This window comes from Dromaius novaehollandiae, chromosome 4, assembly GCF_036370855.1.
Source record: "Dromaius novaehollandiae isolate bDroNov1 chromosome 4, bDroNov1.hap1, whole genome shotgun sequence".
In the NCBI taxonomy this organism is placed as follows: domain Eukaryota; kingdom Metazoa; phylum Chordata; class Aves; order Casuariiformes; family Dromaiidae; genus Dromaius; species Dromaius novaehollandiae.
The window spans coordinates 7,103,794-7,392,151 of NC_088101.1; the positions used below are offsets into that span (position 1 = coordinate 7,103,794).

The following is a 288,358-nucleotide window of genomic DNA, read 5'->3' on the forward strand; positions in this document are numbered from 1 at the left end:
GTGTGGAAACCATTTTTGTGGCCACTACACGCTTGTAAAAGTACATGGCTTGCAACACTATGTGTCAATGTACTCTTAGCCATAGGAGCACATTTGCCTTGGAGAAAAAGTCCAGTGTCTTACTGCATTCCCACACAAAAGGAAAAGCCTTAATTGTTGCCTTTTAACACTACTTCTGCCCATTATACTAGGCTAGTTTTGTAAGTACAGCATTTGTTGACAGAAGCATAGCTGTCCTGCCCTAATGTGTCCTACAAGGTACTGCTACTGCTTCTGTTCATTGTAGGCACGATCCAGTACTCAGAGAAAACAACAGAGCGTCTTTCCATCAACCTCCACGTTCAGTGCATCTGATAATTGCACTGGCCACTCACTTCTGGAATAGCCACCTTATTAAAACACAGCCAAGTGTTAACTGTTGTGCTTCTATGTATGCAGGAAAGGCATTCCTGGAATCTTATTGTGCTGAGCAAATAGCAAAAGTCTTTTAAAAATAATTAAATGAAAAAGTTTTAAAGTTACCATTCAAAAACATGATTATTCTTTCTTTGAATATGTTAACCTGCAACACTGTGGAAAAGAGAGAGCTGCAGAAATTATACTTAAATATTACATTAAGCCATCAACATTAAGAAGACAGCCTTTTATCCATGGGCCCTGGATATTATCTAATCAAGTTAGAAGATACTGATTACAGTATTATGGGAGTGTTCATTTTGCATGTTTTCCCATGGGTCAGATGAAGTCATATGTTTCTATTCAGTGCATTTAAAATGGCCTCATTTTAGTTGGCATTTGTCTGACACCCCACCCCACCCCCATTTTTGTTTTATGTATAAATCACCTTGAGAAACAGATCAGGCCATATTCTGTACTGAAAATGCTCTTCAGTGTGCCCATTTTGCCAGATATGAGATGGCTGGCCTTCTGGCATTTATATATTTCTTTTGTTGGTTGGCTACCTCCCCAAAAATATTTTGTAGCCTTTATTTTGGCTGAAGTCACACTGGTTTTGTCACACAGTTGTAAAGGCAAAAAGGGTGGCAATTCCTGAAAAATACCAGGGCTGATCTGTCTGTGGACAAAGAGGTTTGTGAGCCTCAAGTGTGGCCAAACTGGACACTACACAGCTTACCAGGACTTCCTATATCACCTGCAGAAGACAGTGCAGGCAAACCCAAAGTGAATACTTCCCCTGTTTTGCAGCCCTTGTTCTTTCGTCTCCAGTGTTGCAGGTTTATTTTGTTTGAACAAAGTCCCTGGGTGAATTTCCTATTTGCCTCTGTGTACGTGTTATTTGTGGCAGACACTGTACCTGGTCAGCAGCTCTAGAACTGGAGGCCCTGGACACTATATGCTGGGCTTCAGTGGAAAGAGAGATCTGCTTAATTTTGTCCCAGGTGAAGGAGTCCAGCGGTTCCTAGCCTGGACTACTGGAAGGTTCCCACATCCTCTTTGTCACATTAGTTGAGATGACTTGCAGTAAAAATTGTCCAGTGAGTGTTAAGAACCTATTGAAAGATCTTAGTTTTATAGTGATATTGTTAGGAAGAGAAAATAAACTCTTCAATTGTTAAAACAATGTATATGCAACTTATTTTATATTATTAATTAATCTAGAAGCAGTAGCAGTAAAGCATTAGATATTTTATCCCATCATCATTCCTATGTTTTGGAACTGTGCTAAAATTCAGATAATTCCTTTAGTCTAGCTAGATCCATATTGCTCCTCTACCCAGATCATGAACTAGATCCAGGGAAGAGAACAGGAGTGGCATTCATTTTTCTAAGCGTTTAACTAATAAACATTTGTAAAGCACAAGTTACCATAACCATTACCATTGTCGGCACAATATCTGTGACTGGTTCTTTGGTAACCTTCCTTGACATGGTGATAGCAGCTCTTTTGGCTTTTTGAATTTGCTCTTTAAAGATGTAGATTCACCTAAATGACCAAATGTTTAAGGTCATTCATGAATTAAACGCTACAAAAAAGAACTAGAACATTTGTCAGTGTTGTTCCAAAAACGAGGAATGAAATGGGACACTAGTGGCAGTGCCTTATTCATTTTAATTTCTAAATAAAATGTATTTTCTGTGAGATAAAAAAGTAGTTTTATATAGGTTTTTCATTTCACTTGTTTTAATTACATGGCTAAAACAGGTATTTTACTGGTGCTACTAAAATTTCTAATCACACTGTTACTTGTTAGTGTCTTATTTTTATAACATCCCTCAAAGTGACCCTGCACCAGACTAGTCCTTGCTTCAGATGAGAAATAGGATGTCAGTGCTTACCTAAATACTCAGAAGCTACCGGCATCTACGTGGTTTTGTATATTGTAGTCTGCACTGCAGCCGTAACATAGTCCAAGATTTGATGTGGAGATGGCTGATGTTCACAATCGACATTTTGGTTAAGTGTATAGCTAAACCAAGTCTTCATAGCAGTAATAATACCTGTTTTAAATAATAACACAAGTTTAGTTTAGACTGTTTCGTGAGGTTTTTTTTTTGATTCATCAACTCACTGCTTTCACTTTACAACAAGGCTCAATGCATCTTTCAGGGCTTTGTGCACCTTGAATTTCCTACCAGCCCAGTTTTCCAGGGGTGCTGAGCACTCACAGGATTGGGGGAGCAGTCACCAAGGTCCCAGAACGCTCACATTTTTGCTTGTGTAAATGCATAGGGGGACATGCTGCATGTAGGCAGTTTGCCGGCAGTGTGGAGCTGCCTGGCGTTCCTCAGGATGGTCCTGGCTGAGATCTGTCCCCCTCCCTGGGTCAGGGCTGCAGGGCCAGAGGTAGGAGTGCACGTAGTTGTAGCTGAGCTCTAGAGAAGTGGTGGAGGGAAGATCTTTAACTGTTACTCATGTGAAAATAGGAACATAACAGGGGATTCTCAGCCATAGCTTAACCAAAAACCTCTCTCTGCAATTGGCTTGCTTTTAAAACCAATTACTGGAAAACCCTAGAATGCAGCAAGATCCACAGAGGGCCTTTTGGAGGAATTTGCCCTGGCTGTGAATTCCAGGCAATAGCTCTTCCTGGCCAAGGTTTTTACTGTAATAGCTCAGATCAGCAGGTGTTGCTACTTTACAGGCAGCTCTCACTGGCTTAGCGTCGCATACTTTGCCAGAAGAGAAGGTACTGGCGACTTCCTTTAGAAAAAAGAAAGCTGGCAATTCTTTTGGCATTTCCATCATTGCAGATAAAACTGCAGATCTCTTATGGAATAGGCTAACTCATACTTCCCATTTTCAAGTCTTTTTTCTTTTTTTTCCCCAGCGTGATGATGAAATTGAAACCAGAAGGCCTTAGATTTATTAGCACTAGTTAATCCAGCCAGGACCCTAAACACAGTTAGCCAGCTCAGATCACTTTTCTGCCTTGCAAGAGAAGAGGACAGCAGCTGGGAGTCTCTCTTGCCCTTTAGGCAGTGAATTGATATCCCTTTCAAGTGATCCTACCAGTACCCAGGGCAGATTGCCCAGAGGACCATTGCCAGCTGACTGGCTCAGTTTGCAGGTGCAAGGCTAGGCAGGATCCAGCTTCACCTCCAGACTGTGACCTCCGACAGATTGACAGGGTTTGAAGAGAGCAGAGTCCCCTTCTGAAAAAAGCCAGTGTCTGCTGGCTGAACCCTTCGTCCCTTGGCAAGGCTGGGGGAAACGAAGGGAGACTGTAATAGCTCAGAGAGCAACTGGAGCACCCCAGAGACTGGGGAAGGAGAGTTTCTCTTCTAGAGAAACTACATGCAACTACAGTTAGCGTTACTGAATTGCTTACTTCACCTCCAGACAGAAGGGAAGATGTCAGCTTTGTGGTGGGCTACACCTGCAGTCACTGTGCCCAGGCATAAGAATGATATCCCAGTATCTTCAGATGCACTATTGGAACAGAAAATATGTTAGCTACAACCTGAAAAGAAACTATCTTACCTGATAGTACTTTTATTCCACTTGCCCTTTTTGCATGGAGCCATGTTGTTGCACAGAAATACTTACCCTTTCCACTCCCTCTCTCCTCCCTAGCCCTACATGCATGTTTGTTTGCTGTACTTTTTAAATATAGCTTTAGTTTAAACTTTAAAGCATTTATTTACTGGTAATGTAGAGCACAGGTTGTCTTTGTTTTATCAGTTGAAACTGTTGTTCTGTTATACATGGTGCTATGCTTCTGGGCAGTGTTAAAACCTCTCTCTCTGGTATGATGTTTGTAGCAACTGTGATGAATGCTGGGACCACTGCAACAGTGGCCCTGCTCCGGGATGGTATTGAGCTGGTTGTGGCAAGTGTGGGAGACAGTCGTGCACTGCTGTGTCGAAAGGGAAAAGCCATGAAACTCACCATTGACCATACTCCAGAAAGGAAGGAGGAGAAGGAAAGGTACCTGTCAGCTGGTTTTGTGGCTTCCCTGGGACTGGCCATGGTCAGGCTGTGTTTTTGTTCTCCTGCAGCTGGGTTGGGCCTGGAAAAAAGCAGAGTTGAACATAATGTCTGGAATTGGCATCTGAGCTAGCAAAAGGTGGCACAGCTCCAATTAGCTCATTTACGTCAGTTTAGAGCACTAAGGATCTGGAAAGAAAACACATGAGCATAAACTGTCATGGCAGTAAGATCTGTGTAGTTAGGACTGGGTTCAAGGACTTGTCCAAAACTGCCAAGTTCGAGCCAAGATTTGAAGTCATGTACTATGGTTGCCAGGTTGGGGCTTAGCCTGCAAAACGACATCCCTTCTGTGGAGCGTGTCAGACAGCAAAAGCCAACTCTCAGTCTCTCAGTTTAGGTCCTCCCTACCCCATTCCACCTCCACAGATAGTGGCAGGTATGTAGCTAGAGATGATGCTCGGAGTCACTAATTCATATTTGCTTTCTCTCTTTCCTCTGGACAGGATTAGGAAGTGCGGTGGCTTCGTTGCCTGGAACAGTTTGGGACAACCACATGTGAATGGTAGACTTGCAATGACACGGAGCATAGGAGATTTGGATCTTAAAAACAGTGGTGTGATAGCCCAGCCAGAAACAAAACGGGTTCAGGTAAAAGAAGGCCTGGTTAACAGGAACAGCAACATTCGGATTAAGGGGCAACACGGGTATCTGATGCAGGTGGTATCCACACAGTTTGTGCCCAGCTGGAACCTGATGGTCAAGCTTTGATTTTTAATTGTGGTAAAGTAACCAGAGACTAATTCTAAAGTCCTTTCAGATTGACACTAATAGGACAGAAGGGAATCTGGCCCTGATAATAAATTCAGCCAAGTTAACTTTTAAATCCAATTTATCATAGTATCATATATGAGGGAAGGAAGGTAATACATGATAGCAGTTAATGAAATACAAAGTCTGTTTGGGGCTTGTGGTCAAAGAAAGAAATTTGAAGTTTATGCTGATGTAAAATCATTGCTAAAAACTAGGTGTGATATGGTTGGCCTAAATCACTGAAAAAAGTAGTATTTGCAGAGATTAGCACACGTGGGAGGACAGGAGGAGGAAAGGGCAGCTGCATGCATCTTACCATGACTCCACAGTTGTTCAGAAAACAAAGTAATCACCCAGAATGCATTCAGCACAGTTGCCTTCATGCTTGCTCCTACCCTTATGAAAAACAAAGCTCCCTTCTCGGTTCATATTCTACTCAGTATTTTTCCCCATACCAAATGCATTCCAGTGCCAAGGGAACTTACATTTGGTTGGTACTAACCAAACACAAAACACTGCTAGGCCAGAGGAGTTTAGCGAGATGGTAACATGTCTTGAAATCCTCATTTTAAGGAAGCATTTCATTTACTTGGTAACGCATGGGTGATGTATGGCTTTTGGTCTCAGAATATTCAGAGGGTTATTTTCTAGAACTGAAAGCCCTTTAAGATGTTTTTCTCCAGTATGTGTAACGCAGTCTGTGTCTGATGCACGTACTGGAGAATTCAAAGGGCAAATCCCCCCCTAGGCTACTAGGGGTTTGGAGGTCCCCATTAGTCCTTGTGCAGAAAGCAGGGAAACATGCAGCAACCCCAGAAAAAGTGCTTTGCAACAGAGGGAAAAAACATTCTACCTTGCAGTGCTCTGTAGTGCAGTGTTAATTGTTACCCACGCTGCATGCCTTTGTTGCAGTTGCACCATGCAGACGACAGCTTCTTGGTCCTCACCACAGACGGTATTAACTTCATGGTGAACAGCCAGGAGATCTGCGACTTCATTAACCAATGCCATGATCCGGCTGAAGCGGCCAATGTTGTTACTGAGCAGGTAATGCCACGGCTTCTCATGGCACCAAAGCGCTGCTCCTGCGAGGGTAGTTGAGCTGAATGGTAGCTTAGACTGTCCATCTGTTGAATGTGCTCTCATAGGTCCATTTCAGCATGTGGTACGTAAGCTAGGCCATTCGGAAGTAGTGGTTTATTGTCAGTACGTTTGTTGTTGGGTTTTGATGGTTTTGAACAACAACTTGTATAATGACAGGCTCAACAGTGGATTTAACTGTATTGGCTGAGATGGTCAGCAGTCCAACTGTCTGTCCTTTTCTTGCCACATCCTTGCAAAGGGACATCATTTCAATTTACCTACTTAGTTCATGATCCACTGAACTCTGTAGGGACTGTAACTGCAGTTTATTCCAGTGCTGAATATGTCATCAGCATAGATGGAAGTGATCAGTTTCTCACAGTGGGATATCGTATAGAAAGCTCTAGGGCATATGGGAACCTGCAATGCCAGAGCTGAAAGGAGGCAAGGAAGTGTAGAGCCTTGTGGCATGCTGTCCCCTGTGGAGCCCGGTACTTGTTTCCCTTACGGGGAAACCGCAGGGTTATGATGCTGATGATTTGTTTCTCCTCTCAGGCAATACAATATGGCACTGAGGACAACAGCACCATTGTCATAGTGCCATTTGGAGCATGGGGTAAATATAAAAATGGCGAGATCAACTTCTCCTTCAGCCGCAGCTTCGCCTCCAGTGGGAGATGGGCATGATGACCTGCCACAACTATCTTTTCCTGCAATAATCTGGATGCAGAGTGCTACAGGAGAACACATCTGTCTGTTCATAGGTTGACTCACTGTCTTGTCCATCTCTTCTCAGTGTTACAGAAGATGCCACTGCTCCCTTGGTGGGCAATGCCCCATTGTTGCTTATGGCTGATCACGTTTTACCACTTATTTATTCGAATCAGCATTGAGGCAGCTATGTCTTCATGTTTCTGGTCCCAGCAGCTCTTCACACGACTTTGTTCATGTAGACAGGCTTCTGGGCTTTCACCCTAGGCTGGAGGTGTTGCACATTAGTTTCATACCAACTCTTATTACCTAGGACCCTTAGTTATTTAGCAGCTGTCAAAGTCTGAGACTCTGAGCCATCCACCAGCTTCTTTGAACAGTACACAGGGGAACAAACGCAAAGCTTTCATAGGGAGACAGAAGGTGGGTTTGGTGTCTTCCTCTGGTATACAGCCACGCAAAACTCCTCTGTGCTTCAGGAGAAGCAGGTGAAAAGTAAAGGGGAAGTTTCGGGAAGTAATTAGCCTGTGCTTCAGTCCTGATGCCAGTGGCACTGGCTGTAGCCGACATTTTTAAGACAGTGCTGCTTTGCAGGGCTTTATGCTCTCACCGCTGTGATTTGTGATCCTCTGGCTCCAAGGGCACGGAGCGGGCTGGAGCCGTGCACTGTGGGAAGGGAATATCTCCATTTCATCTGAAGCCCGTGCAGTCTCTGTGGACCATGTAGCAGCCCCCTTTCACCGTTGTTTTTGGTGTGCCAGTGCGTGACAGGAGCACGTAGGAGGGAAATAGCTGCACATTTTTGAAATCCAGAGACTCTGTCAACTTGATTTTTTTTTTAAACTAATTTCAAAGAATTTTCTAATCAAGATTCTTTGGATGTATAAGACAGGAAAGTTTATTTCTTCATAAATACCTGAGGATTTTCCTGCCCTCCACTGAAAGTTTTCAGTTGGTCGTGATCTCCTGTGTATCCTCACAGTATACAGGGAGCTGTAAAATGCACAAAGCAAGCAAGCTAGGGAAAGGAGAGAGCATTTTATTAACATAATTTTTGTAAGCTTTGGGTGGTGCTCATAGTAGATGCCAGATACTCAGCCAGTGAGAGTGTAATTTTGTACTTAAAGGGAGAACATCCGTTTCCTCTTCCCTTTTTGGTGGGAGCCTGTGTCCAGTGAGGCACGAGGGTCCAGACTCTTGAGCCAGCTCAGACTGCTGCTGTGAGAGGGACCGCAGGTGACACACTGGCACGTTAGCAGCAGCTGAATATCTGAGCCAGCGTGCCTCTTTCGGACCTTGTTCTTCCTCCACTCCAAATCAGGTGTGCAGCTCCCTTGGCCTCTGAGTTACCCTGTTGTAAGGAGACATGGGTAGAGAAAAATAGGGCTCTTCTCTGGTTTGCAACAGTATTTTTCATTCTGTGGATGTTTCCACCATGACAGTTGTAAAAACAAACCAAAAAATAAATGAAATTGCCTGTACAAAGCCACCTTACAATCAGGAAAAATATTTCTGAGATGCCTGGTCCGATTTTCATTTTCCAGCATGAAGTATGTATCTTTCTTTCTTTAGCCCTTTCCAGGCCCAGGGTTACACCTTATGCAGTCATTCCACGTGTTTTCTTTGCCTCTGTTTGAAGGCCTGGGAGCACCCCACAGAGCACAGTGTTGTACTGACAGCAGTAAGTACTTTGTGTATAGAGAGTGTGCTGGTTTTGTCCCATCACTTGGTGTATTATATGGTGTATATAATGTGTATATTGGGTTTATAAAGTATGAAGAGTTTGTGAAACAGTATTTGTAAATCTCTCTTGTACCTGATACTATTATCCAGGCCTCTGTAATGAGTGTATCACTGGTTTACGGTTGTAATCCCTTCTCTCTCCCCAGTTTTTCTGGGTTTGGGTTCAGTCTTCACCTGAAGCCAAAATGCTTGTCATGATCCTCAGTTTGGCCTTGCTCTGATGAGGCAAAAGGGCACTTTCAGTTGTTAACAGCCAGAGCAGGTTCTCAGCCTGCGGCAAAAGTTTGAAGATTCCCACAACCCATTTGTAGCAGAAGTGGCAAAACACAGCTTCTCCTGAGCACTTGAGGAGAGGTAGCATTTAACAGAGGTTCAGAGAGCTGGTCTGGGAATGTGGTTATGGCCAGTTTGTGCTGCAGTGTGAACAGCTGATAGCCTTTCTCCTAAAGAAAAAGCAACTTGCTAAAACATGAAAGCCACTAGTCCCTAGGAAAGGGTTAACCACAGCAGGCACCAGTCTTGCTCTGGGCACAATGAGGAATTGCAGTCAAGCTCTGGAGAGGGAGTTGCTGTGGAGGTGGCTTTGCTATCAAATGTCAGACAGGCATGAGCAGTGTCAGGATCTGGACAAGCTCCATGGATGCTGTTTCCTTCCAAACGCTGCTCATTTCTGTTCAGCCAGCAAGCCATCTATCAAGACAGAAGATACCATGGGTGCTGGGGGCATTTCTGACTGATAAACACATACTGCTTTTTAAGCATGTGTATTTGAGCAGTACTGGATACCTGCCAAGCTGAACACAGGCTATTAAATGCAGGTGGGTAATGAGTAACACTGCAAATGAGGAGCAGGTGCTCTGAGGAATGTCTTGGAATTAGAGTAGCTTCAAGGCATTGACCTGTATCTGAAATGAAATGAGAGTTTCTATTCGAATTGTTTTTTGGGGGCATTTTTATTTTATCCCTATTGGATAGCCTGATTTTACAGAGCATGAAAGCTGTTGGTGTTCTTTTTATTTCTTCTCAGGTCCTACTGCCTAGTTATCCTCTCAAAGAAAGGATTCATCAGGAACTTCTTTTTATTTTGAAAGGAAGGGATAAGACAGAGCTTTGCAAAATAGATGATGGTTAGGTAAGGTATCTTTGCGGTTCCTATTAATGCCTTTATAGAATCACAGAAAAACTTAGGTTGGAAAGGACTTCTGGGTATCATCTAGTCTAATCTCTGGCTCAAAGCCAGGCCAGCTTCAGAATTATATGCTGTAATAAAGAGACATCTAATGACATTGAAATACAGTGACTGAAAATGGATGGGAGGAAGTAATTTGTCATACAGAACAGTTTGCCTGAGTAACTCCTTGCCACCAGACTGCACTGAAGCCAGAAGCTTACCAGTATTTGAAAAAGAGCAGGCACTTTGTACAGCAGCAGATAAACTTCACAAATAAATTAGGCAGTACATATGTGTATGTAACAGATGCAAGCCTTTTTGCAGTAGAGCAAAAGCTAACCAATAACTGATGGGGGATTATGAAGATGCATTTCTTAAGTGCAGCTTATTCCCTGTCTGTCCACTGTAGTCATTTGCATTTCATTCTGAAGTAAATAACTACTGATGATGAAATGCTTTGCTAAGTTGCACAATAATCTGCCTGATCCTTTTACCTGTAAAAACAGGGGTCCCTGCACACTGGTTTTTGCAGATACTTCACTCAATGCTGCACATTGCAACATCCTGCGTGCCTGCTTGGAAAACATCCATTTCCATCCATTCAGTCCGTCACTAGGGCTGTTCTCCTCCTCCTGAACTACAGTCCTGCTTTTTTCAGCAAAGACCAGAGTGAACTCCCCTAGGATTTAATGGCAACTGCACCAAACCTCATTTTTCTTCAAGGAGTCAGGAAAAACCTTCATTTTCTTTGGTGATGGAGCTATTAGAACAAATTACTTTCTTTGCATTTCCATTTTGGGGCTGTTTTGACACTGATTCAGTGTTGACAGAGTGGGCTTTGCTGACAAGTTTATGCATTGAGTGGGATGTGGGTTTATAGCACTGAACTTCGAGTGCACTGAATATGAAGATAGAGGGTTAAAGCCATGTCAGGGGGCACAGACATGGTTTGTTGTAATGGTACCAGGGAATCAAGTAAGCAGTGCCTTGTTAGTGTCCAGCCAGCAAACCACTTTGGTGTGGGGTTCCCCGCCAGAGCTAGGTACTGCTGTGATGAAGCTGTGTTGTAGCTTTTTCAATCTAGTCCGTAAGCCTCCTGCTTCCTATAGCAGCTCCTCAGGCAACCAGCTTTAAGCCCCAGGGACCAGCAAAAATTCTCTTGCCTAGTAGAGAGATCCTTTTAAACTGAGGAACAAAAGCCAATTGTCTTTATAATGACAGTTGCCTACTAGAGGGGTTTTATTTTTGCAAGACCACTATATAGGTCTTCAATTTTGAATCAAATTAAATAGAATTTTAGTTCACTCTCTAGCTCCCTGTCTTTCATGTGCATCTGTTGTATCAATGAAAAGAATTTTTTTTATTACAGATCAACCTGAACATTAAGGGTGACCTGCTGAGCAAACAGTAATAAGTGTTTACTTTTTCCTACCTTTTTAGGGCTAGATTCTGAACTCCATCAGATCTGGTGAGAAGTATTTTCTTTCCTGAACACTCCCCCTGGAGCAGTGGCATCTCTCATTACAGGCACTGCAGAAGGGTGGCCTGGGGGCCCAGAAAGGCAAAAAATGTTGTCCAGCTAGTTATTCACTTTCATTATGAGGATTTGGAAAGCATGGATGGCCTCATATTTCTGGAGGATTTACTAGGAGAGGTGCTGAGATTGTAAACGGAGTTCCAGCTTGCCTTCTCCTCCATTGGGAAAGTTGGGTTTCAGGCATTGTAGAGGAAACGTGGTAGAAACTTTGCAGCCCTGAGTTAGGAGAGGTGGTGTCTCAGGATGGTGTACAACCACAGTGCAAAATACCGAAAGGGGGGTGAGGGGTAGTTTGTTTTATACAGCACTTATAACCAGTCCCTTTTGGTCTGAAAAAGCCTCTGTGAATAATCGCGGAGCACAGTCTGTGGCTGAGAACAGGTGTGGAGGAAAAGCAGCAATATTACTGCTTGTTACATACGTGGGGAAATGAAAATTGGTAGGAGCTTAGACTCACCGCAGGACTTCCACTGACTGTTACAGGATCAGGCTATCAGGTCACCCTTTCTGTCTCAGCAGGCAGATGTGCTGTGGTCCAAAGCCTTGGGGTTTCTAGCCGAGGGAGAAGCAGGAAACAACAGACACCAGTGAAACTGATTTAATATTAATTCTTGTTATATAAAATCATTTGGGGACTGTTAGGTCCACTGGTCACTTACCACACAAGCCAGATGTATCGTATTGCAAATGTCTTGGTTCTGAAGCTGCTGTTCTCAATGCAGAGATTCCCAGTGGGGTTTCCTCTTTACTCAGGATATCGAGTACTTGGGCAGCTCTGCATGTCATAACTTTATACAGACTAAAGTGCAATTGTGTGCATTCATTACATAGTTTGCCTTAGGACTATGTGGAATTTCTGTGGTTTGAGGTTTATGTTTGGTATAATCAGTGTTCATAATTCACCTACTACTTAATTTTACAAAAGTATCCATTTTGCTTTCTTTTTTTTTAATGTTTATTTGACTTGGTGATCTTAAACCTACAGTGGAGCAGATAAGGCTGTGCTGGAACGCTTAAAAGTTCTTTTAATAAAGATTTGGCTTCCAGACTTGTGTCACTGCAGATCTGTTTTTCTTCTCCTACCTCATCTCAAATCACCAGAACAGTTTGTTTCCCAAGACCTGTCCCAAGTGTCCTGTTGGCCCCAGGCCATAGACTCTGCCATAAAAAGCTTTTGATAACCAAGGCTTAACTTACAAAGGCATTCACCCAGTCATAGCCAGTGCAAAGTACCTATCTCTGTGCTCAGTCAGCACACGTGGGCTTTGGCATCAGGGCCACATGTTCTGCCTGACCTGGTATTTTTGTCTTCTTTTATATTTTGATTTATTACAATATCAAGAAATGAGAACTCCCTGTCTCTAAGAAAAATCCATCTTAAATTCTTTTGTGAAGCAGAAAAGCACCCTAGGTAGTTGTCACAAACAGCTGATGTCCTGTGAGACAGTGGAAAGAAAGAAATTTGGTCTCCCTGATAGATAGGAGGATTTATTTTGGCTCCTACCTAGCTTCAAGACTTTCCAGTGATCTTATAAGAAATGATAAGAAAATAACAGCTGAGGATTGTAACTCATTCACAGAAGTAACCCTGTGGTCACTATTATTTTTAGTTAAAACAGCTTTGAACTCAAACCTTCCTTTATTCTCCTTTTGAGGGAGAAGCCTTGACTTCAATGAAGTTACAGCAGTTTCCTGCAGCTGAGCCTCAGCTCTTCATTTTAGGACTAAAGTGAGTCTTTTCCGTTATCACTTGAGGCCGTTCCACTTCTCGTCTCAGTTAGAAGCTGATCACCTCTTAAATGTATGTGTATGTAGCACAGGGTGATAAGGTTGCAGTAGGCAGCGCTCAGGTAGGTGCATTTTTTGAGCCCAGCGTGCAGAGAAACCCACTGGACAGCTTTGCCCTTTCCCTGTGCCTGCCCTTTCACAGCTGTCGGGAAATGGCTCCCTGGTTACTCTGTAATTGAAGCATTTGTCCTTTAATGAGTGTCCCTATGACCTACTGGTTAATTTATGCTCACAGGAGGAGGAGGAGGGTGGCAGCGTCCCAACGGTGCCCTGGTGTTTCCCTGCCCGACTTCATCAGCATGGTCTTGGGAGAGGAACCGGGCTTAAAGAAGAGCCGCTGCTGTGGGCTGCTTTTGGGAGCCATGTGGGGCATCCTGGCCTCTCCCAGGAGCTGAGGGCAGCCTGCTCCAGCTCAAAGCACCCCCTTTGCGTCAACATGCCTCAGCGACTAGCTGGGCAGGGACGTCGGGGCTGATTAAACAGGGCTTTCCTCACTGCGGCTGGGCAAGAGCCTAGCTCTGCGTGTGCATGCGCACACACACACAAACCGTACCTCGATATTTAGATTTGTAACACACGCTTGCTGGTAGGTCGGGTTTCCTCTCGCTCAGTGTGCAGCTCATTTCTGCAGCTGCACCCAGCACAGCCCCGAGGGGGGAGAAGGGCCATTGTTGCCCCAGGGAACCACAGCACCTTGAAGGGTGCTGGTGGGCTCCCTCAGCCGAAGCCCCAGCGCTGGGGATTAGCTGGATTTTAACCGCCACTGTCTCTTGGCCAGCCTGATTTTCCCCTTTCCCTTCTTTTTTAACCACTCTCCATGTGGTAATGACTTCACAGCTTTTCATATGGATCCGCACTTGGAAAAATGCCATGGCATTTGCTGCTGGCTGGCTTCCCCTTCAGCATGAAGGGCCTCAGCAGGGGCAGCGCGCCTGGGGCTGTGGCAAGCCCCAAGCACGCGTGATTGCGCTTGTGCTCATCAGGGGCCACATCAAAGGTTTGGTCTCACTTCTCCCAAATTCCATGTACCAGACTTGTGCTCGGCGCAGCGTCACGAAATTCCCTGAGGGAGTGAGGGCAGGGTTTGGCTCTGAACATCTCGGTCCTGTTTCCATGTTCATTTCCATCCTCTTCCTCTCTACAGCACTGAGACCAGCAGTGAATCAACACTGTGACATGAGTCAGGCGTCTGCTCAGCTGCTACAGACTCTTTCAAAATACACATTTTTTACAATGGTGTAGAGCACAAAACACTTTGAGCCTAGAAAGCACCTCCAAACCCCATCTTTCTGATGCTGAAGTCATCACAACTGCAATCACAGAAAATTCAGTCAGAGCAAACTGGCCACAAACTTGGTAACCCCATGCTGGGCTCTGGGCCTTTCACAGAATGAAAGGCTGCATTTTCTCAGTCCATAAAACCTCCTCCCCAGCACATCTAACAGCGTTTGAAGGCCAGGCCATTTACTTTGGCTGCTAAGTGTAAGCTGAGCTCCACTGATACCTGACCCTGAGAGGTATTTCGGGGCCGCAGTGATGCTTGAGTTAAACGCTCGTGTGCTTGTGGCGCGCTGCCAGGTCACGTACTGCATCACTGCACTCCGGAGCTGGCCGTGGGCCAGCGCGATGCTTGTTGGGATCTTACATTGTTGATGTTGCCATCTGAGCTGCCCTGAATTTTGCAGTGCAATCTTCTTCCTTCTCCCGGGCCCACATTTACCTGCTGGGAGCTCACAAAGCCTGTGGCTCCAGCTGCGGCACTCAGCCTCCGGCTCTACAGCAGCTTTGGAAAAATCACAGGGTGGGGTTTTTTTTCCCCCCGTTTCATTAAGGGACGCTTTTCAAAGCCCTCTGGAAGAGGAGTTTTGGGACTGGCCGCAGGCAGGCAGAGGCCAGAGAGGGGCACACACACGTCGTGGTGCTGAGGGTAGAAGGGACCCCAAAAACACCAGGCCACCCTGTGAGGCCAGCTCACCTTCCTCACTCTGAGAGACAACCTCAGCAAGGCTCAAAAAGCTGAGGAGAGGCGGCGTTGCAGTGTGGGACGTGATGAGGCCACTCCAGCGCTTGCTGCCAGGCATCCTGAGGGTGGGTGTCATGCACAGCAGCCCCAGAGCAAAACAGATTTTGGTGACCCTTTTCAAGTCTTTTTTCCACATGGCAGGAGCTAAAGACTGAGTTGTGAAAGAATATCCTGACTCAGAGACAACCCGGTGCAACTATTCCTATCCCAAGGGGCATCTTTCTCACCCCTTTTTGCCAGCACAGCTAATTACGGTCTCTCCTTGCTCTCTGGTCACAACTGTTTTTAATACACTCACGCAAAAATTACTACTGCAAAAATTTTATGAACACAGCAACACCCTTTTCTTTCTGCAGCCTAAGAGCAGTATTTAGTTATAATGAAACCTACCCGACGCAAAGAGAAACCTAACTGATGCTGTTGTCACTGTTGCCTAATGGAAACTTCTATTACTGCATCAAAGAATAAACTCACGAGAAGTGAGTTTAAAACTCGCAGGTATCGGAACACCTTCAGCATTTTCAGCCGTTCTCTGCTCATCTCTGGACTACTCTAGTTACTCTCACAAGGTGAAGAACAATGATTAACAGCTTTTCTAATGCAAACAGCAGCTATAAGAAACCAAACTGAAACAAACCTAGCAGCAGCGAAGGACTCTCTACACAACAGCATTCTCCCTTAAATGAATCACAGGTTTTTTTAAACATCATGCCTCCCACCCTGAAAATATTTGCGGCGTTTTCCTAGAAGGCTTCTTTTACTTCTCCCTACCTATCTGGATTAAATAGCTGGGAGATTTATGGATATTAATTTTGGGGCAGGAACTGAAACAACTGATTACTTTAGACCTAAAGAGATGGTGCGTGCCACAGGCCGGGCGCTGCTGCGATGCCTTTCTCTGTCTAGTGTGCAGCCCCCTCTCGTGGTATTAATACAACAAGGCTTGGGCCAGTCGCTCAGAGGCTGTCACTGCTCGCGCTTACCTCTGCCTTGTGGTGGTGACGGGCGAGTCCTCGGGATCCTCATCCCGCGGGCGTGGAAAGCGCCAAAGTCCCCACAGAAGAGAATAGGAAGATGGAGGTGAAGCTTGCGGCATCCCCCCGCTCTCCATCGCTCGACCTGGAGCAAGACAGCGGCTGCCCCGTGGCCTGGCTTCGGACGGGAGCTGACAGCAGTAAGCACAGCGCCCGGTTGCCGGCTGGGGACCAAGCGTGATGCTGCCACGCGTGAGGAGCTCGCTGGCTGGGAAGGGCGGCGGCGGCGGCGGAGCCGCACGCCCTCGAGCAACCATACACTCCAGAAGTTATCTGTGAATATATTAAAAAGCTCCCTGTGATTTAGCACCAATGCAAATTTCCGCCAACAGATTTCCTCTGCAAATCTTACTCCCTGTGCAGCATCAGTTTTCCTGCTCCTGATTCTTCCCCAAATCTGACCTTTTTTCAGTTTATTTCAAAAACACAGTATTAGCTACTACAGAAAATGTAGGCCTGTGTCACTTACAAGTGTAAGTGAATTCCAGTCAGGAAAGATGAAATACAACTGCTCCTTGAATATTAGGAATAAATAAATACCTGTTACTACAACTGCATAATACAAAGATTCTGCATAAAGCCCTTGCTGTTTTGTTCTTGACGAAATAAATGTTCTTAGAAACTCAAATTCCTGTAATCTATCAACAAGCAAGGTATAAACTTCATTAAAAGCTGCAGTGTAAAGGCCTAGCAGCAGATGAATTTCTAACATGCTTTGTTCTGGGGATAAGTGAGGAGGGGTTGAAGGGACTGGCCGTGAGTACAGGGAAGAGAAAAGTGTATTTAGATGCATGCAACTCAAAAACAGTGCTGTGGGGGTTCCCAATTTTAATTTAAGTTTACTCAAGTAGGAGGAAAAAAGTTCAATGCAGAAAATTTTACAGGAGTTTTAAAAATTTCATGAACACTGAAAAATTATAGAAAGAGGATGATTACACCTCCTATACCCACAGCATTAGCTATTGGCTAATAATAAGAAAAATAATCTACTAAGAAAGCATTTCCTCCTACGGGAGAAAGGCATAACAAATGCTGTTAAAAATGTAGCTATCCCTGTTGATTTCTTGCGGCAAAAGAGAAGCCAATTATTGACCTAATCAAAGTCTGAAGCAGTTTGCAAGGGAAAGATACCATTAGCTGAGTGAATCACATGGAAGATTAATCAACTAATAAATGAATGCACCTTCCCACCTGCTCCCAGGGTATATCATAAAAGGGAGAGCAGCCTAAGATCAAATAAATCACATAGATTATACGGCTGGAAAGAGCCGGCCAATAACCTGGCCAAGGTGCCTCTGAATGCACAGAGAAGCGTCTGACTGCAAAAACCAGCCTCACCGCGGTGACCCCTTACTAGGGGACTTCCCAGCAGCGTCGCTGGGACATGCGGGTCCCGACCGAAGGGTCTGCCCCTCCTTAGCAGCGTGCAAGTGGAGAACTGAGCCCTGGCAATACCTCCTGGACAAGCCCACCCTCCTGAGAGCCAAAACACAGCACGAACCCTCTCTTCACTGCCAGCTTCACTGATTTCTGAGAACCCCGGCAGGGAAAACCCACTCTCTGCCCTGCCCTGAGGGAGGATGGACCTTGGCCAGGGGATGACGGGCCGAGGAGGCTGCGTTGCCTCCATTATTAGGGCTCTGAAGGGCACTAAATAGTCCTCAAATGCTACAGTTAAAGTCTGACAACTTCATTGCAGCAGAATGTATTAGTGTTTTTGGTGCACTAGCCAAGATGTGCAATTCCTTACTCCCAATACTCCCAATAAACACTGCAGTACAAAACTGCTCACAAGTTAGAGTGGAAAATATTGATCCTCGCACACAGCACCGCCCTATCAACGTGTAAAAAACGCACCTCTTCCTACATACACTCTGGCACAAAGCTTTACCCTCTGTCGTCATCTTCTCTAATTCTGACTTCCACTTTTAGTTCTGACTGTGGTGGATGCATCTGGGCTAGAGTTTTGTTCTCTATTTTAACTGATTGCCAGCTAAATTACCTGACTGTAAATGCCCTTTAGTAGACTCCTCGGAGGGTTTTTCCAGGAAACAAGTGTGCACGGTGCATTTTTGCAGCCTTGCAGCGTATTCAGGGTCTGCACTGACATTAGGCAATTGGGGAATCACCTTACTGCGTCCTGGGCCTGAAATGAGATACATCGTGAGCTGACGGAAATTGGGGTGAGCAGAGCCAGCATTTGGGAACATTCGCTCTCCCAGAAGCCTTGTCCTCTCCCTCTGCAGCCTGCCATGGTTTAGAGTTCGTCTCTTGCAAAAGCAGAGCTTCAAGGAGACAAAAATGCAGCTGTTGCATCGCTTGGGGAGGGTGATTGGAAAACTCGAAAGCCAGCTAAAACAGGGCAGTCGCAGGCAACCTCTTAAAAATAAGGTTTTTTTCACTTTGGCACACTAACCGTGGTGGCCCAGTGCACCAGACATCTAACAGCAAGAGCCAAGGGCCACAACAGCAAAACGTCAGCTCAGCATTACAGCTTTGCTCAAAACTTCAACCTTTTCTTCTCCCCCTCACCGATATCCACCAAATACAGATTCCTCCTCTCTAAAATCAATTTTAAATGAGTCAAAGTCAAATTAGCTGGTGAAACCACATCTTGGAAGCAGAGGAGAAAATATCTAATGCTTCCAACACACTTCCAGCTTCTCCACACCAATCATTTACAAGGCACAAACATACTCTCCATGCTGGGCAGCAGGAGACTTATCTGCTCTGCGATCATAACTGTGAAGATAACAATTAGATGATAAAATACCTTTTTCTCACACTTACTTTTACTTCAATGATAGTCTTTATGCCAAAGGAGGTGCCCAGCAATGTCTGCACAGAGGTGCCTCCCGACCTGGTGTCTCCCCCAAGGCTCAGGGCGAAACCAAATCTCCCTGGGGCAGGAAAATCCCCTCAGTCACCTCCCCAGTGCCGATGGGTCATGCTTTGCTAGCGAACTTGTCACTTGTTTAACACAGCTACTGATTTGTGAAAAACTGACTGAGAGCAAAAATCTGATGTGGTACTTACGCTGCATATAGGGAGGTGCCATCAACGAAGAAATACGAGAAAAAAGCTGGTAAAATAACCTAAAATCAACTGGAGAAAAGGGAAAGGGCAACTTAGAACAGTCAGTTGGACCTACCTCCATCTTGGTAAGATATCCCTCTTCCTGCAAAGTTCAAATTATGGCCAAATAATCATCAGAAGAGCACAAAAGCAGAAGAGAAAAGGGCCAAGAGAAACTGTGAGCGTGCTAGGAGAAATATTTTGAAGTTGGTGGGTTTTTGTGTGGTTCTTTTATTTGTTTTTAATAAATTACTAGTTTATGTTATTTATTATGACTAGAGTTGAAGTGTTTGTTTGAAGTCTTGTTTGTTTTAAAGTGCTTTTAATGGTACTATAAACGGAATTATTGCATTAATTAGAAGCCAAGAAACAGACTCCACTCATGCTTGCTTAGTGAAAAAGACACAATCCGAAGCTTCACACTTCCTAGTTCTTTCCCCAAATATCCTGATTTTCAAAATATGCCGCCTTTCAGTAGCAATGGAAATCACGCTACCTTAGAAATACTTTAAAATGAACAAACAGTGGACAAGGCAGGACTGTGCTCCTTTCAGATTTCCCAGTGGAATCAAGAAAGTCCTCAGCTTTTACTGAGTTAGACATACAGTTATATACAACAGCTTGATTTGAGATCTAATGACCTTGGGCCAGTTGAGACACAATCCTCTGTATAACAGGAGTAAGTCTTTCTGGGTCCTTCATACCATAAGCTTCAACTCAATAAATTTTTGGTAAGCAGGAAATGAGCTAAGAGCACGGCATCACGACTGTACTTCTGTGCCTCCGCCATCAATAGTAGTGATCGGGCCAGGCTGGAGAAACCAGAGACAACAAAGCAAAATGCCTCTTATTAGCAAATTTACATCCCAAGGTAAATAGCAGCATTTAATTTCACTTGGCAATGGAAGGGCCCTGTGGAAAGGCCAGGGACAGTTACGTGATGGGAAATCAATTACTACTGCGTCTGCGGCACAGTCATGTCTTTCCCAAACATAAAAGGTCATTCGAAAAGGTTGTCTTTGCCTCCAGATTGTCACCTCTCAGAACAACACATGGGCAAAGCAAGAAACAAGAGCACCTGGCTGGAGCAATTCCAGCATCGACGGCAAAAGCAGCAGGGAAGGATTATGTAGAAGTCACAGCTAGGATACGGGATAAAATGGTTTTTATGCCTATACTGCTCGGCGGATGATAGGGGAAATCACAAGTTCGTTGCCTTATGAAGCGGGTGACAACCCATAAAGATGCCAGAAAAGGTGATCCATTTAGATAGGAGTGTCACCGTAACAGTACCCTACGTCTCCAGCTGTGATAGCAGAGTAGAGCAGACAGGCGGAGGGGCCGTAAGACATCCACATTTACTGGTGCACAGGGTATCCGGACAGACAGCCCCAACACGTGAGCTCCTGGGAGAGAAACGCAGCCTGCCTTTGGGTCTAAAGTGATTGCTCGTTCTGCTGAGATTTCCTGCTGCCACGAGTTTCTGTGAGAAAGCGGCTGTTGGATTTACAAACTTATCTTCACACCTTTTTGTTGTGCCAGTCTCATTATTTTCTATTCTAGGCACAGGAATTTTGCTCAGATAAAACGCAGTTATGCTACAGACTCAAAACTGTTTTTCTACCTTGTTCCTTTTACAAACCCAACAAACTAACACGATTGTGCACTGAAGTCTGAAACGCTGTCCCTGCCCGGGTGAGAAAACAACTAGTTAAATAGCACAAGCAATAGCAGTTTACAGCCTAGGACAGGAAAAATGAGCAAAGCCAATTAAAACGTGGGAGAGGGAAGGGGAACAAGCATGGAGGAAACATTTACGATAGGGCACAAAGGTTAATGCCTCGCTCTGACATAGGACATTTGATGGACCACGTGTCATCAAGAAGCCTGGCTGGCACGTTGTCCAGAAGCTACCACCTGGGGCCAGCACAAGTCCCTTTGCCCACTCCCGGCGCATTGCCACAGCTAAAAGGAACAACTCTCAGGAAATTTCAGTGCACTTCAGATAAAAGAACGAAACACTGAAAGTTTACAGAATCTGGAGACCAAGCTCCAGATGGGCTTCATGTTCCAGGAGCCGTCCTGGCCAAATCCTACTCACCCGCTGAGTCGTCTGTGGTGTTGTACACAACTTGGAGCCAGCTGGAGACGGAAGGAGATACTGTGACCCTGGCAACACGAGGCTGGCCTAAAAATGGAGAAGACAGTGGATATTGGCCATTGCAAACCTCAATTCCCTTTGATTTACACATTCTTCTTCCTTGAAGAAAGTTAATGAGTCTGTTACGCAGAGTTTACATACTTTCTTTCCTCTAGAGAAACCATCAGCCCCCATCAAACTATGCTGAGCACCAGTGAGCCTCTCCGAAGCTCTCCTGCTGAGGACTGCTGGGGGGTGCCAGCCTTCGCTGTCGCCTCTAAGTTGAGGCATGGGACTTCAGTGGCAATGCTGGCACATATATGCAGCCTGCCTTCCTCCCTTAACTCTTGCTGAACACTGCTGCCCTAATATTTGGGTTTACTTGTTAGACAGAGCCTTGCAGCATATCCTTATGGGCAACTTAAGAGCACACAGGCTTACCTCATTAGCACCTAAAGACAGGCCCAGGACTATACTGCCTCTAGTACAAATGCCTAGTATATTCCTTGGGTAAAACAACTAACCAGCCACATAGCCTTTGTCATTTTGAAGGAAAAAAACCCCCAAAAAACAACTTGTAATTAAGATACAAATGTATTTTGCATGTTTTGTGAAAGGTGCAATACTTACAGGAAATAATCTCATGCTATAACCACCTAAACTCAACTTTATGGCTTGAAAAAAGACATCAAGATACGGTACTTACACTCACCTTTGGATTAATGTCCTGTGTGAGCCAGGATGGCTAAAAAGGAATCTGCTTCTGATGGATTGCTGGATTAATAGCACTTTCTGCGGGGATTTACGGGCTGCTCAGGCTCTCCCAAAAGTACTCCGAGTCACTAACCTGCACGATGTCTTTATCCTAGCAATAAAGCCAATCTGCATCCCACTGGAAAAATACAGTCTAGTTAAAACCCCTAAAAGCTGGCCATTCATCATACAGTACTGGAGCAAAAAGAAAGAAAAAAGAAAAAAGAAAAAAGAAAAGGAAAAAGTGTGTGATTAAAAGGAAGCAACTTGGAGACACATGTTCAGCTCACTTTTGAAGAGTAACAGGGGAGTGTCAGACGACAGCAGCCAGAGTGGAAGGTCTGCTCCATTCCCTTATACTAACGAGGATCTTACTGAACAGGCATTAGCCCACCTCTGTTTGTGTCCCTCAGCCCAACTGCTGAAGTTTCAGCTATCACAAACACCCTTTTCTTAGGCAAGAAATTGCAGAATTAGCTATTCGGTTCTGATGGCAATTGGCTTCTTCACCAACTTTTCAAAAAGGTTGATGCATCTTACCAGCTTAAATAAAAAAAGTTTACAGAAGATTTCATACAATGCTTCTTTCACACATCTAGAACAATATACATGAAATAGCCATTATAATAGGTTGAATGCCTTACAAAGCTTTTCTGTCCCCCCCCCTTTTTTTAAATGTGCTTTGACATCAGATTCTTTACCTAAATAAAGTTCAAATGGAAATATTTATGCATAGCAGACTACAAATTAGATGGCTTCGTGGCTGTGCTTGGATGTTACCTCCGACATCAACTAGTGTTAACTCTGCTGCATCACTGAGAGAAGCAGGTGGAAAAAGACAGCAAGCTGGGTCACAGCTCAACACCTTCAGCACAAGAAAACTTCATCCACAAGCAGGGTTTGACCAAATTATCAAACAGTAATCAGCAGACGCTCAAAAGAATGAATCATAAAAAAAGCCCCCAAAACAAAACAGAAGTGCCCCCCAAAACACCCCATGATAGACTTGCTATAAAAATTGAGATCGTAGGAACACGTTCCTTGGAGGACAGGAGAAAAGCAACTAAAATTACTCGTGCCACTCTACTTACAAGTTGCGTGTGTCATTCAAAATGCTATGCTGAGTTAAGCATAAGGCTGCTAACTTAATATGGCACAGATCAGTGAAAAAGGGTAATGGGGAAAACGAGGCTGAAATTCCGCTAACTGAATGACTGTGCTGCCCAGACAAGCTCAGAGTTACTCTTAGCAGGCCAACCCTACCCGCGAGGAGAGGACAACGATGCCAGCCCCTACCCCTGGCTGCCCGCACGGTTTACTGGCTCAAACTGCGTTGAACAAGTTGGCTTGTGGTCCACTCCATGGCACCGAAACAGCATGCCAGGCAGCAGCTGCCAAGTACTCTGACGAGTACAGGATTTCTCCTATAACTGTTAAAGAGAAAACATTTGATCAGTGTAGGAAAAGGTTTAAAGCAAGGAAATCTCACAATAAGAAACCTGTGAAGAGTGGTACTACTGGATACTATAGACAGACTAAAATGCTATATAACCAAGAAAACCGTGTTCAGAACGACTGCCTGAGAGCATACTTAAGTCTACTCTAAAAAACCCAACTAGTTCGTGAAAGCATTTATTTTAAATGCAGTATGCAGAGATAATTAAGTTCATCAGTAGAAGTTATTTTTTCTTTTACAGCTAAAGAAATCACTTACTGACAAATACCGTGAACGTCAATTCTGATGTTAATCAGCCAAGGAACACAGTAGCTCCAAATTCATCAAAGCCTAGTTTTTAATTAGAGAGAAACTGTCAGGAGCCATCGGTGTTGGCAAATAAGTAACTGCCAAAATGAAAACCACATCTCTAGCATTAGCAGCTTAAAAATGAGCATAAAAATGGCTGAAAGAATGAATAAAATGTTTCAGCATTTCTGGATCTTAAGCTACGTCTCACCAGATAAGGTCAAGTTCTGCTTTACAAGTCGTTCTCTCCTTGGAGAAGATGATTTAAATTAGATTTTGGTACTTCCTCCTCCTCAACTTTCCTTACGGAGCACGACTTAAATCATTCTTTACCGTCTGTTTTCTGTATATTGGTGGAGCCTATTCTTCTAAACAGTGTCAAATTCTGTTGGCTTCAAGCGCTACAATGACACACGTAAAGCAAAACAAATAAAGATACGAGGTTTCGTGTTGCAGCATTGCAGAGGACTGTGCTCATGTTCAGAACGCAAAATTGTAACGAGTGATAAAAATTTAGCCCTTGCCATGATATAGAAACAAGCTACTCATTAGTTACCATTCCTATTTTAAAAATGTTTATTCAACCGCAAATATTGCTTCTTATTCAAATTCTTTCAACAAATGCAAAACAGCTTTTTGGTGGTAAATAGCAGGTATTTATTTGAAATGAAAAAAATACTTAAGTACCTGAACTATTGCATTTAATCATGTATTGTAATTGTGTTACTCTACCTTTTTGCATTGGAGACAAATATACAATGAACATTCAGATATCACAGATTGCACACTAGATAGTAAATCTTCAGGCCTTTTACATAACCACCAAAAAACAGATATTGGATTCTGCAATATAGTACAAAATTCCACACTCCAGTCTTAGCCAGTTATCTTCAATTTACTCCTGATGCTGTACAAATAGATGGCCATTTAACTAGGGCTTACAAGTTAATAACAGGACAAAAAAAATATACATTGCACTGACACAAAAAGTCAGCTGTGTTAATAGTCATGCAACAAGTAACCAAACTTGCTGAAATTAAAAATACTTTCTAAAAACAGTTTTAACTGCATAAATATTTTATACACAGTTCATTTACCGAAACAAAAGGAGTCTTTAAATGATACAAAGCAAATATAAGTTTCTACCAATTTTATACATAAGAAAGTGCAAAATAACTTATCTAAAGTGTTTTGCTATTGAACTGATGACCGTGGGCTGGAGGCAGCCAACCCCCTCTCATAAGCATGACGTTACAGTTGCACACTACATACGAATGTCAGAGTACGTGAGTAAGTATACTACAAAGAACAAGGCAGGAGAAGACATGTGAGGTACTTGCAGAGAACACAGTCTACTAATGTTAGTGTACATGAGTATAGTTTTGCCCAACAAATTTTTTTTACATGGAAAACAAAGCAAGTATTTGCATTAGAAGCTTAAACAAACCAAAACCAAAACAAAACCCCACTCCCAAGTGAACAAAACAGTTGCCCACAGCACCAGCTGCCAGAGGAAATATAAGCAGGTGGGTTTTTTTTCCCTCCACCTCCTAAAAGCGAGAACGTGGTTTTTGGAACAGTGCAGCGGAGAAATTAAGTCAGAGGGCTGTGATTATTGGTTTGCAAAATGCAAATTTGTATTAATTAATAATTCACCTCTACACTACAGAATTTGTACAGATTAATGACCATGGATTTTTAGTACGCTGCCAAATGTAAAAAGCGTAGAATAACACTGGTACAACGTGCCTGTGTAGTTAAACATGGCTAACTACATCTTTGCCTACGGCCCACGATCTTAACGACCCCGCATTAGTACTAAATGCCAACTTTTTGTTTTAGTGTTTAGGTTATATTAGCGTTACTGTCAGAAGCCCTGTTTTCATTAGGGTTTAATCATGCAGCTCTAAAAGTCAATTAAGTTTCAGTCCATAGAAGACAATTTTTGATTTTTTTATTTAAACATGGTTTTGATTTGAAAAGTGGAGGCAAGGGGAGAAAACTCTGTGGACTCAAGGGCATTTAACAGGTGTTAAAATAGCCTTTTCTTCAAGCTGAAAAGGTTCAGGCCACTAGCCTGTGTTCAGAACTAGGCTGTTTTCGCATCATTTTGGGAAGGGTCAAGGCAACATTGCAGAGGACAGCTGAACACAGGAATTCAAGTGCTCCGCATACTCCCTTTGAGGATGTTTTGTTTGTTTTTAAGGACAAATCTATCAAGGTAGCCATGCAGAGGGGCTACTTGATCATCACAGCTTGGATTCAAAGGGGATCTATTTGGGTCAGCTAATCTAAATAAACCTGCATTTACTCAACAGTGTGCAAGGGCTCTAAAGAAGCCTTTCTGTTCATTTGGGGACCTAGTATACATACCAAAACAGGAATTTATCTAATTTTACAGACCAGCACATACATAATAAACAAACATGTATCAAAATACATATTTAACCTTCAGTGCATAAACATGTGATATCAGGGTAAATAGTAAGTGGTCAGGATTAACAAATTATTCACGGCTAGAAGCTCAAATCAAGAGAAGACAGAAGGGCTCAGGCAGCGCCGAGGACCCGCTGGAAGAAGCTCACACCGTCACAGGGGGTCTACGGTTTTTGACGGTGCAATTTGAAGGACAGGGTGGGTTTTAGCTACTCACTGCCCCAGGGCCAGACTCTGCTCAGATCATACCAGCGAAGGATAATCTCATTGCTCGGAGTGAAAAAACTCAAAGAAACGCCAGTGGAGCAAAAGCTGAGCCACGACTTGTCTTCTGTTGGTTTGAGTCACATCCTTACCATTATTTAAAAGAATCCATTGTGAATATACCTAAATCTATATCAGTTTGTCACCCATTTACAAAATATATACACGCACATTTTAAAAAAAACCACTGTCAAGACCTCGTTCAGAAAAAAAGTCCATGGGCCTGATGCATGTGTTCCAATCTCAGTGGATGTCAGTGTCTCTATTTCATCCCACATGTAGTGCAAAATAAACGACTGAGTAGTTAAAAAAAAAAAAATACCGCTATTAAATTTGTATTAAAACTTAAAGATGGTAAAGGAAATCAACTGCTGTCCTCAAGTTGATGCCATGTACCAAAACGTGAAGACGGGCTTTAGAAGCCTTTCTGACATTATTAATACCACCCAGTTATAGAGCAATGACTATATTGTTCTATACGTTTTTTGAAAACAAGCTACAGGACAACAGTTGTTAAACTTTACGCACAGGCAATTAATTCTGTAGCTATTTGCAAGCCAATTGCTACTGACTAAAGAAGGTAAAAGCTGGTTCTTGCACTGCATGAATCAGCTGCTAACGAACATTAAGTAATTAACAAAACTGCAGCTCTGACATATGTATAAAAGAGGCCTCATTAAATATGAACAACACTGAGGTGGTAAATAGTTTGGTATAAAATGCAACAAAAGTGTACAATTTAGTTCCTGGTTATCTTACAGTTAGAATAAAATACTCCAAGTCCTATTCTCAAAAAAAGTTCTCTTTTGAAAAAATCCATGTAATTCTATGAATAGCCTATTTAAATTAAGATACTGTGGGCAACTGAAAGAACAAACATGCACAGACTGGATTTTTAACAGAAATACACATAATGCCTTTGAGGTTTTTTTTTTCTTTTTTAAACATTCATATTTAAGTTGATAGATGAGATAAAGATGACACACAAAGTATAGTGGTTAATCTGAAGTCCCATGTAACAGGCAGTTAAATTCATAATTAGATAAAAAGGCCATTATACCTATTTACAATATACACAGTTGCTTGCGAAGAAGGCAGATTTACAACTATCTTCTAAAAAGCCTTCCCCTTCCCCCCTCCCCCCAATAAAGATGACTAGCTCTACAAAAACAAGACAAGAACTGGTGGTTAGGATAAGTGAGGATTTTCTTGATAGCCACGTCAACAGAGAGATTTAGAGGTTGACAGTTTTATTGTATTTGCAGTCATCACTCATGTCTTCCTGGGCCTTGTTCTTCATTTAAATATTCTGTTAGCCTCATATACCTTCAATCAACACAAATCAATTCAATGATCCCTTTTACTTTCAGTGCTTAAAACGCAGTATAAACTTAAGTGTAAACAGGCAATATTCCGATCCCTTCTGGTCACTGCACGATCCGGTGATTCGTTCTTGGAGCAACGGCGGGGCTGGCCGGGGTCCCCTGGGGCTCCGCTCTCCGTTTGCCGTTACCCTGTCAATTCCTGGGCCCTTCCTCCAAACCCCGCTCATGCTGCAGGTTGTAGTAACAGTTCTGACAGACCCTGACTGGTGATGAAATCTTCAGGCGCTTGATTTCAGACTGAAACCGACTGCACCTGTAGAGGAAAACAACACTGTGAGCATAGGTCCTCTGCCAACCTGGCCGTTTTTTATCCTGGCGTGGAAATGTGTGTCGAAACTATCGTAATGACTTAAACACCAGAAATCTGTTCAAATACATCTTGATGGACAAATATAGCGCCATGTGGCTCAAGTAGATTTTAACATGTGTGTTCACCATAGAATCAATCACATGGCTCTGTGTGGGTGGTAACTTAAAAACAGCAGTCACCAGTTTAGACTCAGAAATTACAGCCACAGAGCTGAAGTTATAAATACCATCTCCAACCCAACAGACCAGAGATGAGTCTCCCACTTCAGCTCCTAAGGCGAGCTCGTGTTCATCCTCTGTGTCATACATTTTCGTATCTGAGGTTGCATGCTCCTGGCTCCTGAATCAGCACCATTAGCATTGTACACAGTTTAGATTGTGACTGTGTTGCTTGCGGAGTGACAAGAACAACAATTTGCTGAAAAACAAGTAATTTCTTTTTTCTTCACAAGGTTAAGTTGTCTAGAATTATCTAGAGACTCTGCTCTCTCAAATGAGCAAGAGGAAGGTTTCAAAACTGCAAGCAGATTTAATACTCTGTTGACAGCTGCTGTGTTACCTGTTTTTATAAAGGGTCTGGTCTGTCCTTCTAGTTTTCCCCTGGAAGTTTTGACAGTGCTGATGTTTTCTTTACCAGTTTTGCTTTGGTAAAGAGGTGGAAAACCTCAGCCTGTTAGCAGAGTTCAGTGACATGTGACAGCTTTACCTAGCCAAAACTTCTGTATGGAAAAGAGCCCAAAGGAAACTGTTGGCTGACTTACTTCTGGCAGAAGAGCTGTCCACAGTTCCTGCAATGGTGACGCCTCTCAGTGAGGGAAAAACGGACTGTGCAGCCCGAACAGCTGTCTCCCCCCTCGTCCTTCACCCAGTGATCAGCTGCAGATCGGCCAGGCTGATCGCTTACAGACCAGCTGAACACCCTGCCCCGGCCATCTCCAACGAGAATTCTGCTGTGATCTCTGCAAGAAAAAAGCAAAAGCATTGCCACAACAATTCTGGCACAGCGACGCACGTAGGCCAGCAACAGATTTTACCTGTCAGAATATTTAATAATGCTAAACTACAGCAGTAGTAACTAACATTTAAGTTAACCTGGTAGGACAGAGAAACAGAACTATGATAACACTATAACATATGGTAGCTGAAATAAATCTAACTTTTATTATCTCTGTCCTTGAACAAAGCTCTTCTGAAGAGAAGCACCACAAAACAGTGTTACGTAAAGGATAACGGCTGGTTCATACTGCATCCACTATCAATGCGGAAAGAACGTTTCAGGCAACCAACTGTGAGCTACTCACTTAGAGATGCCTAGCGCGGTGATTTCTGCCGGATGTGCGTTGTCTTTGCGATCAAATGCTGTGTGCATAGTTAGTTTGCTCCTAAACACCAACTGACGCTCCCATCTGTATCCTAAAAATGAAGCAGGAGGGGAAAAAACAAGCTTACTTGGTCTTGTTATTTCACATACACATGGGTGCATAATTTTATAAAAAGGAAGAATCAACATCTGCCCAGAGGCAGACAGCTCTCTACAACTCAAGCTTTCCTTACTGATAATACATTTTTAACTGCTCCCCAATGCACGTAAAGAGGACAAAATACAAGGCAAAGAGCCTTCTAGCTGATGAAAGTCTAGCTGAGAGTTGCAGAGGATGGTAACATACATGGGTGAACCTTGTACCAAAGCACAACAGGACTAAGGATTGCTTCATTTCTTAGAAGTCAGACTCTGATTTCAAACTGTGGGGAAATAGAGCTTCTGAGGAAAAGCTTGAACAATGTGCAACCTTTGCATACAAATTTTTCTCTTCACTGTTTTGGGATTTATCAGGCACACACGAAGCGCAGCTGACTGGGGAAAAAACACCATTTAAAGACATCTGTTTCCTAGGCTGTTACACTGTAAAGTAATACAACACTGCTCCATGCAGCAGGGACAGAGGGGGAAACCTTAGGGGTCAGTGCTGACAGTACATTTATCTGACAGAGGCAGTGCTCCCAATTTTGTTTACCTGGTTTAAGCTTGCTGTAGTGCCGTGCTTCAGGATAGCTGGGGTGTGGGTGGTTAACCTGAGCATGGGGATGCACTTTTGCTTGTCCCTCAGAGTAATTCACAAAAATAAAGCCATCTTTCTCATCCAGGCTGAGCTGGTCTGACCAGCGCCTTGAGTCATCAGAGCCGCTATCTGCTGACCATGCTGCTGCTGCTGCTCTGTTCGATGACGACCTCGGCCGGTGGCTGGTGCTGCTTGGTTGGCTCTGACTCTCCTGTGGTTTCGTGTCCTGGCTGATGCATGGATCATCTGCCTCTGAGTCACTGCTCTCCTCTTCCTGGGCTTCCTGCCCTGGATGGTGCAACAGGAGAGCAGATGATGTTAGCAAGACTGTTTACTGCCGGAGCCTTTTTCCTTTTCAGCAGTTGTGCTGTCTGCAACCTGACAGGTGCCACCGCAGCACTACCTGCATGCCAGGCTCTCAACGCCTTTGCAGACATTCAGCTGCGTGGCTCTTGCCATTGCAAATACCAGCAGGTATCACGCTGCTCATCTTTTTGCACCAGTCTGTCACAAAACAGCACACCTTGGCTGTAGATATTTCCTACAAGTACCACTTCCTCTTAGTCCTTCTGGGATAGGCTATGGTAGACACAATGAATAAATGTTTCAAAAAACGCCCAAGTTAGCAAGAAAAAAAGAAATCCTGCCGCCATTCTGCAAAGTTAAATGCACTAAACAACGGTGAGAACCAGGCTGACTGAGAAACCTGATTCAGATTTGTTAATAAAAGGTTTTATTAATATAAAAAAATGCAGCTGCCAAATATGTTTACATTCCTACTGAAAAAAGGAGATGTATTCATATATCAGGTCCAAGTCCAGATCATATCTACAACATGAAAATGGAAAGATAAATCGGGTAAACAAATGCCTATTAAGGATGGACCAAATTCTTCCTAAAAGGGAAAATGATACAGCCAGTATTGCTTGCCTAATAACACACCGTTCCCTCACTAGGTTTTAGCTCTACTATCATGCTATAATTTTATTTAAAGAAATATTTAGCTTTTTGACAATGGTAGCATTCACTGGTAACAGAAGTAGCCACACAAAGAAAAGCTGATTCTAAACACAAAAAAGATAGGATGGGAATGATTTCTTCCTATTCATAGCAGTATAAAACTAGCATAAGGAAGGTAGTGAATGAAAACACAGATTTTTTTTTTTTTTTTAATGCACATATGATGTCTATTCTATGTCGAGACAAAAATCTGTAACATCCATTCTGCACCGTATAACCACAGGATTTTACCTAGGTATAGAGAAGGTCAGATAAAAGGTAAATACAAAACCCTTGCCAGGAGACATACCTATTTGTGCTTCCTGACAATCCTCTTGCATTTCTAGCATCTCCACAGGCTCTGGAGCTGGCGTTTCTGGTACTTGCAAAAACTCCATCCGCCAGAACTGGAGGGACAGGGGAAAAGCACATACTGAACTCTTAGCTTTCTTCCTAGCTCTTTCTAGAGTGAATATGGCTTATTAGAACTGTGAATCTGCACTGACAGCATGAGACACAGGTCACATCTCCATTCCGAGTCCTATTTTTAGTCAGTAAATACTATAAGCGGGAATCTATGTTCATGCCTGAATCACAAGTGAACAAGGCTTGGGCTATTAGTTAAGATCTTAGCTGTTCAAATCAAAAATCCACTCCATGCTGCAATTTGACCAGTAGACTCTGGTTAAGGCAGACCTAGGACTGCACATAAAGTGTTGAAAATCAGGTTGGATGCTGCTAAGTTCCTGATTTCTTCCTAGGCAATGAATGAATTCTCCAAAGGTGTGCAGAATAAAACTGGAGAATGAAAGCCACCGTCTGCAGGCAGAAAAGCTGATGACCAAAAAAAGTGACTGGACGGGAGGGCGGGAAGGAAAATGTATGCTTCTGACTCTTGCCAGTTACCCGATCACAGTGGATGCCTTGAAAAGGAGAAGAAAAACTGGAAGACTCTCAGCTCACTGAAAGAATTTTCCATGAATCTTCAGTGTCTATTTAACCTGTGGACACAGTACACACTGCCCTGTGCAGAAATGGCACAGTTTGGTTCCAGCACCAAAAGCAGCCTGCACTGTCCACCTAACCTGGAACTCCCTCCTTCCCGCAGGGCTCATGTGTTTGGGTGGAGCACACCAGTATAGCAGGACTGCTTTTGGTACTGGCCAGGGCACTGTGCTGCACAGACATGACCTCTCTGCCTACTACTAAGGAGTACCTTTATTTCTCCAGGCAGCACTTGCCGGTACTTACCCGGACAACTCCATCCGAGTGTCCCGTCACAATGACATTCTGGGTATCCCACTCATTCATCTCTGACACAAAGCAACACATGATTTGCTGGCTTCGGCCAGTGAACGTGTTCACGCTTGCAGTAGGGTTGCCGTTAATACTCCACACATGGATGTAAGTGCCAGCACACGACACAATGTCCCCCTGAAAAGACAAGTAACATCTCCATATTTCAATGTCAGTCTTTTTTTTGCCACAAAAACATAGGCTAAATTTATCTGTATAGTGCAGTGTCCAAACAGGAACTTTTCAGCAGTTCTACACAAGCTGAGTTTAAGTACCTATATAAAGCTTTAGAATGATACGCATTTTTAAAATTGTTCATAGAAAAACCAAACTTAGTAACAACTTATCTGCTGTATCTACAGCATATAGAGAGTGGACTGACTCCTCCACCTTTCACAGAGGGACAAATCAACAGAGTATTTTCAGTACTTTTCCCCCACAGTTTTAAAATAATCCAGCTCACGTTGCCTCCACTCTTTTTCACAAGCATCTATTGCCTTAAGTTTCATCTGTTTCCTTATTTGGAAAAAAACAAGGGATGGTTGGTACTTCAATTAGCATAGAGGGGAAGAACTGCACTATAAAACACTGACACTACAGCAACTGGATTGGCAGCTAATAAACCGTGCCTCTTGCTACTCTCTCATTGCGCTACAGCCCCACTTTATCCTGAGTTCAACCACTAGCATCACTTGAGCTGCAAACTATAGCCCTGACAGACCAAGCTAAATAAAATCTCAATTCAGGTAAATGCTTTGATGTGCATGGGAGCTGGATGAATTGCAACTTGTAATTTATAGCCCCGCCAGGGAAATAAGCTCTTAGGATATGCCTGCTTCCACTACTGTTGTACCTGCAGCTTTATCTAACATACCTGCTGCTTGAAATTAAGCATAAGAACAGAAGTCAACCAAGCTTATGTATCAAAATCTTTTCTTAGCTGGTGTGGCAGGTTTGACAACTCACTCTGAATGCTGCACTAATTATACTGCTGCTGTCCCTGTTAATAGGCCCTGCTGGGCTCAAGCTGCTCTGCATGGAACAGGCTCATGTGCACCTCTGGACAAAATACACAGTTTATTCCTTAATATAGTTTTAAGAGGAGTTATGCAAGTTTCCCCAAACCTACAGGAGAGCCTAGTTGTTTTTTCTTTGGTTTAGCAATCTCAGGCTCTTTGTGAATGGCATTTGGTTCTTACCGTTAATTCATTTATACAGAGAGCTGAAACTGGAGCCCTGTGACCTCGAAGCTGTGTTAGAAATGAAAGTTTATTCAAATCCCAGATGATGCAGGTGCGATCACGGGACCCACTCACAATTATGTGATAAGCTAGTGATGCTGTTAAACAGGTGACAGTGTCAGTATGCCCGAGTAACGCCTGCAAAACAAAAATCAGGAACAATACATGGCAATCAGGAAAGAGCACAAAAATTATTACGTTAAACCCATTTACCTAAAGAGATGCAGATAATGTAAACATGAATGATCCCATCAAAAGACTTAAATGGACGGATAATGAAAGTATTTAAATAACAAGAATTACCATAATCAAAGTTTTGATAGGAGTCATTCTTTCTTCCATTTAAAAAGTAATCTTAAAAGTCCAGATTTCAGAGGTCAAATGATATACAGCCTTCTGCCAAGCACCCACGCCTCCCCCCCTCCCACAACCCTTCCCTCAAGTATACAAGAAAAAAAGGATGTGTTATAATAGATGAGTGGGGTTTTATAAACCCAAATAGAAAATCTGATCCCTCCTGCTTCCTCCAGTGACATTACTAGCTCATCTATAGGAGCAATATACACTCAGGCTCCACCTGAAATTAGATTCCAATAATATAAATTCATTGCAAATATAAAATAGCTCCTATTTAAACTTCTGTTGATGTTTAAGATAGACAAAAAGAAGAGAAAATTGCAAGCGAGAGGGCAAAGTTAGTTTGGGGGAGAAGAAAATTAGAATCATCTACTTTGAGTAGTTTCTGCTTTCGCATATTAGGCTTAACCTAACAACTGGAACAGGAGTCTGGAAGACAGATCAATTATTTCAGCTTAACGAGTTACAGCTCATCAGCTGAGCTCCAGTAAACGACTGTGCAGATACTCTGACCTCGCTTTTGCAAGTAGATAAAAGCAGAGCAACTTAAATACACTGCCCTGAAAATCAAGCTATCGTGTCCTGCACCATTCATAAGTACCATGCTTTGGAAACAAGGCTTTGGACAGTCGCTTTTGGAAACCGTGAAAAAGAAGTTATTTAATAAATCCAAATTTCTTCTCATAAGTTTGGCTTGAAGTCTTCCTCTGGAAAATGGCCTGTTATTACGATGCTAGCAGGGAAAATAATACTTGTAACCTAGCTACCTAGAACAACGACACAAAACTAATACGGCATTTCAAGCCTTTTTCATAGATGCACAAGACAAGACTTCCTCTGAACTTAGCTTCAACTGACTTAAAAGCACAGGTGCTTGTTTGTTATATTAAAAGTTGATGTGTTGAAGTAACAAAGCAAGAACAAACTAAGATGATCCTGAACCAAGCATACTCTGCTTCACAAACATTACTGTCAGTAGGAATAGAGTTTTATTCAGTAACATCATTAAAACATGCAAACTTCCAAAAGAAGGGACAAAAATACTACCAAGAAAGCTATTTGGACTTGAGCACTTAAGACAGTCTCACTTCCCTGTCCTCCCCGATACAGAGTTTACAGGTGTATTTTATGTGCAACACCACAATAAAGCAGATTATTTCACACAGAACAGGACTGTATACTTTCGTTAACAGTGCCACCCAATTCCCTCCCCATCTCCCCAAGCAATTCCTGGTGATCAGCTATCCTTAAAAAGGATGCAACTTTACAGACACGCTTTGCTAGTTTCAATGCAGGTCAGTACCTTGACTGATTATTTCTCCAACAGTCTCCTGGACTCACGCTTCCTGGCTTACTATGTAAGCAACACCCCTTCCATATGTCCTTTCACATCTGAACATAATTCACATATAAAATGCATCTTTATTCTATTTTACCTGTTTCAGTGTCAGGGCTTTAGCCTTTTCTTTGGAGATGCCCATCTCCCATACACACACCACTGTGCTCGTTCCTCCAGTGATAACCAGTTTGGGGTTCGGGCAAATGGCACACAGTATCTGACCCCATTCTGACAAACATTCATAAACAATCACTGCCTAAAAATAAAGAAAATGAAGACAGATGACTTGCAAAATTAGTGCTTTGTCCTTTCAAAATGGCAGGGTTAGGGCTGGTTTTTTTGAAAGCTACTTTGCACAGTCACTGTTGATTAACCAATCTATTTTTTGATTTGCAATAGCTCAGAAGAGATGACAAAGGCTTCACTCGAACACTTGTCTACTTCAAAACGGCTAAGAAATGGTATTAATCCATACGGAATGTTTATCAAACAATCACACTGTAAAAGATAGCAGAGCACAGAGGAACTTTCCTCTGTGCACAGAGCACAATGAGGACATTTCACATTTGCTTTCCACTTGCTCTGGCAATTGTGGTTACTATCATTGCTCTTCTGCTTTCAAACTAGACCCTGATGTTTTGCTGGGGCCAAATCCTCTACTAGTACCTGCAAGAAGTTTGGACACTCATGTGTTAGGTGCTTTCTAACATATAGGACACTGAGCCCATGCTCCCGAATAGAGTCATGTGCTATAAACAAATGAACCAAGCATGCAGAAAAAGACAATGAATGGAAAAAAACATGACTGTCTATTTTAGGGAATTAAAAAAAAAAAAAAAGAAAAAGTCAGCTGATCTTGCCAGCTCCCTGATTACAGTCAAGCCAGTTTTCTATCCGTAACACAGCTGTTAAAGTGATTGATAATTTGTCTGGGCAGGATAAAAATACAAGCCTGAGTGCCATCCTACATGCTGGCCCATTACATAATTAAGACATTGTGGCTACCCCAGATACAGGTTTTACTCAAACAGAACCAATTCCAATCTCTGCCACAAGATGGTTCCTGAGAGAACACCAGATAGGAGCTTTTAGTACGTGGATTTAATTCATTCACGTTTTGTAAATTTTTAGAAAATACTGTTATTCACTGATTAATGTCATTCTTCTGGTGTTCTGATGGAGACCACTCGATAGGGAGCAATAAAACAAACTTGTTACATTCAGCACTGACACAGGTTTCAGATCACAAACCTTGTCCGACTCGTAGGTACCCAGTCTACAGCTGAGATCTGCGTAGCCCCAAGCGAAAGTTTTGTTCCATGCAGGTGGGATGAGAACCTTGTTTTGCTCTACTGCCAGAATGCCTTTATCAGTACACACAATCTGTCCCACAGGCTCCTTCAGCTCTAAAGGAGAAGAAATAGTTACCTTTGACTGCAAACACAGACAAGCCTCAGCATACCGCGTGGATTTGCAGCGGTCCCTTCCGATCCCATTTAAATGCCCCAAAGCTCAACAGAAACAAGATCTGTGTTGTTTATATTACACAATTATACTACATACATTATATCACACAAATCTGAGTTACAGCTGCAATGATGGCACCTTATGTGGTGGTATTCCTAACGCGCACACAGCTAAGCACCACCACTAATGGAGACGACACCCTGAGAATCTCTGGTAGCTCTGTTCCCACCTGAGTCATTGCATGGGCTGTCCTTCAGGACTAAGATAACCCAGAAGTGATCTTTCTGATGCTTGTGGCCATTAAATTTGATGATTGTATCATTTCTGATACAGTTAAAAACACATATTTTTTGGTACTGGTTCCAACATCTTGGCCAAACGTTTCAACCAGCTACATTTCTGACTACAGCTTGTGGTTTCCTACCTATTTTTCTCAAGCTCTGCAAATACTGATTAATGCTTCCTCATTTCCTGTCTAAGACAGCAGGAGTCCGGTTGTATTCTAACAGTACACCACCTTTTTTTGATTTTTTTCTTTACACTAAGAAGAAAGGACTATATATGACCTACCTACCTCACAGAGAATTAACTTTTATTCAGTCCAGTGTCATATATGAATTGAAAAACTACTTTTTTAGTCTCAGTGCAACTGCCAGTGCAACCTTCCTGCCAGTAGTCCAAGGACTTCTTGGTGCTGCTGAGAAAGAATCCTTCTGCTAGAGCAAAGCACAAAACCTGAGCCCATCCAAGGCCCAGAAGCAAAGTACCCTGAATACTGTCTAGACACCACGGGAATTAGCTTCAGACACAATCTGTTCAAATCAAAACTTTAAAGAGGTGCTTGGGCCCAATTTTATCCCTGTCTTTAAAGAAGTGATATTGAATAGGTACAGATTTTGTGCATCCTAAGCACACTTTAAGATGAGTAAGAACACAATGTTATAGCACTGGGGTATTTTAAGTGTCTTTGTCACAAAAGTATAAACATTAAGAACATCAGGAAAGAAAACAAAGCAAAATATGAAAAGTGACTTCATCCTGCTGGAACTACAAATGCTCTGGGAAAGAAACAAGAGTAAATACGCTGCTTTTAAGTTTTACCTTTCACGGGTGCAAGGGATGGCCGCAGGTTGTCTAAATGATGGAAAAAAATCTTGTCACTTGTAGAACCAGGGGGCACAGAGGTTCCCACAGCCTCTCCATTCACTCGGCTTCTAACACGCTTTGGTGGGTGTGGTTTTTTAAAGAGCTGAAATTCATCAAGAAATTACTTATTTAAAAAATATCACAGCTTTCCAAGACCATAAGCTTAAAAAGCGTCAACGGTATCTGATTTAGCTCCTAAAGATACACAGATCAGCAAAAGCTACTTAAATGTTTTCAGCATTCATGGCTTTGCTATTCAGCATTCACTATTTATGACACTCAACCATTTTAATAACGCTTCCATGAGTGATGCAAAATCCAACTAGGATATAATCAGCAGAACATTTTTAAAACTACATCCAGTTGCAAAAACGGTTGAAGTAAAGCAAGCAAAAATCCCCAAAGTGTTACACAACACGGTGTAAAATTCTAACCTATGCAAAACAAAAGCTCATTTTTGGCTTTGAAACAAACTGTGTCCCACAAACAGCAGCCCACACGCTCGGAGGCAGTGAGTCTACCAAAGAACAGAACAACTGCACGTGTGGGCAAGGCATTGGACCACATATAACAATTATGGACAAGAAACACATCTTAACCCGTAGCTGTTTTCTGCTTATCTTGTGATAGTGAGTCAGTGAATTTCCATTTTACTGCTTCAGTGCCAATTCCTGACATCTTCAGCAATGTCAAACAAGCAGATCATTGATGATCATGGCTTATCGGAAGCAATGACGCACACTAAACTTTATCAAATTATAAATTTGTTATAAACATTTTGATGGTAGATGCTATGTAGTATACTATGCAAATAACAGACATAACATTCAGCGATAGTTTGTAGATCTCAACTATCCTTCCACAAAAACGCTAATATGGCACTGAAAGAAGTGAAATTCGAAGGCTGAGAGAAAGGAACGCTATTTCCTTTGAAGTCCTTCGAGATGTGTCATCTATTTGCTTATCCAGGGTGGTGGGAACATGCATAAGCCTCAGGTAGTTGAGCTGTGAGTCTCTTTAGCCTGAGCACCTACTTGGCATGCACACACCTTTTACTGCTGGTTACCCTTCATACCCCGCGTGTATGTGTGACAGGCCTATAGGCCTCAGCTCTCCCTGAACTACAGCATCCCATCTGGCTGGCCTAAGAGAAGGGGAGAGAGGGCACAGTGCATCACGTTCACACGGACAACTGATCTCAAAGTACTCCACTTCCAGCAATAAAAATAACTCCTTTATCCTCTGAGTTACCATTCCTCTTGGTTACTCCCCTCTGCCTCACCAGACTGTTTAGAAAGCAAGATCTCAGGATGCTGGCAGAGCCTGTGAGACCACTCTTCCAAATACAGCACCAGCTCTCGAAGGTTTTGCATCCTGGACTTAAAACAGGCAACTGAACTACCATGAGCATTACTGGTGGGAAGACGTATGAGAAGGGGGATGCAGTCCTCTTGAAATGCTTCCATGCGGCAAGGAGGGAAAAAGTGCCTAGCAGCCAAGTCACTGAGCTATCTTCCTCTAGATTCCCCATGGAAAAATCACAGAGGGCAATAACAAAACTCTAAGGTCACATGAAAACGTGCTTCAACAGCCCTCGCCACCAAAAAATGACCGAAGGAGAGGGGGCATTTCTCAAGACGCTCAGGCTCCTGGTAATCCCATCAGTGATGCTGCTTCTATCGGTGCCGAGCACCTACTCAGCATTGCTAGTGCTCTGGTGCCTCAGATCTCAAGGGCATTTTGTCCTTACCCCCGGCGAATCCTTACTCTCTTCCGTAGCATTCCAACTGGGTGCCAAATTTCCCTCTAGTTATTGGGGTCACCCACTGGGACATGGATAGAAGTCAGCCCCTAGAGAAATCGGTGATCTGCGGTGGCACTGGAGGTAACACCACCTTTGTGTGACACCTTGCTTGGTTGTCAGCACCACGACACCTGCCTGTCATTGTGGATTTAGGAAGCAAAGCTCTTGCAGACCGACAGTCCTTTGCTAGGATATGACGTTTTGACGGAGCAGAAACAGTAGCTGGGATGATCTCCTCCCAAGATCTGAATCAAGGACATTCAGGACACCATTCTTCAACCCAAAAACATATCATATGATATATATTTTTTCACACTCTCAGATTTCTAAGGGATAACAGTCCAAAATAGCTCCAGTGACAACAAAACCCTGAAGGGCCCTGCGTTTACTGCAGTCTGCTAGTTCCTCTAGCAAAGCATCATGCGCTCTCTGGCAAGTCTCGTCATGTTTGTCCTTAACAGACATCTTAAGATTCAGGCACTCGCTTGGACTCTGCTGTAATGCCCTTTTATTGCCCTGCTCTCAGACCCAACCTTCATCTCTTCTTCTTGCTTCGGCTGGCCCAGGTATGATCGGTATTACTGTGCAGTCACTTACAATGATTACTTGAGAGGAGAAAACCCCACTGCCGCTACACAGAGTCTAGATTATCGAGAGAGAACAAGGAAGAAAAAGGAGAAAAGCAGCCACAAAGGGTAGGTCGTGATTTTTAGGCCTCCTTCCAAGCAGTGAGACAGACAGCTGGAAGTGGATCCCCGCCATTTATTTCAAATAAACTGTTAAAAATCAGGTGCTCACTAAAAACTCTAACATTTGCCCTGTCACACTCATCACTCTTTCGCTGTTTATTTTTACTACATTTTGAAGTATGCTATGGCTGTGCTGGAATACTATGTGCTGTTGCAATCTGGAGTCCCCAACAAGTGCTGGGAACCCAACATACTCATTTTTCTGATTTTGTTTTTCAAAGTTTCTCTATGATCTCTTTAAGTTTTTTTTTTTCTTCATGCTCTTAAAATAAGAAGACATTTCCAATCTCATGAGCAAAACCTTAGGTTTATCTTCATCACATTTATGACTAAAATATAAATGGTTTCACATCACTGGAAATATATTTATGAACAAATTCTCACTCCCAGGAAATTTCATTCCTTAAATACTTTCCTCTTCTTTATTAATGAATTATACAGTTCAATCAGAATGTCATCTGGCAAATAAGAATTTTAACAACTGTGTACCTGCTTTGGTATCTGCCCAAAGTTATTAATGAATCCTATGGTAGCTGTCTCTTTCAATGGATCATTGATGTTATATATGTCCACTTGCCCCTCATAGAAGAGATGGTGAAAGACATTTACAGCTTCTACTGCAGCAGGACCTTGCTGTTTATAGCCAAAGATTAAATCAATCCACTCATGCAGATGTGCACTCACAAAGTCACATTCCAGAGCCTGAAATTCAGAGAGCATGCATTAAAACTGACCACATTAATCATTAGCCAAGTCTACTATGCCCACTATAAGGAAAAATGCAGAATATATTCTGATATACTCTTGATAAAGAATATTCTTGATATATTTTTATAAAGCTTTTCATTCAAACAGTTCTTGCCTCAACTTAGTCTAGCCAAAAAGAAAGTGGAGGAAACACCAGTTTTGCACATTTTTGCAATAATCTGCTATCAACCCAGAACCAGTGGCTTGGCTAGTAGCAGTGACTGCATGAATCGTGCTTAGCTTCCTATGCAGTGGAAACTCACAACTGACATTTTCTATTATCATAATCAAAATGCAAATTACCTCCCGATGAACTCTGATAAATTCACGAGGATCTCCTTTTGCCCATGGGGGGAGTATTACATCTCCAAGCTTAGTGCCATTTTGTTTGCAACCTAAAAAACAAACAAATTGAAAGCAAGAACTGAAACCATATTGTAACAGCAGCAGTAAAAAAAAAAAAAAAAAAAAATCACAATGCCTTTCCTTTATAGAGCAAGACATTTCTGTCTTTTCTTTAAAATCTAGTGTAATTTTTAAATGTCAGGTGATAAAGCCTGAAAAATTCCATCTCATACGTGCTTGTTTATGTAGTATAGCTTGCAACAGTGAAAAAGCAAAGAAGAAGAATTAAAATATTCTTTGTTAAGACTTTTGAAGATGATGATAATGTTTCAAAGTATGCTCTTCAAAACAAACAATTTTTCTAGCTAGGAGAGTTAATTAGATAAATTAAAAAAAAAAAAAAAAAAGATTAAGAGCTTCACACCATACGGTCTGAACTCCAGACCCTTAGCTTCCCTAATAAAGTGCTCTTTGGAACACAGATTTGTGTCTTTATTTCTATTTAAATACATTTATACTTTTCTCTCCCTATCATGGGGAAGACCCACTGCAGTGCATCAAGGATATTGAAAGCAGGCAGTAGAACAGCCTTCTGCAGCTATTGCAAGACTAGAATCTCATTTTTATCTATTTAGCTTGCAGTGAAGCAGTCAGCCTTGCTAATAAGAGCTGCTGCTGGAGAAGCGGTCCATTTTGCAGTCAGAGGAATCACCGCAGTGAGGTTCATTCCTTGATCTCTTTGGGACTTCTACTTTAGGAGTTATCCCACGAGGCAAACTTGAATATATGCGAGAGCTCTAACTTAAGACAGAACATAATTTCTATATTGGGCGTCTCTTTAGTGTGTATATAGCAACAGACATGTCAACTGGGTATATTTTGAAGGAAAATAAATCCTGGCATGAAACGGTGTAACATCAAACAGCACTGAGAAGCCTTGGTGGAACAGCATTTCATCCCAAGATTTATTTTCTTCACAACGCAAACATTCCATCCCAAGGAATGGAATTATTGTTTTACCCAAGAAAATGGCTAAATTTCAAGGGGGTGAAGGCTAAATAATTATTTCCTGACATCAAAAAACTAATAAGTACTCCTCACAAGCTTCAAACCACAAGGACATCAGTAATTTCCCTGGGCACGGCCTGGCCACATCCATTCACCTGGGTCGAGGATAGCCCCCACTCACACTGTGACCATTAGAGGGGGGTATGTTCCAAGTACTAAAAATGTGTGGGGTTTTTTTTCCCCTCTAAAGACTCCCCAGTTACATTCCCATGTTGTTTTTTTGTTGCTGAGAGCCACTTCCACACCTCTTACTAATTCTGAACACCATCAAATCTCCAAGTTCACAGGAGCGCAGAAGCCGTACATTATTCCAAGAGAAACATTTTTTGCATAACCAGACTGTGAATATTTTCCCGTCTTTTTATTTGAGGTGGGGGGGGGGGGGGGGTGAGGGGGGATAACTATGAAGAAACACAAACAAAGTATCACATAGTTTCTACCAGGAGTTCAGAAGAAATTTTTCCTACTGTTGTTCCAAAAGGTCAGTAAAGGATTTCTAGTACTTTGTCTGACAGTCACAGTCCAAAATTATCTGATATGGAACTAAACGCACAAGATCTCAGTATTTTTATGGTAACAGCCCCACACCTCTGTGTGAAATATACTTGGGAAAGGTGTTATAAGGGACTTTTTCTTTTTTTGGTAAGGTCATGCTTCTAACTTCTTATAGTATATTTCAAATAAAGGATCTTAGGCTGTTAAAACTGAAGACTTGATTAATCCTTATCATGAAAATTAGATTTACAGCACTGAGCTCAGGAGATACCGAAAACAGTGATATACATACTAATGCATATTTATCTCATATGGCCAATAGGCGTGTGAAATTTGACTCCTGTCAAATAATTATTATAGCAAAAGGTAACTGCCACATTTCAACAAAACCTTTAGAAATATTTTAAGAGGAAGGCCTAAAAGTCAAGACAGTCAGTTTTTGAAAGACTTTAAAAAAAAAAAAAAAAAATTGTGATAAAGATTGCGAGTATCATCATGGAGCTAAACGTTACATGCAGGAAAATGCAATCCAGGGAAACTCCAAGTAAAACATGAGGATTTGAAGGTTTAAAACCAGTTAAACACCACCACAAATAAAAAAAATATTTTCCCAATATTTAAATGTCCTGCTTAATAATTCTCAGAATAAACTTTTCCTCCACTGCTTAAAATGAACACTCACTGTTGGAAAATACCTTAAATCTGATAAATCTAAAAGAAAAGAAAATTTGAGGTACCATGGTTGAAATAAGAATTCTGACTATGCTATTCCTGATGAAACAATGAGCTCTGAACAATTCAGGCTTTCAAATATAACCCTGCATACAGTACACCAAGAAATGCTAGCAGTAGTCCTTATTATCCTTTAATATGGGAATGTTCAAGTCATTCATCATTTTCTCATGCAGTTAAACGCATCCCTTTCTGTGCATGTTACGATACACTTCTCTCACGCCAGACTGCCTGGCGCTGCTCTCACATCCGTAGCAATGCTATCGGCCGTTTCTGCCCACCTAGGTCAAAGTTGTTGGAATTGAGCAGGAACTCGGGGAGGTAGAAGAATTCCGGGATGAGCTCCTTGACGTCTGCCATGTTGTGCTTCGATGCCGAATACCAAGCCTCCCGCACGCTGTGAAACATTCGGTCGGCCAGGTCAAAGTGCCCGCCCTGGGGAATGAAGCAAGAAGCGTCAGCATCAGAGCATCTCTCAGCCCAACAGATCTGGCCACGAGCAGTCTTCCTCTAACAAAAAGGATTTAAGCTATTGCATTATTTTTTTGATGTGCAGTAGTAGTAAACATAAAGCATCAAGATTTTAGAGGGAGATAGATCTAGGCCTATTTCAAATTTTAGTCTCTTCAGTGGAAACTCTGTTCCAAAGAAAACAAGTATTCTTGTCTGATGGCTTCCATCTAGGAAAATATTTAAAAAGTAATGCTGCAAACCCAACTGATTTTCAAGCTGCCTAAAGATTATGGGCTGTACAAACATTTGCTTAATTTAACACTCAAGTACTACACTGGCTCTTTGGAGGGATGCATTCAATTTTTCAAAGAAACATTAGATGTGCCAGGGCAACAATCGCTCAGCTCATCGTATCCGATGAGAACAAAGTAGACTGATCACATTTTTTTAAAACAGGTTTCAAATACACAGCAGGAACGGAACAAAATGAAATCTCACACTTTTTACCTGCAGCCGTAAGAATATCTGAGTAAAAGGTTCCATCCGGACAAGATAGGAAGCCACTATCATGGCAGATGAATAGTGGGTCCCATAGTGATAAGCTGGAGTTTCCCCTATAGAAGATTAAAAATCATAAACAGAGAGGAAATAAATGACAAAATCAGCACTAAATGAAAAAATCAATAAATTTAAGTAGTGCTGCCTTGTAATAACTCAGTAACCCTGAACACATTTGAAATTGGAATTTGTAGTTTTCATTCTTGGGGAAGTGAATGTCTGCAAACCTTATGTTTTGTCATGGCCAACACTTAAGTTTTGGCTGCAGTCCAGTAGCTGTAATTCAACAGGCTTCTGCCCAGCAATACTGCATGGTTAGTCACTTTATATTTTAAATAATTGAAATGTTCTAATACAGCTATGACGATTTCTGCTGAAGGGGCATTTTTACTTTTAGTCTCTGGTGTTGTGGACTTAACTTGCGCACAAACGCATCTCAGAATTGTTGGCTACAGATTTTGTACAGCTTTTACTTTCTTAATTTCCTGGCAAGAGGCATGCATAAATACATGTAGAATATATCGCTTCATTTTTAAAAGTGAAAGTCTCTGCTACCTGTTGGTGTTCGACACAGAACAGCACTGCAGTAGTTATTTAGGCTTGTGTCTTCTATAAAAGCATATAAGAAAGGTATCCTGCATGCTAGCTGCTTTGACAAACACACATTTTATTTTCACTATTTAAGGAAACTCTAAAACGGAGAAAAAATAATTTGACTGCATCTCATTTTGAGGTGTTACATACTTTAGAAGTACCTATTAGGGCTCCCCCCCCTTTTGCTATCAGACATGCCGATTAGTTAGCAAAAAACATGTATTAAGATAAGAAACGAAAAGGTTGGAGGTACTGCTAATGCAGAAGTGTTCCTATTCTTCTGTACCGCTTATTTTCTTTCAAGCGGCACTCAAATGGTATTAGTCAAAGAGACACCTAGTCATGTTTCACATGTCTGCCTGTTCTAGCCTTTAGATAACATTAAACTCTTACGAGTATTTAACACTTTTATCTTTGTTTTTAAATATAAACAAATGCTGTTGTTTAGATTAAAAAAAACGCACACCAACCACCCACCCCTCTGCTTTAATTTAATATTTGGTGGAAAATCATTGAGAACCATGGCAAAGTCCTGCACATTCGAACCTTTTGACCCGTATTATAAAAATCCGTGACTCCCTCCCTTGTGTGATGGGCACATGCCCCTCTGCCTCCTTTTCCTGCAGGGTATATCGTTACTTACCATTGGGATCTTCCCAGTCTTTGTATCGTTTCTTGTACTGGGCTAGCCTGTCTTCTGTTTGAGCACCCATGGGCTTGGCCAGGTTTCTGAATGTCTTGGGATTCATAAGGTCCAATTCCTTTTAAAATAAAAACAGACACCGATTTTAAAAACTTTCAGCACTGCTCATCAGTATTAAACACCATGTATCTCCTAAGGCTGTTATCTTTGGTTTCTACATTCTCAGCAGGTTAAATCATTCGGCTCGTGTGGATATGCTTAAAAAAACATCCTTCTATCTGACCTAAGAGAGTCACTGTTTTTATTTTAAATCATATCTGGGCTCTGGATAATTTTTGCCCTGCTCCCTTCATCTTGTTTCCCACCTCCCTAATTCTGATCTTGAATACTTCATGGGTCGCCTAACAATACTTTATTTTATGGTATAGCTGGTAGCAACAGCTGTCCACAAAAACATTAATAGGATGTTTCACCTTTCTTAAAACCAAATTCATCCTTGGGGCCAGATTTCATACAGAGTCTTGCTTGCAGAGACAAGTGCGCTTTCTCTGTGGCATAACATCCTTCAGGATATATTGCAGAAAGCTAATGCAAATACTTACAGAAAGTGCTGCAGCCTTTCACGTCGCTACATAAAAGAGAGGAAGCTGCCTTAGAACGCACTGTGCATGCAAGCCCCTCTCTGTGCAGAGTCAAATAATGCCAGTAAAATCAGCACAGACAAGGACCTGCCTGCGTGGAAACTGTCAAGATCTTCTAATACCCTACCCTGTGAGAGGGTGGACTGGACATCAGAAAACAGATGAAATCAAACAACTGGCAAAAAAATACACCTTGGTTCTACCAAGGCAGCATGAGCCAGGTATAGTATTGGCAAATCTTGAGCACATAAAAAATTACTATTACAGTGACAAGATATTTTATGTACCTCCGAATCATAATCTGCAAGAATCCAGGGAAAGACAGGATACTGCATGAGATCATTATAGGATCTGCCCGCCAGAGTGTTCAAGTGCATCAGGTACTGGAAATTGCTGATTTCTCCTCTCTTAAGGAAGACAGATAACAGCATTTGTGTTTTTACTTTACAGCAATCAAGTGTTTAAACTGCTAGACTTCCAAGGAATTCAGCCCTCCCCAAACATACAATGCTCATTTACAATGCTCTCTCTCTCCTTCCCTCTGCAATCCCACCTCTTGCATTTTTAACGGTCGAACAATTTTCTATTTCTCATGAAATTATGATAACACGAAACATTACAAACTATAAAGCTGAGAGAGATTTTTCTATAGCAGCATATTCCACCTTTTTGACTAAGAGGATGCAACTCTCACGCATTAATTATGTATGACTATGACATGTAGAATTTAATACAAAAACTGGAATCTTCACACTTACTTCCCATCTCTGAGTAACAGATTTTTCTCCAACTAAAGTACTAAGCAAGCCAGACCTAGTGGGAAGAAGAAAGAGCAGTTTTTGACTTACAGTAAGATCTGGATTGCATCTTTTCGACACAATTCAAAGTTTTAGATTAAAACTTGTAAGTTATAACAATTAGAATACCATAGGTTTGTTACTTTGTTGCTTTAGCAGTACTTTATTTCTGAACATAGGCCATTAATATTACGCGCATTAAATATACAGTTCAGTGCAAGTACAAATATACTTAACGGACCACAGATCAGGAAAGTATCTTTAACAATTTGACAAGCCAAATGCTTTTTGCACTCAAATTCCTTTCAGAGTATATTGGTATACTGATAGGATTAGTCCTGATAGCATATATTAATTTGTAGGAAGATGTAGTGATGGTGACAATTATACTAGTATATTTAAGTTAACTGGAGCATAAGATCATATTTATTTATTTTGGTAGTACCCAACCTGAAATGAGGGTGCAATACTTTCCAGTGAATCTGGAACTTAATGCAAGTATCTTTAATTGAAACCAATGAGCTATAGAGATTGTGAGGAACCGAATCACTTACCCTTGTTCTACGCTGGTGTTTGGTCTCTGTCCAGACACTGACTCTGAACTGTCAGTTAAAGATGGTACTACAGCCAAAAACCTGTATCAGCAGTTAAAAGGAGAGTAAGATTAGTGTTTCTGTCCTAGGCATGTCTTCTGCTTGGAAGAAACATACTACATTTAGTGCAATTAAAGACTTTTTTTGAGCAGGTATGTAAAATCCTCAACAAAATTGCAATGGCCCTTTCTCACTAAACCCACATTCAGACTGTTGTATCTCATACTGAGTGCATGCAGCAGGTTTTGTGCACATGCAGTGCCTTTCCCTAGTGGTTCTTCCATGCAGCAAAAAAGTTTGTTATCAGGTTATCCACTGTCCAGCACCAATCATTCAATCTGCTTGTTGCTGTCAGAACACTATAGGCTTATATATGGCTCAACATCAATATTAACAAATATTCAGATTAAGTTGCTCTAATTTGACTTATTTTACAATACCTTTGATAAACTTTATTTCTAACCCCTTTCTGGAAAGCTAGAAGATAGTTCCGTCCATCTCCTGAGAAAACTTCAATTGCAATTGGCTGAAAATGAAGAAGATAAACAGATGTCAACACTAACGCATTTGCTTGTCACCTCTGAAGATCAGAATTAGACCAGTTTAGTCATACTCAGCGACACATGACACCAAATTACTGTGGAGCAGCCTCTACTTAGTGCTGCCAGCTGTTTTACCTTCAGAACAAGAAAATTCACGAATTCACCCAATAGCCTAAACCACGGTAAGCCAAACATTCAAACACAGATACCTGACTGAAGCATCACAACAAATAGCTTCACTTTCCAAATACTGATCAGATACCAATTTATTTATTTTTTATAAATGATGGCATTATCAACAAATCCAAAAGGTGGCCCCTCAATCCAAATATAGTGACCAGTTACCTGCAACAGATATCTCCTTTTATGTACTTCCTTGATATCCTCATATGCAAAAATGCTGCATGTTCTTTTGAGTTGACTTGGACCTTGCCTTGCTCCCCTGGGTATGATAGGCTCATGCATCCTGCAAATGAGTAAAAACAGGAAAGAGAAAAGTGATTGCAAAAGGATACACCAAAAAAATTATCTTTTTAATCTGGATGAGACTGCAGTTATAGAAACAGCTTATTTTCACAATATACCATACCACACTTAGCAAATCGGGACTACAGAGGAAACCGCTCCTGAGATCTTTCTGAATCTGACATTATTTTGAAGTTTATCCTTCAAACTTCTTGTTAAATACTTCTTGTCCAGCTGTTAAAGACTGCTGAAACTCTTTATTAGTCCACTCACTTTGGAGGCAATGTCTCAATATCCCGTATTTCCCTGGTGGCTGTCATTGTAAATCCATCAATCACGTAGAAGTGCTCTTTCCCAAAGAGAAGCAGCCCTTCGCTGGTGTCAAGGCCCTGAACTCGAGCACAGCGGTACATATGCTGAATCTGAAATAAAAGCAGGCACTTAGTAAAAGCAGCTTAATGAGCACAGACTGTTGCTTCATTGGAAGGACTCCTTGACAGTATTTTATTTCTTGTAGACACAGCATTTCTATGCTGTTTTCCCCCTAATCAGAGATATACGTAACACTTGGGATTAGTGACTGGGAAGAGAGTTAAATAAAGCCTCCTCTGTATAATGGATTTATATATCTACCAATTTATCCACTTCTCCTCTTTCCCCTACTTCCTTTCCAAAGACAATACATCTAACTACTTAATGGGGAAGTCCACAAACTAAGACAGCAGATATCTGTCATTAGTACTAACCTAACCAGTGGCTCTCACTCTCTGTCTTTTTAAAGTAATCAAGAAAACATATCGGAAGAACCGACTACTACTTGCCTCAGCTTTCCTAAGACGCTTATGCCAACTGTAGCCCCACCCTGGCAGAGGCATCAGAGGGCACTGCATTTAAGAAGAGGAGCTACTTAGACCGCTAGCAGCAGACAAAAAAGCACCATGTAACTACAACAGGCCTTTGATCCTTAACCCAAGAATCTAAATATTTCTATGAAAAGCAAATGCGCGTCCCCAGTTTAACTACACAGATGACAGATTTCAATTCCAGTCAAAAAACCCAGCGATACTGTGCTATGGCCTTCAGCTGAAAGGTATTCTAACGCAACACAGTGTGTTACACACAAGTCCTAAATTTTTGGGGTGTGTCCTTCCCACTTTAAAGCTGAACACTAAGTGCAAGATGTGCTGAAATCATACAGAGAGCTCTAAGCTAACTTATGCTGCATATCTTTAATAAAGATATTTTTACATTACAAAAAATGCTCAACTGTCTAGTAAGCCTCTGCCTTCCAAGTTGTCAATCATCTCTCTAAATTATAAAATGAAGACTCACTGTGATAATGTGATATGCTATGCAATAACACTCTAGTAGCAACAGGGAATTCCAGTATTTGTACAGTTAAGACATTTAGTAAGTGTTGAAAGTATGTTTAATAGCTTACCTATCTTTATAAAGCATTATTTAAAACACCTTGTCTCACTCAGTAACAGACATACTGATATACTGATATCCATTACTGATGTCCATTATTTTTTCTTGTGGCCATTCAGCCCACGTGCCAGCTCCAGTTCTACCAGGCTACAAGGATACTTCTACCATCGTTGACATTTCAGGAGAACAGTCATAGAGGATGCCTTGCAGATGCAAAAGCTACTACACACCGTGTGATCCAGGCAAAATCTACCTGCAGTGAAGAATGCCACTGCAGCTCCACTGATCTATCTCACTGATCCTTTCTTAAGAAAGCATTTCTTCAAAATTCTTAAAGAATTTCTGAAAGAATTTCTTAAAGAATTAATCTTAAAGAAGTTCTTAAGAAAGGATGAAGCAGAAGATGGAGAAGTCCAGCTGGATGTGACACTGTCAATCCTGATGTAGTATATGCAGCACAGCCCTAATTTAGCAAAGTCCTTGCTCAAGTCTTAATTTTAATTCTGTAGTATACCTAACGTGTGTGTTCAGCATTTCGTTTAACAGTTTAGGAATTAAGAGTTATTGCTGAATCAGAGTTCAAATGTATGCAGGTGAATGCAGTTGGGTACAAGCAAGTCATTATAAATCAGTAACCAAAAGACTCAGCATGCATCTTGGTGACCGAATGCTCCTTTCTTGTGCAAAGCTTACAGACCTCTGCATTACACCTCACATACCAGAGCAAGCAGGACGCGCTGCTGACGGCTGGCAGAAAGGAAGAGGAAAACCTTGCTGTATGCCTAGGCTGAGGATTTTGACACTCAGTTGCGAGTATCAAGTAAAGTGTTTACTCAGGAGTTTCAGCAGAGGACCTCGATTTTTAAGAGTGCAGTTATTCACAATATACATTTCACTCTGGTCTCCACAACCTCACTCACAGACTTTTAGTTTATGTCACTACAATCAACATGTTCAAAGTCATAACCATGTTTGCCAAAGCATCTCAAGCAGCACCTGATGGAGAGGCAGTCGTGAGCTCTAGACTTAGCAAATGCAGAACTGCTAGCCCACATCACGTTCAGGGCAGCTGGAACAGACAGCACGTACATTCAGGCATTCACATTCAGACCCCCTACACATCACTATATAGAAGCAATCATCATCTCCAAATTATTTTGCCACCGTTCGGTTGTCACCGAACAGGCACAGCATGGGTCAAAACACACAGCTCTGGTGATAAGTGCATGCACCAGTTTAACACAAGAACCATCTTCTCGGAAAGGTCTGCAGCTGCTAAAACAACAGCTTGTGTCGAGGCAATACTCAGCAGCAAGCAAGAAGTGTTTCATGATCAGTGAAACTAAGGCAACCCGACCTTGGGACCCACATTTCCTTCTAACAGACCCTAGTGGCAATTAGGCAAAAAGCAGCACATACTGTATCTGGCTCCAAAGTGACTGCCCAGAGTATATATGCTGGCTGGCCAAGTAACATTGTACAGGCCTTGATAACAGTAGAGTTCATGCTTTAGCCTTTCCTTCAGTGGGACAGCGGTTTACGTCTCCCTCCAAATGCTGATTTCCACAAAATATACACGGACGTATCTGAGACCTCTAGGCCTTATGTCCAAATTGGTTAAAACTAGTGGCGGTCAGATACTGCAAGCACAATCCCTTAATCTGTATTTCTCCCGGAATCTGGGCTCAAGCACAAGAGAATACAATCCAAGTGAAAGAAAACCTAATATTAGACAGGCCAGTCTGAATGTATTTTTTTTTTCCATTATTAAAACAAATTTGTCAACTGCAAAACTCATTCAACTTATAAGATAAGCATGCTAACAAGATATTTAATAACAAATCTAGAAAATTCCAAATATCCCCATTTTCTGTCTTGCAATCACTATCAATTTTTTTATTTTCATATTATATGAACTAACTGCAGGTACGTGAGACCACATAATGTCATCTAAAAGTACTTCCTCTCACACCAAACTGCCTTTGTGGGTTTTTTTTTTTTTTGGGGGGGGGGGGGGGGGTTGGGTTTTTTTTGGTTTTTTTTTGTTTTTTTTTGTACGCATGCATCTTTGCTAAAGTGAACACAGCTCATGCTCCTTGAGCATATTTAGTCCACTCAGCTTTGATTACACATGTATTTTCTGGTACACTGTCAAATTCAGTACCTTTATTTTCAATATTTATTTTCTGTTGACAGTATAACAATCCAAGCATGAGATAGCATGTAGTTTTGGTTCCAGGACAGATTTTTTCTTTCTCTAGCAGTCAGAGGGAAGGAAGAAGAATGCTTTTAGTACAGGGTTTTCAGCACGGGACCTCTTCGAACCAGAATACATATTTGGTTTATGAGGATGGTACAGGGAGAAGTCGATGGAATAGTAAGCAGATTCAGCTGTAGAAGAGGGAAGGTCTTCAGGATATTTATTTGTGCTTGCTATATTTAACACAGAAATTCCAATACAGTAAGTGTTCAGTTTGTTTGAAGTACACAGTACCTTCTCTCCTTCTTCGAGAAGTCGAAGCAAAGTTGTATTGTCGGTTTTCTCTTCCTCATCAATTGAGCTCCCCTCAACGATTTGATCCTGCAACTGTTCCTGGTTCTCCTCATCTCCCCCATCAGGAGCAGAGCGAGATCTCTTCAGAGGAGGCTTTACTAGGCCTGGAAAAGGAGAACAAAGTTAATAAAGCTTTAAATAAAAAGACATTTGCCAGATTTAAATAAAAAACCTGAGGAAGATTCAGCTTGCAAAACCTTTTGAACCTCAGAATTACTGATCCAATGCTAACATAGAAAAACAGAGTCCTGCAGGATCCTTATATCCACCTTAACACTAACGGCAAACATATGAGAAGGTGTCTATGCATGTAAGTTTAAAAAAAACAGCGAGACAGGACAATGATCCAACCTTTGACTCTCGCAATAGTGTCCTCCCCATGTTCAGGCTCCTGCTGAGCAGTTTCACCCACTGTGTTCTCTTCTATAGCGTCCTGGAAGACCGCAGGATTTCCGGAGGCGAGGCGCATGTAGTACTCTTTGCTGTCATAACTTATGGCCCTTCGGTAACGAGCAGGTTTCTTGGAAATAATTGAACACAGTGCTTAGTCAGTCAACTCCTTATTCCCTTCAATCAAAGCGTTTCAAGACTACTGCGTGCAGCACAGTGCATGCCCACCCTGAGTTCTGCGTGTGCTCAGTCATACACCAAAACAGACAGACAGACAGAGTGACTCTTCAGTAGAAGACCCAATATATAATCTAATTTGCAAGGGAACTATACAGCCACTGAAGTAATGACTGGGTTGGGGAATGGGAACCTAAGATGGGAAATAAATGTGGCCAGCACATTATGAATTGTCACAAAAGGGCTAGGATAGCTGTGCTTAAGATTAATAGATCCGATGGTCATTTTATAAACTTTCATCACTCCCTGCAGCATATGCAGCGTATTCCTTAGCCAGCTGAACTATTTTGCTGGGCAATAGTTTAAATAAAATTTTGACTCAAGGAAAGGTAAATATATATGGAAGTTGATACCAACTGAAATCAAATAGGAGCCAAGACCTGGCTTTAAGCCTCAGAAATTCTTCATTCAGTATTTTGTTTCTTTAATAAAAACTCTGAAGACTTCTGCTGGCAGGAGAATGGCACAAGAGGATCCATTTGACCAAAGAAATTCCCTGAGCATCGTTTGCACCTTTGAGTAACCACAATGGATTATGATACATTTCATTATGTTTTTAGCAGGTTAATTCTTATCTTCCTCATTTCATTATGGAGACCGCATTAGAAAAAGAAGTAAAAACTAAATGAGGGCAATAAGTATGTCAGGATAATCACTGAAGATAAAGGGGGAGATAAAAGAGGTAACGAACGAGCCAAGACTCCTTCCTAAATTAAAACAAACTGATTCAGATGGATAGGAAGAAGAAGAAGAAAAAAAAGATCTTGCGCGTAAGTTGAAGGTTTTCTTCTCTGCCTTCTGCTTACCCCACCTCCAACGCTCTAGAAAGCTCAGGCTGTAAATCTGTTCAGCTCTCCATCACAGAAAATTTCTTTATTTTGTAACATTATTCCCCATGAAATTTGTAATTGGATTGGGATAACTGTGAAATATTATAAATCTAGTTCAATGTTGTACAATATGCTGAACTGCAGCCTATCACTTGCCATTTTAATTAAGATATTCCCTTGTGCACTTCTGCAGTAATTACTGAAAATATACAAAAAATTTCATTTATTGGTTAATCTTTATGAACTGGGAAACTAAATGACCCATAAAAGCACATTAGCTTTGTTATGAATGGATGCACTGGAAGATTAAGAGGTTAATACTAGCAACATGGAGATTTATTAGTTCAGGTCAAATTAGCTGCCCGAAGAACTGAAGATACGAGGTGACATATCTGGTTTTCTGATTTATGCTTGACTCTGTGCCTTCACCCCTTAGCACCACACAAATGCTACTTAAATGACATTTAACACATTTGTAGAAACAACCAGTGAGTAGCCTACAAAGAAAAATCCAAGCTAGCACTGCTAACATGAATAAAGGAAATCTGTAACAATTACACTGGATATTTCACATAACAGCCACTTTCATTTACGCGTATTATTTTACCATCATATGTAATACAAAATAAGTGAACGCATATTGCACACTGTACTTAGTGATGGGCAAGACTGTGAATGTAATTTAATACAGAAATACAATAACACTCAAGGGCCTGTGGAGCACCAGTTGGGAACAAGTTTTTGTTATTTTCAAGGTAGGATTCATATTTTGAAACATGTTTACTACATTTGGCCCCACTGTTTCTTAATAATGAAAACAAGGAGAGGAATCAGGAGAGAGAAAATTAATCTTGCCTCTAACAAAAACAGGCCTGTGGCAGCCAATTATAACCCATATAAAAGGAAAAGAAAAAACTGTTCTTCAGACCTTCTATTAGGAATAAACACTTATTTTCCTAATAAGTGCTTCCAATGACCATGTTGCCCATTACTAAACATGTTTCACAGATCATTAGTTGAGATCCCAAGCCAACACACTTTTCACAGTGAGAACAGTGACAGCACAGCCCAACACAGCCTGTTAGTGTGCAGCGAAGAAGGTAAGAGCTACGGAAAGTTTTATTAAGTGAAGGTCGAAGAGGGCACAGTGACATCTTCTAGTGTGAATACTGAAAAACCTTTAGTCCTGGAAATATTTACTGAAAGAGCAAGTTGAAAGCCAGTCGTAGAAGCCTTGTTAAGATTGCCTAACATGCAGGGTGGGGGGGAGGGAAGGTTTATTCATTTTAAATTCTTTCAGCCAGTGTATTTGTTTCTTTACCTTTTGAGGAATGGTATCATCGGGTGTCTCAGGAAGTTTACTTGGGAAGTCGGACTGAAAACAGGGCATTAAGTATAAACATCAGAAAAAGAACATTTTTGAGAAGAATGTATGTTCTCCACTTTGTGTGAATTTAACTGTCATTAAAACTAGTGTATCAGATTACAAGCACAAAATTATGCCTAATGGTCTAAACCTGGTTGTATGGTTCTGACATTAAAAGAGCGGGATATCCATTTTGCTCCATTTTCAGGTTTCTGGGGTAAGTCACACTGCTCCAAGTCTCTCAGCAATTTAGTGCTAACAACAACAATATTGGCTAAATCTTCACATACTGCTTCAAAAATACAGTGCTATATAAAGTTAGTGCTGGGGTGATAGCCAGCCAGCTTTAAAACAGAGCTAGAGACAAGCAATCTGGCACAGTTTGCCTCACAGCAGCAAGGACTGAATGAATTCTGGACCACCAGTTGCAGAAAGGTGGGAGCACACCATTTAGCATCGGATATCCTCCCACAGACCACTGGACGGCTGCGAAACGAATACCTCCACGTCCAAAAGCCATGATGGAATTATATGTTACCTCTGCTGGGAGACAAGCAACCCTCGGTTTAAAAATTCCTGCCGATGAAGAATCTACCAGAGGCCTTAGCAGCTTGTTTCAGGGATCAATTAGCACTGTATTTCTTTGGGAGTAACTCTTAGCAAAGTGGACTTTGCCCATTTAATAATTTCAGCCACAAGGTCTTGCATACCGGCACATGTGCCGCTAAAGAGCCCTGTACAAATAAGTCTGATTACATTACTTCTCTGATAAGCTAAAAATACTTACATTCTTGAGTCTCATTTTTAAGCTTGTTTTCCAGCCTTCTAATTATTTCTGACTTCTCTAAATTCATACTAATCTAGGAACATTTCTTTTGAGCTGGATCCAGAATGCTAGCAGCTGTACTAGCACCAGTGGTTGACAGCTCCCCGCACATCCATCCCAAAAATCCACTAAACCTCTTGACACCGCCTGATGCCAATAGGCACTCGGCTAACTGTTGATTTGACCCATTTTTCACTTAAGTCTTTTCCAGAATGAAAGTATGCTATTTTTCTTCCAGGATAAAGTCTCTTATTGTCTAAATATGGGCTACATGTTTGAACTTTGGATGAGTGAGTCAATATTCAGTCATAACAATTTTTTTTTTTTTTGGAGTGGAACCAGATTTTTAAACTATTCATGTCACTACATAAAACTGAACTATTCATTATTTACACGTTTATGTTGACTACAAACATGATCTGTTTTTAGCTTTCTTTCAGATCGCTGTTTAAAAGTGTTATCTAGCCCAAGGCCAAGAACTCAGACTGAAACTTCCTATCATTATGGCACTTTTTAGCTTACAGTTATTTGTCAAGATTGCTAGTTTCCAATTTCACTTAGTTGTGAGCTGTCACGGTTCAGCCCCTCCTGTAAATATACTAGGAAGAATGACTGGAACTTACTAGTCATGTAAGACTTGCAGACAGATAACACCTACAGAATAAAGTATACTTCTTAAAAGAAATTAAAAAGCAGTACAAATTTTAGAACATAAAATTACTCATCACAAAATCGTGAATACTTACCAGCAAATTTGTCTCTTGCTCAGCTTCAGGCATGTATGGATACTGAACGTAAAACATGTCATTTCGCACCATCTTCTTCCTCATCCTACAGGGACCCTCGGTCATCTCCAGCATCCACTTGTCAAGATGGGAGCCAATGGGAGGACCCCATAGGCCTCGCTCTCGCAGCAACTCGTATTCAATTTGAGACCACTCTTCCGTCACATATTTTAATGCATTCTGCTGACGCTGAATACAAAGACATTCGCATGTGTGTTAAGAAAGACGTTTTAAGCCTGTGTCTGACATGAACAGAGTAATTTTCACAACACTGCAGAAAACTGTGTAATAACCTGAAATTCTAGTAGCATTTTCTAGTATCCTTCAATTAGATTTCCAGTCTCAGCTACAATAAAAGCAGGGTTCATGTTGTAATTTTCTAAAAAAAAAATTTTTAAATAAAAAATTGCAGTTCTGCTTTTGCTTTATTTTTAATTAAAGCTCTCTGTAAATTGCAAATGTGAAAGAAATATAACATTAATTAATTTTGAAAAAGGTTTTATGAACAAAAAAATTACAATTATTTTTGGATGTCTTCCCTGCCTATGTTCAGACAGAAGCAAGAAGCAATTAAATGAAGCAAAGTGGGTTTTTTGTTGTTTTTGTTTTGCTAGTGACTTTCAAACATTTGTTCCTCTGGGCAGCTGATTTCCCAGATTGATAGCATACAGATCAGCAACTAATTTGAACCAAAGGATTTCTTGGATGCTTGGAAGAAAATGCAAGGTGCAATGGTTTCTTTCTAGATGGCGCATAGCGGCTACTTTTTATCACTACATGATTAAAGAAAGGTACCATAAAGTCTCGTCTGTGTTATTATAAAAGTAGTGTTTGCACACAATGTTTCTCCTAGCATTCTTTTATGCTTTTGTGCGATGTTTTAGATAGACAGTATATTCCAGCTCATCTCTCTCCCGCCTTTTTTAATCTAAGGGCTATTTAAGCTTCTTGGGGGGGGGAAAAAAAAAAGTTCAACTTACATAATACTGCTACAAGGGCAACCAACTGCAACCAAGTCAAAATTAGTTTTTCTCATTTGTTTGATTGCATTAAGAAACCCTTAAAAATAACAAGTGTATCTAAACATACTAGGAAGTGACTGATGAAATGCTTGTATTTTACATACTGAGAAAAAAGGATACATACAACCTAACACGTCAAAATATCAGTTTCAAAATACTAGCTTCAGGTAATTCTCTAAAGCATACCTCCTGGTATTCCTTATACTGCATATCTACGAGGTCCCGAACCACTGCAATGTGAGTAAACATCCACTGGGAAATTTCCTAATACAAAGATAAGAGGATAAACATAATGCCACTTTATAAATGCACAGTTTGTTTGAATAAAAAACCTACAAAGAAATCACCTTGCTAACTTGCTCACACAGAATAGTTTCTTAACACCCCCTCCCCCGAAAAACCCAAATTATTTCAAACAATTGTATGCAATGGTATTATTTTAAGTTTAAAAAAAAAATTGCAGTAAATCCGTGTATAGGGATGTGCTTTAAGAGAGACTATCAAATACTTGGAAAATATTCCAAGTATATTACTAATAGTTCTGAACATCCCAAACAGATAGGTACCAAACAGCAGATATTACTGCTTTTCCCTGTTTCCTTTCAAATAATAGTTTGTGGATGCTGCCTAATTTGATAAAAATCCTCAAGACACACAGCACTCCTCATTTTGTATTGCATTCTGTCTTTTCACTCTTGTCCCTTCTACTGGCATAGTCAGCAAAGGTTCCTGTAAACTCAGTTTGTGGGTTTGTTTTCTTTTTAACGTGTACACTGTTCACCATGAAAAGGACTGAGATCACTAATTCATTATTTAACAAATGCCACTGAATAATTTTCAGATTAGTAAGTGAACTGACAACTCATTTTTCCCCACTTACACAGGACACAAATAACTCCCAATTAAGCCAACAGAAGTTAGACGCTTCGTGGTGGCAGGAATACAGCCTGCCCCTCACAACCCAAAGACTCCTAACCGTTACAAGTGCTAACTATTACAAGAACTCACCCTTCCAAAACTTTCAGATCTCTCCTTTTTCCTTTGTTTTCAATATCCCAAATATTTTATACTCCTTGTGATGCCTCACCAGGTACTGTCCCAGTGAGAGCACTTGGCTCTCCCACTGCTGTGCTGCCCTGGTCTAACTTCTCATCTTTTCTTTCCTTTGTCCAGTTCCACTATGACACGTATAACCTTTTGCTGAACTCTACTCTTTAGTACAAAAAAATTGTGCAAAGCAGCATGGGTTTTGTCAGTATACATACAGTGTTCCTATAAGGATGCTTCACAACTTTCCTAAACCACGTAATCTCAGGGGCAGGAGGGGAAAACGTACAAGCACTTGTCATGCAGGTCCCATTTTAGAGTGGGGCAAATACAATTTAACACATAGTCTAGCAAAGCAGCAAAGCATATATGAAACAAAAAGCAGCTGAGCAGTCTCGCCGACCACAAACAGCTTACCCATATCTGTAATGTTAAGCCAAGGGTTAAGTGTCTTCTGGATTAGGATGCACGGAAGCAGGAGTACCCAAATCCAGGTGTTAGAAAAGGGGAAAATCAAACTAAAGATACCATGTTCTCATATTCTGAAAGATTCTTTACACTGGGACATTTACTATAAACTCTCAACATACACTACTGAAGTTTAGATTGTGTTTTATTAATTGATAGAAATTACCTGTGTAGACAGATTGTGTTTGTTGAGCCCACTCTCCTTTCGGTTTCTCCTGGAACCAGTTAGTTTGGAGAGGCCAAACCCACTGCTGACTCGTGAAAGTTTGGACTGTGTGCTTGGAACCAAAGCCTCTCCTCTACTGATGCATTTCTTCTCATGGGCTGAAAACCAAAGAGTAAATGTTGTGGGATTTGTCATCATTGTTACTGGTTTTTAAATAATCTTCTCCATATCTCTAAAATTTTTAACAGCACCCAACAGCATTCACATTCATATCAACATTCATGCCTCGCTTGTGTGAGGAAGGATTCACAGACGAAATCTGGGAATTTCACGCATTTTGAAATTAAGCATGAGAAACAAATTTGCTATCAAAAACAGGATCCATGAACTGTGAATTCTTTCCTCATCTGCACAGATGATAAATAGATACACTGGAAGTATAACAATGTTTAATTTTGCTGGATCATATCTCTTAAAGAAAGAGTAAGTATTTCAAAGAAGGGAGACAGTGTCTGAAAAAAATAGTTTTTTTCCTCAAAAGAGAGATAGCAGAACTTGCCTCATTTGCATTATAAACAATGCGTACTAGCAAAAACAAATTCAGCCAACCCTCCCTCTCTCCTCCCAAAAAGACAGAGTTGCAACAGGACCCCACTACCCAGTCTGGCAGCAAAAGTACACTATTCTGAGCAGAAAGTTGGGTGGGCCCACTGCACCTTCTTGTGCACATACACTCGTCCAAGTCAAGTCCACAAGACTGGGTGCTTACTTAAAAACTGAAGTAAAAAATAGTTCAAATCTCTCAACGGTTTAAGGTTCTCTCTATGGATCATACTAATCCATGGATCATACTGTATATCAGTTAAATTTGATTTATAAGTTATGTGGCTTTTTCAACTTTAACGGCAAGCTTGGCAACTAAAGCAATCACCTGCCTGCAGCAGCTGGAGTCTTTTTGTAGGCTATTATGACTACGTGTTAGAAATGTGCACAGCAGCACTTAACGTTCAGTCCGACTTCCGTGACTTTGCAGAAAGCTGCACAATTGTGATCATCTTAAACTCAGCTTCTATCCTTAAATACACAGAGATGTAATGCTTCCTAACGAGCCTTCTTGGCCTCTGCTTGCCTCCTTCTAACACTTGGCTTGAGGAAGGGGATATTTTATTCTACTGTACGTGTCCTCTACTATCCTTCCTTCTTCTCAAACCTCTGCTCTACTAACTAGTCCACCCTGCCCACATTCCTCACCATTTTTCTAATTCGCTCCTCCTCTGAGCTTTCTTTTTCTTCTTTTAAAACCACTAATTCTTATTGCACTAAATTCTCCAAAGATTCATCACTCTACTGAACACATTTCTTCAAAGATACCAACTAATAGCAAGATAATAGAAACCTGAGAAAAAGTCAGCTAGGGACAAATCACATCTAGAAATTCAAAGACCACAAAAAAAGAACTCCAAGTTTCCAAAAATGTTTTCTATACATCTGGATAAACCTCAACTACTTTAGACCCATTCAACTGTCTAAGGAGTCATGGCCATGGCTTCTTAGATGAATTTTTAGGACCTACTGTCTAAACTCTTTTTAACTTAGCCCAACAGCAGTTGGTGGCCTCCGCTGTAAGAGCACTCTGCTGATTCTTGCCTAAGTTCTTGTCCACCAGGACCTTTTCTGCAAAGCTGCTGCTTACATTGAATAGATTTTTCAACCAAGAAGGAGATGTCACAATATCACTGCTGCTAAAAAAAAAAAAAAAAAAAAAAAGGGCTGCACAGTTGCACATTTCCAGTTGTATCACCCCACCTGGCATTATTGGCTGTACTCAGACAGGCTCATGAGGGGTTCTCACCTCTCCCTGGTGAATTCAGTCCTGAGAAAGGTAACACAGGTCACCCCAACCCAACTGTTAATGGAAAGATGCTAAACAAACTGGTCCTCCATCGCTGTCATCCACAATGCACTATTTGGTGCATGTTCATTCTCTCTCGTTCTCGTTTGTTCGTTCTCTCTCTCTCTCTCACACACACGCGCACACACACACGAAATTGAGACCAGTGAAAGTGTTGAATAAAGCCCCTGTGCATAACAGAGTGTAATTATATCCGATACATGGAACAGTTTTTGAATCAGAGGTGATGTATGGTAACAGTTTAAAGTATTTATAAACACAGCAGGAACAACACAAAAGCTAAGCTCATATTAAAACATCCAATGCATGGGGTTCAGTTCAGGGAAACCTACCATTCAGGGGAGATAACTTCTCAGTTATACTTACCCAAATGATTTTGCCAACACTTTAAACTTGCTTCTTCAATAAAAGGTCTTGCGACAGTTATATCCACTTGGCCACGATCATTGACAGGGAGCGTCACTTTGAAAACCTCTTCTAAAACCTGTTTTTTACTGTGAATCAACTCTGTCCACACTCTGTTTATGGCTTTTAAAAGAAGCTGGCGACCTGCAAAGGTAACAAAATCACAAACAGCAAGTTCTCTTAGGTGTTTATATAATTTGTATTTTTACAGTAGTGAACTGTATGATTTACACAATTACATTCTCCACACTTCCCCTTGCATGACTTCTGAAATGCCCTTGTGTGCCCTTTCTGCTATTTATGTATGCTAGATGCTTTAGAAAGCATCTAGCAGTTATTTTTGGCAAATATTCTCTATGAATCTGAAGCACTAGCTCTGATTAGTTACGATTTTTCTTCCACATTCCTGTATATATAAACAAAGTGAAAATCTAAAATATCTTACAGACATATGTCTCTATTCACACATACCATTCTCTACATATATAGAAATATTCATGTGTAATTTCTGTGTGTGTATAAACACACACATGCATAAATATTAAACATATACATAAACAGGTAAAAAATAAGTTTCTTCCACAGTCAGATTGATAAATTATCCTGAGACTGAAAGATCCTGATGTTTTTACTTAATAATAATTTTACAGCTTATACCAATTATCTTTTACCTGTGCTCAGGCAAGATCCAGCTGATACAGAAGCGTGGTGCACACTTAAAATGATCCATATCTACTGCATTCAACTCTGTGCATATAAATTAATATTTCTAATTCTGGTATATGTCTAGAAAGGAATGAAGAACTCTTGCTATTTTGACAGTATAATAATTCACCCTGGATATGTCTCTTTCAGTATTTCTAAGAAGTGTCTTTTTTTTGTTTTTATACACATATATAAGCACACACATAGCAGCTTTTCTTCTATACTGCTCTACCCCAGCCCGAAGAATACTTGGGGTAAAAGAGCAGTGACAATAAGTAAGTGGCATTAGCAGACATCCGTGGCTTCACCATTCTTAGATTACATTACCTTCACTGACGTCTTGATTGTAAACTCCATCTGGTTCTATATCAGAGGGGATCATTATGTGCCATGTTGTCATCCTGGCTTCTGCTTCCAATCCAAACCCATCTACGTTGCTACAAACACACAATGCTTTAACAACAACCAGAAACAAATATAAACGAAATCATTTCATTCTCTGTGACAGTGTCATGAAGATTAATGCATGCTGCTACAGCAATATATCTTGAGTTCTGTCCACTTGAATTCTGACGATCTAGTCACAAACTGAACTGAAGGTGTAGGAAAAAGGATGTGTCGTGGACACTGGTGTTGCTGGAGGAAGACAGTAATATTTGAAGAAACACAAAATGGTTGAGGCCATAAATGGAGAACATAAGGATTTCTGCTGATGATGCTACTCCAGTGTCTTTGGATAAAACTCAAGAGGTACATCTTTTTTGAAAGAAAAATGAAAGTGCCAGGCAGGCATTTGTAACACTGCAGAGAAGTGGATGTGTACAGCATTTGCCATAGGCATCTGATTTAATGCCCAACTGTTCTAATTCAGTTCTATACCTCCAAATCCTAATATTGCAAATATATAATAAATGATTCGATAGACAGTACATCTAGTCTTTTTCCCTCGTAACAGACAGGTCTCTTTGATTAACTACTTAGCATTGATGTTGCTTTCTCTTTTGAGAATGTTTTACACTACTAAAGCTTAATAACAGAACTGATAAATAAGCGCTCATATGCCAGTATTTTAATACCTCTGTAAAAGGAAATAAGACTATGTTCTCTAAGCCTACACTTTTCAAACCCATTTTTGTCTCAAAATGAACCGCTTTAGCTTGCTTGTATTTCACTGGCTTGAAAGTTATGCAGTTTCCCAGAACTTGCTGACTGATTTGCAAGGTGAGAGTTAGAGCTGAGAGGGAACAGGTGATCTTAATAATTTACAGCACTTTTTCTGGAATGAACTGAGATATTTACCTTCCCACGTGCAGATTAATCAAGCAGTGAGCTAGGCAGCTGATGAACTCTTGATCATGATTCCCAGGCCCCAAAATTAAGTTTCTGTTCACAGTAAGGACCCTTAGGGAATCAAGGAGAGCAACTTGCTGGGGAACAGTTTTGTGTGCCCTTGAGAACTGATACAAGATGGTCCTATTCAGGCAGTGATAAATGGCATCCAGCGATAATCCCTGAGATCTTCTTTTTGACTGATGGAAAGTACAAAACATGATCAGATAAAAGCAGAAAATCATTTTAATGGCAGATAATCTCCCATGAACTGACCCACGCTGATTTTTCAAAATCTTTATTTTACCAAAATTGCATAAACTCTACCAATTTCGAGGGCAGAAATGACATTAATATGTGATATGATACACTTAAAACTGTAACTTCTATAAGGTCAGTTTATTAACATTTTCTTTATTTCTAACAGCAAAAGTCTTCAACAATCTCCAACAAAAGAGGATGAGCGAGCATCCCCAAAAAATCATTTGAGGCAAATTTGGTGGTTTATTCCTGGGGTTTTCTGAAAAATAATCTAATCTGAAAGCAGTTTTAACTCATCTGTCCCATATTAAAGCATAGATCCACCACGCTGACAAGACGTGCTAGGGAAGTTCAGTAAAAAAGCAAGAGGAAAAGCCTGGGGAGGAACAGTGTACTTCTATGCTGACCTAAGATGGGCCCCTAGCATTTTAAAAGTTATAATGTTTAACTGGTCCCCAGCGTGTACAATTACCATGCAAAAGGGAACTGCAATGCCTCACCCAAATATTATGCAGCTTCTTTAGTGAGATTACTCAATGGATTTTAATGCAACCTGTGACAATGTTTTCGCAATCAGGTTAATAGGAGAATGTTACCTGTGCGATGAGCTGGATTATGAAGTCCACAAGGAGTTTGGATTCTTTGTTGAACATGCCCTGCCAAAGCTTATCTACCACGCGCTGCGTAAAATAAAACACGTTGTTCACCAGCACTTGATAGCTTCCTCCACTTGTTATAGGCAGAGACGCATCTTCACCTAGAAAACAGTAAAATGAGTTTTTCTTCATTTATCGAAAAATCACATACACATAAGTACATACACATTAATCTATGCTTTCTAGACTTCTGTTAAAGACAAGCAAAGACTCGTCTAAATGAAACAGAAAACAAAAAGCTAAAACCTTGTGGTTTACCTGCACTGAACTTTGATGGTAAGTGATATCTGAAACAGACAGTCAAAAGTCCAACACCAGAAAAACAACTAGATACCCACAGCACCACTGGAAAATATTTTGAGTGGCTTAACACACACTCCCACTGCCATAGAATTACAGCCCGATATGCCTCCTGGAGCCGACGACATCATGTGAAAAGTCAGGCTGAAATAAGAAAGTCAGACTGGACACCGTTAGCGGCCCTTGCCTACCTTTGAGAACGGTATGTGAACCGGTGACACTTGCTGACTTCCCCTTCCAAATTAATGTCTAACACTAGACTAAGAAATCGCCTGAGGTTCTCTCGAAGAGAGACTTCTTTAAGTGTAGGTATCCTCAAACCCTCATTTGAGGATAACCACTTGGGTTATCGCTTTCGCAAAGGATGGTAATAACCTCCACGCCAGTGTATCCCAACATTTTTCTTGCAGAGTAAATGATCCAATGGACCCCCAAGCTTCTTGCTGTATTTCAGCAAACAAACTAATCTCAAATACCCCTTTGTAACAAAAAAGGCAGAGCTTAATCTACAGCTGATTGACTAATGGGATGTGAATTCTGCTGCCAAGCTCCTTTTACATCAAGACTACCACCCTTATTAAAGAACTTCCAGAGTGTCCAAATGTCAAAAATAAATGCTTATGTAGGTTTCTTTTGTGGGACAGGAATAGAAATTCCTCATCATCGCTTGCTACCACCAACAGTCTAAGGTGAATTAATGATCTCAGCAGGACATACATCCACAATCTGCTGACACAGTTTCTGACCAGAAACGTAATTCGGAGACGAATTATAAATACATCCAAGAGGCTGGAGATTTTTGGCAGGAATAGGCTACTCACTAGAAGCAGCTCTGTAAAATACAGATCATGTTTAAAAGATAAGATCCTCTTTACAAGTTAAACAAAACCACATTCTGATATATAAACAGGCCTAAGTCTAAATAAATGCCCCAAATCCTCGTGTCACATGCACTTAAAAGTTGATTATCTGTTGATTACAGCTTCTGCCTATGTACCAACATAACAGTGGTTATGACAAGACCGTATTCCTAATTTCCTTCGGACCAACCGTGCAGCCAAGCAGCGGTGTAGGAGGGACAAAGGCTCCAGCCAGGGCACCATGTTTCTCCAAGAGGATTTGGAAAGAGAATTTAGAGCCATTGCTCTGAAACCTGACCTGAGGTGGCTGTCACCAGAGCTAAACAGCAGCAGACAGTGAAGAAAGCAGTAGTTTTACACTCCAAACAGATGTAAATTATTTCCCTCTAAAAGCAGCCATCAGTGCAGAAGAAATGGTGCTCCTTCATGTTTTCGTATGGTCCTCCCTCTTAGCTGGGCTGCAGGTGTGCAGAACCACTTATACTTCTTTAAAATTCTGCATTTGCTTTTTCAAAAAGCAAAGAATTTTAACAGCTCCAGGTGACAAGTGATATCAGCTGGAATCTTTCCACTTCTCCTTCACTGGGCTTCACTCAGTAAAACTGAGAGTCAATGGAAATTTTAAGCCAGCTGCATGTGTCCGTATGTGCACATCTGTCTGTCCATTTGCATTATGAGAAGCCTGAAAAGTGCCAATGTTTCCATAAACAAAATTGTTAATGGGTGCTCAATTTGCTGGAAATTCACCTGCATTTATACACTTAATGCCCCATCTGCACATAAGGCAAATGATAACATCACACATGGAGAAAGCTGGAATAGTCTTGAAGATGGAATCAGTAGGGGAAGCCAAGTTCTGCCCATCAGCTGCACTAAAGTAGTTATAAAGGCAGGCAACTCTTAGGAGAAAACCTGACTCAAAGCTTCATGTCATATGAGCCTGGAATTATTTTATTAATGCATTGCACCCAGAGAAGGAATAAATCTTTGCTGTGGCAAGAACAGGGGAACCTTACTAGTACAGCTAATCAGACATGCATGCTGCCTCATTAAATTTAACAAATGAGCAGTAAATGCTAACTGACTATTTCTCTTTAGCATTCAGACTAACACCGGATCAAGAAAAGTACAGTCCTCCTCCAGGTGTTAGCTAGTGAGGGAGAAAACCCTTGTTGGGTCCAGCAAGACCCAGAGAGCCCATTCTGACTAGGGAGGGAGGACTGAGACAGAGCAAACGGAGAACTCCTGCGAAGTCCAGCAAGTCCTTGTCAAACCAAACTGGACACCCAAGCATGATATTCCCACCAGTCACCTCACGATTATCTATACGCACGCTCTGATGGGTTATATACCCATGTCAGCACATCCTACTGACATCTAGATTACAAGCTTTTCAGTCTCTTCCTGTGCATTTATTTAGTATATGGTGCAAAGGAACGCTAATCCCAAAGGCTTCCTCTGGGGTGCTGCATTCATAATAAAACTGCAACAGGAGGAAAAGGAAACAAAGCCAATTTTCATGAACCAAAGTCCCACCCATGATAAACTGACAAAAGTTCCAGATCCTCTGCCATGGCAAGAAGGACAGGATTGATGATGCAGGAGGAGCAAGATCCAGTTTCTGTTCTTTTTGCTCCTATTTCAATTTGTCTGGCTTACATATCTGATAGTTTCCTCCCATATAGTCTTTTTGAAGACTTCTACTTCATAGCTTTGGCACAAGGGAGGTAGCAAGGGAATGTGCAAGCACAGCAATACCATTTATACATCAGAAGGAAAGAAAAGGGTAGAAAGAAGAGATAAAAGACAATCATGGTGTAGAGAATGAAGACACTAAAAAAAGAAAATTACAATACCAAAAATAAAGTCAAAATCCTTCCCTCAAATCAGACAGGTTGATAATTAAACATTGCTCTATTACCCAGTAAAACATCAGCTGCAAGTAAGTGGTCCATCACGCTATCCAAAACGTATGTCTGAAATTCCTTCTGCTGTGTTCGTGTTGATCTTTCAGGGGAAGCCTGATAAAAAAAAATACAGAGAAGACATAACGAGTACACTGAATAAGCAAGAAGAGAAGCTCACCTAGTGCCCCCTCCTTCCCTTGGGTCTCCTGAAGTATCTATTTTTTTCCTTAGTAAGTTAAGTAAACAGTCTTTGCTTTATGTATAAGCTTAAGAATGCACTTTGAGTATGCATTGTCTTGTATACTGCCTTACAGGGCGGGTGTTACTCCAGTTTAAATCAAGCAAATTTATCTCCTGCCAATGTATTTCCTCCATCATAGGAACTGGAAAAAAAACCACACTCCTAAAAAGTACACAGATTTGTAACGAGTTGTACAGTTATACTGTTACCTCCTCAGCTCACATAATCACGCCCTTCACTAAACAGAAAGCAAATGAGACAGCTTGAATGAATAAACAAACTCATCAGCACTTATCTGTGTTTTTGTGTATTACCACACCAGCTTTGGGATAGCCACATAATAGATGGATGCACTAAACCTTTCTGACATCCTTGGCACTTAAAGAGGAAAAACATTTTATCACCTTGTGTTGTTTAATGCACACATAATCATACCTAGATGAATGCTCCTCTTAATGTTATATTACTTTCTAGGGTTGTTTAAGTGACCTTGCTTTATCTGGTACTGTAACAGATCAGCAGCACGTACACATCCATTCCTCTGTTTATGCTGAGGAGGCAGTAATTAATAGTGAACAGTGGTAACTTATTAAAACGCAGTACAGCAATTGCAACTGATTGATGGGCTGTACTCTCAAATGCGTTTCCTGATGTTTGTGTAAAACCACATCCCTTTACAATTAGTCTTTTGCTTTATGACAGCAAAATGCCCAGCTACCCCTAGGTAATATCCAAAATTCCTGCAGTTTTAAAAAGAATCAAAGAGGTCATAGCAACACGTGGGTGAAGTGACAAATAGGGCAAGGGAGAATGAATTGATGTGAACAGAACATTTCAGAATACACTGTCTGAAGAAGGTGTGGATATAGTAAGGCACTTAAACAGTAATTTAACTGCTCATTCCCTGACTAACCATTAACAGAAGGCTGTTTCTGCAGGAGTCATGGACTTCTAAAGAAAATTTACAGAAAGATAATATGGTGACTTGATGAATTTTTCTGGCATATAGCACCAGATGCCCTGCCACTTCTTTTTATCAAATATGAATAAAACGGAGACCTTAATATTTCTTTAGGGATTTGCAGGGATGTTACATCTTGTACAAAACTAAGTACAACTGTCACTGCCTAATGGATGAGTAACACACGAACTGTACTTTGAAAGAATAAAACTTTGAGAAAGCTACAACTTCTCATACTGCACTGTTGAACACCTACTGTTGCAACTCACTACCTGAACTTCCAGATGAAAGAAGCTACTGACTAAGATGTCAAGAAGATTATGACCTCTCCAAAAATCGAGCACAAAACAGAAATAAAACTTTGACAGAGTGTACTACAGTGCATGACTAGCAACTAACAGAGCAATCTGACTGGCTAAAAGACAGTTATTCAATTAGCTATGAGATGTTGGTGCTCATTTTTGATCTCATACCTAATGACAATTTCAAAGACTCCACTGCATCCCAGGCAATCAATCCTCTAATAAATTCAAAAAGTAACTGGAGAAAAACATCTAAGAAAAAAAGTGTCACATTAAGTTTAAATTAAAAAAAGTAAACTCTACCTCTAGCAGAAGATCTACTAGTGGAGTCTGCTTGCTGGCTGGTGTCAGACATAAGTTATCAATTATCAGCACACGCATGAAGTCGAACACAAACTTCTTGGCAGGATGGTTGGTTAGGTATGTCTTGGTGCCCACATTGCAGTATTCTGACTGGCTCCTGTTCATGCCAGAGTCAGCTGCAAAGGCTTTGAACTCTTCAGCTGGGGACCCAACTTCATCATCAAGATCAGTGACCTGTGAAAATCAGTATGTTAAAATTCTAGAGATTAGCAAATTAACAAAAATCTTTCACTACTCAGTTCTTTAATTTCATTCTTTCTAAGGCTATTCACTTAATAGCCTGTGTCCAAAAAAGTTTTTGCAAGATCATCATGGTCAGGCTTCAGCTCCCTAACACAAAACAGGAGAAACACCCAAATTCTGGTTTCCGTTTTCCAAGCAAAAAGCCATCAGTAAATCCAACATGAGTTACTTGGGTTACTTCCACATTTCATATGGAAGCCACTTACCAACAAGAACATCTTAGGCAACTTCTAGATACTTTGCAAGAATAAGTATTTTCATTGCAAAAAGAGAAAAATTTTGAAGAGTCATTAACTAAAGCAGTTCAAAAAAAAAAAAAAACAGATAAAGGCCAATTAAAAAAGGCCATCAAACCTGTGCAACCGAGTACAAAAAGGAAACTGTTTTTTTTGTTGCTGTTGTTTTTCTGAAATACAGAGAGGCTCGCAGGAGAACAGTTATGGATAAGTTAGTTTTCCAAATTCTCTAAAAATCCTATCTTTACAGGGTTCTTATTTCTGGAGAATAAGAACCTTTGAGCAGGTAGCTCTCAAGGACTGTAAGAAAACTGCAAACAGCGATGAAAGCAGGCAAAACAAAAAGAAATAAACTAAGTGTTCTTATATAATCTCCTCCAACCGAAAGACAAGACAATATCACTTCTCTGAACAGGCTTATCACATCGTTCACTTACAAATGAAGTAACCAAAGGTTTTGAACATTTGATCTCTCCCAGTAGGAGAGTATTTCCAAGAAATGAAAAGAAGCAGGAATGCATAGGCCTTCTGCTTCTAATGGCAATCTCAGATAGGTTAAAAACTCATTGAAGAATTTTCTCTCGAGGCTGAATTTGGGCTACAGTGTTTTGTTGCAAGAACAGGGCTGTTATTCATCTATTTCAAATGGGATCGATTAGTGGAAAACATCCAGGCAGATGGAAAGGCTGCAGGAACAAACAGATACGGAACAAACAGATAAGGAGTCAAGAGACTTCTCAAATAGTGAGGAGCTCAAGTTGTCAGGAAGCTACACAAAGTTTCGAGGTATTTAGTACATGAAGCTAAAAGCTGCTCAGAGAACTAAGGCTCCTCTGAAGTCTCTATAGGTAAATGCCATATCAGCGTTATTAGTTTACAAATGGCACAGTTCTTTCTAGAGAGCTCATTTGCATCTACTTCAAGAGCAAGTTAAATGTAGAAGCCAAAAAATAATCTTTATGAAAGACTCATCAGCACATACTTTTAAAATTTCGTCTTCCATTTCTACTCATAGCAAAAAGACATTGCATCAGTGAGAAGTATTTTCTCAAGTATTTTATCATATCCTCCCTAGTTCTAGCACTTACTAACCCACAGCCTAACCACGCTTCCATCCTCTTAATAAAATTACTTTTAGATATCAGCCAACAGTAACTGTTTGCTTCCCTTCCTTTCACGCTCTAGAAATAATGTGATCTGTAAATGACACTTAGTCAAAGAATAGACAAGGAACTAATATCACACAATAAACCCGATTAAGGCAGCAACACAAGCAAAGCTGAATGCACATCCTCCCTCCTAGCTTAAATTCAGCTGTTCTGACTGGGACAAGACAACAGGTTTGTGGTTAAGTCACAGAAGAGCAAACGGGAAGTGGGAGAGGAAAGTAGTTTTAGGTTTTATCACATCCTTCAGAATAGTCAGCAAAAAGCACAGTAAATCTGGGCTAACATTGTTCTTTTGAGTGAAAGAACTGGCCCAAAAGAGAATAAATACAACGTCTACATTCCCCCCTAAAATGAAGTTTCAAATGTCATTGTACAGCAACTGGCCTTCTGCTGAACGTGCATTCCTCTTCCAGTTTCAGAGCCCAAATACAAAAACTGCAGCCCAGCCTCCACAACCATCTATTTCTGCAGGGTAAGTCAGGCTTTATCTTGGTATGACTGCCAATTAATAACCCTCCAAAAACAGCATTCAAAGGAAAACCTAAAATCGAGCTTTTTGAATTGCCTACCATCTCAGAGTAAGGTCGTATGTTGAAAGGAAACACGGTTGCTGCCAGCGCACACAGGAACTCTGGGCTCATCCACAAGGAAACGAGGTCCGGCACGTTGTGATACAAATACCGGAAGAACTGCATCAAGGTGACCGGGTATTCGCGAAGCCAGGAGCCTTCTTCCTCAGACTGCCAAGGCTGGGTTGAAAAACAGTTACAAACAGGACGTTAATACAGACGGCACTAATTGAACAGTGCTCGTTTCAGAAAGGAGCAGCCATAGGAGGGGGAGCTGCAGGACTGAACGTGATCAAACACATCGTCAAACATGGTAAAATATGTGGTCAACAGGCTTGTTGAGCATATCGTGACGTCCCCAAACGTGTGACCAAACACGTGACGAAACTTTGGGGAAAAAGTGTGTCTGGAACATGTGATGCTCGAACATGTGACAACATGTCTGAGCGCATGTCCAAGCATATCAAACATAACAGAATGAGTCATGTCCAAACACATGATGTCACATCTGACTGAACGCGTGATGGAAGACATGCTGGAGCATATCACCAGCATGCAACGGTCATGTGACAAACGTGACCAAACACATGGCCACACACATCTCTGGAACATGTGATGACCAAACACACCGCTAACTTGTGACAAACACTTAAAACGTGTCCGAACCATGCAACTGAACACTTGACAACAGGTCCCTGTCATAAATGCAAGAGAAACATGTAACTGAACATGACAATATGGGTTGGAACAAGTCAAACCTGTGATGAGACGTGTAATCAAACATGATTGAATATATGACAAACATAACACAACAGGAGCACGTGACAACATAAAACAAGATAACATGTGCCTGTGCAGAGGCGTCCAAGCACAAACACGTGACCTGACACATGAAGACCCAAAATGGGTCAATAAATGTGACCTGACACATGATGACAAATCCAAACACATCTGATGGCATACCACAAGATGGCATGGCAAGAAACAGCACATACGTGCAAGCACGTCATGAACATGCAACTGAACAACACAACAGAACACGTACCCAAGCATGGCACAAACACGTGACCGGTACACGTGTCTGGAAGACATGTCCAAACACATCACCAACACGAGAGACACTCAACCAAATGCGTGATGACTGAACGCATGATGGCCAAATGCATGTTGCTTTTCAAACATTTCATGAGATCATTTTCAGTAGATAAATACTCTGCCTCCAAGGAAATACAGAATTCTCTCCATGAAAGTCAAACTTCGCCTACTCTTGATGAGTTCAGATTCAAAGAACAGAAGAACACACATTTTTCTGGCAGTCGGTGGATTTCCTCCAGCATGAGGCTATTAATAGTCAGTGGACTTCTCTGCATGTGGAGGTTTTTCAAGTACAAAATCTGTAACTCACATAGCTCTGAGCAGATGGGATATGTAGTCTAAAGCATTCCCCCATGATGTTAATCAGGAAGAAATTCAGTAATCTCTGCCAAGGGTACTTAATCATTCTGCTTTTTTCGTTTTCTTTTAATTGCAACAAAATGCAAAGCTTAGCCTTTTTGTGAAAAAGCAGTGATAGCTTTGTGGCCACTAGTATTTCTACACATACGAAAAATAAAATAAATCAATGACTATGATGGTTATTACGGAAGTATTATAAGCCTAACTCTCAGCTGGGTTTGTCATATCACACTAACAAAACCCCAACTTTTCTGATTTGGCTTTTGACAACAGGGCAAACTCGAGCAATTCTGTATATTAGAACACCAGAAAAATGTTATACTTACAGAATTCAGCATGCTCCTCAGCATTCCCAATAACAGGAAGGCAGCTTCTGTGCAAACATTGTGTATTGAAGAGGTAACCGTGCCACAGGAGGCAGGAACTCCAAATATGAATGTCCAAATAGAGTCTAAATCAAACTATTAGAGGTGAGAGAGAAGGAAAAAAAGACACAAAATAAACCTTTTCTCCTGTACAATTTGATTTTTTTTTTATATTACACCTATGATACACTCATTTGACAGTATATAAATATTATCAATTTTTTCCATCGAGATCTCAGGTGCCCTCCTAAAACAAACACACACACACACACACACACACACACACACACCCTCCCCCAGACCAATTCAATGCCCTTACCACACTGACTTGAACCAGGGATATGCTTTTCATTCGACCCCAAAACCGACCAGCAAGAAACCAGCTACAACTATCCCATGACACCACCAGGCTGGCTTCCTCGCATTCCCACGGCATCTTATCCCTCCCCTACAGTGCTTAACACAAAACATGATATCCTGACTTGAGAGTCAGCTGCAGGGAAGAGGGAGGGGGTGGTTAATCCACTATGCTCTTTGAAGACAGACAGAATGACATTTATATCTTACTAGATAATCCCTACCTGGCAACCCTGATTACATCGGCTGCTGATGACAGGCGCACTGACCTGCAGGTTTTCGGGCAGTTCAGTGACTGGCTGCTGCAGGAAAAGGGCCATGAGGAGGAAATAGAGCGCAGGTACGTTAGTGTGCTTAGGGAGAAGGGACTGAAGAACCGGGAAGCCAGGGAAATGGCAAGCATCCCGGTTAATCTCCCTGACCGTTGACCTGCCACCAGCGCTCCTGCCAACATTGAACCCTAAGAGAAAAGGGAAATAGAAAAAACGAACAAGTGTTAACAGGGAAATGTGTGTAAAGCTCTTTCTTACTCATTTATTGAACTGGAGAGGGTGCCTCCTCAGAAATTAACATTGCAAAAAATAAATGTGCACCTACAGATCATCGCACTCATATTATGCAATTTGTTACAGATACCTGAATTTTTAAGTCACTGAAAAAAAAAAAGTAAAGATTGCCTTCCAGCATCAAAGATGACACTGCTCCATACAAACTCTGCTCTTATCTTCTGACAATGACCAGTAACCCAGAGTTTTAAAACCCCAAAGACGAGCATCTGAAAAAATAACATTCCAGGGCTAAGAGGAAAATCTCACCTTAATCTCTGCTACTGAGCAGCTGATTTATATTACCGAGCAGCAATCCCATTTGCACATTTAAGTTGATGGGCTGCTAAATGGGTATCGAAGATCTTTCACAAGGATCTTGTTTTAACTGTTCTGTTACTGATTAATAAGCCAGTATGAAGTATTAATTGCTCTTACTTTATCTTTATTTCTTAATTGCAAATGGAAAGAAAAAGCAGACATCTTTCAATTAAGTGCTGCCAGAGGCCAAAACTCACCTTTCATGACCCCTATTCCACCAAGTTCTTTCATTTTCCTATTAAAAAAAATACACTGGGACTGCAGAAGGACTAATTTTCAAGGGAGGACAGTGGCAGAAAGACAGCTCAATCTCTCCGTCTGCACAGATACTGAGCCATTTTTCTGACACTGCCAGAAGTCAGGTCAGTCAGGCTGTTTTTCTGAGGCTCAAATATAGACAGAAACCAGAAACTGACTCTTCAGACAGCAAATATCTGTCAGGAATCAGACTGATGAAATCCTTATTACAGAGTTGCATGAAACCACCAGTAACCTTGGACAAAAAAGACTCCTATCTAGTTTCACTAGGAAACTTGGAGCTAGTTTTTTAATTTATTAAAAAAAAAAAAAACAGAGCATGAAAATTAGATAAGGCAATTGGATAGGTCATTATCATTTGATGAAAGACAATTTTTAAAATATCTCTGTGGTCACAATCTAACTTGGCATCAATTAAAGTGATACTATAATACAAAAAACAAACAAACAAACAAAAAAACCCAACTTCCCAAATTCTCTCCAAACATCACTGTAAATCAAAATCTAAAATCCATACTGTCAAAGAATTATTTCTTAAACAGAATACAAGACATAGTTCGGAATAATTCAAACAACAGATGCTACAGTATGAATGTTAAAAATAAATGTTTGCACACCCAATATGACTTCAGATAAATTCTGGTTTCCAAAACTTTCATAATTCATTAATAATTCAAAGAATTATCATATGTTTCTAGCTTGATATCCCGAGGGATATATTATGGGAAACAACTGTAGATAGACTTCCTAGACAGTTTTATTTATGCAGAGAAAAACAACATAGCATAAAATGCCTTGAGAGAGTTCAGAGAGAGAAAACAGAAAAGGCTGGGTTTCATATTTTGCCAGAGCATATAGAAGTTTACGTTCCAGGAAAAGCCCTCCTCCCAAAATAAGATTGCTTCTGAAAGACTTCACACTTATTTCCTTAAAATAAACCAGCTTGGAAAAGTCTTTAGGCAGAAAGAGATCATATATTGCTGCGACACAGGAAAAATGACTGGTGAAGTCATTTTTGAAACAAAAACTAAGTTGTAAGTACTATTGATACAACTGCCCCGATTCTAACACCTTGTCAAGCTCCTGCAAAGACTCCCTCAGGTTCTAACTGGGAAATAGTCTGGAGAGCACCATCTTCAGATGCCTGAAAAAAACAGAGCCATAGAAAATAGAATATCTCCTCAGCAGGTTACCAAATTAGATGCCTGAACAGAATTAATGTAACAGAGGAAATAAAGTATCAAACGTTAGAAACACACATGACCTGAGTACAGTCCTTCTTCCTGATGAGGGCTGGTGCAATGGTGGTTAACAAGAGAAGGGAGAGATTCTTGCTTCTTTTTAACTAGTTTAACAGATCCTTAAAGATCTGCCAACCTCAAATTAAACTAATTTTAATGTCCTGTTTGTTCTGGGAAACTTTACAGTGAATGCATAGCTAGTTAAGATTCACTAGTTAAGAGGCTGAAAGAGCAATCAAAGAAGAAAGGAAATATCTAAATACTACCAGTACTACTACTACTATTACTAGAGTGATTGTTCTCTTACTTCCTCTGTACTCCTATGTCTAGTGGGCATTTCAAACAAATCACGTCTCCTGTAGAGATTTAAACTGGAATCTCTTTAATAAAATTGTGGAACTTCGCAGTAGTGATGCATCCCACGCTTGCATTTTTCCCTTTCTAATAGTTTCCCTTAAAGAAAAAAAGAGGCCTAAAAACCCAACTATTTAAAAATTATCTCTACGACACCTTTCTAAAAGCTCTCCCTGGGCTACAAAGACAAGCGGTTCCATCAGTTAGAGTACACGAGATGCAGCAAAACCAGAAAAGTGCATGAGAAGAACAGCTGCAATTTGAGGAGAAAGATGAGTCCATGAGAATCAACGATACTGAATCCTAATCACCGTTCTTCGCAATATTTCTTTTGTCAAACGGCTGTGTTTGCTGCTGAAGAGAACCAATTACCGGCCCCTGTAGCTACTTCAAAAGCAGCAGATGCCATTCATAACCTGGCAGACCGTGGGTGCTGAATGAGCCGCCTGCCTTACATTATAGTGCACCTACAGCGAAACGAAGCCACTGACATCCCCCAGAAGGAATAACACGCACGGCCCTGCTCAGATCTGTAACAGACCCTGCGAGTGTGGATACCCAACAGCAAAATGCAGTCTTCCTGTCCTGAGGGGTCCTTGGAGAACACCGAAGATCCACATTTTCAAAGACGCCAGCAAACTGTTAACAACCTATCTGTTCTTCATGCAGAGAAGAGATGGGAAGTCCCAGAATTTCTTTCTCTCCAGATTTCTGATCACACCTTCTCTCCTGCTTGCAGCTACTTTCAGGCTAAGTCCTACGGGCAAGTCTTTTCAACCTTTGAGCAATTTTCTGATCTCTGAAGTCCTGTTAGTTGGAAACTCCTAAAGCAGTGGGATGGAGCTGTGCTGTGAGCACACTGTTCACACTTACCTCCCCACATACAACGGGTGTACCACTTACACTGCGACACGCCACAAACGCCCAATACCAGAATCTAGGCCATTTCTGCAGTTTCAAAGTCAAGCCAATTATTCCCATCCCATAGCCATGCCAGGCCTGGGCAAAACAGTCTCAACTAGGGATTATTTAATTTAATTTATTGCCAATTAACACAAACTCCTAACTATTGATTCGGGTATTGAGGAAAAGAAAACAAACACACACTTAAGTAAACACCTCTCCTCCCCTCTTGCTACTCTCAGGTTTCCTTGCTTTTGCTGCAGGTTGTCCTCAGTCCGTTCCAATTCCTCGGTGGTGGCGACGGGCAGGAGGCTGGGGTCGCGTGCATGATGGTGTCTGTCTGCCGCTCCCTGCTTCTTCTTGGGCCTGTGCTACTGCTCTCGGATGCTCAGTGGCCCTGCTGCCAGGGCGTTGCAGTCCCTCAGGGACATGGGTCGTGGTCCCCTCAGAGGTGTAGCCCTCCGGCACATGGGCACCGCTTTCCAGGAGGGCATCTCCAGCTGTGTCCCTCAGCAGCCTCTGTCTCCTCGAGCATCTCCCCGTGTGTCTCCTGCCTCTCACAGCTCCTGCTCTTTCTTAAATCTGCATGAGCAGGGGCACGGGGTGCTCCCCTGTGAGGCTGACATTTTGGCCAACACAGCGCCCTAACTCAAACCTGCGCCATGTTCTCCTGTACATACATCCCAGGAGCTCTCTGCTCTGGTGTCATACATACATTGAGCACAGCTTACCTCCAGATTTTGGCTTGTAGTGCCAGCATGAGCTACAGGTTACAAACTACACGTTAACACTCAGAGAACTGGAAGGGCAAGACAAAATCATCCACTATTCTACATTATCCCTGTCTACACAGAATTGATATTCACTATTTCAGACAGCTTGGAGATGTTCAAAATGGGTCCTGTAGCACTAAACCCTAACACAGTCAGTTCTAGATTACACAGGGTAATGGAAAGGGCTGATAACTTGGATAAACCAGGTTTTAAGAACTCACAAAAAAAAAATCTTTAATGAGAAAGAGCAAGAGAGAGCATGAGAGCAAGCAAGGGAGAGAAAAGAAAGGCTGATGACACTGCAGACAAATTCCCGAGGTAGCGCAAATCCAAACTGGTAAATCTAATTGGCCCAGACCTGACTGGATGAAGCAGCTCAGGTCCAGTATTGCATGATGATGTAACTAATTAGATTATTTACTGCCATAAGTTAATAAATATTCAATAAAATTTAAGTGTAGCACCACCTCATGCATACAGCTACGATGCCTTTTCGTTTAGCTCAGATGCGCTTGCCCATGGGACATACTTAACCTTGCCATGAAGCTATCAGGCAACTGATTATAGTTTTGCTACATAGGCTTCGTGCAGATGAAGAGGTAAGACTGAAATATAATGAAATCTGTATAATGCCAGCTGAAGGGCAGTTTTGTAAAACCATTCCCTCTTGCTTACAGAAACTAATTCTTTACTCCAAGAAAACCAAAATGCAGGGGCATCTGATCACAGCATAGACAACACTACCACAGAAAGGATGCATGAACTACACAGTTTTCTTAAAATAACCCCCGCAACCCCACATACACCTTTCAACCATGAGGGCTGAGATATCATACCTAGCACAGTACCAATCTTATTGGTCAAGACAGAATCCGTCTGGTCAAGCCAGCCTCCACCGCTGAGACCTTCCTTAAATTTGATCAGGATAGACTGATTACTCAACAGGACCACAAGAATTCTCATGGCTGCCGTGACAGTGGTGGAATGCAGGTGTTCTTCCATAAACATCATAATCCAATCAAAACCCAGTGTCTTGACTAGTTCTTCACATGCCCTAATTAAAAAAAAAAAAAAAAGTCACATATTATAGCGTTTTTTTCTCTTACTGGATAGCAAAAGTTCATGCCCTCCACTACAGGGCAAACTTAAAGAGGATCATAGAAAATTCAGGTCAGTCCAAGAGTAAACTGAATTCTTAGCTAAGCCTACCTTGTAAGAGGAAATGCTGCTTAGCAAGTCTTTCTAAACAGAACCCAGACGCTGAAGTCAGTATTTGTTTAGTGGAAAGGAATGAGCTACTGGGACTGTTTGAATTGGCACGAGATTACTTCAGTTACTGCTTTTGATAAGCAATCTGGAATGCTGAACTAGAAATGTTTGTCAATAAATTGCAATTTCAAAATACTTTTGGTTGAGCCACACACAGGTACAGAGTTTTCACAGTACTGAAACTATTTGATCTGAACCGAAATGAAATTGCTTGACTATCCCATTTCTCTAAAAGCAGAAGTTTACTTTTTTGACAGAGAATATATTCTCTACAGCCGTGTATGAAATTATGATAAAAAGATTACACAGAAGTATGGGAGAAGAGCAGAGCATTCCAAATCTAGCTCTCAAGATGAAAGAAGAAAAAAAAATCAAAGTAGCCAGACACCTAAACTTCTTCTCATTGCATCCTTGTCTCTCATGGTCCTCTGTCCCTCAAAGTTTTGAAAACTGACATAAAGAAAGTAATCCCCCAAATCTAAAATATATGTTCCTCCTTTGTAAAGCATATGTTGGTATTTACTTGTGTTGTTCCTAACTTGAAACATAAATTACCACTAATTCTGTCACCATGCTGTTAAACTTCCCCAGCTGTTTTTGAAAGATTTGAAACAAAATCAGCTAATGCAATAGATTAAAAATATGTATTACTTATACCTGCATCTCCTCAGTATTATTCTCTTCGCTACCACAATTGGGAGTGTACAACTGAAGTATCATGCACTTGATTTCTACTGGCATACTCAAAGCTAATTCAGCAATATTTGTGTAAATAGGTTCAAGAGTTCCTATAGAATTATATAATATAGCTAGCAAAAAGAGCTGGGCCAGTATAATTCTCCCCCTTCAAATTAGAGATCATACCCTCCTCCTCCTCTATCTGAAGTTTTGTTTTTTTTTAAAACTTACTGCAAATTAACAGTTGTCTTTTCTTTAGATGTATACAGAAGTTTCAGAAGGATATCCAATAGCCTGTTCCGCAGTAGAATAAGATTAGCCGAAACAAGTCCTCCAAAATCATCCTCTGTTCCTAAATAAAGCATGAAAAAAAAAAAAGAAGCAAAATCAGGCTTTTAAGACTTGGACATTTTTAACACTATTCATAAATTCCATACTTAAGAAAACACAGTCTGCTCCCACTCGAGTCAGCAGAAAGCCATGCTAAAGTATAGGCACGCTGGCACGCTTGACCTTGTATACAGTGCTGAGGAACGCACTGGATTAACTGAGGCTTGGTGCCCCACTTCATCACACAGCATTTGGTCAGTTTGAAGGATGAACAGAAGGAAATCACAGCTCCTCAGATAACAATCTAAACCGAAGGCAGTCTAAATTAAGCCAGCCACTTCCGGAAGGCAGAGCCATAAAAACCAAAATACAGAATGTTTCTCCAAATATAGTGTATTATGCAATCTGGAGAAAAAACCCAAGAAATAAAACCAACATCTCCCCATCCCCTCTGCATGTAAGAAATGGGGAGTAAAATTTATTTCCTTTTCTTTCAGACAGATTCCCCAAATTCATCAGCAGCAGAAGAGCACACTTACTAGAAAACTGCAAAGCAAGTAACAAGCCAACACATGCATCGCAGAGGTCACTTTACAGTTGTTTTGTAAATTCTTCCTATGGCACTTTATTCTACACAAGGTACCCCTTCAGGGGCACCAGGTTTTCATATTATTAAAAAACAAACAAACAAAAATAATAAAATGAAAAAAACCAAAAGCAACTTGAGAGGAGATTTGCAAAAAGGAAGGCAGTTAAATAGATGCATTCTGGCCCAGAGTCCTGGGCATAAGTCATAGACAGAAAAACAAGACATCTTCTATAGCAAAAATACAGTGAAACTCAGGAAGCTCAGTAACCTAAAAATCTTGGGTCTTTTGCCCCAAACCTTCCTCTCCATTCCTACCACAGCCTGAATTTCTCCCCATGTTCCTCCAATGGCTCAGGTAGGCAAAAAAGCAGAACAGGCTGTGGTTAGTTTGGAGAGAAACACGGCCAGCTTGCAGCTGCTGCCAAAAGAGTGTGCAGTGACCGAGTCTTGCCTTGTCCTTAGTGGAAACACTAATTTAGATCTCTCTCCAATACCTACTCACTGTTTTGCACTGAGAGAGATGGAATTTAATCATGTTTGAGAATGCAATTAGCTAAAGTGTTCAGAAGAAACAGGAGAGGTACTGGGGATCATGATGAATGAACAGACTGCCTAAACCTCATTCTTTAGAAGACTGGACTAAAAGCACTAACTGAAGCTCATTCACAGCTTTTTCCTTTTCGCTCCTTTTCCAGGGTACCAGCATATTTACAAGACATGTAGAAACACAGCGTCTTTTGGCATCCAGTCCTAGTTATCTGGTGAAATCCATCTGGTGAAATCCAAATTTTAGCCAGTGGACTAAAAATTTATTATTAGGGAAGACGGATGAATAGAGAACACAATTGCATAAACCTTTTTTCTTTAGAAAACAAGGGTAGAAATGTTCTCTAAATACTTAAATTTAAGTATTCTTGAAGGACAGCAAAGAAACTTTCTTTTCTATCTGAAAACAAATGGCCTAGACTAGTTAATTCCTTCAGGTCCTCCACACCCGGAGGGCAGATGTACCTTGCCATCCATCTTTTTTCTTTTTCTCTCTCCATAAAGCAGAGACGCACAACTGATTTGAAGGAGCAAGTGGAGGAAGCAGAACAAAACATGCAGTGTTAAATAAAGGAAAACAAAACGAGAGAAGATTACCTTTGCACTGCTTAGCACACAATATTGAAAACTCAAGTACCATTCCTAACCCACAGCTGAACTATAACAAAATTACAGTATTGTTAACAATACTGCTTCTGCACTTTCAGTGTTTAAGCACAGAAGGTATCACAAATTATTTCACTTCTCCTGCTCCTAAGTCATGCAATCACTTACCACTGTCAAGTTTTTCTTCATTGTTTATTTCCATGACTACAAACTTCTCACAGACTGCAAATGTAGGTAAAGTGGAAGAGATGAACTGTCCAAACCTTGACGGATACAGAAAAAACATCACGCACTGATGTGACACATGCACTCTCATCTATCAATAATTCACTTTTAATATACGACTGAGAGGCAGGTATGCTAAAATGTCAACTTTCTCAAATCTGAAGGTTCAGGGAAATGGCCTCCAAATAAAGTTACTAGACAAAAAACACATTAACGTACAAACTGGACTGTGAGCAGACAAGTCTGCAAGTAAGGGATCCTTAACATGCTAAGATTCAATAAGGGAACTGGGAGACACCTCCAAGTCCTACTAAAAGAAACACCAGAAGTTAAAGGAGGAGGAAAAAAAAATTATTCCCCAACCATCACACCTGAACAAATATTACATCAAAAAACATTGACAATATTGCTGTAATCTGATATGAAGTTTATGCCTATAGCATGAGATGCTACTGTAACAAGGCCATGGTTTTCAAAAACAGGATGACGACGTGCTGCCCCAAGAAAGGGGATGAAATATGTTGCCCATTCCTCTAGAACTAACCTGAAAGGTCCCTGCCTAGTCTATCTTTTCCAAAGGTATGCAGTATTTTTCATTTTTGTTTCTAGAAGGGAGAAAACAAAGGTACCTTGGAACACTCCAATAAGCACACTACAGTTTTTTTCCATAATAAATTAAGCATAAAATCTATACTATTTTTTCTTGAATAATTTCTGTCCTGCGCAATTAAAACAAAGACAGGTAAGAAGTTTGGTTTGATGCTTCTGATAGCTTCTCACTTTAAGTACAATTAAAGGTAAAAACATGCCTGCTCATATAAAAAGAACATCTAAGCATTAAAATATTCTATCCATTTCCATTATAATGAAATAGGAGAAGAAAATATTAAGTTATCACAGAACTTAACTCATTTAAAAGGATCTCAAATGAAAATTACATTATTAATGAAAGTTACATTATTAATTGCAACTTGCATCAGTCATAATTAACAGTACTATATTTGACAGCCTTAAATATTTTTCTACACAGTGATTATTTAGAAGAGTTCTTGAAATAAACCTTTCGGGCAGGTGAGTAATCAAAGCTCCATTTTAACAAGATGTATCATTACACCCAATTTTAAGCAGAATGTTCAATGTTGTTTCAGAAAAGTGCTCAGTGTTTCACATTAGCAGTGAAGATGGAATATAGCCCCCTCACTATTTGCCTGGAAAACACTAAGCCAGTTTACCAACCATGGCATGATTAACCAGTCATACCTGTTTAGACATAAATTGAATTTAATATGCAAATCCAGGCATTAATAAAATTGTTGACTATGTCTAGCTCAGTTATGAATTATAAGAAGAAATTCAGTACACGGGTGTTTCATGTTAATTACTCCACAACAGGACTACCACAAGCATTTTTATGCAGTATCGCCAACATACTAAAAACACAGAAGCCAGAATTAACATAAACATGGGCTACCTGAGCAAGTCATAGCTGCTAGGGAAGCCTTGAAGCAAAAAGCTCAGCACATTACTAATTGCAGCAATAGTGGGCTGGGACAGAGACATATCTCGAAGAGTCAAGAGTAGTCTTGGGATGAGCTGGAATTCCCTCATTAATTTAGCATTCTTTGCTGCTTCACTGAAAGAAAGAATAAACAGAGGAGGCAACTGAAATGTGGAGCATCCTCTACATATTACCTTATTCTGTAAGTCTTATTACTAGGTCGGTGTCAGCTAGTACCTGGACTCGGTGAGAAGTTCAATGAAGTGCTCAAATAGTGACAGATGAAGCTCATAGGGTGCATGAAGCCAGACCTAAAATACAGAACAAACAATGGTACATTCTATACGCAAACCCACTTTCAGATTAAAAACTGACACTCAAGATTAATACACCAAAGGTTACAAAAGGCTTGAAGAGATTGAAACTGTTCATCTACATTACTATTCGCCTGTCCACTGCGCTCAAAGCTCAGTTCAAGGCTCCCAATTGTTCTTCAATTTCAGATAAATATTAAATACTCATGCAAAGACTTAAGCAACACATAGTGGTACCAAAGATATCCTCTGTAAGCATATCATGCGGATAACTTAGAGTAATTGGGAAAAAAATTCTGCACTATCTCGACTTTTTTTTTTTTTCTTTTTTAATATAAAGATAGGTGGTTAAACACCATTGACTCCAAAGGAGTTACTAGGGGTTTACAGTGTTGAAATGAGATGCTGAATCAAGCTTATCTGGCTTAAGTGAAGAATTTCTATTTGTAAAATTAACTTAATACCTTCTGCCAAGATTGAACTCAAGGTCTTCAATGATAATTGTTTTTATCTTTACCCAGCATTTCCTGCACAGAGTTTTAAATGATTTAGATACCCTACAATATATCAACTCAACTGTTCAATCAATAGAAGCAATAAAACATATAAAAGCCAGAAAATTCAATGTTATGGCTGCAAATCTTAAAATTGACTTGCTATTGAACAAAGCACAATGAATATTTGAGCTCTGAGGTATAACACTGGCTTAAAAGGAAGTTGTCTTGCTTCTCCTTCTCTTCTAATCTAAAATGATCAGAACAAATCTTCCATTTTCCCTGTTTAGCATAAGAATAAGCACATCTAAGTTATCTAATGCAAAAGAAATGTTTGGCTCACTGATTTCTGAAGAGATACTATTAAAAAAAAAACAAAGAGTGACTTTGTAAGGCTTTTTGAAACTTTCTTCTTAATGACTCACAAACCTATTAGTTTCATTTATTTTTAGTATCTTAAGCTTATTCATTCTCCAGTTGTTCTGTGTCTTCAGGAAAAAAAAATAAGAATAAAAAAAAGACCTGAACTAAACAATTTGAAATTGGATCTTTCATATGGTAATAGCTGTCTGACTGAATACATAACCTTGATGAAATTTCTCAGCTGGTTCCTTTAGGGAAAAAAGAGGAATCTTCAACAAAGTATTCATGACTTGATGAAGATCTTGCTGTCTGTGAAAGGAGTTGTGGCTGTGATTAACACCCTTCTCTTTGCTCAACAGTTCATCTAGCTTAAGACCTCTACACCACAAATATTACCTCAAATAGAAGTAATAACTTCCATCAAGTCTATGTTTAATTTTGTGAATACAAAGTCAGTATTACTGGAATGTTTGTTAAGAAAACAACAACTAGCTTTGTTATACTAAGAAATTAACGTTTATACATAGCACAGACTGAACTTTTCACTGTTTTATTTCTAGTTTCAGTACTGCATATCAAAAAAAGAGGAAACTTAGTTTGGTAACAAATTCCTTCTGTACTAGTCGGAGTCAATTCTTTTCATTTTCAGTTTCTTTGTGCCATAATTGCAGTGTATTATTGATCTCGACAATTTTTTTTTTTTGGGGGGGGGGGGGGGGGGGGGGAATGCTTTAAGGACCTTTAAGCTCCCAAAGAAAGAAGTTAACAAGGCCATGTGGTTTTGTTAAAAGAAAGGCTATATTAAGCAGCAGCAGTCTTTTCACATACAGGACCATTACAGTCTCCAGGAATGCTTTTAAATACCCAAATGGACATCTGAAACCATAAAATGGGTAGTTCAAATCACTTTAAGACAGGGAATAAGATGGGCATATGCTATTAAGTCAGTATCTGGTAGCTGGATTTTTTATAAAAAGCACATGAGAATCAAAATAGTTTTATTCAGTCCATGTTAGACACAGATAGTACAAAAGGGACAAACACCACACGATCACTTCTATGCATTATACAGCACTGCTTTTCAGCCTGTATTATATTAGCATACAATTCTGAATTTCTCTACTTTCCTCAGTTTACAATGAGAACGCTCAATTATTTCATAGGTAGTGCCAGCATAATTTTAACTGCCTTTCTACTAACTTTGTGGGAGATGTGTGATGAAATGATTCCAACTTGCTGTGTTGAAAGTTCTCCTCCTACTGTCATTTTCAGCACATCTTTCGTGCCTCAATATATGTATTGCAATAGAACACATGGGTTAAAAGAAACTGTGGAACAGAAAGCTACAAAACATATCTTCTAAACAAGAAGTAGGTACATCTTTGGTACCTATTAATCATTTCTAGTGATAAAAGACATTGTAGCAGGAAAAGTTACCAACAATATTCATGCCGAGCTACTTTACTGTACCATATATAAAAATACTACGTTCTCAGGAAAACAACCTAATTTGTTGTCACTCAATATTTAAAGTATGCTATTAGCAACTGAATCATTCACTACCCGATACCATCAGCTTTTTGTGCAGCTTTACATACTTCAAAATCACAGAGCAGATCCTGGAAGGCAGTAGAATTTGGAATAATGGAGGTCTCGTGCCCACTATCGACAGTTCCCACCAAGGAAAAGGTCAGATGGAGGATATGACTGTTCAGAAGGGAACGTTTCTTCTTTAACAGCATTGCCAGTAACTTGAACAAGTAAACAAATAAGAAATTAGTAGCCTATGAAAATGCAGCCAATGTTATCTAAGCAAAATAAAGCATGGATGAAACGTCTGGATCCCCTAAAACACGAGATAATTTTTGAGAAGACCCATGAAGTGCCTCTGAAACTCGATACATTTGATTAAAAAGCTTGAAAATAGTATTAAGGTTGATTAAAAAAAAAGGCCACACGCAGAACTGGAAGGATACCCTCCAGCTCTGTTCTACATTGCAGACAACATCCAGCCCTTGACTTTCTATACACAAACCCACTTTCAGATTAAAAACTGACACTCAGGATTAATACACCAAAGGTTACAAAAGGCTTGAAGAGATTGAAACTGTTCATCTACATTACTATTCACCTGTCCACTGTCATCCAGCCCTAGGTTACACACACCTAAGCCTCTCAGCCCCCTGGCAGTTACTCACAATTTAAGACAGCACACAATCCATTCCCACATAGCTGTGCTCCTGGAAAACAAGCATGGATGTGGCAGACTCGCACAGACCTGTCTGTGCCCCTTTCGGGCTGCACATCCAAGTGAAGAAAAGTATCCATCACTACATAAGTCTGAAAAGGCTTGACTTCTACACATCTCTGGCTAGCATTTTAGGAGATAGCACGTCAGTGGCAGTAAGGTGTCTTAAGTGATTAAATGTCGTTTGTTCATGATTTGTGAAGACGATCGTTCTGTCCAAAGTCAAACTCACTGCTGGCAAAAAATTCCATCTTCCACAACAGCCAGTTTTATGGACTTTAACCTCGGAACTGCTGTAACTCAGTTTCACACCATACAACAATAAAGATGGTATCTGAGGCTTTCGTTGCTAATAGTCCTTGCTATCTAATCTATATCCCTTCCAGTCTGTTCCTGATAACCCAAACCCAATCAATTTCCAGCTCTTGATCATCATAACCCCAAGGTATCCTCCAATCCATTATGGCATCCCTGTATGTACTCTTCTACCCCTCACAGCCCCTTTTACTTCAGTCCCATTGACTTACACGCTAGAAAAACAAAACAGAACAAAATTCAAACTCTCACTGCTCTGTATTACTCTAGACATGACTGTGGATGCCATCCTTTGTGTCCTCCTTTCTGCTTTAATTTTTTGTAACCTGGGTTGGGAAAGAACGAATTGGCAGAGTTACAATTGCTATTTCTTGTCTTCTGGTAGAAACTCTTCAAGCTCTCAACTTCATCATTTTCTCTGAAACATTATTAAAGAAATGCAGATTTTGAGAATCTCTCCCAAACCGTGTTGTTTACTGAGATAGAAAATAAGGTGCGTGATGACCCACTGGCTGTTTATAGTGCAAGGAAGACACTATCTAGATCTGTTTGGTTAAAACAGGCCAATGTCTGGAACGAGCTGCATGGGATAAAAGGTTTTTGCAAAAACATACTAGCAGGCACCATAAAATGGTTTGAAAAATATGCTGACCAAACCACAAACTGAGTTTTTAGTTTCAGTAAAGCTGTCTTCTTAGGAATGTAAAGTTCACTGGTCACAGGAGGATCTTTTCAGTTCAGTCAGCTGATCCTTTTGCAAAGCTCATTATGCTTTCCCCACGCCCAAAGAAGAATTACAAAGACTTTAGCTTGAAAGTGAACAGCGTCACTGACTATAAAGACCAGGCTCGTCAAAATAATGGTTTGAGCAGTCCACTTGCTGGTTTCCTTCACGTGTCCATATCCTCCTGTATTGCTGGCAGACACCTGAGACAGGAGCTCCTGGACTTGCAGGGGTAACATTAACGAAGAAAGAATCCATCTGTGTGCTGTATTAGTGCTCTTCCTTATTATTAATGAAGTGACAGTTTCAGCAGGGCAGCTAAAAGAGTGCAACTGATTAGAAAAACTTTCCATTCTCTCTTTTGAAGGCCATCCTAAACACCGTGTTTATGTTATTTAGCCAAGAGCACAGTAAACTTAAAACAGACATTTGGGTTACCATGACACCATGAAATTCAATCTACCAGGTCTGTTTTAAGACATTTTTTACATACCTGATAACCTCTGATTCTTTCCATTTCTTTGCTGGCTAGTGGATTGCTCTTCACCACACAGACCAAGGCCTTCACAGCTGCATACAATCCTTCTACATCTGATGCCATGGCTACAAGCCCCAAAATAGCAGCAGCTCCACCTATGTACTGCAGCGTAGTGGCAACAGGCTTGGGGACAAATGTTCTTACTCCTGTGCATAGGTAGTGAAAATAAACTAATTAAAATCAATTCTTTTTCTTGTACAAAATCATTAAGATTAAATCTAAGTAACCCACGCTCCAGCATTGCTTTATTTATTAAGAGAATATCACTAGATGAATTATGATCACCTCAGGAGAAGGAAATATTGCATTGTAAAATCGTTCATAAGTTAAATGAAAGTCAGTTAAATATATTTTTATAATAGTCCTCATTAAACCAAAATAGTATCCTGTATCAATAAAAAGACAGAGACTGTATGTCAATAAAATAGATTACGTACATGATTCTAATGTGTGTGATACATTGTTAAATTTATCTTCTAGATCTCTGTTCTTATACACTGTTGATTAACAATGCTTAAACATACTAATGATCAAACACTCACCCAAATATCCTATCAAAGCTGCACCAATAGTGCGTGCTGGCCCATTCAGATGCCCTGCTGAGTTATGTAGCAACTTCACAGGTGTGGCATTTTCATGAGAAGAAATTGCCAGCTGAATAAAACAAGGAAAACAAGGAAAAGGGAGGCTAACGGGAAGAATTTTTTTTTTTTTTTAATAAGCCTGAACATAACAACCTGCATATTTTTCCCCTGTGATAAAGAATATGAAAGAAACTGAATTACCCTATAAGTCATTAGGACACCCTCTAGAGGAAAGACAAATCTTCAGTCTCCAAAGTTTAAAACTGATTAATCAAACTAACTTTAAAAAAAAAAAAAAGAAAAAAGAAAGAAAAGGGACAACTGATGGTCCTTTGTACAAATAATTCACTTGACTTTTAATGTAATTTGAAGAAAAAATGTAAATTAATATTCAGGTTTTCAATCTGAAAAGAGGACTAAACGATCAGCTTTGTTCAACAAGATATAGCTCAACAACATGGTCTTAACTTATTCTATAGAATTAACAACTGTTATCTACATTAAATAGCCAAAATACTTCCAAAAGCGGATAAAATATACAGCTTTCGCTAATTTTAAAAATGAGAATAAAAACTAGTAGCACAATCTCCCTCAAACAAACACTTAAAAAATAGGAAAATAATTATGGGCAATACTTCTGATAAGCACTTTATTCTAACACAACATTCCTTTGAGCAAAATCCCTTGAAAACAGCTAAAAGAAAGGAACAAAAGAAAGAAATACTTGAAAGTTAAATGGCTAATTTCATACTAACAAGTATCACACACTAACAAACTTATTTTCAAACATACCTGTTTCGCAATGGCTTTGCTATCCAACTTGTTGTAAACCTTTCTTATTTTTGCCACTGTGAATGAAGAAACTGAGAGTGCATAGAGACCAAAAGAGACCTTCTCTTCTGGTACCAAAGATACTGGAGATGGGTTGACTCCTTCCGACTTAGAATCCTTGCCTTAAGGACAGGAAAAAAGCTCATTTCAAAAGGAGTATTGGTTTTGTGGTCAGTTTTAAGAATAACATATTAAGTAAATTATACTGCAGAACAACGGTGGAAGAGAGCTTTTACAGATAGCTGAGATTTGATATTGCCTTTGTGTATTTGCTCACCTTACCGATGCACAACTTGATGGCACACAACTTATGCAACAAATATACTAGTTAAAATAAAAAGGCAGCATATGACACACTTTGTTTTTAAAAGGTCTACTATATTCACCCCTAGTGACAACTAGTATCCGGTGGCTTGGCCATGCAGTACAAGATGTGGTTCTTCCTCATCTGAATTTTTGCAAGGAAAATTTCTCAATTTGTGTTTAGCCTAGAGGCTGTTCCCTTCCTTTTTCCTCTGAAGGAGAGCAAGCAGATTAGCCAATAAATAGAAAAGTAATTTGTCCAACTGCATCTTGGTCTGTGGTAACACATATATTAGGCTTTACATAACGGCTTGCTAGTAAAACCACCTTAAAGAATGGCCCAAGAGAGGCAAGAATGTCAGGGCATTCTGGTCCTCATTCAGTGAAGAGTACATATACTCAAATCTAACTTCTTCCATTGACTGCTCCCAAAGTGCTTCTCAAGAAGCACTGCAAACACTAGGATAGACAGTTGTCTACAGTGCTTAGGGGAAGTGGGCACAACTCAGCACCTGAAAGCTTAGCAAGGAGATTTGCTTCCACATCATCCTTCCAGGTCAATGGGTATCTGCAACTCTGGTGAAATACATTCAACAAATTTAGAAAGCAAAAAAGGTCAAGGTTCCTTGCACTGAAATAAATGAGAAGCTAGGTGTCTAACTAATGTGTTGAACAAGGGCTTAATTCTCACTTGACAGAGAATTTCTGGTGTCTCAACATTTCTTCATAAATGAAATCCTCATTTGATCCTCTGCTCATGTGAATGCCCTGAGAACATTCCTCCATTCCAGCAAACAGATAAAGGAATCCATTTCCCTGAACTAACTGGTCTTTGAGGGGTCTTGCAAGACCTAAGTGTATCAAATTTCTCACTTTGTGGTTTAAACACAGGAAAAATTCTCAGAAGACAGCCACCCTGCTTACTGAAAAAGGGACAAACTTCCTGGCAGAAGTACTGCATTGGCAAATGATTTAAGTCAGGTACAGTTCCCTTTGAAAGGGCAACAGTGGAGGATTGCAGGGAAAGCTCAGCGTGTTGGGAAATCAAGCATTCTTATTCTAAGTTATCACATGTTTCCTGGTGAGCATGGTCTTAGCATAAAGGCAGGAAGATCTTTACTTCTCAGAAGTGAATTAACAAATCCATTCATGGAATTTGCTTTGGCTAATTTTGTAATAAATCTCTGTGCAGAGCCAGTTTCTTTAGGACATAACATAGAAGCAGGAGGAGACAAAGTCTATTCCAGGGGAAATTACCATTAACCAGCAGATACCCAAATCTAGAGTTGCTTGCTAAGTTTGACTAGCTGTCAGAAAAGCAAGCATGCGACACAGATCTGTACGTGAAAAAATTCAATTGCCTAGAGCTTCTGGCTCAAGACACCCAAGGAGAACTAACTTGCTTTTCATGATACTTTGATCTTTCACAGCCTTGACCATCTACATTTGTGCTTTTTTCTGCCTCAGCTCTAGGAAAAGCATCTAGTATGAAAGGCAAGATTCTGGGCGCTCCCTACACATACATTTGTTTCACTGTTCACTCGCTGCCTCCTTTCTTGAGAGGGCGACAGTTCCTCTCAGGAAGAACCGGAAAGCCTTACGGTCCTCAAAAGAAAACAAACACAAGGACAAGCAGACTTGGTGTTTTCCACCTTTTATTTTTTTAATTTATTTTTCACTTGAAAGCCCTCTGATAGCCAGATAAAGTAACGAACATCATCTGGCGGTATGCTGACATTAGTGAGGAGGGACTCTAACTGCACAGAAAGACAGGGAGCACTGCAGAAGAGGACCATCTAGCCTAGCGACAGCTCATCTTATCCAAGCTAATGAAGAATCCGTTGTTCGAATAGTTTGAAGACAGAGCTGTGGCAACACATTCCTAACAAAGATCATTCCAATCCTTTAAAAGTTGCATCTTCTATTTCAAACAAGGAGGCTTAGAAAATTGTAATCAAACTATTACCCATGTTTATTTGCAACAAATGCTTAAGAGTATCTGCTGCACTGCAATCCCTCCTACTTGATTTTATTCTCAGTTGACCTATTCAGGCACTATAATCAATTACATTTCAAGATAGCTCTGTTTAAAGTACAGAATAAATTGCAAGAATTGTAAGTAAGTATGATTGCTGTAACATTTAGGAACTGACAACTTAAATAGACTTTCCAGTTTCCCTTTCTATGGTAAATATTATATAGAGTACAAATAAAGACAATTTAAAGGGTTTCTAAATAGATTAAAAGCAAAATGAGGAATACCAGAACTTCCATCACACTTCAATACAAGAACTAGCAAAAGTATGTTAAAGTGGTAATTCTGATTTATATCATCTTTTTCAATAGCTGCTATACAAATCTGCTTTATATGAACAGCTTTTCCTCTCCTCTATGGCATCTTCACATTTCTCAGTTCTTCTGCAAATAAATGCACTAAAGATTCAACCAACCCGTGCCATGTTGCTTGCTGCAATCTGAATTGTACTTACATGGTAAGTATACTGCTTGAAAACTTCCAACATAATTGGGTCCCAGGTCATAAATGGTGCTAACACTTGCAGCAGGCAAAACTTCCTCCAAGAAATGCGTAGGCCCCAAACGCCACACCAAGGAGGAGAGCTGGCGCTGGGCTGGTGGCGTGCCAATATAGGAATAAACGGTGCTGACCACAGGCGGATTGGCAGAACCAGACCCACTAGGACTACTGTGAATATAGTGAAGCTGTAAGGAAGAAGATATTGTGAAGTTATCGAGAGAGCATGGGTATCTTGAAGAGAGAGCAGACATATTAAAAATTTAGGAAAGTGGTTTGCAAACAAAGGGATGTTCTGAATGACTGATACGTAACACATTGTATAGCAACACCATACAACAAAAGTCAGCGAGGAACATTATCCAGAAGTAAATGCAGAATCAGAAGTTAATTGGCTTTCAAAGGATCAGGGCGCACATGGTAATACAGGATGGGAACACATGACCTCGGTGCTTAAAAACTCTGAAGAATGAGGCGATACTGTATATTGCTTCTAAAAATGTGATGCTTTTTAAAAGACTTAAAACTACATTTTTTTTCCAAAAGAAACAAGATTATCTCATATCCTTTTGTCCTTTTCCTTCCTTCTGCATGCTGAAACATAATAAGCTCAATTTGATATAATTTACAGGCCGCAAAAAACCAAATCCATGGATAAGATGCTGGCCTAAATGCAATGACAGGAGCACTATCGCAGCCATTTTTTAACTACCTTATAAAAACTGTGTTTTCAGTTATAGAATGCAGCCACGTATAGTCAGACATAATTAGTATATATTGTAGCTATTAGCATAACAAGTAAAGTTAATATAGTCCTCATTTTGCTTAGTGAATATTGAGTGTTAAACATCAAAAGGCAAAATATTGTTTCACCTACACAGCAGAATACTAAAGCTGGCAAATTTGCATCCCACACCAGGACTAGTTTATTCCCTTAAGGCCCAAGCCTGCCAGGGACAAATACTCTTTTATAGCTACAGGTTGTCAGTTAGAGGTCAGGAACATGTAGTGCCCCATAGACAGGTCCACAGTGCCCTTTGCCACTCTGCATCTGGCCTCCTAGTTTGTCCCCCCTAATAATAAATTATTGACCTTTACAACTAAATATGTTTCGTCTACAATTAACAAGTAACAACGTAAGACATCCCAGCGGCAATCACAGACAAAGGGATTCTCTTTTTGTGGGGTCAAGAGGGTTGAGAAAGGAACGCCATGATAGATTGGAAAAGCTGTCTTAATTCATTATTGAAAATTAGATCTGCTACATGGCCTAGGAATACTTTTTTTTTTAAAAAAGCTTTTTGTTAATATTATAATCTATTTAGCAGCGTAGCTGTGCCACACTTGCTTAACATTCAATGCACCATTCATACCTTCTCTCCTTCACTTTTTTTATTGCTCATGCATGAGAAGGTATTTGTTAACTTCTCTTAACTAGGGCTGGGTCAGAGCTGTGCAGTGAGCAAAGACCCATCTCTTTAAGGGTCTTTTGTTTGTAAGAAATGCTGGAAGCTGGACAATGAATGAAGCACAGAATTCATAAGAATTCAGATAAATTTCATATTTTAAAGCAGGTATTACTGCACCTTCATGTAGGATGCCACCCAGGCACAAGTCAAGATCACAGGTGGCATGTAAAGGAAACTTTATTTTATTTTATTTTTTTAAACTTTTATATATGTATATATATACACACACACACGTATGTGTATGCATGTATATTCACACACACATAGTATCTTTATATGCTTATACTTGTCATATTTATTTCTATTATATACATAGGAAGTTCTATATATTTATAGATCTTCTATACATGTATTTTTATATCTTATATTTCTTTATAAATATTTGTTTTGCATATATACTTATAAACACATTTATAAATATATAAATATATATACACGTGTATATATATATATAAAAATGTGTGAGCATGTGCAGAGAGAGAGAAATCACTCCCCCAGTAAAAATGAGGATTTAAAGTTTTATTTTACCTTGACAGTGTTAACAAGCTGTCCATCAAGATAGAGCGCAGCTGTACTGTTCTTTAGCATGCCTTTACTCATGACCAGAACTAGGTGGTGCCACTGGCCTTCCACTATAAGGTCACCACAGCGAAAACGAGCACAACAAGGAAGAATTTCGTAAAATGATGATTCTTCACTGAAGTCATCAACTACAAGGAAAGAAACACTTAGTGGGAACAAGTAAAAATGTTATCAGTCTGTTTTAAGATTCTTATTTCATTAGACTTGACATGAAACATACTCTAAAGAGATACACTAAAGCCAAAATTTTAGAAAGCATGTGTAATAATGTGACCAATTTAAAAAAAGAAGTAATGAGATATAGTTTTAAATACGTTCTTTAAACCTTTCAAATACAAGAACTGAAAGAACAAAATCAGAGTTTTTTTTTTTTTTTTTTTTTTTAAGTGTATTCCGAGTATATTATCAGTTTGACAGACTGAACTTCCTTACATACTTGCATATAAACAAGCTAGTATAGTTTTATTACCATCAGCAATGGGCCTGGTCTTGTTTTACCGTAATTCTTCTCTAATAAAATTCCCAGGATACTTTTAAAGTTTTGACAATTAAATTTACTTCTCTCCTTCTACCTTCTTATTGAAATTTTAACTGAACTTTTTAAACTGCGATAATTAGTTTAGTGAAGTTTTTTACTAACTTTCCAAAGTCACTACGTAAGTCAAAAAATAGTTTGTTGTTTTTAAAAGAAATTCTACAGAAGTAGTCACTAAGAGATAAGAGAGGTTTCTCTACAACTGCAAAGCTATTTTTCGTCTTTCTCATACTGCAGAAATATGCAGCCAACAATAGGAAATTCTACTTTGGAGACTAACATTTTTTATACCTGCATTAAATCAGATGATGACAAAAATGACTTAACACCTGAACACCTGGCCCAGATCTATTTGCACTCCAATCAACAATTTCAGCACTGACTCACTAATATTTGGAAATACAGTCAGTCCAACAGATCTGAAAATCCCTCTTAGGTTTTTTTTCAGGAAGTTACCATCATTATAAAATTAATAGGAGATGGGCTAATTGCCAAATACATATTGACATAAATGAGCAGTAAGAGTTCATATGAAATTCACTGTAATACTGGCCTCTCAGATTTTACAGCTATGAGCAGAGAAAGGAAGCCACCACGTTAAATTTAAGTTAATAAACCCCAAAGAAGGAAAAAAAAAATAGAGTGCAATGAGGATATTTTGCTGAATAGCTCAATAGTCTTTGCCCTAACCTGCAAATTTTCAGAAGATCTGGAATTCTGTAAGCCACATTTATCAAATACTTGCTAAACACTGTTTTCATGTGTAGCTTGCAATTATCTTGCTTAAGCAATTAGGTGACACACACAAGGACATACAAATAAAAGGAATGCTTTTCAAAGCATCTGTGTAAGAATCATCATGCTAAATTACACAGCAGCATTAAGTGAATTAAAGTTGGGTTAAAAGCCTTAGAATTTTTTCCTTAATTAAAGGTGCAAATAAGATAGTTGGCTAGAGAGAAACACACTGAGTATAGGCTAGCTGGTATTTACAATTCAAACTTTGGCACACCGGCTTTTCTTCTTCCCTTCTTGCAATTCTAAGGAAAATTTAGTTTCTGAAGTGCTGCTACTGAAGGAATAGCTTGGCGATTAAAAATATTTGCCCAAGTCAAAACTAAGAATTAGGATGTCTCATCTGTTCTAGCTTTTAGTATCTTTACCTTAGCTAGTCACCCCAGGCTCTCCTTAGAAGTATCACTGATGTCTGAAATATCAGTGATGCTTGGGCCATAACTCACCTGGCCAGATGTGAGCATCTTCTACTGCGGGGTAAGGCAAATTGCACTGCAGGTTTTATCAGCTATATTGGCTACCTTTGCACTGATTATAAAATGCTCCCACATTTTAGACACGTGCAGCAGATGAACCCACTCCCAGTGTCTCGGCAAGGGTTGCAAATCAGAAGTTGCTGACCACCCCGTCCCCCTTCACCCATCTATACTCTCCAGTACTTTTCAGGTCTTCCTTCACTAACAGGTGCTCCATTCCCTTCTTTTGAATGCCTAAACACACTTCAGTTCTCAATACAAGATTTTTTAAATTTCTCTAAAAGACATTCTTTGATTTCATACCGAAAAGCATGATCAATCTGCAGTACTTGGGTTCACTGTTTCCCCACCACAACATAGAGTCACCCACACCCCGCCTGAAAGCTAGAGAGGGGACGATGACAAAGCTTGAAAATTCTCCACCACGGAGCACTTCAACAGCAAACAGGGCTTTTTCAGATCTCTTTTCGTTCTTTCATATTCAGGGAACAGAATCCACTAATCCTCTTACCTCAGTGGAAGCTTGTACAGAGAGCACTCTTCTTTAGAAACAGCAAAAAGCAAATGATAAAGCCAGAGTACCTGGAACTAACTTTCAGATACAAAACTAATCTTTTCTCCACTTCTTTTCCCTCAGCCAAGCACCTTGAAGTACAACTCTCGATCACAAGAAACACCCTTAAATACCCGGTTTACTCTCACAATAGGCGGTCAGCCCTCCCAACCCTGAACGCCGGTGGGCCTGCTATCTCAGTCCTTCAGGCACTTATCTGCTCGGTGCCCCACAAGACCCCACCAGCTACTTCTCAGCCGTGACAGGGTGGCACTCCACTACAGCACTCAACTAAAAACCAGTCTTTGCAGCCACTTAGAGACCTTCAGCTCTTTTCTGACAAAGCCACTTCAAATCCAATCTCTTTAAAAGAGTTGGATATATGGGCTTACAAACTAAACCCACACAATTTATACCTCTAATGCAGGCAAATGCAACTAATGAAGACAGACTTATTTGATTCTCTCCTAGAAGAATTTGGTCGTCTGAGAAAAAGCACTGGCAATATCTTTGTAATTCAAGAATTTCAGTTCTTCCCTTGTATTACGGGTCTTCAGATCTCAAGTTTTAGCTTTTGAACCTGATTTCTACTAACAGAAACTACTCTAGTTGTTAATGTGAATCTTGATTTAGCATGAAAGTAAGAAGCATTCTGTAATAGTCTGCTTAGTTTTTTTATAAATAATTAATGTTGTAAAAAATTTTTATTAGTGCCTGTTACTCAGCAGGGAAGAACATTATTTTTTTATACCGTTGAGTATGAGTTTCCTCAGCATCCAAGGTATGAAATACCATACAAAAGACCCGCACAGCAACAAATGCAATCAAACATTAGGCATAGCTAAATATAATCAATTATTTCATAAGCCGCACACTCAGAAATGCCAGAATGCCTTTAATTCAATTTCTGAACCATTAAGTGGTACTCAAACTTTACTGAACATTAGAAGAAAAGGATATTTCTCTTTTAGAAAACGAGGATATTTACAACCATTATTTATTCACCACCTGAAGCATTTCATTCTCATCCCTAGAGATCTTTTAAATTTGGTTTTTCTCTGCAGGCTGGAAGTTGACAAGAATCAGAGGAAAACTAATAGCAGCTGCTGTATCTTACAACACAAAGTCTACCAAACTAGCAGCGCAGGCTATTCTAACCGCCCAGTGCAAAACACCATTGTGCCCCCAAAACATGACAATCTTTTCTCATGGATTGTTCCATTAAACTTGCCAATAAAGAAAATATAAGCGGTTCATCCTGTAAATTGAATACATACTCCTTTCTCATTGCAAGCCCTCATCCAACCAGAACAAGGGCCACAAAAGGAACCCAGCAGAAGCAGACACAGATTTGTGATAACCACTTCTAACCTCGTGTGTCGGTCTGGTGAAGAACTAAGTGTGAAATGCACAGATGCTGCCCCGCTCCTCTGGGCTCCTTCTCAGTCTGGGGCATAAATGACCCACGGATACTGACCATTTGCCTTGGGAGCCCTGATGAAACATGATGTGGGAGGCAAAACATGGCTAAGCCTAACACCCCTGACCTTACTCACAGCTCTTCCTCAAAATTCACTAGCCTCACCAGTTTCAGCCTTGATCTTCACTGCATCTCCTTCCTCTCTTGATCATGGACACTAAATGGAGCTACAAACTCTTTCTGCAAAACTGACCACAGCATTAAAGTACAAAGCAAATGACTGACCACTTTCAGATAACCAGCAAGTACTGGAGTATCCAGATCCAAAAAGTGTTCACAGTCTTTTAGTTTATTATTTCCCAACTTCTTCACAGCCAGGATAGTTAACATTTGTTCCCCCAAAAGGTGATGTCTAAAACGAATCATTCAAGCCAAAGAGAGGCAAAAGCTTGCAAAAACAGTGAAGTATTCCCTCTTTCAAATCTCTAATACTCAGGCTTTTGGTAGATTGTTTACATGCATATACCAGATCTTCTTCAGAAACTACAAATGCTTCTTTATTTCTGTAGGAATGTTTACATTTTGCATTCTTACATTGTCAAGAAACATTCAGAGCTGGTGAAGCTGCAGTAAAAGTTGAATTAAACAAAACTTCTAAATACTGTGTTTAAAATAAACTTGCTTTCACGCCCCCATAACACTGCCAGGAATAGCTGATGACACTGCACATCTCTTACCGTAGTTTTGAAGTAATTCTTCTTTAGTTGATACAATTAGTGACCGATCTTTTGCTGAGAGGACAACAGCAAGGCATACATAATGCTGCTCAGAGGAGTTTGCACGTCGCACTACAGTAAGCAGTCTGACAGGATGGTTATTGGGAGGTGTACTAAAGTGTTCAATACAAAACCAAGTTGAGTAGCTTAAACCAGACGGTGGTGGGAAAAATCTTTCACCTAAAAACAAAAATTAAAACCCATTATAGCTGGAGTAGCTATCACTGGGGATACCTATGTGTTCCTGTCCTTGTCTTCCTATCAGCTTGGACTTGAACTTTATTTCTTTCATCTCTGATTGAAGCTTGGATTTAAAAAACAATCACATAAAGCTAGCTCAGAGTGGTTTCTTTCAAAACCAAGTAAAGCAAAAATTGTGTGCTATCCCCTCCTATTTTAAAAACAAAAATTAACCCTAAAGATACACTTTTTCAGAACATCTCAGTTTCAGCTCTTTGAACAAAAAAGTAGAAATGGATTAGAAATGGTTAATATCCTGACGAGCTCTTTTTTCCACGCGTGTAACTCAATTCATGTACACGTGAAGACCACTGAGGTATTTCATAACAACAACAAGCAATGAGAGTGCCACTTAGCCTTCATTGGAGTAGGTTTCTCTCCCACGTACACCTAAAATCCATCTGATATCCCAGAGTGCTCCCTGTCTAATAATAATTCTGTTTCACTGCAGTAAAACTTCAACCTTGCTTTTGTACTTCAGACCATTTTTAACTATGTGATCACGCTCGATTAACCTCTATGTTCTGTGCACTTAACACTGCTACCCCAGCTTGTTCTTAATGTATATACCAGGCTCTTTATATGTAAGAGCAAGAAAACGTAACAAAAAAAAGTTCAACATTTTGCTGAAAGCCTTGTCTTTTAGAAAAATGGCATATTTATATTTTATACTGCTTTTCATTGACTTGGGGGGGAAAGTGACAGTAACATACAAAAATGATTCAAAAAGGAGTTCTCAGTTAAGAGTGTGCAACATCCAATGCCATGCTATAAATCTGGGGTTAACAAAAAAAAATAAGAGAAATAAACATCATCAGATACAGAATACTGGTAACAGTAATACTTGAGTACTTACCGGTTCCAATTCCGCTGACAACTGCACCATCAATAAGTCCTGTTGTGACAGCGTTATTTGTAGGTGCGTTATGGGGAGCCAAACTTGGCAAGAACAGGCAGCTGTTAAATAAAACACCAGGAACACACTAGCATTCATGAAAATCAACATAGCCAGAGTTTGATACAAACAAACAAAATATAGCCTAGAAAAATATACCATAAGCATACCACCACTCTCCTTGACTGTATGTGTCAATGAAGAGTGGACATGAATTCTCAAGAGTTTTCCTGGTGGAGTTAAGTTGTCTCCAGTGCAAAGAGCTTTGGCACATATCTCTTTGGTGCAAAGGAGCAGAGACTTATGCCCATGTGGCTCTGTAGCATAAAATGTTCTCTTCTGGGCCACCATAATTTGCTACAGCCTTTGAGATGTTCTAAACTGTCCTGAAGACTGGATTAGCTAAATATTCAAAGAATTTGATAATTGCATGCAATGGTTTTACAATACGTATGTATATTCTCACGGTGATGCCATAATTCATCATATCAACTCTACGCGGCCCTTACAAGAGCCATTGGTGTTATTGACCCAAAAGAAATGGATATAAGGACTACCTCCCAAGGTATCAGATGATATAAAGAGCACAGATGATTTCAGTGATCAGCTTACTGATGGTGGAGTGAATTCCCATAGGAGTTCGGCTTCCAGTTTGTACAGTTTGTCTGAAAGTGATTGCTCTTCTGCTTGCAGAAGTGTCTTCATTTTGCTCACACTTGAACTTGCTAATTTAAGTATCCTGTAGCAGCTATGAACAGCTAACTTGACCACTCATCTCAAGAACAATAGCAGTCCATGGTTTTGATCACAACTATCTTTTCTTTTGATTATAATCCTCATTATGTTCTTCCTTCCTCTATCTTGAAAATGCTATTTGCTGGGTGAGTTCCCTACGGTGAGTGTTAAAAGCATGTTCTCTGTGAGCAAGTAAATACATGTTTTCTGGGCTCCTCCACCTGACTATTGAGTCTACTGAGTTCATAAAACACCCTGGCACAGATGAAAAAAGCATTGTTTTGATTTTTTAATCGACTACAGTAGCCTTCATAGGCAACCAATGAAATTACAAGAAGTCACCCAAAAGTAATCCATGTAATGCAGCTGTAAGTTACCAGTGCCTACAGATCTCCTGGAGTAACCACAGGGATAATTTATTGTTTGCCTATTTCAATTTGTTCTTATACCTAAGAAATTTGTTTTTCTCCTACAAAGGACGTAGGAGAAAGCTTTGAGCACCATTTCTTTCCAAAGACAGAGTCCCCAGCGATACTGGATGTGAAGGCGACATGCTGGATGGGCCCTGCATGCTTGCTTTGCAGAGCTGAAAAGGTAGTGCCAAGCAGTGGAGCTCATAAATATCCAGACTGGACTATGTTCTCAGCCCAGTTGCCTGAATAAATGGGAACTTGAACACTACAATGTGAGCAGCTCTGTTTTCTAAGCCCACATTTGCAACAGAAGTAGACTTAACAGAAGACACTGAGTAATGTAAAGTATGAGGGGGGGGGGGAGAAGATAGACTTAAGGTATTCTGTCGAGTGGTGCTGCTCTCTAGTTTTATGAAATTGTGGTATTGTCCCAGACAACAGACCATTTCTACCTCTTTTTAAAATTCTTTCAAAAGGAGACTAGAATAAAGGTGTTGCGGAGCTATTCATCTCATGAAAATTTGTCACCCTCTTTTGGGCTTCACAGCAGTTGCCATTTTTACTTGTTCTTATCACTAGAATCCTTTTAACAAAGCTTCTAGGCACATTTTTTAAGCTTTAAACCAAGTTTCTGGGATGTTCTGAACAACTATTCACCATTCAAGGTTTCATTCACAATTGTCTGACCTGAGTGTATGTCACAACATGCCATCAAGATACCTGCCTTCAGTCTATTTGCCAGCCCCAACCTATGGACCAGTCCACACAGTTAAAGTATACCTATTTCCTTTACTATTGACTTGAATTTTTAATAAAAGTTTTGGATATATTTGCCCCTCAGAGCAGCAGCACAGGCCAAGAATTAATGTTTTGAGATTCTTCTACTGTTCAATTTTTATATCAGATAAGGCAAAATGTTTTGCATAAATAAAAGCTGATAATGACATCATGTTTTAATCTTCTAAACAGATAAGTTACATCACAGATGATCCTCACAAAGCATCTCACTTTGAGGTGAATGAGAAAAAACATTAAAGAGATGAGGTGGTAAAAGTCAGAAGGAGTTAAGTGTTATACTCAAGCAACGCCTCCAGTTAATGAAGATTTTCCACAGTTATTTGTACTCAACAGAGTTTTCATTTCTGCTTTAATTGTATTTCTGCTTTGCCCACTTCCTCATTATCAACTTCTCCAGAAGTTTTAAGTGGATTTCAGTGCATGTGTGCCATTCAAATGCTGCACATGAATCCTAGCAACTAATACCTTTCTGCAAGAGTATGTTAGGGTTCATTTATTTTAAAACAGCCTTAAGTATGCACATGAAAACCAGATCTGAGAAGGTACTACACTTGCACACATAAGCACTTACACTTTCACACATAACAAGCCATCAGTGGTTTCAAGTCACTAATTATGCTGAATGGAAATTCGCATGGCATGAAGTATTCCATTCTTTTTTTTCAAACCAAATCATTTATTTTCAGTTTGTAAGCTTTTAGCTAAAAATTTCAAGCATTTATTTGAAGGACGAAAGTAATAAAACATTACACTGTGTACTACACTCTCCGAGAGTACTGTAGCACCTTACCCGAACCCTTCAAGAGATGTGTCAAATTCAATAAACGCAGGAGTAACCGATGATCCATGAAGCCTGATATCATGTGGGGTAGTCATGGAGACCAAACACTTCACTCTCGTCAGGGGTACTGTGCTCCCTTCTGCTGGTTTTAACAGGCTCTTGCTTATCCGATAGTGGCTGTCTTCGTGCAAGCTGAACACATTGTCAGAACCCAGACCTTCCATTGAGGTAACCATGCTATCTACGGTAGAAGCCAAGAAAAAACAAAAGCATTGCAAAAAGGAGACACTTTCAGGCCATGTATGCAGACTTTTAAGTACTGTAGGGGAGAGTTCAATGGTCATTAACAGTCTCTCAGTGAAAAGATTATGAGTTGGGAAGTATTACTCTCATTAAAAAAAAACGTTCAACTAAGCAAAAGAGATTAACATCTTGCGCAAGGTTTTACAGAAAGGCTGCGGTAAAGCCGAAAACTGAGCCAATAACCCATCCCATTGCCTAACATAGGGAAAATGCCCCTTTTGCATAACCTTTGTTTCGGTGCATTCCTGTTGCATGACCTATTAGGCAGTAAAAACCTCTGATTCATGTTTTTCAGATGCAGTAACTCTGAACTAAAACTCTCAGAGCAAGCTGAAAGGCTCAGTAAGCTTAGCTTAGTAAATTCAGTATGCTAACTTGCAAGATACCCGGGAAGCTAGCTTTGCTAATTCTCTTTCCTGAGTTAAAAACTTTTCAGACCGACATTTTCACAAAATGACTTTTCCCCCCTCCACGTAGTAACACACCTATGAAGTCTACTATTATAAGTCTACACGGGCCGACAGAAAAACCTAACTCTCCCCTCTATTCAGTGGTACTGAATCTGGTGACATAACACAAATATTCAGAGATAAAGGATCGAGTATGAGAGCTGTGTAGACTGGAGATAGAGCAAAGGGATTTAATGCTTGTAATTTAACACCATCCAAGATGCTATCTAAATCCTTTCAAATAATTCAGACATTTCAATTAAGTTATTTTTAACAGTGTGCTGCAACTGGACATACGCCAGTGAGTTTACACCTACAAATATCATATGGTTTGAAAACTTACTAGTTGTATTATAATTTACTGGAACTTTCCTATACTACACTAACAGCTGTTTCCAAGCTCTGCACCTTAGGGATGATGATAATAGAAAAAAAAGAGCGAGTGTGGAAAAGAGGATCAGATTGGCTGGAGGAACCTAGTTATATTAAACTCAAGAACAATCCCATTACAGATGCTCAGTCCAATTTATCAGAGTGATTCAATAAATATCTGGAAAACAGACAACTGTTCCAGCATGATAATTATAGCTGATGTGCAACTGCTGTGTGAGGTGGATGAAGTACTCATACATGGATGAACTTGCATGACAGGATATCACACAAAGACACAACAAAAATTTTCACAGTGTATGTATACCTCTAATTTAGACAGTGAATATCCTGTCAAAATAAATTGAGAATACCTTCTGTCAGTATTAACTACACAATTAAAACTAAAGCTCATATACAGCAACCTGAAAGAGCTGGGGTTTTTTGTTTTTTTTAAAAAGTGTAACCCTGTCCTTTTTCTTCAGAATTTTTAGGTTGCCATGTGTTCATAATTAAATCCATGCTTACCACATTCTAGTAAAGATTTAAATTTAAAGTATATCCAGAACATAAACATATTGAAAGTGAGCAATGAGGAAAATACTGTAAATATTTATCATGAAAAATTAATGAATGAAAGGAAATTCCTGAATTTTAAATAATTAAGAGTGGACCTTCCACCTTCAAATTTTGCCTCTTTTTGAGTAAGAGAATTATTAGATTGAGATATTTTCTTAGATTTTGTAAGTTTTCCTCCTTCTCCTATTTTTTTTAAACTTTCTTTTTCCTTACTACTGATGCTAACAATGACATGGATTCTTAGTCTAGCTGAAATAAATGGAATTACGCTAAAGTGTAGGAATTTGAGTTATTTTATCTGCCACTTTATTGAACCTATGAAAGAACACATGAATTGAACCTAAATAGATGCAGTGACCTGTGATGTGCACATGAAAGTATCTGAAAGTAATATTCTTCCTTTTACTGTTAAATAACTACAGTTGCACATTCTATTAAAGACTCAAAAGCAAACCATTATCATATTTAATTACTATTCTTCCTAAAATCGGAAATTCAAATTATCTCCCTGGATGTGTACTCTTAAATAGAAGTACTATGTTCCCTCTGCATTTAGAACTTTTTCAAACCCGACTGTTCTGATTATTTCACATGTACACAAAGTTGGGGGGGGGGGGGGAGTCAGGTCTTTCTGGATGCTTATCTACAAATTTTCATGAAGTATGCAATTGTGGGTAGTGAAACTTTTAAAATCAGATTTCTAGCACTTTATTTTTTAAGCACTTACTTCTCATTTCTGGTTCAAAACTCAGCGAGCTGGGTTTGTGCACTCGATATTGTTTCAACAGTTTTTTGTCCCAAGCTCCGCAATTCAAAGGATTTCCCAGGCGTAAAAATTCCCTAAGCAAGAGAATAAAAAGATTTACACATCAAATTGCCTATTTGTATTCTTAGAGTGACATCAAATCTAATACCTTTTTTTTTTAAAAGTGGCAGTAATTACTTGAATTAAACATAATTTTTAAACTAAATAAAACATAAAATAAGGAATAATTACAAGAAACATTTGATTCATTCAAAACTATTTTAGCTTTAAAAACATACTATACAGCACAATGCCATTTATTTATTTTTTCTATCTATTCTCAGAAATGTTATTTTACAAAAAAAACTTGTCTTTAACAGGACCAGACAGTACTATCAAAGTATAAGAGGACCCCATTCTCCCCACAAAGGCTTGAATTTTTAGATATTTTTTCTATCATATTCCTGTTTCCTTCACATAACTACAATGCCAAATAAAACAGCTACGCTGAAGCTTTTCTAATCTGAGCTATTTAATGTTGCATAGAAACATCTAGGAATCTATTGTCTTCTATGGCAATGTTGCTTTTAAAGCTGTCACATTTGCTCTTCCTGATGACCTAGCCAGGAACTGCACTTCTGATAGTCTCTCAAGACTTGCAGGAAGGAAGCAAGCATTCAGCTTCAGCAAAACCTCTGCAAAACAAAAAACCAGACATTCCCCCCCTCCCCAAATTCCTAACATCTCCAAGGTTACGTGCCAATTAACAGAAGCAAGACAACCTATTTTAGGAGAAACAAAATGGGATTCTGGGTGATCTCTATCACATAAGGTCATTTATGCTCTCTAACAATCGAAGCTATTTACAGCCAGCCAGCGACAGCGCAGGCACAAGGGCTCAGCTCGACGGGATTTCGGTACACGTTCCTGACCTCAGCACCATTGGCTGCAGTGCCTGAGACGCCAGCCTTTCAAACATCCTCTGCAGCGGCGGATGCAACGAGTGGTCCTCGTCGGCCAGAGCAGCGCTGCATCTTTGCAGGAGTCGTGCGTGGAGCCCAGCTTCACACATGACTTGCTGGTTTCTTTCCGTATGCACTAGAGATTGCAATATGTTGGCCACTGAAAGCTGCAGATCCAGTGCATGCTAAAAGAATAAAAAATAAAATAAAATAGTAAGAAAAAGAACAAGCAACCACTTGAGACGACACAATTTGACGAGACAAAAAAAAGTCCTTATGGGTAATAATGTAAGGTAAATTACCATTAGCAATAAATACACATAATGTCCTGTATTTAAACGTGTGTGTGCGGGGGGAGTGAAGACACTACCATCTTCTTTTTCAGACAAAATAACAAGTTATATGAAGGATTAACACAACTCTTAAAGAAAAAAGAATTCAGGTATAGACAATTAAAACAACCTTTTCACAAATGGAAGTGAGACACTACCTGCTTAGAGTGTACTAAGAACTTTTATCTTTATGATTGCTAAGCTATTCCCAGATAAGCTAACATCATCATAATCTCTAGAAAATATAAAATATATGCAACATAGCTGCCACATTAACTCCCTGAAGACAAAAAAACCCTTCCATGCTCACCACCAGTAGAAGGCAACAAAAAGCAATCAAGACTAGTAACTCTTGTTAGCTTTTAGACTTTATTTTGATAAACAGTGTCCTTCAGGAAAGACATCTCAAATGAAACCTACCTAAACAATCTGCAAAAATGTCCAACAAATCCTTTATATAAAAACAACCAGTAGCTTTTTTGCTCCAAGAATTGTATGAAGCAAGTAGTACAGTTGGAGAACTAGAACATATTACAGTTATTTCAAATAGTATATATTCAACCAGCTATACTATCCAGTTTAACGTTCTCCTTGTACTACGAGTAATATCCGATACATCAGGGAACATAAGAATTCATCACAATGCTTGGCAAACACATCTGACAGCCACTTCAGTCATTCCTTTGAATTTACACATTGCTGCCAGGAAGTCAAAAAAAACCCCAAAGCCTGTGAAATAAAGTGATTTATATAAGACCTTTCTCTATGTAACTAATTATTCAACTTGATTACTTTGTTCTGTGAAATGTATTAGCTGGTCATTAGGAAATGAAAGTGCAACATGTGTTTTTCTAGCCATCCTTCCCCCCAGTCGCTCTCAAAGCTTAAGATAGCAGATTTTTTGCCTACTTCTGGCTGTGCTGTTGATCCAACAGAGGCGAGAAGGTCCAACATTGCAAGCATAGCACCAGGGTGGATAATAACCGCATCAGAGCTCTGTATGGATGTAGATCCTGTCTGGAGTTTCGTATCAGCAATGTTTTTCTGAGGGTAAACAGGAGGTGTTGAAACAGAGTGATATGCATGCCTGCAAGAAAACAAGAATAACAAAACAAAACAAACAAAAAAAATCAAACAGTTATAAAACTCATCCATTATTAGCTTTGCACTTTTCAAACAGCTGCTGCAGAGTTTAACCTGTATATAGACATTATTCCCCTCTCCTTTCCCTTCCTTTGATTAAACACACCAACTGCTTTCCTCTTCTCAAATCTGTTCTTGGATATGTTTCCGCTAAGACAATCTGAAAGGACCTCCAACTCCGGACTGTGCTCTAACTAAGCAGCGCTGTTCCTCAGATGCTACATAGTCTAAAAAGTTTAAAATTTTCCTTTATCACCTTCCTCTTTTCCTTTTAATAATGTGGTAACATACATAGCGATAGAAGCACACAATCTACCGCTGTTCCTGTTATGCGGGACAAATTCAACTTCAAGTAAGTTTCTTCCCATTCGGTCTTCATTACCAATTGTTTATAAAACACAGTCTTACAAATCCGTAGGCAATCTCTAATTAATCTTCAGGAATAGAAAGTTTGTCTCAGTGTATACTCATGCCAGCAGTCCACATGCTCTCAGTCTTTCAAAGGCTGTTCCAGTAATTTAGATTTACATTAAGCTTCTTTAGTCCGAGCCAGGGAAAAGAGGCTTTGACACACTGACTTCGAAGCTACCGCTTGCACCGACAGCCTTCAAAGCATTTCTCATTTCAGCGAGATTCTCAGCAGCATCAGCTTGATGAAGAGCAGAATGGTAGTTTAGAAGCAAAGATACCTCACATGTGGACCTGCTTCTCGAAAAGTTCATGCTCACCACAAAAAGAATACAAAATATATTATTTCCCATATGTGCCTGGTTTTAAGCACAGAAACAGGAATTGCATGTAACAATTTTCCTGAAGGTCGAATATTTGGTGCCATTTTACAAAAAGTGACTTCTTTTAAAAAGAGGTTTCTTCATATCAGATCAGTCCAAAGAGGCCTTTCCTCTCTCCCGTTCTCAGTCATCAAGACTCACCTTCAAGAGCACTAACATTCAAAGGGTCTCTGTGCCTTAACCATTAAGCACTTCTGACCAGGAAATCTTTTCTTCTGAGAAAAACAGGACATAGAGGGGAGATAAGCAAGGTCGGAAATACAATTCTGTCCTAAAAATTTTGACAGCTTCATCTCAAACAAACACACAGGAATCAGCAAAAAATGTCCTTTGTAGGGGCAGCCTGAGGCACTGGGATCTTTAGAGTAAGACAAGACATTATGAAATACAGCACAAGCTTCTTGCACTGCCTGGAAAATGGGCTGCAAAAGGAGTATTTCAGCTATACAACTATGTTACACTTCAACAAAAGCTTTCCAGTCAAAAAGCCTCATGACAGTTCAGTAAAAATCTGGCACATGCAATGATCCAAGTCTATTTTTTAAAAAGTAGAGAGCTTTTAAGAAATTACTGATACTTTACTCATTCAGCATGTACTTACATCAGACATGAAGTAGGATGGCAATTTTATATTAACTTACCAAAAAGGAAGAAAAGAAACTCTGTCCTAATCAATTTTGAAAGTATTTTCACAAACTCTCTAAAACAATTTTCCAAACAAGCTTTTCTAGCAGACTTAATGCTTGAAATATCACATAAGTTGAGGAAAGCTCAGTTTCGTCTTTTAAAATTAAATGAAATTAAGAATGGCAGAGCAAATAATAATACTGCAGCAGAAGTTACCCCAACCTTTTTCTCTTTCTTAATGCACAGACTGAAATATGGGCAAATTTTTTCGATGCAGAGTACTAGTTAATATTTCTATCTAGTAAATACTTTTTTTCCTCCATACTTCAAGAAAACTGCTACCTCTTTACAACATCACCTTCAAAGTCTCAATGAGAGTTTTAAGGTATATGATTTAAAAACTAAATATCCATTTGTATTTAAGAATGCTCTTCAATCTAACGGAATTCTGATCTCTTAGAAATTGTTAAAGAACAAACTTCCACCAACTTCTAAGCACAAATTATACTTCTAAGTGTCCTAATCTGGGGTATCAAACTCACTTCATTAAGTAAACTTCGAAGCTGTAATACAGCGATGCGGAGAGAGCCTAATAAAACTCTGACCCATTGCTCAGTATGATTCACAAGCAAGCACATGATCTGGCCTCAGACTGACTGCGCTTCAACATCACATACGGACAACTGGGCAAGGAATACAATCAAGATTAGGCAATTTGCCTTTTTGCTATCATTATGAAAAAGTTATGTCCCGCAAGCAAACATCATTATTTGGACAATTTTCACATCCCTTTAAGAGATCTCCACTTCCCTATTTAGTTCTTCCTATAAGGAGTACTTGTGCCAAAGCCATAAAAACAGCCAGTTCAAAAATATTTGCTAGACTGGGAAAAGAAACTAGATCTTTTAAAATCCTGCCAAACTATTCATCACATGTTATAGGTTTGTATTTCAGTGCAGAACTTGCATAAATTTTATTTACTCATGCTTACATATTTTTATATTCTATAGGAGAGAGTAAAGGAAGAAGCAGACAATGGAAAAAGGCAACGTATCAGAGACGATTCATATACTGTTCTAATTTAAAGAAAAACAAAACTGAAAAAATTTCAAATTGTATAATTAAGCCCAACTGTTGACATGAATAATGACACTAGCTTTATCCGGAAGAAATAAATAGGATCTGTTGTAGATAACCCCTCTATATCATCTCCAAGAGTGATTTTCATCCAAACTTTAAAACATTTTTAGCCATTATTTTTACAAAGTGACAGTTATGTTCTAGTCTCCCTTTTAGCCTGTCAGGCCAAAGGCCTTCTCTTGAGAAAAAAGATGAGAACGCCCTGTCAAGTCAGATTTTCTTCTGCTAGGATTAACAGCAGTCAAAGTAGTGGCAGAGCTATAGCTCTTAATTCAAATTATATAGGGAGGTGAAAGAACAGTGCATCCCATATAACACTGGAAAAAACCCCTATGTACTGTAACACCACGTGTGCTATAGGAGTCACACTATTTATGTAAAAGGTAACATTTAGTGAGCAATATTCCTTGGGAAAATACAACTTCAGATAGCGGTAGATAATCTATAAGAAAATCTTAGCATGTCTATTGAGCCAGAGTTGTTCTAAACCGCATGTATAAAAACCAGAACCAAACTATTTTTGTTTATAAAAAACGATGTGTGCACATACATGTTTGCTTGCGGTTTTAGGCAAATAACACAGGGCTCCCCTTAGGGAGCTGTCACCTGAGTCAGATGGCAGAACAGGCCACAGCGACCGGGGAGATCCAGGGACAGAAACGGAAAGGAGGCAGAAAACAACAAGAGGGAACGCTGCTGTCAGAAGGGCCATTTTCATGAGGTTAAAAAAGAGGAAAAAACAACCCCAAACCTACATTTGGATTAGAAAAACCAAGTTGCTTATTTTTGAAAGGAGAAAGACCCCAACTACTGGCCCTGCGTTCAGTAGGAATGACGAACACAGTGCTGAGCAACTGTGAGAAACCAGACAGCTGCTTAAACAGACTTTCTGAAAAGCCCAGCCCTCTGTATTTGTTTACTGGAAAACATGTTTTTATATAACGGATCTGCAAATTCTCCCGGGCGAACGGGAACATGCCTCCTGTCCACCTTTGCCTGAAGTCTTACACAACTTACCTCACCCAAAAGCCATTTTTCTTTGTGAAGGTCAGTGTCAAATGCACTCATTCATCTCACCAGGGACTTGTCTCACCGCTTACTTCAACTACCTAAAGCACCCTATCTGGATACGGATTTTTTAAAACATGCAATAATTGTATAGCCTCATACTAAATAGTTTTTAAAGAAATGCTGCATTTTCACTATTAGAGTTTGGCAGGCATTAAATGTATTCTGCTGCAAGTAAACTTTCGCGTCTGAGCAGCCATGCCAGCTACTCCCGGGAGAACAGAAAGCTGCAGTGAAGGGTAATCCATAATGCTAGTGGGTAATATTTTGGCCAAAACTGTAGAAAGCCTTCTCAGGAAGGGCTGCTTTCTTTCAAGTTTCCTCAGTGTGAGTAAGAGAAGGGGTGCTTGGCAGCTAAGGTTTTTCTCTTTGAAGGAGAACAGGCAAGTTTGTTCCCAAATGCCTCAGTGTTAGAAAAGAAATAATCCAGGACCTCTCAGGCAGTTATTAGAGAAGTGGCCTTTTCCAAGCCAATCCGCGTTGAACAGCGATGCATGACCTGCGTAACTTCACTCAGCAACACAGAGACGTTTCGCTGGTAATCTGCTTCAGTACAAACATCTCCTTTCCAAGCAGGCTCCACATGCAGCTTTGGTGGCTTCCCCTTTGCAAAACATTTTGCGTTCCACGCATGAGACTCGATGGCATATTTTAATCTGAACACCAAGCGAGAATGACCGTATTTTCACAAACAGCACCTGCACCTCAGAAAACCCGCATCTATCAAATTTCTTTTTTACCTTCAAAGGCAAATCTCCATATAACCTGCACAGATTACCAGTGGCTGTCCCCCTCCCAGGGGGCTCTGGGACAAATCTCCCTTTCTGTCATCTTCAAAAGCATATAAGCCACACTGTTGTTGAATCAGCTGATTTTGGGGTGGTGGGGGGGAACGACACACAAATAATCTACCAGACACTGAGATATAAAAAGACAAGACAGTAGCTTGGGAAAGTGGATGGGTGTTCACGTGCGCTGCAATTTCTGATTTGTATCAATTGCGCTTACTTTCTGAACCTTTTAATTTAGCATGCCTCTATGCTATTTGCTAGTCAAGTACGGACAGGTTCAGTCTTACCTTCGTATTCTGTGTAATTACTAACAAAAGGGCACCTTAACAGGCCATAAAAGAAAATACCTCTTCCTGAAAATTAGTTAGGAAAAAAGAAACTCTTCTGCGTTAATTTATCTACTAGCGTAGTCTGAACTTCTTGGAACTGCTCCCGAGAATGTCATTCATACCTTCCTCAGATCTTACAGTAGCTCTTATTTGTTTTTGAATCAATACCAACTTAGCTGAAAGGGATTCAAGACTCTATAGACACTAACTTCTGATCTTAATATATCAGCACCGTGACCTAGGATTCACTATGAAACACCCCTTCACATTTATTTTATGCAATAAACATACAAGTCAACATGCACACCTCAGAAGAAAAAACACGAACTTGAGAGGAAAAAGAAAGAAGAAAGAAACACAATAGCGAGAGAGAAACCAGAAGCAAGAGCAGCTTCTCTTAAAAGGGTCGGTACCTTTTCCTGGACAAAGCTGGCGTTCCCCAAGGGGAGGGGAGAGAAGTCTCATTTGTCAGGCAAGGAGGAATCTGTTCTGCACGACTACAGACAAAACAGACAGGGGTGGGACAGAGAGGTTAGAGAAGAAACCAGAGGCCAGAAGCTTGTTAGTTTTACAAAACCACCACCAATAAATCTTTTATAGGATCCATCCTTCAGAAACAACAGACGACGACGAGCACTACTGAGCAACGTGCACTGGGTAAACGCAGAGACATGCAAAGCAGACGCTCGGTTTACGGCACGGCTCTGCAGTGCTGGCTCATTACTCAGCAGAGGTTTAGCGCTAATGATCACGACAGCAAAACGGAATCAATGCTTCGATGTTAAACAGCAGAAATCAAGAGAAACGTCTGAGCCAAAAGTCTGAGCAGATCAGTTTGATCAACATGGATTAGAAATAAAATCAATGTAAACTTTACAAAGACTGATGAACAGAAGATTTAGGAAAGAAGGGACAACACAGTCACTAAAGACGACAGCAAAAAAGGAACTGAACAAGGCAGCTTACACAACAACGCTAGAACATTTACTTACCCCATTCTTGCTTCCTCATACTCTACTGTTAGCTACTATTATGGTTTTAACTTTTACAGTATGTGCAACATATTCTTAATACATTTTTTCCTCCCTCAATCTGAATGCCAATGATGTTTCTAAGTGAAATTAAGTAAATCAGTTTCTACTTGTTATTTTTTTACAAGAGAAAAGCATAAGGATTTGCTGCTTCACATGCAAAATTTTCATAAACAAAAACATAAAATTAGTTATTTTTCTTGTCACCTAATTTACAGAAGTCTGACCAACTTGCAACTCTATTAATATCTCAAGACACGCTATGACACCTTCAACATTTTGAAGATCAGATCCTTTGTTTGTCTAACTAGGTGTCCCACCTTTGAAAATAAGACCACATGCATTAAATAGCTGGGCTACAAAAGCTCCAAGGCCCCAAGATATGCAACTTAAGTCTTTGTATTATTTCCTTGTACACAAAAATATAGCTGAGAACTACCTCCAAACAAGCAAAGCTTAAGCACATACTTCAATATGTTTTGCTGTAATTTTTAACAAAATGAAAGACTTTTTTTAATTTTACAAGCTAATTGGAACTTTTAGGAACGTGCCTATCCATCTAAAAAAAAAATCAATTTGCTGTGACATTATCTAATGACTTCTCTTAGAATTCCATAGTGAAGAAAACCAGAAATCACAGTGTGATGCTCAACAACCATTTTTTCATTTGACTTAAGAGATGCACAAAGACCTCGTAGTTCTGTAGGGTAAAGCAAGTAGACGGGCAGACTCTCAACGAACAGGTTGTTTAAACATATCAAATGTAATCATAAAACGGCCATCTCTATCTTAATTGTTGTCATTATGAAAACACTGAACAGAGGGAATATTGCATATCCTTGAAACCACCACTACACTAAGTCAGTAACTGGTCAGATGTAGACATCTTATTCCTCTTGGTGAAGTGAAGGAACAAAGAAATAGATTAAGATGGAAATACTAAAGCTTGCAATGAACATAGTTCAAGGAAACTATTTGGGGGGACACTAGGGGGGAAAAAAAACACCAAAAAGAACAAGACCCATACCTGTCAAAAGAATCTGTTGCTACTTTGTAGAGGTAAATAAAAAGTTTGCTGCAGTGTCGTAGCGTGGGTGACACTGAATCCAGGGATATTAGGTCATCCTCCAATAGTCTTTGAAATAGCTGTGTATTTGAAGGGAAGACATTCAAGGGACTTATTTTTCTTGAGTCTGAGAAGCAGCCAAGCAATCGAACAGCATCTGCCAGCTTTTCATACTGGATCTCTGTTTTGAAGAAATGAGAGTTGGCTGGCTCATAGCGCATTGCTGCAGTCAATGTGCAGAACACAGTGTGAAGCAGTTCAAACACTTGATTCTGGTTTACTTTCTCCCAGCCATTCTTAGGTGGTGAGCACAAGGATCTTTCCATAGCAACGAGTAAAGATGTGACATACACAAATCCACCAACTTTTCTAAAAACAGTTCTTGTGCGGTGACTCTCTCTTAGCACTGAGAGTAGGGCCTATGGACAAAAAAAAACAAACAAAAAAGAAAGAAGAAAAGAAAAACCCAGCAGCATTACTAATACCTTGAAAAAGATATGAACTTTGTTTGGTATGCTAGCAAAATCATCATCGACATTTGTCAGAATTTGGTAATGCCTGAAGTCTCCAAAGATCAATGTATCAGGGACTAGAAGAGTCCACATCCTCAAGCGCTAACAAAATGAAAAGGCAAAGAGTGGCGGGGGAGGAGCAATATCTGTAATTAAGAGATGAGAAATTAAGTTGATAAATGAGCTGCCAACAGAAAACCTTGACAAAGTCTACAGCGGGACTCAACAATCCAAGTAATTCTCTTAATGATAAGGCACACAATATAGGGATTCAAGAGGAATTTGCTCTGCCATCCTGCTTCATAAACAATTCAAATTCAGCTGGGCAAATGACTACCCGTAGCAATGAGAAATCTAAACACTTAAAACCTTGGAGCATCCTAACATAGGTCTTACAGTAACCTAGCATGCATCAGCAGCTGACAAGCTGCTACCAGTCAGGAAGCCACAGCATCACTCAAACGCATGGCAAAACAAACAACTCCCCAAAACTTTAGCCCTCCCCCAACCCCCAAAAGCTTAGTTTTACCTTTCTCCATAATGAAATTAATAAATCTCTACTTTTGAAATGAAAATGAAAAACTCAATGAAACATGATTTTAAAAGATTTGTTGTTTAAATTAAGAGCTGAGACAGCAAAACAAATACGGAGAAAATGTTACTTGTGTAACAAATATAAAGTCATAGTGTAAACAGTGGAAATAACAAGAATCTAGGTAGTAGAGAAAAATAGTCATATTTTTCTGAATTCGGGGGGGGGGGGGGGGGGGGGCGCCAGGCAGGAGGCAACCTCCAGCCAGCGAAAAAAACAGCTGTCATGGGAATTCTGACCCAAGTGCGAATACAGAATACAGAAGAAAATTTTTTTCTATGTGAAGTGTCACAAACAGCAGAAAAACATTCTTGATACTGAAAAAGAACAGGCTTAAAAACAGGGGTAAAAAAATCTTTCATAACAGAAATTTCATTTCTTTGGAATCGTGCTTTCTTCAAGTACTCGGTTAGAAGACAGGTAATAAAATGGCCAGACTGATTCCTTCCTTTGAGGACAGTTATCTCATTTGCTGGCAAATCTGGATAAAAAACAAGGGACATACCGCCTACAGCACTCTGGGCTGTCAGTTCCATATCCAAAACTTCCGAAAACAGCACAGAGAGGAGGAAAATATAACAGGTCAGACGAAGAGGACAGGAACCCTGAATTAGTACCTTAAATCCCTGGGAGAACTGCAATATCCTTCTTTCCCCATAAGTATCGTGAATAAGACATACTTTGAAAATTACTAAAAACGTTGATAGACAAAGTATGTAGAATGAATCATTTTATTATTAGCTTTCCTTTTCCTCTTTTTGAATGACATAAGACTGCTTATCTATGAGAGAAATATTACAGTTCCTTTTAATAGAGACAAACCTAGATGCGTCTGAGTTCTTTCCAGTAAGATTCAATTTTACCTATTATGGCTTGCCTCAGCTTCTTTTCCACCCTAAAAGAACAGTATTATATCCACTGAAAAAAATAACATTACCTATTTTCTGAGATGAAATTGTGGTCCTAGATTAGTGACCAAATAAACTAGTAATATAGAACAGCTGACATTATTCTCTTCTCCTCCTCTACTCACAGCCCTCCTCAATTTTGGATGGATCTTCTATGGTCACTATTGTTTAGATTTATGTTAACAAATTAAATATTTATAACTAAAAAAAGGAGGTCTGTCATAGGAAAATTCAAGCTAGGCATGGAAAATACACTTTTGTGTTAAGTGCTTGCTTTTTTGTGTATTTTCAATATTTTTTTTTACTGACTAATACCCTGCCAGGGAAGACTATCATGCTGTAGGCCCTCATTTCTCATCCACTAATGATGATTGCAAATGATGACGCTGAAAGCAACCAACTCACTCACTGGTGGTCACATCTGTGATCCTGAAACTTACCGTGTAGGAAAGAAAGAAAGGAACATCTAATTTACTCATTTCAGCTCTACGGGCAATCTATATTCAGTAGCTATATATATATCCAGTCAAATCCTATCTACAGTGTATCATAAAAGCAAGAGTCCTAAGCAGCACTTCATTTACCCTTAAGATGTCGGTCTTCAGCTGCAGTTCTGTAGGTGGAGCTGAGTGCATCAGTCCTAACAAAGTGCCCATATCGTCTTCCCCACTAGGTGATAACACCAGCTGCTGGATGATCATCAGAGCGTGTTGTCGGCACTGCGGATACTTCACTATGTTGTGCACACATCTCGCACCACCAAACTCCCTGAAAATACCTGTGCAGAACGGGGGGTGGAAAAGAGGACAAGAACATAAGGAATATGAATAATACAATCAGTAACAAATAATAACAAATAGAACACAAAATGCTTCTACTTTCACTTCTACAGATTGAATGATAGCTTTTGCCGCAGAGACATTTCCCCCCCCCCCACCACAAACGGAACAGAACTTTAATGATACTTTTCTTACAATATTTTTCATTAAAGGTGTTGAGTAGAGGGATATTGGTCAGTTCTAAGAATATATTCAATAATTCTGTTACTCTAACAATAATTATTAACTTCTTTCATGCAAAGTTCCAGGAGTCATGGAATGAAACAAAGAAAATACAGCAAAAACTGTATCTTTAGTGGAGGCTGTGAGCTGTTTTGGGTGAGGACTGCACTTGCATTCAATTTTGTTCATTGCCAAAACATAACTATGCTTCTGGATAAGAGCAGCAAACTAGGAGCATTGATTGAGAAGTGACTGAATCTACTTACACGTGTTGGAAGATACTGCAAAGGTTTTACTCTAGCAACCCAGCATGGTATTACGTTATTTGTAGAGAAAAAGCTTAAGTAAATATGTGTTCTCAAGCTTATTGGATACTCAATAGAATACAACGTGTGCAATATGAATTTAACATTAATTCTAAAAACATACTATATTCCAGTTTGTGTTTTATTAAGTGGAATGTGTAAAGTATACTCCGTACCGTGTCAACACCTAGAGTACTGGCCTAAGCTAGCTACTGAATGTGAAAACAGAGTAAGGAAAATGATCAACACTGCATTAGTGCATCAAAAGGGATCTTTTTCTTCACAACCATAAATTAAAAGAGCAGTTTAAAAGTCACAAAGTTTGAGGATTAACATGCTAGTAAGCACAACACTTATTCCTACACATGTAAGTATACCAACTTTAGTCCCACTATCCATTGGCAATTTTTTGCCTCCTGCTTTCTTTTATGTTCCCTGGATAAGATATGGGCACAGACATGGCAAAAGGAGAGGCCACGAACACCGAGATGGTTAGGTTTGTTGCCCACTTGTTCTTTACAGGGAAAGCACAGTGCCTCGGGGGTCAGGTCTATTGACTTCACTGACAGTGAGGTAATATTTTACAATTCTGGTACTCACAGTTTAAATTCTTGACTATCCTGTGAACCTGTCTGGGACTGGACACCTGAATTTCCTGTCTGAAATTCTGTTACCAATTATGCAAAAAATTCAGAAAACCTCATCAGACATAGTGTTTTAAGATGAGGAAAAAAAGCTCTGAGTGTGGGATAAAGCCTTTCAAGGCAACATAATGTCTATTTGTGCCTATCAGCAATGACCTAAAACCCCTGCTGGCTTCTGGATGCAGAGCCACTGGGCTCCCATCCCAACCATGCTGCCCAAACAGCAACCACAACCACTTTGAGAAATGGCTTCTTTAATCTTCCTGCGCAGCTCTATCGTACTCCTGAAGGTTGAGCGGTGATCAAAACCGGGCCTCGGAGCTCCGCAGGAGGATAAACGAGCATCCTCAGAACCAAAGCTTTCGGTGCGACCTCAATTCTAAAGTGTTTTGTGCTGCCCTTATTTCTCTGGCACAAACTTGGAGTTGAACTCAGCACGAGGGTGACTATGTCCCTCCTGTGACTGAAAAGCAGCAAAGAGACCCTGAAGTTTGCTTCAGACTTCCTCGATGAGGTTGTGCAAGCTGTTTCACTGCGGCCATGGATTTGGCGTTTGAGATAATTCAGCTGCACAGCACAGCACATTTTGATCAGACTCGGTACCTCACAGGAGCAAGGCTTAGGTGCCTTAGACACTCGGTTACAAAGGTATACGTAACTTAGCCCTACGGGCAGAGACCCCGCAAATATCCGGCCACCTCTAAAATAAGGCAGTTTCCATCTCCCAGAGATGTTATCAACACATACTTATACCACCTCCTCTCATTCAGCCTTAGAAATGAAACAATCCTGTTTTTAAATTCTCCTTATATGGAAACTCCCACATTTAACCTTTTTGCCACTCTTTTCCAAATCTTTGCTAATCCTACCTTTTCTTACATGGGAAAACCGCAGCAGAGCAATAAATGTGGAAGTATATAATTTAGTCATATAATTCACCTGTAATCCACGCTAATTTCTCTCCAAACCTCCTCATTTCAGAATAATTTACTCGCTTCTTCATTTGCCATTGAACAGATCCATTACTAAATCAACAATACTGCTTTTCCTCTCCTTTCACAGGATAACTAGCTGGGTGGATGAAGGGGAGGTAGCATATGAAACATATCTCAACTTCAGGAAAGCTTCTGGCAGTATTATCCATAGCATTCTCACAAGCAACCCACAAAATAGCGTAAATGCAACCATGACAGACTAAATGCATAACTAATTGAAACATCAACGCAGAGTAATGACCGGTTCATTGAAATGCCTTTCTGATTTGACAAAGGATATGCCACTGGGGTTTATCTTGAGTGCCGTGAATATTACCTTTGCTGATGGAAGAAAGAACATATTTATCAAGTATGCAGACAACACCGAGCTGGCAGAGGTTGTAAATGCTCAGTGGACAGAGCTTAAAAGCGATCTTGAAAAGTGGTCTGAAGCTGCAAGTTGAAATTCAACAGAACTGGGGGCCAGGCACTTGAAAATGCATGGAATGGTAAAATGGCATAGACAACGCTGGAAGTTTTAGTGGATCAGAAAGAAAATATGAGGCAACTATGTATAAACACTGCACGCAAGGCGGGGGGGAACCAAACAACTCAATGCAGCACCACAGCATATTAACCGAAGTGCATGTCGCACCTGAGACACAAGAGAGGAGGATAAAAGTCATCCAATATACACATGACTGCTTTAAAGATAACAGTGATCTGCTGCTGTTCTCCAAAACCATTGGGAATGGGATAAATGTCAAGATGATGCAAGCTTAACTCACAACAAAGAATACATGTTGTATATGAGGAAAAGCTCTGATACGTGGTAAAACATTAGAACTATCAAGATAAGAACACCATATAAAATCCTTCCTGGAAAGTTTAATAGCTTCATCAAACGTCTGCTCAGGATGGCCTACGCTCAGCACGTGGAAGCAGACTTGATGGCATCATACCCTTTCTAAAGCAGTGTTACTGAGATTCCTCAACAGCGGTAACTAATTCTGAACTTATAAATATAGCCGGTAATATTTTCTTTCCTCCAGAGCGCGCTGAGACGCAGTCACAGGCCTACTCTGAATTTCAACCCTTATTCCCAAATGTAATTTTTGGTAGAGTCCTTCAGAATTAGTAATGCTATAATCCTTTACCACCAACCAAACCAGAGGCGTTGGTGGCACATATTCCACCCAGTTCTGAGACTCCAACGGACACAGGAATTTTCTTCTACTAACCCTTTTCACACTGACAACGCATACCTCTCACTACATTTCGAGATCTTGAAAATCTTCCTTATACTTTCTACCTTGCTTTTGTTCACATTCTTTTGAAAGCGTCCTCCTTTTCAATGACCTACTAATCTGAAAATAAGAGCTAAAACAGAGTTATGGAAATTGCATTCTTGTCACTTTGCTGCAACATCATATGCTGTTTCTGTAAATAGAAAATAACAGACAAGTGGGACAGCAGATGGAAGAAAATGGTAGGGAGGCTTTAGTGCTCCCATTAAAACCTCATCTCTTGCTCTTTGACTGCATCACTAGCACCACTTGAGACACTGAAATAAGAACACGAATGACTCCAGGGCCATGCTCAGGGGAAGCAAAGGGGAGCTGATGGCAGGGCTAAGACTCCCTCCTCTGCCTGCACTGGATCCAGCTCTGCGTTGCAGCCCCGAGACTGTAGCAGGGCCACACCGTTGACATTTCTTGGCCATCCCAACTGACACTATCCTTGTATACAATTTTTAAAGCGATTCTTATCCCGGGCCTATGCAGGTAATTGCATACACATTATCTTATCTGGCAAGATCCAGCTCACTCTACAGCATGCCGACAGGCCTTCTCACTCCTGAAGAACACACATACATTTTTCCAGGATCAGGAAAGCAAAGACAAGGGTACAGGGAAAAAATACATGCACAAATATAATTTGCCAGAGATGCACCATGCTTTGAATCTTTCTTTTCAATTGCAAACAAAATTCCTGACAATTCACCTGTCATTAGTTCTAATAGAAAAATTCAGTTTTTAATCAGTCATGCAGTTCCTGTTCCACCTCCCCAAAAAACTTGTTTCAGTCAGAAAAAGTAATTTGCAGGCAGCTGTCAACATCTGCATACCAAACTGAATTCTGTCAGTTTGTACTTGGTGCAGGTGTGAAGTGTTCTCCACTATCAGAGCAAATAAAGAACTGTTACTACCTTCTACCCACAGGACAAAGGGACAGCATTGGCTGCAATTAGATTAATTAAAAGCTAGAGAAACAAGCTTTTTAACGGACACATGCACTCCCACAAAACAGGATAGTATTAAAAAAGGGAGAGGGTAAAAAAAAAAAGAAAAAAAAAAAAAAGAAAATTCACAGGATCTTTTCTCCCGTAGGTCATAATATCAGTTTGCAATTTTGATTTAGCCTCTAATTTAGCTTGCAAGCGATATATTTTTTAAAATCTTGGTTTTATAATTAGTAAGTTTCAATATGTTCTTGTATGTTATACATTCATAAGCCCAGATGTGTTCTTAACTTGCTTTTGTTTTATCACTGGAAAAAGTCCACGGGTTTCAGAGGAAAACAACTGCCCTCCCTACCCTTCCCTAGGAAAAGATACAACTATTTCCCTTTTCCTTGCTCTTAAATGAGATCACTATTGCCCAGTGCTTTCTTCTAACCCTGCAGCAATGCTTTTCACATAGGCTTAATTTGCAAATCCCTAAACTTTCTACCAAAGCTGCAGAATCTGTCAGCAACCGTAGTCCATCACCAGCAGGCTTGCCTTCTTGCTTTTGCAAGTCCCGTAAAACTAATCCAATCTGTGGATTAGAGGTGGAAAGAGCCCCCTTTACATCAGCTGTGGCGCACTCAAACACACCACCATTCCAACTCCCACTTGAGCTAATAAAGAGAAAAGCATCAACTTAATGGGATTTTTAGCAAGCCACTATGATATCAAGGAGAATCTTGTCCATTAGAGTCGGATTTAAGAAACACAGCAGAGCTACAGACACTAAAAACACAAAAATTGCCGAAGGCAGGAAGATTAAACCATTTCAGAAAGCTCAGAGTGTCATGGACAATCTCTCAAAATACAAAAGGCACAAACTGAAACTTAAAGACAGACCCAATTTTCAGACTGACTCACTACCGATCCCCTCTTACTTTTTTCATGTCTTCTGTTTTAAGACAACACCTTTTATAAATATCACCTTACCCCAAGAAGTATTCATCAACTGATCAGTGCTTTTATTAGCAACTGTATTGCTTTCAAATCTGTTTGCATTCAGAAAACCCGCCTAAAGTATAAATGAACTTACCTAGGTAAGCAAGAACAGCATGGGAGAAAAGTTTAACAACAACAACAAAACCTAGGTCATGACAAAAGTCTGTTTAGTAAAGTACTTTGATTTGTCCAGCAGCTATTAAACACTGAGGGTAAATTTCAAGAAAAAATTTGCCCAGGAAAAGAGAGGGGGAAAAAAAAAAAGAGTTCTAAGCTTTAAACATAGTTTCTGGTCTGACTGAGTAAACAGTGAACTGCCAAGTGAGCTGGACAATTTTCAGGATTGCTTTCTTAAGCATTTCTCACAGATTCTGATTTCTCCTAGTAAAATGAAAACAAAAACAAAACAAAAATGGAGAAAAAAACAGTCAGAATTGGGGGTGGGGGGTGGGGGGGGAGGGAAGCACTGGAATAAAGATGCTTCCTGGCCTTCAAGGCCAGAAGCCTTCTGGTTCCTCAAGGATTGCTTCTGTTGTATCACTCACCCTCCATCTGTTATCTAAAGTTCTCAGAGATAGCTTTTACTTCTGTTAGATACACATATTGCCCATTTCATTGTCAAGATGTATTAGATAATAAAATAATGTATAGCATAACATGGATCTGCCCAATTTTAAAAACAGACACTCATAACTGAGCCCAATTTGTACACACTGCCTGGGAATTTGCCTTCAAAAATGGAAAGCTGTCTTTCACTAAACATCGCACGGATTTTTATCAGATTTAAACAGACAGGCCAACGTCAACAAGTTACATACCTAGTTATGCGCTTAAATCTTTTAAAACAAAACCAGTGTTACAAGCCCTACTACAAACCATTATAGCGTTGTTGGCAAGTGGTGATGGGGGGTTCTTTAAGTAAACCCTCACGAAGAAACCCAAATTAAAAAAAAGAAACACTATGCTGTACTCTTATTTTATACGCTGTAGTCTAAACCATCTATATTCTCTTCTGAAAAAGGCTTAGCAAGAGAAAAAGAACACTTCATTGTGTTTGACAAATTTACCTTTATCTTTAGGCAGTTAATCAAGACTACTCTGCCTTCAGGCATGTGCTTCAGAGTTACATTTTCACATCTATTTTGCCTCTTTACTTACCTGCATTTGTGTTTGATCCTTGTAGTAGTACTGTCAAGGTCTCCATAACCAGTAAAGCCAGCTGCTTTTGGTCCTCAAATGAACTGTTTCTTGAATCCCCTAAAAAATAATTTCAGAAGCCCAAGACATAGTAAAAATCACTCTTTTGTGAGATGATACCTGATATTTTCCACCAGCACTTTTTATTTCCCCTTCGCTTCCCTGAAGAATCTGCAGCATACTCAAATTTCAAAGCAAATCAGGATTTTGTCTACAAATGCACACCCAGAAAAGTTCAACTATGGATCCTTCAAAAACTTAAGTCACAAAAACAAAATTTAAACATAGAGGCTTTTGAGTACTGGGAGCTTAGTGGCTGACAGGGCAGCTGCATGCATCATTTCATATCTTCAATTCTTATTTCCTGAAGCCACAATACCTTACCATCTTTAAAGCCTAATAGGATCCGTCTTGCTAAGTATTCAGTACTTGAAAGAGAAATTTCAAACAAAAGCACGTAACTACATACACGTAGTTACATTAAATGCATTGATAATTCAATAGGTATAGAAGATGTGCCAACGCTGTGTGTGGTATTTCAAACACCATAGCGTAACAAAAGGGGGGGGGGGTGTCATCTTGGGGGGTTTTTTTGGTTTTTTTTTTGTTTTTTTGTTTTTTGGGGTTTTTTTAAACAACTAATAGAAGGAAGCCACAACACAAGAGCATGTGTATCCAGGTAGCACTTTAATCAGGTGACAGATCAGTCCATTCCTGAAGAAGCGCTTTGAAACTGATCTGTTTTTCAGTGGAGCTGCCGGCAATGAAGCTTTCTACCTCTAATCAACTGCTACCACTCATTAACAAAACTTCAAGCAATAAATCCAGGTGAAATGGTCAAAGATTATGACTAAAAACCAAATACCATTGATACACACTAATTATATTGCATTTTAAATAAGGAGTATAAAAACAGGAAGGGGTAGGGGGTGGGGGGGTGCCCATGCTCCGATTGAGAGTACAAGTATGCCCTCAATGGCACTTTTCACAGCTGGGGTTAAACACACTGAAATACCTAAGTACCTTCTGTGATAAAGAGAAATACGTATCTAGCTACAGCAATACAGATACTACGCATCACTCCTTTACTTTCTCTTTTGTTATATAACTTAAATATTAAAACAATACATCAAAAAGTCATTTAAAAAGGAAAATATGAACTCCTATCTATTTCGTATTCACACAGCATCTTTCATTAAAGATTGCCTCAAGCTTCTCACACAGCATAAAGAAAGAGGAAAACCCAGGAAATTTAAGATCACACAGCAGTCCCTGGCAGAACTGAGCCCTTTAGCCAGGCATGCAAACTGTCTTGTTCCTCCTCATAAGCACTAGCCTCCACCACTCCCAGCCAAAAAAGACATATATTAGTAAAATGGAAGACGACACTGTACCTTGATCGTTCAGAGCCTGAGTGGGATCTTTCAAGAGGGCTGCATATTTATGAAGAAGATTTACCATCACCTCCAAAAGCCCCACCTCCCTGAAGACATCCTTAAAGATGTAGTCATGACGAGTGAATTTAAGAAGTGTCTTCATTGCAATGATGCTACACTGGTAAGAGGTGCTGGATTTTAAAAGGATGCTCACACTGATCAGTTCTTTACAGGGTATGTAATTTAAGCTGAAGACAACAAATTCCAGCATCTCAAAGTATTTGGTCTGTACTTCTGGAAGTTTAGAAATTTTCTCTGCAAACTGAGACAAAGTGTGCTGTGATTCCAAAATGAAGTAGTTGGCACTGTCCGCCATATAAATATTTGTGATGGCATCAAGGATGATTTGTGCTAGATAGTTAGTTTTTGCTTTCAAAAACGCATTCTGGAGGACAGCGAATGCTTGAATATTCCTCACACTGTGACCTAAATCAGGGAACAGAGGGATGGGAGGAATAAAAGAAAGAAAATTTTTAATAATCATAAACAACGAGCACACTCATGAATACTGATTCATGCATTTTCATAAGCTTGAATCAAATAACAGTACATGTTACCTATAATAACATATATTATATTAAAACGGACTTTTCAAATTATACTGCAAGTTCTATGATCAAATGTTGTTAATATGACATTTTCATCTTTGAAAACAAGTGTTTGCACATGCAGCTAACTGAATGATACCTTCTACTTTCTTTAAAGCAGCCTAAGGGTTGGTGAAGGTTAAGACATGAACATCAGAATTAAGCCGATCTATTTTTTAAAAATATGCAACAAGCTAGTGGGGGGGGGGGGGGGGGGAGAATGACTGTCATCTATCGAGTCCATACTAAAACACGTTGCACCAATAGCAGAGTGCTCTGTATTCCGTAATACAGAAGGCAGGCTTAGTTTAGAATAACATGCATCTCGTTCCCCTCATTTAACAGAGCAATAAGCGATGAAAGGTCTCATCAGCCGAGTTCAAAGCTAAACAATATGCTTAGGCTCTGAATTATCCTGTTCCTTCCACTCTTTGGAAATCATCTATGGAAGGGAGAGAGTTAAGCATAGAGAAACTCTACAGGGCTGTTGAAGGCCAACAGTAGCCTTCCTCACACAGAGGAGTTACTCTGGATTTAGAATATTTTATGTGAACAAGCATACCAGTATCAAAAGACAGCATGGGGAGGAGAGTTGGCTTTGGGAATAAGGCCTGGGAATAAGAAAGCTTTGGTAGGGTCCACTAATGTTAAGAATTAGGAAATTAGAACAGATGGAAAAAGCTGTAAAGCATAAGGTAGCCATAATGTTAGTACTCAAAGACCTCACACACACACAACTAAAAGCTAGGCCAAACTTCTTTTAATAAGTACCTTCCAGTTCAATAAAAACTCATTCATTTAGCCAAAGAATGTATCATTTCTGAATGTTCACTGTGGCCCCTAGAACTTTCAAAGGACAGATATTATTCTTGTTCTCCTAGAAAGATGCCATCAAGCTAACTTTTGTAACCTTTATAAAAACAGTACAATGCACAGTGGACATATCCTATGATACGAACTTAACGATCCACTGAAAATGTAACCCACACAGAGAGAGCAAGTTTCTTTCACATAAATGACCTAACCATCATTCTCTTTCAAGGTGAAGTGCATTCAAATAGCAATGTCCATCACCCACTACACCGCATAGGAGCAGGTATCAGGACATAAAAGGAGAGAAAGCACGTAAATCGTTCCAGCCCTCTGTCTCAAAAGGAGTGCATGTAATGCGGCATCCCACATCAAGCAAGAAGTAACTTTTCATTGTATGTCCCAACACCTCTAATGCGTGCAGAGCTCTTTCCTGCCAACAACCCTTTCAGACTAGATGTTACTCTAATATGCTTTGCACCAGAAAATATTTGTGTCACATGAAACATAACTGCAGCAATACTTTTGTCAGCTATGCAAGGTTGTAGGTGCTTCGGCACTGGGTGTGCAATGCAATCAATCACACTAAAGTATTTTGGGCTACATGAAACATCTGTGTGCTTCTGCTAGATACACAACAATTCTTCAAGGATCTAAGAACAATCACAAAAATGTGCGGTTCAGCCACTACATCCCACACAATGCTTTGAAGTATTATATAGTAAGAAGTCATCTTAATAGCTTGGATTCTTGGTTTTCAGTTTCAGTAGCATGCCAATTATTGCAGAGCTCAGCATTAAAAAGAGAGGGAGGGAAAAAAAACAGTAAGTTTTTTTTTTTAAAAAACAGTGAACATTTATAAGACATTATAAACAAAGTACTTAGGATGCTCGAACAGTGAAGTGTTATTTTCAAACAAGCCAAAAGCAAACAATTAACCTGATTTTAAAACGTTGCATAAACAAAGAATCCTGATTTATGACATATGCTCTGTGGAATGATACTTTCTTCAATTTCTATAAACTAAGACGACCAATTTAAAAGAAAATTACAATTATCTCAGTGTCAAGCATCATTCCATTCCACTCCAGCATTTCTCTACCAGAAGCTTCTTTCAAAAATAACATGCAGCAATCTCACATACTCAAAGGATGTTGGTGTTACATTACAAGTCACATTAATTTGTTCCTAAGAGCAGTTGTTTTACATACTTATTTCAAAATAAAGAATGTTGAAGAGTGGATTTAGACCTCATTAAACATGACAGGGAACAGAGGCAGTGACAGAGACAACTATTTATATTCTAATTAAGTATAAATAGTTGTTTCAGGCAATCAAGCAGATTAATAAGTTATCTTTGATTATTATAAGGACCCCTAGAGAAACCAAATCTTAACCAGCTCTTCCGAGTCCAAAAGTGAAGATTTACGTAGAATCAATCAAGAAAACATGCTAATATGTTCTCCTTAAAAAGATGACTTGTCAACAGAATGAAGAAGTAGGTAAAAGGAACTCTGAGATGCTAGGACCAATACCAGAAAATTAAATACAAGAAGCCTTTGGGATATTCCAACAGACATAGGTTTTCTTATGCTAATGCATCAGCAAAGCTAATTGGCTTAAGAAAAAATGTAATATGTTATTACTAGAGTATGAGGAAAAAAACCTCTGGGTATGACCATTACCCTCATTCCCTATTTAGCACAAAGGAAAAACAATTCCTATGAACACTGAACACTCTAAATACCACAGAGAGAAGCTACTGAGACATGTAAGAGAAACAGCATGAAAGCAAACCCAGTAGCCTGTGAAACTATGAATGTAACTCTCACTGTCACAAAAAGCTCATAAATATCCCCACTGTTACTAAAACCCATGAGAAGCCAAGACAGCAAACTAGCTCCACAGTCACTGTCCAATTCCAAAGTCCTAGATGACATATAAAACATAATTAAATTTTGTATACAAAAATCAATTATCTTGTAAGAGTATACAAAAGGTGTGAAAAATAAAATTATTTATGTAAAAGCCCTTCCTCCTCAGACTTCCTCGACCTCATCTCTGTATCGTAACTTGCACTGTTTGCAGCACACACAAAATCCACCGCTCTGAGCACTGACTGTTCGTGAAACAGATTTCAGCTCAGAAGACACAGTTGCTTAAGCTGACAAAACTTCACTGAAAATAAATTTGGATTAAGAAAAAGGAAGAAGGAAAGAAGCCCACTGGTCTTCAGCGCTAGTTTAAATAAGATCAGGTTCAGACACCATAAATCAAAACAGTGCATCTCTATATACTGATGCTGACCTTAAGACGTCCATGTAGAAACTACCAGCAATGCAGTGAGAGATGTCTGACCCAGCCCTAAGTCCTCAAAGATGCAAGTTGTACACCTTTTTGTTTTGGAACCAACCACAAAGAAAAATGAACTCTGGGATTCATATAGCTAAGTATTTGATATGCAATCTCAGTAAAAGAAGGCACACTCCATAACAAATGTGTTGCGTGGTATAAAGCTTCTTTCAGTCTGACTAGTTTTTATTGGGGGAAAAAAAAGGGGGGGGGGGGTGCAGAGAGGACAAGGAGAAAGTACACTCACCTTTGCCTGCGGGCTGTGGGACTGCAAATCCAGGTAGTAGAAAGGGTACCCCAGTGGTAACACCAGCTGGTTTTAACTCATTGACACCATAAGTTGTCAAGGAAGTTATCAAATTAACTAAGTCCTTCAAAGCATCCTTAGATTCAGCCTCTTTTGCCTGTTCTAATCTAAAGAGAATACAGTAGGTCATATTAGCACAAGTGTATTTCAACTCAAATCGTTTTAACCAGACATTTACTTTGCTCTGCTAATTTAGAGAATATGTACTAAGTGAACCAGAGCGCACTGAACTTGAAGTATTTTAAATACTCTCCATTCACATTCATAACATTAGATCAGTTGGACATTTGATTTATGATAGCATATGATTTTATATGTCATAAAAAATTCACCTAATAAATCTTGCCATGAACTCAACAGCTTGCTAAAAATCAGCATATACACTAACATTTCTTTAAAATTCCTCTTAAAAACATGAAGCTATCTGATACAAAAATGCCGAGTCTGTCACTAAATAAATCTATAACTAACTTGCCAGATTACATCTGCCAGTTTGAGAATTAATACTCTATGTTAATGAAAAGGTATCAGAGTAGCAACATAACATCTAGAGGTGCACATTCTGACACTGGCAATTGCTAGCAAAATGAAGTCAGAACGAATCATAAAACCGACTACTCAAATACAGAACAATCCTCATTTCTCTTGACAGGATCCCCAGAAAAGGGGGGGGGGACAACAGAAGAACATAGACTATTATTCTCAATTCAAATCAACTGCTTACAAATTCAAAGCTTTTCATCCACTTACTGCTGTTTCAGAACACTAAGCTAGGGAAGACAGCATAAGCAAACCAGTTTCGTTTTACCGCTAAGCAAAGTGCTCACAAGCTGAATTATCACTTTGTGGCAGTGTAGCCCAAAACTGAGGGGACAGGAGAGGAGAGCAGCAAGCAACAGCTGGGGATGGTAATGCAAACTGTGCAAACTAGATCCGCAAAATGAGGTTGAACCTCATTCAAACAGCCATCAAAGAGGCACTTAGCTTCTCCATTACCATTCCACTAATCCTCCATATGCCCTGCTCTTTCACATCGAGTTGAAACTATATATGCTCTGCTTTATTCTTCACAGATCTCCTGCAATTTCTTACAAATCACCTTCTTCACATATCGTTCTGCGTTACCAGCTCCACAGCCTCTCTGTGACTTTATTCCCAGTGTCCACATTTCATATCCATATAGGACAGTAATCCTTACAACAGTATCATATATCTGAAAAAAAGTCTGTCAGTAATTTTGAGCCAAAAAATATCCAGAGGGAAAACATCGCTATTACACGGGCTTGTCCAAAAGCCTGCTTTTTGGAAATAAACTGTATGTTGATTTGAAGATCAAAAATAAAACTTAAGGGAAACAGCAAGAGATATGGCTGTTGAAACAGAAGTCACATTTTGAACCATCTTCCATCTCCTCTGCAATACCCAAATCGCCAGCAAATCAAAAACAGCAGTGTGGACTGCTCACCTCCCTCCAATAATTTTGCAAGGCTTGCGTCACTCTTTCCTAGAGAAACCCTAGGAAGAAATGGGGTAACGTATTTAATCCTTTAATCTTGTCAAACAAATAACTCATCTGCTCTCTAACCGTGCTCTCCTTTTCAAACCAGACATGCAAACCTCCACAACTCAAATAATTCTGGTAGGGATTCCCCATTCTTTCACCAAGAGAATGGGCAAGGTCAGGAGAAAGTTTGTTTAAAACACTTGATCTACAGAGGATCTGTTTTATACTTGACAATAAAACAACTAACAACAGCGCATTCCTCTAAAATTCTGCCTCAGCTCTGACTGAGGCTTTGCAGAAAACAACATAATGTCGTATTTACTAATGCATTCATTCAAAGCAAGGTAATTCATACTCAAAACCACCATTCATACTAAAAGAACAATCAGAATTCCTTAATGCATGTCTCGGCAATTTTGGCACAGAAGATAATCCCAGGTAAAACTATTCATAAATTCAGGATTTCAAATGCAACAGCTGCGCTTGATCTCCATTTCAAACAAAGAAACAAAACAACCCTGGACACTCAGAAACAAGTTATGTAATGGAAAATTTAGCCCAAATATTTGGGTGCCAGAACCTAGGACCCTAACACTGCCACAACAGTACCAAAATTGAATGACTTGAAAAATGGAGATAACAACCTCAACACTTCTCATTAATGGCCGATACAGCACTGTTTCTAAGCATCTTTGACCCCAAGACACTGGGTAAACTATACAATCCTAGAGTTTACTTCCACGTTTTGGTCCTAGATTTGAAAACATATATATATTTAAACAGCAATGCATGCTTCTTCAGAGTATCAAGTCCAAAGAATCAAAACAGATGGAGCACAGATTTAAAGCAGCAGACATACTAATTTTCTGTCTGAGAACATTAAAAAAAAAATAAAATCATGAATCATGCTTCAAAGTTTTGTTTGGGTGGACATTTTCATTACAACATTTTACAATGTATTAGTGAGTTAGTAGCATCTTTCCTAAAGATAAAGGTTTTTTCTGTGTAGGTATGTGCGCATGCACACACACACACGCACATATCCTAGTACTGTGAAGAGTTTTCTCCAGTATGCCCGTATCAGAGCTTGTATCCAAAAAACTCTTCAGTGCTAAGCAGCACACACCGCATTTACACATACGATTTTTCATTAGCATCATAATTAATGCAAAAAACTCCCACCCACTAGTTGCATCCAAAATATGTTTTTCTGGATTCTTATTAAATTTTTAATAGCAATGTTTTTACACATTTGCTTTCTCAGAAGAAGCACTTAGTCGTACACCAGTGCCACTGAAAAAAGAAATGAAGCAAAGTTTCATAAATGGAGAAGAGGATATAACTTTACTTTTTCATCCCACCTTCAGTTCATAGCAACCTATAATCATTTATTTGTTCAAATCTATTAACCTCTTCTTTATCAGGAAAAGCGCTCAGAAAAAGCTCGCAGTGATCTGTCGGCATTCTTTGAAGTACTTTCGCATACCTGAGCAAGAGGTCACAGAGGAAGTTGTATCCTTGCCATATCCTAAAATCATCCAGTAGTGTTTGCGATACATCGCTGGAATCTTTGAGAAAACACGAAAGCCCAGCAAACATTTCAACTATTTCTAGGGGAGAAAGGTCATCAGACTGCTGCATGTTCTGAACACACGTGGACAAACATTCTTTTTCTGAAAAGAATTGTGATTAAGAAATTTAAGATTTTACTGACATTAAGCATAGGAAGAAGCAAAATTAGTAAAATAAACATGGCAATACAGTAACAGTTACGTAACTATCTCTTATCACATAACATTCAAAGCGACAGAGAGCTTGGAGATAGGTAGGATTCTCAAGCAGCTTCAGATCTGAATTCTAACCTCCTTCTGCCAAACACCCTCCCCTTTTATTATCTTTTCCTTTTTAACTGAGAAAATGTATGTTTTAATCTATCTTCTTCCTTCAGGTACTACCTGAAAAGTTTCAACTTAGCAAGTCAGCAGAATAAAAAGACAAATCTGAAAAGCTGATGTAATTCTAAACCCCTTTTCCATTTAAAAAAACCCCAAAATTATATAAATCATTAACTTAAACTTTGTTACTGATGTTAGGTAAAACCCTACACGTAACCCCTTTACATCACATCTTACTGCTGCTGGTTAACATTTCTTTGGCTAGAATATTTGCTTGCTCAAGAAATCTTGAATAAAAGGAGACAACTTGCCTCACTCTGCATGCCTCTCATCCTGTATGTTATAATCAACACTCAGTTCACAGATAAATCCCAAAGAGCTTTCACAAATCTACAGTCAGATTTCAGGTTGTACTACTGTTTTAAAAGATACGCACTTCAATTACCTACTATTTTAACTTCCCAGCATTCAGGAGACAAGTGCAAATCTTTCTAGCTAGACTGATTACAAATTTTCCCACAAGATCAGATCAAAACATACGATATTGAAAGGATGTCCTTTTGCCTATGATAAAAAGTCCTAACTTCTTTCTGGAATATGGGATGACTCTCTTGACAGATGTTATCTCTTAAGTCAGGTTCATTTTTAATCAACAAGTGAGGGGGAATGCAGACTGGTTTTCTTTATAACATTGTATTTCACTTATTGAAATTATAAAGAACTCAGAATATCTTTTCGTATGCCAACCTCACTTTTCTGTTGATCAAGCCAATAGTGAGGTGATAACAGCAGTAGCTGCCATACCCTAAATGCCACCATCAGAACTTGGTTATTTTATTTGTTGCACTTCATAAAGTTTTCACACATAAACATGCACCTTCTACATTCATCAAAAATCTATCAAAACGTATTTACAGATGTATGCAGAATAACTATCACTTTTTAAGTCATGTCTGAAAATATTTAACTGATGACTCTTCTGCACTTCTAAAGGAATACTGGACATTCACATCTTTCTCACTGGAGTTGGAAGCACTCTACTAGTGCAAGAAGAAACAAACTGAAAACACCTGAAGTATGTGCGAGCATAGTGACATATTTCATAAAATTTCAAAATGATTGTATTGAACAAACTTAAGACAACCTGCTTTTCAGGGTTTTCAGGTAATTGTTTTTTCCTTTTTCAATAATTGCAGACTGCTAAGATTTGTGATAATGAAGTCAGCTCATTTAAACAGTTGTTCCAACTTAAAACTAAATATGCTTTTAGACCATCCTATCATTTGAAAGCCTTAAATGTAACATCAGAAACAGATTCCACCAAATTTTGTATCCCAAAACCTAAATACCCACGTGATTTTAAATCAATGCAACTCCAGTACTTTCATTAATGTAACTGTATTCAAAGTGGCTCCTATGCATACACACTCCAGCACTGGTTGTCATCTTGCTTTGGTATGGCAAATTGTTTGTCACAAACTGGCTAAGCAGCAGCCCTTGCTAAGCAAACCATGAACAGTTCCTTGTAAAGACACAGCACGAATAAAGCCTTTGTTACATTAGCTGTGGAAACCTCTAACCAGCTACAGGAACACCCCTGTACACCTACAGCTTCCATGCTTGAAACGGGACGCTCTTCGTCTCAAATAAGAACAGGAGACAAAATTGAATGATTCTCGCTGCTTGACCATGCATATCTGAATATTCCCGTGATTTCATTTCTGAGAGAAAAATTTACTGTTTCGTTTGGCTTAAGCCAGGCTCTAGGCACAATATCCTTGGGCTGGGGACCTTGCAGGGGAGCTGGGCTAGACCATGGGGGAGAAGGCAGGCAGGCTGTTCCAGCATGAAACCAGTAAGCACTTAGGTGTTCAGACTCAAATGTTCCTGTGAACTGTACATCATGCTCCCTGGAGCATTGCCTAGTGCCTGTATTACCCAAGTTGTACTGTTATCAGGGTACATCAGCCCCCTGATTTCCTGGATAATGGAAAGTAGACTGCAAATCACTGGCGGTTGTATCAGTCTGACCTGGTCTTTCCCTCCAAAATGAAAAATGTCTGGGAAAAGAATGTTCTCTGAGCATACCCGAATTAGCTCTCCCTGGTTTGCTTAATGCACCAGTATTTACTACAGGGCAGCAGCTTTTATGCGCTTCTAATAGCTCAAAATGCGTCAGCAGAACACATGGAGCTGGTTCCTCTCCCCGTGGCTTCCACAGATGTCCCCACACTTTCATTGCCAGCTAAAGTGCTGCCTAAACAAGCAGCTGGAAACGAGACGCAGAGAGCTTGCCTTGTGTCTGCAAGGGGCTGCTGCTGCTAATTCAAATGCAGGACAGGAAATAAGAAATTCCCCTTAAGAATTAATGCTGTCAGCAAAAATTGCAAACTTACGCGCCTTCCCGATGACTACTTTTCAATACAGGCAGTTACAAAAGTCGCCAAAAAATGGAAAGGAGGAGGTGAAAAGCCTTTCCTTTTGGTTAGCAAAAGCTCTACACCAAAATGTTAGGGGAAACTCTTCTACAGTGTTAAATTGAAACATGGAAGAGGCAGGCTTACCTACAGACACCTCTCATTACATGAGTACTCTGAAACTTTACCAGTATGGAAATACCTACATGTCTAAACAAAGAGCACGTAAGCCTTCCTAGATGTATTCTTTTTCATGCCTGTTTTATAAATAAGAAAACTATGATGGAAAAAAAAATCAGATACAAACAATAAATAGTATTTGAGAAAGACACATACCATGAATGTATTTTACTACATTGACACTAAGGCCATGACGCGATATGGTCATTAGTACTTCCCCTGCACTCTTCCTCCAAGGCAGATTATAGGGAGGGCACCATGAGGTTATTGCACTGAATAAAAGCTGGAGATCATCCTTTTGAGCCAGTTCTTCCGCCGGGGACACAAAACTGCACAATTTTACTAAGATCTGAAAGAATAAGTCATTAAATATCTAACATTAACACTCCCTTCATTGGTACTTATGTCTGAGTTTAACAAAAGCTGAAAATAGTCTTCCACTTAGCATAAACATCAAGAAAGTAATGCACTCTTTTTTTCCTTGGTGTATTGTTTCTTTAATTGAAATTAAAGACAAAGCTATTCAACACATGGTTATTTCACATCTCGATTCAGTTAAAAATGAGTAGCACAAGATCAGTAGGGGTGTTTAAATCTCTTACGCTGGCATAATATACTTGTTTGGATACTCAAATTATTGTATTCATGTACAGGCCACCTGATACTCAATTTACAGATAGAAATCCTGAAGTGGGGCAGAGCCACTGAAAAGCAAATTGTTGCATCCCTTCATAATGCAGGAAGGGTAATGACGAGCTGTTGACAGAGCGACACCCACACCTTCTTGCCAAATGAAAACAGGCAAAACAGTGGGGCAGGAAAGGTCATCTAAAACAATGCTATAGACCCACGTGGATCTGAATTTCCAAGTTACCCTAAACCAGAAAAAAATGCAGCCACACAGCCAGAGATATTGTGCTGCACTTCCTTTTGTACGTTTCAAGGTCATCTGTTGTCCAGTTTGTGTCTCATGAAAGAGGATGATTTTGCCCTGAGACTCCTTCCCAGAAAACTGCAGGAAGACATTGCAAAGCCACATGCATCCTTAGGAGGAGGTTTAGAAACTAAGTCAAAGCAGAACCTGGGAGCTATCCCAAATTTCACCCATTCCAGCTAACTCATGTGAGAGCACCTCTTTATGGCCCTTGAAGAGGGACAGAAAAGAGCACAGTAGCAGTGTATTGACAGGGGACTGTATGTTTATCGTTAACACTTATCATTTACGACCTCCGATTACTGCTGACAGAAACACAGCAAAGCCATTTCTGAAAGACAGCTCAAAACACATCATGATTTCTGCTTTGGAAGAGAGCCTGTCATATTAAGACTTTAAAAAAGAAAAAGACTTTTAAAAAAGAAACACACAACAGGCAAATGGGTACATTTTCATTTAGTGACAGTTTCTGGGCAGATATTCTAGCTAGCAATTGTGGGAATAAAACTCTTCATTTTCATAGAGCTGGTACCAAAATGCCTCACAGATGTTGTATTTACAAACCTCAGCACTGCCTTCAGGTGCTTGAAGGATGTGACTGCTGACAGACCTCTATGTTTTTGCACACATGGGTACAATAACCCTAAAGGCATGTCCAATTTATACACTGAAACAGGCAATAGGACCATCTAGCCCTTTCTGACAGGAGCTTTCAAGCTCCTTCCAACAAGTCTGATCATGAACACGTATGGGAATTTCTTTATAACAAGATCTCTGTTTGAAACTTCAAAAAGCAGAGGCAGGTCAGCTGGAGTCCCTGGTCTCCCTGGCAAATCTGCACATGCAGAAACACCTTCAATTGCGCCATACCTGAAGCAAATTACTTGAGGGAAAAAACTGTAATAGTACCAGCAAGCTAAGCTCGTTGATTTCCATTCTTGAAGAAGGAAAAATCAGTGGAGATGGGAATTTAACTTGAAGCATGCTTGCAGAAAGATCCATCTCACTAGAACAGCAATTTGTGAAGAGTCAAGAAAGAGCAAAACATGGTCCAGAGAAAAAGTTTCTGGAGATTTCTCTCATGAAGCCTTTTCATTCTCTTTTCAAATTTTATAACCTCTTTTACCTTTCTTACCTGTACAAAGACTTTCTGTAGTAGCGCTCGGCGCTCTGCGAGAGGTAGCTCGTTCTGTGCTCCTCCAACTACCTCAGGCACATGTGGAAGGTCAAAAAACAGATATAGACATTTTACAAGTGTGGAAGGCACTGACATTGTAGTCATGCAGTCCACAGTTTTCTGGAAAGAAGAAAAAAAAAAAAAAGGAAAAAACCCTTTCAGTATATTACTATATTGAGAAAGCCACACTCATATAATAGTTTGTTCAAACGCTAGGTTTTTTTTTCCTCACATCTTTATGAGGTGTCCACATGCAGGACAGATTCATTATCTTTTCTTGAATACCTACCTAAACAGTAACCACAGAAGTAGCATTAGAATTTATTTACATTACAACACCATCTAACACCCATAGTTGGGAGCAGTCACTGCAGTGCACAGCATAGAAACAAAAACTGACAGTCTCTGCCAAAAGAAGCTTACAAGTTTATTACAAGACCTTCAGCCAAGCCCTCATTAGCTATCTATTCTTTGTAGTAGTAGAAATGGGAGTGGGAGGAGAATTTGTCAGTTTGTGCACTAGCTTGGCAAGAAGATATAAGGAGGCATAAGGAGCAAAGTAGAAGAAAATATGAAAACATCAGTGGGAAGAAAAGGCAAATTGGGGTGGACATAAACACAGATGACGTGTTGAGATATAAAGGCAGATTAGAGCAGAAAGAACAAACCATGCAGCTGTCCAGGACATTGCTATGAATCAGCTATCTGATGGGGGGGGGGGGGAACAAAAGTGGAGGCAGTACAGCTTCATGACAGCTCACCACTGCCTTTGGCTTCACTTCATAGCAACGTGCTCTCCATGAATGGGGAGCCCAAGGAAAAAGATGGAGTGATTTAGGTGCCATACATGATAGGCACCTGTGGGACACTAAGCAGCATGCAAGAGAAGCCTTTGGGGAACAGTAAAAATTGCCCGCACAATGCAAAAGAACATTCTGGATTGAAGTCTCCTACGAATGATTTGCAACTTAAACCACAGGGAGTTATAGCAGAAGTTCTGAGGCAGTATAATAAAAAAGGGTCTTAACAGAGATGAGAAAGGAGTTACAACACCTTTTAGCACGTGTTCACACAGTTCATTATTTTGGTCCTTTTGTCTCTCCCCGTAACTTTTTTTTTTTTTTTTAAAAGAAACCTCTTGATGAAAACTAACCTGTCCTGATGAAGCTAGTAAATTAATTGTGGTGAGCAACATCCAACCTCTACTTGCTTCTTCGCTTTGATTGACCTCCAGAAACTGGACTATGGCACGACTCGCAGCCTCTGTAGGGGGGAGGGGGAAAAAGCAAGAAAAATTAAGTTTGAAAAGCTGCAGTGTGGAACAGACATCTTCTCAACAGCCCAAACATTGAACTCTGCCTCACCACTTGAAAATAGAACTTGGTTCAGGCCTACACTCTCCAGAAGCACTCTTCAATACCCTTCCATATGCACTTGGCGTTAACAGTAATGAGGTCACCAAAAATATATTTTTTGGTCACGTATCATATTTTAAACCAGCAGGCATATTGCAGTAACATGCAGCAACCTTTGTTGAAATATTTCAGCTTTATCAAACACGATGCACCATTTTTTAGATGCAGGAAGTCACCACCACTTACTGGTTTCAGTGCAAAAAATCTAATACTTCATTTCTGGAAAAAAAACCAATGCACTGAAGGGAAGGAGACATGCAGAAAGACAACAGGAATAAAAAGCAGAAAGTAAAATTAAGAGGAAAACCAACAGTTAACCACATCCCCATCCTACATTTTTTAAAAGATGAAAAAGCAAGCAAATTATGGCTAAATATTAAGATCAAGTGTCTGCTTCTGGAATCAGATGCTATTCCTTATCAGTCAGAGCCAAATATAAACATTTAAATGAGATAATAATTTATCAGTCCCAATAGCAATGTAAAATCCTAACTGACTGCTATCTAAAAGCACACGTACGTTCAGAATTCTATAATGCCCGTCATGACAACTGCCCATTAGCTTAAAACCATTTTTCATTTATAACTGCAAATCAATCATGTTAATACATTTAGGCTGAGCCAGGACAGAAAAGGAAAGTGCATGATATTGCTAAAAAGAGGAACTACAATGGAATTAAAAGAGGAGGAATAAGTCAACGACTGAAGGAGAATCCAATTTTAATCTTGTCTTGCCTGCTTCAACTGCTGTCAGATTCCCCAGTATATACTTGGGGATGAGTTTGCTCTAAGGTAATACATTATATACGGCAACATATTTATCAAACTTCTAACATTAACTGGAATTAAAGGAGAATATTCTGGAGAATCAAATTTGAAAGCTTATAGAGTAGATGATCCTAAAAAAACCTCTACAGTTGGTTGTTTTACATTCAGAACAAAGTTTTCACAAAAGAGACAATCATCATGATGAGCCAAATCTGTCAATCACTACATATACTGGTGAATCAACATAACAAAAGACCAGGGTATGATGAAACATTTTTATTAACAGGAGCACAGCCAGAAGGTCAAGGGAAATGATTACCCCCCTTTACTCAGCACTTGTTAGACCACATCTGCAACACCGCGTTCAATTTGGTTCCCCCCCCCCAAATACAAGATAGACATCCAAAAACAGCAGTTTAGCAGAGGGCCACCAAGCGGGTCAGAGGTTGGAGCAGGAGCCCTGCGAGGAGAAGCCGAGGGGCTGGGGCTGCTTCAACCTGGGGAAGGTCAGCTTTGCGGGCCCCTCACGGCAGCCCCCCCAGTACCTACGAGGAGGCCTCCAAGAAGCGGGAGCCAGGCTCTTCCGCAGCAGTGCGTTAACGGAAGCACCAGAGACAACAGACATAAATTGAAGCAGGGGAGGTTCAGACTGGCTGTAAGGAAACACTATTCCCCCGTGAGGATGGCCAGGCATTGGAAGGGGCCCAGAGAGGCTCTGCAGTCTCTGTCGTCGGAGATTGAGACCTGACTGGACGAAGCCCTGAGCAACCTGGCCTGATCTCACAGCTGGCCCCGCTGGGAGCAGGAGATTGGAGTAGAGGCCTCACCAAGTTCCTTCCAACCTGAATTATTCTGTGATTGTCATGTTTATGGAAGACAGTCTATTTGACATCTTATTCAGGGAGAGTTAAGACCATCCATACTGGTGCCAGTTTCACCCCTTTCACACTGATGGAATAAGTATGTTTCCCTAAAGCTGAGAAACCCTCTTAATATTCATGTTCCTAGCTGAAATACACAAAAAGACAGAGATTAAATGTAGTGAAATCCACGTTTGTTCCACTTGTGCAATCACTATTTTTCCACGTTTTTGTTTCATGGGCTTATTCCTATGGTTATACCAAACCCCGGCACGAGACCGGCTGAGATAAAACAAAGCTTGAAATACAAGGCGAAAGGTATGGCAATTTTTAAACTCGCTCACAGAAACGCGGACGTGCAGCAGCTTCCCAACACACCAGCCCAAAGCACCTGCTAGGCTCTCTGTTTTCCAAAACAGTTGGTCAAAAAAAAAAAAAAATATTGACCAAGTACAAGCAGCTGATGAGAGCCTAGCTTAGAAAGCACAACGGACATGTCAGAGCCAAGGTTCTTATATCTGAGTTCTATGTAAAATGCCAAAATCCATGCTAAAAGCCACTTTTCTCAATTCCCAGTTAGTGTCAAGCATGTCTAAAGCACGTGCTACTCTTCCAGGCACAATGCCCTGCCAGCCCAGACTAGGGGCAATTTAGTAGACCCCTTCTTTTTCCACTGAACATATACAGAGCCAGGAAATTAGTGCCTGACTGTAGGCATGCAAAACAGTGCCAAACAGGGTATGGAGAACCTCCCCGGGGCATGTTTTCCAAAAGCACTTGTGGAACATGGGTTCTTTCAGTCATTTTTTAAAGTGAGAGTCAGAGGTTAAGTATGTGCTTCTGAAAATGTTATCAGGCTGCTGGCATCAGAAATGGCATAGCAGTTGAACACTATAAATAGCAGTTTCAAAACTGTCAGTCTTAATTAAACATTATCTAAAACACAGACAGAATTCTAAGTGCAGGAAGAAATTCTCTTGTCATCTGCTCTGAGCTAATTTGATAGCACTATAGTTCAAAATTCATTTCTATCATCAGTACCAGCCTTATTTTAATTTCTTGTACTTTTTCCTTGTGCTCAAGTAATCTTTCAGGTGTAACAGATTTGTTGCACCCCACCGAGATGTCCTTTTCCCTTTAACCTCTGCAAAAGAAATCACAATCTAGATTCTGGACAAGACAACTAGTAGAGATGGCAAAGGAGCAAAAAAGAAAATCCAATAATATGTAAGTACTCGTCTTGATAATTATGCAGATGCATGCATAAATATGCGGTTATGCAGTTAATACAGTAACTAGATTTTTCAACAAGGATTCCGTATATAAGGGATAGAAGCTCGATAGATTGGAACAAGGGAAGAAATTTCATACATAAGAGATGAAACAGATGCTTTGTGTCCTGGACTTCAGAAATGCAGCAGATGGAAAACAACAGGTAAGACCTATTCAGATTATTAGCAAACAGCAGCACAGCATTACAAGGCAAAGCCACTGCCCATAGCAACAGCAGAGAAATTCAGCACATGAAACTTTTTGCCGGATGTTCTAGCACAGAAAACAACATATATTCGCATTGTACTTTTATACAGTGTACTGTTATACTAAGTGGAATAACTGTGTAAGACAAGTAGAAAAACACGAGTGCATACCAAAAAGCTTCCAGGGTGGGGGGAGCAAAAGAGGGGGAAAGAGTCAAACTCATGGACACCTTCTCTGAACACTCCTGCAAGGAGCCTCCCCTCCCTCACACGGGGAATGCTTGCAAACAAAGTCAGGCGCCCAGGAAGGGTTAGAAGATATGAATAGTTTCAACTGCTTTGCTAGAAAGAGAGAAATATCAACCTAAACCGAGATGACGAAGTCTTCCTTGAGCCCGAATCCTGGACAGTGCAGCGCTGTCACCACAGACTGGAGATATGAAGCAGCTGATGCCTCTGCAGCATCCAACGTGGCAAAAACAGAGGGCTGCTCATCAAACGACAGATAAACGACTCAACTGGGCCTGCATTTAGCCTCACTAACACAGCTGATAAAAGATATTGCTTTCTAGGATCTCTTGGCAAGAACAGTGCTGAGCCACAATATTGCACTCCCCTTGCCTTGGATAAGGTCTCATCAATGGTATCAAAGATTACTTAAAGGTTAACAAAAAAAAAAAGTAACAAGATATAGCAGTGGTTGATCAGGACTGACTCCTGTTCACTACCCAGTAGGACACTGCTTCACCTTTGCAGCAATTTCAATAAATAAAACATTCAAAATGGAATCCCTTTGTAAAGCTGAGGCACCCACAGGACAGGAAAAAATTATAATGAAAAACCACAGACACGTAGTCAGAGAACGTTAGATCGTTTTTAGTCTCCTCTCTCCTCAGTAAGAGGACAAGTTACCTAACACGCCAAAAGAGACAAAGCATCCCCTAACTCCACTTGGGTTTTTATCCCCATTCTTTCAAGGAGAAAGAGATGGTAGATATATTATCAAAAACCTGAGACTTCATTATGGGAATGGCCTGAAAAGCCACTTATTTGGATAGGTTAAGAACATTTCTTGAATTACTATCCACAATTATCCAAACTGGAAGTTACACTTGAACAGAAAAACAAAAAACAACAACAAAAAAAACCTTTAACTCTTGTATATCTAAAAGAAGCATAAAATTAGTTCTGCTGATGCGTGACAGAGCTTAACCACAGCGAAAACGAGAAACAAAAACACAGTATCAAGATCAATGGAATATTAAAATGAACAAAATAAATACAGACATTGTCGGATGCAGAATATAAATCAAAAGCACTGATGTGGTTTTCTGCAATGATTAGACATCATGAAGATAAACATTTATCAGTTTGGTCTCCCAAAGTGCTTTTCAGCTGAGATAATGACAGTCTTTCAGCATATCTGTTCAAGAAACGCCTAAGGAGGTTAAATGCATCTTCATCAGAGAAACAGTTTTAGTAATTCAGTGATATTAAGAAAAAACAAATTTTCACAAGGTAGAAACAATAACTGGAAAAATTATTTCTGGAGGGAATGAGGGATTAGTTTAATAGTCTAGAGGTACAGTAAAAGAAATAAATTCAGCATGAAGTAGTGAACACTGTGACAAATTCATTCAGAGAGTGTCACAAATATGGAATGAAATGTTGACTAAAATAAATGAAGTGAGACAAAACAGAACTGAATTTAAAAGGTACCTAAAACAGTGATATAAACAGAGCTGCATGTGCCCATCATACATATAATTAAATTTCAGGATGCTTAGTTTTTAAAACATATTAAATCTTAAAAACAAAAAATCCCAACTTTTGAATTTGACTTTAAAAGGGTGTAAAAATGTCTCAGCCTTATTATGAACCTTTTCTCTCTCTCTCTCTTTTCAATTTTCTGCCCCTCTGCACAGGTTTTACAGATTGTCCCCGCAATTGTTAATCCATATGCTGTCAGGGGAAGTACCTCAAATTCTAGGATTTCTCCCTCATTAAGGACACCATTCTGAACCTCCCTGCTATAAGCAAGTGCTTTGTGTATCCTGATACGTTAAATTAGGGGAGCTGTCACTAAGTCATTTGGTGCGCTTGAGATGCAGGCAATATAGAACTTGTATTAGTAAATGTGGAACAACTACTGCAGGGTACCAAATCACAGCTTGCATACCCTCACCCGCTGAAATGCGAGCGGCTATCATAGCAAAGGAGAAATATATATGCTTGCCCTGTTTCTTCTTTCTGTTTGCTAGCATCTGCTATTGGCCACAGCCAGAAACACAATACTGGGCCACGTGATTCTTGGTCTGATCCAGGGAGGACACCTGAAGCACTTCTCTTGCAAGTTTGCAACGTGAAACTACTCAGTAGTTCAGATCGCTCATGTACAAGGCATACGTACTCACTGAAACGACAACTGAGGGGTACCAGGCTTGCTCAGCTCACTGCGTCCATGCCACGGACAGGATTTCCCTGCACCTACCTGCATGTTGGCCACCCCAGCACCCAGGACTTGCAGGACCCCCCCACCTGCCCCAGCCTACCTACAACGCCTGGACCTGGCACGCCAGCCTTGCCGTCTAGACTGGAGGGACCATCTGAACAACGCGTCGCTGCAGCTGGCTTACTTCTGCAGTGTGTCCAAATTGTGACGATGCGCCGAACACCCTAAAACGTGTCATTCAAAGATTTACAGTGCACGTACTTCAATCTGCAGCAGCGACACCACAGAGGAACCGACTGCATCCAAAGTACGTCTTTTGCGAGATGCACAAAATAAGTGTTGCCTCCTCAGTATTAGCAGCCAAAGAAGCCATTAGTAGCCAAATTCATGCTACCAAAATTTCAGCAGTCCCTGCACGGTTTTTAAGCAGTTTATCTTTTTCAGCCCTCAGCCAAAAGCACTTGCAAAAGAAAGGTTCATTTCAAAACTGAGACTATGCTAGAAACAGATGAGTTTGAACACATTTTAGCGTAGTACTACCAGGTTCTTTTGATCACTTCAGACATGAAACTGGATTTATTTGCTAAATATTTAGTGGCGAAAAAGCTCAGAATACAGAGACAGCTATCTTAACTGCAGCACCACCATTTTCCAAAACAGACTAGGTACTCTGAGACAAGGGAAACCACGTGCAAATCCTCATAGATATGGCTACTGCTGTGGTCTGCAAAGCACCACGCTCGCACAGGAAAAATCTGAAAATACAAGAGAATCTAATTCAGTTTCAACTTCTTCATTTTTATTACTCCAAGGGTACATTTGTATAAAAGAAACAATACCACTGAAACAGTAGCCGAACACAATGCTACAAGCGCAATATTAAGTGACTGTTGAAGACAGGAGGCCGGCACAGTTATTACTGAATCATGAAATACTGTTCTGAGAAAACTACTACAGTTTGCCAAGAATAACTGAGACGTGTCATAGCTACTAGCATAAATATTCAAAAGCCTGATGAAAAAAGTCGCACTGTGCTCCATTAAAAGACGGGGGGGGGGGGGGAAAAAAAACACCCTTCAGGTTACATCTATCATACCACATTCCCAAATGTAAAATACTGCCAATGAGTTTAACTCTTTACAGATAGAATGTAAATGCTTATAAGATGTTTTTCTCCCACTTTTAGCTATTTGACTGTTGATAACGTTTGTAGGAAAAGCTTATCTCTAGAAGTAAGCTCAACAGTTCGATTGCTTCACATCATCAAGGATTTGCATTTGGACATTATCAGAGAGATTTCCGGCATACAGATACTACTGAGCTTCTTCACTCTTAAAAACATATTACGAGATGTAATTGCTTGTTAATAGGCTATTAGGACAGGCAGTATCATTTTTCATGGTACACAAAAGGAATGCAAGTTTAAGAAAAACAAGAGAGTTCAGCCCACATACACATCTCTAAAAGCTTGGAGACTCTAAACTTCCTGTGGATATCTGAATAGTGGGTTTTTAGTTTGTGTGGTGATTCCCCCCCCCCCCCCCCGCCAAACTTTACTGAAAAGATTATTAACCATCTCAAAAGCTGTCTGTTCTTCCAGTGGTTACTACCTATCGCAGGGTATGGAAGTGAGTCACATAAGCAACATGAGGTTTTAAATTTATTAGGGATGGACCTAAATTGTGGACTCATACTCAAATCAGTTAATCCAAAATGATCATGTTTCAAGTATGAAATGATGCTTCAGAGGTGGTTATCTGAAGGAACTGTGTACTTAAAAGCCTCGAAGAACAGCCAGGTACACCAGTTTGCCTGAAACAATAGCCACTGTAGCCACTTGCTGATTTGGGAAGGACACTTGTCTGCCCTAAAGGCACCTAAAAACACCTTCTCCCTTGGAATCTAACAGCACTTTTAGTAAATATTAGTAGACCATTTCTTCCCCCAAATATGACAACATTAGTTAAAAATAGCACAAGTCTAATATCAGGTAATGTAAAATTTCACGGTATGAGCGTAGCAAAGGTATTACAAGAGCTTCCCAGGCCTCCCCAAAACAAAGAGCTGATTCTCTTCCTTACCACGTAAAAGATCAAGTTAATCTAAAGCATGCAATGTTCATATGTTACTGAATTCATATGCTATGGTAGTTTCTACACAGTGAGGCTGGGTTTAGACAAGCACTAGGTATCCTCAGCTAACACCCTTATATTTGGTAAATCACAGTAATGGCTTCTGAGCCACACCACCTTGTTATTCAGAATGTACTAAGAATTAAAATAAAACATGATTCGCATGTGGTTAATGTAATTAGGCAAAGAGCATAAATTTGGAGTAGATGTAACAGGAACCCATTCTCTAGCTTGAATGAACTCCAGAGGTTCATCCAGCAGCTCTGTGGTTATTTCAGTTTTCCACATGATATTGTGAATCAAAAGAAAACGAGAACAGTATTAATTCACACACAGCTGCGAAATCTGCAAGGTAATCTACCATTTAGTTTTTCTTAGCTTTTTCCAAGTGGTATTTTAAGCCAGCATGGTCTCAGAGCAGGCTGTTATTAACGTCTACCAGGAGGAAGGAAAAATTGCCAAACTTCATGCGCACATGCAGATTGCCACTGTGCATTTCGTTAAATCAGTTTTATTCTTCCTTTATTTGCTTATTAAGATGCTCTTTGCATGTCAACTTATCTCCCATTTCACAGTTTCAAGCAAGAAAATGTAACGAATTTAAAACCTTTGAAAAGTAATACCTTGTAATACAAGAGGCATTTCTCGGTATATTTTGTCTTTTTTTTTTTTTCTTAAATAGCCTAAGTTCAATATTTGATAAACTTTTAGTTCTGTTCTTGCAGGCATGCTTTTCATTAATAGTGTGTCTCCACCCCTCCACAGCATGAAGCAGAAGATAGCCGATATAAGTAATTATCCAATTTCCCTGCTGTAGGAAAGAACTTTATTGCTATCAATTTGTTACAGAAAGTCTGTACCACTGAGGAGGATAATTATTCATCTAATAAGAGAAAACCATGGAAATCTATTATACATTTGCAGTAATTGTGTACTTCAGCCCCCCAATAATCACAGTATTTTTGAAGTCACACAAAAAAAAGAGTTGGTAGGCAAAAGTTACATGACACTAGTGACAGGCAAAGACTAACAGTTCACTGATGCACGTACAGAAGCTGACCCAAGCCATTACCTCCTATCACAACGCAGGTTAAAGAGGTTGGAGAAGAGAGGTTTCCCCACCCCCCCACCCCTTGCTCTGCTTCTGAGAGTCCACTGAAGGCGATTATTATTCACCAAACTATGTATTAAATCTTGATCTACTTTTTAAAGTTTGGTTAAGGCCTTTTAGCTGACAACAGGCAATTCCATACATTGGTATTAAAATGGAAACCAAACAATTTCTGTAGAAGCATATGAAAAAGCATATGATAAAATTTAAGAGGAAAGTAATTAAACTTCTGACACCCCCCCACCTCCCAATTTTAGGCCAAGAAAGAGCTTAAAAAAAAATCTAAAGTGTGCTAATGGTAAAAATCAATTGGAAAAAAGTCTTAAATTATTCTTACATTTTCCTGAGGATACATCTGGATATAGAGGGCTACGCTAGAGCAGCTTTCCAGAACAGATAAGCTACATTACATCTCAATTTGAAGGAATGTTTTTTTCTTTAGTAACAGAATTCTACAGATGCTGCAATTCAACCGCCACAAAACCTAGTAATTTCACCAAAATAGAAGGCAGAATTAAAATTTTAAATGAACCTAAACTTTGCAAGTTTTCGGGGTTTTTTGGTTTTAAGTCCTGGGGAAGAAACAAAGGAAATGGAATTCTTCATTGTCTGCATGTTTAAGAGTGTTTGCATCTTTACAATAGGGCTTCCGATGAGCAGAAGCTGATCAGAAAGTCTCACTTAGCTTTAGAGGAGTAAGAAAAACTTTAAGTCATATTGGATAGATTGAAAATAATCTGAAATAAGATATATGGCAGTTTAAGCAATGTTTACAAGGAACAGATGTTTCCACGTACAGTATTTCTGGCATGATGGACCTCTCAATGTACTCAAAAAAAACCCAAGAATTTTTATTTCATCAGTGTATCAAGAAGTATGTATCTGTCTCAGAAGAGTTTAATACATAAAACCGCAAGGAACACGTTTTAACAGCTTATTAAATGGTCATTTACTGAAAGCAAAACGCAAATCTCTGGTCCAGCCAAGAATCACTAAGCAGTTGCAGTGTATGGAGCTATTAGAGCTTCTTACAAAAAGTCTAAAATAGGTTTTATTGTTGCAAGTCTTAGCAAATTTGATAACAGAGGAAACACTACTGCTTTCTTCATAACAAAAATATTGGTACTCATTATATTAAAGCTCTTGAATGCACCAAACTGTTTAAGTCACTGTGGTATGTTTCCCAGCGAGGAAAGAAAAAACATACAACAACAAAAAAATCTACCTCTGATGTCGGAGGGATGAACGCTGGACTGTCTTAGAGCAAATAGGCAGAGATACAGCTTAAGTAATAAACACGTTAAAAAGGCCATCCTCAGCAGAATCCACCTGGCTACCAGGCATCACAAATATTCCCGAGGGGGAAAAAAAAAAAAAAAAAAAAAATCAAATGAACACCTCCTCCAGCCATCACTGCTGTGGGACGTTCCTTTCCCCTAAATACTCAGAGAAAAGATATTTTGCTCTTATTTACCCACAGAGAACAGGCTTTGTCTACTACATCTGATTAGCCATCTGGAATGCTTTACTGTTATTCACTCTACTTGAAACGGAAAGAAACTGTAATTGGCACAGTCTGTGACTCCTGACTTAACACGTAATAATTTGCACAGTCTTTTCCAGCTCAGTATTTCCTTATTTACCACCAGATCCAAACTGGGAACGTAGCTGAGATTTTAAAAATATCTGAGACACAAAAATTTGATACTATTTGGAAGTGCTACTCCTTCCATATAACAATACTCTGAGAAGAAAGCCAGAGAAAAGAGCTAATGAAAAATGCTTTCTCAGCTCATTGCCCTCTGTCATGCAACTCCCAGTTAAGTGGGCAGGTTTTGCCACATTCTGGGTTCAAAAAAAGAACCCATCTCCTCCTGACATTTAATAAACAGAGGAGAAGAGGAGTCCAGTAACTTTTTTTTAGGTTTGGGGTTTTGGTCCTAATGTAAGACTTTCTGCACTTTTGCATCTTCTTATTAGTTTCTGTGCCTACACTGATGTAAAATGCTCACGTTCCAAAAACGCACATACCTGAGCGACAAAGCACAACACTGAAGTGTGGTACTTCAGCCACGTGACAGCAGCTGTCCACACACTTGCTCTTTGCCTCCTTCTACTAGTAGATGATACAACCTAGCTTACTCCTCCTCCTCTGACCAGTTGTGAACTTTCTGTAACTTCACTGTGTATACAGTCTGGGGAGGAAACCACTTGTCTCCCTCTCTCTCTTATTCTGAAGCAGTGGCACATAACACATCTTTGGCATGAGGACTTTAATTTCAGTGCCTGCACAACCGTTGTGGATGGCAACCCATGGTATTCTACTGAATGACCTGAAAGTCGTGATGCACTTCTCACATGGCCCAGACTCATACCCGTGCAATACCTGTGGACTTATTTGACGCTCTCCGTCGAATCTCCGTCACCATCAATCGTGACACTTGAGTAGTAAACTGCAGGAGGTCAGAAAATTTTTCTGTCATTGTACTTGGAGGAGCATTTCCAAACACCTAGAAACAAGAGAAAAATAGATACGTTAAAAAAAAAAAATACAGCTGAGAAGGAGTGGAACAAACTACAACCTCCCTCTGTGAAGGAGGAGTTATTTCTACCAAAGTTTTACATTTTTCTTTTCCTGCTGTATTACTCTTCCCTGTACTGTTTTCCATGGTGCATGCTTTAAGATATATTCACAGTTGGAACAATGCCATCATACGAGGAAGAAAGATCTGACTGGGGGGGGAAGAGGGGGCAGAACAAAAAAACAAGAGTTTTCTAGCAAGATGAGAACCCCACAGAACCCCAAAAGACTGAAATTCCACATAATGGGGTAAAGACCCTAGTAAATGTTTCAATAGGAGTTCTGTTTTTAATCTGACCAAAAAAATCCTGTAGAAGTGAACTGAATGTACAGAACAATGGGTTTAAAATCTTCACCATGTTCCAGAAAAGACTGGTAAGTAGAACTTTTCTGCTAAGATTTTTTTCAACAAAGTGATAATGTCACAAAGCTTCACAGGTTCCAGGCATCCCAAAGGCCATTTCCTTCTTCAGATACTCCTTAATACAACAGAAGTAGTTACTGAAGGTTTGTTTTGTTTTGTTTTTTAATTTTGCTTTCCCCGCTTCCTTAATGTTACTTAAAATTATGAGTATTTCCTAAAAACATTGCATTTACATATTGTGACTTTCTTTTACAGTTATCAGTAACTCTTACTACTTTAAATAATTATCATTTAATTCCAGTTACTTATTTCTTCAGAATTAAATATTAAATTTAATTAATTTGAACTACATTTAACAGTGAGAAATTCATTAACTCTGCGGTACTGCAGCAGGTTATGGTATGGGTCATTGTCTCAAAATGGATCAGATGACTGTTTAAGGAATTTACTTTTCATACAACACTCCACTCGAAAAGCAGTCTCCATCCACATACCTAACATGCTCCTTTTACTAAAATGGTCTTGATAAAACCACGACATTAGATGTTAATTAAGAAATGAAGCATGCACTCAAAAAACTCAACTTGCAGAAGTCATTTCCCAAATTCTAATAACATCACTTGTTCAGCCTGTTTTGGTTTGTTCAGCACTGACACAGCTGAATGATCTCAATACTACTTTGTCTGATTGTCACCCTCCCGCCCCCCGTGGCTGATTCCATAACTCGCAGGATTGTCACTGACAAGCCAGGATGTGTAATAACTTACAATATTTTTCTAATAAAACTTTAGTTCAACATGTTATTTTGCATCTCAGGATAAGGATGCAATGTACAGCAGTACAACTGATCTGGATTCACCAGCTGTTTTACCCTCCTTTGCTTCCCCTGCATCACCCAGGGTTTAGTATCGTAGCCGATTACCAATATCCTTGGCTGAGGTCATTTTTAAGCCTAGGGACCACCAGGGAAAACCTCAATATTACAGCAAAGAGAGATGCAAAACACCTGGAGCACTGAGTTACCTTGGAACTCCAAAATTATCAAAGAAAACTAAAAAGATGGAAGACAAGTTAGAGTAACCTGATTTTAATCTGACTTCTTACTCCTTTCCCTTAGTATCAATTGCTCTGGCACATTATAGAATAGCCAAAAATATTTTTCCTACTTCTTCACATTTCAAAGTCATGAAGAAGTGGAGCCAGAACTACAAAATTGTAGTTAAACACTCAGTTTGCTCCCTATAAAAGTATTTTTCACCAAGAACTTAGTTTCTCATATGGGAGATTTCATCTGCTGTTACCAATGAAGAAAGCAAACAGTAGCCCAGACACCACAGGCAGATGACTGTTTTAGGCAGTCTGAGCAAAACACTGTTCACGGGGATTACAAATTAAGCAACGTTTCCCCATATGGAGAATCCCCAGATTCCCCTAAATGTTTCCCAAGCAAGTCTCCTCTTACAACTGCCTGCATTAACTCCTGGTTCATCTGAGAGCCTCTAACTTCCACGATACCACAAGAAGTGAAGAGGGCCTCAAAGCATGTCCATGCACTTGGCATAACCTAACCAAGACTATTAAGACTAGAATGTGTATAAGCAGAATATCTTGCCACCATATACCATTTAAAGCTCTTACATGCAGACTCATCAGTCTCCAAATCAGGAAGCCAAGAAAACAGAAAAAACTAACAGGGCTATTTCCTGTCCTAAGATTGCCTTGAGGTGCTATTAGACTGCGGGAAATGTGGACAGCTCAGAGTTACAGTAAAAGGCTGACTGGGGGGAACTGTTTCTGAATTTTTTTTTCCCCCCATAAGCAAAGTTTGCAGTATCTAAAACAAATGTCTGAATTAGTATTTTGGCATACACTTTGATTAAAGGCACTAAATAAACAAACAGTAATAGGGTATGAATTTAACAATAAATCATCTTTTTAATAAGGAAAAGCACAGTTCTTGCAAGAAAATTTAAATAATTTACTTGGAGATCAGTTATTCAAAAACAGCCTCTTCATCATCTCATCCACTCTTTGATATTGTAAAAGCTTTACTACAGCAATGGTAATACAGTGCAGCATACTACCATGCTGCTGCTAAGAATGGTGTTCATACGTCCGGCAAAGCTCTGAAAGGAGTCTTTTGAATACTTTTCCAGAAGGCAGATCTTTTGTGAATGATGTACTGATTTAGCTTTTTATTAATACACGATTCATCCTTTCTTAAGGCTTTCTGAACAAAGAGGAGATAGAAATGGTCTGTAAACACATTCATTAATGTAATCAACAAGATGGTTTGAACTACAGCATATTTGGGACATATTCTGTCTATAAACAGAAATAAGTTAAAAATGTTTTAGCTGGATTTACTGATTGATAATTCTAAATATCAGAAAGAAGGCTGTTCACACAAAATTTTAGGTACCTTTCAGACAAAAAAACCCCATCAGTCATACAAGGTTAAACAGCAGAGCAAGGAAAATCTGTCATATTGGTAATGGCATATGAATGAAACTACTCTTATGAGTTATTTGACTTAGCACATGTTTTATCTTACTCATATACCAAGTACATGCATAGCACAATGTTGGTTATCTGGGATACGAAGGAGGTGTTCTTTAGATAAGTATTTCATAATCATTTTTAAATGTTTTAAACAAAAGTATTCCTTTATAGCTTTCCAGAAAGCAAATCCCACTGCACAGCTCCAAATGACAGGTTTCTCACACTTGTCTTTTTGCTTAAGTTACTTGTAAAACTGGTGTCCGCATGGCAGGTGACTGTCAAAATTGCACGTCACATTGCACCAAGGAAATAACGTGGATGTTTTGCTTCTTTTTCTAAAAAAAGATGAATGTTGTTCCATACATTTTAGAGCACCTCAATGATTAATTTATCATAATAGTCTCAGCTGTTCTTTTCTTAAATTGTATTCTTCGCTATATAGCTCCACTACCTCAGGACATGCCCACACCAAGACCAGCTGCATGCACAACTTCGGATGGGCAGTTTATAAGAAATACACTTGCTAAGAAATACACTTGCTAAGACCAGGGAAAAAATATCCTCATCTATCATTACAGAATGCTTTCATTAGTGCTTTATCCTAGTAGCTCTCTCAGCTTCACTATTACTATTAGTAACATATCAAAACACATCTGGCTTGTAGGACAGGCCAAAATGTGAGATTTGGGTTTCTTTTGTAAAAACATTCCTCAGAAACCTCCATTTGTATGATCAAAAGTGTGTTTAGATCTCGCTGCTTGAGGAGACAGGCTATGAAACTACCTTTATGAGTTTATTTTCAGGTCTTTCTCTGTATATGTGGGTTCATACAAGCACCATCAAAAAAAAAAAGTAGTACTCAACACCTTCCGATTGAAAAAAAGATTATTATGTTTCCCTCCATTACAACTGAAAATCCAAACAAACAGCTCAAACCATGCAACTCCTCTAAAAGACAAACGTTTTGGTAGAGGCAGATGCAGAGATAGCACTGCTTGGTGGCTAAAGACTGAAATAGCTCCTGGATGCACTGGTTATTTAATTAGCTGCCACTGGCCACTTGGACGTCTGTGATGAGTCAGTTAACTTTCCTTACCCTAGATCTCTACATTCAGTAAAAATGACACTTCTTTCAAAAACTATTTCCTTGTTTTCATACCCTACACACCTCTCCCCACGAGGCTCAATATAGGCAAGGCTCCTATGAGCTAGTAACTTCTTGATACACAAAAAACATCTTAGATATAAATATCACCAATTCAGGTCCTGAGAATTAGACCTTTGTATCATATAAGAAAAAGTCTCAAGCTTCCTGTCAAACACATGCAGCTCCCTCTTTCAACAGCTCCTGACTCCGTACGTACAATATTTCAAAGTCTACATCAAGGTGCGAAACAAAGGTCTTGGTCTGAGCTCCATAGTTCACTTGGAGTTTTCTGTTCGTAACACAGACATCCTGAACTTGTAACAGATAATGTATATATGGTATACCGCTAGGGACTTCACTGGAGGTAATAACCCAGAAAGCACTCAATCTCACTTAAACATGTTAAACAGAATGGATAACTGCAAAGAAAATGAGGGATTCAGAGTCTTAATTTGAATCGTTATTACCTGATAGCTTGAAATGATGGCAGAGAAGGAGTATGTTTGAAAAATGAGAAAAATTCAAAAAAGGAAGGCCTGACAATGTTTTAGTGTTTCCTTTCAGTAAAAGAAGGTCTCAGAGACAAAAGTCATCTCAGAATTCAGAGTGAATCAAGATTTATCAGCTCTCCCACTGGAAATTTCTTTAGAAAGTGAAATATCTTCCCTTTACTATTTTTTATTCCAATCATTTTCTGAGTATGTCTTTGCAGAGTGGCCCCGCAGAGTTACAAAGCTAGCAGGTTTGTTCCAAAACAATCTGTAGCACATACAGTTTACACTCTAAAAAACTAAGACTAGATGAGCCAAGGAAGCCACAGAGAGTTTTATACCTAAAGCTCAAAAGAAGGTGGGCATAAACCAGGAACACAGGGAAACTGTGGAAGTAGCAAATGGTATGCAGTAAGAGAGGCAATAAATAGATGAAACTACAATTGCTCAGCCTCCTGAACGCAGGAAGACAAAAATGCATTTGTATGCAAGACAAGGAAAAAAAATCCCCCCAGAATAGGGAGGGATGAGATCTGATTGACCAAGAGGAATCCATTTTGTCTGTGGTAAACTAGACAGTTTGGTGAGAACTGATAATGGTTATCAGTGACTGCAGAGAAAGGAAGTGAAAGAGCACAGATAATATGTGCTTTCATCACTGTGCCAGAGTAAGATTCAGATTTACAGAGGTTGGAAACTGAAAAGACAACATCTGGCAACAGCCTACGTTTGTTGCAAAAAAGGACAGTTCCAAGAAGGTCACAGATTAAAAATAGCCAGAGTTTGAGAATGGTGATGTTAAAAATCAAAATCGGGAAACAAGAGGGGAGAGGGAGACAGACACACAGATAAGATCCAAAAGACAAATATCAGGCAAGAACAGAACACCACACGTCTTCAGCACAGAGTTCACCTGAGGAAAAGAAGGAAACAAAAGATTCTGCAGGATTTAGAGAAGGAAAAGAACCCGTCAACAAAATGAGATGATATACAAACACTGAAAGAGAGACAAGGAGATTCTTTGGAAGGAAAAAAACATGAAAACAAAGTGGAAAAACGGGATTTAAGAGAAAAGAGCACTCAGCTAAGTAGTCAAGATGTGTTCCGACAGGTAGAAATGGCAGATGCCATGCATCTCTTCAAGGAATCCAAATGGTACCTGAGACTAGTTCGGCAAGCGCTGATTTTCAGGGAGTAGGAAGAAAACTTGGGGTTGCTCTATGTTTTCCATAATGCTTGAAAAATAAAAGCTGAAAGACAGTGAGAGAACAAACAGTGCAAAGACATTTGACAACTATAATTAGGCTTGAACAGAGTCAATGGAGGGACAAAGAATTAGGACCAAGCCCGACACGTAAAGGGAAAAAACATCGTAGTGAAAAAGACAGGAAAAAAAAGAGGGGAGAAGCAATGGAAAAATTAAGAAGCAACTGATCTTTTTCATCTTCAAAGTCCTAACCAGAGCCTAGGGAAAAGGTGCTGTACATAAACAGGACATGCAGTGCTTCAGTAGTTTCTCTCAAACCCAGTTTTATCACCAATTGCAATTTCCACAGACACAGTGCTACAGGAATTGAATCTAACCATTGCGAGGGCCAGGAAAGAATTTCTTCTCTACCTGCGGTTTACACCTGGGTGACTAAGCAAGTGCAGTGGGTCTATTTCCTTTCTGAAGCATCAGCTACATGTAACCACCAGAGGGAGAATTCCAAGCCTAATTGTATCAAAGTAACATTCGCTGGCTCAGGCCAAGATTAAGATTCCATTGGGCTAATTTGTAAAAACAAATTAAGAAAGTCCATGACTAAAGGGCATACAATCCAAGCAGATAAATTAAAGAGGAAGCAGGAGAACTGAGCTTGCTTCTCCCAAACTTACACAACAGGCTACCAGTGGAACAAGGAACAAGACCTCGGGCAACAGAATGAGATTTATAGGATTTATCCACTAAAGCATGCTATCCAGTAGACTGAAAATCCTATTAATACTATGTATTGACTAGGATTAATTTTTGTACACAACATGTAACAAGTTCAATGTGTAACATCAAAAGCAATACATTCAAGAAAACATCAATCTAAAGAGAAAGCTGAATTTCTTTTCCTATCAAGTTTCTGCAGTTTAGTTTATTGATGATTCCAGTATTCCATAACAGCACATACAAGCTCAACAAAACCCAAGAGCTTCAAGAGCAGGCACTGGGGTTGCAGCAGCAGGGGGTGGGGGGAACCCACCAACAAAAAAACCTAGATCTATAGCTTCTGCTCTTCCAATACCCTAAAACCACCCTTAAAGACATTAGTCATGATGCAGAGGCAAAGTAACCAAGTGACATAAGACTTCAAGAGGATTTAGCTCCTATTAATGCCAGTGACAGCAGTTACACTCTTAGCTCCAAACAGGGTATAGTGAAATGAGCATGTCACTGTACAAGCAACTGCTTAGATCTTCTCTATAGACTCCTTTCTCAAGATCCCCCTTGTCCAAGAAGAGGGACTAACACTCAACAGATGTAGCACAATGGCTACAAGGACAATCAGAATAAAGAATTTATCACAAGAAGAAATTAAAATAGTTCGGCTTGTGTAGTCTAGCAAAATGCAGTCCGAAAGGAGATATTATGACTGCTGCCTCTAAATATGTATCTGTGAAGTAAATGCCAAAGAGGAAGAAGAGTTATTTACACTCAAGGACAGTGCTGGCACACAAACAAATGGGTATGAACTTGCTATGAATAAATTTAGGCTGGAAATCAGCTCTGAAAGATGAGAATAAAGACTACAGCAGCAGGGGACTTTACCCTGGAAAAAGTCTCATGGAATAAACTCAGTTTTCCACATGCTGGATATGACTCTATAACAACAGCAAGCTCTGCAAAAGATCTCTGTGGCAGTCTGCATGCCACTGTAGATTGCACTTCAGAAAAAGTGATAATAGAAGAAAATCTCCAATGGTGAGTTTATCCACTAACACAATGCTGCGTGAGAGAAGAGAAAAATGAAAGGAAGCCAACGCAAGATTAACTTCTGTTGTGTGAGAACTGAAGGTCTTGGGAACACAAAGAAAACCCAGTCCAATTCCAGTAAAGAAAACGTCTCTTGCATATGCTCTAGCTTACCCTGTTAAACACCGGCAGCATCATGTAAAGTTTCTCCTCTTGTTCTTTCTGGGTCATGTGCCGCGGAGGATGGCAAAGCTCCGTGAAGAGGCGACGCAAATGCATCAACCCCAGCGCATTATCCTGGGGGCTGCACTCCTCCTGCCGTGGCCGGCCCATGATCCTCTTCACCATATTCATCTTGACCGACTTCTGGAAGCTTCCTTCTATCCTGTTCAGAAAGGAAAATAAAATTTATTGCGTATAACAGCTTCAAGCATTATTCCAAAATATTTTAATATACGCCTGCACCCTGCTCCATAGTAAGTACCACACTGGAATTAAGAGCGTTAGATAATTTTATATAGTAAGATAGTTTATATAGTTTTATATAGTAAGATAAGTTTATATAGTAAGAATTGATCACTATGTGCCTGGAAGATCTCAAGCTGATAACTTGAAACAGAAAAGCAACCAATATCCTTCAGAACAGAGCACAACTGACCAGCCTTAGAAATGCTTTGGCATTTTGTATTAGATTTTCGAGATTTTCTTCAGCATATATTCGGCATACTATCAAATGCTAGGGAAAATGCAGTCTCCATATTGCAAAGTGTTGTCAAAATAATTCTAGAATATAGTTAGAAAAATCTACCAATTAAGTACCTTAAAATCAAATCAAACAGGCATTCAAACTCTGTCAGACATTTGCTTTGCCATATAAAGACATACTTAGTGTCTTTCCTGAGTTTCCTATTGCACATTGACCAGGCTATCCAATGGAACTATCATCCATCTCACATCTCAGCTGTCTGAGCTGCAGAAAAATCCCTTGGCCTTCTCCCTCCTGGAGCACAAGAAAACTCTTTTAAAACATCTTGCTGATGTGACATACTATCTGTATTTAGCCCTATACTACTAAAAAAAAAAAAAAAAAAAAAAAAAAAAAAAAAAAAAAAAAACAGAACAAAGTCTCTGAATTTGAGGTCAAAGTCTGTAAAGAAGCATCTCAGAAAAGAATTGAGAGGGTCAGAGAAGGTAAAACACTCAACCGATGCATCCAGTTGGACACTGTGGCAAAAGGGACTGTTCTCACACTTACGTGCAAAGGAGGGAATAAGGGGGAAGCAGGAAAACAATTTCAGCTCCATACATGAATTCACAGAGACTAATAACGTAATACTCAATGGAATTATAATGTCCACCTTTCAATGCTGACAGGCTGTTGAAAAACTGAAGAAGGTCAGTAAGAGCTATAAAAATTATTCATGGGCTAGCAAATGCCTTACAGCAAGAGATTTACAGAACTTAATCTATTTAAATTATCAAAAAGAGAGGTTACCATGAAAGGTCAATTATCAAAAAGAGAAGTGATGATTCCAGAGGTGCTGTGATTAGAGTAATGGAGAAAAATACCAATTACTAAAGAACTATTAAACCTACGGAAAAAGTCATAAGAAAATACAGTAGTTGGGAACTAAAGCCAGAAAAAAAAATAACACCAGTTGCGAACAAGGAGTGCATTTTAACAGTGAGGATAACTACCCAGCAGTGAGAAGTATTAACTGAAGAGATATCCTTCCTCTGAACCAAGACAAAATACCTTTTTGGAATACGCATCAAATGCTAATTCATCTTCACTAATGTTTCCACTACAGCATCTTGTTAACATGCAAGAAAAAAAATCAGGAACTGACAAAAGCCTGATGCTAACAAAGATTTTGGTATAATATGAAAACTAATTTATTAAATGAGTAGTCATTTAATAAGTCAAGCTTTTCTCGTGTACAAACCAGAAACTGTCAGCCCATGCTGGAAATTCTCATTAGCCTTTCACACTTGAAGAGAGAGGAGGTAAAACTGGATAGTTTGTTTTAGTGTATCATCCCTAAGGGATAACACAGGTAACAGACTTTAAACCAGGATGATTCACACAGCTAAAAATGAAACTGCACAATTCCTGAAGAAAAGCCAAAGCTCTTTGTACTCTTCATTTGACTTAATTCTCTTACTGTTTTTACTGTAATAACAAGTAAATCAATCAAAATTCAAAATAGAACATTTCAAAGCTCAAAGAGCCAAAACTTCACTGTTTAAGCAGCAGTGGAAAAAACTATTATTCATTTTAATAAAATCTTTTAAGAATAGTATTTTTAATTTTTTTTTAACATATCACAAAATTTTGAGAACTCTAAAGATAACACGTTAGAGTGTTGTCACTGAATCCCCCCTTGCTGGAGACTGTTGCTACAGTAGCCAATTTTTCTTTTAATGCAACAATATTCCATTACCAACTTGAGCCAAAAAACACATCTAGAACAGGAATTTGCATCGGTTCAACTACATTAATGTAGTCACAGAACTAAGAATTTTCTTAAAGTGGGAGAAGTCCAAATATACACAATACAGCAAGTTTAACAGGAATGTGCTGAAACAACATCTCCAATATGCAATCCACTCACCACTGGATTTGGATTTTGGAGGGGCAGTTTTAACCCTTCAGGACAACTAACAGAGAACAGCTGAAGCAGCCCTCAACTTTTTCAACACTCATCTTCTCCCCCGTCTGTTCCCCAGTGCAATCACATATTCGACCACAATATAAGAAGCAGGACGGAGGAAGGATGGATGCAGCAGTGTGTGAATAAAATCCAAAAATGTATTTCATTTTCTTTTCAAAGCAGCCAAAGGCACTATAAAATTGACATATTCCATCTGTGTACTCAATTCAGTATGAACTCCAACTCTTAAAACAAAAAAAAAAAGTGACAAACCCCTGGAATTTCAGGTTGCTACCCCAAAGATGCCCCAGGCAAGCTCAAGAAAAGCTTGCTAGCAGACACTGTTTCGGGAATATCCCGTACCGTGAAGCATTCACTTCATCGATACTACTCACAGACACACCACCTGTGGCACTCCATGCAAAGTGAAGATGAGAGTAATGACACTAAAGCTTCCAGAATAAGAACTTTGCAACATATGCTGCTTTTATTGGACTATGTTATCTGGGTTCTGGACCAGCTTTTTTCACTAGTATTTCTCCTGTATCCTCAGTCTTCAAAGCCATGTAAAGCCTACCTTCAACAGGCAAGTGAGTTGAGATTTTGGCAGCACATGAGTTTCAAGCCGATTAGATCCTACTCACGGAATTACCCCACAGATGAGCCCTTCTTTCCGTCCTGACGCCAGCACGGGCTCCACGCAGCAATGCCACCCAAAACGATCTGTATATAACTCAGGGGGATTCTCGCAGATTTAATCTTCTCTCGTTCAAATACAGTAGGTTTTTTGCTATTACCACGGTGCAGAAGATCCATGGAAAAACAGGGAAGTTAGCCGTGCGCTCCTGAGCTCCAGCATTAAGCCCAAATCTTAAAAATGTGAGGGGGCTTATTCATTGTCTAAAGCTGGCAAAGCTTCCTCATTTGAGAGACTGAGTAACACAACTTACTTAGCCTAAGAAACCATTGTAAGGTTTAAGCTCATCTAAAATTAAAATCCTAAAATCCTTGGAAGAAAGGTACGTTAGAAACACTACTCTAGGAAGCGCTACAGATAATCGCCGAGTGAAGAGATACTGTAGCGTTGCTCCTATATCCTCCTCAATAGTTCGAATTTGGGTTTTGTTTGCATAGGCTTAGGCCTGGGCTAAAGAAAATAGTACACCTAAAGCTTTTGCTACGAACAAAAAATATCTAAAGCAACGACACTTCCTATTCTACTAAGTGAAAGGATCTGTTCATTCTTCAGTCACCACACAAGGTAGGACCTGAATTAAAGGCCAGTGAGCTCCTTAAGGTCCAAAATAGTTCATTCAAAGTTTTTACTAATAGCCAAGCTCACCTGTTCCTTACTGCTTGCTTACAACACGCTGGGGGGGGGGGGGAGGGGAATCAGCTTGCGCTACACAGAGAAAATCTACAGAAAAAAGAACCTTAAGAGCAACACACGCTCAAAAGGTGAGGAAAACCCACCCTAAAATGGCTTTTAGAGCTTTATTTTGGCCCTGCTGCGCATATGCGTTACAGTACAAACTTTAATGACACGCTCACCAACTCCCGGCCACCGCCGCCAGCACCCAGGGCAGACGGCGCTCGCTCAACGAGCGGCTGCTGGCGAGGTCGTTACTCAGTCGCTCCACGCGTGACACCGAACCTTAGTGACGGCGACCCGGACTCGAGGCCCGCTCTGCAAACACGCACGCGCTCGCCCGTCTTGCTCCGCGTGACCGTCTCGCCACGCTTCAGGGCTATTAAATGTGCCTGTTTTCATAAAGCTGCCTCACGGGGCGGGTGTGTCAGCAGCCTCCATTTACAACCAAGGAACACGCACGTCCACACACCACACGCAAAGATCGGTGATACCCAGTGATCGGGGCATCTACTTCAAGAAACTCTGGAGAGTGGTTAATGCTTGGTGGCACTTCATAATGTTCAAACCCCTCCTCGAGCTCGAGCTGTATCTGTGAGAGATCAGCACTCCCTCCCTGCCCAACCATCATGTCAACCTTCGAATCTGACAGTCGGGCCATCCAGTCTTTGACTTTTTTTTAAACCTGGATAATAATTCAAAGTTATTTTGCAAGAGCAAACGAGGAAAGCAGAAGCCCCATCATGCAGCGCCACAGCGACAGACACGTGCTTTATCAGGAGGGCAGGAACAGCTCGATCCGCTGCACGGACCTTCTCTGCCACTGGAGCTAAAAAGAGTAACTAGTGGCAGTAGCATATTAGCATGCTCTGTATGGACCAGAACCAAAATAAAACACTGGATCAGTAGATTTTGAACATGCACAAAGACAGCAACAAGACTGTCCTTGAAAAACACAGGACTTCTTCCAGCGCTAGCAGCAGCAGACTCTCCATGTGAGGAGAGAGGGAGTAACCAGTAAAGCAACAGCATGACCAAACCTTCTTCATCGCCCCCTTCATTTTCTGTCCTTGGCTGTGAGATGGCTGCGTATTTTCAGGCGGACATCAGCAGGACAGACACACTTAAGCAACCCTGATACAAGCCCATTCATGATGATCTTCACTTTTCTCTTCTAGATTTTTGTGGGAGTCCTACTAGATGGGCTCAGGTGATTCTCAACAAGTTTCACTGGAATTAGTGCACGAGATACTTTCTTGCCTTTAAAAGAATTTTTTAAGGTGTTGTCTACTATTAATGAGAACTGTTGGACAAATGATCATATAGTAAGTTGCACAGAAAAAATTCAACAACTTGAAGTGTGAAGACAGTAAGAAAGATTGTAGTACAGGCACACAACTGCAAACACAAGTTAGGGTATGATAATGTAAGGGTAATATTATTAGAGCTATCAAAACATTTGTGAAGAAAAAAAAAGTAGACAGAAGCTACATGAGACACAGTGTTTTATTTTCACAGTAGTTATTATACATCCAAGCCATGCATCTAGTTCCAAGAGGGGTTATTTAAATAAGCAACTAGGTAATTATCTGCTTCGCAATTACAGTCACAAGCGTTTCTCCAGCCATTATGCCGGTATTACATCAGTAGTTTAAAAGTGAAACAGAAATCACTATTTCTTTGTATGTTATGATGGGACACCAGCATGCATTCATACTAACCAACCATCTCAGGAAAACTAACCTTTAAGATAAGTCCTGTTACTGCTACGAATCATAAAAGCCTGTTATGAACAGTTAATTCTACACCTATTATTTCCCTCCACACTATGCCTGTTATTTCTTTTCCGATTTCAAGATTTCCTACCAGATGTAGTTACTACTAACATTTCAAAGATAAACATATACTTGCCTATTAAAAGGGACCTTATTTGCTCTTAGAAAAAAACAGTAAAGAACTATGAACTCTGTAGACGGACAACATGAGCAGGAAGGGAAGCAGGGAACAAAACTACCTTCCCTCTCTGCCCCTCAAACAAAAAACCACCACATATGTGCAAGGACAATCATGCACCAGAAAGAACAGTGTTGCTCAAAAGGAAGTGATTAGTTCTCCCCAGTTGACCTAACGAGCACGTGTTCATTTGGGGAATATTGCCTAGTCCTTATAAGACTGAAGCTGGAGCAAGGCCAGCATGCTGATTCAGTAGTAAAAATGCTTATTCCCGTACTAATTTTTCCTCTTGTTAAACATCTAGTCATCCGGTTAAAACAGGAACTATTTTACTGAGAAATGCTCCCAAAAGGAAGATATACCCCCACCCCCAGTCCAGCTTTTTATATTTCAGAGTATTATGAATTAAGGAAGCATGCAGAGAAGGACTTCAGGTATTATAACTACTATTTCAGGTATTCTTTTTTCCCTTTACACTCAAGTATTTTGAAACTTATCTCACAGCACCTTATGTTATCAGCTGAAAGCTTACATTTATCTTAAAGAAAGAAAAAAAGCTTAAGTGCACAGAACAACCTAATGAAATACTGTTTTCTCCACATGTGGGACAGATGTTTACAGAGCCCACACACACACACTTTTACATCACAGGTGATGTCTAAACTGGAGATATCAATACAGTGCTTTTTTGTTTTTAAAGATCAAAAACTAACAAAAAAGTATTTTTGTTTTCTATGCTGATCTGAAAGACATTTTTCCTGTTCTTTGGACTAAAAGCTGGGAAATATTCAAAGATACAACTCCTTTATTATTTGCAACATTAGAACTGCTATTTTTATACTTAATCTGACCTTAATGCCTTGGCATCCATACAAACAAAAATTCTCAATACTTCAACAAATATCATAAGTTCTCAAAGAGAACTGGTTAATAAGAAAGATATAGATGCAAAATATGGACTAGCAGTCTTATTTCTAGGTCCATTTCCCACAAATTATTAATGGTAATGATATAGAATAGCAAGTGCTGATAGAGTAGTTTTCCTGTGGTTTGTGCTGTCTTGAAGGTTAATGTTTTATACTTGCTGAAATAGAAGGGCAACAATTAAATAACAGCGATACTTTTGACCTACAGTGCAAGGATGGAGGAAAATTGTCTGGTTAAAAATAGTAATGCATGGGGGTTTTTTTTTTGTATCATCTTAATATAACTTGATTTCATTTTCTACAAAGTTTTTGCATTTCCTTGAGTTCAAACAGGAAAATTAAGGACTGCTTTTTACTTCTGCACCTAGCCTGCCTTTATTCTGACATAACGGTATATAGCTTATGTCAAGGCAGACAACCCTACCACTGCATTTTCCCATTCCTTAGTTATTAATAACATCAAAACCTTATTTTCAAAAATTATTTTCAGTAAATTAATACTAAAGTATTTCCAAGCTATTCACAGCCCCCAAACATAAAGATTCCTAAACCAAACTATTAAGTACAGCTGAAAACGACACATAATACTGACTCCAAACCAGTTAGTCGCATCAATTTTTGCCCAGTTCTGTACCCAAAAAGCACAGTAATTTGTAAGCTCTGAAATATACACCCACCATCCATTATGCCACTGTGACCAAAGAACCTATTTTAATCTTGTTTAGTGCAGTTGAACAGAACAAGTTACTTAATTGGAAGCACTGCTGATGCGCATGTATAGATAGAGAGCATGTAATGAAAAGAACTGTAGATAAGTATTTAGGGATCACACTTAAAACTCCTAGCTTTTTAAAAACAGCAAAGAGTCACAAGCCAATTTTACAGAGAGAAAAGAAGATAGAAAGCACGAACAAGCGAGCATGTGTGCCTTCTGTTCCCAACAGGAACAAAACTTGTTTACATAATATCCAGCATATCATTTTGGCTAGATGCTGATTAGATTACAGTTGACTTCCTAAATCTTTATTTAGCATAGATGAGCCATTAGATCTGTCACCAGCATATATACAATTCTCAGCACTGCTTTTCTTTAAAGCAAAACAAATGAAGTGTACAATAAGTCTCGTTATGACTCACATTTTTCAGCTTAGTACTAAATTGATAATCAAGCTAGAGGTTGCAAATGTCCACAAAAGTCAGCAACAGTAAACTGCCATAAAGCTCATAGACAGGCCATTTAGACTGACCACACATGCTCACACTTTGGGTTTCTTCTTTTGCATTTCTTGCTGTACATCTTTTCAAACCAAAATGAAATATAAATCCCCATTTCCTCTTGAACACTACTCTCAGCAGAAACAAAAGATAATTCTGCTTTTGTAAACACTTGAATAGATGCATTGATCATTTGTTGAAAACTGGTTTTTGAACCAGGTCGTGGAAATTTCACAAGTAATTTCCACATTACGGAAGTCAAATTGATGCAATACTTATTACAACCTAAGTCTGACAAAGTAGTTTTTGAGGCTATCATAGATAGCCCTTCATGTCCTCATGAAACAAGCCCCCCAAAAACCAGTTCATCGCTAACACTACCTGAAATCCACATACAGTTGCTGAGTTCTACACAGCTTCATTTGTGAAGTTTTAAGTCTGCAAAGAGCTCATCTCCATATAAACCCAGATTCGATTTCCAAAAACCAGATTGTATTTGCTAGCCATGAGGGAAATCCGAGATTCCATACCTCAAAGTGTTCCCTCCACAGCATCTTCTTAGAGGGAAAATATATATACATTTATTCCAAAAAAAGCTTTTAAACAATTTGTGACAAGAAAAACATATTGCCACTGTAGGGCTGAGGACCGAATAAAATTCTTCATTTATAAAAGAAACCTTTCTGCCTTAGGAGGTGAGAAGTGGTCATTTCCAAACAAACTTTGACAGGCATTATTGATCCTACTGATGGGTTAGATCCAAGTATTGGCTCTTTAGAGATTTTATCCTACAAAGGAGACACTTGTGCCAGCACGTTCAATTGGTTCATTCATAGGCATTCAGGCTCCAAGAGGCCAGTTGCCCATGCTTGCGGAGTCATACCACCGCTGCACCTTCTCATTTCTCTGACCTCTTACGATACCATCTCAAGATGGAAACCTGGCACGGACTTCAACAAAAATAGTACGTGAGCTTACACTGCGCAGAACGCCTCCAGTCCTTCAAGGAGAGCAAAGGAGACCACTTAAGAGAGGAACCTGGTAGCTGAAGAGACACAAACGTGTGGAGCTCAAAAATCCTAACAGGCAGAAGGAACGTGCAAGTGGGCAGGAGCACAGACACAAAAGCTGATGACAAAAATAGAAGCGATTGCTCTACTGACATTTCTTTTCTGGAATTCTTTCATTAATACAAAAATTGTGCCTAATACATTAAAGGCTAAAATGTATAGCTTTCAACTGTAATTTATTTTCTCAATATTTATGGAGAGCAAGTTCTAATTAAGGAGCTCTCACCACGTTCTTTGGTAAAATATCTTGAGCATCTTTGAACACAGTTCTTCTTGGGTTTGTTTTTGTTTTGTTCTCAAAAGGCCTGAATAAACTGATTTGCATTAATTGGACAAACAAAATGTCAGTCAGGGATAGAGCCGAACTGAAATTCTTCTCTGCCAACCTGAACTGCATGGCAATGACTAAGTCACGTCATTCAGGACAGGAGAGCTGCTAAGAAGCCCAGCAAATATTTTAAATAAAAAAAAAAAAAGAAAAAAAAAAAGAAAAAAAAATCTGGGATCTGAACAAATAAGCGTGTGCTTGGTTAGCATGCAGACATGAACAAAGCCACAGAAAATAACCGTTCCAGAGGGAGCTCTTACATTAGCAGTAAACAAATGAAATAAAAAAGCCTTTCCAGAAAAGTTATTCTACTAGAATTAACAAGCAGCCGTTATTAGGAGCAGGGAAGAAAGCTCTACAAAGGCAAGTAATGGGGGGATGGAGAGGAATCTGTGAAATCTCAACACAAAATGGGCTGCTTATTTCTAAGAGGTAAAGCTATATACTAAACATGGTAATCCCAAACAACGTGTTCAGTAATTACAACAGTGATCATAAACACATTACCGATTTAACTAAAAAGGCCACCAGATTTTTTAAACAGAGAATGGTATTAGAAAAAGTGAGCCCATTTTTTCCTGTATGTTTTTTAAAAGGCCACCTAAGGCATAAACTTCCCCTATCACTGTGAAACAACAGTGCTATCCCCAAGAGCAGCAGCTTCTTCTGCCCTTAGTAAATTTACATACGAAAGAGCACTAAGTGGAAGCCACGATACCTTTAAACTCCATCTTCATAGAGCTGCCCTTGTTTCTACTAACCTAAATGAAAAAAAACAACATAATAATCCTACTGGCACGTGCTTGGCTGATGTAATAAAATTCCACTCACTGCTACAATTGAGTCAGAAAGAGTATATCAGCAAGAGTAGTGTATCAGCCCTTCCCTCCAAGCCAGGATTAACTCCCTGGTCACAAGCGTTTGTTTATTTCTGAAATAACAGGGACTAAACTAGGGTGAATGATCACAGCCTCCTAAAAGCTGCTTTACAATTCATATTACTCATAAGTGCAAAAAAATACCCAAACAAACCAAGCCCTTACAATTAGCAGCACAGACTAGAGATGGGTGGAAGAGCAGAAGAAACACCCTAAAAGACAGTAACTGATCTATTCTAATTACTGCATTATTCCACTGCCTGTTTGCATCCAACAAGAACTTGCTGAACGTTATTGCCCCTTACACATCCCCCCAAAGGTCCCTTTATAAACAGCATAAGAAATCCTGGCGTTGTGGTCACTGGTGTTTAATGGGCTATTCTTTAAATGTCTTGTCTTAGAGATTGGGTTGCCATACATGGGAAATAGGATTGACCAAAGACATCCACTCAGTTCCGCTGGAAAAAAGTGCCATGTACCACAGAATAGATCCCACTGCCGTGGGGAAAAACAGTAAATATGCCTATGTATCACAGAGCTAGGCAAGCAATGCAACGACGAGGAAACAAGATACTGTCTTTTCTCCTCACCTTTCCTCTCTTCTCTCCTCCCCTCTCTATCGGGCAGCAGAGTCAACAGATGATCCCCTGGGGAAGGGAGTCACAAACTGCAGATCAAAGCAGCTCAGCCCTTGTTAGTCTTGTCTTCAGTTTTCAAACACTAAATTGTGCCCCGAGGACCTCAAGAAGAGCTAGACTTGTGTTTGGGTTCCCAGCCTTGCACACAATCAGACACTTCTCAGGAGCCTTGGCAAAGAGTGAAGAGTAAGGACACAATAACTTCCCTTACAGAACATAGTTTTAGCTCCCCATGGACCCTTAAGAGGCACTACTATGCCCACATCAATGGGTCAAGTCTGCTAGGAGGCCACTAGGCTTGCAGAGGGACACCGGGACAAGAGCAAAGCAGGACACGGCTCCTCTTACTTAGACTTCTGAACCAGAGCCACAAGACTGTAGAACCCCAGAACTGAAAGTGTCAGACAAATTATTGAAGTTAAAAAAAACAAAATCAAACAAACAAAAAAAAACTTGAAAGCAGACTAGAAGTGCAGACTTTTAAAGCAGTAGTAATTGCCGGAGTAAGTGCATTCAAATTCTCCCCAATTCTTTATCCAAAGTAAGTAACGCTGCTGACATTTTTTTCCAGTATCCTCTAGCACAGTTGTTATTAAGTGACCGGAGGGGATGCTGATGCTCTCAGACATCTAAGCTGGTGTCTCTTATGCAAGGAGAAAGCTAGACCATTTTCAAAAATCCATGCTTATCTTTAAGCTCATTAAAAACTTACTTGTATTGTCAGCAATATGGTTGATACCTGTATTTACATTTGTTTCTTCTCCATTACGCATGCTCTACTCCTGCTTGACAATAACATCAAAATGAAAGTTATATTTCACAGTGAAGGACTGCTTTCTCAACAAAAGTTTATGAAGTATTAAATAGGACAGCTAAAAAAAACCCCAGAAATCAGAATAGTGAGATTCTTTTACTCAAACAGAAAAATTAAGTCTATAGCACCTAGAGGCAGGCAAGCTATTATTTTAATATGATTTTTTTCCTCCAACTTTGTTCCATTTTCAAAGAATGATGTCTAACCCAACTGGGTAACAAGCATTTTAACATCAGAAGTACAGCACTTGAGAAGAGGCTTGTCTTAGCTATGTTTTGGAAACCATGCACATGACAAGCCGAAAAAATTATTTTTTTCCTTGGATGAAGTACCAAATCTAGTTTACCTATTTTTCACTTATTTTTGTACAGCCAACAGCCCAAACAACTAAACATTATGCACAGTTAGCTACACATTACTTATATATGCATCATTATATTTTCACTAAATCTCAGCTTGCTCAGCTCCGTTTTTCTGTGCAACAGCAAGGACAACTCCAGGCTGGCAACAAGCAGCACAACTAACAAAAGCTATTCATAAATTAAGTGTTAGCCTGGGGGCGGGGGAGAAGCATCATGCAAGGAAATATAAGTAGTAGTAGTAAGCAGAAGGAGTTCTAGTTTATTTAGGTCTTACCCTACCTAGGATTCTTCAAATTCAGTGCAAGCATCTTGGATTGCAGAGCCTCTCTTTGTAAGATATTAATAACAGCAGACTGCCAGCTCTTCTGCCTACAAGCCATCGCCAGCCCATCATTAAGTAAACATCCTTGTGGCAGTCAGGCGAAACGCCGAGCTTTGCACTGCGCTCCCCGGGAGCCGGCTGTACCAGCGCGCAGGCTGGTTCGATCGCAGGGGCCCAGCTGATCCGGCCACGCCGGCACAGGGCTCATTGCGCCACGCGGTTCATCAAGGAGAGGAACCCTCGGGGCTGCGGGGAGGAGGCTCCTCTTTCTGCCTGCACAGCGCCCAGGCCGCAACGACTGATACAGCTGCTTTAAAAAAATAAAATAAAATAATAGTAATTTTTAAAAAGAGAAAAAAAAAACTATATGCAAGTGTAAGAATACAGAACAGCCTGTCTGCAAAACAGCTGCTGCAGATGAGAACATAGCACAGCCTACAGATGAGCTGATAAGATGTTTTTCTCCCCCTTTCCTTAACTCACAAGAAGGTAAATTTGGTTAAATCTCAGTTAAGAATCAAGGAATTATTTTTAGAACAAATTAGTCTAGAACAATAAAATGAATACAGGAGTCTTTACTCACCAGAACCTATATCAGATGCAAGGTGGTTTTTTTTTTATTTTACTTAAAGTGTTTATTCTCTTAACTTGCGATAGCATCTTTATGCACAGCACCATACATTAAATACCTGGCTCAGATCAATTTGTACACACTGCCAGATTAAATAATAATAAAAAATTATTCGGAAGTGGTAGGATTTCCCAAGGAAACCCATTCTTAATACTATAGTTATTCCTATCTTATACCTCCCCATTACAGTAATCCATTTCTCCAGTAATAATTAAAGGTGCAAAAAAATAAATCAGGACTGAAGTACAGATCCCCGAAAAACTCATCTAGTGGCACAGAAGGATGCTCAAAGGGCTACAGTGACCCTTGCTTTTTAAACTGGATTTGTCACAGAAAATAGCCTGAACAGCCCCATAGTAAAAGCACAACTGCTGAAAAAAAATTCCTTCCCGTTATCCCCTTGATGCAGCCACACGTACACGCGCTATGGAAATACACTCTCCACTAAAGACAAACAAACCCACTAAACTTTATTCCCTTGCATTCATAAACACAGTAGTTGTACCGCACGTGTGCCGCAATGCTATTTACAAGCACAGAATTGATTTTATTACAAGTCCCCGCTTCTGCGGTGCCTCGGTGACAGCATACTAACTCGCACGTCCCGCGGAGCCCTTGGCCATTTTTGGATGCAAAGATCCTCAGGAGAGGATCTGCTCGCCACAGGTGAGAAAACGTGACTCTTTCCAAATACTTCTCTTTTCTTATTTTGTGTCCTATTTAAGCACTGACATTGAGCGGTGTGCAGAATACAAGAGTAACAAATCTCCTTTATTTTTAAGGTAATAAATGAAGAAAAACTGAGAAACTTGTTGCCAAACAAGAACACACACAAAAATTAAGTTAATAAATGCTCCCCACTAGGATTCAACTGCAACAACGGTACCCAGCAAAGGCTTATTCTCACATACTTCCATGAATTCCTATGCATTTTCACTACACACCCCGTTTTTTAATTTGCTTTTACCTCTCTGTCACCATTTGCTGATGTTCCCTAAAGTAGGCAGTCCAGGTTAGACAACCAGAGAGAGGGGGGTGCAAGGGAGAGCGGAGGGTGTCTGGGCTTCTTAGGTTAACTTGTTTGATATCAGCAGTTAGCCGAAGAAAGGAAGGCTGCTCCAGAAGCCAAGTGATGTATAGAGTTCTGGGAGCAGCAGCAATATTCAGGTAGCTGAGCTAAAGGGATTTATTCAAGCACGGTTCGGTATTATATAAAACACGTGCGCACACATATACATGCACATTCCTGCAACCCATCTGGCTATCGGCAGCCCTCGGCACAAGAGTGTATCCTGTATGTTTGAAAGTAAGCGTACAGTCACAGTGCCAACTTCACACTTGTCACCAGGTTCGGGAAGGTGCAGAATTCAAAAGGGGAACTGTACAGCTCTGTCAAATTACACAGAGCCAAAACCCACAACTTGCAAGGAATGCTCCATTTCAGTCTAAGGTACGGGGCCTTTCACAGCACCTGTGCAATCCTTATCAGAGGAAGTATTTGCGCAATGCTTCCACATTAGAGGAATAAAGAGAAGATGTAGCAAGGGGATCAATGACTATCCACCTCTGCCACAGGAGACAGTTTCGTCATCCCGACCCATGAAGGGAGGCCTACGACACAAAGCAGAGAGTAGCAGCCTCTTGCCAGCATTTCTGTCATGCAGCTATTACAGACCTTAAAGAAGAAGAAGAAAAAAAAAAAAAAAGTGACCCTTTAGCAACGCTGAAGAGCAAACAGCTCAGTCAGATGGCAGCCCAAGTTTCTAAGGCTTCTATTGTCATTTCCTCACTTATAAAAATTGCTGAAGAGTTAGTCCTGCATCTACAGCAACACGCCTTGGAGATTTCTCCCGGGCAGCTTTTTGGAAAGTTACAATGAAAAAAAGAGAAAGCTCAAAAGCCAGGTTCACCGCACTTCCAGGCTGTTTTAACTACTGGGACCTAGAGTCCTTCCAAGTGACTGCACAAGGTTTGCCTTACACAGGCTATCACTTGTTAACACTAGCTCTTCCCAAACCCTCTACGCGGGACACAAGATGTCGCGTGAAACGTTCACGGGATCCTTGCTATTACAATTACACAACCTGTGCGTAAGCTCTCTGCTGCCAAAGGCTGTACCTATTATCAACTTATTTTCTAGCAAAACTGCAAATTGTTTGCTAGGATACCAAAGGCTGAGAGCCATACTCCAACAAGCCAAGAAAACAGCAGCAGGAATTACAGAACCAGAGAAAGCATCTTCACGATGAGCTTAAACAGAGATATATTTTTCCCCTCTCGCTGTGTTTCCCATCCATAAAGCAGAGCAAAAGGGATTACGGCATCACCAATAGACAAGAACAGAGCAAAGGGAATTTCAGGTATTAATCTATCACTAGCAAAAACTACCACCAGGGAGATCACAGCAATGTAATACAACATTTCTCTGTTGCAATTTCTCTGGAAAAACTTCGCTATAAACGTGGCTGAAAGTCACAGTAAATGGGAAAGCGAGCACAGATCTGTCATGCCTCAGTCTCAGGTGTGACTAATGTAAAATTTAACCAGAAGCAGAGCAGACAAACACCTCATCCATCAACAACGGGCTAGAGCAGCTCTGGTAGAGCCTGTATCTGTTAAGCACATTCTTGATAAACTCCTCTTCAAGAGTCAGTCAGTCATAGCTTGCAACTTGTAAAGGACAGCATCCATTACGTGCACCGCTTGTGCGGCAGCTATGTAAATTATCTATCACCTTGCAAGTTCACAGCTGTGCTTCTTGTAGTGATAACTGTCCTGCCCATCTGTCACAAAACATGATCATCAGCCAAAGCTTTCAGAAATACTTTGCGTTTGCAGTCAGCATGTCTGTGCCCTTTATCACTACTAGCAAAGTGGCCAACGACACGTATTCCCGTTCCAAAACGCACAAGTTCGGTTTATTAGCCGGACTCCTAGGCAACAAGAAAAGTATGGGAACAATTCTGTCTGCTTTTAAAATGGTGTGTTATGGGATTTCTCCAAACCCCTGTCTTAACATCAGTAGACATTTCTGATCAATGTATTACTTGACTTAATTTTGTATAATGGCCCCATTTTCTCCAATAACTATGACATTATCCAGTCCACACAAAACCAACAGGTCGTCCTCTTATTCAATCCATGCACACATTGTCTATTCTCTGTTCAGGAACGCTAAAAAGAGAATTCCCCATCTTCTATTTTCCTCAAGGCAAGACACCTTTTATTATTCTTTTGGAGCTCTTTCCCAAATTATTTTTGCTGTCTTTCCAGGCGACAGGAAGTAGCTTCATTTCATCTGCTCCTGGCATATTAAGACACAAGCTTCCATCTCACAGTCCATCTTAAGGAAAAGATTTTGAGAGGAGGTCTTCTGTGGAATCGAAAGTTGAAAGAATTGTCCCTAATTATCTGCCCTGCCTTTCATTACTGATATGTAACTTTTTGGTTGCTATTATGTGCTGCATATTGATGCACGAAAATCAAGGACACTCATGGCTGCTGTTTTGGAAACTAGATCTGGCATGAAATATTGGTGCTCACCTCTAAGGGAGTCAGGAAATTCATCTTCTGCCATAACTTGACAAGTGCTTTGGAAGGTGCATTGCGTATGCAGAAGCAAGACATGCAAACATCCCTTTCAATCACAGGCAGGCTAAGACAAGGCAACATGTCAAACACCATCCCAAATGCCTATTATTTTCACATTTCGTATCTTATTCTACAAAAGCTCTTCAAGAGTATTGTTACTCCTCCCTATTCTTATCTTTTCTCCCTCTGACAGACTAAAGGAACTACCATGAATAAACAAAGATTAGGGCAAATTCCTGCAAGAAAAAAGGCTTGAGGTGCTGAGGGGAGCCCTGATAACTTCTATAGCAAGCAAGCAAAAAGGATACAGAAGTTGTTTTTTTTCCTCATATACAGCTTCAACGCGACAAAGAATGAGTCACACCATAAACACCTTGAGCGCCAGTTTTTTCCCCCTTCCATCTTTCCTGAACCCCAAACAGCCACTTTGGAAGCAGTGCTGGTTTTGGACCCTGCACACAGAAATACAGAAGAAGGAGAGGGGCTGCAGGAACAACCTGCCTTTTGCTGCAGGAGAAAAGACAAACTGCTTTAGCTGCTTCACAGGGAGCAAAGAGCGGGAGGCCACCCTGGCGTGAGCTGCCTAACCGAATCTGTGGCTGTGGCATCCAAGGAAAGACAGAGAGGTGGGACTGCTAGGAGCCTGCCCCTGCCCTCCAGCACAAGAGAGAAATCCTGGGGCTTCAAGAGGCTGCCAAGCTGTAGCTGTGTTGCTAATCCTCATCACATACATCACAGTGATTTCCTGAGGCCTCAGAACAATATATACAACTGTTTCGGTAACAGTCACATCCACTTAAATATTAGTTTTCGGTGCTTGCTGTAATATCACTAGAATTTAGAAAAATACTACAAATAAAGGATGGAGTTGGAAGAGGTCATCTAACTCATTAAGTTAAATTTAATTTATAGGTACTGACTGAGTGAGTGTGGTATAACAAATTACCAGTTAACAAATAAACCTCAGCTGACTCATGTCAACCAAACATGTGCAAACTGTTAGCTCATCCCAATTACAAATATAAATCCTCTGTGTGCCCATACTGTCAACTCCCAGACTGACATCATCTGCCCTTAAAAAAAAAGAAAAGAAAAGAAAAAGAAAAGGAAGTAGACTGCAGTCCATCATCTAAATCACAAGTGCCATTATTGACAAATCTAGACAGGACAAGACATGGGAGCCTACTTCAAATGATCTCCCAGCTGACACTGAATCCCTGCTCAACTAAAGCATTTTCAATCAGCTTTACTCCTGCAGTACGGTGATCTAAGAAAGATCACACTAAAAAAGAAAAAAAAATCACTGCATGTATTACATCTAAAAGAACATCCTTTGAAACCTCACAAACTTCAAGTTGTATCATTTCTATCCCTTCCATCCCTTACTCAGTAATCCACTTGACCTGTCAAGGAAGCAAACTAAATCAGCTTGACACAATTTCTCCCTGACAAATTCATGTTGGTTGGCTGTTTTCCATTATCTCATTATCTTCTATGTGTTTATAAACCAAATCGTAATTTTTACTATTATCTCCGTAGCCTCAGCTAACTCATGCCACAGGTGGAAAGAAACCCAACATGAGCCAGAGCGAGTTAAACGGAGCAGGCTCAGGTCTGAAAGGGGCACAGTCGCATCCGCAGCAACACTGAACCTAAGCTAATAAGCTCTGCTGGTTCTTGTACATCCTCAGAACTGGAAGAACAGGGTGACGCAGCACCGATGGAGTATTTTCTACAGGAGTATCAGAACAGCAGGTCACGATGTGAACCAGGTAGCCTGCACAGACCCACAAAACCATGTGCACATGCTCGAAACTAACTGCTCGTACTAAGTCAGGGAGGAGCCTAATGAGAGCAGAGATCAGCCTTCAATTGCTTTTTTATTCTCCATAAAGTAGAGTATATAAAAATTAATCTAAACACTAAAGATTGCAGCAAGCAGGGTAGTTTTCTGACATAAGAGGGGGAAAAAAGCATACTACTTTCACCCTCACTTGTGGGCGATACTTTTTTTTTTTTTTTTTTAATGAATAAGACACTGTAGACCAAGTCACTAAAGTAGAAAAGAGCTAGAAAAGAAAGGACCTATCTTCTAATTTGGAATGCAGGATTTCATATGGAATTATTTATTTATAAATAACAAGTGATACACACCTTCACATTTTAAAACTTTTATTTTTATACCAAACAAGACAAAGATGGGTATAATATATGAATAATTAGAGTAAGAACGGGAGCATCTTACAAGAACAGCTGTTAAGTTCTACATGCCTGAAGGAGCTATGCCAAATGGCATTTCCTGCGACTAATGGGTCTTTTTCCACTAGTTCACCTTTTCACTTTGCATCCCTCACATATTGCAGTACAAAGCCAAAGGAACAGGTTTTTTTTGTTTGTTTGTTTGTTTGTTTTGTTTTTTGTTTTGTTTTTTTTTTGCTCCAAAAGGATCTATACATTAAATAGTGTACTAGCGAAGCTTGGATATTACTGTAAAGTAGCCACACCATACAATAACATCTGTGTATGCAGAGTAAGCTAAAATCCTCTGAGGTAACCAGAAGGGTTTATTGACTTTAACTTGGCTGTTCTTGTGGAAATTCACTTGTTTGTCTAGGAGCACTTAAATCTGCCTACCTTTTTTCTTTCTGTTTTTCCTTTCTCCACCCCCCACTCTCCCATATTCATCAAATATTACTTAGTATATTCAATTTACATAAGCAAAATAAAGCGTTACTGAATTTGACATTTATATGAGCTTTTTTGACTAGTTAGGAAGAAATTCATTGGGTCATCAATCCATTTAATCCTCTTCAGTATTACAAAAAGCATAAAATTAAACTAGCTAAAATATTCAACTTTCAAAAGGAAGCCATTATGGAGGCCCTCATAATTGTAGCAGGAGCATACAGCTAGTAGAAAACATGCTCACAGCAAATAGTGTACCTATACTGTACTTAACACCAAAAAACTAGAATACAACACCGAAATACAAGTCACTGAGGACAAAAATAGAGATAACAGTCTTCAAGTTAATACAGAATGGGCCTCTCCCAGCCTGCCCACCGAAGAGCTGGAGCAGCTTTCTCTCCAAGCAAAAATGAGAGGCTTAAAAAGTTGAAAAAATAAACAAGCATTTTGCTCATTCTTACTTTTTTTTTTTTTTTTAAACTCTATCAATTAAAACTTCCAAGTCTAACTCAGCTTGATTTGGAGCAGGTACCACACTGCACTCAAATTTCTGTGATTGCCTAGCTATGTATTTCTACAGCATCTGCACAAATAAACTAAAACCTTAATGCTGCTTGGGTAGAGCAGTTTTAAATTGACAGTATTCAAACTGTGCCTATATTAACCCTGTTTCCATGACACGCATAGGAACTGCTTCACACAGAATCAATTGAACAGGGTGGCAATTACAAATCAAAAGGCAATTTTTGCAAAAGCTCTTTAGCATCCCAGTCACTAACCTCTACAGCATTCCCGGGATCAGGGCAGACAGCTTCAGGAGAGCAGGGCCCATTCCTTTCCGAGGAGTCTCTTCAAGACCAAAGCTGTTCTTTCACTAGATAACATAAAATGAAAAAAGTTAGAATACAGATGTGACAATAAAATCATAGAGCTTTGCTATTTAGAAATAGAAGAGCAGTTACTCTTAGGCCAACTGGGTTTTCACAAGCCCAAGAGATCTTGTAAAAAGCTCCTGGAAAAGGAGCTGTAACAAACAAGAAACCAACACAAGTCACCCAGCTTGGACAAACATCATCTCATCAGTTAAACGCAGCTCATTGAAAGCACACGAACTGCTGAAAGAGTCACCATGCAGTGCAAGCTAACTGATGCACCGACAGCGTGCGATCAGCAAGAGCATCCCTCTGAGAGCAAGTGATTTCTCACCGTTATAGGAGGGGAACAGGAACTAAGCTGGGCTGATCCAGTCTCACCTGAGCCACTATGACACTACTGAAAGCACCTAATTTTCCCACCGTGTTTTTCAGAGCTGTACAAGGCGTGTCAGGTCTCCTTCGGTTTTGCAAGTGAATGCATGCAAGCCAAGTTGGAGCTCACTTCCACAAAGTTCAGTCCTGTGACGATGACGGAGATCTCTAGCTAACCCCAAGGCAGCGGGCAACCCTCGCCAGCAAACGCAGCACTACGTGCTCTTGCACCTGGCAACAGGCGAGGTACCTTAGTGAAATGCTGCACCTCGCTTAATCAGCCATGCAAGAGCAGACTGCTGTTTTACCTCCTATTCCCAGCCTGTCTCATTCAGCGCTAGCTCAGGTGTTCCTACGGCATGGTGCGTTACGCAGTACACACACATCCTAAACCACCTGGGAATATCCTATACTACAGTCCACAACATTTGTTTTATTATTATTTTATGCAGTAAAAGGAGCAGGGAAGATTTTAGGTAAAAAATCCACATGGGTCCAAGAAAAAAAGAAAAAAAAAGAAGGAACCATAGTATTACACTATTTCAAAAGGCTTTGTGAGAAAGATGGCTTTAATATAACAACTTGCTCAGAGAGGTGTTGCAATAGTTAATATGTATAAAACATTTTGCTACGACCTTGTTGTATGCACTGAAAACTAAAGTAACTTGCTGGCAAGTGCAAGACTTCAGCATTAATAGCTAAACAAGTATGTTCTCTTCTAACATCATTCTCCATGACCATAAAACCCTCCGCAACTCATAGGCTAGGGAGGGGAACTCAGCTGACCAACTGTGCCATTCAGGACTCACTCCTGGGAGGTTTTAACTGTATACTATATTTATTTCAGAGTAAGACTCAGAGCCCTTGCTTGTCGAGTAAACCCTACTTTTAAAAGGACACTCCTAACGTAATCTAGGAAATGAGAAAAGCCGATAAATCGGGCATTTGAGCAAACTAGAAAAAGATGCAGACACCCAGCCAACAAGCAGGAATACAGGAGTATGTGAGCTAAGGAGCTTGATTCCCAGAGGTATCCACTTCATGCACTTCATGTGCTCACCCAGCTAACGTTATCTGTAGCATCTTTTCTACTTTAGCTCAGCTACATCTCCTACCCACAGGCCACACGGCATCTACTTCTGATTATTTTTTCCATGAGAAGAGCTTCCACGACCTGCCTGTAGTTGACAGAGGTATTTTCCACTATGAGCTGTAACCCACATTAAATCTCCCCGTGCTGCTCAAACAGGATTCAGCTCAAACAACCGCTTTCAGCAATGCTCAAGCCTCTGAAGCACCAGGGAGTGAAGACACGAAGCGGATGCCATCCTTTCAATGTTGCTGTAATTTCCTCTTTCTTAAAGCCAACGGACATCCCAGGATTCAAGTCTTAGGCATGTCAGTGTGTCCACATCTGCAACTTCTGTGGGTGGCTACGACCTGTTCTGTGCCAGTGCACAAGCCTGGGTTCACGCCAGGCTACTTGCGAGCAACCCGCGCTGCAACGCAGAACCATTCCCACAAAACCGCTCTGCAACGTCCTTGCCTCGCTGAACCCGCCCGCCTTTCAGCCGTGCCCTTGTGGGGCCTTGAACAAAGCATTGCTGCTACCTGCCTCTCCTCCCCATGCTCTCAGGTCATCGCCGTGTGCGTTAGCGTGCTGCTGGCGCTTCAAGCTGTTTGAGGCGGCACAGGGAGGTCACAAAACTCCTTCCAGCTCCCATCGGTTCACATATGGAGAAAAGATGTCTGACCCCCCTTAATTCTCTAGAGGGTATTGATGACCCCCCTCCCCTGCTGTTACTGTCTCCTTGCACTCACGAGGAGCTCTACGCGAGGCACCTCCTCTCTGGCTCATGGGCACAGTCCTACAATAAAATGCCATAAACCAGAGACTACCCTTGGCTTGAGCCCTCCAGTCCACCACGCAGAGCATCTCCTAAGAGCTGCCAGACACCGTTCGAAACCCGACCTCTCGTATAACAACCACAGAATCCTTCGGGTGCGGAGAGACCTTGCACGTGACTAAAACGACAAACTCAATTCTCCTTTGTTTCGATACATTCGCTTTGAATTCTTAATTTTACCTCCCAGAAGGAAGCAAAGATATCAGACACTAGATGACACAAGCCTCAAATAAGACAGAGGTGAGATGCGAAAACTAGAAATAAAGTCTGAGCAGGGGTGCAGGGGAAATCGCCAACTGGACAGGGTGACAAGGCAATTGCTTTCTGAGAAATCTCCACAGGAGATGATAAATCTGGAGTCGCTGTATGGCTTCCAGGGAATGTGAAGTGGGCACTGTTCAACCACGAGCGCACAGGTAGAGCACAGTCCCCTCCCTCATTCCCTCCGCCACACACGCTTTGCTTCACGTGCAAGGCTGCAATCTAAAACGGTAACGGAGACTAAAACGTGTTTGCAAGGACCGATCCACACATGGACATAAAAGGGACTCTCCTTTTATGCCAAGTTTCCGAAAGAGGTGTGGACTTCCCTGAAGAAATTCCTACCAAACCCCTATATTTTCACAGCTGTTCTTAGCCTCCCACGTTATCCAAAGCTTTCAGTTTATCTGCCTCTGCACACCTCTGCTCATACCCTTCTTTCTCCTTTACCTCACTTATATCCCCACTGTGTAACTTATCTCCTGTGAAGGCTGAAACTAGGAAGGCTGTAAGGCCACACCAAAGAAAAGCAGCCGGCAGAAGATCAGTGTCCCACCTCGCCAGTTCCTGTTTGAATAAGATTAATGTCATATGATCAAAACTAGCACATTTAAGACACCATAAGAATGCATTTCCCACTGTTTGTGGGAAAAACTCAGAGTCAACAGCCTGTACCAAATATTGTGTGTGTGCACAGAGTGTGAAGCTGTGGAAACTGGACTCTGAAATTGAGAAACGCAAGAAGCAGGATGAACACTTTTATTGCTACCACTCCAGAAGCAAGTAAATATTTGAACTATGAGGATACACAAACGATGCTTTTGTCATAGGAATAGTTACTGGGACTAGCTTGGCAGTGAGCCTCAGCACAAATCTTAAAGTGTCATTTCTGCTGCCTGCGGCTACTGCACTTCACTCTAACATTCATTACTGCATCAACCCCAATCTCTTGGTTATAAATACAGAGCTCATATATGGGCTCAATGTTAGATTAGACTGCGATTAAGCCAAGCTTAATTAACACTTGCTATGTTTGCAAGGCTTGACAATGACCAGTCATACTACAAGCACTCAAAACCCACAAACTTCCTTGAGCAGAAATCAAGGGGTAGTATCAGCATCTTTTCCAGCTAAAATTTTAAAATGCAGTGTTAGAAAGTGAAACCTTGAAGACAATCCGTAAGCCCTTTCATATTCGTTATTTACTTGGTCTAACAGAGTAATGTAAGTAGGAGATGCAAAAAGAAAGAACCTTGTAAGAGCACTAAGGAATCATACTTCAATCTTTTTATTTTAGAATCCAAACCATCTAGTTTATCTACACTTCCCACAGTACACTTGGGACATCTTGCCTCTTTAAATATTGATTCCCTTACGTTTATCCTACTTCTATATTACAAGTTCATTAGGGTTGCAATGGCTTGTGAAATACTTCATCAAAAATATCTTCTCAGCATGGGTCACCCCAACTCTCATTCTTCAAATATCCTTAAGACGTTCCAAAACCACTCCAATCCAACAAATCAACACATCAAGCTTTTTTTTGGGGGGGGGGGGCGGGGGGGTAGGGGGACATTAAATACAGTTAACAAGAACTAAATGCCTTCCTTTGTGCCAAAAATAACCACTTCTACTTTAATTACATGAACCGATTTATAGTATTGCCCAAGCACAAATTCTCTCTGCTGTCATCAGCAGAATTGCCAAAAGTGGCTGCCAAACCAATGGCACACTCCATTTATATTACAAGAGCAAGAAAACAAAATGAACAAGGCGGCTCAGAAAGTTTTCAACCTGATGTATCCAAAAAGGACTGACGTCCCCAAAAGAAATATAACTAAAGTAACATAATAGCTCATTTTTGATCCCACTAGTAACAAACTGTGAAAGTTTGAAGGCACTTCACACAATTCAAGCCATGTCAGTCTTTCCATACGCCCCAGTCAAGCGAGGGGACGTGCCAGGGTCAGAAGCATCCCACAACCTGGAAAGGGGAAACAGCAGCTCGGGCACGTCTCCCAGCCAAGCTACCCGCACTAAAAACATGTTGCAAATTCTGAGGAAATGAAAACCCATTCTGGTCAAACAGTCACAAGTGCGCGGCAGAACTCGGTGCCCTCCCACATAATCAAGTTTCCTTTCTAAAGGAGAAACACCTCTGGGAAACACACTGGCATGTCAAAGGCTGAAGACGAGGCCCTTCCTCCTTGTTTCTGAGGAAGGGATCTGTGTTTTCGAAGCAAATCAAGACCAAAATCTATGTTTCTTAAAAATTTTGCAGTGCATTCGGAAAGCAGACCCCATCGATCCCTCAAGCCGAGCGAAGTCCCTGACCCTCCCCAGCGACAAGGGCCCTCCCGACCGCAAGCAGCTACGTGAGCAACTCCATGCCTGCTCTGCCTAGGGACTTCCCCACACAGCTCTGTCCACTGAAAGGGTGCGGAAAGGGAATATAAATTCATGTCGAACCAGACTGCACCTTTTTCTTCTCACACATGGTGAGAATACACATGGCACCTACACTTTCTGGCTAAGGGCCTTCTCCTTTACGGCCCCAAGACCATCCAGCACAGAAGAGGAGGAAAGCGAAGAACGTAACCATTCACTTAGCATCACCTGCCTTCTCAAAATTATTTCAAAAGCATATAAAGCAGCCACTACCTCATGAAAAAAAGTGACAAGCAACAAATACTTTAAAATGTTGCCATATTTCCACTTGCTGTGCAAACCAAGCACCTTAATGATTTTTCATTCACCAGAATACACCTGCACCTACGTACAGGCAACGTGCGCTTCAGCAGATGCCAGCACAACTTTAAGAGCATATTACATCCATTTTCATGACCCACCACTGAACTTCAGCGACTTCCACATCTATTATTTTCCAGAAATCAAGTCTCATCCAGAAAATTGTTTCAGTCACTAAAAACACCACCTAGTAAAAGCCTTTTATAAAGTGCCTTGCTACACAGGAGGGCATCTCCTGGTTCAAAGAGCTAGAAAATGCCATTTTCGACTATCTTTTCAAAACATAATATTAGGCTGGCCAGCTTCAGCATAACTGATAAAAACGTAACTGACACTTCACAGATGTTACACAGAGTTTAACAGACTTTCTTTTTCAGAAGAGTCCCAATCTGCAAGAGGTCCCCGAAGAATTTCTGTAATTTGTATAACTACATTGGATTATTTCCCCCACTGAAAATCTCTTTCCACTAGCTGAATAAAAGCACATTTTCTTTAATTACACAATACATTGGGTCAGTACGTATTTTAACAAAAAAATGCACATCTTTTTGTTACAAACATCTTACTCTTTGTCAAGGTAAAAGCTATACTCCACGGGACTTCTACTACCGCCTGTCCAAACGTTCTTCCTCGCAACTGATGGCGATAAGTTTTAACCAATTTCTAAAGATACCAAAGTGACTTCTGATGATCTGGATGATTTCAATCAGCTATCATTACTTATTTCTCTTTGTTCACTTCAGTTGCATGTTGTAACACAGAACGTTATGTCTGCACTCTCAAAGCCCACTGGATATTCCACCAATATTTTTACTTGTGTCTCTATTTTTATTTAGACTAAATATTGAAGTTCATCTAGGCACCATTTCTGGAGTTTCACAAATCAAATGCATTTTGCTTACTTCCCTCACAAGATACCCCACAAGCACTGGATATGAAGTTGTAACAATCATGAAACCCTCGGTTCCTGGCAAGGAGCAAACTAAGAAAACACCACCATGAAATCTGATTTTCTTCTTCTCATTTCTGAAATCAGAAACACAAACGCTATGCAGACTGCCAGCTTCCGGCATTTCAGATATTTTTCAAGTATTTCTCTGAGGATAAACTATATTTAAGTTTACACATACCATAACGGCACCATTACAATACACAAAATGAATGCCCTGCGATACGTCACAAGCCTTCAGCAGAAGCCTATGCAGACTTAAACAGCCATTTTACCACCTCCTCTATTTCCACATTCTACAAAGTCAGAAAATTCACTTGCATGTTATGCCAGAGAGAAGCAGAGGAGGATATTACATAAGACAAAACACAAATCAGTAAGAACTGAACAAGGCATAGATGTTAAAGCCTGAATCAGTCATCTAGGAATTAAATAAAGTAATTGAGTGCCAGCACTTAGTGTCCAACAGAGGTAAAATCCTGTTTCTAACTAGAAGCAATCACAAACACGTGTGACATGAATCCAGCTTCTGCTTATTCTAGAGAAATATGTGGTTAGCACTCATTTTCTAGGTCACTGGTAACACTTTCGGATGCTCTATAAGGGGCCTGGATGTAAAGCACATGCTCAGCTAGACAAGGTGAGAGTTCGGAAACATATACTGCCAGCAGGAGTTGATATCTGAATTCTTACCTAAATATGTAACAATATCCTTCCGCTGTATATAGAATTTGAGAGAAGGAGTATGACATATAGGCAACACTTTCTGTATATACCTCCAGCTATTCCTATTTTAATACTAGGATCAGGTTGAAAATATCAGATGTTTCGCACTGACAAAGAACAGACCTTGAAAGCCAGCAGAAAGGTCAGCTGCATTTGCAGAATAGTACGGAGCACTTCAATTTCTGGCTTCTTCCAAAGCCTTCTTTCTTTACTGTTTCTTATGCCCTGCTTCCGCTAAGCCAAGCTCTATCACTGCAAACCTGAACACAGCAACAAGTGGAGCTCCCTCTTCTGCTTCCTTCAGTGAAGGTCACAACTCCAGCAACCTGGGTCCTTTCTTTTCCTTGCTGGTATTACTAAGGATTTTTTTTTGTTTGTTTTTAATCCCACTATTGGCATGCTTGCCACATAACATACTTCCAGATGAAAACTCCACTTAACCTCTCCATGCTGAAGAAAGTTAAAGAAGGAAATGCATTAAGGCACACAGTTCACCGTCTAACAGATCAAGCCTAGAGGTTCACGGCAGAAAACAGCAAAAACAACACATACAGGTTTACTGACATTCGCCAACACAGACTGTTTAAAAATTTCTTGCCAAGTATTACTCCATCCATCTTCAACATTAAACAGAATACAGCTATTTAACTCGGTACTCCTGCTGTCCCTGAGAGTGAGTGTAACACAGCTTAGAAAGCAGGCAACACTAGAAAGATTACACCAGCTGCAGTGGAAAAACCCCACAACTAACCACCACCATCACCTTAAACAGACCTCTCTGGGAGTGCAGGGAAGATCTTTAATGTAATCATCTAAATTTCAAATCTCTCTGCTTTACGATTATTCAAGAACGCATGTTTCAGGGCACAAAATCCTGCACGGATAATGTCCTGTCTTCGAGCTCTAGAAATACACGTAAGAACAGATAAGCACTACTGTATAACCACATTACACCTCCACTTCACACATAATCATAGACACTGTCTAAGCAGGTAATCCAAATTATAACTCGGCTAAAATAATGTGAATGCCTTAGCTTACATTCTCAACAACCAACTCTATTTTTAGAGGAAAAATATGCAAGATATTCTACTCTGTAAGAAAACATGCCAAATTCTGGGACAATCTGCAAAACGTAGACACGTTCAATCTCGACAGCAAAGGGAATGACCACCATAAAGCAGGATGATAATGACAGATCATTGCAGTTACTTTCTTAGATTCAACTTTTAAAAATTGCTTCTTGCCACTCAAGTCATCCAAGAGCTAAAAGCAATCAAACTACAAAGCTCTTCAACATAAAAGGATGGACAGTACAGACAGATGATACTTTTTTAGCCAGACAGGCACCATGCCCTCCTTAGGCCTTTCAGAGAGCAGTCCCTTCTTACCTGAATAATTCTAGTCTTTTACGGCTTGTGTTTCAGCCAAATTCTTCCCAACACAGCAAAGCGCTGTGAAGATAAACACAACATGCCAAGCAGGTTCAATAAAAGGAGACATCACCTTAGAGAAACCACTTGTGTTGCAGCTGCATTAACGTCTCCTCCAGAAGCATCACGTACGTAGGGAGCCAGAACATCCCCAAAAGAACGTTTCTTTCTTTTAAAACAATTTGGCACTGTGTAGTCTTTAAAAGCAATGAAAGTTAAACACCAACAATTCAAACCTTTATAAATCAAGAAACACAATTCGAAGAAACAACTCAACCCCATCTAAGGTAAGCAGGTTCTGCTGAAGTGATCAAAGTCTTGTTTTAGTGTTACAAGGTGTTTGGAAGAGTCAGAATGACTTCTCATAACCCTTGACCTCTGTCCCACTAGAAAGTAGTCGTTGGAGTGTTTATGTTAAACCAAAGCCAAAAATTACCCTGGAAAAAGGAACACGGAAATTTTAATATGCACTTGATATTACTTTGCCCTTTAATTACTTCCTAATTAAATTTGCATACTTTGGTAATATCTACATTTATAAGTTGATGCTCCAAATGGAAATAAATGCTAATTCCCCCTCCAAATGAACCATCAAAAACTGTACATTTAAATAGATTAGTAAAATTTAGTTCAAGCTGTCTTCGGAATATTCTAAGCTATTGCATTCAATAATCCTCAGTTTACAGAAGTCTTTGTCGAGGATGCATTAAACTACACTCATCCATAAACAGTCTTCTGCGCTTACTAGGGAAGAAGTGTGTTTCTTGTGGAAACAAAAAAAATTAAAAAAAAAAACGCTTTTTATACAGACCTATTCAACTGAATTGCAGGCCACCTGCAACATTAAATGTTGGCTGGCAAGCAGCATAATCTTTTTAAGCAAAAGTTTTCAAGCTAAATAGTTAGGTCTTAATGTTATAGCACTTTGTTTTTCCTTTCACAGAAAGGCTGGATATCATTAACATACAGTCACAAAAGAATATATGTCAGAAGGCACCTATGGGGGTCACCTGGCCCAACACCCTGCTCAGTTCAGGGTTAACTTGGATCAGGTTGCTCAGGGCCTTGTCCAGTTGAGTTTGAGTACCTCCAAGGATGGAAATCCCACACCTCTCTGGGTTTGACTAGCCTCATGGTGAAAGTTTTTATCCTAATATCTAGTTGGAATGTACCTTGGTGCAACTTGTGTCCATTGCCTCTCGTCTTATCCCTATGCCCCTCCAAGAGGACAAGGATGGTCAAGCTTTCTACAGTGGTCATCTCTTCCGAGATACAGATTAGTGACAAGGTATGTATTTTATAAAGGTAATCAAATATCCAAAAACAGGGCCTTAATTAGAATATTCCAACATGCACTCACACAGTGTATCTATATTGTTTATAGAAGCTTTTATTTAAAAAAAAAGAATAAACCTTCCTGAAATGTTGTGTTTTATCAGATCAGAAACAAAACAAACCAGCCAGAGAGGGGTTCTCTGCTTAATTCAGAAAGCTAATGCCCTGCTAATCCTTCAGCTCTCCACAAAAATGAATATAAACCCTTTGGATACAGAGTCAAACCCTGATTATCTGAATCCTTGTTATCTAAATTTCTGAAATCCAAGGGTCAGATATTTCCCCCGGAGGACAGATGCTCTTGTTCTCCTAAAAGCAGATCATATACCTCGATGACATTTGGAGAGTTGCAATACAATTTCAAGTACTTCGTTTGAATGTCTTTGAGGATTTTTTGTTTGTTTGTTTGCTTGAACATAAGTGTATAAGCTGCTGTAAACATTGCACACAAAAATAAATATTTGTCCCTCTTAATTAGTGTCTACATACTAGTTTGCTCAATATAGCTAAACTCAGTAGTGTTATATTATGTAATATAATCAATAAATCACTATGGTATCCTAGCCATCAGTACAAAGCTCAAACTAGTTTTTATTTACTTTAATTAATCACAAAGTTAGTCCTTAACAAGGACTGAAGGCTGACCTATATTAAGATGCCACAGGCTATTGGCAAATTGAGACGAAGCCAGGCTTTTCACAGCAGTGCACAGCAGAAGGAGCAGAGATAAGAGGCATAAATCAAAACAACAGAGATTCAGACCGGCTATAAGGAGAAACTTTTTCCTCGTGAGAGCAGCCAGGCATTGGAAGGGGCCCAGAGAGGCTCCGCAGTCTCCGTCCTTGGAGGTTTTTGAGATCTGACTGGACGAAGCCCTGAGCAGCTTGGTCTGATCTCACAGCTGGCCCTGCTGGGAGCCAGAGGTTGGAGTAGAGGCCTCCAAAAGTTCCTTCCAACCTGCTTTATCCTTGATGTTTTTCCATTGTGATGTACAGACTGGGTCTTAATCCCAGAGTCCCAGTCTGAAGTTTAGGGTGCATGTTCATTTGACTAGCTACTCCGCTTTCAAAAAATAAAAATAAAAAAGTGTGAAGTCTATGGATTCTCCTTTTAACTCTTTCTGATCAACAGCCTCCAGTTCCCTCCCCATTCAGCTGGTTTGTAACAGGCTGGGTAATCTTTCCACCAGTGGACATATTTTTCTGCCCAGCCAGCTGCTGGGGGGTGAGAACAGCCATTAAGTCTCTATTATCTGAAAAACAGAGAAACAGAAAGCAAACTGACAGTGTAGGACACGACGGGCATTTGAGGTAACATTCATCACGGCATGAGCGGACCTTGTGTAAAGCCAGCTACGGTGTTCGTGAATCCATGTTTCTGTCTGTCCGCCACACGGACAAATTGCCTCGCGGATGATGGGGAGGTAGCTGTGCTTCCAGGCCAGCAGTGCAAGCCTACGTGCATCTCCTAACCCAGGCTCTCCCCCCTCCTCCCAAGGAGCAGCTCATCCGCTCTCCGTTTCTGCATCTCCTTCCTAGAGGACATCACTTACAGGCCTAGAACAAGGCTTGACACCAGGCACAGCACTAAGCAACTTCTTCAGCCTGCGCTGAGGGAGAGGGAAATTAGGGTAGCAGGCGACGAGGAAGCAGTTCCCTGGAGAGCTGGCCAGCCGGGCGGCGCGATGGACGTTCCCATCAACCCTCCCGCCTGGGGCCATGCGCGCAGTTTGCTCGCTGCGTGCCATGCAGCCCCCTGCTCGGCGGTCCCAGGGATCGCGTGAAATAGCTGTGCAGGGTGGCTTTGATTTTGGGGTTGCCGGCTAGCCCTCTCTGCTCCGCAAGAGCTCTTTTCTGGTCAGCAGCCTTACAGGCTTTCAGGGCTGATATTCCAAGAAATGCTTTCCTCCACGCTAAGTAAAACGCTGCTCTTCTGGCTTATGCCTGCATTTGCTACAGAGTTTTGCCAGCTCAGACAGTTAAGGCAATCAGCAGCCTGACCGCTAAAAGGAAAAATCGTTACATATTTAAACATTTATGCAGACGCTGAAGATTGTTTGACATTGCTTCACAGCATTAAGTGTAGAGATGACTGCAACTGAATGAGCCAAAGATACCATCATACATATATCATAACATTAAAGGCTTACCTCTTTATTCCACCGTGTGCTAGCTACATCAGAAGGCTTCAGCTACTAGGTTCTGCTTCACAAATGCACATACAACTAGACAGCGTTGCTGTTGCTGTAGTGGGGCTAGCCGTCTCACCCTAATTTGCAGACCTTCACCTCTCAAGAGCGTGCTACAGAATTCAGACCTTCATCTTCCAAAGCAGTATTACTCACCTGGCTGCCTGAACTCAAGCCTCTAACTAGTTGCTTGTACTCCACGAGTTTGCAGAGCTAGTATATACTCAGCACGCACAAACCCAGGTAATTTCTGTCTTAGCTGAAAGAACTATTTCTTTTCTAAAATGCCTCCTGAGATAACAGTTTGCATAAACAGAGCTTTTCTTACTGCATAGTTCACCACCTTCTGATGACAGCTGAGATTAGGCCTTCTTCCAGCAGTTACCTGGAAGCAAATGAGTCCGCTAAGCCGCTACCACCCGCCTGATAGGAGAGAGACTTTCTGAATATTGCCAAAGTTTATTTACTTTGCTCTCAGGGATTAGGCTCCGCAAAAGAGCTAGCTCTACAGACTGTTTGCAAAGTCCCCACAGCTTCTGGTACTGCCTCGTGGCAGCTGTCAAAGACCTCATCTAACTTTTCCTGTCTTGACTGGCTTAACAGGAGCTTGTAAGGAAAAAAAAAAAAAATCCCAACAACCACCACCAAAGCTAAAACGGTATTAAATATCCCATATCCTAATAACTGTTTCAGTCTACAGTGGGAAATCACAGAGGAACTTCCAAAAGAAAAAGTCATCTTTTCATTTAGCAACCTCAAAATTGAACAAGAGACAAATAGCTTCCACATCCCTCTGCGAGGGTCAGATTGACCCGAGCTGCACATCACTGGCACTTAATATACTGAGCTGATTTATTCTCCTTTTTCCCTTGAAAGAAAAGGAAACTAAGGTACTACAGATCAAGGCCCAAAAAGCAAATAAAAGAAGTGTCCAAATGGAGCCACTCAAAGTTACCTACTGACAACAATTCTGATCATGTGCTTCCTTCCCCTCCTTCAGAAACTGGTAGTCAATTCTTTCAACACGATAGTCTGAATTTCTCAGAAAGACTTAACTGTGCAATTGGGATAGCCTAAAAGAGTGCTCAGTTGATGGGCTTTAATTTGTCAAGACACTGTAACTAAAGCTGTAATTGTGTGCCTCCATAAAAGTGTCTCCACGTAGCAGATCTCATGCTGTTCAATCTGCATTCAAAATTCAAACCAGCTTTCCTTGGTGTCTCCATAGACAACTGCTCCATTTCCCAACCCATTCATTGCTTTTTCCTTTCCTTTCTTCTGACATGTTAAATATGAGATCCCAGGCCAAAGATACCTCATAAAACATACTTCTGATCAGTATTAACTTGGATCAGATTCAGACCAGTGAATAATATCCATTTTTATCCTTCACTTCAGAGTGTAACTTGATGTATTGCCTAGCAATCCTAAGAAGTGCAAAGCAAAAGGACTCAGATAACAGATTTACTTCTCAATGTTTTAGTTCCATTAGCGTATATTCCATACAAAGGAAATTTGTTCTGCCAAGATTTCAAACATATATCACACAACAAAACACGGGTGAATTAAATTCTTCATTTCAAAACACAAACTCTATAGAAAGAGGCAGTGGGAAGTAAGTTTCAGATCCAAACCACTGCAACTACGTGATTTTTGATGCAGGAAAAAAGTTATTAGAAACACTGGAAAGATTGAAGTTGAGGAAATGTCAGCTTCCAACACGAAATTGCTACATCTCTTCAGTCATCAAGTAACATCGCTATTTAAATGGTCCATATGGTTAATCAAATAGAGACGCGTTAGAAGCAAGTTACCAACAGATCACGATTTTGACTTTGTTTCTGCAATTATCCAGTTCTCCCTCTTACTCAGGAACAGAATCATACCTTAATTAGTAATTACTTCTAGCAAATCTGTAGTTATTGAGTTTGCATATGCGTGAATTTGAAGTGCTGGACTGGATTTTTGCTGTATGGGTTGTTTTTTTCTGGGCAGGGGGAGGAAGGATGTAGGTTTGGGGGGGGTTGTTTTTTCTTCTTTTATGATGGAGGGAGAGGGGACAAATCTTCAGAAGTGGGACCTAGCAGCTACTTGATGATACAGCTTCATCCTTCCTTCCCCTTAACATATTCTTACTCAACTTCCTCTGCACACATTTTGAAGAGTCTCTTCTTCCTTTGTCCGTGAGCCCTCAACATGCTTCTTCCACATGGTCTGTCTATACTTTGTCTGAAGCATTTACCAAACCAAAAAAAAAAAAATCCTACAGCAACTCTTCCAATAAATGGAACCAACATCAGTCACAGTTATTTTTCCTACTGGAAAGGTAGATCTGCTCAAAAATTCTGCACTAGGAATATCACGTAGTAAATTGCAAAGTCCATTTGCACTAGAAATATCACGTAGTAAATCGCAAAGTCCATGATTCTGACTAAAATGGCTTGTGTCAAGACCAAAACACAAGAAAAAAAAACACACACAACTGGAAAAAATCTAATACCTTAAAATTTCATAACCATTCTACTGCCTAGAAATAAAAGTCAAGGTGAAGTAAAAACAAAATTTAAAATTGGCCAGGTATAAACAAACACTATTAACACTATTCAGACTTTCATTTATTTCTCTTCTCATTTATTTTTGAAATAAAACAGTCCCTACGATAACTCCAGCAGAATGAGAGCTGTGTGTTTGGCTTGATCAAGAGTTACTAACACCATTTCAGACACTGGCTAATCATAATTCGATGACTGTAGACGTCTACAAACTCTATAAAAGACACCTCATATTTGACTTGCTGCCATGTCATCAACTGTAGGTGAAACAAAATAAACTTTTAAAGGAATTGGGATGTTCACCACCCAATCAGAAGTCCTTCGGCTCACTAGGAAGAAACAAGGAGCACTGCTGAAAGCTACAGGAAGCGCCAGATACCAGAATAACCACATCTACAAACTGGGATTTACTTAAACAGAGCTCAAGAAAGCCATTATGGAATCAGGGAACACTCTACAAGAAAAGTTATTAAGCTTATTTACATCACCACTGTCTTAGTTTATAGGGACTCCACCTTCAGATTTTTTGGAAAGCTTTACCAAGGTATGAGACCTGCATGTTTTTCAACTTCCAACCACCACAGAGTTTTGTATTGCAGTCCAAGCTTGTCAGAAGATCTTGAGTTTATACTGGTTTCTTTGAAGAGGTCAATTTAAGCGATAATATTTTGCCACCTTGGCCAAACACACCGTGATTTTGTTTCTGATCAAAATTTGAAAGGTAAACAGCCCTTAAACCACGTGATCAGCTACCATTTTGATTAAAATTCTTCTCTATCTCTCCTTACCTGGCAAATACAAATGAGATTTACTCTTACAAGAGTGAAAGCATGATGGGCACATTAGTTTGAACACCCTTCTAAGAAGAGCTTCTCATTGGTATGTCCTTAGTAAAGTCAGTTATGTATTAAATCCAAATAGCTGGTAATAGCAGAGAAATTACAAACTGATCAACAAATTCTTAAAGAATATTATCGAACTTGGAATAAGCTGCTTGCCGATTTCCAATGTGTTCTGAATACCACTACAGAGCAGTACTAACCCTTAGCTGCTTGTCGCTCATTAGAAGTACATGCGAAATTATCATTTTCCACTGCCTTCAGCAGAAAATATTTCCAATAATAAAATTCAACAGTGCACAACCAATCTATAGGGACAATGCTGACAGTCTCCCACAGTTCTGATGCCAGCTGTGTTTCCCCCCCGTCCCGGTTTCTTTAGCTATCTACAGCCCGTTTTAATTTATTTTCCAAATGGAGTTTACCATCAAAAAGTTTTTTCAAGAAACTGATGAAGCTAATAGCCAAAAAGTAAAGGGGAGCTTTAGACAACTGCACTTTAGAAAAGAAACCATCAGATCTAAAGGGGGGGGGGGGGGGGGAAGAGAACGCTCTTTGAAGCGGCCAAGAAGCAACTTCCTCCTAAATTGCTCAAGTCCTAAGATTTATGGCTCAACTGCTGACTCTTTTGAAACTCAGTAATAGGAAAAGAGCCTGTAAGTTAGTGATCCATAGTAGCCTTCCGGAAACACACCACCTCCAGAGACCCATGCTCCTGTAGTTATGCGTGCTTAGCTGCATGCATCAAAACTGCTCCAGAGACCCATGCTCCTGTAGTTACGCCTGTTTAGCTGAGTGCATCAAAACTGCTAAAAAGCTGTTAAATCCTTCTAGGGGATCCTATCCCTTAATGCTCCGTGAACGAATTCCAAGAATTGCACGCACAAAGCGGAGACGCGGAGGCAAACAATGAACGCTCCAGGAGCACGCTGATTTTCCTGCAGCAGACGAGAAAGACAGCTTCCTCATGAATCATTCAACTAAGTTTTCGTAGAATAACTATTATTTTGGAATTCAATTAAGTTCTCGGGCAAATCCCTGAACTGACAGATTTTCATTTAAACAAACATCTGCTATCCTCCTCAAGTCCAAATTAACACACCTCTACTGACTTCTAGTTCACTCTCCTTCAAGTGTTCATTACGGGACCTGGCAATAATGCATGAAGAAGTCTGCCACAAACATGCTTCGTACAGCATCAAAACACAACATTTTCCATACAAAGCATTCTGTGGCAGGTCTTCTCCGATCTACATTAGCTAGCTATAAGCTACAGACTCCTTTTCCAAACTCCTCCTGCTACTGCGATAAACAAAAGCCCGTTTTCATAGCCAAAGATGACACTTCCTACAGTTCCTCCCTTGACCTCCAGAAAGGAGAAACCCCAAAAGCCACGGAAATCCAGCTTTGCAAAGTTTTGAGGTCACTGAGAACAACTCTGGAATTCGGAGCACAGAAGATTTAAAGAGTGAATTCGAAATTCTCAATGAAATTATAGGCCTAAGACAAGCATTACTTCTGGGAACTTCACATTAGATTCAGGCACCCCCTCACCATGGTGGCAGAGTTGGCCAAGAAAAAGAAACAAATGGTAAGGAAAACGATGTCTAGTTGTTTTTTCAGAAAACCTTTACAATCCTTCCCTCCTTATCAATTACCTCCTTTGCTTTTCCTAATATCGGGAAGTTGGATGAAATACGACTGCATTTGTAGGGCGAGAAGCGTAAGCGTGGATGCCAATTCACTGTTAGAGATGGCCATCAAACACGGACAGAGCAAACAGAGCTGAGGGAGGCTACACGTGAGAAACCAAATACAGAAACCAGAAAGGAACGTCCTTGTCACGAGAAATTTGGCGATTAGTAGCACAAGACAGCAGTGAAGCGTATATACGTTATGCACCCAGTCTTCCAGGTCTAAAAGAGGAGGAGAAAGTCTTCTGCATGCACAGCATCTCCAAAGCACCCATTGAGGCACAGCCCCTTTCTCTGAAGAGAGAAAAAAAAAGTTCCAAAAAGGTTCAGGCCCAAAGGCCCATAATTTCTTTAAAATGACAGTATTTTTACATATCCTAAGACAATTTGCCATCTACCCAAATATTTGATCCGCAAGACTTTGTCAGCAAGAAAATGCCTGTGAAAATGCTACAACTTGCTTGACATCAGACTCAAACTCCACGATACTAGCTTTAAACCCTTATCCCCAAGTTATTTCCCGATACAGGACACTACGCAGTACAGCCTATTTACAACTAATACAAATCATATTTTTATGTGGAAATACTAGAAATGTAACAAATAATGTGATACCAGACCAACTACTATTTCTAATTTATTGGGCCGCATATGGTGTATTGAACTAATCTGCAAGCAAAAAATAACTTTACAGTCTTAAAAGGGCCTCTTGTCCTATCTTCCGGTACCGTACGGGCAGATTGCAGAATGCTTATCACAGACCAAATGGGCCTGTCTGTATTCATGCAAAAAACTCAAGGGAAGCCACATAATCTGAAATGGAAACAGCACAGCATAAAACCTCAAACTGAAAATCAAGCGTGAATAGGGTAAGATTTACAGTATTTTTACAATGCTTTGACTGCCTTCATTACATCACTTAGACATAAAACCATGAGATTTACAATTATTTCATCTTATACTGGGGGGGGCAGGGAGGAACTTAAAATCTCTCTCAGACCAATCCTTTGAAGGAGGAAAAAAACCCCAGCTATTTACTTTATTCTAATACCATAAAAACATGAACTCGTAAATTCTCAGTTTAGCTTCTGAGCTTAGGCAAAAGACCATTTCCAGTTACATTTCATTTAGATCCAAATGCCTTTTCTTATAGACCTACAAAGTATCAAGCAATTCTGGGTGTTGTGAAAAATATTAATTTAACTTTCTATTTTATTCTTTGTGTGATATAAAAGAACAGTTTCATTTGGCATTACACTGAACTGAAGATTAAATTCACATGAGCCAAACTGCCTCACTGATGCTGGAGAGGGAAGGAAACAACAATGCAGTAAAGAAAAGATTTTTTTTTTGCAAAAGAAAAAAGAAAAAAAGGCAGCAACCCAAATGCAGGCAGCTGGTGCCCAGGGACTACGAAGGACTTCAGCTCCAGGATAACAGGATCGGTTGCATAATCTGTGCTGCCTGAGAAGTTATACAATGTCTGCCCTTCTCATCAGGAAAACAAATAAGCAACAGCAACAAAACTCTTTTTAGTGCACAGCAGCTAATGCATGAATTACCACATGTTAAATCCTCATAAAGGCAGGACCCTCTGTAGTTTCAGACATTACCTTTCAGCTTACTGGAACCTATAGGCATTAAACCCATACTAAAAACACCTTATTACCCCTAGGAAAAAGCACGTCCTAATGCCAATGCCAAGCCACAAGAACTTACTACCTGGTTTTTGCAGCCCTGCTCTTGGAAGCCACGTTAATGTGGCAGAAAGCTCTCTCTACAGCTAAGTTACAAGAAAAATTACTTCTCCTGTTGCGGCAGAAGATAGTGAATTCTGTGGCTATCAAAACATTTGGACTGGAACCACAAACTACCAAAACACCCAAGCCCTAACACTGCTGTAATTCTATAATTGGATATTTTGCAGATACTTACAGCAAAGCTGGCAAACTATTCGTAAGAGAGAAATGAAGATAAATCAGTGCAACAGAAATCACACATCAGAGAAGAGTGAGCAGGAAAGAGGTTTTCCTGAATGGGTTTGTACTCTACGGAGCTGTACGCTGTGGCATTGCACAGAGTGAAAGTGAGGTTTGACTAGAGCGTGAAAGACCACAAATATACAGCATGCTGATTAAAAGGCAGTTGACTTCTAGCTTGCCATCACTGAATCAATAAAGATAATTCTAGCCTAACTATAGTCCTCTCATTAAGGGCTTGGACCAAAAGAACAAAACTTTTATCTGCTCATCTAGAATCTGTGTCTCTCCGTGATTAGCTCTTTTCTGCTGCAAGTCTGGTCCATTTGGTTCTTCTTACCTCTGGGTCAGAAGCTTTGTGTCTTCCCACTGTGATTTGGGCTCACAGCCCACTGCTGCTGCAATGCAGCGTCAGCAAAGACATGATGCAGCAATATTCGCGAACTTCTTTGGTCGTGAAAGCAGATGTCACTGCTGCCAAACCCTGGAAGCCATCCAGGCAAAACTCAGAGACCCCACGGCACTTCAGAAAGAGAAAAAGCCACGACAACGACATCTAGTTGGCCATCGTGGCCATTATATGCCATGTCATTGTTTTGTAGTGAGCGTCCGGAATATTGCAAAACACATTGTGCAAAGAAAACACGATCCTTGGCTGATTTGCTCCTCCTTACAACTCCAAGCATCACCACATGCTCAGCAAGGACTGCTACCAGCAGCTATCCTAGCAATAGCAGCTCTCCTTGAAGAGAAGCAGAAATACGAGGGTTTGTATTCCAGTAGAAGCACAGAGGAATTCAAGAAAAAAGGGAGGGGAAAAAAAAAAAAAAAAAAAAGACCTATATTCCCCACAAGCCTCTCCAGACTGTCAGCTTCTGAGTGAGACAGAATATATAATACCACTGGCACAAAGACCATGTTGACTACAGAGGACACCCCATTCCCAGCCAAACCAACTCCATTTTCCCAATCCTTCAACTTGATTATTAAGTATAACTGGAAGCTAAGCTATGGCCTCTTTAAATTCAAGGCTGTCAAACTACAAAGCAATGACATCTTTCCTTACCAGCTGTTCCAAAACATGTGTCAACTTAAAGTTGTTTGCTCGAGGTGAATCACAGTGGCGTATTATGAAAATAAGTTTGGCGGCTCTGTCCCTATTTTGCTTCAACTAGTCCTCGGAGAAATGCTTTCTTCCCTCTCCCTCCACCCCGTTCTCGGTACTCGCTGCACTACTTATAACAAAAAGGGCTCATTCCCGGGCGTGGGAGCTCTCCAGTGTCCTTGTGCTTGTGCGCTTGACCTCGAACCACAGCAGAGGACAGGAACTGGAAGAGACTGGAACTGTCATCCACCAGCGGTGGCTAATAGCTCATTCTCTAACCCAACACCTTGCAGGTTCAAGCCAAGCGCACGTATCCAAATTGTTTCACCAAGAACTGGTAGCCGCCTTTAAAGCCTCTTCCCTCCCGAAGTACCTCCTAATTGCATGCCATGGATTTAGCAGCAGGAAGCCTGCCATCTCCCTGCCACGGCAGCCGCTTGCTCTCACTACACCTCTGTCTTGACCAGTTACTGTTTCAGAAGCAGCAGCCGTGTTGCACTGGCATTTCACTTGCCATCATGGTAAAAGGGAATAGCTCACACTAAACTTGACCTTTTTTCATATTAGGGATTGCTGCAGACAGCAATAATCCAATCCTTAAAGCCCCTTTTTGTGAGCGTGCTACAAAGGAGTAGAGCTTAATGTCTCAGCTCTGAATTAAATACGCCACTTATCTTTCCTAAATGCTTCTGCGACAACTCCAAATTCGGATTAACGACCCGCTCTGCGCTGAATGCCCCTTACGCCAGCTTCCTCAGCAGTCCCCTTGCTCCCCGGCACACGTGGAGAGCACTTCCCACCTTCAGCACTCAACAGCTGGCAGCAGCCTGGCGAGACATTTTATCAGCTGGAAGAGTAAAGCAACTCTAGCCCAGTTTTAAGACACTGCTACCATCAACAGTGTGATACCTTGGCGGAGAAGACGAGAAAAATCTGACAATTCCCTTTTTTGGGGGGAGCTAAGGAAGGAGGAGAAAAAAAAAATCCACAAAGTGCTTCAGGGCTATAAATTTAGGAACAGTGCCAGTTTTTGAACATTCTTTACGAGATGGGTACCTAAATGCTAAAAACTAAAGAAGACAGAAAGCTCACAGCTAAGTTTCCAAAGCTACCAAATGTTCTACCCACTTCCTAACCCACAGGAAAGTGGTTTACATAAAAAGTATGACTTAGTAAGGGCACCCATCTAAAAGATAACGAGCTTAGACTTTTTAGGTATCTAGGATTGCTCTACAGCCGATGACTTCAGGTTCAAGACTATTATCTTGAAGCCAGCATCTAAGATAACTGCAAGCAGGTATGTGATAAAGACAATTATTTCTTTCCAAGGCTATAGGGGCATCCTAAACATCTGTCTTGAATCTGGACAGTTAGGTATCCAAAGTTAGGAGAGCTGAACCCAGCCCTCTGTGCGGCTCATCTGATGAGCTACTACTTGGTAGTCACAGTAAATCAATCATCCGCTATCAGTTACTCAATACTTGAAATCTGAAGGGTTCCTTCTTTTAATTAAGAATCAGACAGAAAATTAATTTACGCTCACCACAAAAACCTTTCCTAAGCCACCAAGCTTTTTTAAAAAAAAGAAAAGCAGGTAATTTGTCATAATACTTTCCAAATATAATTGAGAAACATTCTGTGCCTTCCTAAGTAAATTAAAACTATCCCTTTCTGCAAAGGGGGAAGAGAGAAAGGAAACAATAAGGGGGAAGAAAAAAGGCAAAAATAAGGATGAGCAGTCTGGGAAAATGACAAATTGAGTAGGCAAGTTTAGTGAGGGGATGCAGAGAAGCAAAAGGAGATACACCAAGAAGACAGGAAGGAGATGTACATTGTAGGAGACAGCCTACCATTTCACAGACACACAGGTCTTGAAAACTTATTTATTTTAAGCAGTGGAAGCTCAGATGCACACATTCAAATCTGATCACTTCTGCTTTATATGCCTAAAGCTTAGTTTAGTAAAAGGTCAAAAAAAATAAAGCAAAAAAAACCCTATAAAGCAATAGAAAATAATTGTTTTTTTTCTTTAAGCCATTAAAAGGCTGCTGACTGCTTTAGTAGCAGTATACTCTAGGAAATCCCAAAGTTTACTGTATTTGGCCTTAAAAGAACACGGACAGGAACATGAACGTACAAATTAAACTTGTAAAGTCTCAACAGTCACTTCCCTGTAAAGCAAAAGAAACAAACAAAAATTTTTAGCCTTACATCACCCTGGCCAAGATTTTTTAAGGAACGAACACAAAGAAGCTGAAATTAGGATTACGGTGTCTTGTATAAAACCAAACTGCTTTAACTTACTGATTACCAGTCCTACACACAAAAGGGAGTCAATCCAGATTCTCTCAATCAGAAACAACTGTGTTGATGCCAAATTACCTGTCCATGTATATGGTGAAAGAAAACAACAGCAAAAGATTTTAAGCTTTGAAAAGCAGTACTATTTGGACTCTCAATGTAATCCCAACAGTGCTAGATCAACTGAAAGTTTCACAAGCAATGCTGGAAATATCTATTTAATGCTCCGTAAGCTTTCCCTTTGGTTTTTAGTGATAATTAAGGTGGTGTCCATATTTTCAAAACAAAACAAAAAAACCAAGGGCATGAGCAAGATGCAAGTGTATCGCCCCCCCACACTGCTATATGTGGTTTTCTTCCCTGCTCTGAATTATTTGGGGGAGGGTGTTGAGGGAATGCTCTGTAGCAGTCTTTTCCCAAGCAATATTTTGGCATAAATCCAAAGCACTTAAGACTGAAGCTCAGCAGACTGTATCAGCAATGGATCTCCAGCAAATCCACACACCAGTTTTGAAAAAAGGCAGATCAGAAGTGTAGCATACACTCGAGATGACGACAAAATAAAAGAAAAAATAGCAAAAAGGATAAACGAATGCTCTGGCGAACTAGCACACGCGCGCACATGCACACTTCACTTGCTTGCTCTCTCCCAAGAGCAGAACATGAAGACAAACCAAAATGTAGAGCAAAATAATGCATTTGTTTCCTTTAAGCACTCCTGGGAGCCATAGCAGCATGAATGCCAGACCTGCAGGAACAGACCCCGCAAGAGAGAGGAGACAAACGCTAACTGCGAAACAGAGATCTGTCACTAAACTGGATTCTCTTACTTGTGGCAGGCTGACACATTCCTTCCATCTGCCTGTCCAGACATGTCAGCATGCCACTTCGAAGCAGCTGGAGACTCGCAATAATGCCGATAAAGCACCGTGTACATTCGGAGAGCACCTCCTCCTCTCTCGGCTGGTGGGGACGGCCCAAGGAAGAACTTCTCTAGCATCCAGCAAGACCTGCCCAAAAGCAACTGGTTAGATGGGCACAACACCATGCACCACTGAGGGGAGGAAAGAAAACAGGAGTAGGAATAAAAACTCAGGGTGACTGAACAGCAAAAAGCATCAGAGAGAGGTGGGGGGGAAAAATACTCCCTCCCCTAAACCCAAAACTTCTTCCTCCACTGAAAGTGGAGAGGAGGGAAAAGCTGTATGTTAGGGTAAGCAAGACCAACTACTATGCCTTCCTAAACTGAAAGGCGGAGAGCAAGGAAAAGCACTGCAGGACCCATGCAGGATGATGGCAACACAGCTTGCATAGGCTGGCAACTCCACTACTTCAGTTTCTCTTGGAGGCTCAAGGCAGCAGTGGTCTTCCAAGGACTACTAAAGCACAAATAGCACTGCTTTGCCTCCACTTGGTCCTGACACCTTTGGCCACTTCCACTGTCTCCCTGCCCTGCTCCTCAGCCAGCATAGCAGAAGCCAAAAAACAAACTTTTTGGTACTAGAAGGACCTCATATTCCAAAATAATTGGTCATGCTTAAACAGCCTGTTGAGCAAAGACTAATGAAACTTCTGCCTTTGAGACTGAACTGTGGGTGACTGCAATATTAATGTTTAGACAAGCTGTATTATTTTAGATTTCACAGACATCTTTCTTAAAGACATTTATATTTGTTATCTCACCCACACTTTAAATTCTTCTTCTTAAGACAAATGTGGTCTCCTAAAATTAATATACTCATTTACTGCCAAAGCTGGCATGTCCTGTTTAGTATCATTAAACTGACACCTTCAGCTCAGCAACTTTGCTTTAAGCCCATTAAAGGTGCACTAGCCCAGGAAGCTAACACAGCCAGTAAACAGAATCCAATAATTCAGCTTCTACAGTGACTCACCTGGATGAGCACACTGGGGAGAAAACGTGATCCTTACTTGGATGTCCTCGTGAACAGGGCACCCTCTCATATGTTTAATATGCGTTTCAGTACAGCCAAACGTACCGTTACCTGCGAGGAACCAAGCAGAGCGGCGGCGGGCAGACTGCATACAGCACGAAGTCCACGAGGACTCTGCGGCTAAGCGGACACCCCAACGAGCCCCTGGCAAAACGGGGTTACATGACCTCGGATGAGGCAGGAGACGCCACCCCACCTCGGGGCAGGCAGGAAACAAAGCCGGCAAGAAATATTACTATGTATGCCAGCACACGGATAGACTATGATACAGCTGAAGGACATACTTTTTAAAGGATGTTAAGCTCAGGGGGGCATCTAGAATCCAAATAATCCAATTACTTAAATATGGGTGATTTATCACTGAAAGGCAAGTTTACTACTGAAGGTCAAGAGCAAGCTCAAAAGAGACTGGGTCACCTCTATACGCAGACCCTGTGTGGCACCGGGCTCTTTAACCTAAGGGATAACGGTAGTACAACAGCCAGTGGAAGGTAAGCGAACGCACTCCCAATCTGAAAATAATAAACTCTCATTAGAGTAATAATTAGCCACTGAAATAGATTACTAAGTGATATAAGACTTCCCCCTAATTTGGGGGCATTCATTATCAACATCTTTCTAACAGCAAGCCTCTCATTCAACTAAAAGATATTGGAATCAATGCAGTGACTTGTTCATGCTCAAGTAGAAGGATAGCTATTTCTCATCCATCAAGAACTACTATACTCAACCAAAGAGCCACTGAAGTACCAGATTCTTTGAAAGTTGTTTTTAATTTAAAAACAAACAAACAAACACACACAGAAAGAGTTAAAAGATGTCAGACATTTTAATGACGGTGCTCCAGTAAACGCATTTTTCAGATTCTGGTCTGAATTTTCTGTGCTCCTGGTCCCTTCCTCTTTTCCCCCCTTTCACTGCCTTTTCTTCAGCTATTCTTCAAGATGGATCAACGAAGACCTTGCTCAACAAACGGCAGGAGGGAAGAACAAACTATTAAGAAGCACAAGTTTTGAGACAGTATTGCAGTTTTAGTACTAGCTTCTTGGCCTGTGATGAAATCTTACCATCTTCCTCCTCCAACCCACCTGAAAACACTCTCATAGGCTTTGAGAAATTCATCTCAGGAACACTCATTACCAGCCATACGAAGAAGAGTGAAAAGTTTACTGACATCAAAATAGTTCAGCACAGAAATGAAAAAAGAAGGAAGGGCGAAACAACCTGACTGTGTCTGTAACAGAGACAAGTAAGGAGGGGCATTAGAACAACAGACAAAATCATCTACAGATGGGCCTTGCCATTTCTTGTCAGTGCATAAATCAAAAGCAGGGAGCAGCAAGGATAAATCAGAAGAAACATATGTAACGAAACTGCTGCTTTTATTGAGACCGAGTCTGGCGTAACCAAGAAGCAGCGTTGTTCTGCCATACTTCCAATGAACCGTGTTTTAAAAACAGGGCTATAAGCCCTCGTGTGTTGAGGATACAAGTTGCTCAGGCAGCAGCTTCCCCTATGGACAAGCGATTTCATATATTAGCAACAAAAACAGATCTCGCTCCACCTTGTGAATCCCCTGGTGCTGGCCACTGCCAGACCAATGGCTCCCCGACAGGCCACAACTGCCAGCAAGGCCCACGCTCCGGTCATCACGCTAAATTACTTCTTTATACGCGCAAAGCCTGGAAATGTAGATTATCGAGTACTAAAGCAACCACTGAGGACACTGTGCCGTTCTTCTCTCACCACAATCCAGCCCAAGCTTTATTCCAACAGTATTTGAAGAATGAGCTGAAGGGGAATAATAAACTTGATTCATACAAAAATACTTAATCATTGCTACAAATCAACAGAAAACTCCCTCAGCTATTTGTTTTTTTACATTCTAGTGCTACATTTTACTTGTCAACTGGCAAATTGACTGTGGCCAGGGAAATATTCATTAACATAAGGGTTAAAGAAAAAGACTAAGTATTCACGACAAATCAGTTTTAGGAAGTTGAAGATATCCATGGACCGATCCTTCTTGCACAGTATAAGTAAATTGTGTGGGAAATGGTAGCACATGTATTACTGAGGAAAATAACAGTGAGGAAAAAGAAAGAAATATTCATCAGGCCTCCACTTTCCATTCGTTAAGACAGTTACCCTTCTGAAGCAATTATATTAAAAATTGCTTAAGTAAGGAGCTCTCATATATTAACAAGACATGCATGTTATGGGAAAATACCATTGTGTGCCTACTACAATATATAATTTTTTATATTAAGTTTGATCATTAATCTTGACCAATTCAGTTCTTGCAGAAACCTGTATTATTTGGAGGGGGGGTTTTTTGGTTGGTTTTTTTTTTTCCCCACAAATGTAATTGAATGCTTTAAAACTAAAGCATGATTTCTGACTAAGTCTTCTCTCTCTGTTTCTAGGTAATTCCAAACCTTCCGTCAAGTCAGGTTGTTGTTTTATTCTGAGCTTGCACTACATTGCACTGGAACTGCTCCTGATATAGCTACACATTTTTTTTTCCCCCCTACTGATTAACTACAGGCACATTCCCTTGAACACACACCCTGAGCAAAGTAGAAGGGTCAAAGGACACTTACAGTCTATATTTAATTTGCTTAAATTCATAAAAGTAGCCTACTCCTCAACAGAGATAAGAGCCTTTCACAGGTTGTGCTAACTTCCCAAGCAGGTTTACATTAGCTATGGCCAGGGCCTGATGGCCACTGTCATCCCTTGTTCATTCCCATGACTTGAAGATGAGCATCCTAATGCGACAATGTAGCAGAAGTCTAAGCAACAGACCAGCTATAAAGTCCAACGATGAAACAGTTAAAGTCAAACATACCGTACTTACAAATTCCAGCAAATAACAGAAGATCTCACTATCTTTACCATCATATATTAAAAAAGCAGTATGAAAAACAATCATATAGCCTAATTGCCAGTCCTTTACAGTCTACCAGAAGATCTGCAAGCCTTCATTTGCTGTTTAAAAAAAATCAAAATCTTCCCCCTGCCACCATCACTTATCACAAGTTGTAAAAAGTAAAGCTTGCTAATCCCTAATTCCCAGCCAAAAGACCCTAGCAAGTGTCCTCCTTCAAGCAGAAGTTGGTCTAGAGGTCCCTTCCAACCAGAACTTCTCTGATGCTATGAAACTGTCATAGGTGAACTTAAATTTTAAGACAACTCCTTCCTCCCAACACATAATAAAGATCAGTATTCAAAGACAGCAGTGGCAGTTCCGCTGGAGCCAAATCTTGTCCCATTACTCCTCCTAGAACAAGCTCTTCAGCGTGCTCCCGATACCCCTAGATATTCAAGAGCCTTTGCCAGAGCAAAGAGAAATGAGCTTTAGAATATGAGAAATGAGAAAATAGGACCAAAAAAAAGAAAAAACAGAAAAACCTTTTTTTGGTGAGGCTTTAGAACAAGGGCTAATACATAAAATTATTTTAAAATGCATTTTTAAAAGTGGCAGGAAGTTCACGGTACTTCTTTAAGCTTACTTTTAAGGATAAGGTTACAGAGGTAGGCAGTGAAAGTAAAAAAAATCGTGTATATACACACACACACACACACACATCCAGCCTCAATTCTAGCAGAAGTCTGTGCAACTTAGTACAACTGTTCATATGAATAGATATAAAGTCACCATGTTTCAAGAAAGAGGGCTGAGAAGTAACATCTGTTCTCTTATAGGATACAGAGAACAAGAGCGACTATGATTTTTTGGAGACAGAACACTTTGCCTTTCATCTTACAGTTTCACAGGTTACTTAATTTCCCCACCAGCTCCATACAAAGTTACTAGAGAAGTTAACTAAAATCAAAAAGCTTATTTCAATTGACAATGACTCAAGGGTCTGCAGCATAGGAAGTTCTCCACCTCCCTACCTGAAGCTCACATTCAGAGGAGGAATACTACTAATGGCAGGCAACAAGCAGTCTTCTAAAGGCATCCACTTCTCTGGCTTCTCTGCTACAGTCCTCGGCTTAATGCAGCAAGATAGATCTGAACTGCATTCAACATTAACAGCGCTCTTTGGTGGATGACGTTATCACTTTATTCTTTTAAAGAACTTACATAAGTTGATTTTTGTGTATCATGCTATTATGTTTTAAATTGAAATCTTAGTCCTTACAGAAATCCAAGGTTACGAACAGCCGCTATGAACAGGCTGCACGTTCAACTTCATTTTTCCTCCCCTTTCTCAACGATGATGGAAAAAAGTATGGGAAGGAAAGGGGAGGAGACCTTTCAGCTTTCAAATTTATTCTGCCCATGCCAGAGGAAGCTAAACCCTCATCTTGCTATATTGTATGCTAAGCCTGAGCTACCTTGGAGGAAAAAACAACTATATTTTAAGAAACACTTTTCAGGCCTGCTTTAAAAAAAAGAAAAGAAAAGAAAAACCAATTTAAAGCCACGTATAGCTAAATGAAATTTTTTTTCACATGCATTATTTGCAATGCACACACTTCCTCTGCCTCCACGTATTTAAAAAAAAAGCAGACTATTGTGTATATCTGAAGCATACATACATATGTGCATTACCGAAATAAAAAATGGGTTATAGTTTCAGGTGGTTTAGTTGGTCACTAGGCTATTCCAATTTACACCAACTAAGAAACTACTCAAGTAGCTAGGTAAAAACAAATAAAATTAAAAGGATCCGGCTATTAAAACAGTACATCCACATCCCTATCTCTGTAAACATGCAGACACCACCAGTGAACTTCTAAAGGATTTCTAACAGACAGCAAGGAATCCACTTTTTTTCTCCTGATCCAATACTACTAAAAAATGGTTATGTTCCAAATAGGAAATTGAAAACAGAATATTTATGTCTCCAGAAGTTTCTACAATAAAAGACAGAAGAAAAGTAAGGAGTGTTGCTGTTGTACCTTTAAACTCCATAAAAATAAAAAGCTTGAAGAGATACTCCCTGGTTACTTCATGACCCACTCAAAACCTAAATTAAGTATTCTTCACTGCTTCATCCTCATTGCTCAGAACTGTGAAAAGGAAACTTTTGCAAACCTAATTAACAAGCAAATTAGCATCCTCTTAGATCATATCCACAGAGACCTTGTTTTTACATTTCTGTTGTGGCTCACTGCTAAACTGTCACTGACTTCAGTATTAGCATTTAAATGGCGATGCAATACCAAAAAATTATTCTTGTGCCAATTTCATACGGCAGTTTATAAAGAACGTCTACTTCTGTCTAGAGAGGCATCACTTCTGCAAACCTAATTAAACTCCTGAATAAAATCAATTCTTGTCCTTATCAGTCACTTTATCACTAGCTTCCTGTCTGATAACAACACTATTGCCAGCTCTGACCACGTCCTTTTAAATCTCACTATACTTGTAGCATCTCAACTCCCACCATCATGCTGCGTGAACACTCCGAAACCGTTTTAGTCCTCATAGCTGTGAGGAAAGCTTCAAAACTGCATTCTCAAGGCTCAAAAACCAAAAAGGAAATTAATTTGGTGCTTTTAATTCCGTAACTGAAGTGCATCTCACAACCGAAGGCCTTCACCACGACACTTAAACTCTTAGGGTAGCAACCCAGAGAACATCAAGAGGCTCAACCTCTACATTAAGAATCGCACCCTTTCTTTGCTTTGTTTATCGTTCGACCATTTGGTACACTCTGTACCCTGTGCGCTCACGCAGGCGCAAAGCAAGGCCCTGATCTCGTCGCTGGCTCTCAAACGAGGACCCAAGGACCTCCATAAAACGCCATTAGAAGTAAATAAGTCTTGGCAAGACTACAGTTGCAGAAAGGAGTCATAAGACCACAAACGGCACTCTGAACAGTACGGAGGTGAATCTTGGCACAAAAAGAGTACATAGCAGTCCTCTTAATATCAGCCTGCAACAAAAGTATTCTTCTTTTCTGTTTCAAAGTCAGACCACTAAAGCCCTCCCTCTCCCCTTCAATGAGGATTCAAGAGCTTCTGGCATTTAAACAAACACAGGAAAAGAGAAAGACATGCAAGTTCCTTCCACTATCAGACCAGTAAAGTCCTGGCTCAACACTAAGACAATTTTAGCAGAAACTTTGGCTTAAAGAGTATTAAGCCCTAAGGAGCTGGGGATTCCCAGCTCTTTGTTCCCATGACTCCCTTGGCTGTCTGCATACAACTGCTTTGTGTCATTTTTTCAAAAATTAAGGATCCTTTCCGAGTGCGCTGTAGAAACTCCACACAACACTTTCCTCCTGCCCTCTGCAGTCTGGGAGCCGAAATAGCTTCATTCAGTATTGCCCCGAAGCCTCCATATCATCAAGCCAAAAATCAGAAAAGAGCATGCATAGTCGCAGTCCATCAAGGACAAACAACTCAGATGACAGTATTCCACATCAGTCCACTAAACCTCAGACAGAAATTGAGGCTGAGTATTACAAGCACACTTCTATCTGTTTTAACCTCTTAACCACATTTACCTTCCCCTTCAGGCATTCAAAACAGTTCCTTTCTCTTTTGGGATTTTCCATCATCTGGGTACTCAAAAGCTCTCTTAGAAGTTCAGCCGAGTTGATATTTTGTCATACTTTTGACAGAAATGCATATACATTCTCTTGGGGGGTGTGTGTGGTTTTTTGGGGTTTTTTGTTTTTTTTTAAACAGTTTGCCTTCTAGACATCCTGAGCATTTTCTTAGGCCTGCAACTTCTCCTTCTATACCCACAATCTCGAATTAGATTAAGGAAAAAAGATGTAGCGCCAACTTACCTAACATAAACTTCAAGAAGCCTTTTGCGTACAAACTCCCATTCAGTCATCTTTCTAACTGCTGTTGTTTAACTTTTTGATTCTCAGAAAAAGCTAGGGACAGCAAGCAACATAAATTATCACCATGACATCCAAATTCAGTTCATCTTCAGAAGCAACACGCCACCAGCTACTAGTTTACACAAACAAAATCTACCTGCTTTGAATGAAGCTGAGATTTTTAACATCTTCATTTGAGAATAATAAATACAAGTGGAAATGCAAAAAGATAAACGTGGTTTATCATGGTTTAATCTGGCAGGATGATACTGATGGAAGAATTAGTTAGGCATGCAACTGATTAACAACCATCCAACCAAAGTAGTAGTTTAACTCCTGTGCACTTTTAATGCTTTATGTAATATCTCTAGAGCAAGAGAGAAAGACATGAAATAAGAGATCTGAAAAATCCACTTCAACTTGTTTTCAGATTTCTGATTGTCCCTAGGTTGTTAGCCAACCTGCTTTTTCCTTGTATTGTAATAAAATGCATGATTTTTTTCTAATAATATTTGCACAAGTATAAAACCTGAAGTTCTTTTAAAGTATACCTTATTGATATAATTCAGAAGCATCTAGGTCATATCTTTCTCCTATATTTCTTAACGTTTACCCCCAAACTTTAAGTGACATACCTTCATACCACTCAACATCCCCTTATTATTCGTTTCTTCTATGTGCTTCACTCTTTCCTAGCATAATAGTATTCTATTACTTTCAATATTTGAGACGGTACTATTTACGTTTGCCATGGTAAGTTCTGCAAAATCGTCCCTATTATAATTCTCACGCTTCTGTCAGACAGGAGAGGCCACAGGCCTCCGACAGGCAGAAATCCTTCAGAGGACTCTAACAAAACTCCAAAACTCACAAAGCAATCAAAAGCAAAGGCAGTGGTGTTTAGCTGTCACTGGAACAATCCAACTTTAGAATTCATGCGTTTTCCCAAATCTCAATGCAGACGGTTCTACTTCCACACTCGTAGCATTGCTCAACGAATGAAACCCACGCTCACAAAAGACTTAAGAAAAAAAATACCTCCCTCAATTCCAAAGAGAGGCAGATAGAAAAGGAGCAAGACCTGCTCTTCCTTCTTTGCAGCTACTTGATAAAGCTGAGCTTCGCATCTTTTTTCAAGCCTCAGTACCAGCAGAGAGCTCCTCGCTGGTTGCCCCACTGGAGATACCAGCACCTGAAGCTGCAGCCATAGCCTCCTCATCAGGCTGCTCTCCACCGGCCTCACTGCAGACAGTCATCGACCCCGGTTCTCTAGCAGCTTGGGGGGGGGGGGGGTGTGACCCATAAGAGTGTGAAACCCTGTTTCAGTCAAGTAAACTGGGAATTACTGGTGTGTTCTGACTGAAGTGTCCCTCATGAGGGAGGTGGGACATTGCTGGTTATTTTTCCTCCTGACCAGCTCTATGCCCCAACACCCTTCAGCTATCTTTAAAGAGCAAGTAAAAAAGCCTCGTTCCCTAAAATCCTTCACTCCGTACGCATATAAACCACAATCTGATCAGCTGAAGATTATTCTTCCTCTTCACCTTTTAAGCAGCGCAAAAATTTCCTTTTAGTTACAGGATGAGCATCAAATCCACATAAGGGGTTTAAACAAAACATTTAGAGTCAGAAGACACTACACAATGCTAACCCAACAGTTTTTATACAGCATTTTCTATTCTTTCTTCAACCGTGAAGCTCTGATACGGTATTATTTAACATGAAGAGCAAGCAAGATATACAGCAGCTGTACTATGGACCCTCTAACTTGGCTTAAACAATCCTCCCCATCATCTGACAAATGACCCAAACACAAAGAAACTGCAGTTACCGTATTATTTTTAACTATCAAGAAAGGAAGGAGCTGTACACGCTTATCTGTAATATCACAGGAGAACAAGCGATACGACCAACGAGCAAAAGCTAGCCGTTCTGCAGAGCAAAACACGGCTTGTTTGTGAACCAGACGCTCTCAAGGCCTGATACCAATACCCCATACTCAGCCCTGCAAAGCTTTCAGTGATGTTCCCAGCACTATCACCCCAGCCCAGAAGCAGCTCTCAACTCGGTATCAATGGCCACAGCTAAAACATTACAAGTAGTTAGCAGAGTATCTAACAGCTGAGGCTCCAGCAATGAGATTAGTAACAGGAATATAGAAAACTGCAACGCTTTTTTTACGCTGTCAGACAGCTAGTTAAAACAAAGGTGCACATAGGCAGTATAATTATGTCCAGTTAAGACTATCTTATCCCACCCAGCTCGGACAAGGTGTGAACAGCCTGGTGTCAGGATGCAAAGTCTCCACAGAAGACAACGGCAGCTGTAAGAGTGAAACTGTTTATTACAAGATGATAACTCAATACCAAAGTACATAGTTAGAGAAGTGAGCTACTTGGGAAGATGTAATGATCTGAAGCGTGCTTCAGTCCCTTTCATCACTGAAGACTATGTGAAGGCTCACAGGTGTAACCCAAATGAGCTACAACTTAAGTAACAAAGAAAGTACTTTAAAAAAAAAAATCAGCATTGTCAACAATTCAAAGAAACCAACAGTATAAATATTTGTTGCAAGTTGGACGTTTTAAATGCTTCACTATCACAATAACACTAAGCAAAATGAGAAAAGAAACCAATGAAACAAAAGGCTTTATTAATAAAGCCATACAAAAAAATCATTCCTTTCCCCTATATGCACATACACAAAACTGTACTGCAGACCAATGAAAGATTCAATAGCCAATTTCAAAATACAAGTTTTGTCATAGTAACACATTGTAAGGAACTTCCACAGTTCGAGTTAGGCAAGCAGTATGGGGATAAATTATGACTAAGATGCACGGTTTCTCATAGTAGACTGCACATCTTCTCTCCAAAATCTGTATATTTTGAACAAACAAGGCAAAACGTAAGTGCATGCTCACAGCCGGAAATCCCACAAGCCAAAGGCCACAGCTGAAGCCATGCATTCACTATTGTGCAACAGGAACTTAAAATCACTTACAAACGCTAACAAAACTGCTAGTCAGCATTGGCGGATTTGACCTGCAGCAGTCTAACAAAGAGAGACCAACTACTAGTTTTTCTTCACATATTTCAGTTTAGCAGGTCTTCAGAAACCCAAGTAAATTCCCATGACCGAACTCTACAAAATATATAACATCAATGTTTGGGAGATGAATAAGCACTGAAGTTTATAAACGGATGTTATTTCATGACGGTTACGAGCATTTCAAACCGCAAGCAGGGCTTCTATCCACAACCATCATCCCCTTTGCACAGTAAGTATCCCAGCGTCTCTCCATATGCTAAAAAGTCCAGCTGAACACTTGAATAAAACTACAAAATAATTAACAAAGACAGACTTAGAGATGTGAAACATGTTGCTAGTTTGAACAGCACCACACGTCAGCATGTCCGGAAGGCCTCTTTGCCTTAAATACTACTACTGACAGTTTAGCTCCAGCAACATGGAACTAAAAATCAAGACTTTCATGCCTCCCCAGGTGGCCTTCCTCATACCTTCTAAGCAGCTTCATGCAGTGGAGGAAGGAACATAATGCAGCCTTCTGAAGTAAATTTGTTATTTCCAGGTTGAAAATAATAGGAATGATGATAAATTTTCACTTAGCGTCTTCTCATTACTGTTCTGAAAGCAAGAAACGAGAGCGTTTCTTCCTTATAGCACTGTTATCGCACAATACTATAAAGCAGCTGCACAGAAACACAAATAATAAAGGACTCTAGCAGAAATATTAACTCTCATTTAAACTGTGAGACAGAAACGCTGCAATACACTTTCAAATGGGTTTTGAAGAGATTCAAAATCACAACAATGTTGAGCTTAACTCACTTCAATATAAATTGAATAGATCGTAAGCTCGCTAAGAAATGTAATATAATTAATTGTAACCATGTAATCCAAAACATATATAACGTTTTTTTGGAAGACTAGCAGCTTGAAACCACATGGCAAATTGGGAAAGCAGACAAACCTGCCCAGTTCCTACCAAACACATACCAAACTGCAGAATACCATTCCCTGGTTCTCTACCGTTGTACTGTACCACCACGGATATTTCGGGTATTCTTCAACCAACCCACAATATGTTGCTATCAAAGGTGTTCAGTACTCCGGAGCTGGCTCCAACCAAGCTAAAAGAGGTCCACACCACACAGCAGACCCAAGGCTGCATCCAAAGTTAGATTACCTGTGCTTCTTCACCAGAGTGATAAAGCAAAGGCACAACGTCCTACTAACACGGCTGCACCTTTCCAGTACCAAACATCCTGCTGTATAAACATACTTGCCTACAACCTAAAAACATAAGGGAAAAATTGGTGTGCTGATTGCGACTGTCCAATTCACACAGCAGTTTGAGCATTTCATATTTGCAAATGCTGAAAGCGTACCAACAGTTCTTGTTTGTGACTACATTTCGTCAAACATCTGAAATACTACACAAATACCAATTCACGCAAATTCCAGAGTTTGTTCACACAGTCCACTTCCAGGTTTCTGTGCCTGCGTTATCTGGCTTGTCACAGACAGGTACTGCCAGGGATGCAATCGAGTTGGCTCTCTGCAGAGCCAGCCCAGATGCAGGAGAGCCTCTTAGCTCAGGAGCGTAACGCAGCTTCTAAGGCCAGGCTGAATAAAGGCAGATGAATCCTCTCGGACCACCACACTTTGCAAAGCATCATTAGGGACGTCTGCGTAACACACCTGCAACTGGCACGGGGGTGTGCATGGGCACAGAGCTCTGGCACAGCTTATCCTGGGTTCATTCGTTCATTTTCACTTGCTACAACATGCAAAATTTACTTTTCTTACCAGGGAACTTGCCATTTTGCCAGGGTAAAGCTAGTACTCTAGCATGCGTACATGCACATGCACAGACCTTGTCATGATCCTATGGTGCCAAACAACCAAAATTCAGTCAGTAACACAAGCCCATGACTCACACACCTACACTGAAATCCTTGACAGCTACTCGTGTTAACCAAGAATCTCAATTAGATTAATTATGAAACTACAGGTGAAAATAAACATATTCAGTCCTTCCCACTACTGCTTCTGTACGTCTCTCTTTCTCTCCATGGGTGTAAGGAACCAGAGCTGGAAATCATGGTCCTCATCTTTCAAGGTGAACAATGCACAGGGGCTCGGCACCCCACGCTACCGGCTGGCCTTTATGCAAGCCTCCACATCCATACAGAGCAAAAACCACGTCGGGAAGACGGCATTTAGGATGAGCAGCAGGTCCCCACCGTTCGGGAGGCCCCCGCCACCCCCCGCCCCGGACCCCGGGGACTGCCGCCTGCCTCGTCCCCGGGGCGACACCACCGCGCCGGGGAGAAACTCGCAGGCCCAACTCGAATCTCCCGGCCGTGCTGCAGGGTCTGCGCCTCGAGGACTACAGCCAGAATAAATACAATTAAAAATAATGGTTTAAAAAAAAAAAAAGAAAAGAAAAAAGAAAAAAAAGCACCTCTTCTCCTCCAAACCGGGCTCAGGCCCCCCCCCCCCCCCGCCTGCTCTCCCTCCCCAGAGGCCCCAGCCGAGGCCCCGCGGGGTCCCCCGGGCCCTGCCGGCAGGTGCAGGGGGCGCCGGGGCCGGGGCAGCCCCCGCTCCCTCCCTCCCTCCCTCCCTGCCTCCCGCCCCGGCGACAACAAAGGCCGCCGGGCGCCGCCGCGGGGGCGAACGGCCGAGAAATAAATATATATTATATATAATTTATATGTATATAAATATATATGGGGGGAGGGAAGGGAGAGAGAAAACCCCGCAGGGTAACAGCGAGTCGCTAAAGCCACCTGCGCCGCCCCCCGCCTCCAGCCCGCGGGGGACCCGGAGGAGGCGGCGCCCCGCGCAGCATCCCCGCGCCGAGCCCCGCAGCCCGCCCGGGCCCGCGGCCCCAGCGCGGGGCGGCGGCGGCGGCGGGGCCCCCCGCGCCGGGCCCGGCGGCGGCGGCGTCGCACAAAGCGGCGGGGCCCGGCGGGCAGAGGGGCGCGGGGCGCGCGCTCGCTCGCTCGCTCACTCACCGGGAGGCAGCGGGGGGCTCCGCGGGTGCCGCTGCGCCCGGCCCGGCCCGGCCCGCCCCGGGTGCCGGGGCGGGGGAGGGGGCGGCGGAGCGGCCCCTCCTCTCCTCGTCTCTCCGCTCCGGGGGCGCTAGGCGGGGGTTAGGCGAGCGGGTGGCCGCGGCGGGGCGGTGCGGGCCGGGCCGAGAGGGCGGCTCCCCCGCTGCGGCCCGGGCGGGCTCGGCCGGGAGCCGCCGCCGCCGCCTCCTCCGCCGCTGCAGCGTCCGGGCGCCGGGGTCGCCGCGGCCCCATCAAGGCCGGGCCGGGCCGAGGGGGCCGCGCGAGGCGGGGTGCGGGCAGCGGCGCCGCTCCCCGCGGCGGCTGGTGGCCATCTTAGTCCTCCTCCTCCGCCGCGGTGCCGAGTGCCCCCTCCCTGCCCGGCTGCCAGCTCTGCCTCCTCCTCCTCCTCCTCCTCCCTCTCCCTGCCTCCCTCCCTCCTTCCTTCCTTCCGTCCGTCCTTCCCTCCGCTCCTCCTCCTCCTCCTCCCGCCTGGCTGCGGCCGCCGCGCTCCCGCCTCAGGGCCGCGGCTGAAATGGCGGCTGAGGGGGGCGCCCGCCCCTCACGGCCGGCCCGGCGCCGCCGCCAGCGGGCAGGTAACGCGCCGGGCGCTGCCCCCCGCCCTTTAACTTGGTTGCCGTGGTGGTTAATTACTGATTTTTGGGACCTGGGGTTGGTTTCTGCCTCTTCGCTGAGAGCAACCCAGGAGCAGGGGAGACACCTCGAGCCCCTGGAAGCGGTTTTATCCCCGTGCACGTCCTGAGCCGCCTCAGCCCTTGCTGCGGTTAAAATAAAAATCCTCATTGCAGGCCCCGGTGTTAAGCAGCTTAAAACGTCGTCAAGCCAAAAGAAAATAAGAGATTTTTTTTTCCCAGTGAATAAATAAAAGAGTCTGTGCGCCGAGCGAAGAGGAGACAACGCAGATAAATACAGGAGCGTGAGAAGCTTCGCTTGGTTTCGGGTTGAAGCATTTTCCCTTGTTTTTTCCTCAAGTGTGCGTTTTAAGGAAGCCATCCGCCAAATATCACGAGTGGCCTGTGTAAAAAGGACTGTACCTCGGTGCTGTCCAACCAAGAGAAAATATTTTACCCATGCAATCCCCGTGTGTAAGCACAAAGATACTCATTTCCGAACAAAGCAGGAAGGTCGGTTAAGTTTCCTGGCAGCCTAAGGACTCCGAGGCAAAATCTCGGTTTAGGCATCAACCGTGCTCAGAGAACAGGGTTATTGCAACACGAGGCCAAGCTTCAGCCGTTCAAGTGGTGCAAAGGTGTGTGCGACCTCGCTGCCCTTTCTAAGTAACTAGCAAACTCACTTCTTCTAAGAAGTAGGCTATTAACAAGCAGTCGGCTCCTAGCAGTTGATTTTTTTTTCCCGTAGCAAAATTTTGAGAGTCTTCATTGGAAAGGCTAAATAACGCATTGGAGAATCTGATTGAAGGGGTAAAAGGTGCAATAAATAATATGCAAAGCATCCCTTTGACCTGCGTTTCGTGGGCAAGTAATCACAGGTAATGGGCAATTGCCTCTTGCGTCTGTTACGGAGTCTTATTAAACGGGTATTTTGCTGTACTTGAGGACAAATGGAGTAAATAAGCATTTACCCTGTCCTCCTTGTCTGGCCTTTAACATCAAACCTGTAAATCTACTTATGTTTTTATTCAGTGCTGCACCACTGTTTAGTCAGCATTGGAAATCACCCCATTTCTGTGTCAGTGGAGAGGGAGGCCTCTAAGACTCACAGATGTCTAGGGTGAAGCTAACTAATTTGGCCACTTAGGATACAAAACCTGCATTCACTAAAAACAAAAGTAAAATTCCAAGCAAACAGAAACTGGAAAAAAAAAAGCCAAAACAAACCCACCCTCTCCTCTACTGAAAAACAAAATAGCCTCCACATCTACACAGTACAATCTGGCCTTTACTTGTTGAAGGCATCTTCTTCACACATCCCCAAATTCACTGTACTTGCAGGAGTAAAATTTAGCTCAACTCAAGAGAACAGCCTGGCATATAATTTGGGTTGGATTGCAGTCCACTGGACCTTTGCAGTACTTATACTATTTCTTGTGCAAGATAACAAATGAACAGTAGGCACAGAAAAAGAAATTACGCACAACATGTCCATCGTGCTGCTATAACAGCAACTGTACTATAATCAGCGGCCAAAGCCCTTAGACACTTGGTATTCTTCTGTACCTAAAAAAAACCCTGAAATCTTATGCCATGTGTTTCTTCTGTGTTCTCCTTTGTTATTAAATGCCTACGTGTTCCCACTTTTTGGACACTGACAATCTCTTTCCCAACCACTTTCTTTCTACCCAACCTCTTCCCACATAGTACGCTAACAGAGATACTTGTCACTGTCTGCTACGAAAAAATAGGGTTTTCTGCGGCTAAGGCAGTAGGGAAAGATTGCAGAGTAGGAAGGGAAAATAAGGAGGGTCAAAACATGAAACAGTGGATTTGTTTGGCAAAGGGATGTCTTTTGAGGAAACTGTCACCATAACATTGTATATATACATCATGGAATAAGATGGACACTCAAGGAGAAAGTGTGTATATCTAGTTACAGTCTATCACATACCAGACCAAAGCAATTTTCCCTTTAAGTGAGGGCCAAGCTCAAGATTGGTGGAGACTTTTTGTGCTACAAAACAACCAAGGACTGTGTCTTAGTCCATGTGAAGTTAACACGCATATTTCCTTGCCAGCTAGAGTTTTTATAGTTCCTTTCTCCTTGGTATACCAATCTAGTAGCAAAAAAGACATGTCACTACAAGACAGAATTTGGCCGGTTTTGGTATAATTTCATCCTGGACTACAGGGAGGGAAAAAAATCACCAATTTAATCAGCTTGTACCTACAATAATTTTGCTTACTATGCAAGATATATTCTGTATATAGTACATAGCAGTTACATATTACGAAACAAACAAATCTTCACTCTGTAATTTATGTGTAGGAGGATGCTTGCATCTTTCATATGTAAAGGATTAACAAGATCTATTCTAGCCAGCTATACCGAGTAAGAATCAAAGCTTACAGAGATGGTGCTGTTTCTAACTCTTTGTCGGGAGAAGTAAATTTAGTGGGAAATCACAAAATTCCTCCAGAATAGCAATGGGATTTGCATGGACAGCTGTACACCAGATATAAGTTTTGCTGCATGCCAAATTATATTGCTTTTTTCTCCTTGTGCAGTTAATGTTCATTGCATTCCTATTTATAGTCCCTATATTTTGGTGAACTGTCACAGATCCAAAATAAATAATGGCAAGCTGTAACGATCCATATTGAGTGATACCAGAGACTCCTTTTACCTTCTCCTCAATGTCTCCTCTCCTCTTACAAAGCTCATCATGGATAACTGCTTGTATTTCTCAGAGAAGGTGCTAGTTAGTAATTACAGTGCTATAATTAGAGAAAAGAAAGTATTTACAGTTAATTTTTTCTACTTTGCAAAGCAACTGTGCACAAGGGATTGCATTAATCATTAAAAACTATGAAGATATATTTAAAATTCTTTGCCTCCTTTACTAAAAGGCAAGGAGAATCCAATACAATTGCCTTTAACTGGTGAAATTCTGCTCAGCTTCAGTGAGATTTCAGCATACTTCTGCTGCATTTATTTTGTACGTCTTGGGCAGTGAAGGTAGACCTATATGGTTTGCATATATTAGCTAACACCAATGAACAGGCAAATCCAAAACTGGAAAGAAATTACTATGAGAAAACAAAAGAAAATCGAAGGGATTTTAGACTTTTTTCATTAGAAGATTTATAATAAAATAGCCCTGTTTCCTAAACTTAGGCAGCCTACCATCTTCATCATACAGGATTCTTATGACTTCTTTTGAGAAGTGCTCCTCCCTCCCTCCTGCTTGTTTATAGAGAATTTTTGGTATTAAATAAGAAGAGGAAGGGTGGGGTTGAAGAACGTTACGTGTCTGTTCCCTGTCCTGTGAGACTCCAGTTGAATTTGGCTGAAATTAAAAAAAATAAAAAATAATAAAAAAATCCCTTCTCACATATGTTGTCCAGAAAGATAATTGGCTACCTGTCAAGAATAAATAGATTAAACAACCCACAAATACTCTACCGTTGAGCTCATGGTGCTCTTAAAGGAGTACTAGAATCACCACAACAGGAACACCCACAACCCAATGGACTAACAGTAGAAGAAAGGAAAAAACAGGGCTACTCCTCCTTCACCCTTGGGGGCCCAGCAATCCATCCCGTTTTGGATAAATAGCCTTTCTTCTACTGTCGGTTCATGATGTTAGTCACATAGTTCAAGTAAATACGTTTGCATCACAGTGCTGTGGGTTCGGAGTTCAAAGGTGGATGATTTGTGAATAGCGTTTGTTACAGTTGAACACAATGCTTTCTTCTCTTTTTTTCTAGGACAAAAAGCACTTACAAAGTTTGGATCCAAGTTTGGATTTATGAACAAGGACACGAGGATGAGGGGAAAGAGGAGAACAGAGGACGGTGCGACTACAGAATTTCCGTCCCATAAAGCTTTAGACTGCATGCATACCTAATGTACGTTGCAAAGTCAAATTCTCAAATAAGGTAGTTGCCATCCCCATCTCAGATTATTTGTGCAGAACAAAACTCCCTCCACAGAATTTATAAGTCTAAGCATACATAACTGGTGTACGATGAATATATTTTTACAAGATTTGGAGAATAAAATGTTGATAGGAATTAAAACACGTGCAAAGCTTGCTTGTGAACAAGAAGGTATTATAATGTGCAGAAAACATTGTGCATGCATGTGCATGGCAAAGAGCAGGTAGTTAAATAAGCTGCCTGCTACTTAACATTTAGAGCATATGAAAAATTTAGAGCTAGCAGCTATATTCACAGGGCCTAAATTTTGAGCGCCTAAGCGCTAATAATTCCTATTGAGTTTAAGACCTGTCCTGCCAACAAGTAAATCTGAGTTTCATGAGCCCAAATGTGTTGAGGCCATCTGAACATAACCCCACTTGTACAACTGAAAACAGGACTAAGAGCAGAGGAGTGAGAGAAGGTCCAGTTCAGATGAGGTCTTTGTGGCTTACACAGCCTCGAGGCCGGAGAATGATCCCAGAGGGAGCAAATCCGAGAGGATGAGCTCACACTCTGAATAAGGGAAAATGCTGCCATCTGGTGCCTCTGGAAAAATAATGGGTCGTCTTGGGTGCATTGCCCGCGCGGTGTGAATGCTAGTGGTACGATTGAGCGATCTACCTGAGTCTATAGATCTCAGATTATCTTTTTGTTCTGCAAAGGAGTTACCATTCTGCATGGCATATTCTGAAGGCATGTGCCAAATCTCCAAGCAAACAAGCTAACAACTGCATTTTATGGTGGTGCACCCGGGAGAGAAAGTATCATTAAGTGCTAGTGTACTCTTTAAGGTGGGTGATTTTAGGAAAGCTCATCATTTGAAACAAAGTCTGTTAGATCTGAGAATAACACATTCTGTGTTTATGTTGAAGTAGATTTGCATATTCACAGCAAAAGATTGCAAAATATTTTTTCAGTATTGCAGCTGTTTTATATATGTATTTTCCTACTGTGCACCGGAAGGGTTATAGAATCTGTATATTACATCAGACAAAGAACCAAGAAGCTGCTTTTTAGAGTCAGGTTTGAAAAATTCAGCAGAACGTATACATTTCTGTCACAAAAACAACTTTGACCTCGATAATCATCGGGCAAGTTTTAATGCCCAATATTTCATCCTACCGGATGGTAGAATATACTTCAGTGAGTGCATATCAGAGGTCTTGGAGGATACAGGACAAGAGAAAGCCTTAAACACACTGTTGATTTTTATGATACTTGTTTTACACCAGCTTATTTCTGATGGTTGTTGATACAGCCTCAGACGATGTGCCAAATATGTACTGAGAAACTGCACAGTGTTAGAATGAGGGAATGTTATTTTTATCTAAGATATTTTTACTTTTTGAGGCTTTCAAAGAAAGTGATTGTGGTTGCTTGGAGAGATTGGAGTGACTGATCAAATCATGTATTAGGAAAAAACCACCATAATCTATTCCTCAATTTTAGACATGACAGTAACAAAGGTCGCTCGTTCTGTGAACTTACACTTGCTTGTCCCTTGACCAAGGCATCGGAAAAATCCAGGGCCTGCAGGTCAGCTTCCCACTGCAAGAAAACTGTGGGATATGGGTTACATACTTTATTTACACACACACCATTTTTGGAACAAAGCGGTCACAAAGCCACAGGCATGCAATCTGCTCTTCCAGATAAACGAGCTCCCACACCATCATCTGTTTCCCAGGAAGATATTCTAATCCACAAATGCCTTCAAGTTCACTGAATGATGTAGGGACCAGTCTGCCAGAGATTCTTCCAAAGGATTTATTGTGCAACTCCACGTAACATCAAGGAGAAGAAACGTGTTTACAAGCTAAGAAAAATATTTGCAAAACTATATTTAATGGGGCTTTCTTGTAAAAACTGCCTTAATATGTACGTTCCCACTTTGACTAAAGCATCTGATTATGTAGATGCAAATTCAGTGCTCACTTGCAACCCAGCAAAACTTGTCACCGCAGGTTCTTTTTAGGCCTAATTGTGGACAACGAAGGGAAGTCTGTCATCGCACAGTGATAGCCTATTAGCTAAGCAAGTACAAACCCAACCCCAGCATGCAACCAGGCACAGCTAAAGTTTTGCACTGAGATCATGGTAGACTACTTTTTACTGGCTATTGGGCATAGCACTGTTCTATCTATGCCATCTAAAATACTGTCATCTTTACAGGAACTTGGGGAACAGCCTGCAGAAAATCCTGAGACCAAGTAAATTCAGAATGCCCTCATTTTTTTAAAATTGCTAAGAGATTGCTTTTATTCCAGCTTTCAAAGAGTTGACCACTAATTGACAAGGAACGTGCTGTTTAAAAATACTATTATTACTAATTGCACTCTTTAAAACAAAAAGCCAGGTTATCCTTTCTACTGAAGTTCTGTGAAAAAAAGGAAAAGTTACTTAATGAGCTAGTTATATGAACGATGATGCTGATGCTAGAGGGCTGTTCCAAAGCCTTACTGTTTCTGTGGTAAGAGACTTTGTTTAATTCCTAGCCTTAATCTATTTATGGCTACTTTATACACATTTGCTCCTAAAAAATTACATCATCCAAAATGGAGCTAGATGCTCCTATTACTAGTGTTGCATTGGAAGAACTCGGAGTCCCTTGCACGTAAGCATAATTAGAATTGCTTGTGGATACAAGGAGAAAGTCTGGAGCTTTTGGATGCATATCTAGCTCACTGTAGAGAAAGAGTAGTTTCTTTGATGGTCCCTTTGCCTATGAACAAATCACCCAACTGAAAGCCCTTCCAATATTATTAGCCATGTCACATAAAACTGGTTTTAAGAAACAACAAAAAAATCTTGTCGGTGCCTGTGGCAGCTTTGTTAACTGCAAATTATATTGTCAATCTCCCTTCAGGTTGCAGTCTTGAAAGGGCATTTTATTTTGAACATGAAAATATTTTCCGTACGTCCTCAGTCTCCGAGTAGAACAATTATATGATGAAAGCTGGTCCAAAAAGATTTGTTATTCACTTAATTTTTGACTGTTCCAAAAATAGACAGTGATAATTTTGTGTTGTGGATTGCTAGATGGCTAAGGGCTACTGCTGAGGAATTTGTGTGAAAGGTAACCAAAAAGAGCCTGAGACTTGTCGGTAGGCTCAAATCCAATATACAGAGCCTGCATCTCTCCCGGAACGTTCTTTAGGAGTCTGCAGATTGAGAAAGGTGGAAAAACACCAGATGAAAAATAAGTGTGACATCCAGTGTCTAGAAAGGTGAGATTATAATGGAGGTGAGCTACAGGGGTACTTGTGAAATCCCAAGGATGGCAAAACACAGTTCACGCCATCTGTAATCAGCAGTCTCTTGGTGCCTTTCACACGGGTAGATGCATTAGTCTCCGAGTCCAGTTTCCACAATTCCGTGCTCTTTCATTAGACCTCCCATTAGTTTCTTAGGATATTCTGGCTGTCAGCCCCGGTTGCTGCTGCGTGCACTTGTGCGCTGCGAAACCTCCGTCACAGGGTTGAGGACAACATTTAGTAGGAACTGAGGTTGGGCTCTCCTGCTGTGATTTGGCTTTTCGTGGATTTATACAGCGTGACGTTGATAATACGTAGCACAAACTTTCTATCTGCACATTAGCATATGCGCTGCTTTAAATGTGAAAAAAATGACACTTTTCCTCAGCCACGGGAGAAAGGAAGTGAGCCTACAAATAAAAAAAGGGGAACTCCTGGTTTTGTATGGTTTCGTCCTCATTTGCTTTTGTCGTTTTGGCAAACTGGTCAGCTGGCTTTTAGAAAAAAAGTTTTTTGATAGGCGAAACCGCCTAAGAACATCACATCTCTTAATGGCACAACTGCCTGCAGCTCAGTACTTGGATCTCAGCTTTTTTATGCTCTTTATGTATATTTTGCATACAAAAACACTGCCTGAAAGGATGGGCTCTTCTCTAAACACCTGCTTGCAACTGTCGGATGTGAAATGTAGGCTTTTGAGAACCAAAATGAGAACCTCACCCCCAAAGCTGACAGCAGTAAGTTCTGAGGCAGAAGAAGTAGTAGAGGCTCTATGTAACCCACTTTCTGAAGATATAAGCCCAGCCACGCAGGTCACCCTGCCAGAACAGGGTTTGAGTAGTACCATGCCATGTGCATATTCACCCCAGCTGTATCTGTAGCTAACACATCAATTTGTTTTGTTGATATTTGATAACATGTCTGAAAAATAAGACTTGCCTAGAACGACAGTAGTTTCCATGCATGGTTTTAGGCTTATTTTTTAACCAACTTATCAAAAAGCATGTTGACTGACTCTCATATTCATTTTAATCCTGTCATCTGTTCCTCCGCCTCCTTCTCCATCCTTTCAGTCCTTTCTCCCTCAAAACACCAGATGTTTTTGTCTATTATTATTAATAATAATAAGCCATTGTGCGAGGCTATTCAGAATCCGAGGGACCTCTGACGGAAAATAGTCCTGAACACGACACATTCACTGTCACTGCATAAACCACCCTTGTCTCTCAAAACATAAAAGGAAGGTCTCCAAAAAACCATCCCTTCACAAAGTCCTCCTGCTGCTGTTGCCTCATTTGGAGAGCAAGTCTTCCTTCTCAAGTTAGCTCCCCCCTCCATCACTTCCTTGTGTCCTCTCTGAAGAGAGAAACCGCAAAACCCTGTGACGGATTTTATTTCTGTTTTCAGGCTCCAATTAGAAAGGCATGGGGATGTGCTCTTGCAAGTCATCGATAGGAAGAAATGCTGGCTGTCAAAACTGAGCGAAGACGGGGCAATTCCTGTGAGCTCTGTGGCTTGGGAATCAGGAAAAGAAGTGGCCAGTGGAGCTTTAGAAACCTTCCTTAGTCGATTAATTGGAATATTCAGTGTACATGTCTAAAATGTTGTGTTTTCCAGAAGATAAGGAAGTAAATTGAGGTAAAGGAGCGATACCCATAAGGAAAATAACATATGTTGTATCTGATGCCTTTTAAAGGTTACTGAGCTGGGCCTGCCTGGGTCACACTTCAACTGTCCCTTCTCCCGAACACCTAAAGAGAGAGCATACAAGGATCCGTTTCTTCCCTGCTTGAAGGAAAGCCACAAACCACCTTTTTAGGAGCAGAGGACTGCCCTGCTTAGCGCTTCCAGCCATAGCAAAAGAGGTAAGTAAGGCTTACAGAAAGGGTTGTAGCAGTAATTCTGTTCTACGGCACTTTAAAGAGGAGCCAATCTTTTGCTGACCCATAGCAACAGTCGTCCTGGGTAAGGAGTTGTTTCATTTAGCCTTCTCTATGATTCGTAACACAACATTACCTTATTATCACAGTGACTCAACTTTGAGATAAGGCCTGCAGGAGAAAACGTACTGGACTTTAGCCTCGGTGATACAGACTAACCAGATACAAGTGTATATCTTCTAATTCCCACTCACCTGGGAATCCTAGCAAGTTCTCAAATGCTCCTGATTACAGAACTGGGAATAAGACTCCCATTTAAGTGGTCTTTAGTCCAGATTCTACTAAAACAAGAAGGGCAAAGGAAAACTAAAGCAAATAAAAAAACCCATCAGGACTAAAGAATAGAACATCCTGAGCTCATAGCCCGGTTCCTACTAAGAACCATATGCATGGCAGATTAGCTGCACCAGGTTAATTTGGGGGACTTTAACCGTTATAAACGATGCAGCCTGAAACTGAGAACTTTCTTTAATTTCTTAACCTTTAAAAGGAATATAATTATAAGTTACAGGGTTTGCCATTTCCTCCATAAATGGAAAACATTTGAAAGGTTGGGGGAAAACAAAACAAACAAAAAAAAAAAACTCAGCTGACACTGGCTTACGTGTCTCCTTATACTATGAGCAAGGAATTACGTTTCTCTGACAGTTCTCCAGTAAGGAAATAGATTTGAAATCCAGGATGAAACTGCATTGTTAACAGGGCTTTATGGTATAGTCATACTTGCTGCAGAGGATTGGGTTATGTGACCTAGGAATGTCATTCCTTTCCGTGTCCCTGTTGCACAAACTGCTGATCAGATTTACCTAAAATTGGAAGGTGACTCAATCTTCCCATCCAAAAATAATGTAGATATTTTCTGCAGAAGTTAAGCTCTAGCTTGCACTGTGATGATAAACGCCTTTCTGAGCCACCCAAGGAAGATCTCTACCCCGTAGGAGTTTCATCTCCGTTCTAGAGGCTTACTGAGCAATTCGCATTCTTCCCACGTACCACATTTCCACCATCTGCAGTTTTCGCATGGTTTCCAGATGTCCCATTGCCATTAGCAGCCATTTGTAAAGCGGCCCTCGGAGCGTGGCTTTCTCGTTGTTTCCAGGGTGATGCCAACGTGGCTGCACTGCATCCCCCAACACACCAAAACACAACGTCCCCGTCCCCCCCCCCCAGGCAGCATCTCAGCACCTTCTCCTCACTAGCCTGAAGGTTAAACATGAGCCAACCTCGTTTTACTTTAGTTGCACAAACCCGCTTGATTTCTAGTTTACAGTCAGGGCCTGGTTTTCTGCCTCTTGCCTCTCTGCTTTGCTTCCTCTGCCTTTCCTAGTAACCTACCAGGCATTTTCGGAGCTGCCGCCTGCCCCAGCGATAGCAGGAATCCCGGCACACCACATCTGGAGAGACTTTCCCTAACTGCCCTCTGGAGCACCCCCGGCTCCCACTGCTCCTGCAGGTGCTGGGGGTTTGGGAGCACCTTGCTGCTGCTACCAGTGCCTAAAGTGACACCTTTTCTGCCTAGAAGCAGCGGTTTGGCCCAAGAGGAATCGCACTGGACAGGCTGCGAAGGGAGGGAGCTGCTTGGAAGAGCTTGGCGTGGTGGAGGTCATGTGGCTCTGAAGGGTTTATATGTTTGAAAAGGATGGAGGTGACCCAAAGAGGATCATCTGCGTGTTCAAAACCTGTGCTGGCCTTGGTTGATAATGCTTCAGTTGGGAAATGCTGTGTGCTTTTCGGGCCAGATGTAGCTCACGAATGCATGTGAGCGGTGTGACGCGGTGGAACAGGTCTCTGATGGTGGCTATACGTGGCTGCGTTCATCTGGGATTGGACCAGTCCCTGTAGAAAAGCCTTCATCTCTTCCATCCCTCGCCCCCTTCCTCAGTCCCTGGTCGAAAGGCTGTGTTTTGGCTGGATAATCAGAGGAGAAGCAGGAGCCCGGGCCAGTTCGGGGAGAAGTTCTGCCCAAATTCCTGGGAGGCTTCTTTGTTATTGCGAGAAAGATGTGAGACCTGAACAAGTTACTTCATTTCTGGTTTGTTGCAGCAGCTACACAAGTTACAGGTTTGGAACTAACTTGGTGTTTTAAATAGCCAATACCAGGAAATTACTCTTTTCTCAGGCTTGCTTCGTTTTTCCCCTGGCAAACCAACTAATGTAGACATTATACAATAACCTCTTAAACAGATTCTTAAGTAGCTTCTTAAGAAGGACTTTGCTGTTGTTTTAATGTCTAACAGTTAAGCGTTTTTGTGCAAATAGACTTTACGGCGCTTATGCACAACAACAGCATTACACAGTTGCTTGAAAGTCATGGTCTATTCTTTCGACCAGTGCAGTAAATAAATGCCAGGAATGCTGTTTTCTCTTTGCGGGACCTTTCTCTTCTCCTTCCATTGGCCTTACTACAGAAAAAGCAGCATTGCCAGGGTAGCTTTAGGTGAAGGTCACACAAAAAAAAAGTGGATGTGGATCCCCCTCTTTCAGTCTGGCTTTTATCAGCTTCGCTGGCTACAGACATGGAGGCTCTGCCCCTCCTGTAAGCCTGAGAAGTCTCCCCCCGGCAAAAATACTATCTTTCAAAAATACTGCGTTCACTTGTTAGTCTCCTGGGATCCACGTGAATGTACTTCATTTTCAAGTTTCTCATTAACTTGTCTCTCAAAAGTCTTGTTGCAGGGATTTTTTGCTTTAGTAATTTTTTTTTAAGTTTAATGAAAAAAAAAAAAAGCAGTCAACTATCTTTACAGCCTCTCTGGAGAAGGCTTATAATTATAAAATAAACCCCTTTACCAATTGTTTGATGGAGAGTAAAGTTTAATCCTGATGAACCGGAGTTATAATGCATTTTCCTAAAAACCAGTTATTATAAAGATTGTGAGAATCTGTCTTAAGCAAATAAGACGTTGTACAGCATTTATAAAAATCAGTTGCTATATTAATCCTCAGTAAAGCAACAGTTTAGTCAGTCTCCGCTCTAAAAATGCATTTGAGAACCACAATCTAAGCAAACATAGTATTATTAACCCAACTGTATTTTCACCTAAGTTTAATTAAAACTTAATTCAAACTGTAATATCACATCCCTGATAAGAAGCAAGTTTAAAACCCCTTGCATTAACACCAGCTTGTTCCCAGGAATTTCAGTGTTAGCTCAGGTTAATTATACCAAAGGAAATGATTTAAACATACTGATGTAAAGATCATCGTCTGACACCTTAAAGCAAGGAGAAGAGCTAATTAAAGCTTTCCGCTGCTTACGATGATGCCTGCCTTACAGTTGCATTGTCTTACTATGCTTTGCCTGCATTAAATTTAAGTTGAAATACTTAAGAACTAGGCTGTTAAAGTAACATCGCTCAGTTATGTTGGTAACTCCCCGCTTTTCAAAACTTCCTCCAGGGAGGCCTTCGGTTTCCTCATGCTCCAAATACCTTTGTTTAGCAATGACAAGAAAACAAAATCACTGCATCTTTCCTGTATGGTTTTGCCCGTGGCTAGTCACACTTAAGTTCAAGTGACTGCAAGCCCACAAGCTTTCCAAACACGTTAATGGTGTTACTAGTTTCCACCAAAAATGTGAGTGATTCCTACCACAGCTTACCCCAGGTTAGCAGTGGTATAACAGCAGCAAGCTTAATGGCAGTAGCAAATGCAGTCAGTTAATTTTCTTTACTGTCCTGGCAAAAATGAATGCTGGCTGGGTCTCCGGTGAGCAATGGTACTTTGGAATTGAAACTACAACGCGGCATAATTTTCTGCCTGGTGCAGTGTTCAAGCATAGGAGCAAGTGCACAGTTTGGAACTATTTTCTGGCTAAAACAGTTAAAAACAGGTAACTCTTACATGAGGCAGTCTCAAAAACTTGCATTTCCTCAACTATGTGTGTGTGTGTGTGTATATATATATATATATATATATATATATATATATATATTTTTTTTTTTTTTCTAAAGAGCCTTTCAAAAAGGAAAGAAGGAGGCAGGAGCAGAATGGACAAAATTGCTCTCGATTAAATCTGTTTAACTTTTTAGCCCAGGAGCATTCAAATAATCAAGCAATTGGGATCTTTTCACATACTGGAGCATACAGATGCCACAAAAATCAAACCAAACAAGTATCAGCCACAAGAATTTGTCTGAAGTTAGTGTTATTGTGCCACTGTGAATCATCCTTGTGTTAAAGACATGCCAAATCTCTATACAAATTCAAGCAGCTATGGAGTACACAAAAGGACCTTGTCTGTGTTAGACAAATGCTTTCTTCTCAACTTTTGTGGTATGTGACTTTCTACAGACTGTAAATAAGAAAAGCATTTACAGCTTTATCCTAGAGATTTACAACTTTTAGCCTTGTGGTCAGAGCCAATTGCATCTGCAGTAGACAGGCAGGGCTGCTACGCGTGAATCTTTGCAGGAAAAGAGTTCATAAGCAAGTAGGGTTTTTTTCTCTATCTTACAGCCTCTGTTCAAAAGCCAGAAGGGGGTGATGCATTAGTTTCATATCAGATGAGATAAATATGTTAACCTGGGAGCTGATAAATTAATTAGAAGAACAAGGAAGACAAGTACCACGTTCTTTTCTAGCCAAAGGTTTGGAGGGCATCATCCTCAGTTTGAAGTGAGGTCAGATGTGTTGACATCTCCTGCCTTGGGCCATTTCAGGTACCACTGTAGCAGAAGCAGTTATCTACAGAGTTTCACAGCGATTTATGAGATTAGCAAAGATCCTTTCGTTGATTTTTAGAGCAGCAGAGGCTTGTATTCCACTGTCACAGCTATATTCTTGGACCTAAGAGCGCCTATGTCAGTCTCCTACCTTCTGTTACAGAGAGATGAGGTCTTTTTCTCTTGGGTTAGCACTGTAAACATGCAATCTGAAATCACATTGGTTGAGTAATGACTGTAATTTGTTAGTTTACAACAGAGCAGGGAAAGGTCAAATTTACATTCCACTTTTGAAAATATATTTGGCATTAGAAGACTTTAGGATGGATGCAAGCTTGGAAAAAAACCAAAATCCTCACCGCCATTTACTTCATTGGGTGGCATTCCTTGGTTTTGTTTGAAGCTGAAATTAAGGAGTTTGGAACTATTTCAGAAATTTAGTCATTCTGGGAGAGAGGAGGGTAGTTGTTTTCTTCATGCTTGGAAAAAGTTGTATAATAATCAGTCATTAGATCACTGTGAGCCCAAGCAGAAAAGCTAGATTTCTCCTTTCTATCTGCTAAATGTATTTAGTCATCGTTAGCTCCACACATTGGAGCCCTATTGATTGCACGGTGGCAGTTTAGTCACTTTGCTCAACAGAGTATAAATGCCCATAGAAGAAAATCTATTGAGATAAGCTGAAGGCTTGCAGATCTACACGGTGTTTTTTTGGTTAAGCCTATTCCAGTTAGTGTGAAAGCTCATTGTTTTGCATATGAGGTGCGCGCAGAGTTAGCAAGTTTTACTGTCGGTCTGGAAAGCCATATTCTCCAAGTGTGTTTGAAGTTACTTTTGCTGAGATGAACAGAAAGGTCGAGGAGGAGTTAGATACCCAAATCCAGATTAGTGCTCTTCAGTGTTCCCACTTGGCTGCTAACTAACCCTGGAGGCTTTTGAAATTTTAAGTGCGTATACACTTTAATGCTAAAGCTTTCCAGGGTCACCAACTCATACTCAAAACATTGCTCTGTCTCAAGCTGAGGAGTTGCCTGCAGCACAACGCTCATCCCAAATATGCCATGTCTGCAAACGTGGCCTTCCATGTCCTCTCCTCCAGAGGTGCTCAGCACACAGCTCCTGCTTCAAGCTCCTGCTCTGCCAGCGCAAACCTTTTCTGGAAGGCAGCAGGAAGACATTTGCTGTGGCAAGATCTTCTGGTTCGCTGCAGAAATGGCCCCGGGTCCTGCATCTGTGGAGGCGAGTGCCTTGCCCCTTTTGGCTAACGTTTTCCTTTGGCGTGTGTTTTCCTTCTCGATGAATCTCTGCATGAAAGATTTCTATTACAAACGGCCACAGCTGGAGACGGGGAGGGGCGCATCCTTGGTGTAGCACAGCAGCACTCTGAAAAGCAGAAGGGTTAGGTCCAAATTTGAGCAAATGGGAAGGAGACTGAACCCATGCGTTGCACAATTACAGTTATAACTACTGCACACCAGAATAAAAATGGAGGAGCGATGGCTGCCCTGCTGCCCCTCTCTGGGAGGAAACGTAGGATGATCCTTGCTTGGCTCTTGCAAGAGAGGAATTTGGTATCTCAGATCTTTGGTATCAGAGCACAGAGAGGCACCCTCTTCTGTGCTTGAGTAAGGGGTCTAAATCCCAGAGGTCTCTGGGATTTAAAGATAAGCGTCAAAGCTTTCTGCAGCTGGCTCAGGACGCTCCCCTTTCTGAAGCACCTAGTTCTTCCATGCGTTTCAAAAATTACTTGATGGCCAGATTATCCCAAAATCTCTGAATACCCGTGGATATTCAGCCCTTAGGTAAAACGGGGAGCCTGTGCGGCGGTACAGCTTTGGGCAGCTGCATGCATCTTTTCTACCTGCTGCTGCAGGCACCTGTGCCGCTGCTGGCTGTCCCTTGGCGTCCTTTCCGAGGAGGCCCCACTGCAGATCCGCGTCCTCTCTCCAGGAAAGCTGGTCTCCTGGGGAGGGAGTGCTGAAGGGCATGGAGGAGCAGGGGCTGGGAGACAGCCGGGATGGAGGCTCTGTAGCTCCACGAGGCTCCAGGCTTCCGTGTGGACCTTGCAGCCCAGGTGCTTTGCAGCTCTGCTGCAGGCAGCTCCATTTATCCATCCGGATTTAGCGCATGTGACAGTGAGGCCTCAGGTCCCAGGTGCTCAGGTTTGCTTTGAAGTAAGCGATCGAGAAAACTGCACAACGGGTGGCTCAAAGAGGTGGAGAAGAGCCAGCAACGTGGAGGCTTCTTCTCCAGGCCAGGAAATCAAACATATTTCCCCTCTGTAGCTGCTCAAACATCTGGCTTCAAGGATTTGAGTGCTGGAAACAAAATTACAAGCGGCTGACTTTATTAGTGTGTGCAGCTGTTCCAGATGAGCTCTGGGAATAAAATTTATAGCGTGTAATTGAGCCAGTGGCAAGTTTTATTAAGAATTTCTTCTGAAGAGAGAAGGTTAAACACACTCTTGAAAGTACAGTTAAAAAAAAAAAAATCACCTTAAAGCTGAGTTTCAACTGGCTTCAAATGCCCTACTCAATGTTTTGAAAACTTAGTAGCTCAGAGCTCCTGAAACACACTCTTGTAATCCCCACAGGACTGCTGCTTTAGGGTCTCCCCTCCCCATCTAACACAGGTAACAAGTAAGCTACTACTTTTTCTTGCTTGTGTCAGTGAGCAGTCACCTAGCAAGCTGCAAACAGGCCTCAGTGGAGAATATCCGAAGCCAGAGGTTTTGGCTTTGTGAAAGACCTCAGCCTTGGGTGTTTGCTCGGCTCTGAATGCGTCTGTCTTCCAACCATGCAATGTGGACTTCACTTCCATGCTTACATGCATTTCCAGGGGACAGCGGATAGTTGAACGGGCAACTCCTGTCAGTGCCTCCCCTTTCACCATTCCTTCCCCACTTTTTTCTTTGCTTAAGCAAAGCAGTAAACTCATGGGCAAGTACAAAAAGCAATGGCAAAATCTGTCTGAAACCTTGTTTTATTCAGGGCTGTGGGTAGAAAGGGAGCTGCGCAAAGAGCAGGTCATTCAAGGTCAACATACAGTACTGACAGCAAAAATTGGTTTAGGTTCTCAGTGCCGGTAGTCAGTGTCGCACATTGTATGGAAGAAGAGCATGAGGAAGGGAGAAGGAGGTAGAGAGGTGTCGGTCATTATATCTGCTAATGCACAAATTGTCAGTGTCACCTCTTTTGAGGGACGACTGTCCTGGAAACAGAACATAATCCTAAAAATTGCTGAATAGTTTTCAGTGGATTACTTTGTACTACTGAATTAGGATTTCTAGAACATTGTATATTTTAATGGCATACCTTATTTTCTTGTGTTTTTCCCAAAGCCCTAAGGAAAGTTAGAGCCCGCACCCAAGAAAAAATGGTAACAGGAGTTCTGTTGCAAACCAATTAAATGTTGATTCTTAAATCGTAGTAATAAATCAGTAAGAATATGTTGATTAAAATAAAATAGCGACTTAAGGTAAGACTGCAAATGCCTCATTCGCAATGGCCAGTACCAAGAGTGAGCTGGAATACTTGCTTGAGCACTCTGCAATGTGGCTCTTGGTAGCTGAACTTGTGGTCTTTGCTCCTGTTGGTATTAATAGGCAACTAGCTTGGGTGACACACGCCAGAGCACTTCAGACTCTTACAGCTTCTCTATTTTTAAGCTGGTTATACTGGTTTTCTTTCAGCAAGGCTATCAATCTCAGTCAGCGCTGGGCAGCAGGATGCTGCAGCTCCCAAAGCCACCATTGCTCCTGCAGCACTCCTTCCTTTTACCGTACCACCACCGCTTCACCTCCTAGAAGTGTGAATTTTGCAGCGCTCGTGGTAGGAAGGCTGCAAACTCGGTGGCGAGGTGCCCTCTGGAAGGCCCCAGTGCTCTGGCACAGGCTTTCCTCCAGGGCCTCTCCTTCCCGGTGCCTCCACCTGCGAGGAGGCTGGCGGTGCGGAGGCATCTGCAGGAGAAGGCAAGGGGAGAGGTGTCGGGAAGCCAAGCAAGGAGCAGAGTCACTGCAGGAGTTGCTTGCAGAAGCAATGCTTTTTGGCTTGTAAAACTATTAGGGATATTACTAGAAGGGACTTCATCCTTGAATTCTTCAGATTTACATTAGCAACCTCTGCATTTAATCCCATTTAAGTCAAATAAGCCCTTTTAAGAGCACAAGAATGTAGGATTACACAGTTAATAGAGATGACTATCCCTCTGTGTGCGTAAGGGTAGTCATCTGATGACCAGGTAGGCTCTGAAGCCCAGGCACTCGAGAGGCTAAAGCGCTGGTTTTATTTTACCAAGCAAGGCTCCCTGCACAGCTCTAGCTTTCCTGCAGCATCTTTTCTTGCTGAAGCGACTTTCAGGTTCCAGTTTCACCAGTGCTTTTTTCAAACTGCGACTGCGTTACTATTTTAACTGAGATGGCAGTCTCGTCCTATCTAATCACATCCCTTCGCAGATACGGAGACCCACCTACTACCTTCCTCTTTGTAACGGCCCTTCACAAAGTTGTCTCTTGCGTCTCCCCTTTCAGTCTTCTCTTTCCCCAGTTAACTTGTTGGGGTGACACAGGCATCGCTCCTAGGCCGCACGTTTAAAGCTTCCTCTGATCGTGCCGTTTCCCCGAGGCAGCTGTCAGTTTGGCCTGCGTTCTGCTTGTGGCACCGTGCTTGAACGCGGACAGGCTGCTCCAAACGAGCCCTCGTGCTAAGAAGGACGATTATTTTGTGCATCCTGCACGTTCCACTGCTGCACCTACAAATCCGGCATCCTGCTGTGGTGCCTGCCATCATTAAAAAAAAAAAAAAAAAAAAAAGAACCATACCAGGACATGGACTACCTGTGGTTAGCTTGTGTTCCCGCTATCCTTCACAAAAAAGAGCAGGAGATGCAGTTATTACATAACTAATGGTTCCCCTGCAGCCACCACCTGCTTTAGCGTGGCTCCTTGTCCTTGCTGAGCTGTCCCAAATAACTTTCCCGTTTTGTTATTTTTTTTCCCACTGTCCTTCTGCCCCGTCCTTACGTCGTTTGCACATTTAATAACCCCGCTGCCCTTCGCCATCCAGTCTGCAGCCCATCCATCCTTCACCATCCAGCCCCTAGCAAATGCACGCGGCCACGAGTATTTTCCGAATTTAAGCGTCTTGCCTCGGGAGACTAAAGGCAGCAAGCGCTGCAGAGCCGGTGGTGCTGCCGCTACGTACGCCGGCGAGGTTTGGAGCTGAGCCGCCCTCCCGAGCGCGGGAGCCGCTGGTGCCGGCCGCCAACGGCGGGGGACCTCTAGCGGCACCGCGGCCCTGCTTGGCAGCACGGCCAGAGCCCGAAAGGGAACCTGGGTCCTGCTGCCTCCACGCAGCCGCTTCATAACATGCCTGTGGGGAAAGCAAAATCTTTGTTTCTTTGGATTACCTGGGCTGCTTTGGTTACAAAACAGTTCAGAGAGGGACATGCACCAACATTGCAGAGACTGTGCCGGCTACAGACTTTGCAGTTGGGTTCAACTAGGAAAGCTGCTTTCGAGTGACACCTGCTTGTTATTTAAACTGTGGAACCTCCCTACTACCTCCCTACTAGGGAGGTTCGACCCTTACAGGCTGAGCCTAAAAAGGGGGAACAACGGATAGCCAGAGAAGGAAGATGAAGCATAAAACCATCAGACCAAGGATTCACCCAAGTGCCACTTGTCCAACAAACCATAAGCCTGCAAAAGCGTAAGCCAGAGCAAATATATACTCCAAGTATTCTCCTAGCCTCCACTGATTTTCTGCTCATCCTAGATCCCACACAGGTTTTGTCCACTCAATCGATCCCCACGCTGCTCGCTCTGCTCCCCGAGGAGCCACGGCAAATCGCCTTTAACGGAGAGGGCTGCGGCAAGCGAGTCTGCTTGCTCGTTGCCACCTGCGTGCTGCGTGAACTCAGCACTCAGGCTTTCATCGGTGTCCCAACAAGGACTTACCCTGGAAGAGCAAGTTCCTCCTCCCATTACTGCCTTTTTTTGTTGTTGTTTAGTTTTGTGTAGTACTTCTCTCTAGTTGTGTTCAGGAAAAACCTTTTCCCCCACTCCAATACCTGATAATTAATTTATTCTGTGCATGCTAACAGCTCCCCAGGTGCAACAGTAACAAGAAAAAGGGGGGGGGGGGGAAAACCCTTTAATTCATCTTGACTAAAAGACTGCAGTCTGGACAGGTTTAGATTCTGTTCACTTACCAAGCTGAAGAGATTAGGAGGACTTATACCAGAGGAAAGCTCCAACTTTTCCAGTGATCCAGCACAGTTGAAGCAAACCCATGTTGATGCAGGGATTCTGTAATACAGGCAGAGGGGCGCACGGTTTCCCACCCTCCAATTTTCTGGTGCAACAACGTCTGTTTGCCTCAGGTGTAAGTCAGGGTGCAACAAGGTAGCAAAGCAACTTTAGTGCAAGTGGGGGTACGGGGCGGGGGGATAAGATTAACTCAAAGAGGCTGTATCAGGAAAAGGGTACTCCCAATTAAGCAAAGTGATTCAATGCAAACACGATTTTTTTTTTAAATATTGATTTTCTTCTTCAAAAGAAATACAAGTTGATTGTCCAGAAGCTTGCCTGCGTCTTGGTTGCTGGCAGTAGGCCAGGACCTGGCTTCTAGTTTTAGTTTCCTTCTGAATTTAAAGTCTGCCATCTGTCCCTGAAAGTTGTTTTGGTGGAGCAGGCTATAGCACAGTTCCGTGTCTGACGAGAGATCTACATCTCAGTATGTCGGCACACCGCGTGTGTCTGGTCTGATAGTTTCTCAAACCAGAAACAAGGTTAAAGTACACAAAGCTCCACACGCCCTTGAAGTACACACGCAAAAATCAGTAATTACCCATACTTAGGTAGCTAATGCAAGCCAGCGTTAGGCAACTGGAGCTCTCGCTATGTTTTCTTTGGAGGTGTGTGTAATTCCTGCCAGATAGCACAGGTATTTAGTTTCCTGTGATCAAGGAGCAGGGTCCTTGCAGCAGAAGTGAAAACATCTCCTCCTGTCCTAAGAGCTGTGCACAGACTTAGCTTAAAGCTCCAGGCAGCTTCGAGATGTGAGCAGCTGGCCAGTTCATTTGCCGTTAGTGCAGCACCTCTGCAAAGGTACCAGCGGCACGTTTAGGACCCTGACCTGAGCGGCACCAGAGCAGGCCAGCGATCTACAGCAGTTTTGCTGTGGCTTGGGGTGGGGGTTTGGTGCTAACAGCTGCACGGGAAAGAGCCGCAAAAAGGAACGCTAAAAACAAAGTCACGCTTAGTGTTTTATTTCAGACGGCTTTCAGAATATCCGTATTACCTGCAAGAGAACTGGCGGCAATTAAATGGGGCTAATGTTGGACAGCTTTGTGAAGGGTAAGTCTGTGCCTGTCAAAATCCTAACTGAATCCTGATAATATCAGGTTTTCTCACCTGTTCCTTTGGAGATCAGAATGTGTCACTGTAGTCTGCATAGCAAGCGTTGATATTCAGAATTCAGGCTGTGAACAAATCATAGTATTAGCTGTAACAGTCAGCAGTACATGTTGGTGGGTGTCACTTGAATTGCAGCCTGTTTCTGGGATTTACGGTCAGGCAGCAGGCTGTACCTGCCTTCAGGGGAAATCTTTACGGTTTGAAGTTGCTAAACCATGGAATCGAATTCCCCCTTTGTAATGGAGAAATTATTTGCGGAAAGGAGAAACATATACACCTCAGCTATGTGCCTATTCTAGTAAAAATCCGGGCAAAGGGACTCCGCACAGCATTCCCCTTTCTCCCAGAGGGGAACGAGGGAGTGGCCGCAGGCCCCAGGAAAGCTCCCTTTGCGCCCCTCCGTTAGCTTCCTAACGCCGGAGGAGATGCACAGCATCTCTGACGCTGCCAAGGAAATATCCCTGAGGCAGCGCAGTGGCAGGACTTAGCGGATGCCAGTCTTCATTGTAACTGAGGAACTACATGCATTTATTATTTTATCACTCTAGCTTCATAAGGCTACTTCCCAGAGGAAGAGCAGGCCAGGCTAGATGCCCAAGAAAACGAGGAATTTCACGCGAAATACTCAGCCTTCAGTTAAGCAGGTGCCTCTTCAAGGCTGGAATGGGTCAGGAGCCAAAACAGGATGAACTTTGGAAGGCACGTTCCAGCTTCCAGGGAGAAATGGAAAATCCAGTGGAAGGGATACCGCTTGGTGCCCATCTGCAGTCACCTCCTGCCCGAAAACGCAAGCTAGAGAAAAGGACAAGTAGGGAGAGACCCTAGGTGAGAAGCATGGGGGCTGGGAACATTTCACAGTACAACCTTAGCAGGTGCACCTCCACACTGCGGCCCCAGCTGCCACCCTCACACACGTGTGCACGTGCTCACACGCACACGAGAAGCAGCTCATGGACTTACGGTGAGGCTGCAGGGGTTGAAGCGTCTCGGATCCAAGACTGAAGAGGGAAGGAGCAGGAAAACAGGAGAGAGACAGCTGCACGCTGTCGCTCCATCATGTCCGCACGCAGCAAATGCTTACAGGCCCGTGCCAGCAGTGCGAGGAATAACGAATGGGAAGATGGATTCAGAACAAGAAAGTCTTGCAACTCCTGCCACAAAGAAAACTGAAAGATTACTGGAGTTTCCAGAGGCAGAACTTTGTCGGGGGGGGGGGGGGGGGGCAGAGAAAAGCAGTCACAGAAAAGCAGTCACCAAGTCCTCCCTGAACGGGAGCTTTAATCTCAGTTTTGCTGCTCTCTCCCCTCTCCCTAGATAGCTGGAAAAGCAGCAGGAACAAAACGTGGCAGCAGAGAAATCGGAGGAGGTCTGACTGGACCTCCCGAGGAAATGCCCCAATGACTGCAGCTTTCCTGCCCAGCAAAACTCACTAGGATCACTTCTGGGTTTTTTTTGGTTTTGTTTTTTTGTTTTTTTTTGTTTAAACAGAAGTAGTGCGTTGCCTCTCTTTACCGATTGTGAACGAAGGGGAGGACGAGGGGAGCGAGAACCAGGGCACAGGGTGCTCTTACGTGTGCCTTGCTGCCTACAGCAGCCTCTCCCAGCTGCTCACTAGTGTGCTGTAGAGACCACAGGCAGCAATTTTTCCTATACAAAAAATTAAGTGTAGAGGGTAACGAATGCATTGCTTTTCAGTCTTGTCAGCTAACTGCAGTACTTGCAGGATTGTACATTGCGTGCAATTCAGTCTGAAAAATAACGAAGCGCGTTACATTAAAATGGTCATCCTATTGAAAAGGTGACAGATCTGTATGTCTTGGAGATGAGATCATACAAGTTACTAGTAGCAACAGTCTGGGATAGCTTGCATGACAATATCAGGACTGGCATCTTGATGGGGAAAAACAGAAAATTAATAGCTGCTTTAAGTATAAAGAATGCAACTTGAAGAAATAACAGAATAATATAGATTTTTGTTAAGAAATCTCCACCCATTGTACATGCTATAGGAAATAAATACAAATAAACCAAAAACAAGAGGATTTTCTCTCCCGGCTTTATTTTCACAATGCCTGCTTCAATGAAAGATTGAAACAATCAAAGTAAAACAGACATTATATACTAATATTATTTACAATATTTACATAATATACATATTTTGCTCAACAGGCAATTACAGCAACTTTGAACAAAAGTGCAAGTGAAAAGAATCGCTAGTTGTAAAAGTTAAACTTTCCTGTTGATCATGTTGTATGCTTGAACTAACAGAAATAATGAGTGGGGTAAATTCATTTCATAGTAAGCAAGAGTAATTATCACTTCACAGTGAGTGAACCCTGCTGAGCTTTATTTACACCAAAACCTAACCCAGCAGAAAGCTATTACTCTTCCAAGAGAGAGAGATTAATGGCTTCAAAGTGATCCTTTCTTAATTTTTAACTTTGCAGAACCAGCAGAACCTTTCTTTTATACCTTTCACTGTGCAAATAGATAGCAATTAATTTCAAATGCTCTGTTGTATTAAATGCTAAAATATATTTTAACTTCCTTATTATACATGCTAAAAAATTACACTAAAAAGTTCAAGTTTTAGAAGTAACAATTACCTTTCTATGTATATTATATATAATTTTTATACACAGGGTAAAGATACACCCAGCTCCAGTAAGTTTTTTTTTTTTTTTTTTTCTAAATAAGCGCCTACCAAAGTCCCATACGTAACCAAAACCTTATCTAAACATTTATTATCCATGTATGCTAGTTTGGTCCCCCTCTCTGATGCGAGCACTCCTGTTTCCCCTCCCCTCTTTTTAAAGCATCACTCCCCACGATACACCTCCCGGCCGTGCTACCTTTTAACCTCAGGCTATGCTGCCCTTTGAGCGGAAGAGCCAAAATTGAGTCCCCTCCAATTAACAAGTCAAATGGCCACTGAAGGACAAGTGGCTAACAACGTATTTTAATGTCGACATTTTTCAAAGTGTTCCTTCAATACAGTACTGCAACCTTCAAGGAGACCGCAGGAAGTACTAAATTATTTTAATTCTGTCAGATACCTGACATCAGCAGAAGTTATTTAGAACCGGATTTCCATTCCGTAACAAGGTATAGGACTGCTTTTCTATATACAAGCTGTACGCACAGTACCGTGGCCTAAGTGCAAAACAGAATGTACAGTGGTCTCTGAGCCTGATCACGTGTAAACAAAACCAGTCCAAATTCGACAGACACAACTTACCACCTACCCCAGTGATTTCCTCCATGTTTTTCCCCCTTCACGTAGCACCAACCATGTAAGATTTTCACCTTTAACATATATATATAACCATTAATTTTATATATATATATACACCCACATGCGCACGCACACACACCCCTTTCCCCACCCACACACACATGGCATCAGTATGTTCACTGCAAGAGAAACTTACAGTAGGTTGGAGAAATTAAACTGTATCAAGTTACAGCATACCAAAATAAAATTTCGGCATTTGTGCTTTTTGTTTGTAAATGAATAATTTTCATCATCTCGAAAAAAAGTTTATATTTTAATTTGCATTAAGATATGTCACATGATGAAAAAAGTTAGAAAACAGCTAAGTCTGAGAACTAAAGAACATCAGCTTTCCTCTCATATGCTCCACTAAGTCTACAGAATAGCCACTTCCTATGGAAATGCTTCATTCCGGCTCCCATATTGTTGCCCAGGCTTGCTCAAGGATCCTTAAATTTCTTAATAAATGGTAACACACCAAAGAATCATGCATCCTGTCTTGCACAATGCATATTAATCAGGTAAAAGTTCCCACCTTCAGTGAATAACACATTAATAAAATAGCACTTAACTTCACTTTTTACCCAGGACCTCAAAGTGCTTTTAAAATATCCCGTTTCTACACGTTAGGGAAGAGGCACAAGGAATAAGGCTTGAATTAACGCCTTCAGATACTGACCATTCCATGGAAACCAAGAGCCTAAACTAAAAGTTCTCCCAGATGTGTTTACTGGGTTGGAGAATCCCATTTTGTCATATAATCTCCACCCCTGGATGTACACACTTGTTTATAACCCATAACATTAACCAGAAAATAGCAGCTCCACAGCCCAAGTAGCTCAACTGTAAAGACGCTTCTCTCTTGAAAGCATGAAATAGTTTCATAAGAAAACCCTTTAATTAAAAACTGAGCTTTGTTTAACCTTCACAGTAAATATTGGAAGTCAGGCTTTGCCTAACTAAGTACTGCTTTGACCAGGCAAACAATTATTTTCTGGCAAATTATAACTTCGGCACCAAGCTAGGTAAAACAGCAATTGCCTGCCTCATCTGATTATACTCCAGTAGCCACTTTAGACCAAAAAAGTATTGCTAAGACAGGCAGTAAAGAACTCATTAAAAACAAAAGCTGAATTGAGGAAATTTCATTAAAATTTGCTCTATAAATATCTCCGTGTCAGTATGGTCTTACTATTTCCTCATGTCAGTAGTTCTAATCCAGGACAATTTAAAATGATTTTTTTTCTTTCTTTTTTTTTTTTTTTTTTAAATACGAAGCCTGTCAGGCTGGGTGCTGAAGGATGACTGATGCCATCAGTTTCAAGAAATAAAATAGACTGAAAATGTACTGTTATTTTGCAAGCATTTTGACTATTTTAGGAGTAACAGATCTTGTGTGCCCTTATACAAAGTCACAGCATTCACATTAATTTCAGGAAAGAAACATTCACCTCTTCCAGATCACAGACTACTCTTCCTTCAGTTATCATCTTTGTGCACATTTGCAATGCTTTTCCACAGACTTCTCTTAAACGTCGTTTTCTTATAGTCCTCCATTTTGACCAGCTATCCTCTCAGAGATGGCTGCAGGATCCCTTTTTCAACTAAATGAGATTTCAGAGTTTTATATACATCTAACTGTTGATCTGGCTGAAGTATCAGTAGTTGCTTCAGTAATTTGCTGGGATTTGGACCCCTATCAATAAATTAAAAAAAAAAAAAAAAGGTTTTTTTTTTTTTGATCAACAACAGTTCTAAAGAAACTTTTAGACAGCTTCTAATTTTTCCCTTGCTGCCCAAACACTGTCTTCCCTTTTTTTGGGACCCCAGAATAGAGATTTTCCTAGTCTAATGATCTCCTCAAGATGCATGAGCTATTTAGCAAGCACCACTGGGAAAACATTCTCCTTAGAGGAATCTGAACAAAAACAGAAAAGCATTTCTCATCTTTGCTGCCTTGTGGAGATATTAGAAGGTTTATGACAAATAGAAGATTCACTCATTCATCCTTCATCACTAAGATCACATTATTCATAAAAAGATTTTTTTTTTTTTTTTAATATCTGTTGCAGGATAAGCTGTGTACTGCCAAAATAAAGGGAAAGCTGGCCAGGTCACATAAGAAACCCAACAATTTAACCAAAATTTTCTAAATGACAAATTTATCAGCCTCATTTTCAGTTAGTCATTTTATATATATATATACACACACACACACACGTGTGTGTGTGTGTGTGTGTGTATATATATATATACACACACACACACACACGTGTGTGTGTGTGTGTGTGTGTGTGTGTGTGTGTGTGTGTGTGTGTGTGTGTACTTCTAAATTAGCTTGAATATGAGGCAAAGAATCTGTAGCCAATTCAGTAGCTAATAATTATTTACCCATATGCATTTATAAAAACTAAGGGCATTTATTAATTCTGATATGAACAATCCTTTATCTTGAATTCCCCCCACCCCAAGGAACTAAAATGACCGGCTCTAATAGAACTATCATTCCAGTGATTTCTTCTTAGAAGTTGGTGTGGTTCATGGAAGATAGACAATATTTTTAACAAGTTGTCTCTTCTCTTTAGCCATTGTATTTTAATCTTAAACAGAAAGTTTCAAGTCAAGACACTGAGAAATACTGAAACATGTAGAAAGAACTGCAGTCAGCCTCACAACCTACAGCATCTCCAGGACCCACACAGCTACGGCCTGCAGGGAAGCACATGCTTTAACAACCCTCCCACCTGAAGCCCTATATCCTCATAACCTGCTCCCCCCCACCCCCCCTAACCAGTAAATCCCAGTAAAGCTTCTAAGAGGCTGATACACAAAACTTAACGTTCAGGAGATTCTGTTCAGCATAATGTTCAGCAGATTACTGTTAACACCAGTCACAGAAACATTAAGGCATAGTTTTAACCTCATACGAATCCTCAGAAGTAACATACGTTTCCTTAATACTTCTGTAAATCAATTCTTAGAAACAACCTCTGCTATGTCAATGGTACAGAACAGGACATTGACAAGAAGTTTGATACAGCTCCTACAAAAGTTTAAGGAGTTCAGATTGTAAAAAGCCCATACCGTATGAAACTGGTGATATACACGTGAACAAAAGTGGCCATCAAGTACTGACAATCAAAGCGATCCATTATCCCGCCGTGCCCAGGGATCGTGTCTGCAAAATCCTTTTGGCGGTGAGGGGCAGGAAAAAAAAAAAGTCATGGTAAGCGATTCAAATGAAATGCACTAATCAAGTGTCACTTAACAGCAGCGCATTAAGGCCTCGGTTAAGCTATGGCTTAACTGTGCTGAGCCGAAAGTTAGCAAGAGCCTCTTTGCTGGAAGAGTTTTGAGCTGCAAAGATGAGCTAAGAGAAGAGTAAAGAGATGAAGCAGCTTGTCCACACTCACACCAGAAGACAGCGGTAGATCCGAGTGCAGACTTGCCAGTACCTAATACGTGTGCATGTCTACATAAATCATGCTATTTGGTAGCAAACCTCTTTAGGTGGTTGCTCTAGTTTCTTGCCTATGCAGGATCAAACTCTCCTCTTTCATACTTTTGTTGCTTTGTCCTCTATTGGCGGCTGCTGCTGAAGCATTATTCCAGGGAATATATATTTGCAAGAGAAGTGGTAACCTGAGAATTCTCTCTCTTGTTTAACACTGTATTTGCAAATCATATTGCCAAATCACCTGCCAGTTTTTTCCATTGACTTCTTGGCAAACATAATTAAAAAGCATGATACATGCATGCAATATAAATATATTTAACAGAATCAAAACTATGTAGTGAAAAAATATTTATCACTTCAGAAAAATTCTGATGCAAACGAGGCTCAAAAGACCACATTCATGTTACCCAAGATTATCAGTAAAGCAACTTTATCAATAAAACTAGCATTACATATCCTTTCATTTATCCCTGCTCAGTTGTGGACTCTTCTCAGTAAAATCCTGACTTTAGTCACGTGAGGAGATTGTTTAAGTTGCTGACAACAAGCCCTGCACTCAGGACACCCATTCCAGCCCTCCAGCATCCACACAGCTGTGGACTGTCTGTGCTCGTGAGCTGCCTTTAGTAACAATTCCACAACATTCCTGTCCTCCCAGCTTGGTACTTTGATCATAGGCTTGGGGCCCAGCAGTGTTAAAATCAATTTTATACATTTTATTTTAAGAATAAGTGCTGCTTTGCAGCAGCACCTTTCTCCCTCCAAAAGCCCTTCTTTGCACAAAGATTTCTTTGCTGCTCTGGCACGCAGGCACGGCAGTGCACAAGGCCGCAGCTGGCAAAGTGTCGGGCAAGCCACGTGGAGCAGCATAAGTATAGAGTATAAATGGAGCATAAGAGATAACGTATAAGCACATATAAGGGAGTGCAGCACAAAATGATGTTTATATGCTTCCCTGCAAAGCACATGCCAAAACTGGTGGACACAGGAAACAACAACAGTAAGCAACAGGGAAAAAAAAAATTACAGCAGTCCTACCAAGAAATAAAGGAGGTCAGGAGAAAATTTGGGGCTGCCCTCTTCCCATACTCCTGCTGCTATTTAATGCCAGCCAGGGACAATACTGCCACCACACAAGCGACAGCGCACACCTTGCAATAAACAGAGGTTAGCACATCACATTTTTTGCCAACACACACTCTTGCTACAAGGATGCACTGTACTGGCAAAGGCAGCCAAATATCTCATGCCTTGGTGAGCCTTACAGGTCAGCATCTGCATATGACACAAATACTGTTGATAAAAGACACTCAGACAGCCAAAATTTGAAGGGTAAACTGCAGTAAGTGACTGCCAGGTATCTACAGATCACCATTCATGTTAAAAATTGTGTAATATCACATCTTGTTTGTCTAAGCCACTTTGGAGACATGACTTGGAAGAGTAAATATCAACCAAAATATGAAAACAAAGTACTATTAAGAGCTGCCAACACTGAAGTTGCATGTTGGATACAGAGTTTTAAGAATAACACGTACGTATATCTGATAAAACAAAGTACTGCTACTCAAGCTAAAAAACAGCTTCTCATCTTACTAGAAAGACTAGGCAATATCACTACAATCAATAATCTCAACCCCCTAAATAACTCAAAGAGGACAACCGAAACAAAACCAGCTTACAAAAGTGATTACACACCTTGATTTTGAAAGCTCTTTTAAATCCACTTGCAAAGAATCCTCCAAATGGCCCAATTAAAGAGGCAAATGTTGCCAATGCAATGCTGTGCATCTGAAACGGGTACATATTCACCGATTCCTACAAGAAAAATAACAAGCAAAGTATTTCAATAGGTTCCATGTTTGCAGACATTTTTAGCTTAAATATTTCAAAACTGTGCTGTTACAGAGCAACAATGGCCCTAAAGCATCCGACTTTCCTGATACAAAATAATACTTTAAAGAAAGGAAGAATACAGACACATGGGAGAATACTGCTGAAAGCTTCCATTTATGTGAACAGGATGAAGTGTTCAGGGTTGCCAGAACAGTTAAACATTCTGGAGAAATGTTGTATTTTGCAGACCATCCATTAGTTAATCAAAAAATATATCGTCACTAATTTCATAACATACAATGGGACTCGAAGTCTTCCCCAGCTCTGCTTTTCCAGTTTCCTTCCTAGCTTCTTTCGTTTCCTGTAGAGAAAGGAACTTTCCACAATTTCCTAGATATTTCTGAAGATTAAGTGGCCTAATGCTCTAAGGAAACCGTTCACCTTCATTCAGTTCACTATCACAGCTACTCCTTTCAAGGGCTCTCAAGAGACATACTGTCACCTGTACGTAAATGCACTTCTAAGTCAATGGCACAAACTGCTGCCTTTGAAGGAATGCTATGCTGGCCTCATCCCTGAGCTGTAGCTGAAAATCCCTGAATCTTGCATTCCCAATCTGCATCACAGCCAACACCAGTTATCTTTGTGAATATTCTGTCCAGCTATTTCAGGACAAGTTTGTTTTGGGCTAACTGTTCGCCTGGTCAAACAGAAAACTTTTCAACTTGGAACATTAAGAAGGTTATTTTGCTGGGAAAACACAAAGCTTGACATCTCTTACATCAAGCAAAAAGGTCTCCCAGACATGGTATCTGGTTATATTTCTGAGAGAGAACATCAGCAGCTGAATAACAGGAAAAAGGCCATTGCAGAAATAAGTGAACTGATTTTGACTTTTTTTGAGTGGTAAAACTAATTCTCTCCTCAAAGGGCTTGTCAGAGTTTGGCAAAATGGAGCCAATAGTGCATGTGAAACTATCATCTTTTTTCAGGGTTAACTGAAGTCTTTCTGTTAGACTATTGCAGAGCTGGGTTTCGCTCCCTTCCCCTTGTCCTTTACTGAAATGCACAATATAGCTAGACAAAATAAGATGTTCCTCTCTGCTCAGTTCACATTATGATTTTGTGCATGAAAGTCATTTATTAAGTTTGCAACTAAGTCAGCAGTCCCACAACCTCAGTCCTCGAAACAACGATACACTCATTCAGTATGAAAATAAGAGCTCCTTTTAGATGTAACCTTACTTTTTAAAACAAGCAACTGTAGCCATTCATTCTTTTTAGTCTTCAGTTTTTGTAAACGACTACTACAATTCTCACCTGAAGTAACTTGTGGCTTGTTATTACAACCATATGAACTCTTCCCATTAAATATTATATAAATCTAAAAACAGGTAATGCCTGCTGCCTCGATTGGTGTTGCCTACTCATTCTCTGCACTGAACCAATGAACAGGACAGGAGAGTGCCACAGAATATGAATTGCTAGCAAGTGGGTTCTGTGTTTATCACTGTCATCTCCTCTTTGCCTTACAGGAAAGGCTATGACAAACTGTTTTCTTCCTATTAGGCATCCTCTTCCTGTCCGAGTTCCTCTAGAGTCTGTGACTCAGGAAGCATTGCTTTTTATAGTAATGTGATTGAAGACCTACTTCCTGACAGGTAAAGATACGATTCACTTAAAAGAATATGCAGGCTGGGTGCAAGGAGAAGGACGGATGACTAAATTACGTGGAATTATTACCAAGTAATCTCTTTCGGTCTACATAGCAGTAGTGGCATCAACACGCAAGATGCTATTTGACAAAGAAGTCAGTCCAATCTTAACAGCAGTTGCACACTAGCTGCAAACGGAGTGAAGTTCTAACAGCCTACTAATTCGGGCCTGAACAAACCTTTGTTGAATTCACCACAAGATACACTGGCTGTTCTTCAGAAACACTTTTGTTTTTAAAATGATCAAGTGATACATGATACTATTAACAAAATCACCCATTTCCAGGAAAAAGTCTCCTCAGACAACTTCAGCAGAGCGTTTCAATTCTGCTCGGGTGACCAACCTTCCAGTGCGCGCCACAGACAGGTTCACAGAATTGATTCAGTCCTTACCTTTCAAGCCTTACCAGTGTCCATGTACCTTTCTAAAAAACATTTAGAAAAATGTTAAAGCTGGGAAATACAGTTTCAATTTTAACTAAAGCCTTATTTTTTCCTTACCCATCCCAACACAGCCTGAAGCAGTGGTGGCACAGAGTACTTCTTCATCCGGAAGAGCTCTGAAGGTTCACACTCGGTCACAAATCTGTTTGTTTCACTGTTATATTCCACTGGGCAAACAAAGTACTGATGTTGAGCCAAAAAATAGGAAAACTGAAAAGCAAAAGAAGAACTCCTGAAATGTGCCTTTGTTGTTAAAGTCAGAATCATGCTGGAATAGATGGCTTTGCCACCTCAAGCCAAGGAAAATGAAAATCTCTTTTGTAACAGAGATACCCACAATGGATAAGCGTCAGCCCTCTTTAAGTTAGAGAATGTCTCAATAAATCAGGCACGCATGGACATTGAATATACTTAGTGGTGAATTCCTAACTTGTTTTTCTTTTCATATCTCATGTTCGTACCTACTTCTTGCTTCTGCATTATCAAAAAGAATTATCCCAAAATATTAGCCACCACCAATGACCCGTTATTTCTTTATGGTTTACTTTTCAATTAAAACCTGAACCATCACTTCTATAAAGTCTGGAACGTACCAACTCTGCTGGCCATGGTGATAAATTACATGTAAGCACAGTTACTTTATGTTGTTACTTTGTTGTATATGCATATCATCAATTCAAACTACCTGTCTAAACCTATGGATATTCTATCAGAAGAATTCGCATTATGAAGTACATAACACAAAAATGCTGTTTTACAAAGCATGAATAATGCTATCAATAGATGCAATTAAGAGATAAGGAAGCAGCTATTAGATAAAAATAATTCTAGATATAACCTCTAGCAGTAATGGTCAGTATGACATGTTCTGGTGAGGTGCAAGCCTGGCTTAGCTTTTGCGGCTGGTTAGGAACCAGTGGAATTCTCTAGCTAATAAAGCTAACTCTTCTGCTGTCAGAAGTTTGAGATGAGGAAACTTGCCAGTAGTTTTATCCCAATTAAAAATAGGAAGTTTAAAACTGAAACTGTATAAGGAAAATCCTGTGGTTACTTACAATAAATCCAAATACAACTGTGGAAAAGAAGCCTCCAATGAATCCTTCCCAGGTCTTTTTGGGAGACAGCTAAGCAAAAACAGACAACATTAACTGCAGCAAATGATTTTTTTTTTTTGACTTTTTTCCTGGATCTCATTTGCCAAAATTAATCTACTTGGGTTTTCAAAGATATCTGTGAAATACTGAATGTCACCAGCTGAAGCCACTGACCATAACCATAAAGAGAGGAGATTGCTAGGATGCATCCCAGGTGAGGTAGGAAAGCTCCACAGTCTGATCAGTGCTGGGGGCAGGTGGAGGGATGAGCGCCCCATTCCCATCTTGCTGCTGCAGGTCGGGGCATGCTGTCAGCCTCTGGCCATGGCTGACCCTGACTTGCAAAACCGCGTGGCAAGACTACAGCTCTGTTAGCAACCTCTGTTAGCTGGGGCACGCGTAGGTAGTGAGTCACGTGTTAGAGGGAGAGGCTAACTTCCTAAATACAGATTGGAAAGCACACAAATACCACAAACAAAGAACTCGAAGTAGAAGGCAATTTTTTTTTAGGAGCAGCATCAAACCAGAATCAACCTATTTCCAAAAAGCTAGCATTGCATCGTGAAAACAATAACTATCAGAATTAGAACAATTATACTTAAGTCCTTCTCAGTGCTATGTAGCTGAGACTATATGCAGAATACCTATATATGATAAAATGGCTTATTTAAAATAACACTTTCTGTAAAAAAGTAAGTATGCAGTTTCACATGCATAAGAAATCCAAAAAAGGAAGTGACTTATTAGAGATGAAGATGAAATACCATGCAACTTTATTATACTGTGATGTTAATACTACACTCACACTACCCCAGTTTCCATTTATGGATCTTTAGAAACAGGAGAAACTATTTGTTTTTTAACAACAATGTGTAACATGCAGTACAGCTGAAAGTATTTATTCCATAAATATACTGCTGAACAAATAAGACAAATACTGTAAACTGTAAAAACTTGTAGTGAGGAAGTACTAAGTAAATACCTTAATTAATGGAGTTCTGCCAAAGAAGAATCCAAAAATGTAAGCAGTAATATCATTGCAGATAACACTTGAAATTGGAACCAGAAACCTACATGAAAACATACAGAATTTCAGGAAAAAAAGCTGCCTGAAGTTTAAACGTAGGACAGAATAACTTACAATTTAAACAGCAGCATTTTTATTCAGGGAATACTTATTATTTAAAAAATATATATATTTCATGCTATGTTCAACTAGTTGCTCCCCCATATGCAACATATTTAGCTCTACTGATTTGAATATTCAGCCAGTCAAGACTGGTAGAGATCCACATTAATTCAAGTAAAAATATCTGATTTCAACAAATGAACTTAAGCATGAATGGGCTGACTTTTTCTATCAGACTTGAACACTGGTACTACCATTATGAAGAAATCAACAGAAATAAATACATGTTAATGTTATTACTAACAACAAAGCAAGCAAATTCCTTATTATAAAGTTTAATGAAGCCTTAAAAAAAAAAAGTTTTTTTTTCCTTTCCTTTTACATTGTTAGTAGTTTGAGGCAGCCTGTTTTAGCTTTCTAAATGGAAGCTGATATTGTCTATATCTGGACAGCAACTGAATTTTGTTACCCAAGCCTGACAACTTCTTTTTTTCCCTTTTCAAAACTGAGATGTATTAATAAGCTAAGTCAAATTTTGTGACAATCTGTAGAATTGCCTAGTGCGATAGTAGCTGAAATTAAAATAAAAAGTAGTAAGGTAGCAAGGTTCAGGTTTTGGCAAATGAGCAAGATTTCTATGAAAAAAATTTGCTTGTACAAGAACCCTTGAACCTTCTCAAAGGCTTTGATTTGTCTTTCTAACTGTGAGCACATCTTTTCTGCAATAATCTCCACAGTTATAAATACATCAGGAAAATAAAAAGGAGTGCATGTAATATTATGTACTTGCAAGAACACAAATTTTCTTCCATGTAATTGTACAGTGTTTCTCAGCTGATAATTTAAACTCTTTCTATTCAAGTAGGGGGTGAGGAAATATACCCTGTCTTTGTAATGCAGTTCTGAAATAATGAAGTTTAACTGCATCATCAGAGTTTAATGTATAGCTGGATGTGGGCATTAAGGTGACCAAACAACATCCAGTATTTAAACTTGTAAAATATTTTAAGTGATTTGAATTGATCTGAACATACGAAATTAAGGGAAACCCACAACAAGAATTCTCCCTTTCTAAAATACGAGTCTTGACTATATAGCAAGAAAGGACAGTCTGCTATTATTTTAGCTGAACTCCACACAAACAAAACAAGTGGTGTAGGACTAGTAATATATGACACTTTGCTTGTTGAAATTATCCTGTTTGCTTGCTGCAATTAGCTAAGAATATTTTTAAAGATATCAGGCAAAAACTCCAGAGCACTTTTGTTTTTTAAAATCTCTCTCTGTGAGGATCCAATTTGCTTTAAGCCTTCCGGAAGGCAGGTCTCAAGCCAGACTCCTGAAGCCACACTTGAGAGTCTGAATGAAATAGCCCAAGTGACAGAGCACTGAGCAACATGAAGCTCTCAAATAATTCACAAAGAACTGCTGGATATTCAGCCATTTCAGTTTAGCAAAATACTATGGAAAATATTTCACTGAGCATGCAAGTAATCCTATTCCTTGCAAATGAATCAAGTAGTTGTTCCTCACTACCATACTTTTGGCTGCCCACTGAGTTTAAGAGGTTTCTGCATCCTGCCCTCTACCCTTCATCTCCTTGCTCCCAATTCCTCCCACTCCCCTTGACATGAACGCTCCTTTGATTTGTGCCGATTTAACTGTTTTCATGATTATTCACTAACCAGATCTGCTGTGTAAAAGCACCAACCTTTCAATGCAATAGAATTATAAATCAGTTTATTACTGTCCCCTTACCAGATCATGCCTTCAAACAGATTTTGGATGACAAGATGAGATTGAGTTACAGTGATCAGCAAAGTGACATGAGTCCATGCGAACTGTTAACAATGCAACAACACAACAGTTAGTGAAAAGACAGATCAGTACACCTTGATAAATACTGGTATGTCAGATAAAGGAGCTACTTAGGAGCTCACAGGAAAGACCAGTTCTAGTGATAAGGCAAGGGATGTGTGCATACAGTATATCACCAGTTAGCTGACTTTCCGAAACAAAATACTGGCAAACTTTAAAAGTTTTTCCCATCATTTACCTTCACCTATAATTTTTTTTTTTCAACATGCAGTTTAAAATCCAATTTAATAAGACATACCTTCAACATGAAAGAAACAAATAAATGGTAGGCAATGTGATATTCTGTATATACATATAATAGACAAGTTAGAACTGTAACATTAAAATGGCAGTGAAGAACTCATGAAAGAGTCATGCTACAACGATATGGAAATCTTGTGACCGAACACCAGCCCTTTCATAAAACACAAAATTTCTAAGGATCAGACTAGCAGAAAGGAAAATGTTAATTTCTGTGTGTGTGGTTGTTTAAACCATCAGTTTCATCTGTATTAATGTACTTGGTGTTTATTCTGTAGCTGCAGTACACAATCAAGTAATTTCCAGTTTACCAGTAAAGCTTCTACATTAGACTTCATTGTCCAGAAACTTTTAAGTCAAGAACTGGTCATTTTTCCAGTAAACACTGAAGTTAAGCACCCTAAATGTCAGGGCTATTTAACATTCAGAATGTGCTGTTTTTTAATTCTCATATCATATCAGTTTTCCTATGGCAGCCAGGATCTACTTCCAGTTAAGAAAGCTTGAGAAGGCTGAAAGGGTGTGCCACAACTGCCTAAAGGTTTCTGAAACACACTGACCACCAGTTAATTAAAGCAGAATTTCTATTGTTGATACAGCAGTATTGGAACACCGATTAAAAACAAATGGCTACTCTCCTCCTCTCTCCAAACCTTCTCTCCCCACTGCCTGAGGATACGTGGCTCCCTCTCTTCTGATGAGACTCTTATATAGTCACACCACAATGCTTTACAGACAGGCCCCGAGTCATAATACTTGCCACCCCATTTTCTTTCTGCCTTTCTCTTTCAGGAGAGGAAAAAAAGGGGAAGGGCAAGGAATTAATATATTTAGCTTGTGCCAATTTGAAAACTTGTATTTTGCATGTTAGCAGACAAAGACCATTTCTCCTAGAAAACCGCCTCTCCCAGACAAGCCAGTTTTCCCAACAAGCAGGGTAAATTCTTTTGAGTAAGAAACTGTTTTTTACATGCTTATGAAATCTTTAAGGCTATGTTATCTGCCAGCTACCTAGGTTCTTTAAAGAGGAGCTGTACTGTATTATTGTTGCTTCTAGTCATTCCTATATTAAATACTAAAGATTTTTCTTTTTAAGTGCAGTGACCGATTGCTCAGTGTACACCATTACTTTTAACTTTTATCTTATTAGATACCTAAAAAAGAGAGGTTCGTGTTCTTGATTATCTACTATGCTTTTTATCAGGTGGCCAAACACTGGAGACAAAAACAGTTTAACAGACTGACAATCTATTCAGGCACAGCAGAATACACTACCAGAACTGCTGTTAAGTGTCACAGAATAAATCCTTCATGAAGTGCTTGAGATACAGTCCCTCCACAGTACTATAGTGGGGCCTCTAAAAAATTACACTTCAGTCACAAGAACCATTCCCCATGATGTTGTGAATATATTTAGCTTCTGACCTGTGAGATAAGCACACCCCACTTCCACCAGGAATCTCTTTCTTAGCAGCCTGTCACCAAAAGGAGATGTATCACGTTTTCTATACATGGGACCTCACAAGTTATAGCTTCTATTCACTGAGAGACCATATGTTGTGATATAATAATAAGCCACAAGGCAAAGAGATCCTGAACGGACCAATGATACTTGAATTCATGTTACTGTGAGTTTAAGCATCTTTTCCCCTGTCTTCCAAGCTATTTTATGAAGATAAGGATATTACACCTTCTAATGATTTCCATAACAACATGAGTGACCACAGGAAAGTGGTTAATACACACCATGTAAAACTGAAGACGATAATGTTTCTTCACTAAACTCAAAACAAACATGCAGAAACCTGTAAAACAAAGCAGGTGTAATTTGTACAGTATTGTATTTAATTACAATGAACCATGACATAACAGTAATTCTTTTCCTCTAAAGCAGTTTTTAATCCCTCAACTTTTAGGACCATTTGCTTCTATTCAGTCAGTGTATACACAGAATGACTTATTCTCATTAGAAGGCAAGTTTTAACTAACATTAGTAAGGATGCCCATTTCATTAGTTCAGGAGTTACAAAGTCCCATCATAGACATCCATTTTCAGGGTAGGAGACCACCACCTTTAAGAGCTATTCAAAAACAAAGGTTGACAAGCTTGTTTTTAAATGGTTAACAGAAGTAACTTAGGAAAACCATACCCCTTCTCCCCAGAAAGACATATGGTTGCATAAAACAGAAGCGAGAAGTGCAGATGCTGGGGAATTCAACTGATGGAAAGAAACATAACGCCCCTCGATTCCATCATACCAACTTTCCTCCCTCTACGGTAACGTCACGCTCGGGAGGGCCCTTAACCCTTCAGGGACTCCCTCAGCAATCCACAGATCAGGAAGGTCAAGTCTACCTAACAACTCACAGCCACCAAGACGGGCTGCTGTACTCTGCCTCCTGTTGTGCTCGTGATTGGGCTGTCCTGTCTCTTCCCTTATCACCCTCCGGCAGCGGCAAGACACTAGATGAAGTTATTTTTCCTTAAGATGCAGCCAGCTGAAAGGCTAAGCCTTTGAAAGTTGGTTTCTAGTTTGTGATCTAAGCACAGAGTAGAATCTTTAAACTCAGTTTAAAAAAAAAAAAAAGGACAAACTAAAAGTTCTATATTAAGATCGGGTTGTTTGATACATTCCAAATATTTGTAACACAGCAGAAAAGTGCAATAATTTGCAGAAGATTAAATTGATCAAGGAGGAGGGTAGAAAAGAGGAGTTTCAGAGGAACGTAAGTGTGGTGAACTGGCGCACATCAGCAGAGTTAGAAGTTGAGGAATGCACCACCGTAGAAACAATAACAACCACTTGTTCTAATTTCCTCTAACACTCCCCTCTTGGGCCACACTTCCTCTGATGAGGTAGTTAAAAGGTAGTTAAAAAAAAGAAGTTAGAATTGTTATTCCTGTTTTACTGATGGAAAATCTGAAGCAACTCAGCCAACACTCTCCAGCAAGACCAGTTGCAGAGTCAGAAATAAAACTCAGTTTTGAGCATAAGCCCAGTGTCCTGTCCATTAGGCTCACCTTCATCTTCTGTTGACTCATTTAAAAAAAAAAAAAAATTTAATTGCCTTTCTGAAAACACTGTGGACTATAATTACTTGTTCAGAAAGCAATATGCCACAAGACAGATGGCTTTGTTTCTTCTTCCTAGAGGAGAAGCTTTTAAAATACTGTTTCTCTGGAAAGCGAGGAAAGTTTATCAATGATACAATATTTGAATATCTTGTAGACCAAGTAAAGCTTCAGGTATTTTGCATGGCAAATTTAAAATCTAACAGTAAATCTTATTCCTGTAGACCTGGCAGAACACTTGCACAATAAAGCATCAATCCAGCAGAGCAATTAAACATACAAGTCATCTCCACGGATACCACTCATACTAAATACTATTCATACATTCAAGTATTGAGCTCAGTCCTTAAGCTATCAGGACTAACTTATGCTGACTCCATATGAGCAGTATTAGCTCGACTTTCTCAAGATAACCTACATTTTTGGGCTATTTTCTTCTCAGGGAATGTGAAATTTGGATTAACCTTTCTACAAAAAAAATGGAAATGTGACTACCAACACAGTAGAAAGAAGAACTGGAAGCAGACAGAGCTACAGAGTATGAAGGAAGTTTTTTCAAATCCAAACTACAGAAACAAATGCAGCACAATGTTCTTTCATTTCTGTGATTTCTTACACTTACCTGCCAAATAGAGTGCAAAAGATATAAACCTGTGGTAACGAATTAGGAATTGAAGCTGCTCTCTTCTCTGAACAAATGTAGCAAAGTAATCAGCTACAGTCTCTCCATAAAAAAAGTAGTTCACACACAGCAAGAAGTACCTGTAACATACAACAGACATTAGTTATTTTAATAAGATAAATCTTTTGGTGTTGTTCTTCAAAAAGAAATGGAAAAATAGAAAATCGGAAAATATTTGTGATAAAAAACTAAATGCAAGTATAAATCAAGCCTTTCACTTTTACTTCTGAGTCACTGCCTCCTCTGACAAGTCAGTTCTTAAAATTTAATTTTTCCAAAGCAACTTGCATTAAAAAAAAGACAAATTTTGGAGATGGATACAATTTTAAAAACACTTTCATACTGAATTATAGTATTGAATACTCCATACCTATTCAAGCCCTTTTGAGACATTCCATGATCAAAAACTACAGAGCAAGTATCAAACATTATCCATAGAGAGAAAAGCAATTCTGCATATTTTTTCCTGTATACTTAAAAAGGACAGTTCGTGGTTTCTGCCCTACAAAGAGAAAGTACTTGCATAATTAATTCTCTGAGGTTTTAAGACAGTTTGGATCTGCCAGGAGACTTGAGGACCTGAACATAACCTAACTTTTGCAGTCTGGCCTAATGATTCTTGCTCAAAAGAATTATTGCTGCATCTTCTGCTCCAACTCACCACACCCTTCGCTTGCCTTTTAGCTTTCTTTACTGAGGAATAATCTTACTGGGTTAAACCAACCAACAAACTAGTAAATGCAGCTGTTACTAAAACTTTTAAAAACAAATTTGTGGGACCCTGTCCATACCCAAGGTTCTATAATGAGCCAAAAGGCCCACTTTCAGACAACTCTTTTTGAAGGATCTTCAAAAGAAACTACATTCAGTCAAGATCTGGTGTATAGGTAACTCTACTACAAGGTCTTCATGCAAGTACAGTTAATCAGCTTGCCACAGTGAAGCCACAGTTAGATCCTCAAATGCTAAAGCAGCATTCAGCAAAAAGAAACAGCAAATCTAAAACCAGTATGAGATGCACAAAAGGAACATACTTTTTAGCTTATTACTGTGGTCAGTCACAGAGGCTAAGAACCTGCAATTTAAGATGGACTGCATCTCTGGGTATTCTTAGACAAAGCAGTGCTCATTTCTTTCTATTCCTCCCTGCCTCCCATAGATGCTAAAGCTCACAAGTGGAAGACAATTATAGAATATTGTATTAAGAGAGCAATGTCAGGTTTTAGCTCTGCACATTTCCTACAAAGCTGTCCTTCCACCATTATGGGGTATGAAGAATATGACGGTTTATATTTCAAATCTTTTGCTTGCTACTCACCAGCTTAGGGATCTAAACCACGGTAAGTCATATGAGTGATAGACTCTGTAACCTATAGTAATGATTTCATGAAAACACTTCACTTGGATGCTTAAGACCTAAAATTAAGAGAAAGAAAGAATTACATAGATGTACTATAGTTGTTCCTTAAAGGCAGCAAGGAGTACTGCAACCTGCATTAAGGGGAAAAATTGTTTTGCATAGAAATTCCACACAGACCTCAGACAACTTCAAAGAGAGTTCAGGGAAAACTAAGTTTTGTTTAAACCCCCCCAAAACTAGAAAACATGAGGCATGCTGAGAAAAGGAATGTTGGGATAGCTGCAAGATTTCAAACATTAAACGAGAGAAAACTCCTGACTTTTCTTCATTAAAACAGTTCAGCAGTGGCAAGTCAGAAGCACTTCCTGTAAAAAAGGCCCTTCTAGTTCTTTTGGCTAAGTTTTATTTTTAAGTTTAGTTTAAGAGGTATTTACTACATCCAAAGGGAAAAGTAGGTGTGCAACACAATCTGGACACCCAGGTCTTCTACTTGCAAGCATCTCATTAACAGTGAGTCTATACTGCTAATTAGCATTGCTGATTAAAAGCAAAGCTCGTCTAACCCAGGTCTGAATGTCACACCCTCCACTGCCTTCATTTTGTTTTGATGATCTGACTACTGTGCTGGCCTGTGCAAGTCTGGAAGTATGTCCTGCCAGTCTTGGGCTCCAAAGGCCTATTTGCCAGTTTTGTCTAATCCATATCCCCAAGCAGATCACCGTGTCCAGATTTAAAATATTTCAAAATATTAGTCATAAGTAATCCTGTGCAGAGGTAGGAGTAAAAATCTGCCTACACTGCCTGGGCACGTAGGCATGCTAGGCTTTGCAATGCTCTTAGCGCTTCCATTCATTAATAAATTTCATCTTGCTCAACACGTAAACACAGTTCAAAAAGTATCACATCACCTCAGTGAGTTAATTTAGAAGTCTACCTATCTCATGCTCCCTCTTGTGCTTTACCTACATCATAAACTTGAATGATATTTGCAAAAGCAACATTAAGGGATTGTGCCTTGCAGTGGAAAAGGACATTTGCGTTTAAAGGCAAAATCTTGTCAAGAATTTTGTCAAAATTTAAACTATTTGATTCCAGTGAAGTGAAATCATTCATGAACAAAACAGTCTTTTTGCTCCATTTTTTCTTTTTTAAATAGTCTCCAAGCAAATGTCAAAATTATAAAGACTATATTAGATGACTAAGTTTTTGCTTTATGGTGCAAGAGATGAATAATTATATATGTTTTTTAATTACTCCAGTCATAGGCAAAGCTATAAAGAATCTTACAGCATACCATTAATGTACGAAATCACAACACAGATTGACTGCTTCCTTTTTGCTTCAGTTGTCACCATTCTGGAAGTGTTATAGACTACTAAAGGAAGAATTGGGGGTGGGGGAGCACTCTGATGATAATCTATACGTTAAAGGAGCTTTTTTTCATTTCCTCTCACTCTCAATGAAAGAAAATCCTCTGCCTTTGAAAAAATGATTTACAAGATTATTTCATTTTTCTGAAGACAAAAAAATATATATACACCAGTGCCATTAGGATGTAAGAGACTAATACAGACCATAAAACTAGTGAAACAACATTCCAATATCAAACCATTACACTCCAAGATGTGTTTCAAGGTAGGTCACAGAAAAAAATAAGAACACATTTTGACAGCTAGACAAATTTAAAGAAAAAAAAATCAGAAGTACTCATTTCAGTGTTTTAGAAAATACATCCCTGCCTGTTACTTTGTATGGCTGGAAAAGATAACTTAAACCATTAGTCATTAAAGGGCAGGGGGGGAAGGCAGGGAGGCTATATGAATGCTATCATTGTGGTATTTGTTCACTTCCCAACCTAAAAATGCATTTTACTTCTGTACCTCAGAGGCAGATTTAGCTCTATTTTACAGAAAACCCAAACTCACAAGGCAGTCCTGCAGAGCAGCAGAAAACTAACGGAGCATGACTGAGGAAAGCCTTTCAGGACAAGTTGCCTCTAACAGACAAGAGCTGCCTGCTTTCCTCAGCAGTAAAAAGGGGGGAAAAAAAAAAGAAAGAATTTTTTTTTTAAACAAACTTCAAAAAATGTAAATAGAACATGGTGAAAACTGGGCAAGCAAATGGATGAGAGTAGTTTTATAAGCTTGAAGGTAAGAATTGTTAAAGTTCCTAGACTTAACTTTAACTTTTTATTTTAAATAGGATTTAGGTATGGAAGATGCCATTTATCCACAAAGCCCAATTTTGAGTCTGTTCAGTTTTTTTCACAAACATTCCTATTCACATAAATACAAGGCAAATTGCTTTCTGAAACAGCTGTGCAGTTGCTTCCAGCTATGTTTTAAGCACAATGAATGAAGAGGTTAAGTAAGAACTCATTTAAACAAACTTACCAGAAGCATCAGCATAAATGACCCCAGGTATATGATCAGAAAAAACATCGAAATCATAGCTAGAGTTAGAATTCCACGAATCCACCAGTTTTTCCATCTATAAAAATAAGATAATAAAAAGCAATCGGTTATAAATTAAAATAAAGGCCACTTCCTTTACAAATTGGATAATAAAGTATTTTAGAAACGGTGGTACTTCCACAAAATTTCTTGCTTATTTAATAAAATACACAGCAAGAGACCCAGAATTAACCAAGTATCCAAGTAAATAAAATATTCAGTGAAAGAAATCAGAGTCAGTAATATTAATTTGCAATTATATGGAACAAACACTCTGTTGAAGGTGCTGTGAAAATACATCAGGACTCTCACAAAGCATTATGTATCAGCAAGATATATAGGCTCTCAGACATGTAAATGCTTACATTTTAAAGAAAGGCTGCTGGGGGGGTGGGGGGTATATCAGTTTTGGAGGAGTGACAGAGAAAGAAGAGGTCATCACAGACTTTGCTTATAAGCAAAGTAGCTATTTTCCCAGGCAGAGTATCATCTATTGAAAGCAGTCCTGCGCTCATGTGAGCACCAGAACCAGGACAAGGCAACATGTAGAAGTGAGGGATGATGGAGTAAACCAGTTGTACTCTTTTACCCTTGTATACTTTTGCAACCACCTGCCACTACCTAAGGAACGTAGAATAGAAATTCCTGTTATCATTAATGTCTTCTTTCATGAAATAAGGCATTTTTAAAACACAGACTGAAAAGCGTTTGCTGAGGAAGTAAACCTAGGGGGGAGGTTTGGGGGTTTTTTGTTTGTTTGTTTGTTTTTTGCAACTTCTAGACTAAACAAAATGTGATTTCCTCCCCCTTCCACCCTGACCAGTATCAGGAAAAATCAAAGCTTCAGTTCATGTAAAAAACAAACTAACACACACAACACACAAACACACAGATTTCTGGAACTAAACTTCTCACATGCTCCACCCTGACGTGGAAGTGTTCCTAGTTACTAATAGTCCACTTCCTGCAAGTTTCTCTCCTCTTGTTCTTGTGTTTCTCCCTTCAAGAATCTCGCCTGCAAGAGTATACTGAAACCACTTAATCACAAATTATTGCTAATCACAAAAAACATACTACAGGTTAAAACAATTCTTTCTATCGCTTTGCTTTTATGACAGTCTTTTATACTTCCTTGCTGCATCAGCAGAGACATTTGTTTAAAGTGACACTACTACTTTAGATTCATAACCCAGGCTTCACGTAAATTTGAATTACATTCATTTACTTTTAAAGGCTGTTATTCACTGGCAGACTAACGGTAATTAAAGCCACTAATTGGAATTGCCATAGCTATCGGAACAAAGGCAGAACTGACCATATTGCAACAGATGCTTTAAATTCCTTTGCTACATTAGCTATAGAGTAGCAACTTGTTTAGTGATGTATCTATGATGAACAAAAGACTCCAATAAAAGAATTCAAATTCTCTAAAGAAAAATGTCAAAACGCCATATGAAAGCCTGAGGTTTTGGACAAGCACAGTCCTGGAAAGCCATCTTCGGTAAATAAGATAAAAAGCACCAGAATCTATGAAGCCACCTAATACTACGACAAGTTCATTATATTGGAAACTTCTGCTAGCCTGGCATGGATGCTGTTTCCTCTAAAGGTCAAATCTAAAATGTGACAACATTTTAGGGCTATAGTGCAACTCATTCACGCTACCCATTATGACAACAGTTCTGGTGGGACTGCCTCAGATATTAAGCCATATTGGCAGGCAGTTTTGAATCTGGCATTCACCAAGAATTTAATTTAGCACTCAAAACATCTTTGTGCAAACACTCCAATAAAGAATTTCAAGAATGTGGAATAGGAAAGGTTTCATCTGCACTTCTTAGTCCACGTCTTGAGGTAGCAACATAAGTGCCTTCTATTCTAGAAGTGTGATTTGGAGACCTAAGACTTCCACACTATATAACACAGTAAGAGCAATTCGAAAATGATAGTAACTGAATACTTTGGCATGTGATGGCAATAGAGATAGCTTCACATTCTGCTCTGAAATGGTGCAGTTTGAAAATATGCTTTTTGAAACCTGGCCACAATAGAGTTTTGTAGCTACTAGACAGAGACAAAAAGAGAGAATGTATTAGACAACACGCACGTGAAAAAACTTTTAGTTTCACATTACTATTAGAGACACCTACTGGAGACCAGTTTTTTGAACAAGGGCTTGTAAAGTTTTATCATATACTGGATTGAAGGTCTGTCTTCTGACTTCTGCAATACTTGAGTTGTGTATAAAATATAAATCAATTATATATTGATTTTGTAAGTTAAGCACAAAGTATACAGGATACATGTATCTGTTTTCCTAGCTAGTTCTTCAGTACATAACCTATCCCACACCTACCTGCTTTCACTGGGTTACTGAAAGAAAGGAAATGCTAATAGCCACCTCCAAAAGTATTCGGCCAAGGAAATGTTTTGTATGTAAAGAAACTACATAAAGAAATGTAACAGGAATTTGATCCATTAGCTTCCATGAATATGGAGATTGCCATAACTATCTATGTATCTAGCTGTATAACCACACACACACACAATTTGCTACCCTTTAGGTCCCTGTGAACAAGGGTGGGGGTTAGAAAACAGGGCTTGAAATGACAAAAAAGGCAGAAAAAAAAATAAATATGGCTTACAGGTAAAAGCTATGCTATATTTAACTTTAAAGAGAAGTTATAAGTGGAAAAGCTGGCACAAAAAACAAAGCTCACCCAGACAGAGAATTTGTACTTCTTTTCCTTTCACAAATGAACTTTGATTATCACTGGATGGATGAAGTCAGTGCATTACAACCACCCAGAAATACATATTCTGGAAGTCAAACCCAATTACTATTCTTTGGCCCATTTTATAGCAACGTTTAGAGTAAACAACCACAAATGTGGAAGTAAACTGTAGCTAAACATTGCAGTGATCTATTTAGAAGTGCATGCAGTAGGCAATCTTCAGGCACTATGCATAAAATAATTAATTAGATAAAATGGGCTATCCAAACATAAATAAATCGTGATATTAAATAAAAAATAAAATTCAGTTTTCATGTGTATCATATGAAAATTAAAACCATAATATAAACTGTAATCATTTTAGTCAGCAGCTCTCAAATTTGAGAGCTTGTTTGTTTTACTGTACCTGGCAGACAAGCCAGACAATGCCCTTTTGAGGATTTCTGGAGTGCTGTCTGTTGATGGGGGAACATCAGGAATATCTGAATCATTTCTGAGATCCAACTCTCCAAATCTTTCATCCAAATCCACTTCCTGTGACAAAAAAAAAAAAAAAAAAAAAAAAAGACCAACACAATATATAGGAATATTAGTTATGTCAGAAAACAGTATTCAGAATCACAAATGTGATGAACTGATAATTTCCACATTAACATCTAAGACAAGACAACTGTGCACTAGCGAAACTAGATACTGTAGGAGATAAGAGTATTTCAATACATATTCATAGGCTAGTACTCAGATGTTGTGGTGCTACTTGCTGCACTCAAGTAACTTCACATTCCAGGCTTGTTTTCTGCCCACATATGTAAGGATGATGATAAGTGTTTCCAGAAATAATATAACTGACATAGAATAAATAAGTTTTCCAAAAAATCTCCAAGCCTGTTACAAATTCCCCTCACCTACATCACTTAAACTACGGGACTTCTGGTGGATTGCAGTCACATTAAAACAACAGGAAACAGAATGTATGAGAAAACAGTCACTCTATACAATGTGAAGAGGTTGCTGACACAGTCCCATACATACGTAAATTGGGACTTGTACTGTTCAACTTTGGGAAAAAACAAATCTGAAAAGAGCAAGTTGTGAAGCGAAAGAGTGCTGTGGACACAACATGATTCAAAACAATCTCTTCGTGTGACCCCAATACTTTGGTTGCTTCTTCACCATTCACTAAGGACCACTCAGGAATAGGCTTGCTAGACAGACTTGTCTAACCCAAGTGCAAAATCTGCAGTCTAATTTTAAATTATCTCCAACGGTGAAGATCACATCTTTTTCCTCAGAAAATGCTAACAGCAAAGGTGCTTACTACAGTACTTGTTATAACATTTCAACAAATACAGCTCTAAGGAGTTGAAATGATACACTTGACCCTACTACAGCAGAACGAACAATGCTATCTTCAAGCTCAGCTTCTTGCTCTATTCAAACCAAACTTTTTCCTGACCTCCTTGACTCACCTCGCTTCCGTACAAGCCCCGACAGCTTTGAGCCTGCCCTGCTGCTTCAGGTTCACTTTCAAATGGCTCTAGGGACTGTGAAGTAACTGTGCTTTAAAACTTTATTCACCATCACTATACTGCCACTTCCAAGCCTTTCTCTCTTTCCAACTCCCTCATCCCATGTTGTTTTTTTGTTTCTCCCTTGTTAGGAGAAACGAAATTAGGATTTATTTCTTCTAATCTATCTCCAAGAACATGACTGCTCACTTCTTACTTTTGCCACAGTCCTGATCAACCTGCTCTAGGCAACCCTGCTTGAGCAAGGGGGTTGGACTAGATGATATCCAGAGGCCCCTTCCAACCTCAACCATTCTGCGATTTTCTTCCCCTACCCTGAAGGGTTTCTTTTGCATTTTAGAAGAGGGCAGAGGTTTCTCTCCCCATCCTTCTCCCCCCCACCCCCAAGAATCACAGAAATAAGAAGCCATACAATCTCAGCCATCACACAGTGACTTTATTCATAGGCTATAACCTTTTCCTCTTGATCTGTTTGCCTTTTTTGAGACGCTCCACTTTAAGGTAATCATAGCCTCAATAACTGAAACTTCTGTAAGCAGACTCTTGATACCGGACTGTCCAAAGTCAATAACTAAACCCATACTTAGGAAACCGCACAGAGCGGGGCTATGCCAGGGGCGAGGGTTAGGATTTTGGGGGGGTGGGGGGATAGAGTTTGATGGTGTGTTTTAGGGTGCCCGGAGGCAGCGGAGGGCTGGGAGCTGGCCAGGGTGCTGCAAGACCCGAGCGAGGCCCGCCAGCTGCTCCAGGCATCCGAGCGCCCCCCCCTCCCCCCCCCAGCCCCCCGCGTCCGGCAGGGATTTCACTCCAGGCCTCCCCAGCCCCCCCAGCTTCACTACCCATGGCATCTTCTCCAGCTACATTAACCTTACAAAGGGGGCAAATACCATTGCTTTCAAAAAACAAAAACCATTTTTCCTTGCTCACTTCATTCTCTCCCACCTGGTGAAGACATCATTCATGAATGGATTTTACTTCAATTATTTTTTTAGTAAACAACATTAACGCCTTCTGTATCTCTTAAATCTTCTCTAGAGTTAACAAAGGCAAAAATAGCAATTATTACAAGTATGGTCAAGACTTAAGAAAAAGTCTGTAAAAAACACACACAAAAATACACATATTATATATATACATATTATAAATTAATGTTCTTACAACCATGTTATCCACACAGGTTTTTAGAGTATTGTACTACATGTTAGCAAATCAGTCATAGATGTTATGATAAAAAAAGTCACAGACCTTTCCCAAAGCCATGTTCCAGCTAGGCTCTATCAGCACTTGAGTACAGCAAACTATTTGCTGAGTGCTACAGACACTACTTGCTGCACAGATGACAGGCAATAATCCTGGCTCTAAAGCCACAAGGTAGACTCTTTCATATTAATTCTTGCTTGCATGTGACAGGTGTGCTCACTTTTAAGCACTCAGAACTAAGAAAGAATACACAAAACTTTTTTATTCCATTTCTGGGCTTCTGGTATTGCAGAAAATATTACCATACCCAATCAAGCAGTAAAATACTTTCATGCATAGTTTTATCCTTTAGACATTTAAGACAGTAACTACACGTTCTATATGAATTTTCACTTGCGCACCTCATTAGAAATATTTTAGATTTGAGATTTATAACATTTGAAGTCACAGTTGTAAGGACTTTTCAGAGCATCCAAACACCCTGAAGGAGTCTTCCTGTGTTTATCTGATGTGTTTTTCAGTAGCTTGTGCTTCACGCTGCTGTTAATGTGAGTTTTGTTGGTGCAACCTGCAGTCCAGGGAGCCTTTTACCCACCACAAAGAGCTCTAAACCAAGTCAGTAACTGCCTCTGCGTGGACCAAGCCTTAAAACGCATATTAGAGGACTACAAATTTTACAGCTTGAAAAGTACAACATGAAAGCTTGCAGAAACTTTGGCATATTATAGCGTTTTCAGAGAGCATTCCCATCCGTTGTTCGATTGCAACTGCCCCAGTTAAAACTGGATTTACGTCTTCCAAAGCCAAGTGCACAATTTTTGCAAACGAAGGCTACAAATAGGATTCCAGTGTTTTCTATCATATGCTCAATTCCTAAGTCCTAGATCTTCTTAGAAGATCCTACAGAATACAGGCAGCATACCGCCACTGCACAAGGAACTTAATGTTTACTTGTCCTCATCAATACTTGTTAAGTTTCTGTCCCCCTACAGGTTATCAAATCAAGGCAGTGTTTTATACAGGATAATACAATGTATGATTTAATTTACATGTATTTAAATGATTTATTTTTACACTCCTATTAAAAATACACCTTTGAAATTCTGGTCATCTATTAAATAACTTGCACTAATTAAGAAAAACTTAAAAATACTAACTGCAGATGAGGTATTGCATAACTAAATACCTGAGAACTAAAACTCTCTGCTAAGTAAGGTACCTTATAATCAAGGCCAGCTCTATCCCCCAATAAAGTTGATGAAAAGGATATTTCTTCTGTAGCTCATCTAAACACGAAGTGAAAATGATTTTGCTAGATTTTTTTATTTTCAGATTCATTTTCTTAATCCAATGACATCCTACTGCAAAATTTGCTCAATGATATTTTGAAAGCTTACTTGGGAATCTCAAGGGTCAACATTTACCAAATGAGGAATACAGCTACCTCAAGCAGCTGAACTACATAAACTTCATTCTTCTTTCACACTGCTGAAGCTGAACAAACAAAACTTAGTACATTTTGCCATTTTTAAGCTTTAGATTTCCTACATTAACCAGTGGGGAATAAGCCACCAACTATCTTTGATTTCCCTTTGTAACTTACCTCAAGAATGACCTTAATTTTCCATTCAATTGCTATAGTGGCCACAAACATTTCATGAATAAGGAAGTTAATTTGCAAAGTCAGAAGCCAAAGAGGAAGTTGTTGACATAAGCTAGCTAATTGTCTTTCGTAACATGAAGTGATTTGAGAACCCAGTCACTAGGGGACAAGATTTTCCTCTTGTAAATAAGAATTGTGTTTTTTAATTGCTTTACAGGACTGATTATAAGTGTTCCTGTTTATAGCCATGAATTACAGCAATCATTAGGGAAGGAAATGCTGACTTGATTGCTACAAAAGCCCTCTAAAAATCAAGAGTCATGCTACTTCAGCTGGGTCTTGTACATGCAGTTTTGGAGGTTAGCACAAAACCAAGCAGCCCCTCCTCTTCCTGCTTTCCAGGTTTAGGCCATGCTGAACGCACAGGAACAACAAAGAGCTGATGGGGCTGGAACTGAAATACGATGGCTTTCAAATCATGGGTGGATACTTGCAAGGTTTTCAAAGGTTAAATGGAAATCATAAAAGTTGTGTTCTAAAAGACCAAGTAGCCTTTCAACTCCAAATCCAAATTAAATGTTTGATCCGAGGTATTTTCATTTTTCTCTACCATTCTCAAACGGCAGGTGACGGAGCCTGTTACATGAATAACATACTCCACTCTCCTTTTCTCGATTCACACCCCAGGCCTCTGTAACAGACAGAGAAGCCAGGCAACAATCTCGCTGTAACTTGTTCATTTGGTGGTGTATAATCCTCCAAGAGAACGTATCTGATCAGCTCTCTAAAGGCAAGTCAAACAAGGCTAAGATGATACAGGCCTAACAAGCACAAGAAAGAATGTAAACATGACAGCTATTCACATGCTGCTACAAGCTCAGCACGTAAACATGCACATCCAACGCACTACAAAGGACAAGCACACTAGAGAACTCCTCAAGCTCCTTGCTCTTCAGCATTTGGCGAATACCCTGAGGCGAAAGTTTTTGTTCCTTTTTGGGAGGCATTTTTAAAACAGACAGGACTTCCGTCTTTAACCTAAATCTTCTAAACGAAATCACAGATATTTGGCCACACAAAGGAGGAAACGAAACAGTCAAGACACTGTGCCTCCCTAACAGGAGGTCAAAACATGTGATATCTTGCCAAAAATGAAGCTTCCATATAAACTTCTCGTTGTTAGCTACTTCACAACAGCTACCAGAATACAGCCATGTGTCATGCAGAAAAATCTAGACATGTCGACCTTTCTTCCTCTGGAAGGAAATACACATCTTAATTCCTGTATTGCAGCTACTAATACTACACACACTCTCCACTACAGTTAACATGTGCTGAGTGAATTATGCACCGGAATCATTCTGGTTACTCTGGCTTTTGCAGTGACCTGCTGTTACTGGAATTTTTTTTAGAATATAATAAGGAATAAGTGGCAAACATGCGTTTTTTTCCCAGGGAATGCAGAATCACCTACATTAAGAGCAACTGAGAAAATTAAGACAGACATTTTCCAACAACTTGTGCAAAAAATTTAGCAAGCAAAAGAATTTAGTTTTTGTCATTTTACTTGTATAAGTATTGCTTTAGTTTTCTTCTCCATCATCCACCTTTATGCACCGCTACAGGTTTTACACTTTAGTCAATAGTTTGGTTAGACCACATTGTAGCATATTTAATTAGATGTACCTCGATATCTTCCTCTGAAGTCAAGATATCAAAGCATCAAAAGATCCTGAATGATGAAACCTGTCTTCTTTCTCCAGCAATTAAAGCCTGATATACGCAAAACCACAACAAAGTGCGAGAAAACAACTTCACACATGGAACCAAAGATTGAAACCTATGGATCCTTTTCTACCTGCACTAGTCCTAATTCACTACCACTTCCAAAAACTCAGAATTTGAAAGAGCTAGCCCTTTGATAACTACTACGCTTGTACCAGGCAGTGCAAGTGTGAGAGTCTTCTGTGAAGACGAAACAGACTCATTTTCAAGTTATTCCAAAATAAATATGTGAAATGAAAAAAGTAAATGACCCATCAGAGAGAGACTTTAATGTTCCACTGTAACCATTAGCATCGTCAGGATTTTTATTTAGCTCAAAGCAGGTTTACAAGGTTTTAGAGAACAAAGTCCCAAAGCCAGCTTCACAGGTCTCAGTAATTTATCTAGTAATTGATTCCCAGGAAGCACTGCTTCATAGAATGGAAACAGCTTTTCCATAGTGTAAGGGAAAATGGTCAGTGATTCTGGGTTTGTCTTGGTTGCAAATAATTAACAATTACCCTAGACAAACAGTCACTCGTCCCCATGGCTAGCAACACAGCAAGATTCCACTCTACCCTCTGCGTCCTACTCTGACAACTCTGCGCAACAGAAACAGAAACAAGTCTCCAATTACTTTCAAGATATGCTAAATTTTTGAAGCATTTGAAAGCAGTGTCACTTCCTTTTCAGTAAAAGACTACAAATGCCTGGAATTTAAAGGGAAGTATGAAAACACACACAGACCGATTTGTAAAACTTTAACTAACTTCTACCTAGTAGGTATTTTAATACCTAATTATTCCTCGCGTTCAGAATGGCAGCAGAGTCTTCATGCAGGTGTTTTGGCCAGACGTTCTCAGGAATAGGGTGCACAGGGCAAGCAGCAATAGGCAAAAGAGGGAAAACCTAAAGATCACTCCTGCATATCACACAGCAACATGAAGGAATAACAAACTCGTGAAATTGCAAAGCTCTACAGGGCAAGAGGCAGGTTCGGCAGGTTCACGGGAATTTTGGGAAAAAGTCATCAGCTCTAGAAGCTAGTGAGAAGCTGAAGACACAGACTAACAAAGCTTGGGACCTTCAGGAACAAGCTCCATAAAGTGTGTACCGTATTTATAAAAAAAAAAAAAAAAAAAAAAAGTAAGTTAGCTTTTATTTGAAAATAAGTAAGTAGAAATTGCTAACAACTACAGTTTGAGTTAGTAATAGGAAATTGCAAAGATGAGGGGAAAAGAACGCTCTACTTAAATTCACTAGAAAATGAAGCCTCTATGGACACAGTAAGCATACGATGAAAAATATCAGATTACATACTGAAAACAGCACTAAAAGTCCAAAAAGTAGAACCCACCAGACATACTTAGTGTTCTTGGAGTTCTTTGGCAAACAAAGAGCGTCTCTCTGCTATGGTAAACAAGGTGCTTTAAAGTACATCACCATTATGCATCTGGAAAACTGAATGAATTGGGTCAACATCAGTAGAAGAAGAATAAATCAGTTTCCAGAAGAAAGGAGACATCTCAGTTTTCTGCTTCATTATGAATGAAGAAGAGGGAGAAGTTTCTGAGCTACATACTAAAAAGCAGCGGCAACCCATTGCATCATGACCATACCAAAAAGAAATTGTGGACAAAACGGAGAGTTTCAGGTCCAAATATGTAGTTCCATGCAAAATAAGTAATCTCAAAAGAGCAAAAGGACAGTGTGTGAGCTATGTGCTGTAAAGGACAGGCAATAGCTAGAGCAGAAAGTTAACCATCTAAGAACATGTATATAACGTGGCATCTGTAAATACTAAACAAATGACCTGAACCAATACTTCTCACCAAATCACCTACAACACACATTACCCATGCACTTGTACTGAAAATAGAGATCTAAACTGCAACCCACAGATAGCAAATTCAGCACAAAATGCTAGTTTGTCTTTCCAGTTGCCTAACTGCACTAAAGACAGCTTAATATGCAAAGGATTTCCTTGATGTCACTTGTTACCAGCATCAAGTGTCACCAATGTCATCAGTGCTGTGTACATCACAGATAAGTTAAACAACTGTAACAGGAACAAAGAGGTTCCCCAAAATAATCCATCCAAAAAAGAAGGGGGAAAAAAAGGTATTCTGTACTGTAGAAAAAGCTTTCCCCCTTTAACAACTCAAACAAAAACTGCAAACATATGCATATTTAAGTTAATTTTCTTTATATTTTCACAGACATTCCATGTGCCTGCACAGCAGCAAAGTCCTTTTTGTTGAACGTCACCTGAAATTGGACCAAGCACTCTTTTTTCCTGGACTGTCAAACTGCTACAGTAACAGTGCAGTCTACAAGAAAGGACCTGTTTTCCTTCCCGGGGATCATCTAGGAAAGCCAAAAATAATATTAGTATTTTCTAGGTCCATCCTTTTGTGTTCAGAGGAGTACAGGCTTTGACTGGCCAGAATCCACTGAAGGTAGGTCAACACATACATTCAAGCATGCTCAGAAATAAACTTTGCCTACAGAATAAAGCAAAACTGCACAGCTCCACAGGAAAACAGTTTTTTGCTACAGGAAATCATGTTTAAAAGTTAGCTTTCATCTACGGATAAGTATGGTCTAAATGCTACCTTATTTGATCATGCATATTATAAGTTCCCTTGCCTGGCGTTCATGCAATCAAAGTGCAGAATAAAAGCTGACCAGGGAGTTTCACTTTCTGATTCCCTGCCACAACACCTAAGGCAGACTGCAGACTCCACAACGGAGAAGTCCAAGTGGATTTAAATAGTCACTGATTCAAGAGCCTCACACCAGGTATTATGAACTCATTTTAGCAATCAGAGAGAGTATTTACTCTTTTTATTCTAGCTACCCAAATGAAAACGTCCTATTAGTTTTATTCAGATAACCGTCAACTGTGCTGCACTCTGCTTTTGTACAGATAAGCCTCAACTCTGTGGCAAACAAAAGAATAACGCTCTGGCTGTTTTGCCACTATAATGAACCTGATGCACAGACTCAGTGTTTTGAAAATCTCTTGCCTTAGCAGAAATGCCATACTGTAGATCTTTTCCAGGCCAGAGGGGAACATCTATCACTCAAAAAGCCACAGACAGCTGCTATGGAAGTGCTGGTACAGCCTCTAACTCGAGCAGGTCCCCTGCGCCTGCTTCCTCACCGCCGCACCGCGGGGACGTCTCGCAGACCTGCTGTGGATCCGCCCCAGCTGCCTGGGAGAGGCGTGAGCGACAAGAAAGGGCCGGGCGAGCCGAGGAGAGGCGGCAGGTAAACAGCGGCGACCTTGGCCGCGGAGGCAGGCGCAGAGCAGGCGCTCCCGCCTCGGCCTGAGGAGGCTCCGGGGAGGGGATGGCGCCGGGCTCGCGCAGCGCGGGCGACGATCAGCAGTTTTACACGGAGAGGCGAGGGGCGCAGCGAGGGATAAATATATATATATATGTATGTATTTTTTTAAGAAAGCAGACCCCCCCCCACCCCAAGCATTCGCCCCCGGGCGACACAGGAGGGGACCGACATTTCGGGAACAGGCTCCTCTTCCCCCCGCGGAAGAGGGAAAGGTGCGGGGGGAGGGGGCGGCCCCGCGCGCCCCCAACGGCCGCCGCCGCCGCCGCCGCGCGCGCCCCACCTTGTCGCTGCCGTCGTCCTGCTCGGGCTCCTCCTCGGCGGCCGCCCGCCGCCGCCGCGCCGACATCGCGCCCGGCAGCCCCGCGCAGGCGGGCGCGAGCGGGGCCGGGCCGGGCCGGGCCGGGCGGCGCCGAGGGGGCCGCGCGGGGGAGGCCGCGCGCCGGAGCCCCGCCCCCGCCTACCCTCAGGAGCCGCGCGCTGCCCCGGCCCGGGCCCCTCCGGGCGGGGGGCGCTCGCTCTGGAGCTGCCCTCGCCGCCTCAACGCGGGCGCCGGCGCTGCCTCGGAGGCGCGCGGCAGGTACCCCGCGGCGCCGCTAGCCCCACGGCGGCTGGGGCCGAGGGGCGCGGCGCGGCGTCGCCCAGGTGCGCCTCAGCGCTCCGCCCCCCCCCCCCGCCCCCGCCCCCGCCCGGCGCAGGGGGCGGGGCCCCGCCGTGGCGCGCGCCGCCGCGGGAGGGCGCCGCTGGCCCCGCCCCCCGCCGCGCCCCGGGCGGCCGTTGGGGAGGGGGCGGCGGCCGTTAGGCGGTAGCGCCTCGCGGGAGGGGGGGGGGCCGGGCTGCCGCCGGGCGCGGTGATACCGGCCGGGCCTGCTCGGTGCGGGAGGCGGCGCGGCCCGGCGGCGGAGCCGGGCTGGGCTCCGGCCTCCCCCGGGCTGCTCCGCCGGGGCCCCGCCGGCCCTGGGGGCTCGCTGAGGGCGGGCAGGCCCCGCTCCCGTCCGCCGCGGGGGGCTTGGGAGACCCTGGCGCCAGAGGAGCGGGCAGCACCCAGAGGCTGCTGCAGGCAGGTTACTTCATCGCTGGGACAGCATTGCCTCTCCGCTTCTCCCCGGGTGGGCGGACGCGGGTGGGAGAGCTGCACCCCCTCGCTAGGCACAATTCCTGCAGCAGAAGCACGGAGGCTTTGGGAGAAGACCTTCCATTTTAGCTATTAATTGGGTTACTCATAGTCTGTCATTCAAAAATACGACGCACCTCGAGCACTGCCCTTCCATGTGCCTTCTTTAATGCCTCTCAACAAATTCTTTAAATACTAGCTTGGACTTCAAAGCTATTTTTTCCCTATATTTAGAATGGCATACGTGTCCCTGGGACTCTGTCATTTAAATCAGTAAAAAGAGAGGGACAGATGTCTACGTACAGTGCTACAAACCTGTTAGCTCTGGTGCAAGGCTCTGGGTTGACACACATGGATATTTCTTCTACAGCCACTACAGGCATTGCTAATTCTTGCTTTGGTTTGGTTTTTTTTTTCCTGGACGCTTATGTTCTATATTTTTCCATCTAAAAAAAGCAAGTTAAACACTTGCCCCGCTGTGCTAAGCGCTGTACGAAGCCCTGTGCCAGCCAGCCTATGCAAAGACCTAACTCCTCTGCTTAAAGAGTTCACAGTCAAGAACAATGTCCTACAAGGCAGGTTGCATGTACTTTTTGAGAGACAGCTATTACAGTGTTAATGCTATCTGCCTCTCAAGGTAGTCATGGTTTACTAGCCAAAGTACTCCAGGAGCTGTAAAGTGGGTGGATTTGAAAGGAAAACAGTGGAACAGGCATCTTTGCCTGAGCTACACCTATGTGGGACAGAATAAAAGGAGGAGCAGATTTAGGTGAATAAGAAAGTATATGTCACTTTTAGAGTCAAACAAGGGGGAAGGTGAACTTCAGACAGCCAAAACAGTGACCTGAATAGCTGTTCTGGAAACCACTTCTGTTTGCTGAGATTTGTTATAACTTGCTGTAATCCCAGCCTTCTGGTTAAGTTTAACGTGACTTAACATTTCAGAGTTTCTCTGAGCTCTAGTATACTGCTGTCAGGTGATCAGAAGAGCAAATACTACTTTCTCTTTCCTAAAACCTACTAAATTTCTTTGGCCACCCAGTTCCCAACCCCCTTCTCACTCCACAGCATTTGTATAACTATCAGCAGTTTGTCCAAGGCAACAATAAGCTTCCTAAAAAGCATTTTCATAAAGGAGCTGAATCCAGATGTCACTTACGTGTCATATTTGCAGAGACAGAGCCAGCAGGTCTTGCAAGACAGCAATGTCTCACCTCTTACGCTGTAATTTACTTTATCCCTATTCTGACCGGTTATACCAAGTCTGATTTTTTTTTTTTTATTTCATGACTTCATTTTATTATGCACACAACGTACCTGTTGTCTGCACGAAGGTACGCTTGGCATGTTTTTAATGGCAACTCCACCATTCAGGAAGTTACACCGAGCTGCTGCACAGATTATTTTGTTGATACACCAACTCCAGTCTCACTGCCAGGTAATGTGAACCTTCCATTGTTTAGGAAGAACGTTCTTTTTTTATGAAGTATTTTACCCAAAGCACCACTACCAATGTCAGAAGTTAGTATGTCTTGAGCGTACTCAAGCACTTGTAAAAATCTCACATGCTAAGAAAAGCGCTGCTCCGACAGAAGGCAAAACTAGCTGAAAAGATACACAGTGAGTGCCAGACCAGACAGACCAAAGAGGCACAGTTCTTACAGCCAGTGCCTTTGCAGAGAAGGGTTACCGTGGCAGTACAGCATGGACCAGGAATAAAGAAATATGGCTTGGATTCTCCAGCGCTTCACCACTGCTAAATATACTCCTAAATGTATTTCTCCATAAATGAACTATTACAGGAAAAAATGGAGTCCAAAACTCAGGTATCCTTCCCCAGAATCTGACAGTGAAAATGATTGTCCAACATAAAACCATACAGAGTGATGCAGGCTCAGAATGGATCCAAATGGTTAATGATGCATGCTTTCTATTTTCTTCTCTTTCAGTATGTTTTTACTATTGAATTTTCTTTTGCAAGTCTTTTTCCAGCAAAGGTTTCAGAAGAAAACACAATTTCATTTACTTCAAGAGCAAGACTTCCATCTATTCGGTTGGTCCCTTCAGTGGGACTGGCTGGCTTACGAATAAAAAGTAGTACTGCACAAAGAAAATAAAAAGTAGTACAGCACACTGCCGAAAAATTCAATAAATACTTAAAATCCCCTTTTTTCTACTATAGAGTGCTGCTTCTCAAGTACACCCTTCCAAGTATCATCCCCTTCTGCCTTGCCCTTGCAGCAAGCAGCAGCCCTTGCAACAGCCCCGAGGCCAGGAATATTCCCCAGGAGGTCTGCTTGCTCTCCGCAGCTTCTGCTATCCACGGTCTCTCGACAGCATCACGCAGAAGTTCAGGTTGTTTCCCCCAGCGCTCATAACCACGCAGAGGTCAATACATGGGGGGATGTAGCTGAGTCTAGTTGAAGAACTATATGCCTTGTTATAAACATCTCTGGTAAACTTGGCCTAACAAATACAGAGAGTGCGAATGACTAGATGCCACCCTTGGCCTTTCTGTCATCAGCAAGATGGAGACACTGCTTCAATACCTGCCTAAAAAGCAGATCTTTACATCTCATCCATGAGAGGGGAAGTAGCCTCCATTTCTCCTACATCTTTTGTTCCTTCCTTAACCTAAACTGTAAAGGGGAAAAGAATTCTCCTAGATAACCTCCCAAGAGAAAATATTTGTTCATGGCTTAATGGGCAAAAGTAGTAACAGTAGCAAAGGAGGAAAGGCGAAGGACTCAAAATGTTTGAATGAATAGACGCAAAGTGAATGCAAGAATATGAGTCACTGCATTTGGGCAACAAGGAAGAGAGCAAGCGACTGCACAGCTGGTGACAGTGGGGTGACAGCATGAGCAGCCAGTGGGGTGACAGCATGAGCAACCCTGTGGGTAGGGCCAAAGGGAGGGGGAGAATTAGAAATAAGGACCAGGCTCCAGCGTGATCAGCCTGCGGCCCAGCTCTAATTTCACTTGCTTTTTGTCCCAGAGCCATGCGCTTATGCTACTGCTACACACATTTTCACCTGTGGTTTGCTCAGGAATGCAACAGGAACCAAAACAGTGAGCAACCAGGCTATATTACAGCAAATTGTTTCAAACCACTCAAACCTAGAAGAAAAAGGAAAGGAGTCTGCGGAAGAATTGCAGGGTGCAGATGTTAGAGAGTAAGTTGAGTGCAGGAGCACAGTTGTGCCGTGTCCCAGTCAGAGCGCCTTGAGTCCACAGGAGCCCAGTGCATTTCTGGAGCCACAGCTGGTTAGACTGGTTGGATGGGAATTTTACAAGCTGACACCCTGTTACTCAGGTTCCTTTGGGCTCATTGACATACATCAGCTGGAATGCGGCATCAGTTCTCCAAATGTTTTGACCCTGTGTGGTTTCATGACATGTGGCAGGCGCTTCAATGTTCTCTACATACAATGGTATTAGCATGCAAGCAATCAACTTTTCCAATATGCAAATATTATCACGTGCCTTATATAAAAGGTCAGGATCTTAATCTATGAGGCCTTAGAGGTTTTTGTTGCTCTAACTTGCCTTTGCCTTCTCCTTGAATTCTCACATGAATTTAGTAGCAAAAAGCTGCCAGCAAACAACCCAAACCTAAATGATTTGGCTCAACACTTTCCACAACACGGGAAAGCACATAACAAGCAAAGGATTTGCCCAGGTGCCCAAGGATAAGATGCATTATCTGATTAACCACTGCCCTCCTTACCCTGCACTCCAGTTATCCAGAGCAAGCAGATTTGCATCGCCCCTTTAGTAAGAAGCTACCTCTCTGCAGTGTATCTCAACATACGTACAGAAGAGGGAGTTGTCTACAGAGACACATAAAACTGAAGTCCCTATGTTAAGAGTTATATAAGCCTTGTATTAAAAGAATTACATAAGCCCCGTACAAAATCCTGAGATAAAGAAAGTCAGCCAGGGGCTGCTGTTGTCTCCGCTGACCGACAGAAAGCTGCTTTTGCTGGAGAGAAGCAGAGCAGCCCTGCTTCATTTCTGGTACAACTGAAGCAAACTGCAGAAACTGGTCACTAGTCACCTCAGAGGCTGAGGGACAGAAGCTATCTGGCTCCACATACATGCTGAAAAGAATTATACAGCTTTGTACTTAAACAGAGGAGCCTCGTTGCTGGCAGTCTTGGATGTTGTTTGCAGCTTTTGGTTTTTAAATTGATTCCTATTTATCCGTAGACTGTGAGAGACAAGTGAAAAATGTTGTCAATATCTCCTGCGCAGCAGAGACAGCAGTGTCAAATAGCATTGTATCCCTCTGATAGTATTAATTATGAACAGTATCATAACGTGCTGTATTGGATCAATTTATAACCTGCTGGTATTTCTAGATTATTATAAGGAGGATAACCCCAAACTAGAAAAAAAAAAGCAGAGTAGTTATGTAACAGTCTCGATGGATCATGCTGAATGTTCCTTCTCAAAACCATGATGCAAGCTATTAATACCTGCGTGGTCTCCTGACAAAACCGAGAACCGCCAGCTGCCTCCTGCGCTGCCCTGAGACCACGTGTGGGAGCAGCACATTCGAGCCCGACTGCCAGGGATAAGCTCGAAGCTGAAATTCCCGGTCAGGACCTTGTTATTACATAACCTAACACACCGTGAGACGAATCCTCCTCCCGCTCTAATCATCAGAGCCAGATCCTGAAAAAAGAAAAGTCCCACTGAAATACAGCAATGTGGAAGTCAGGTGAGAGGCTGTTTTCCCCTCTAAATGAGGGGGAGTATGGGCTCTAATACTGTATTTCTAGGTTTAACATAGGCCAAAAGACAATGATTTGCCAAGGCATCCTGAATAGGGCATAAATATCTGTATTTTAGTAATTTAAATCCCCTGACAGCACTGAAATGTTCTTTTGTGTTTGGTTAACATGTCATGTAATCTGTTTACATTTGCTAGCCTGGCGTAAAAACATCATAGTCCATGGTATTTGTGGTTGAGAATTATTTGCTTAGTACTTGCGCACTTGAACTTTATGAACTAGGCCAATTGTGCACCAGACAAAAAAACCCACAAGACAACAGAACAAACTGGCCTCAGTATTTCCAAATTAAGTACCAAAGTCTGAGGCACATCATCTAATGACCACTGTGAAAGATCTGGCTGCTGAAATATTTTCCACAGGCAGTTGTCACCTTCTGTCTGGTCAAAGTGGCTAAGTATTGCACAATTGCATAGTTATTCTTGATTTTTCCTCCCTCTCATAATCCCTGGGATGCTATTTCTTCTTCCCAAAGATACAGTTCATACGTGGTGGGTGTTTGGCAAGCTGCTGCTGTTTTCATATAAAATGCGAAATTAATTCTTGAACTTGCTTGTTGTGGCCGCCTGAACATGCCATGAATTTGCAACACATCCTTCCTGTGTAATTTCACATGCACTGTATGTTGTATTATCCATGCAGATCCTTTATTTTAATAAAAACATCTGTTTGGAGTATGATAATGCATCAGCCTCTGTTTATTGTGCTGCTATATGTTTTTTATTCCCAATTTAAATAAAGGTCATCCAAATTAACTTGGACCGTTTCCAGCAAAGTAACAGCTGCTTGGAAAGTCAAACTCCAGCGAGTCCGTGTAGCCGTAAAGTGGCTCAGGCGGCAGTGGGTTAAAAGCTTACGGCCCTCCTGCGTCCCCCCCTCCTCACGCGCAGAGGAAGGCCTCGGCACGTCCCTCCTCCTGTCAGCAAAGGCAGCTCTCGCCAGGAGCGCGGGAGCAGGCAACAAGGTGGGGACAAGGCTGGAGGAGAAACAGCCCGGCTGATGCTAGGGGTAGGGGCTAATAGCTTTCCAGCTCTGGATGGCTCGGGCTGAAGGAGGCAATCACTGGGTCATTTAAAGGGGACTTATGGCACAGCTCTGTCAACACGGTATTTCCCGTCAGAGAGAGAAGAGCTGGCACAGTTCTAGCAAAGCCCCATAAAATGCAGCAAGATGGAACGAGCTATTTCCAATTGAATTCAGGCTAAAGACTTACAGAACGAAGTTTACTGTTTCGGTATCTTTTATAGGACTGAAGAGCAAACAACTCTCCATTATAAGTTTTATAATATGTTTTTTAAAAGCCCTCTATGGATACCTAATAGTTCTTCAGGTCATTGCACAGTTGGGCTTCCCTAGCAGTAGCTTCCATGTAGCTTCCAAGCAGTACAAACATCAGTACGGATTCACTGGTCCCAAGGACAAGTTCGGGAAGCCTTGTTTTCCATGACTGCCCACAGCCTAAAGCAGGCAGGTCAGGATGGACGAGGTGGAGACCTATTGCTTCCCACAGATCTCCCACTATGCTGTTTTGCAAAACTGCCCTGGCAGGAGAACCTTTGCCGAGCAAATTCATTGAGCCCCAAACCACTTCCCACTGGTTTTACTAGAGGTGGAGACAATTTGTTAACATGTATGGTCTGAACCGGTGTTAAAACCGTAAGTTCCTGAACCCAACAACTGACTGTCATGATCTGCAAGAGAGAATCACTTCAGCATGACCTCACGGGGACTATGTTTGCACCTATACCTTATTTTATCTTCTCAGTTTCACGTCATTTGGTCTCTTTTTGTTTAACAGAGCATCATACCACAGTCCTCTCTGAAGGCTGGACTCTCAGGGAAGAGGTTTTCGTACCACGCTACGAGCAATCAGCATTGCATCTTGTTGCAATAGAAACATGCTCTCTCACATGCCAGCTAACAGGCCAAGCCTCTACGTCGCCGTTCAGTCCGTGGGTATCTTACCAGTTTCTTACACTAAGGCAAAAGCACGTCGGCAGTTTCAGCAACATTTTCTCCAATTCCCAGGCCAGAATAGCACTCCCCCATGAAGTATTTGCTGTTTACTTGCTTTCTGATGCACGGAGCACAGCTTGGACTTTTCTGGGCTTTCTGTCACTTGATTTTTTCCCCCTCCTTTTTATGCTGCTTTCAAGAAGTTATACATCCATTCATTTAATAGAACTCTAGTGTATCTATTTATTATCCATCCTATTACCTTTGAGTTCACAAGAAAAGTTCATCTAAGGTATGAGTAGACATACCACCATTGATTTTAAACAGTTTATGAAACATCACTCTGTTTTGCCAGCAGTACCATCTTACTGTCTTATCTCAAGGGACAGGCAGAGCATTACAGCACGCTCAGTGTGTATTTTATAAATAGAGAGCAGTCAGCAGGATGTAATTAAGCCAAATATTACAGCCATGATCTGGAAAGGTTTCTCTGCAAAGCCCTGGTCTGCTGCCATTCTGCTGTGGTAGCGTTCAGATTGAAGTACATTTTGTGCTTCACAAAGGTGCTCCCACATATTCACTTATGTGAGTTTTCTGGGAGTTATCTTCGAGTGGTATAGTCATAAAACGACACCAGCAATTATTAACCGGTTATACCTTTGGTGTCCTTGCCATCTTTCTCAAAAGCCTGTGAACTGGAACTGTGTTAGATGAACCTCTCAGCTGCTTGCTAGGGGGATACAGGCTAAGAGAAGTGTCTCGCACCTCACCTGAGAAGAGCCGTGAAAATAGGAGCTACACAAAGACAGAAACTCAGGCCCTCTTCTGTTTTTTTAAGTTTTCAGGACTCTGGTCGAAAGCCCCTCAGCAAATCTCGACTAATGACTTTTGTACTCTGTGCCATGGCATTCCCGCTCCTGACCTCACCTGACCTCCCTGGGTCACCGGCACACACAGGGGCAGCGGGCAAGTTGCCCATTTGCCTCTTTTTCTTACCTAGATGTGGCATATTCATGGGGAAAGCAGTTCATCCCGAACAGGCAGCTTCTCCTATAGATGTGCGCTGCGTGCAGAAGAGTCAGGGAAGCTGGGGTCAATCAGCTTGTCACCTGTCCCCCAAACCTGGCAGCTGGCTGCCTGCCCGGTGCTGAGATCACGGTGAAGAAGGAAGCTGCTAAGTCAGGAGGATCAAGTACTGTTTATACAGCTTATCCAAAATAGATACCAGTTCCACTTAATGTTTGTAGCTCACTCTGAGGCTCTGACCAAACCAGCTGGTGCTCGGTCTGGTACTGCTGGAAAAGCGAAGGCATAAATGGGATGGGAGAACAACCCCAGCAAACTGCTTTCTACTGTTTCTACTGTTGTGCCAGACAACGGCCTGCTTAAAGGAAGCCTGTAGTACAAAGCCATAACAAGAGAAAGAAATCCAGGTCCACATTTTCAGGCTAACATCTAACAAGGCTAACAGATCAGGCTAACCTCAGGCTGACAAGATCCACATCTCCAGGCTCTGTGCAATTGCAAACTGAAGGCAGCACTTGAGAAATTCACCTTCTTTGCTGGTGCAAGAAGATTCACTTTCAGCCACAGACTCCACGGGTGCTTTCTGAATGACATCCTTCATACCACCGCGATAGCTAACCAAAGCTATTAGTGGAAGAAATTATCTCAAAATAGGAAAACATAAATAGCATGTCTGGAGGTAGAAGAGACAAAAAACTTGGGTATCATATGCCAGCCATGGCATTCCCTGCTGCCCTCTCCTGAGTACCCCTGCAAGCTCCTGCAATCTGCAGGTTTTTTTCCCCTGCATTGGTTCTTCCCTGCTACCACAATCAATCTGCTGCTTCTCAGAGTATGGCTGAAGCAATGTAGTTTGGAGCCAGGCTGGAGGGAGAAGCCAGAAGCAGGAGGATGGACATTCGTCAAGCACACAAAGAGAGAGGGCCAACAGAGTGCAATATCCAGGATTTCGTTCTTCCATTACAGCAGCACTCTCAGAGTTTCTGTTCACACTTCCAGGATTATGATTCCTGGCTGAGCTTCCACCACTGACCTGGGAACGGCAGGTTTGTGTGTGCCGTGTTATACGCAAGCCTCACTTCTCAGAAGAGGGAAAAGACACATGTGCGCTCCTCACTTCTCTAGTACTTCTCTGCACTTCCCAGACTGAGAAAGTCTACATGGAGTGCCACCGTGCTGAAAGGAAAAGAGAAGAAGAAACAACATAGACTTCTACGTCCAAGTTCCTCAGCAAAACCTGGGGGAAGCCCTCGGTAATAACGCAGCGGACGAGGAGCACAGGCTCCCCTCTGCCGTCCATACCCCCTGAGAGCAGACCAGTCAGACAGGAGAGCTTGCACAAGGCTGCCCCAGGAGCCCTAAAACGCCTGTGCGTCCACAAAGACAGGCAGCAAGGAGTTGGCCAACAGGAAGGAAAGGGGACAACCCGTGGAGGCACGCAGAGCATGACTCCTGTTGACACCATGGATTAAGGCAGATGAGAAGGAAAGAATGGATTTGAATAGGAGCAGCGAGAGACCTTGGCTTTGTGTGGCTGGATGGTACCTCACCTGGATGGGAGGGAGGGAAGCAACTCAACAAACGAGCTCCCCACAGCTCATGCCTTCAAGCTGTTTTTCTCCAGAAAGCCTTAAGGAAAGCAATGGCACAAACCAGCAGTGGTTGCTTCACCCCCCTGCCCCCCAATAAATGTTTCTGCCCCTTCCCTTATGCCATAGCAGCCCCTGCTGGCATAGGGCAGGCTTGGTAGGAGAATCACGTTATTCAGGATTATATTGACATGTTTATACCTTCTCTTATATTCTAAAGAACTTAAAAAGCAAACATCATGCCTCTGTGCTGGATATGACATATTGACGCTTTACGGTGTCATTACTCCTGCTGGCTTTTTTGCCAGCACCCTGACACTAACAGGCCACCTTGTCCTCTTGTCACGGGTTCGTCCGAGGCCGGGAGTAGCCACGGCCAAGACAGCAGAGCCTTGCCGGGCCCCTGGTTCAGAGAACGAAGCGAAGAAAAGGGCTTGTAGTAGAGGAAGCTCCGCCTGACCTGCGTGTGTTACGGGGGCCCACAAAGAGCTCAGGGGTAGTAGTTCAAACAAATGTTAGTTGTTGAGATAAAATGAAATAAAAACCCTGATGAGGACAGGATGAAGCAGGGAGGAAGACTAAGCACAGCAGGAGCTGGAATTTGGCCAGGCGCTCGAATTAACTACGTTATTGTTTCAGAAAGCGCCGTGGGAACTCTCACGACCACAAGCAGTCGGGACCTGACTTCTACAGCTCAGTCTAAACCAGAAAGGATTTCTAGCACTGAAGAGTAACACTGAAATAAAAACCTTACCAGACCGGTTAATGTGCAATGCACGCTGAAGGCTATTAAAACCCAACACGCCGAACTTGAACAGCCGGGGATTTGCAAGCAAACCAGCAGACAAGATCTTTACCCCAAGTGAGACTAAACTGATTCGCTAGATGGAGCTGCTACAACAACTAATGGGCTGTTTTGCTCCCCGCACGCCCGGCTGCTCAAAAACCATACTTCTGAGACCTTGATTTTCTATGCAAGAGCCCATGCATTTATGAAGTTGTCCTAAAAACTGTGTATGCAGCGTACGGTCTTCACTGAAAGTGAGATTTACTTCTATCCCAGAGGATGCAAGAGTTTGAGCCTAATGTGGTGGAAACGGGAATTTCTGCGTGTATGACATTTATCCTTGACACCAAGGAGCGAGCTCCGAGCTTCCCCTGCTCCCTTTGCTGCGCTTATAGGCTGGGTAAGGGCTGCCCCCCTTCCTAAGGTGCATCGTGTCCCAGCTTGGCTCTCTAACTGATTGTTGCTCCTGAAACCAGCTGATATTCCTTAATATATTATGCTTAATGTGAAATGAAGAAAGCATTTTTTTAAAAAAAAGAGTCGTGTTACAAAGTGCCCTGCTCTAAGTAATTTTCTTTATGATTTAGTCTGAATGTTCTAATCAATGCAACCCTGTCAGCCTTTGATGTGATGAAAAATGCTGAAATACGGTTTTCTAAAAATCATAAAAATATGCACATAATGATAGCCGCTGCTGCTTTCTCCCCTCCACCCCCATTTAGATCATCAATTTAATGATTTCCAGTTCCCTGACACCGGACCGCACTGTGCCAACAATTTCTAAGCAAAGCTCTCCACTGATTTCCACAGGGGGCTACTTAAAGATCGATGGCCAGAGATGGCCCACTGTACATATATTTTTCTCATGTAGTGAAAGAAACTATATAAAAGCTCCAGCTATGTCAGTTAAATTTCCATACGTTTTTGCCATTAATGTGAAATCAGAGCACAGCTAGACGTTAGTTTTAGTCTTAAAAGTGTAGCTGGTAGTCCGTATGGAGGAAGCGCACGCATGCATCCAGGCTGGCACCTGGACACATATCCGATAATTACAGCCACGTGGAGACGTGCTGAAGTGAACATGCTTGGGTGGATGCACTTGCCGGCTGGAGCCGGGGGGAGAACTAGTGAACTTAAATCAATACTGTTACACGCGCCTCACATGGAAATACAGCCGCAGACTCCTGTGAAGGACTCTCCTTGCAATGAAAGTGCGGCTGCCTTTGGAGAGGTGGCACATTCCTTAGGCAAAGGGAAATGGAAGAGGACAAGCATTGCCATTCCTTGGCCCTGCTGTGACAGTCGGACTTAAAACATGCGTGTTTTATCATGACTGTTATTAACAGGTTTCTTAAATGGTTTCCGTAGTGATAAAAGTATTTTTATGACTTTGCCATAACTGTGTTAGGTACATGGGGTTTTTTTTTCCCTGGTGTTTTGTTAGTCTGCAACATTTTTTTCTTTGTAAGTTTATGAAAAGTCCAACAGACCCTTGTTAAGAAATAGGCTTCAGCCCCAGTATGACTTGCTGCTTAAGGGGCCTTACGACTCCAGGATCTCGTGTTTCAATAAAACCATCAAACACTTTGAGGCTTGGCATAGATGACACAACTGCTAACACACTTCGCAGCAAGCAAGGGACCTCTTGCCTTTCCTCTCTTCTACCTGCAGGCTCTGCGTGCTGCCCACCCCCAGGGCAAGAAGTAGTTTGGATGTGCCTGAAATTGTGGCTGAGCTACAGCGACGTGTGGGTGCTGTCTCTCCCTTGCGGTCTCTTCTTCCCACTTTTCCGATTTTCCTCAAAATCACTACGGCTCTGGCTGCTGATGTTGGGAACGTCGCCTGCAACGTGGGAACGGAGCAGGGCACTCCCAAGCAATCGCGTTGCAGACTGACATGCGCACAGGCAACACCGAAGCCCAGGGCTTCCTTCTTTTCTCTAGTAAGCGTATGTCTAGAGAGAAATATTTCTTCTATATGCCTCAGAACATTAAAGATAACTTTGTGTCAGCTGCAGCTCTCAGTAGCACCGCACAGGAATAAATAAGCATGAGGACACGGAGAAATCTTTCATGCGCTAATTACTCTGGATAAACAGAGGCTTGGTAATCAGTGATGCCACACGGTTATTGCCAGCACAGTTTCAACAGCAGCGTGAGCAAGGCCTAAGTGGCCGAAGTCTCCCAAAGATTAACATTGGTTTTAATGAGCTAACCGTGTTGCGTTGGGAAAGGAGCCAGGATTTCAGCTGAGGAATGTGTAATCATTTGGATTAAAGAGAACTGAAAGACAGTCTCGCTTTTCTTTTTTTTCCTCCCCAGCTTCTTAGAAGCACAGGACTGTATGGAGATGGGAGACAAGATCCTCACCTATGCTCGGAGCAGCTCTACACGTGAAATATTTGCCCGCTTGCTGGAAGCCCATGAAAGACGGAGAGTGAAAAACTCCGTTTTCTGATCCGTTTCTTCTCTCTGCAGTAAAAGTCACCTACAGCTGGTCACATTTAAAAGTTATGTTTGGCATAGCTACGTGTGGGGAACCCTACCACAAGCCCGGTTATACAATCAGAAAAGGCTTTTGCCAGTAAAGCTTGTTCTTCTCAGAGACCTAGGTTAAGCTTCCCGAGTTGCATCAAGTTTTACCAAGGTCTGAGCTTTAGTACTGGAAGGTTTAGCAGCCCACAAACCCTTCGATAAAATAACTGGGAGGAACCGCTCTGCTGGGAGCAGGCCACGGACCGCCGTGTCCCGAGCGGGTGAAGGAGCAGCACGGTGCTGAGGGTGGTCTCCGGTGAACGGGTGGATACCAAGGGACCAGCAAAGCC

At 40.8% G+C, this 288,358-nt stretch overlaps 3 protein-coding genes and 1 long non-coding RNA gene across 12 annotated transcripts in view; 1 reads left to right on the forward strand and 3 right to left on the reverse strand.

Annotated features, from left to right (window-relative positions):
* Window positions 1-12,494, forward strand: part of PPM1K (protein phosphatase, Mg2+/Mn2+ dependent 1K) — a 21,547-nt gene extending 9,053 nt beyond the window's left edge. For 4 of the 5 annotated variants that reach the window (XM_064510306.1, XM_064510303.1, XM_064510305.1 and 1 more), the window contains 4 exons: window positions 4,225-4,390; window positions 4,897-5,041; window positions 6,116-6,250; window positions 6,842-12,494. In XM_064510306.1, the coding sequence (XP_064366376.1) occupies window positions 4,225-4,390; window positions 4,897-5,041; window positions 6,116-6,250; window positions 6,842-6,973 (578 nt within the window). In that variant the 3' untranslated portion in view covers window positions 6,974-12,494. The remainder of the gene's footprint in view (window positions 1-4,224; window positions 4,391-4,896; window positions 5,042-6,115; window positions 6,251-6,841) is intronic. The other variant, XR_010388829.1, reaches the window with a different exon arrangement.
* A 12,144-nt stretch (window positions 12,495-24,638) lies between these two features.
* WDFY3 (WD repeat and FYVE domain containing 3) lies at window positions 24,639-218,011 on the reverse strand. 5 transcript variants are annotated; one of them, XM_064510310.1, is made up of 67 exons: window positions 217,524-218,011; window positions 180,245-180,339; window positions 160,201-160,411; window positions 152,384-152,507; window positions 140,936-141,045; window positions 139,741-139,902; window positions 137,828-138,020; window positions 134,666-134,852; window positions 131,616-131,782; window positions 127,578-128,045; window positions 126,145-126,243; window positions 119,421-119,614; window positions 116,786-117,243; window positions 115,141-115,224; window positions 109,748-109,925; window positions 108,477-108,691; window positions 107,527-107,639; window positions 105,109-105,340; window positions 102,334-102,434; window positions 101,199-101,417; window positions 96,629-96,810; window positions 94,588-94,819; window positions 91,757-91,917; window positions 90,923-91,034; window positions 90,336-90,526; window positions 88,154-88,306; window positions 85,622-85,695; window positions 85,358-85,519; window positions 83,830-83,924; window positions 81,822-81,942; window positions 80,480-80,697; window positions 75,518-75,708; window positions 74,853-74,987; window positions 73,072-73,251; window positions 70,795-71,028; window positions 69,002-69,101; window positions 65,861-66,021; window positions 64,974-65,203; window positions 64,002-64,111; window positions 62,931-63,113; window positions 60,653-60,810; window positions 59,158-59,235; window positions 57,911-58,138; window positions 56,294-56,347; window positions 53,867-54,035; window positions 53,456-53,619; window positions 49,804-49,952; window positions 49,411-49,531; window positions 48,964-49,049; window positions 48,485-48,565; window positions 47,892-47,946; window positions 47,421-47,540; window positions 46,493-46,610; window positions 45,205-45,311; window positions 44,526-44,679; window positions 41,908-41,999; window positions 41,347-41,559; window positions 38,260-38,407; window positions 36,943-37,097; window positions 35,789-35,947; window positions 33,954-34,133; window positions 32,710-32,892; window positions 31,769-31,865; window positions 30,415-30,747; window positions 29,701-29,812; window positions 29,161-29,358; window positions 24,639-28,343 (listed from the first exon to the last, which is right to left on the reverse strand). In XM_064510310.1, the coding sequence occupies exons 3-67, from the start codon at window positions 160,378-160,380 to the stop codon at window positions 28,223-28,225; spliced, it is 10,542 nt and encodes a 3,513-aa protein (XP_064366380.1). In that variant the 5' UTR covers window positions 160,381-160,411; window positions 180,245-180,339; window positions 217,524-218,011; the 3' UTR covers window positions 24,639-28,222. The 5 variants fall into 5 exon arrangements, with proteins under 5 accessions (XP_064366380.1, XP_064366377.1, XP_064366381.1 ...); XM_064510307.1 differs by having other exon boundaries at window positions 75,473-75,708; XM_064510311.1 differs by lacking the exon at window positions 56,294-56,347 and having other exon boundaries at window positions 75,473-75,708.
* A 16,986-nt stretch (window positions 218,012-234,997) lies between these two features.
* Window positions 234,998-240,667, reverse strand: LOC135328105 (uncharacterized). Its single transcript, XR_010388830.1, has 2 exons — window positions 238,244-240,667; window positions 234,998-236,810 (listed from the first exon to the last, which is right to left on the reverse strand). It is a non-coding gene; the product is annotated as an uncharacterized LOC135328105 (long non-coding RNA).
* An 823-nt stretch (window positions 240,668-241,490) lies between these two features.
* On the reverse strand, window positions 241,491-274,837 carry CDS1 (CDP-diacylglycerol synthase 1). The gene is made up of 13 exons (XM_064510313.1): window positions 274,548-274,837; window positions 265,227-265,354; window positions 262,026-262,122; window positions 259,591-259,688; window positions 258,213-258,352; window positions 256,264-256,322; window positions 254,158-254,240; window positions 252,253-252,340; window positions 251,232-251,300; window positions 250,234-250,386; window positions 247,880-247,999; window positions 245,809-245,912; window positions 241,491-244,420 (listed from the first exon to the last, which is right to left on the reverse strand). The coding sequence occupies exons 1-13, from the start codon at window positions 274,611-274,613 to the stop codon at window positions 244,291-244,293; spliced, it is 1,335 nt and encodes a 444-aa protein (XP_064366383.1). The 5' UTR covers window positions 274,614-274,837; the 3' UTR covers window positions 241,491-244,290.
* Between the last annotated feature and the right edge of the window lie 13,521 nt (window positions 274,838-288,358).

Bases quoted from the DNA above. Each gene is read 5' to 3' on its own strand.
- CDS1 (XM_064510313.1), bottom strand. From the start codon at position 274,613: ATGTCGGCGCGGCGGCGGCGGGCGGCCGCCGAGGAGGAGCCCGAGCAG. The intron at 258,353-259,590 runs GTGAGTAGCAAG...TGTATGTTACAG, and splicing joins TGGTTTAGATCCCTAAGCTG to GTACTTCTTGCTGTGTGTGA. The intron at 250,387-251,231 runs GTAAGTAACCAC...TTTGCTTTTCAG, and splicing joins CAGTTGTATTTGGATTTATT to TTTTCCTATTTTTTGGCTCA.
- WDFY3 (XM_064510307.1), bottom strand. From the start codon at position 160,380: ATGAATATGGTGAAGAGGATCATGGGCCGGCCACGGCAGGAGGAGTGC. The intron at 138,021-139,740 runs GTAAGAAAGGTA...TTATTCTTTCAG, and splicing joins TACAGAAAGTCTTTGTACAG to ATCTTAGTAAAATTGTGCAG. The intron at 64,112-64,973 runs GTAAATATCTCA...GTGTGTTTGTAG, and splicing joins ATTAATCTGCACGTGGGAAG to CAACGTAGATGGGTTTGGAT.